Source organism: Euprymna scolopes, chromosome 33 (assembly GCF_053919585.1).
Source record: "Euprymna scolopes isolate OS-2025 chromosome 33, ASM5391958v1, whole genome shotgun sequence".
In the NCBI taxonomy this organism is placed as follows: domain Eukaryota; kingdom Metazoa; phylum Mollusca; class Cephalopoda; order Sepiida; family Sepiolidae; genus Euprymna; species Euprymna scolopes.
In genome coordinates, this window is record NC_136514.1 from 61,329,486 (window position 1) to 61,617,843 (window position 288,358).

The window sequence follows — 288,358 nt, forward strand, 5'->3', positions numbered from 1 at the left end:
CAACAGTCGCAAACCTAAGATTATCCGCAAACTGTTACCAACTGTTGTAAACTATTTCAAAATCGAAGTCTACATATAAAACTGCCTACAAAATAAATCTAAATATCTCGTCATTTTGTTTCCGTTCACTGCCGCACATCGATTAACAATGCCATTTTAGTAATATTTGTGTGTTTTGCTGAACACTTTTTTTATTATGTTTCTATTTTTAGGATGAGAATTGGTTATTCGTATTATTTGGATGTTTCGCACTACTTTTGCATAACATACATAAAAGGCTCGTCGGAAAATTTTCAAATAATTTATATGACATCAAAACAGTATTTAGGGCAATTCGACTTTCCGGAAACAGTTTGTGCGAGTCAAGCTCCACAAGAAAGGAAAACCATGAATAAGAACTGTGTGTAAGTGAAGAGATTGAAAATCGGGGGTAAATGACCATATATGGAGGGAAAAGTGAAACCATTTACCATTATGGGACGAAGTAGAAATTATAGTCAGGTAAGTATGGTGGAGAGTAAGACGACTCAAAAGAACCGATGGGTGATGATCAATTACTAAGTAATCCTAGTATATTATTTAACACGGTATAGGAACCGTTAATTAGAAATAATAGATAATATATACAGCAATAAGTAAATGGTGGTGATGATTATATATATATATATATATATATATATATATATATATATTGTCTTATATAATATTACCTCCTAAAATACATTTTGTAAGACTCGATTAATTAATCTGTGTTCTATCTTTTATATATATATATATATATATATATATATATATATATATATATATATATAATCATCACCACCATATATATATATATATATATATATATATATATATAATCATCACCACCATATATATATATATATATATATATATATATATATATATATATATATATATATATATATATGGTGGTGATGATTATATATATATATATATATATATATATATATATATATATATGGTGGTGATGATTATATATATATATATATATATATATATATATAAAAAAGAATCCTGGGGTGTATAAAACACAGATTAATTAATCGAGTCTTACAAAATGTATTTTAGGAGGTAATATTATATAAGACAATCCCAGCTAAAAAGAAAATAGCTAAATATGCTTGATAGAGAAAATGGAATTTATAGGTTTTTTTTTTGTTTTAAATCTAATTAAGAAAAAACATAATTTTTCAGAACAGAAATTTATTGTTTGAATAAAGAATACAGTTCAATTTTTTCCTCAACCCATGGACATTCGATGTAGGCTCATTTCCTCAGAGGAAAAGTCATTAGCAAATATTAGATCTAATTCGAAACCATATTGCGATTTAGCACATAAAAATATATATTTAACATTAATTACATCGTTTTAGGGGACATAGATAAAGAAAATAGATGAAATAAGAGTAGATAACATGAAAGGATATGAATTTATGATATCCGGGTGTCGTGGTAATCCTTGTATAGAGTGGTATACTGTGGTCAGAGTCCGAGTTTGTTGAATAAATCCACATTGTAGGAATATTCCAATTTATTGTAACGTATTTTTGGCCCTTAATCATAATCCTTTGAGAATTGAAATTCCGGAGAATATTCCTCCTCACTTATAGTCAGTATAGTCCCTTTATGAAGTATCCGTTAGAAGTTATTGTTTTTTTGTAGATTAAAATTTCTGTTCTGAAAAATTATGCTTTTCTGAATGAAATTTCAACAGGAAACTATATATATATATATATATATATATATATATATATATATATATATATATATATATATATATGTGTGTGTGTGTGTGTGTGTGTGTGTGTGTGTGTGTAGTAATAAATATTTACATCTACAAATAAATTAGGCTTAAGGATCCTAAAATTCGTATTAGAATTGTCTGCAAGGACCCGTGGCGCAGTAGTTAAAGGCGATTACATCGAATCAAACGTTGAAAGTGACGCTCAAAATGAGAATCGTGGTCCAAATAATCCAATTTTCTATTGTTTTGCTGATAAACTTTTTTGTCTCTTTAAACTTCAATAACACTTGGAAGGAGAGCGACGTCGATAGTATCACATCTAAGGTTTTTCTCTACTTCACTTATCTTGAGAATTAGAATTTTTACAACTTCCAAATGAATGAATTATGTTACAGTTTTTGCTTTTTGTGTATGTTTGCGTCTGTTTTTTTTTTTTTTTTTTAGATTCGAGGACGACCAATCATTAGGTCTGATTTTGATTCTTGTAGTAATATTTTAGATACACGAGATACACCCCAGCAAATGACAATCCAGCATGAAATAAACAAAACAACATTTATTTTAAAACAACGAACGGATTTATTTCTGTAGTAGAAAGTTAGGCATTGTCCGAGTGAAGAATATGAAAAGTTGAAATTTCTTAGAACTGTCGCAGGTCGGCGATCAGTCATCTTTAGCGAAGATCGTCAATGCTGGAGCGTCCAGTGGACAGGGAGTGGAGAAAGAGAAACGATGTCTTTCTCCGATGCTTCCTGGATTCTTTCTGCTAACAGATCATGATTCCCAAAGAGGCTGAAGAAATTCCTCAGAGGACAAGTCTTTATTTTTTTTTATATCTGCTCCAATATCACTTGAAGCAATTATATACTCAATCAGAAGGAATCTAATTTGAGATTCGAATATAATGTTATTTAGAATACTTAATCAGGGTTTAGGGTTGGGGTAAAGTATTCTGATGTCAGGTTGTCCTGACTAACTTTTGTACAGAGACCGAAGACACCCGAGGATTGTGTCTAGTCGGTATTCAAACTCGAACCGAAACTCTTATTCACACTAAAATAAAAATAGAATGCCAAAACGGCTGTTGACAGGTTCGCTGTACGCGAGCTATTTCTGTTGACTCGCTCACCTAAATATACAAAAAAAAAAAATAAACCCAAAAAAACAACTCGTAATATTAAGATTATTTGCACTACTGTTCTCATCTTGGATGACATTCTCGCAACTTCTAGGCCGATGTAATCTCCGACTTACTTAAGGTGATTCTTTTCGAACTTTGGAATCTTTATGTCGAACTCGGGAATCTATATTAGCAATCTGTTGTGAACATCTTCTGAAAGTTGCTAGTTTGTTTCTTCTCGTTTTTATATTATTCTTAGTTACGTTTTGGCTAGGAGCAAACTGTAGTATATGTTTTCGGTCTGAGAAGAAAATCCTTAAAGACTGAGGCAGACTTAATTTTTGTCTCAATCTATAATGTCATGAAATGCCCCAACAGAAGTCTTAACTAATTCTGAATTCTATGCCAGTAGCCACTGTATTGAGAATTGAACATTCAACTACCAGAAAATTGGAACTGATTATTATTAGTACTGTTATCCGTTGCGCCACAGGATCATGAAGAAGATCAGAGGTTACATCGACCGAAACGTGAGAATAGCATATAAGATGACCATAATTCAAACAATACAAATTATCAATCCTCATCTAAAATATTCCGAAACATAAAATTGACAGACGATGAAACAAATCTCGGATAATTCTTATTGTATATACCATAACGCGCTACACAGTCGTCTTGAAATTAAGTTGTAATTTGCTTATTATTAAAACTTTCAATTGCTCGCAAACACGTTTTAATAATTCCTTAAATTTGACTCAGATTATTTTCATTGTTGTTTTTTGTTTCGGCTAATGAAATCTCTGACTTCTTCACGTACAGTATTTCGAATAGTTACGTAAATATTTCAGTTGTTTTTGTTATCTAGTTTATAAAATAACCCCCTCTCTAATCGAATGTTCTAGGGGGATTTTCGCTTACTTTAAGTACGAGTGGCACTTACTCTTGTCCTCATGAAAGAAAAGTAATTTAAAAGAAACTCGTTTAACAACCTAAAATACATATGAAAAATTGTTGGAATTCGGTTGGGAAACGGGAGTGATTCTATAAAAGTACCAATTTTGCGAATTCAACAAAGTTCGAGTTATGCGAAATGTTTTTATTTTTTTCTTCTTCGTAATCCCTATTAATTTTATAATATTATAATATTATAATATTAATCCTTTAAAATTTATGCGATTTACAAAAAAATAACAAAAAAAACATACAAAATTTAAAAATATACATATAGTCTATTATGCTTAGATATAAAGCTCGTATCATATTGGCGAGACGAGAGGGGTCGAGAGTTATGGACTTCTCACCAAAATACTCTACTAAATGTAGACCGCTCATTGTTTTTGAGTGATCCGAAAGCAAGCAAGTCGATCTCTAAATCGGAGTTGTAGGTAAGAGGATGTTAAGAAGACAGATCACGCTAGAATATGGAAAAAGATTATCTTTTCCAAGATAAAAAAAGGTTTAAGGATAGCCAGTAGCAAATTAAAAGTAAGAAGTGGGTATTTTTTAGGATCTCTAGTAACAAAGCATAAAACGGTAAGAGATCAGTAACTTCACTAGCTAAAATAAATTTAAGGAACGTGTTTCGCAGAAACCAAGATGAATAAATGCGATGGTTGGGCAATTTATCGCGGTAAAGGTAAAATGAATACGGCCTATTTCAACATTTCAACTTTATACAGGACTAGCCTGGGTGCCCGGCGTTGCCCGGGTGTTTGGAGGTGTGTGTTGAGCAACAAAAAGAAAAAAAGTGGTAGTAGGAAGCCAGGCTTGAACCCGTACCGCGATGAAGGAAAAGAACGTGAAAAAAAAAACGTGGCGTCTTTCCTGTTGCGCCCATCGCCAAATCGGGAGTGACGAAGGTTTAAATTAAGGCTAGTCAATGGAAAAGAGGGATGACTTTCGAAAATATCGGCGAAAAAAGCGACCCCTCCCTATAGAAAAGTACCTAGTTGAGGGTGAATGTATTAATGTTTTAGCCAATTTTTCGTTATTTGTCGCGCGAAGGGTCGAACGTCAACACGATATCAATCTCGTGAAAACCTGTTGCCTCTGTCGAAAGTTCTAGGCATACATACAAGCATACACACATACATACACACATACATACATACAAGCATACATACACACATACATACATAAATACATGCATTTAAACAGACAGGTGAGATTTATGTTAAAGAAGAAGACAAGATGGGGCAGAGCCACTTGCTTATTTAAATTCCAAATAAGCAAGTTGCTCCACCCCGCCCTGTACAATAGTGCATCACCTTGGTTGATATAGTGCTTACATGTTTATTTGCGATATCGTTCGCAAAGTTCATGAATTTGTATATAGGCATTGAAAAAAAAGGACGCTTTAAAAATGAATTTTCATTTCTTATTGATTTTTCATGCAAGGATAGGTTTGGATTTTATTAAACAAACACTTTGGTTTCAGAATATTGGTATATTTCTTGGACAAATATTTCGCATTTGTGCTCTAATGCTTGTTTTCTTTAAAAGAACTTGAGTTTCAACAAGTTGCGATCTATTTCTAAAATACAAATGAAAAAGCAAATTTTTATTTTCATTTAAAAGAGACATGGTTTTGTGGTAATGTTTATTTATCTATAGAAATAAATGAGAAAGATTCTTGTTTCGTGTTAAAAATGAAGTTATTAATTAAATATTTATTATTTTTAATTAATTTTTCAAGTATTAAATGTGTTGAACTTTGCGAAGAAGCGATAACGAACCGGCAAATCCAGCTAGTATCTTTCTTAAAAGAGATTGAAAGTTTCGCTCGACGACGCAACTTTTTTTCCTTTTAAGCGAGGATGGATATATATATATAATATATATATATATATGTAATCAGCTGAACGAAACTACTTTATACTTTATGCGGGCAGGCGTACGCGGTTTACCAAGTTACGAGGAAGGAGAAGGGCGGAGGAGCAAGTTTAAGTAGGAAGGAGGAGGCAGTTCGGTTCGTCATATTCTCCTCCGGCTTGTAAGGGCACTCCAGCAAGGCTGCAGTCGACCTGCAAGAAAGAAGGAGTGGGAGAAGAGACTCTTTGCTTATTATTGAAATAAACGCTTAGCGGCGAGATTAGTAGCCGGGCCGACGCTTCAGTTTGTGGGTAGTTGCTTGCAAGCAACAGCAACTCAGCAAAACACTTTTAGAAAAAAAAAAAAAAAAAAAAGACACTAATTACTAAGGCAGAGACGTTTTTCACAACTCCCCTCAAGTGCGTTTTTTTTTTTTCATTCATTTATTTGTTCGTGTATCGCTGACGATTGTTGCGTGTTTTTTTTTTTTTTTGTTCTTTTGGTCCGTTTAAAAAGATCTATCTTTTTAAACGCCGAAAAGAAAAAAAAGGAATAATAAAGGATTTACTTAACATATATAAGGTATTTTCTTTGACAATCGTCTATGTAAACTTGACAGTTTTGCTGAGTGAAAAAAAAAAATAAATAAATAAGACATAAGGCTCTCCCACCGACGCGTTAAAAAGCAAATTTATAAACTTAAAATTCAGGTAAATGATTAGATATAAATGTATACCACCTGAATTTATATGCTAAAACTTTAATAACAAAACAGTAAAACCTACATAACAACTTGAATACAATATACAAACTTTTCGTTATACCTTACTTACATTGACGTTACACTATCGAACTTAACGTGTATCTACGTTCGCTATTATTGACTGAGGAAATTATGATCCTATTTCGACTTTGATAAGATCACCGACGGAAAGATCAAAACAAAGCAAGGACTTATTAAAAACGGGTTGCTTACATTCTGATTAAAAGAAAATGAACTTGGCTTGATTATTAAAACCGCTTGACGCAAGGGATTTTACAATCTGTCGGCGTAACATCTCTATTTACTATGAGAACGAATTAATCGTAAGTAAAGAAACATTTTTTTTTATTTTCTTATCGGCACATGCGAGCACATAGAATAATTTCTGGTTGACTAGTGTATCCCAGGAAAATGCGTTTCAATATATAAATACGATGTATTTATTCGGTAAGAATGCGCATGAAAAAAACAAAACAAAAAAAAAAACAAAAAAAAACAACATTTTTAGTTTCTCGAGAAAATAAAGTTGAAAAAAGTTTATTTTTTTCTACTGATTTGAATAACATTATTAAAGCTATATTTGACAATAAATACAAGAGTAATTACTTTAACATAAAGGGAATAAGAAAGTAATTAACCTTGACCTTAATGAAACGGGGGAGTAACTGAACCAAATCTACAGGGATTCTATGTAGAGAGGTAGCAGCATTATACATAAACTTCTGCATGTCAATGGATTTACAGAAACAGGAAACCGGAAGGGAATTCCAAAGTCTAGCAGTTCGATGGATGAAACTACAAGAGTAGAAGGCTTTCTCGCATTTAGGATCTCTATAGAGTGAAGGGTTGGGATTTTGCTACTTGTAGGGTTATTCAGGGGTATTTTCGTCGAGGGCTGTCATGAAACACTTGTGTGTTTCATGAGAGCTCGGCAATTTCCAGCATGTTCCGTAAATCACAATTTAATGTCGATATGAGTTCTTGTCCTGTGGAAGTATTCACAATGTTCTTCTTAATATATAACGATTATCTGTTTGTAATACAATATAGGGAATTGGTCACAGAATCGGAACTCTTGAGGAATGGGGAAATTGGTAGGTTTTCGATTATAAGTGAAAACAAAGTTTTTATACTTTTACCTATAAAGATGGTAAAAAAGCAAATATCGGCATTAAGCAATGCACCTTTGCGCAAGGAGTGAGCTTCAAAAAGATAACAGCGAATATTAACAAAAGATGATTTAAAAATGTGCTGTTTTGCAATTCTTTAGATGATGATTGAGAATTCGGAGCATCATTCAGACTACTATTCTCATCTTTGCTGTTATTTTCACAACGTTTCAGCCAATGTATAGTCTGACATTCTTCAGGTCCACGTTCTAGAAATTCAAACCTATTAACCTTTTATTGGTATAGGGACAGAGTAGTTAACAAAAGCACTCTCCTCGTGTTAAGAATACTTTAAATAATAATAGTGTTTTTAGAAACACATTTTTTAATTGAAGAGCAAGCCTTTGTAAACTGTTCTTTACTTTCCTCATTTTCACTTAATCTACAATCCGTCAGCCACATAGACACTGATCGTTTCTTTTTTTTAACAATAGTGGCTCTCTTGATAAAAAAAAAAGTCTTAGCTTTCGAAACACAAACAAATGATTATATTCGATGGTGGCCGAAAAACTTTTAGGTGATTTTTCAGAATAGGCAACAGCAAAAAAAAAAAACATGTAAAAAATAAATACACAACAAATACATGTTACCAAATGCAAGCTAAGTTAAACTTCTACATGTATGGATATATTTTTTTGTGTTTTAACATATTTTAAGGTATTTATTACATAGAAATCAAGGTGGGGTAGAGGTTAATATTAGTAGAAATCAACCCAATGAATGCTATCAATCATGCTAAAATGTAATTTTCTACAAGTATTTTGTTTAATTTTTGATTTTTGAGGAATTATCGAAACTTCCCAGATAACTGCCTAATGTTGACAATTTCTTTTTTGTTCTCATCTAAGGCACATTACTACGTGTGTTTCAAACCAAATAGAAGCTTTAAAATGAGTTAAACACAAAACATTGTCTATAGAGCTTGCCTTTGGTCATGTTTATTTGTTATATAGTTGCTTTTTTAACAGTTTATTTTTTTGTTTGTTGTCTATACATCAAGATGCTCTCAAATGTCAGTAAGATGGGAGAATCTTTGTTTTCGGTGATTACGAAAATGAACATGTTGCTATGCTTACAGTTATTGGCTCTTTTGTAGAATGATGGCGTATCCAATAAATAATGTTTATATTGGATCTAGGAAGGCAAATTTGCCATAATGCTTAACTTTCGCGATAATCATTACTATTATCAACATAAAATATTTTAAAAGAAATATAATTAAATAAAACGTCAAAAACAATTTCTTTTGCTAAATAACAATTTATGATTTATTTGCGTTTAACTATAATTAATAGAATGTGATAATATTACAGAAAAATATAAAGTGAAAAAAAGTATAAATTAATCATGGTGATATGTGCAAGTAATAATGATATGCATGAAATAAATTCAAATTGTTTAAATTGCTTAAATTCTACAACCCGACAAAACTTCGCAAAATTCACACAGAAACATTTCATCTTCCAATCCCTCATCTTTTAAAGTTTTTTTCTTTTTTACAACTTTTCTAATTCGGATACCTGGTAGAGTTGTTGTTGTTGTTTTTGTTGTTGTTGTATTATTATTATTATTATTATTATTATTATTATTATTATTATAATAATAATAATAATAATAATAATAATAATAATAATAATAATAGTAGTAGTAGTAGAGTTATAATAATAAACAGTCAAGTGCATTTAATACCAGCTTTCTCTCTTTATTGTTTTATTGTTTTTAGTAGGGACGGGTAATGAAAGCGAAAGTAATGTTTTTAAAACCCCAAATTCATAAACCTCATGGAATAAATCCGTCCCATACACAATTATCGCACTTTATTTACATTTTCAGTTTTTATTAATATTTATTATTTAATATTAATTAATAAACTTTAATCTAAATATTTATTTAAAAACTATTAAAAACATATATCGCCCATTTAAGTTACTTCATGTCCCTCCTTTCATTTTTAAGGCGAATTACCTCTTATCTATACCATCATCGAAACTGAATGACCTCCGACCCTTTAACAAAGAAATTATACTTTGGAAAGCTGAATGGAAACTTTTAAGGCAAATAATACTTAAAGCTTTCAATGTGATTTTTAAAACAACGTTCGCACAATAATATTCATAATTACCGAAAAAGAATTTAATTTGAGAGAGGAGTGCCGTCTCCAACGATAATCTTTATCTCTACTTTTATATAAGAAACACTTTATCTGTGTATGTGAGTTTTTTTCCTTATGAACTACTAAACGGCTGGGTCGATTGTTTTTGTATTTTATGTGTCTGAGAATATTTTTAGATTTTGTATCGGAATGCCTTCGATAAATATCGATAATCGAAAAAAATCGGATTAAAGAAGGAACAATCCAATTTCCACTAAAGTTAACACCCCTATACAACCTAAATGTATAAATGCATTTGATATGTTTAATCGCCGGACAATGAAAAGGGTCCGGCGTATAAAATCAACCTTAGTTTTTGATAAGACAGGGACACGTGCGAAATGAATGCTTCCGCTTAGGCCACAACTGAACCATGATACTTTAATTTGTATTTTAAACTTAAATTCAAGCTATTACATAAATTAATTTTATAAAATCAACAGGAAGTTCTCTGCAATATATTGTGGACTATGTCACTGTAAGCGAAATTTATTCTCAGTGCAACGCGGTGGGCCCCTGCAAGTCCAGGCAATCAATCGATTTGATTGAAAATATACGATTTTACAGATTTTGATATCAATAAAAGTATTGGAAGTGTTGAAAATTCGTTGATTCTCATTCAACCCCTGGCAACATCGCATCTCCCTGCTAGTTCATTATGAAATGAATCTGACATGAATAAATGAATACAATGAGGAATTTACTCACGCTGTGATTATACATTCAATTCACAACTTTTATGCCAATCAACCACTTAAAATGAAACCATCTTAACGTCACAACGGCTCTAATTTACTTTCTACTAGCATCTTCAAATTAATGTAGTTCTCAATTCAAGTATTAACATTACCGTCAAAGTGGAGGTTATGTTTTTAGTCATATTTTCACAAGGAAGTCGCCACTTATCAATGCCTGAATGCCACTCATGGATGAGGGTTTAAGACTGTAAGTTGGTCGGTCAGGCAACAGCGCCATGACCGGTGCGGTGAGATGCAGGTAGAATTTGATTATTTAGGAGGACAGCTCAACAAGAACTTGTTTACATTGGGCTTTAAAACGAACGTGTTGTAGTCAGCTGGAAGTCAGTCTAGCGGTATATAGCTGTACAAGCGATCAGTTCTAGGGAAATAAACTTTTTCATGGAATTTGCATTTCAATTTAAGTACAACTGGAGAGGGAGGTAAATTGTTGACAGTAGTGTAGCTAGATGTGTTTTCGTTGTGAATGTTTTGCAATATGGCACAGGTTTGAAACCGGTTTTGAACCTTGTCAAGATAGAAAATGATGCTCCGAGCAGCTTCTCACCAAATGCGGCAACAGTACTCAATTTTAGGACGTATTTAGCTCTTATACAAGTAAAGGATTGTATCGAGAATTTGTCACTGTTACTATACAGCTAATGTCCGCTTCGTTAAACTTTTAGAGATCACTTTGATTCCTTTTATCGTAGAAACTCAATTTTTTTCGCAGTTTATGTATGGATCGGATCCGCTTTGATAATATAACAGCTATGCACAATTTCAACCAGATCAGATAGTTTTTGAGTTGCTATGGTTTGAATGGTATTAATTCGGGAATATTCAATAAAGCAAAGACAAGATAATATTTTTCCCATCGTTATGTTGTCTTGACGAAGGTATACAATCGCATAACTAACCTGTGTTCTTTTTTTTAAATTAAGCAATAATAATATGGTTCCTAAGAGAAATAATAGATTTCAGTGCATAATGTGTAATTTATTTACTAATTGGTTATATGAATAAGCCATTATTCCTACGAAGCAAAAATAAGCAAAATATTAAAAGGTACCGGAAATAAATATTACATATTAAGATATGCAAATTGAACTTGATAACACCGAGTAACCATGGCGATCACAATCTGTTGCGTTACAAATCATCCCAGGGGTAAGGTGTTTGTCGTGTCTTTGATAGATGAGATAAGTTTGGTACGGACATATATACGTAGACATATATTTATATATATATATATATATATATATATATATATATATATATATATATATATACTAGCAAAAGTACCCGTTATTGACTGGGTTCAGAAACAGCCTACAGAAAATGGACTCTGATTTATGAAAGTATGATAGGTTATGAAAAGGAAGAGGTGTAAAGAGATAGCTTCGAATTTGGGGGTATCAAAACCAAAGCAAAATGTGATGAAAGTAAAAATAAAATAGATAAACCCCATAATTTATTATACCATACCCGTTCACACTGAAACACTTATCACAATATTCTGTTGATCTATATTAAAAAACCTTGCTAAACTTTGTGACATATTTCCGTTCTATGGAGGTCAGGCGCGAACGAACACCCCATAATTTTATTATACGATATTTCTTCAAACTGAAACATAATTATCAAAGTATACTTACGCAGATAGATATGAAAAGTCTTTATTAAAGTTTGTGCCTATTTCCAATTTATGGAGGTTAGGCGCGAACGCAGACCCCACAATTTTATTATACCATCCCTATTTAAGTTAAAACATACTTATCAAAGTATTATTATATACATCATGTATATCAAAAACACTTGTAAACTTTTTTTAATTTTTTAATTTTTTATTTCCATACTTTGTGGATCAGGCGCGAACGCAGACCCCACAATTTTAATGAACCACCGTTCTGCCAGATCAAACATACCCATTCCTGTGTCTCGATACATCTTCTATCATTATATGCAATTAGTTTTTTAAAATAGTCAACCATGTATGAGCCTATTCGTGACCAGACACACACACACATTCAGGTTTATATATATATATATATATATATATATATATATATATATATATATATATATATATATATATGAAAAGTACATTCGACACAAACAAACATAAGCTCAAAGAATAGGCCCATTGTCAAATATCTGTGTAGTATGGAAAAATATTTGCATACCAAAATGGATATTTTGTAAGTCAAGAAAAAGGCGACATGTCCAAACATTAATATATGTGTTTCTATGCCTATATATATATATATATATATATATATATATATATATATATATATATATATATATATATATATATATATATATATATATATATATATATATGAGAGAGAGAGACAAACACATACACACGAGAGACACTATACTTGGCTGTTAAGATATGACGATACGTCACTAATATATAAAAGTATGGTATTCGGAGTTAAAGAATATCTCCTGGATACGACTGTAAATTTGCTCATAAAAATAATAGTGCACATTCTTCTAGTGATGTTATCTCAAGTAACAATAATAAGCTGGATAATCCAGCAGACTAGGTGAATTCGTGTATATATATATATATATATATATATATATACATATATATATATATACATATATATATTGACATAGTTTACACTAGTCGATTGGGAAGAGGAAATGAGAAAACTTTTTGTTCTTCACATTTTTAATAACTCAACGTTTGATATGGGAAGAATAATCATGATTGAACACTCGGATATCTATCCAAATATGTGGAATCCCTAGAAAGGGAACCGTTGATTTTTGAGAACATACCTCCTGTAGTAATATTAAAACAAAAGTTATATATAATACAGTGTACTGAAAGTATCTGAAAACATATAATCATATGCTATTTCTACTATTATTTGGTATTATGTTACTTATATTTCAGATTTGTCAGCATGAAAACAAATTACTTGAAACGATAACACAGATGCATCTTTAAACTATCCGATTATTTTGTCTTATACTTTAAGATTATATATATATATATATATATATATATATATATATATATATATAACAAAAGCCGGTTTTACTGAACTAATACATCTCGCTGAAATTAATTCCTTTACGTTTTTGTAATAAATAAACCTCACATAAAAGTCCATATTCTGCTGAAGTACCTCACAAAATTAACAATAACAATAAAGAGCGGTCTTTATTCTGCAGAAGTATCTTTTACTGATTTTAATATGTACTATATGTTATTGTGTTCGCACCGTGATTAAAACAAAAGAGTACGAACCATGCTATATGTAGATATGATTTTCAAGTATAAGTCAATGTTTAAAAATTGCGTATGAATAATTGTTTTTTGTTTGTTTGTTTGTTTGTTTGTCGTGGAGGGAACAAAAGTATGTCGGTCGAACCCCGTTATGTACTAGATCAAATTAAATGTCCCAATCATAACTGAAAGCGAAAAGTTACCGTTTTCCGCATACGTTTGAAAAAGAGAAGTTATATTTTAGTACTATTACTACTAATACTAATCTCAATAAAAACAATAAAAAATAATAACAATAATAATACTAAAAAATGAGCTAGTAGTAGCGGTAGTTATATAAGTAGTAGTTGTAAAAAACACTAATAATAATGGGCGTAAGATCAATGAGCGCTTTACGAATATCTAGCAGTGATATAGGATCGTGTTTTACCGTGTGTTTTTATGGAGCCGAGACAAAGAGGAAAAAGGTAAATTTATGCTGTTGTACATATGAATGGCGCAAACCGCGAGACGAAACTCGAGAAGTGCGTAAATAATGTGCTTGTATCAGCATGTGTCTGCGTGTAAGATAGCTAAACTAAATGATTTATGTAAGTGATGGTTGTATGATAAAAAAATAAAAATAGAATAACTCATAAAGCCATGTATTCAAAGAATGTTTCTGTGGCTAAACGGAATCGAAACGGACTCAACGAATGTTTTTACGTGTTCGAAAAATAAGAACTGTAATCTCAATGTGTATTGCTGGCTACTGATTGTCGGCTATTCCGTCATTCTTTTAAACTAAGAATGAAAGAGGGCGTTTGTTATTTTAAGTTTTTAGGCAAATGCAATATGTATAAAGTTAATGCATGACAGACGTCTAATTATTCACGTAGAACGTAGCTATGTATGGCTTTGAAATAAAACGTCCAGGTGATTTCTGGTTCCGTGGGAGGATTAAGAGGTGTAATATTAGCTACTGCCTGTCTTGGATTAAGTATTTGAGAGAGTGAGGCGAAGCGGATAATTTATAATATTTATAAAACGGTTACGAGTATGTGTCTTTTGCGCGAAAACACGCTGCAGTATTATCTGGAAATGGTGTGAAAAATTTGTATGGGAGTTGCCTCGTTTCTTTCCTATGTTGTCCGATGTTGAAAGGGAAAAACTGTTTTTATTTTATTATGTACATATATATTTATATATAGGGAAAGAGAGAGAGAGAGAAAGAGAGAGAGATTGTTGTTATGAGGTCATATTTTTACATTTTCGTAAATAAAAACTCACCCAAGGGAGCAGTACACCTTAATACCCATTGAAATATTTTACTCCCTAGTCCTTCTTAAATTACACAATATTTTTGCTGATTCAAATAAATTGGAGCGCATTTCGATCGTTTTAATGAAAAACACCTTTTAAGCTATAATAAGTATTTTAGTTTTCATAAGAGCAAAATGTTTTTGATTTAAAATATTTCAGAATCCATTCTCTTGAATTAGGTTACGTTGAACCCAGTGAAATGCGATCCTCCATATTGAACATGTTTCATTTCTCATATCAACAAGATATAAAAAGTTGTTACAATACACAAAATTATTTCGGACGTCGTAAGACCTCCTCAATAAGGCACATGGAACTGGCTTGATATAATGTCTACAAACGCGAAGCGTCACATTCAAATTTTGTTGGTGATTTTACATTGCTTTCCCTAATACCTCTGAGAAAACATTGAATCCATGTATCCCACTTTATACCTAAGATGGTAGGGTAAACTTGCTACACAAACAATCTAGAGTAAAAGCTTAGAAACAATGCAGGCTTTTCTCGGTTTATCAATTTCAGCCCTTCTAAACGTCTCTGTGTCACAAGATTCAAGCAATACAAGTTAGATATTGTTAGAGATTTAGAACCGTTTGTTTTACTATAGACCCCTTCGCAACGATTCTTACAGAAGTATCCATTGTCTCTCAAGATTGAATCTTCAGTCGTATACATCATAATTTTCATGCAGATTTTACCATTAGCAATGTTTTTATTTTCTAATTGTTAAAACCTTACTCACTCAAGATCTTAAAACTACATGTGCTTTCCTCTTTGATCATTAATATTATCTCTAAGACAGAGGTTATGATTTCGCTCTTATTTGTTTCTGTACATATAGCTTGACTAATCGTTACCAAAACTAGTACACATATCAGCCATTGTGTAACTTGGAACATAATTCATTTGGCGATATTTAGGTCAAAAAGCAAGGTTACTCTCACAACCACACTTTTAGCGATCACTTTTATTCTTTTCACCGTGGAAACGTAATTTTTTTTAAGTTGATGTATGGATTTGATCCTCTCTGATAAAATGGTTACCATACACAATGTCGACTTGGTCAGATAAATAGTTTTTTAAAAGTTGTCATTGTTTAGATGGTATAATCTCTAAGCGATAAAAGCCGGGATGAATCGATGATGACAACGTGTTAATTTTTAGAAGGGGGTGCATAGATGATTAGAGGCAAATTCTGGAGGCAGATGACTGCATGAAACGCTTTTATAATCTTGAGAAGGGACTGGATAATATAAAGTAAGATGAATTTATAACACAACCACACAGTCGGTGATTGTGAAATATAATAAATAATTATGAATGCTGTTCATATTAACCATTTTGTTCTAATGTAGATTCCAAACAAACACTGTTCACGCCTAGAACAGGAAGCTACTAACACAATTATGGGTAAAAGATATTTTTTTTTTTTTTTTTTTACAAAGGCATCACCACATTATCAAGGCCCAGAGGCCACTCAAGGATAAGGGTTAAAGAGTGTACAGTAGAAATTGGTCAATATAGTAATCATTAGTAATGGAAATTTGGTAAATTTAATAACTTATATGGAACGGCTCATCAAGAACTTATTTACTTTAGACTTGAACACAACCATATTGTAGTCAGCCGGAAAGCAGGAAAACGGAAGACAATTCCACAGGCGTGCAGTTGTAAGAAAGAAGCTTTGTTCATGGAATCTACGTTTAGGTTTAGGCACAGATAAAGAGTGGGGGAAATTATTGATAGTGTTTACAGCTAGACGAGTGTTTCTTGTGAAAGTTTGGCGAGGGGGGACCATAGATTGAAGCTCAGTCGAACACTTTCCATGAAAATAACGATACATCAGAGACAAACTCGCAACATCTCTTCTGTGAGATAGAGGTTGCAAGGAGGAGAAAAGGACATCTCCTACGAGGCTACGAAGTCTATTTTGAACTCTATCAAGGCAGGACAAGTCCTTTCTAGCAGCTCCTGCCCAGATGTGGCAACAGTATTCCATCCTTGGACGTACTTGGCTCTTATATAGGTAGAGAATAGCATCAGCAGTGAGATATCTACTGGATCGATAGAAAGATCCCACCATTTTTCCAGCGGCCTTGGCAACAGATTTGATATACGTGTTCCATTTAAGATCAGGAATAATGGTCAAGCCCAGAAGCTTGTCAAAACTTGAGGCCTCCTGAAGACGAGAGCCATTCATTTCAATTGATGACAAATGTGGATGATTTAAAGAGAGAAGCTTGGTTTTAGATGCATTAAAAGTAACCAGCCACTCCTTTCCCCATTGTACTACGTGCTCAAGATCAGAGGAGAGAGAATTGGAGAGAACTTGATCGTTTACTGTCTTAGATGTGGTACCATAAATGGTAGTGTCGTCAGCATAAATGTCTACAAATGATGTAAGGATATGATTTGGAAGATCATTAATGTAGATCAGGAAAAGAGTTGGGCCCAGGATGGATCCCTGAGGGACACCGGCATTAATACTGTGAGCTTCTGATTTTTGCCCCTCAACTACTACTCTTATGAACCTATCAGAAAGAAATGATTTAATAATCGAGAAGACTTTTCCAGCTATACCATAGCTAGCGATCTTATGAAGTAAACCTTTATGCCATACCCTATCAAAGGCTTTAGATATGTCAAGAGCAATTGCCCTAGAAAGATTGCCACCATCGAGAGATTTGCTAATCCTATGCGATATAACTGTAAGGACATCTGCTGTAGATCTAGCAGAACGGAAACCATATTGAGTGTCACTAAGAAGGTTATTTTTGTTGAGATGTTTGATTACTTCTGTATTTAACACAGATTCTAGCAACTTACTCATGACGCACAGGAGACTTATTGGCCTGTACTGAGAGGGGGATGAGCGATCACCTGAATTCTTAAATACAGGGCATACTGATGAGATTTTCCAGGGAGATGGGAAACTATTCTCCTTAAGACAACGTTTAAACAGTTTTGTAAGTATGGGCGCTAATTCAGGTTGAAGTTTTTTGAGTACTATAATTGGAATACCATCAGGGCCAGTTGCTTTACTCGAATCAAGGTTTTTGATTAGCTTGGCAACATCACGTACAGATATACGTATATCACATAGCGTGTTTTCTGATACAGGAGGAAATATTGGGGGTTGGCGGTCTTGGTCGCAAAGGGTAGAATTAGCTGCAAAGTTCTTGACAAAGAGTTTGGCTTTGTCTGATGCTGACGAGATTACCTCAGGTCCATTGATAATAGTTGGGATGGAGCACACGCTTCTGTTCAGGATTCTGTTTGCTATTTGCCAAAACTGGTGGGAACCAAGCCGCTGCTCAGCTACTTTGGACTTAACAGATTGAGCATACAACACTCTTGCGTTCCTTATTACTTTCTTACAATGGTTGCTGGCAGTCCTGAAAACGGCTTTAGTTTCCATACATCTATTACGTTTGAAGCAGTGGAAAAAGTGATTTCTGTGCGCAATGGCAGCAGCACATTCTGGAGAGAACCATGGCTGGCTGTTAGGTTTTTGCTGAAACTTTTTAGAGGGTATGAAATGGTCAATACCTACAATTAACCATTCAGTTAGGTCTAATACTATAGAGGACACATCCTTTTTAAACATGGAATGCAGAGGTAGATCAGATATAAATGTACGGAAGCTATCCCAGTCAGTCTTAGTGTATCGATATACTGTACGATGAAGAGGTACGTCTGGGGACTTATTACATTTCATTTTTATCTTAATTGATACAACAGAGTGGTCGGAAGATCCAAGAGGCGACAGAACAGAAACTGAACATAGTTCAGGGCAAGTTGTGAGAAAAAGGTCTAGTAGGCTCGCATACTGGCCGTCATTATCGGGCACACGGGTAGGTTCCTGAACAATCTGAGTGAGGTCATAGGCAATGGAGAAATCATGACAGAACCTCCCCTCATCATCGGTCTTGTTTGAGTGGGTCAACCATTCGACGTTGTGAACATTGAAGTCTCCACATATGTGAATGTTAGCTGAAGGATAAGTAGAAAGGACTTGGTCAATTTTCTCAGATATGCTTTGAAAGATAGTAACTCCGCTGTTGTGGGGGCGATAGAGAGTAAATATAAATGCAGTAGTGTGAGCTAAAGCAACCCGGAAGCACATATAGGGTAAGTTAGGATCTTCCCTGGAGATGTCCCTCCCACATGGAAAGCTATCTTTAATATAGGCACATATTCCATGCCCATGGCGATCTTGGGGGTCAGATTTAGAAGTTAAGTTAGAGTATCCTGAAATTGCAAACTCATCTAGGGAAATAGCCTGTCCAATGCCAGTTTCACTTAAAAATAAAAGGTCTGGTTTAGTCTCCTGTAATTGGGTTTCAACCTCTGGAAGGTTAGAACGAAGACCCCTGATGTTGGAGAAGGAGACATGGTAGTAGGGGTCTACGTTGGAAGTTGGAGAACCGGGTTTAATCGTGTATTTTTTCTTGAAACTTGTCATGATGAAATTTTGGAATTTGTGGACTAGGTCGACAGATTTACTTAGAGCAGGACAGAGAGGGGAAATTAAGAGAGAAACAGAAACGAAGAATTTTTTTTTTATTTGTAGCTAATGATAAGGTAAAGCCGTAACAATTACCCACTAGTATGGCATCGAGAGGCCCCACCAGAAGCTACTGCATGGTCCAGAATCCATTCACCAAATGGCAATACAGCAGCCCCAGTACTTTGCACCTGCTGATAGGACAGCCTCCTTAGTGGTTAATCCAAGGTTCGGGTCCCTGACTATCAGGCGGATAACGTCAGCCCAGACAAAACGTTTACCTCCAGCACCCTTACTAGTGACATGGCTACAAGGATAGACATAGAAACAGAAAATTTCCGCCATCTCAGCCAACTGTTCGCAAAAATACTGCCAACCTAGAAATTTAAAAAATCTGTCAACGGACGAATATCCCAGTAAGGAATCTGACGTTTTGCATAAGAAAAAGCTTAATTCTAAAAATGGATCTCGGAACTGTTAGTCTTTAAATAAATGAAATGAGTCGCAACTAGAAAAAAAGTGCATGCTAATAATAAAGAATCAATAACGCATTTACATTTATTTTACACTAATTCACAAAGAGACCATTTTTTTTTGTCGCATCCCATTATGTCGTTGCATAATAAATCAAACACTTAATTTGCTACTATGATCATCTTTATAATTCAAAGGTGTGTGTGTCGCGGCATCACAGTTTAAGAGTCAAAATAATCACAGATTAGTAATCAGCGCTTAAGGGGAGGCTAACGATACTGAATGACAACCTAGATGTGCCTAGTCCTAATATAGCTCATTCCACAGAAACGCGTTCACTTAAGACGTAAGCAACCTTCATTTGGTGTCTGCTGTAAGTACCCGATGTCTTTCTAGAAAGAATTCTAACTAGAAAGACATCGGGGGAACGAATACCAAGAAAATCCATCTGATACATTCGAACTGCATAAATTAATGATTCCCAACAATAACAGCAACAAAATCTTAAATCACGTGATTAACAATAAACTAGCAACTTCACAAAGAGATAAAGTAAAGCCTTAGAAATTGATTTCCTAAAATTACGTAGAACCTGTAGTTCGACAGTAAAAAAAGAACTAACTGCAAATAACCCGAATTTTCTCCGACTAATTGTCGAGGGTGTATCTATTTTTTTTTTATTTCATAGGCCTAATTCTTCGAAGAACCGACCCTTCAAGGAAAAAGGATATGTTGCTCTAATGATGTTTGATGAAGTTCATTTTCTAGCAAGTGACATTCGCTAATAAATGCCAAATATGATTATAAAAAAGATGTTGCTCTTATAAAAATGGTAGTTTTTGTGGCGCCTGTAGAGTATAATTCTATAAGTCGAAATAATGTTGACCGTATTTATTTACTTGTGGTTTAAAAGAAGAGAGGAAGCTGTATTTTCTATCGTTTTCGTTTTATCCGTACTCATTAATTTAGGAGGAACCAGCAATTAATTTTCATCACAAAATATACAATAATAAAAAAGATTGTATTTCTTGCTTTCTGACATTCAATCCTTGCCAGTTAAGTTTCAGAGCGGGGCAGGTTCGTCCCTCTGGGGGTTGAGAAGGCAGAACATATCTCGCACTAAAAAAACTGATAATGGGATCATTATGAATACGATCTAAGCGCACGATCTAAGTTTTGGCTACGAAAATGCTATAGAGTGCTCCCCACACCCAAATATCACGCATGAAATTTTTCATTTAGTTTCCAATCCTTTCTGCAATTACGCCAGATTTGGTATGAAGAAACGTCGGTCTGACTTGTACACCAAATTCACTTTTTGTTTTTTTCATGTTCAGCTCTAGCTTTGACGTGCACATTGTTTGATTTTACCTGTGATGACCAACGTTAGTTTAGACATGATCATTTTGACATTACAGTTGAGATTACGCTGCAATACTATGGATCACTTACGCGACCAGGACATTCTTCATGTGCAACTTGTCAAACTCAATAATCTTTTTCTCGAACTCGGAAATCTGTACGGAATTTTGAACGGAACTCTTTATTTAACCCACAGCTTGTTCTCGTTCCGCCAGTCATGACGAGCTAGAAATCTTAAGCAATTCGTAATTGCATTTTTATCATCGCCCGCATTGAGGATTGAACCTCAAGAATTGAATATCCAGAAGCCTGTCACTAAAGACTGAATATTACTTAGCAGTTTATCGCGTACTCTATTATTATCAATAATCTATTATCGCGTATGATTACGAACTACTTAATATTTCTCCCCAGCTATGGCTGGCGGAACGTGAGAAAACTACCCTTGTGGATTAATTAAAAAAAAGGTCCGTTTAAAATTCCATACAGATTAACAAGTCCGACAGAAAGATTTTCAAGTTCGATATAATACACTTTAAGAAGGTCAGAGGTTACATCAGGCGAAATCTTGTGAGAATAGCATCCAAATGTTCATACTTTAATGACTTGGAACGAAATGATTACATGCGGTCATTATGATGACACCGCTATGCGCATGTTACATTTAGATTGGAGTATTAATCATTTCCACCAAGTTGTCTTCCCATCATGCAACTAATAATAAATTGTATATAATCATTATACTTACGGCAAATACGTTGATTGCCGTGTGTTTCTATAAAGGTGGCAGATTTGTTTTGTTTCATTCATGAAAACGAAACAATCACGAGTCGATGCGTAAAGTAATCATTAAAATGAAAACATTTCTATTGCGAAATCCGATTTAAAATATTTTGAGTTTTCTAAGTTACAGTTTAATAACAACAAAACCAAAACAAAAAAATGCAATTCAAACTCGCACAAATACAAAATAAATAAATAATGCAATTAATAAACTAATTAAATTAAACTGAAAATTTGGTGGGTTATGAAATAATAATGCGAAAATGATGTTTCAAACAAAATTATTAGATTAAAACAATCCATGTTATTTGGTTTACGTTTGTTTTACTTAAAGATAAACTACATTGTTTTTATGTATTTCCAAGTGAAATGGTAAAGTTTTCATACAAGTCGTGGCAAACATCGATTTCAAAATTCTAAAATTACCACCTTGAAAAGTGTTACATTTCATTATTCTAATGCATTCCTAATAAGTTTATTAAAGTAATTTGATGTTTATTTTATGTTCTTTTTTTTAAAATTAAGCTTTTACAGTCGAATGTTAAATTTAGAATAGTCATTTTTGTAAAATCGATTGATTCAATTTCAAGAAATGGGATTTATCGTGTTTTACATTCGAAATTTTCAATTCATTTATACAGTTTTGGTTCCCCTAACAAAAGGACGGTCGACCTGTAAATTCATCCTTGTCTGTTCGTCTGTCTGCACTTTTCTCAATAACTACGCCTTGGAATTTTTTGAAATTTTGCGCAAACATTAAACATGATATGAGTAAAAAAGTAACAGAACGGATTTTCCGCGAAAACTCCGGTTGCCCCCCCCACTGGGTTTCGGGTTAAAATGTCTAAAATTGACACTTTTGTGCTTATTAAAAAATTGATGCCTTGGATTTTTATAAAACTTTCTGAAAAGTTGTAACTAACTGATTTCTATATAATTTTGTTTGTCTATACTTAGCGATAACTCTTGGGTGTTACCCATGGGCTCTTTTAGGGCTAATAAAAACACTCTATTTTTTGGACTATTTTACCATATTTGTCCAAAATTTTCTGTGTATGTCTATTTAGCTGTTTTGCATGGTGCTGAACTCAAATTTAAATATGTTAAGACCTTGGAGACTTTGGGAGCTAAATGAAGAGGGGGCAAATGATGGACTTAGTCATTTCTTTTTTTTGTATGGTGCAGAACTCAAATATATATATATATATATATATATATATATATATATATATATGTTAAGGCCTAAAACTGTGCCGGTTGTTGATTTTCACCAGGATTTGAGATCCCCTGGGGACTTTTGCGGTTAAATGAGAGGGGGGGGAATTCTGAACTTAGTCATTTTTTATGCCTCGTTCACAGTGTACTCACGTGGGACTATACATGATTCACTTGTTGTTGTATAAATTCAGGAAATTTTCTAGAAAAATATAATTGGACGTAACTACCATAAAACCATCTGTGAAATTTCCACGCAGTTATTCTTCTAATATATTTATTTTAAAGAGAATTATTATCAACGGTAAATTATGAAGAGAGCCATCTTGGAATTTCCATGGGATGTCACTAGTATATAATAGTTATAACTATTAAATGCACAATTCTTATTCTATCTGATCTGTTTCCTGTTTATCTAATAATAAAATAGATGAAGTTGTTTATACTATCAAAACGAAAATCGTTTTCTTTACGCAGCATCTTTTTATCGGTGACCCTTTTCTAAAGAATGTTTTAATGTAGACCAGACCATTGCGTACGATAACATATGAGAAATTAATAAGCCGTATGTTGATCGTATTACACAGATACTTTCAACCTCCTGGGAAAAACAATGTATTTTTACTGTAGGATCACAAATTATATATCGCCATAGACCTGCTATTCTACCCACTCCGCCTTCTTTAGACAGACTAAAAACGAATGTAGGAGTATGTATTCATATATCTTTCGTTTATATAGACCCAGACTCATGGGAACGTCTACCCTATAAAATCTAATAATAATGTTATCTTGTCTTATTTAAAGTCAGATTCAAATAGCATTTTATCTGACGAATCAAATGTTGCTTCTAACTAGTCAATTGTTATTTGTTATTGCTATATGATAAGGTACTATTTTAAAAATTACTTTGATCAACTCAACTCAAACGACGGTTAATATGAAACATTTTATATAATCATCTAAAAATAACAATCATCAAGGAATAGCTGATGTTCTTGATTAAAGAAGATAATTGCCGTTGCTTACTTTATATGCAAACAAAAAACAAATCTAAAAATGTAAAATGCCTATAATTTTATGAAAATCGTTAGATTTTACTGTTAATAAAATGTTAAGATTTACAGCGAATGGATGTTTTTACTCGTATTCATCCCAAAATTAACATCTTGCCACTGATATGTAAAAATAGCTGCTGTGAATTAGGGACCATTCTTACAGCGACGCTCTAAGTAGAAAATTGAAGTTCGCATTGCTTTTAAATTTCTACATGTTAGTACAGTCAGAAATGTATGAAACCTGGACGAAAATTCCCAAAACGTAACATCCAGAGGGAAAGAACTATTAGAGAGAAAGTTTTCCCACATCTAGGCAGAATGAGTGCCATTTTGCTGTTTGGCTCGTCGTGCATCGCTGTATGTTTGTTTTACTAACTAACCATCGCTAAAAAAAGTCCACTCAAGCATATGCGCTGATGAACTGGCTGTACTTGTGCTTCTTCAACATAAATACTCCCAAGCAACCCGTCAGTCAGCAAAATCCAACCTCTTCACATGGGAGGTTCTCAGATGACAGATAATTTTCTTATATATCAGCTTATTTCCTCAAAATCCTTCTACTTCCTGTTTCTCTGCACCATCACGCAGAAGTTTAAATGTAATATGAACAAAAACTCGCTACAAACCTCATTACACAAGATACATCTAATTCTCAGTAGTTCCTTATGTCTCTGTGGAAATGCGCCTTGTTTCGGGTGAACGAAAATTATAAGAAAATAACGAGATTCTTAGTAGATGATGATCAGCATCATAAGAGGATTGGCAACTAGGAGGTAAATGGTCAAGATTTAGTTAGGCGAACAGCTCGACAAGATGTAAATATTTAAGTAGTAATTGTCATAGTTAGTTGGGATACGACAACGTTGTATTGAATTTCACATATGAGAAGTTTGTTGAAAAAAAAATTGTTCATAAAAGTTCCTTAAGGAATAAGGAGAATTATTTATAGTGGTTGTAGGTAGACAAGTTTTATTTTGTAAAACTTTTGAAGAACGAAGGACAGAGATTGGATCTCAGTCATGATTCTGCAATAGCATTCTATTGCTAGTCTAAATTCCATTGTGATTCATTTCTTTCTCTGCATAAGGTTTGCTTTGTGCTGATCATATTTGTCTATATTTGTTCTATTGTATTTTATTGCTATAAATAAGATGGGCTAGATTTCGTAGGATGCTGAATGGGTCTCCATGTTGGCCATCAAAGAATCTCTACCGATCATGACACTTCGCAGCTTTCTTCTGGTCTTCGCAGCTTTTAAATTTGTATGGTGTCATTTTATTAGGCTTAACCAACCTATGATCCTCTAACAATAATTCCGCTCCATTAAATATATGGAAAGAAAATATTGCATCTTTTTATCCCTGTGTTATGTTTTCAATAAAAAGTGTTAGTAAAGGTTTGTTTCAGTCAATATAAATCGGAACTAAACGTTTTTACAAGAACGTCAGCGCTTATCACGGCCAAGAAGCCACTAGAGGATGAGACTGTAAGATGAGACAAAACTGGATGATCTATAATGGTGGAAATTGGGTATAAATTGATTACTTAAGAAGATGAACCATGAACCAGCTATAACTTTTTGAAAGTCAACCGATAAGTAGTCCATCGGTATTGTATTCCACAGACTGGAAGTTTAAGAAAAGAAACTTTTTCATGTAATTTTCGTTTAGTTTTAGGCACAGATAGAAAAATTGTTGACTCGTTGTAGTTAGGCATGTGTTTGCCGTGAATATATTCATGGGATGAACATAAATTGAAGCTCAGCCGAGCACTTGCCATGAAAATAGTGATAAAGCAAAGATATATTCGCTACATCTATTCCGGGAGAAATATATCGTCTACTAGATTTTGAAGCAGGTTTTGTATTTTATCCAAGCAGGAGATGGTGCTGTTACATCCCCCTCCAGAGATGAAAAAACAGTACGTCATTTTAGGATATATTTGGTTTTTATATAGTTAGGGGATTGTATCGGGAGTGAGATCATTTTTGCGGCGGAAGAATAATTCAATTAGTTTATCATAACTACGTTTATTTAAACGTTTCCTTATTCAAATATATACGTCACGATTTCAAAATATGCAAATCATTTCCAACAACAACTTGAAAAAATTATAATACTATGTAAAAATGATTAAAACATAATGATATTAGATGTACCTGCCATCTTTTGCATATCAAGCATTATTATTTTATAAGCATTATTATTTTTTTAAGCATTATTATTTTACAAGCATTATCATTTTTATAAGCATTATTATTTTTATAAGTATCATTATTTTAAAAGCATTATTATTTTTATAAGCATTATTATTTTATAAGCATTATTATTTTTATAAGCATTATTATTTTTATAAGTATTATTATTTTATAAGCATTATTATTTTATAAGCATTATTATTTTATAAGCATTATTATTTTTATAAGCATTATTATTTTATAAGTATTATTATTTTATAAGCATTATTATTTTATAAGCATTATTATTTTATAAGCATTATTATTTTTATAAGCATTATTATTTTATAAGCATTATTATTTTATAAGCATTATTATTTTTATAAGCATTATTATTTTATAAACATTATTATTTTATAAGCATTATTATTTTTATAAGCATTATTATTTTATAAGCATTATTATTTTTATAAGCATTATTATTTTATAAGCATTATTATTTTTATAAGCAATTTTATTTTATAAGCATTATTATTTTTATAAGCATTATTATTTTTATAAGCATTATTATTTTATAAGCATTATTATTTTTATATCATTATTATTTTATAAGCATTATTATTTTATAAGCATTATCATTTTATAAGCATTATTATTTTATAAGCATTATTATTTTATAAGCATTATTATTTTATAAGCATTATTATTTTTATAAGCATTATTATTTTTATAAGCATTATTATTTTTATAAGCATTATTATTTTATAAGCATTATTATTTTATAAGCATTATCATTTTATAAGCATTATTATTTTATAAGCATTATCATTTTATAAGCATTATCATTTTTATAAGCATTATTATTTTATAAGCATTATTATTTTATAAGCATTATTATTTTTATAAGCATTATTATTTTTATAAGCATTATTATTTTTATAAGCATTATTATTTTATAAGCATTATTATTTTATAAGCAATATTATTATTATAAGCATTATTATTAATATTATTATTATATTATTATTATTATTATATTATTATTATTATAAGCATTATTATTATTATTATTATTATTATTATTATTATTATTATTATTATTATTATACTTTGATTTATTAAAAAAAAACATAAACTGTGACATCGGTTAAGCCATTTACTTAAAAATATTCTTATGAAGAATATAAAAACAAGCCCCAAACTATATATAAATCGACTTATTTTAGCTATTTTCCCTATTTAAACCTCTGGCTTGGTGTAAAACATCAAGGTAAAACAGCCAAATGACATTGTTTCGTGACAAACGATGCATTAATTTTTATTCAAAACCTCTATTTAGACACAAGTATGAATTTTTGGAGAAAAATAAAAATTAGCCCCCGAAGGGGTGTTTTTACCCCTAAAACACCACGGGGCTCAAACCCTTATAAATACCCAGGGTAAAATATTACGTTTCTAGATGTATATATTATATGGTCTTGCTTTTGGGTAATTTTCAGCAAAATCTAAGGCTGATAATTTTTGTTATTAAATGAAAAATGAAATGAATAATTTGATGGATTGCCGCGTTAATTCCAATTTCAGTCACATAAATTCTTTAGAGTGGAATGATTTTGGCATTTCTTCTAAACAAATTACTTCTACTAAAACCATGTTTGTAATAATAATAATAAAAATGATAACGTAGAAAAAAGTAAGTTATGACACGGGCCGAGATACGCAGTTGCCAGACTATGATCATTTCTCAAAACCAAATGTTTAAGAAAACAATTTAATACAAATGATATCGTAAAACTTAAATTTAATTTGTAAATAGCCCTGGTCGTTCAATGCAAAAACACCAAATTGCATTTATTTTATCAAACTAAAATTATAAAAACATTTATTGCATCAAAATATAAGGCACTTATGCATTATACGAGCGAGGCTATTTTGTTTTGTTGGGTTTCATTGAATGACTGATAGGGGGCGCAACTTTTCAATCTAATTCAACAGTGACAATAATTAAAACTATGTTTTCTTATATTTTTACTTTAATTAAAACAATTTTTATTAAAATTATATTTTTCTTTTTCGGCGACTTCTTTCCGTTAAATTGTTTGAAAAAAAATCCAATGATGCTTCAATTCAAAAAATGTTTTAAAATTGTATGAAAAAAAATACAATGTTGCTTTAATTTTTATTAAAATTCTATTTTCTTATGATGAGCTTCTGTTAATTTTTTTGAAAAAAATCCAACGTTCCTCGAGGGTAGAGTAAGACAAAAGGTCGGTTTTTAATGTGGGGAAAAGAACAAAAATAAAAATTGCCTTGCTCTTGAAGGATTTCTCCTCCACTAACTGAGGTCAGAAAAGAGGTTGTGCAGTATCAGAATAAATACTACATTTTGATCTTAGCCAAAAGGCCAAGTAATGTTCCTTTAATATTTTTCAATAAATGTTTTTACAATTATATTTTGATACATTTTTATATAATAAGTGTTGCTTTTCAAGTAGTTTGGTGTTATTTATATTGTTTAGTTATTTTGTGTGGTATTTATATTGTTTAGTTATTTTGTGTGGTATTTATATTGTTTAGTTATTTTGTGTGTTATTTATATTGTTTAGTTATTTTGGTGTTATTTATATTGTTTAGTTATTTTGTGTGTTATTTATATTGTTTAGTTATTTTGGTGTTATTTATATTGTTTAGTTATTTTGGTGTTATTTATATTGTTTAGTTATTTTGGTGTTATTTATATTGTTTAGTTATTTTGTGTGCTATTTGACCAAGAGGAAATTATGTTTTATTAAATTTAGACGAGAAAACAATTCAATTTATGGCAATAAAAATATATAGAGACGCTCATATTTTATTCCAGAAGGCAATCTTTATAACCTGATGACTTTTTTCGTTTAATAAAGCATAAACATATCGGTATATCTTACTTGGCATAGATATACGCATATGTTTATATGTACTTTAATTACTTAGGGCTGTTATTACATATAAATGAATATCAAAGTTCTCATTTAGATAGCTCAATAGTGCATAACTAGAACTTTAAATTTGTTTCTTTTAAAAACAACACATTATAGGGAGATATACACAAGTATTTACTCATTTTCGTTGTACCGTTCCAACAACTTCCCATGGAAATCATTTTGTGTTAGCGTGTCAATAATCCTCGTCACAGCCTATTTCATATCTTCAATTGTCTTATAACCACATCCTTTAAGGTTTTCATGGAGTTAGGAAAATAACTAAAAGTAACAGGGAGCAAAGTCTGGACAATAGGAAGGATTAGGAACCGTCTTGATTCAAATCTTGGTCAAATAGTTTGTGGCATGGATAGAGTTGTGGACTGGTGTATTGTCCTGGTGGAATTACCACTGACCCGATTTAAAAAAATACTTGCTTCTTCCGACAGAATTTCTTTCTGGACTCTCTTAAAACCTCAACATAGTATTCCTTGATGACTGTCTGTCGAATGGGAACCCAGGCCATTTATATCATGCACATGCTGTCAAAAAAGGGAACATTATAAATTTCCAGGTGGATTTGTTCTGTCAGGCCTTCTTGAGTCTGGGAGAGCCAGCATGCTTCCACTGGGAATTCTATTTCTTAGTCTCTGGTCCATAGCAGTAGCTCCAGCTTTCATTGCAAGTAACTAAACCATTAAGAACTACTGGTTTTGAATTGGTCAGTTCGACCATTTTCCTGTCATGACAACGTCTTTCTTTCTGATCTTTTCTGAGCTCCCTTGGGACAAAAATCTTCCACAGCTTCAATCGTGTGTATAGTTCCCACACTGACATCATACTGTGCACTTATAGTCTCTATAAACACACGACGGTCCTTATCCATGAAATTCTTTATTTTCTAATCAATTCTGGTGTTCTGACTTCTTTACTCATCCTACACCTCTCATCATCCCTCACAGACTCCTTGCCTTCTTTGAATCTCTTATGCCACTCAAAAACTGATGTTCGATTCATGCAAGATAGTTCAAAAATAGTCTGAATCATTCTATACGTCCCTGTGGTATTTTTTTTTTTTACAGTTTTTACGGTATTTTTTACAGTATTTATAAAGTTTCCCCACGTCCAGAAGTTATTTTTGAAATTTACTAGCTGTGACAATCAGGCTTTAGTAGGGTGTATTCCAATTCATATTGTACCTGTTCATTTGAACCTGAAATCATTAAAAAATGATCAGTTACCTATTAAGATTCATAGCATACACATACTAACGTTTTTAAGAGTCTACGACAATTCTGTATGCCTGTACAAAAAATGTCTGGAAACTACTGAAAGGCGCCTTGTACTTCTGTATCTCTCTCTATTAACGCGGTACCCTTAATATATATATATTCTTTTAAGGGTTCCATAATATATATATATATATATATATATATATATATATATATATATATATATATTCTTTTAAGGGTTCCATCTAAGGTAGGATCTGGTAGTCTTTCTTCTTTCGTAGTCCTGGACTTTGCCATTGGCCAGCATTTGGTTGATAATCCATGCTGTGCTGAAAAATATAAAATGGAGTAGTTCGAGGTGCTACAAAGAGCAGAATCCAAAAACCATTTAAAGATTTTGGAGTCTGTCTCTATTGCGGTTCGAAAACCTTCTTTATGCCTGCAAAAGGAGACAACGAAAACGTTATTCTTCTTTGGGTAACTTTCACCCGTTTTTTTATTTTTACCCCTTCGTTGTGCCAAGTTTTAGTTTTAGTCGCTTTTAAACGCAGTAATTTCAGATTAAATCTTTCTCTTAATCGTTTTTTCTTATTACTGGCATATTCTAATTCCCCCGTAGCGCTCTTTAATTTCGCCAGTAATATTGTTTTGTATACTATCAATTTTCTCCTGACGAGATGATAGCCGAAAGAGCTCTCGAGAAATTTTCGTACATTTTATTTAAATCATATATATATATATATATATATATATATATATATATATATATATATATATATATATATATATATAGTAAGTTATAAAATATATATGGCGATTAAGCTACACTGAATATTCCGCGTTTAATCCACTCCAGGACAGAAGAGTTGGATGAAACGCGGAATATTCAGTGTAGCTTAATCGCCATATATATTTTATAACTTACTAACTAGCTCTACCTACGTATTGAGCACTTTTGAAGTAAATACTTAAAGTTTACGCATAAATTTATACTTCGTATATTAATTTTATGTGAGTAAATTAAGTAGTTATATATATATATATATATATATATATATATATATATATATATATATATATATATAATTAAACTTAAGGCATGTTAGAAATCTTAAAATAACAACTACTGCATCGAAAGTAAAATCACTGGTTAGACGATATAAAAAGATATCGTCGCGAGTCGGGTGGATCTCATTCCTATTTCAGATAAAAATATCCTCTGAGGCTGGATAGGATATATCAACAGTGTCTTTGCCTGCCATCGTGCGGGTCAGAGCGAATCGTAAATAAGTGTGCCGAACAGAAGGTTAAACTTAATCAACCGAGATGTGTTTGTGACTGTGTCTATCGTCCTTCAATATGTGCTGATTTCGAAAGCTAAAAAGAGAAATGGACGCTAAATGTCATGAACCCGGGGGTGATTGCGTGAATTCTTAACGTGCGCTTATTCAAAGATGGTTGCCGTCGCCATTACCGTCGACATAATTGTATTGTTCACATCGGCTGCGGTTTTAATCGATCAAATTATCTCATGAACAACAAGTAAGTGGATGTAAAGTTATGTCTGCTTGTATTTATAGATAAAGACGAAATTACTTTTTTTATTGCCGACAATAAATGCCAAATTAAGATAAAATTTATATCAATACCAGCCTTACTAGTGTAGTATATAATTTAATAAATAAATAAATTATATATATATATATATATATATATATATATATATATATATATATATATATAGAGAGAGAGAGAGAGAGAGAGACAGACAGACAGACAGACAAACAGAACCAGAGACAGAGCAGAGAGAGGAGGAGAGGAGAGGTGCTAAAACGCTATTACAATGAAATGGAAATATGCCGGAGTCAAAGCACGTGTGTATTTGAAGAATTCTAAAAAGAGACGCTTCGAGCATTTCTTAAAATTTATAATTTTTAATCATTATTTTGATTTATTACAAAAATATTATATTCTATAAGTTCGTTTTTGTTTACTTTTTACCATAGACTGACCGTTTACATTCATTTGAAAATTTGTCCATTAAAAAGTTCGTTTTCAAAATATCATACATTTTTCAAAACGACCTATTGTAATCGTACATTTTCATAGCACAATTTATTGTAATTTTTAAAAAATTCTAATTATTTTATAAAAGCTAAAAATATACTATAATTCAGTAAATGTTTTGATCATATTTTATTTTATGTTATTGTTAATTTAATGTTTGTTTTGCTTTTATGAATACGTGATACAAAAATTTAACAGCTCGTTGAATAGTCTCCTCTTGAAATTCTTTAAAATGGAAGCTAGAAAAAATTCTCTTCCAAATCTAAAATGAACAAGTATCATAATTTCTTTCTTTAATTATATATTTTTAATACTAAATTTTGATGTAGCTTGAAATTCTACACAATTATCCAATGTGTGTAACCATGTTTGATAATATATTTCGAGATAAGAAATATTTACTTATTTCCTTAATATTTATATGCTTCAAATCCTCTAAAACTCGTGTAAGCTTAAACATTGATAAATATATCAATAAATTTATGGTTTGGTCAAGCTTTATCGACAAATCAAATGAATCGGTGTGTATGACTTCTTAAAAACCGTAATTCTATTCATGTCCAATAACACATCTGGGAATGCCATACAAACTGAAAACACGACTTATCAATGCAGTATGAATAAAGCATACACTTTCTATTAATGATCGAATTAGCATCGAACCTATTCGCAATGAATATAGACTCACACTCTTGAATTAAACATAATACTTATTAGACATCACTCTCGGATGTCTTCAGTCTCTTTTTACGAGGGTAAATCATGCCATCCTTACACTAGGAAAGTTTCCATATAAAGTAAGCTATTATGATCTTGAAAATCTTATAATAATTACATCTATATATCTATACAAGTGAACGTGTCTGTGTATCTGTGTGTCTATCCGTGTGTCTGTGTGTGTACATTTACCTACGCAATAACTTCTTTTTTTTTAAACGTTGACCCCTATTATGACCCCTTCACATTTATTGTTTTAGGCTCAAATCAAGTTATTAAGTTAGATCCATGTCCAAAGAAACCTATATCTAAAATTTCAAGTGTTTAGACCCAAAATTGTCGGAGGAGTTTGGTAGAGTTCTCAAAGGTCAAATCGTTGAACTTTGACCCCTTAACAGCGAAATTTCTGGCCGAAAACGGATCACATCGATTTTCCCAAATCTCAGTACCCTGTATATCAAATTTCGAGTCTGTAGACTGAAAATTGACAGCGTTATTGCGTAGGGAAATGTACACAGACACACAGACACGTTCACTTCCGGGTGTTTGGAGGTGTATGCTGAGCAAAAAAAAAAAAAAAAAGGGCAATTTTTTAAACTTTGACCCCTATTATGACCCCTTAACATTTATTGTTTTGGGCTCAAATCAAGTTATTAAGTTAGAACCATGTCCAAAGAAACCTATATCTAAAATTTCAAGCGTCTAGACCCAAAATTGTCGGAGGAGTTTGGTAGAGTTCTCAAAGGTCAAATTGTTGAACTTTGACTCCTTAATAGCCAAATTTCTGGCCGAAAACCGATCACATCGATTTTCCCAAATCTTAGTAGCCTGTATATCAAATTTCGAATCTGTAGATTAAAAATTGACAAAGTTATTGCGTTGGGAAATGTACACAGACACACAGACAAACAGCAGACAGACACACAGACACACAGACACGTTCACTTTTATAGATATACTAGCATTTCATCCCGATGTTGCCCGGGTGTTTGGAGGTGTGTGCTGAGCAATAAAAGAAAAAACAGCCAATTTTTTTTAACTTGGACCCCTATTATGATCCCTTATCCATGTCCAAAGAAACCTATATCTAAAATTTCAAGCGTCTAGACCCAAAATTGTCGGAGGAGTTTGGTAGAGTTCTCAATGGTCAAATTGTTGAAATTTGACTCCTTAATAACCAAACTTCTGGCTGAAAACCGATCGCAAAGATTTTCCCAAATCTCAGTACCCTGTATATTAAATTTCGAGTCTGTAGACTTAAAATTGACAGAGTTTTTGCGTAGGGAAATGTACACAGACGGACAGAGAGACAGACAGACATACACACAGACACACAGACACGTTCAGTTTTATATATATATATATATATAAATATATATATATATATAAAAGTGCAAGTGTCTGTCTGTCTGTGTGTCTGTGTGTACATTTCCCTACGCTATAACTCTGTAAAGTTTCAGTCTACAGACTCAAAATTGTATATACAGAGTATAGAGAGTTGGGAAAAATCTTTGTAATTCATTTTCGGCCAGAAATTTGGCTGATAAGGGGCCAAAGTTCAACGATTTGACCTTTGAGAACTCTACTAAACTCCTCCGCCAATTTTCGTTATAAACAATTGAAATTTTGGATATAGGTTCCTTGGACATGGATCTAACTTAATAACTTCATTTGAGCCCAACACAATAAATGTTAAGGGTTCATAATAGGGGTCAAAGTTTAAAAAAAATTGACCTCTGTAGTCTCTACACAATTACTTAGACAATTTCTGGTCTAAACATTTTAAATTTTACATAAAGGGTATTCGGACATAGTGCAAGCTTTTTAATTGGTTTGGGTCGAAAATTTGAGCTACCAATATATAAATGTATGTATGTATATTTGCATGTCTGCCTGCAACTTTCGACAGAGGCAACGAATTTTCACAAGATCAGTACCGTTTGGAAGCTCAACCCTTCAGATTACAAATATCGAAAAATTAGCTAAAAACATTATCTTCATCGTCAACCGGGCACTTTTCTACAGGGAGGGATCGCTTTTTTTCGCCGATATTTTCGAAAGTTCTCCCCTCTTTTCGATTGTCTAGCCTTAATTTAAACCTACGTCACTTCCGCTTTGGCGGTGGTCGTGACAGCAAAGACGTCACGTTTTTCATGTTCTTTTCCTTCTTCACGGTACGGGTTTGAGACTGCCTTCCTACAACCACTTTTTATTTTTGCTTAACACACACCTCCAAACACCTGGGCAACGCCGGGCACCCATGCTAGTAATTTTATATTTACAACACTGTAAGCACAGTAAATAAATGGCACGTTACAAAAGTCTACATTCGATACTGTCGCTATGGTTGCCACTAATGAATTGCCACGACATTTAACAATGACTATTCATAATATCTGGAAGAGTTCATCTACACCTGAAATAAGGTGGATCAGCACCATACTATAATATAAACACTGATCAACTAGTAAAAATGTGGATGTTGTCTCCCCAAGCCATCCAACCCGTCACCCAAGTTACAAATGAAAGCATTCTCTGTACTCATAGTAGACAGCTTTGAATAAGAAATAATAGTTCGTTGACAATGAGGAACTGATGAAAACAATGAATAACAATAGTACTAAATACTGGCAGGCCGACACCTAGGATAAAAACCGCCTCTCAATCCTTTTATACGCAAGGCGGTGCAAATCGCCCTGCCTCTGAAATTGACACTTTAACCATGACAGAGGTCAACAAGATTCAGCCATCAGATCTTAATAAAAAGAAAATCCTGCCGTCCTAGCTATACCATATGCAGCAACTAACAAAGAAAAACAAGAGGCTAAATGCCGAGTTATGGTCTGTTAGACAGTAGAAAGTGCTATTATTTTGTTGTTTCAGAAGTGGAATAAAACATTAAACAAAACTCTGGCAGATATAATAAAAAAATCCGTCCTTCATGTAAGAAGCTTAAACTAATCCTAATTTATATATGTAAACAAACACACATATGCACGTGCACCTACAAGTGTTAATATGTGTACGCTGCTATCCGTACGTTTGTATACGTTTTCATGCACATAATCACCACGTTGATGCCTCTCTCTATTTCGATGACAAGAACAGAGTTAGACGCAAGGTCGGTTTTAATCGTGGTAAAATCCAACCGACAATAATGGAGTATTTTGGATTGGGACAAAAACAGAAATTGCCACTAAAAGGATACTTGATGGAGTAAGGATAGAAACGACCATGTGTAGAATTAAAGCATATACAACACTTTGCTACTGTCATCTCTCGTATTTCTCCTGATTCATTAGAAACTACCGTTACAATTTGACGTAAAGAAAATTACTCATCAAGAATAAACTGTTTGGTTAGACACAGATTACATTTTGACGTCAGTTGTAATGAATGTCTCTTTCCTTGAAGAAATCATTTTCTTTTGATAATCTACTGCGATTGCACTCTAGATCTAAAATGAAAGACATACATCTAATCTGTTGCTGAAGTTAATATTTTGTGTTTGGATTAAAACGATTGGTATACCATGAGAAATCCACCAACTATTTAATACTATTATAGGAGTAAACACTTTATGCTATATAACCTACAGCATTTTCAAGCTAAAGTACAACTTTAATAAGAAGAGCATCTCTCGACAGGCCTTTTTTTATTGTTATCAGCCATTGGAATCATTGGCGATCGCTTTGCACTCATCCGTGTAGCATCTGTTTTCTGATATGTTTTGTTGTAAAAACACACAAATAGTAAAAAAAACAAAAAAATTTGCTTCTGTTTTAGCAAATATTGGCAATGTTTAATGCTTCAAGTGCAGAATGATTAATTTCTCAGCAGATTTAGAACACCAACAGTGACGAATAAATCTTCGCTTACCATTAGTGCACATCTTAGACAGCTTCTCTCTTTTTCTGTAACGTGTCTCTCGCTTTCTCTTTTTCCTCTCCCCACTCTCCCTCTCTTCGTCTCTCTCTTCCTCTCACACTTTCTCTCTCTCTTCGTCTCTCTTTTCCTCTCACACTTTCTTTCTCTCTTTCTCTCTCTCTCTTATATATATATATATATATATATATATATATATATATATATATATATATATATATATATAATGTATATACTAGAAGATGTATCCGGTTTAGCCCGGTATTAAATGCAACGTTAAATTCTTTTTAAAAATTGAAGTAAAAAACGAAAAGAAACTGAGACATGTGCATACGAGTATTATGTTTTTTCTAAACCGTTCACTTCTTGTAAGTAAAAAAATACTCGAGCTAAAATCGAAACCAAAACCTAAACACAGTGAGTCAAGTACGATAACCGTCAGACCAGCTTGCCATGGTCTTTAAAAAGTGTTTTCAATATTTTTATAATATTTTTAACATAAGAAAACTGTCACATGAACGATTTGAACATGCGCAGTCGTGAAACAGTTGACAAACAAATCCGATGACCCCTAAGTACCAATTTTTCAATGTTGACCGCTTAGCAGCCCTTTTTCCGAATGGAAACCGATTAAAAGAATTTTCCACATGTCTGAATATTTGATTCTATAGATCAAATTCGTTGAGGATAAAGGTTGAGAGTTGTCCACACACACAATCTCACGTGTACATATATATATATATATATATATATATATATATATATATATATATATATATAGCTGTGATATTTTTTAATAAATGTGAACAATTTTTGTACTTATACTAGTGTTTTATGCTTACGCAATCATCTGTTGAGAAAGATAATTACTGATGGTCAGAAGATCTTAACCTAGTCAACAAACCCTTCTCGGACATTTTATTGTGTTTTATGTGTTTTTCTTGTCTTTTTTTTCTTGACACGAAATCTCCATTCCATTTTCAGGACCTGCTTCCACATTGTATTTTTCACAACCCAGGTTCGATATCGCATCGTCGATGCGAACTGGTCAACGGACACTAAAATCAATATATGTTGTATATTGATTTATATTTGAAGAGATGATATATTAAAACGAGTCATGTGTTATCTAGTAGATGTGAGATACTGTTCTTTTAACAGACAGATAATAAACGTATAAATCGTATATATGTTGTTTAGTCAGGCGGGTATGATATTGACGTATAAACCGAGTCATGTTGTATCAGACTTATCACACGGGATATTTTTACAGTTCATATGTAAGAAGAATAATATATGCTTCATACCTTTTTCCTGAAGAGTTCTTTTAACTTCCTGCTGCTCCGTGACGAACATGAAGCGATCAGCACCAACCAATTGAGACATATGTTCTTATTTGTGAAACCATTAAACAACTCTTTATATTTTTATAATATAAATTTATTACAGTTGTCTCAAATGGTTTTCACAGGATCTGCAGTTCGTCTACATGTTCTATTCTTACAGCTCGCTCCCTAGCTGTCTGTTCACCCCTGTCTAGACGTCTGACCGCTCTGATGGTCAATTCTCAACTCTCTGAATCTCTCCAAAACTACCTACATCACGTGTTCTCTTACGTCACCTAATTATGTGTATCAGACCAACCTAACTTCCACAACTAGTTATTTGTTTATTCAAAACCCCAAAATAATGTTTACATCTATTTTCTATTTGCGATTCACACGTTAATTATTTCTTCCACAATTTAATTGTTTATTCTTCTAATCATAATAACTGATCCAGCGACCGTCCGTCGCTCAAATCAATTAATAAGAATACAATAACAATAATAATGTTTTGACCATTGACCCCGCTTGCCACAGTTAACAGATACTACGCTATGATCACAGCCTAAAGGGTCATAACATTACAATAGTACTATATCTGAAATGATATTGAGTCCTCAATGTTTGCTCCATTTCAGAAGTTTTCGTGTTATTGTTATAATATTTTCAAGCATTAATGAATATTAATTTTAACTATAAGATTGCACACTTAAAACAAACGAGAGAGTATTGATAAAGAACATGCGGTATAGTAACGAAAAATGGCGTCGCTTGCTGACGTCATACCAAATACATTTAAAAAAATACAATCTGAATCCAACTCTCAACCACTTTTGCATACAACTACTTACAAATGTATGGAATAAATACACTTTTGTCGAGTGTATCTCCCGTTTGAAGTAAATATTAAAATAACCCTTTTTTTTAAATTAATATTGTTATAGCTGTCTCAATTTAGTGGGTAATATTTTTATCGTTTTGCTGACGAATTTCTCAGTCAATATGATCCATGTATATAATCTATCAACTTCTTCGACTGGATAGTTTTTAATGCTTTACAAACCATTTCAGAACGAGAACGTCAAATAAGTCAGGTAACGATGCACATTAAGCCCATACACTACCCAGTGAATAGAATAGTCAGATATAAATTGTGCACATCCACATTGCGAATGCAAAAGTTTTCTAGGTCAATATAAACCCCTATGCCACCTAGTGAATGGTACAGTTTTAGGTTAGCTTATTAGACTATATTACTCAATGAATAGATCATTATATGGCAAGTTAACTAACGATATTTTTTAATGTTTTCCTATAGATTTCCTGCATATCCAATTTTGTCGACATTGTCAGCGAAATGCTTAAAATGCATTTGCATCAATACTCTAAACTATATTACAATTCAAAATTCGGGACAATGAATAGACATACACATAAATAATGTGATTTTTTAAGGTTCAGAAACATACGGAAAGGAAGGAAGTTAGTCTTCTACCTTAGCATGTTTGTGCAACCAAATAGCTGATTCCAGAATAATCAGTGTGATCATACGATGGATGTCCTCTAAAGTTAATACGTAAAAGTGATGCAAGGCGATGATTCAAAATTAGATTTCCTTAAAAATGCGGAATGAATATCACGTACTAGACTTGGTATCCTGTAACATTAGATATATCGAAAATAAACGATAAACTCTGATCCAAATTCAATTGAAAAACATATCATTTTGAAATATTGTGAACCCATGCCAAATATTTTGTTTTTGAATTTTATTTTTAAAATAAGCATTTTAATTGATTTCTAAACAATATTGATGCCAATTTCTACATTGCCTGTAATAAACCTCATCTGATATATAAATTTAGCTTGTCGAACAAAACAAACAGAAAATGAAAAGAATTTTGGTCTGTATCCATCTGTAGGAAAATTCTAAATGATGGTCTTCAGAAAACAACATTTTTTTATCGAGTATCCTTTGAAATTGTTTGAATCTTACATTTTTGAGGAAATTTTTCTTTTGCTGCTTTTGAAAAGATTACATAAGTTAAACAAAAAACAGTTTTGATTTTGTATATTTTTCTGAGTTCACCGTCACTTAAAACAAAATCTTGAAATTATCAATAATCAAGAAAAGTTGTTTGAAATTAGCAGAATCAATTCTACGAAAAAAGATGTTTTAAAAGGTTTGTACATTTCGAACGTATACGTGTATATGTGGTTAAACAATTAAATGTTAACTTTCCTACACTTGCCGTGATGGATTATTAACCATGCTGCGTTTTCAGATTAACAATTTTCGGGGTTAAATTCGACATACTGCTGTCAAAATTTACAGCTAAAAATTCGCCACACTGCTGTCAAAATTCTCAACTCCAAAGCACGACGCACTGCTGACAAAACTTGTACTCAAAAATCAAAATCTGTCCAGCCTCTAAAAAATCAAGTGTTTTTTTTTATTTCAAGCAACAAGCATCTCATATGTATGTACAGGGTGAAACGATAAAATTGTCACCCTAAAAGAAAACAAAACTATAGCTTTATTTTAAAACGGTTATGGAAAAAAATCAATTCAGGTAGCTTGATTATGTAGTAGAACTGACATTTATTCAATATAGTACCCTTTAGCCTCAATCACCGCCTCGATATGGGTCCGGAACTTGGAGCATGTCTTTTCCACAAGCGCCAACGAATATTCGGCGAATACTAGCTGGCTTTGATGTTGAGGGAATCATGTTAGTAATGTTCTCGACGGATGACCAAACGAAATAATCTAGTGAGTTCAGGTCGAAGGAGAAAGGAGGGTGGGACAGTGAAAGAAAGGTACAAAGTCGTAGATTCGAAAAAGTTGTCAAAAAACAAATATATAACAAATAAATGTTATAAAAGGCAAGATAAGTTACTTTTCCACCTAAGATGCCGACATTTTCTTTTTAAAATATATCGATAAACTTTGTATGCTTTTCGAAGCGATTACATGTTTTAAAGTGAGTAAAACCACTAAAAACTTTTCCAGATAGGTAGAAGAGTAACTTATCTTGCCTTTGATAACATTTATTTGTTATATATTTGTTCTTTGACAACTCTTTCGAATCTATGTGTACAGTAATACAAACCCAAAATTTAATTTAACTTGAAAATACTATTGAAAATACACGTGCGTACACTGCACAAGCAGCCTTATTTTTAACATAATTATTATAGTATAATAATAGTAATAAATAATAATAATAATAATAATAATAATAATAATAATAATAATAATAATAAACTGGTGCAGATAACATCAACTGGCGCCACACCACACCAGCTAGTTGTGACGGTTCAGGGAGGATGGAAAGATCGAGGGGAGAGAGTACTGACCAAATCTCCACTGGCAGTGTGCAGTTCAAATCTGGTACTTTGGAGAGGCATTCTGTCACCCAAACCCCAGGAAACACCAATGGCCGATGCCAACGAAAAATCAGTGACAATGGCTGTTGCGGTAACATGCAATTATCTGCACAAGTGGTCAAGAAGTGGAGAACACTGGAAATCTGGGGAGACTTGTCACTTGGTCTCCAGGGAACACCACAGGTTACTGCCAGTGAGCGATCACTGATGATGGCCTGTGAAACAATACGCTACACATTTTGATGAAAGACATGGGGGAAAAATCGACATAAAAGAACAGAAAACCAAAACTTTAAAGATAATTTCTGTTTTTAAAGTAATAGTTAGTTAAATATATAATCTTGTGGAGAAAATCCAGCTTCCCAATAAAGGGCACCCTGGATAGGAACAAAAATAATCTCAGTCATGAAAGATTCCTCCTCCACCGACTGAGGACAGAAAAGGTAAAGTGTAGCATCAAAACAGATACTACACTGATCTTGTTCCGAAGGCCAAAAAATATTTGTGTAATGGTTCTTTAATTGTTTGTTCCCTAAATTCATAATTCAGTTTTATCAGTATTAAATTGTATATTGCTTTAAAATTACTTAATTTTACATAGATAATATTTATATTTTATATTGAGTAAAGTTCAGTTTAAGTATTAATCGAACTGTGTTCCTTTTCAAAAATGTTTTATTGTTCTTTTTCAAATGGCCCTCATATTGTACTGACAGTCTGACAAACCTTACCTACATTGCCTGCAGACATTTTTCAGTTAACAGGCCTTCTTACTCTCGGTGGCCGTGGGGATAGCGTCGGATACGTTGACGTAAGCTACGATGTCATACTGAACTTTGTTTGCGTTGCTAACATAATGGCGTTTCGAATTTTAATGTCCCACTAAAATGCATTTTTTTCTGTTTTGCATCAGATTCCTTTTAATTGGCGCTATATAATTTCGACAGCTGACATACATAATGGCGGCAGCTGCCGTTGCCTTTTCAATTTTTCAACAATATGTTATAGAAATGTTATGAAATCCAGTGAATATCAGAAAATTCATGGACAGATAAAACTCTGATCTTGCTTGCATGTCATCATGCATACTTTTTAGTTTTATATGCATATTTAGGTAGTGGGAGGAAGAAGGAATATACATAAGTGTTAAAGGATGAGAGAGGTATTGGTAGAAGGAGAAGGTAAACGATGTGACTGATTATAAGATGCGCGAAGGGGAAAACCAGAAAAAAATTGAATAATTTTTATCAATAAAACATACACACACACACACATATATATATATAAATATATAAATATATATAAATATAAATATATATATATATATATATATATATATATATATATATAAATATATATACTTGAAAATGGATGACTTCAAAAAACAAGCTTTATTTATTGATTTTAATGTCATAACACATCTAGACAAGATATAGTTTAAAACTCCCAGTATTTATACTAAAATTTTCTACATGGGGGAAAACGTTGGGTTTTTAAGTGTGTGTGTGTGTGTGTGTGTGTGTGTGTGTGTGTGTGTGTGTGTGTGTGTGATATTTGAGGAGGAAAATCGAGAATTAATAAAATAGTAATTAACCTTTCGTCCCTATTTCAGGCCACATCATCAGGAAAAATGCAGAAGAAAACGATTACAGACCACATGCGAGTGAAAAAGGAAAACATCGCAAAGTCCTTCCCATTCTGGGCAGAATTTATAAATGTGCGTTTGGAAAGGTTGGATTATTCTATGCATATATATATATATATATATATATATATATATATATATATATATATATATATATATATATAGAATAATCCAACCTTTTAACACGCACATTTACAGAATCTGCTCAGAACATGAAAAACTTCAGGATTGTTTCCTTTTTCACTCACATGTGGTCTGTAATCGTTTTCTTTTATATTTTTCCTATGAAATCCTGATGATGTGGCCTGAAATAGGGACGAAACGTTGATTACTATTTTTAATTCTCGGTTTTCCTTCTCAAATAACGCCAACCATCGCTTGTATTTTTATTTATTTTTACTCATATATATTATATATATATTATATATATATTATATATATATTTTATATATATTTTATATATACAATATATATATAATATATAAATTGTATATAGATATATTATATATATATATTATATATAATATATATAATATATATATATTATATATATAATAGATATATATATGATATACATATATGATATATATATACATAAAATATATATACATATATAATATATATACATATAATATATATATACATATATATATTATATATAGTATATAAATAATATATGCATATATAATATACATATAATATATATATAATATATATAATATAATATATATACAATATATGCATATAAAATATATATGTATATATGATATATATACATATATTTTATATATACATATACATATATGATGATTGCAACGTCTTGTCAGACGAGTGCCACTCCCTCAGAAATTTAAAATCCATGAGCCCAAATGTCTGAGGGAGTATCTATACAAATATGATGTTACAGATCTTAGCTTTGTACGACAGCTAAGTGTCTCTCTCGGTTCAAAATGTTGAGATCCAGCAACAAGGAAGAGCAAGATAGCCAGCAACAAATAAAACTGCAGACCAGCTTAATGCGGGTACTGGTCTTCCGCTTTATGTTTTTTTTTTAATCAGATATTTGCTTCTCCTAGAAAGGTTGCCTTCACCACGGCTTACGGGAGCCCTCTCTACCCCAATACACATACACACACACACACACACACACACACAAATATACACGGTGCTAGTTGGCTGTTGACCCAGAAAAAGAGTTCATTCGCCCTTTGGAAGGTCTTGTTTTTAATCCTTCAGGGAGACTAGCCGCCCTCCTCACCAAATAAGTCTGTTGGGGGAACCAGTTAAGTCGCCGGTGACCCGACCATGAGGCAGGTAGTACTGGGTTACATGGTAACAGTAGCATATATACACATATAATATATATATTATATATACGTATATATTATATATATATATTATATACTTATACAGTATATATACATATACAATATATATACACATATACAATATATATACACATATATAATATACACATATACAATATATATATACATATATAATATATATAAACATATATACATATATATAAAATATATAATACATATACATAATATATATATATATATATATATATATATATATATATATATATATATATATATATATATATATATATATATATGCATGCTTTGGATTGTCTTTAAAATATTTATACTAATATTTATTCTGACTTTAGGCTTACACTGGTATACAATCTGTAATTCTACCCCATTTCAGTATTTCATTTATTACATACATATATATAATAGATATGTGTGTTATTTAGAGTAAACAACGCTGGGAATACACTTGAAAAGCTAATCTGCTTAGTTATGAGCATAAAATCTTTCTGCCCAGAGCTCCGTTTTTTATCTAGAGGGGCATTAATTGTTCCAATACTAAAAGTAGGCCTTCTGTTGTCCGCTTTGTGACTAGTATTCTCCAACATGTAGCATCGCACGTGTTTACATTACGCATAGTTCACGGATATTAATACCGACCCTAGCATATGCAATATTCTTACAATCACAGTTCGCATCCTACGAAGGCTTTTGTTCATGTAAAACACAAAACGACGACAATTGATGAGTGCAGGGACGGGTAACTAAAATGGAATATTTTCTGTTTTTAGTTTTCCTTAGAGAAGACCGAGCGGAAATGACTAAAGAGCAGATGCAAACGGAAATAATAAAAAACGAAAGTTATTAAATGAAAGGATATAATTTGTAAGGTTTTAATTATAATCCTTCAACCTGCATAGGCAGTCATTTCCGGTACTAAGCAAAAGCAGCTTCAACAAACCTTATCAAAAACTATAAAGAATAATTTATGGCTGCACTAAGAAATGGATGTAAGGTCAGGTCAAAGCATAACATGTTGCTTTCACCATAATTTGAATTTCCAGACAGAAGTCAGACAACAGGGAACATTGTCATTAAAAAACAATTAATTTTAATTCGAGTCACTGACGACGTTAGACCATAAACACATTGGCATCATTACATCTTTACACCATTCGGATTTTATTATAAAATCTGAATTTCGTACTTGTTATATAACATCATCACCCGCATAAACGAAACATAATCATCTTTTTTTATTAAATTAATTTTGAAAGATATATGATATCTTATTCATCTCTTATACTGAGTTCATGAAAGTGTGTTCTGCAAAATTTCCGTTCTATTAACCTGTATCACACAATATCGTTAGTTTTAAGGATTTCGTTATGTTTTGAAATAACCGTTAAATGTTTTTAATTAAGTTTCTGTATTTGTGAAATGAAGATTAATAATTCGTATTATTTGGGTTATTCGGATTACTGCGTTCATTTTAAGTATTATTTTCGCAACGTTTCGCTCGACGAAACCTCTCACCTTCTTCAAGTGTATCCTATCGAATTCGTGGCATAGTGAATAATGTACTTGGTAATATCCAGTTGTAAGTTAAACTCTTCTGTGGGTGAAAGGTAAAATCCTCAGTTGCGAATTACTAAGGAATTCTATCCAGTAATGGCTGACGGGATGAAAGCATGTTAACCCAGTAGATTAAAGAGTGTCGGTCGAAATTCCGTCTAGATTCCCGAGTTCGACAGAAAGATTCACGAGTTTGATAAGATACAACTGAAGAAGGTTACATCGACCGAAACGTTGTCAAAATTACACCCAAGATGATAAAATTAATCTGAATAATCCAAGTAATATCTTTCTTTTCTTTAATTTGCAATTAAATCATCTGTCATTTTTACCCTTTTTTAACATTTGATTTCATACATATTTTAACTAAAATATAATAAAACCTTAATCTCATACATATATGAAATGTTATTTTCCTATCTAATTGATATACATTTTACAACATACAATCATGAAAGAAATAACGTATATAAGTTGCTACGGCATAAAATAAAAATGAGTTTACCTACTATAATATACGTTGGATCAATGTTCGTACATTAAAGATTTTTGCTTTTCGTTCTTTTTTTTTGCTTTTATTTTATCTTAATAAAAGACACATTTTTATTTTAATTTAGATTTTATTACGTCATGTCTAGACGTTTCTTTCTCTTACGTTCTCTTCTGTTGCTTCTATTGCTACCTCCTCTTCTGTTGCTACTATTGCTATCCCCTCTTCTGTTGCTACTATAGCTACCCCCTCTTCTGTTGCTACTATAGCTACCCCTCTTCTGTTGCTACTATAGCTACCCCCTCTTCTGTTGCTACTATAGCTACCCCTTCTTCTGTTGCTACTATAGCTACCCCTCTTCTGTTGCTACTATAGCTACCCCCCTTCTGTTGCTACTATAGCTACCCCTTCTTCTGTTGCTACTATAGCTACCCCCTCTTCTGTTGCTACTATAGCTACCCCTCTTCTGTTGCTACTATTGCTACCCCCGCTTCTGTTGCTACTATTGCTACCCCCTCTATTCATTTTAATCACATTTTATCTCATTTACTCTTTACACGCCATCTCATACATTGAATTTGTGTAAAACAAACTATAAAAGATTATTATGGTCATATTTGACACTCTATAATAAAAACGATATCTACATCTATGTATGTGTGCACGTATATATATATATATATATATATATATATATATATATATATATATATATGTATATATATGGGAGTTATATAATTGAAACCATTTTTAATTGTAACATTTTTGCGGAATCTGATAAAAAATAGATTTATGGATTAGATCTTATCATCATCCTAATTTTGTATTTGTTTGTACTTGAAGACGTTTTACTTTTCTTTCGTTTCCCAAAGTCTAAAAGCATTATTAAAAACAACATCAGTTAAGTGCAAAGTCAAATATGACTCAATCGTGAAATTTTTTAGCACATTTTAATGAAGTATTTGCTTTTTTAAGTACATTTTTGTTAGATGTACTCAAATTTCGATCTCAAGACGATAGCCGCTGAAAGAAAGGAATCTTAGCAATTCAGACTGTCGACCAATTCTCTCTAATACTAAAACTCTCTTATAATGCGACAAGCAAGGAGACATAGCGCTGCCCGGGATTGAATAATGATCAACGAATATTTCACACTCCTATATTTTTATTGTCATCGAAATCCGTGAAATCGTTTATATTTGTGTGCAATATATATATATATATATATATATATATATATATATATATATATATATATATATATATATATATATATATATATATATATTTGTGTGCGGATGTGTTAAAAATATTTTACTTTAAAACGTAAACATATCAAGATAGCAAAAGATCTACCCAGGTAAGAATAGTAATTCATAAATTAAATTCAAAAGATGAGGAATAAAAATAGAATTTTATTAAATCATCAGGTCAATAAAGAGTCAAATAAGGGGATATGAGAAAAAAACTCTTTAGGCTATGAAGTTTCGAAGCTAAACGCTTTTCATCAGTAGAGAAGACAGCAGCCGGCATATGAGAAAACCGTCTGGAAAACAATTAGATTAGAAATAAGAAAAATATGAGGTAGATTATAGGGAGGAAAATCGATATGATTGAAGGAAATCGATATGAAAAACTAAGCGAAGGGGTGGACAACAGGAATTAAGATGAAGAAATATATAAGAAAATGTGTGAAGAAAAGGACAAAAAAAGAACATTTAAACAGAAATAAAATAGAAAAAAATTAAACAAAATAGTCCAACCAAAGTTCTTGGAAAATAATCCTGGTGGGACGACACTAATCTAGTGTAAATCGATTCGAAAATAAAAATGTTTTCTTTTCTATTTCCCGTTGTTTGCACCTTTCCTATACAAAAACCCATCGTTTTTCATCATTCATCTTCTTTAATAGATCTCATTAATTCACCCCATTTCTTTTCATTTGTAATCTAATTGTTCCAAAGCCGGTTTTATTTTTGTATACTTGTGTAGTGTTTTAATGTTTCTTCTCTTCTGATTTAGCTTCGACATGCCATGGCCTGAAGAGTTTTTGTTTTTTAATTTCCTTTTATTTTCATCCTTATTGACCTGATGATTTAATAAATTTCTATGTAACTTTTATTCCTCATCTTTTTTAATTTAATTGATATATATATATATATGTATATATATATATATATATATATATATATATATATATATATATATATATATATATATTGCGTGAGTTTGCTTTTATACGTCCAAAAATATGGGTCGATTTTTCAGTTGTAAGGTAGATAATTCTTACTAACGCACAGGGAGAGACAATACAAAAACCGAATTTAATTATCGCTAATAATGATAATAATTGGCATAACGTTAAAGCGATAAAAATAGTAAGTAATTTTAACTCGAACTCCGTAGCGTAAATGTATGCGCACCGGATCATGGACTCTATAGTTCTAAGTTCGTGCTTCGATATAGTCATCACGCTGATGAGCCGTAGATACTGCGAACACATGTCCGTGAATAACTTATTTTGTATTCTAGTAATCCAAGTAAATATATGTCTTTGTGTATGTGTACATATAATTAGTATTTAACATGAATTAGAAACCTTCCTTTGTGCAAAAAATGTTTTATCAACTTGAAAAGAACAATAGAAAATATTTTATTTTTTTTTGAAGATGATTTAAAGTCTTATTCAGTCTGATTGCTGCGCCTGTAAACTGATAATTAACACACACACACACGCGCGCACGCGCACACACACACATACACACACACACACATATATATATATATATATATATATATCTATATATATATATATATATATATATATATATATATATATAAATATAAGCCGTCTCACATTTTAACCTGCGTCCCTGCATCATAGAAGCAATACTCATTCACATAAACAAACCGGCCATCAATCAGGCTCAACACGAAGTGCTTAAGTACTTTTACACGATTTTAATGGACTTCTGCAATGAATTCACGAAACACATTTTTAAATTTATCACGCGTATGAAGAGGACTTAATGGGACTATGGCAGATTTCTTTTTAGACTCCAACAAAACGTCCGAACAAATGGGAAAAACATATCCCAAGAAAATAAAATAGGAATTATCCCTGCTGTTCAATGAAACACACACAGACTCACATACACACACATACACACACATACACACACACACACACATATATATAAGAAACAGTTTCGGCCGCACCTGATAATTAAAGAAGATTCTTGTACAATTACATTTTTACTGCTTGCTTTAAATCGCATATAAAAATGTGACTTTAATTTCTATAATGTTCAATATAATGTTTAATATAATGTTCAATATAATGTTCAATATGAAATTAATTCAAACGTAATGTGTTATGTTTCTTATTTCTTAGGTTTGATAATATGCATTATTTGGATTGTTCAAACTATTGTTCCCAGTTGGGAAAACAGCAAATAATATTAGAACAGTAATTCAAACAAGGTATATTATTAATCTTTATTGTAAAATCCAGAAACATCTTAAATAGATATGGTCTCGAATTAATACGGAAATGGAAATCAATTCGACGCTTTTCTGTTTCATAAACAAATCACACATTTTGAACTCGAACGGCTATAATTTGTTGAAAAACAACAAAACAAAAAACAATAACACTTTTTCCCCAGCATTCAATAATAAGTCTTTGGAAGTATATACCTGAAGAAGGTCGGAGAATACATCGATCAAAATATTGTGCGAATAACAGCTAAAATGAATACATTAATCCAGGCAGTCCAAATAATACTTAATATGTTATATATGTCTTGCGTGAACGCAGACCACACGATATGATTGCAAGCCACCAGAATACAAGGCTAAACTCACCATTAGAATGGCTCTTAATATTTAACTTAAGAAAAGTGTGTGTGTTTTATATTATAAAATACAACTTTCTATTCAATTGCATTTACAGACAGAATGATAGCGATAAAAATATAGAAATATGATATATGTATGCATTATAATTGCTTTTAATAACATAAACAGTGTATATGTCTGTGGCAATTTAATCGGATTTAGCCATTAGATGTCTGCATTGTTTCGTCTTCTTTTTTAAATTCATTTACTCGTAAGCATTCCAATTTGTTCACATTTATAAGTCCACACACACACACACACACACACACACACACACACACACACACACACACACACACACACACATATATATATACACGAATATATATATACACGAATATATATATATATATATACGAATATATATATATACGACTATATATATATACATATATATATATATATATATATACGAAAATAAATTCGCTCACGAACTAAAAACTATAAAAGTTATGGCTGTATATATACGTGCACAGTAAGACGTACAGCCACATTAGTACACGCATCTTCTACTTTGTCAAATTGTCGCTTTTTCCTTTCCTCTAATTGTGTGTATTACTGTCAGGATTTTCAATTAATTTCTAAAGCTATTATATTTTTTTTTGCTTTTCCTTTCACTTTTTTTTTCTGTTTGTGAGAGAGGGAGGACTCTTTCGCCGTTTCTGATCCAATTTGATTTTATTTATCTCCCACTCCTTTTTGAGAAAGGGGAACGCGAGAGTTCAAATGAGGTCAGTTTGTTGCCATTCATTTTAATTCAAAAACCAGGGCCATTGTATTTCTAAGATGCAAGATAAGCCTCGTAAAGTATAAGATTGTCTGAAGCAAGTTTTTTTTTTCAGTTTAATTTCACTGGTATAAATAACGCACGTCCTATGAAACTAGCTTTGCCGGTTTCGAAGCACATGATCTCTGTTAGTAGTTGATATTTCTTTGTTTCAGATCTCCCATCTCTCTTTTAAGCCGTTTTATCAACGCTACCTTTAACAAAACTTATACAGACCATATAGGAAACATACGTAGGAGACGTTTAAGTCAGTTAAAAACAGGCGAAAGTTATTTTAAAATGGATGACATGCGTTTTGTTTTGTGACGAGTTAAAGTAATCTTCTTCTATCTATATATCTATAAAAACAGAGATGTGTGTGCCACAGACGATTTCTGATTGGTTAATCCAATAATCACATCTCCTAAAAAAGTATAGTTCTTACGCTCTTAACTTTACCATAAAATATTTTGGTCTTATTTATTGTCCATCTTGGAAGGGTTTAATTTTTTTCTAACTTGCCATTTACAAATTACAAAAATACGAAACTCCACAATCCAACCTCCGACTCAACGTCCGCCATTCACACAACAAGAAAGCAAACGCTGGAGAGATTATTAGTACTACTACTACTACAAACAATACAGCACGAAAACACGCGCACACACGCACACACACTCACGTCCACTACCGTCCTTGGCTACGTCACGTTGTTATGGCAACACGATAAATACACAATAAATTTGTTTTTCTTCATTTCTACACAAATATTACGCAAATATAAATCATATAGAATATCTGTATGAATATAATTATACGTAATAGTTAAATAAAGATGATCATCGTATAAGAGAACCGAAAAAGAAACTAATAGGGAATTTGTATAAAGTTGTATTTTCTTTTTAAATAAATAGAAAAAAGGGGTGTTGATAAGACTATCGATACTTATACAGTTTAGTGACGACATTAAAAAATGGAAATATTGAAAAAAAATTTTATTGTACGTAACTGTTATAGACTGAAGTTCTCCGAAAAAAAATTTCACTTCATTTGATCAAGTAGTTTTGTTCTTACAGCGAAAAACAATTATTTATCACGACGACGTCAATGTGGCCATTTTGGAAATGTACCTAGCAGAATACCTCCATTTTAGGCCAAATTTCGCAATCTAGCCTTTTTTTTCTCGCCATATTGAGATGCGCACAACACATCAGCAATTTTTTTACGTTTTTTTCTTTTTTTTTTTTAAATCTGCAATTTTTTTGCGTTTTTTTTTTTTTAAATAAGAATACTATTGAATATGCAAAGAAATTGAAGAATGCAAAGAATTGAAGAATTTTTATACGAGATTATTTTCGAAACATGCTCAGTTGGACACGCATGGATAACTTCGAAACTTCGTTTATTTACTTCTGTTACAAATTAGAAAAAAAAAAACACCCCAAAAATGGCATCTGTCTTCGCAAAAAAAAAAAAAAAAATCTCATTCTGTTGGGGGGAAAAAGGGCTAGATTGGCCTAAAATGGAGATATTCTGCTATGTACGGCAGTTACCTGCCCTTGGGGAATTCCTGGGCCTGCAATAACATTTCCAAAATGGCCACGTTGACGTAGCCGTGATAAATCATTGTTTTTCGCTGTAAAAAAAAAAAACTACTTGATCAAATGAAGTGAAATTTTTTTTCGGAGAACTTCAGTCTATAACAGTTACGTACAATAAATTTTTTTTTCAATATTTCCATTTTTTAATGTCGTCACTAAACTGTATAAGTACCAGACTATCAATACACACAAAAAAATATAGATTTATTTTTGGGTAAAGTTCCCCCGGGTTTTCCTTTCACTTCAGTAAATAATGGTCTTTTATTATATGTATGGCGTACTATTATCCTTATATATATGATGTTTATGTTTATATATATGTATAAGTGATAGTATCTGTGTGTGTCTGTGCGTCTGTGTGCATTTCCCTGCGCTAAAACTGTCAATTTTAAGCCTACAGATTCGAAATTTGATATACAGGGTACTGAGATTTGGGAAAATCGATGTGATAGGTTTTCGACAGAAATTTGGCGATTAAGTAGTCAATATTCAACAATTAGACCTTTGAGAACTCTACCAAACTCCTCCTACAATTTAAGGTCTGAACACGTGATATTTTATATATAGATCCCTTGGACATGGATCTAACTTATTAACTTTACTTGATCCCTAAACAATAAATGTTAAGAGCTCATAATAGGGGTCAAAGTTTAAAAAAATTGACCGTTTTTTTTTTCCTCAGCATACACTTCAAAACACCTGGGCAACGCCGGGCACCGATTGCTAGTATATCTATAAAAACAGAGATGTGTGTGCCACAGACGATTTCTGATTGGTTAATCCAATAATCACATCTCCTAAAAAACTATGGTTCGTAGGCTTTTAACGATACCATAAAATATTATGGCTTTATTTATTGTCCATCTTGGAAGGGTTTAATTTTTTCCTAACTTGCGATTTACAAATTACAAAGATACGAAACTAACTTACAATCTAACAATCGAACCTCCGACATCACGGCCGTCATTATGAAACTAAACTAAAAAAAAAAAACCCGCGTTCACTCGTGGTCTTTACATTTCGGGTTTGGGTACGTGTGCAGTTTTCCATTGACATTAAAAAATTGAAATATTTTTTAAAAAAATATATTGTACGTACTCGTCATGGGATAAAGTTTTCCTACAGAAAAAATCACGTAATTTCATCAAGTAGTTATTTTTTTATAGCGAAAAAAGAAAAAAATCAACGCTACAAGCGAAATTAAACAGAAAGTTTAAGTAGGGGGATTTCCCCCTTTTTTTTTATAGCGAGGCCAAATTTCGCGAATTTGGCCATTTTTTAAAGCAGTTTGGCCTTCAAAATTTCTGTTTGGCCATTTTCTTCACCGATGAAATAAAAGAAGCAAATAAAAACAACGCAATAAAACTTTTAAAAATACGGCACACTTTTGTTGTTCTTGTTTGTTTTTTTTGGTAATTTTCCTTATTTTTTTATTTTTTCAAGATAATACTATTAAATGGACACTATTATGCCAAATTAGCCCCCCCTCCAAAAAAAAAAATGCACAAAAATTCGAGATTTAAGGTTTTGACGAGATAATTTAGCGAATTGTCCGGACTATTGCGAGATAACCATCCATTAGTTTTTCCTGAAATTTTGCCACAAATTGCATTTCATTACATAGATGTGCATAGTAACAACATTTTTTTGCCGAAAATTCCCGTTGCGTCTCCAGATTTCATCGGTAAAGAAAAAGGCCAAACAGAAATTTTGAAGGCCAAACTGCTTTAAAAAATAATATTTAATATATTCAACGATTTGACCTTTGAGAACTCTACCAAACTCCTCCTACAATTTTGGGTCTAAACAGTAAACACGTGATATTTTAGATATAGATTCCTTGGACATGGATCTAACTTATTAACTTTACTTGATCCCTAAACAATAAATGTTAAAAGGTCATAATAGGGGTCAAAGTTTTAAAAAATTGACCCTTTTTTTTTCTCAGCATTAACCTCAAAACACCTGGGCAACGCCGGGCACCGATTGCTAGTAAACTATAAAATAATAAACGTTTGAATTACCGAATGAAAAAAGTAACTAGACTTTTTAGTCTGTTCAAAATGGACTAGCATTCTAATTACATCTCATTCGTCAAAACTCCCATCGACATAGAATGCGTGCGTGCTGATGCCAAATTAATGGTTAAATGTGGTTAAATTTGTGCTCATGTTTACGTATATATATATATATACATTTTCAGGGTGATATCTCTTTATAAAGTTGGTCACTGAGTTCCAAATATGAGTTTAGCATGACGTATCTCTTCTTTGAAATGAACGTTGCATTTGATTTAAAGTTTTTGAAATAAGTTACCATCTTTTTTTTTAACCTGGCCGAAATGTCATCTAAACAACAACTAGAAGATAAGGATAAAAGTCCAAATAATTAAATAAAAAATATACAATTTACTCATCTCCAAAATAATTCCAAACTATTTCAATAATATAACAATCGGTACGGACCCAACAATTGGAACAACAATTGGATTTATGGGACCAAAAATCCAACCTTGATTGCACTTTGAGGCCCGTGGTGCAGTAGATAGAGATGCAGATTCCAGGTGAGCGTGAAGCTAGAGGTGGGGGTTTCAATTCCATTCCAAGCCAGCCATACGATTAGTTGACCAAACCGTGGTGAGATGACAACAGCTATTGAAGGCAGCAATTGCTGTGGATGTAGTTGGAGGATTCGACATTCCTATCCCGTCGCAGTTAACCTGACGAAGGCCAGAGGAATAATCGGCCGAAACGTCTTGAAACAACAACTAGAAGATGAGGATAATAATTCAATAATAATAGTCCAAATAATTAAATAAAAAAATATACAATTTACTCATCTCCAAAATAATTCCAAACTAATTCAATAATATAGAGTTACCATCTGCATTACTATTTGCTATTGACTAGCAGAAAAATCTGATGCTGCTCAGATTGAATAAAGATTACTACTATGTACCGTTTTACTATATTCATAATACTATATTAGTTTTTACTTTTCCCCTACTAACGTTTCGTCCCCTAATATATAGTCAACCATAGTTAAAATGTTGGAAAGCTCTCTGGATAAGTTTCGTATACATATGGTTGAAATTTCACGTATATATGTGTTTTACGTTTTAAAGGGGTTCTGTTACCACGGATCAGTTAGTAGTGAAGACACGTAGACATTCGACATACAGAAAATAACGTAGAGACTTGAGGTCAGTTTGATTGTCAAGAAAATGTTGTACCCTTGTTATTCATGATTATTGGATCTTGTAGTTTGAGATTCTGTTCTATTCCGTTAAAATCGAGTTTACATAATTTTCAAGACAAGACATTATTGATGAAGGTTTTAGTGTGCTTATGAAGTCCATTCTAGAAAACTAGTGCACTATTTTGTAGAAGTATCCTTCCAAACAATTTTGGTATGATACTTCTACATCACCGCAGCCATCTTTAAAATGTGGTTTGTAAAGAAAAGCCGTTTTATTACTTACACAATTATATCGATACTCTATGGCTGACTGGGATAGCTTCCGTACATTTATATCAGATCTACCTCTGTGTTCCATGTTTAAAAAGGATGTGTCCTCTATAGTATCAGACCTGACGGAATGGTTAATTGTAGGTATAGACCGTTTCATACCCTCGAAAAAAAATCCAGCAAAAAAATAACAGCCAGCCGTGGTTCTCTCCAGAGTGTGCTGCTGCCATTGCGCACAGAAATCCCTTTTCCATTGTTTCCAACGTAATAGATGTACTAAGACTAAAGCCGTTTTAAGGACTATCAGCAACCTCTGTAAAAAGTAATAAAGAACGCAAGAAAGTTATATGCTCAGCCCGTCAAGTCCAAAGTAGCTGAACAGTGGCTTGCTTCCCACCAGTTTTGGCAAATAGCAAACCGGATCCTGAACAGAAGAGTGGGCACTATCCCAACTATCATAAATGGACCTGAAGTAATCTCGTAAGCATCAGACAAAGCCAAACTTTTTGCCAAGAACTTTGCAGCTAATTCTACCCTTTGCGACCAAGGCCGCCAACCTCCAATATTTTCTCCTTTATCAGAAAACACGCTATGTGATATACAAATATCTGTACGTGATATTGCCAAGCTTATCAAGAACCTTGATTCCAGTAAAGCAACCGGTCCTGACGGTATTCCAATTATAATACTCAAAAGACTACAACCAGAACTAGCGCCCATCCTTACAAAACTGTTTAAACGTTGTCTTAAGGAGAATTGCCTCCCAAGCCCTGGAAAATCTTATCAGTATGCCCTGTATTTAAGAATTCAGGTGATCGCTGATCTCCCTCTCAGTACAGGCCAATAAGTCTCCTGTATGTCATGAGTAAGTTGATGGAATCTGTGTTAAATAGAGAAGTAATCAACCATCTTAGCAAAAAATAACCTTCTTAATGACACGCAATATGGTTTCCGTTCTGCTAGATCTACAGCAGATGTGCTTACAGTTATATCTAATAGGATTAGCGAATCTCTCGACGGAGGCTACCTTTCTAGGGCAATTGCTCTTGACATATCAAAGGCCTTTGATAGAGTATGGCATAAAGGTTTACCTCACAAGATCTCCAGCTACGGTATAGCTGGAAATATCTTCTCAATTAATTAATCATTTCCCTCTGATAGGTTCATAAGGGTAGTGGTTGATGGACAGAAATCAGAAGCTCTCAATATTAATGCTGGAGTCCCTCAGGGGTTCATCCTGGGTCCAACTCTCTTCTTGATCTACATTAATGATCTTCCAAATCACATTCTTTCATCATTCGTAGACATTTATGCTGATGACACTACTATCTATGGTAGCACATTTAAGATTGAAAACGACCAAGTTCTCTCTGATTATCTCTCCTCTGATCTTGAGTAAGTGGTACAATGGGGAAAAACGTGGCTTGTTACTTTTATCTTTACGTCATCAACGCCCTGATCCACATCTGGCATCAATTGAAATGAATGGCTCTCGTCTTGGGAAGGCCTCATGTTTTGACAAGCTTCTGAGCTTGACCTTTACTTAAATTGAACACATACATTAAATCTGTTGCCAAGGCCGCTGGAAAAATGGTGGGATCCAGTAAATATCTCACTGCTTATGCAATTCTCTATCTATATAAGAGTCAGGTACGTCCTAGGCTGGAGTACTGTTGCCACATTTTGGCAGGAGCTGCTAGAAAGGACTTATCCTGCCTTGATAGAGTTCAAAATAGACTTCGTAGCCTCGTAGGGGATGTCATTTTCTCTTCCCTGTAACCTCTTTCTCACAGAAGAGATGTTGCGAGTTTGTCTCTGCTTTATTGTTATTTTCATTGCAAGTGCTCGGCTGAACTCCAATCTATGGTCCCCCTTCGCCAAACTTTCATAAGAAACATCCGTCTAGCAGAAAACACTATCACTAATTCCCCACACTCTTTATATATGCCTAAACCTAAACGTAGATTCCATGAGCAAAGCTTTTTTTTCTCAGAACTGCACGCATATGGGATTGTCTTCCGTTTTCCTGCTTTCCAGCTGACTACAATATAGTTGTCTTCAAGTCTAACGTAAACAAGTTTTTGATGAGCCGTTCCATATAAGTTAACAAATTTACCGAATTTCCATTACTAACGATTACTATATTTCTAGTGTACACTCTTTAACCCTTATCCTCGAGTGGCCTCTTCGCCTTGATAAGTGGTGATGCCTATGTAAAAAAAAGAAGATGAAATCCATTCATGCGTCTATATACTTACTAGACAGGGGAGATTTAGACACAACACCGGTTCTTAATGCAGACAAAATCTCCACAAAGAGGGACTCTTTATTTTGAGAAAATGTTTTAATGAATTCAGTTTAGCAGAAATTGTTCTTCACCGACCGGGGAAATTTTTTAATGAATTCAGTTTAGCAGAAATTGTTCTTCACTGACTTCACGGACTAAAAATGAAATTTGACATCAATACAGGCACTACACTGTGCTCTTAGCCAAAAAGCCAAGAAGTCTATGACTTCAAGTCATTAAGTATTTGCATAAAATATATAGTTTTCGCCACCGTATAAACTCGCACAGGGGACTGTCGACCATTCAATGATGCGTTTCACAGTGACGTTTATTCTACTTTTTGCATAGCCTTACATTAACCCATATTTAGAGACTCACGAAAGAAGAAGAAAGACGCATAACTCGTTGGACTATGTTTTGCCAACATTTATTTTTTATTATATGAATCACATGGATCTTCTAAGAAAGACCAGACGTATCTTCACAAGTATCTCACTCTGAAATCTGAGTCACAACGCCATATAAGATTATGGCATTGTTCATATTCCTATTCATTCACTGATCTGACTAGACGTACACATTGTAAGCGCACGTGTTTTAGAACTGCCAATCGACGTTCAAGTGACACGAACCAATCAAGATATTATCATTTCTTAAGTACTAATATCCTTAGACACAAGTATTCAACGTTTTGTAAGTTTTCATTCACAACTTTTTTTTTTTAACGAGGTTTGGCCAATTAAGGGCTTGGGATTTTGTGTACAATATGAAGGAGTTGAGATTGGGGGCAATAGGCTAACACATTTCTCATTTTCTTACAAGGTCAGATACACTAAATTAGAACAGTTTGAATATTTTTACGACATATCAACACTTAAGAGTTGTGTAAAACCCAAACCAGTTGTAAATGATTCGTTGAAAACTATCCAATAAATACAAACTGCTATTTAAACAGAATTGGCGGGAAACTGTTGGTTCACAGAGTTTTCCAGCGGTTCACTAAGGTATTACCAGAACTAAAATTCGTGAAGTAAGTTACTGTTGAAGGTGTGATCAATGGTAACTTTTAACAGCTCACCCAATAAGTTGTGGGCCTTTTCTATAAATGGTTCTACTACTAAAACATCCATATTATTTCACAAAATATTAACTTTAAAAATGTATCAAAATTTGAGCTCATTCGGACTATTAGTTTACAAATTAAATTAAAGTAAATTTACTATTGCAAAATTTGCAAACAGTATAAAATGCGACTTTCGTGCATTGATAAAGCATTGCTTTCTGATATGAAGAAATACTAGTCAAGCAAATCAATGGTTTAAAAGTTATATGTGGTCACTTCTGTCAGAAAAAATAGTTAAGCGGGGTTAGCCTAACTTTAAACGTGATCGTACAGGCACATAATGCTGAACTCACAGGTCACTAAGATTCAACAGTTGTTCCGGAAAACATCAAAAAGTCTACAAATTCTTTATTACAAATCGTAAAGTGGAATTGTATGAAATAACAAATAAATTAAAGATATTAGAAGGTAATGTATTCATTATTTTATATGAATATTTTTCAATGAAAATCTGTTCAAAGTGGGTGTCGCATTTGCTCACAGTCGATCAAAAACAACGTATCGATGATTCAGAACAAGTTTACAACTATTTCAATACAACCAAAACGAGTTTGGGCATAAACATTTGGCAATGAATAAAAGTTTGATTCAGAACCCCGTAATAAAATCGCTAGTCAACTAGGTGAAACCACACACACACACACACACACACACACACACACACACACACACACACACACACACGCACATATATATATATATATATATATATATATATATATATATATATATCAATCACGGCCAAGAAATGGTAGAAAAGCCAAGTTGTTTTTTTAAACGAATAAAAAAAAATAAGAGTCGCAAGTTTATCATGTGAAAATAAGAATAATATAAAACTTGTTTTTACTGTATTTAATAGAATTTAACATTTTTAATTAAAAAAAAAAAACACCATTCATCGCCATTTTTATCTCGATGTATAACAAATTTATATATATTTTTAAAAAGGTTTTTGAACCAATTAATTTTTTTGTCTAAATAAGATTTAGGATACTTTGCTATAAGAATATACAAAAATATTATAATATATGTACCTGAATTTCAAATAATTGCATTTTTTATGCCACTCTATAGATTTTGCGTGCAAAATTAAAAAATCTAAAATTTAATAATAGTTTGGAAAAAACTGCGGTAGCCTTTATATGAATAAATGAAGTCATTTAGTCCTGTGAATTTCCATGCATTTTTAACGTTTGTTTTGAGGAGTAAGTGAAGAATCAACATAAGGGTTTAATTCTTTTTTCATTAGCGATACATATTTGTTGCCTACATAACCCCTGAACTGAAGCAACGATGAGGCTGGCCAGTACCAGATGGGTAACCATTTTGGGAATGTTAGACGCCATATGTAGTGGAGACAACTCCTGCATCTAGTATAACACTTGGTCGTTTTGATCCTGTCTTGCCATCAGGACAACTGGTTCTGGACGAGAGAGTGTGGTAGATACAAATCCCCCCCTGTTTTTAGGCCTTTGTAATGTTCCATAACGGTTGTTATAAAAAAAAGAACGACAATAAAGAAAAATGAGTGGAAAGAAAATTAATTCCTACGCGTTCACTATACTGCGGCGTTGTACACGTTTACATACGCGTTAACATATAAGCACTCGGGGCCCAACACGTTGTAGCAGCAAGGAACAGAAGACAAGGAATAAAGAAGAACTTCAACTCCTGTTTCAGATTTTAAGAAAATACCTTTATTCCTCATTTTCCCGCCATACGTGATTTCTTGTTACGGCTGTAACTTCATCTACGTCTCTAACATAATCGTCTACCCCAGCGTGCATGTCGGTCTGTGCACGCATTCTTTTTATAGTCTTTTTATTTTACCTCATCGTGATGTCAATTCGTGCAAGGCTCGGCATTTGCATATAGCCGTCATACGTGCGTCTGCGCTCCGCTACCATACAACTTCAGCTCTTTACGTTATAAACCGCCATCTGGATAATCTCATGGGACCAAAACATTGATCAATGAAGTGCTACAAATAAACTTTCTTTGGTTGTTTTTTTTTTTACATTCAATAAACTTACACATAAGCTTATATTCATGAAGAGGAATCTTATCGTGTTGAAATAAAATTTCACATTGAAAGTGCGATACTACGGCAAAGACACTTTTTATTGAATCAAAAACCAGTCTGGAAGAGAATCGCAGCTCATATCATTACACTATCACACCATTGCTAACTTCTAGAAACCGCAAGTTTAAGTGCCACTATTTGCTCTGTTCTTCAGATACATTCAGCGTCACGAGATTCGCACGTAAAAATAAATTCAGGAAAAATTGGCGTTGGACAACTGCAGATCTGCATGCAGGACAGGTTGTTGTGTGATTGGGATACATATATTTTGTTTTCGAGGCGTTCAGGAAAAATCGATATTTTAGCATATTTTTTTTTAACACGAATAAGAAAATCCTTTGCACATTATGTATTTTTCGTAATTTTTTAGATGAATGACAATACGTATTATTCGGACTATTATTTTGGACGTTATTTTCACAACGTTTTTCTCTATGTAACCTCTCGTCTCATTCAAGTCCATCTTATTTTACGACCATATGTTGAATGGGGGTTGAATGTTATGATCATCAATATGCGCGATACTAAGCATATCATTATAACTTACTTAAATCTACTTGGATATGAGTGATGAAACAAGGATAAACTACTCTAATGAATTGAATCTCGAGTTTTTTTTTTAAATTTAAACATTCTTATATATAGTTACTTATGAAGTGTACACCAAAAAGTTTTTTAAAAGTGTCTTAAAGTGTTTCCGATAAGAATCGTAGGTACATTTCACCATTGGTTGTTTGCTAATATTTTGGAAAAAAAATGCTTTTGGTTCATGTATAAATGTTTTACTTTCTCTATTTAATTGTGAACTTGATGATTGCAAAGTATAATTCGGCCATGTTATTTCTAATCTAACATAAGACGATGTGAAAGATTGCACAAAGGTATTGCATCATTTTTGCAATATTTTTTTCCTTTGCTCATTTCCGCTTATAAATCTGATTATTTATTGCAAGTCAAAACTTTGAAACAAATAGATGCAGCTATTACACGCGTTTACTCTCCTTTGTATATATGCGAGTGTATAATTATCCCGTAAAATATAACGCCATTTCATGTGGAACAAGTAGACTAAAGGGTAAACAAATGAATGAGTATGCAAACTTGCCACAGTCTTATTCTTAGGTTTCGTTCTTGAGTTCTCTTCTACTCAAGTAATGATGACCGAAGAGAAGAAATGCGATTGATGCTTGCTCAACGGTTATACAACTAAAATCTCCTTAATTCGTAAATACATGTTCAGGAGGTATCCATTGTTTTCTAACTTCGATAAGCATATTAGAAAAATCCAAACTGTTATGTTAACCTTTGAGGTCGATTTTCTATCGTTTGAATTAGGGAAAGTTGAGTTTGCAAAACTAGATAATTTATTTTAGATTTTGCCGAGGGAATTTATTGCTTTCAACTCCTGACTAATATGCGCGTCAATATTATTAAGCAGCGGTGGTGAAACCGCGTCGATATTTGAAGTCCTGAAGAAGGTCGATTTACGCTCCATTTTAAAATACCACGGTTTGGTTGTTGCTGAGGGACTGGGTGCGTATATTTAGTTCTGGCAGCATTCATATACTAACGAGAATTTTTGCATGTCTTTTTTTTTGATATGAATAAGAGAATGTCTTTCTTTTTGATATGAATAAGAGAATGTCTTTCTTTTTGATATGAATAAGAGAATGTCTTTTTTTTTGATATGAATAAGAGAATGTCTTTTTTTTTATATGAATAAGAGAATGCTGCACAGATAAAATGTTCCAAATGCTTTTGACTTTCTGCATTCTATTTTTCATTTCAATTTTTCAACGGAATCATAATGACCGCATAACCTTGAGAAACAATTTTTTAAACACGATTATGTGCAGTCAGACATGGAATGTATAATCAGAAATTTTAAATGTGCTTAAAGTGTTTCTGATAAGAAAGGCGCGTCTTGCCTCTAATTATCATTCATCCGATATTTTACAAAAATATCCTGCTTTACATATTTCGGTGAATGCACGTCTTGCTTGGCATAATTCAGTTAAAATGAAGCATTGTGAAATTTAAGATTCTTAACAACCTTCGAGGCATGTTGCTTCTCATATAACTAGGTTAATATATCTAAACTGTGAACATATGTGTAGGATAAGTTTCACCTAAATAGTCTGCCATTTTGCAATTATTTTCTTCTCTGACATTTAAATTATTAAAACTACATGCGCGAAATAAATTACAACCTTGAAATACACGCGACCAGTTTCTGCGTGTACAATCCCATGTATATATGGGATTTTTTTCCTGTTTTGATTATTTGCAAGACTATTTCATACCAAACGTTCTATTAATATCGGGACGATGAGTTTATATATTTCCTAATCGTATAAAAAATACAATATGCCTGAAAGTATTTAAGTTCAGCTTTGTTAGCGACAGTATTGATTACATAAAATGTTTTTCTATACCCACCTTGCTCTCAGGCACCAAAACATATGGAAGACCCTTTTGATTTATAAGGTATTAGCTGCCCCTATCCAGCATTGCCCGGCACTGTATTTATAACATGTGAAGACAGCAGTGTTCACCGGCATACATGTATAGTCCTAGGTGGTTCTCATTTCGGAAAACCTAAGAAAGTTCAATGGTGTGGCATTAGTCTGTTCTACGATGACAGGATTGATGCGAGACTCCTGCTATTCCTGCCTTAACAGTGGCCTTCAGGTAAAGAAAAAAAATACACAACTCAGAATCTTCATAGATTACAGTTTAGGGTAGGTTAGGGCTAAGGTTTGAGAAAGTGTTTAAAGCGATATACAGTACCTACTTTATGACAAATAGAAATGACAATGGAGCTAATATATGTACCCCAAGATTTATGAGAAAGACCAAGAAATTTAAGAGTAGATGTCTCCTCAAACCATCCATGTTATTTTGAAGGAAGAAAACGATTGGTGATAAACATTATTATTATTATTATTATTATTATTATTATTATTATTATTATTATTATTATATATGAATTATAATTATACACTAATACTAACTATATTCTTGTTTCATTTTAATTCAGTTGAAATTCTCATAAATCAAAAGAGCTTCTTCCTTCAGGTTAATACTTGGTCTCTATATGACATATTAATACATAGATATAAAAATATTCCATTAAAGTTCTTCTTCATCTCTCAACACTGAGTTATTAAAAATGTTGAGAACATAATTGTCCTCTCCCTAATTAACCATTTAAGTTATCGTATGTTTTTCTTGTGTCTTATTTTGAATTATGGGACAAGAATTCATCAAGTCTAGTTGAGTATAACGCTTTGTTCTCTTCCTTGTTGTTTAATCTATTATATGAATCCCACATGTTTGTTTAAAGGTATGTATGTATGTATGTATGTATGTTTGCCCAGAACTTTCGACAGAGGCGACGGATTTTCACCAGATAAGTATCGTTTTGAAGCTGCACCTTGCGGACGATAAATTACGAAAAATTAGCTAAAAACATTAAATCCTTCACCCTTAACTTGGCACTTTTCTACAAGGAGGGGTCGCTATTTCACCGATATTTTCGAAAGTCATCCCGTGTTTTTGATTGATTAGCCTTTATTTAAACCTTCGGCACTTCCAGTTTGACGATGGACGCAATGGCAAAGACGTCACGTTTTTTCCCACGTTCTTTTCCTCCTTCGCGGTACGGGTCTTCCTGCCTACTACCACTTTTTTTTGCTAAACACGCACCTCCAAGCACCCACGCTTGTTCCTAATAAAACTCAGCGTGGTTATTCTATAGCTCGTGTATCTTATTTGGACCGTGAATACTATGTGATTTTGAATATTTAGTCAGGGTTTAGTTAGGAACAAGTATTCTGATGCTAAGTTATCCTGATAAACCCCTGCACAAAGAGACTCAAGACATTCGAGAACAATATCTAGTAGGCATTCAAGTTCTTATGTTCAATAACGAATGACTTCTACTCACCTATATAGTATACCTATATAGTATACCTATATAGTATACCTATATAGTATACTTATATAGTATACCTATATAGTATACCTATATAGTATACTTATATAGTATACCTATATAGTATACCTATATAGTATACCAATATAGTATACCTATATAGTATACCTATATAGTATACCTATATAGTATACCAATATAGTATACCTATATAGTATACCTATATAGTATACCTATATAGTATACCTATATAGTATACTTATATAGTATACCTATATAGTATACCTATATAGTATACCTATATAGTATACCTATATAGTATACCAATATAGTATACCAATATAGTATACCTATATAGTATACCTATATAGTATACGCTCCGGCTTAAAAGTGTTTTACGTGGACGTTAATTCTTATTTCCGCGAAAGAAAAACAAAATTTAATAAATACGCATTAAAGCATAAAGTAAAAGTATCCCACATGTTTCATGTTATCTCTCGTCTTGGAGATTGGTTGGAAAATAGGAGCAAAGTTGATCGAATCATTATTAAGGCAACTAATTCAGGAGAAGATGAACTCCAACCCTCCTTTTAAACAGCGTTGTTCCCATTTATTTGGGATTTTACGCGACCGTTGTACTTGAGCAATGTCGGCTAAAAAGAAGAAATGCGATTTGCGACAGTGCAATCGTTGCTTAACAATACACTTCTAAAAGTGTACGTACTCTTTTGGATGGAGGGTACCCATTATTTAACAAGGCAGAATTAGATGAAGAAATCGCGACATTGATGGATAAAATATATTTATCCCATACTAGGAAATGTGTGACCTAATGGTTCACGTTTCTAGATCGAGTGAGATTATTTGAAGCAGAAAAACAGAGTTTTCAAGGCCAGTTAAATAATAAAAAACTAAAAAAGAATCCCAAATTAACAAGTTCATGTTCCTGCTCATATCACCTTCATCTCCAGACCGTTACATAGTTGTACGATTAGCGATGGTATTTCTTTTGATTTACACTGGACTTTTATAATGTTATGTGTTATACTTAGTTGTATTGCCTTTCCTTTATAAACAGAAAGGGATACAGAAACGGGGGTGATAGATAACATATAAAATGATCGCAAATTGCGCTTGATTAAAATAATTAAAATACTTTTGTGGTTTTAAAAATAAAGTGCTAATTGAAGAATATTTTAAAATGCATTTTGTGTTATATATATATATATATATATATATATATATATATATATATATATATATATATATATATATATATATAAACTGTTTATAAATATACATTCAACAATATTTTTATAGACATACAGGCACTAATGTTTCATGCTTACGCAATTATCAATGCTGGATGTTTCCAAGGCCGCTGGAAAAATGGTGGGATCTTTCTATCGATCCGGTAGATATCTCACTGCTGATGCTATTCTCTATCTATATAAGAGCCAGGTACGTCCAAGGATGGAATGCTGTTGCCACATCTGGGCAGGAGCTGCTAGAAAGGACTTGGCCTGCCTTGATAGAGTTCAAAATAGACTTCGTAGCCTCGTAGGAGATGTCCTTTTCTCTTCCTTGCAACCTCTATCTCATAGAAGAGATGTTGCGAGTTTGTCTCTGATGTATCGTTATTTTCATGGAAAGTGTTCGACTGAGCTTCAATCTATGGTCCCCCCTCGCCAAACTTTCACAAGAAACACTCGTCTAGCTGTAAACACTATCAATAATTACCCCCACTCTTTATCTGTGCCTTAACCTAAACGTAGATTCCATGAACAAAGCTTCTTTCTTAGAACTGCACGCCTGTGGAATTGTCTTCCGTTTTCCTGCTTTCCGGCTGACTACAATATGGTTGTCTTCAAGTCTAACGTAAATAAGTTCTTGATGAGCCGTTCCATATAAGTTATCAAATTTTCCAAATTTTCATTACTAATGATTACTATATTGTCCAATTTCTAATGTACAATCTTTAACCCTTATCCTTGAGTGGCCTCTTGGCCTTGATAATGTGGTGATGCCTATGTATAAAAAAGGTCGTTAGATTAGAACTAAATCAACAAATCTACCTTTCGCAGAACGCATTTACTTCAAGCCATTGACAATTAACACATACATAGAGGGTAACTAGTTACCTATTAATTTTATGCATATATATATATATATATATATATATATATATATATATATATATATATATATATATATATATATATATAAATTTTAAAAAACAATTTCACTTTTTTCCAACCTTAATTTACTACATTTTATGCTAAGTAGTTTGGATGTTAAATTAGTAGTTATTAAGATTTTCCATCTCTTATTTTTTAATGTGACCCAAATAATTTTCTATAAATATTTATTTGATGTAACATATAGGACTTACTAACTTCATTAGCAACTTACTGAAGCAACTTTCGTATAGGATGGGATTCTAATTATTTCTGAGTTGGCACGAATACGAAACGAATGTTTTCGATAAAATGCTTTCCTCTGCTTTCTCTCTCTCTCTCTCTCTCTCTCTCTCTGTCAGGTTCGTTCTTTTCTTTCGTACTGCCCCACCAAGTACTTTCTCTCGTTCTCTAAGGTAAGTGTTTATGTACGTAATTATGTACGCGCTAATTGAAATTCAAGTATTTAACAAAAAAAGATATTTTTATATAAATCATTTCGAATCCACAGAAAAAATATTTCCGTATTATTTGGATTATTTGGTTTACTATTCTCATCTTAATTATTATTTGCCTAACAAACCTCTAACCTTCTTCAAGTGTATTTGGTCGAACTCAGGAATCTGTACAGAGTTTCGCACGCAACCCCTTTATTTAATCCACGAGAATAACATACTCTCATTTAGTCTTCGTAGAAATCCTAAGTAATTCGCAAATGTATTTTAAGTGTCGCCCGACTTTTAAATTTCAGAAAAGTATAACCTATAACTGAATCTACCATATCCACTACGCCATGGATACTTGCGTGTCTTGAAGAAGGTCTGAGGTTACATCGATCGAAATATTCTGAAAATAACACTCAACATGAGAACCATAGTCCAATGAATTCAAATAATACGAATAGTCAGTCGTCATCTCAAAAACGTCAAAAACAAAACTTGAGTTGTGGCCAAAAAATGTTTTAATTATGAGGATTTGATGTCATGTCATTGCGTATTTATTAGGACTGTAAGCCGATTTTATGAGATCGTTTAAGATCGGATGTAATTTGATGATCACTTAAATCGAGACCGATTTTTCAAAACCAAGTTTTCCGCTTGTATTTTTGCTTTATTGAAGCCTTTTTTCATTTTCTTGTGAAGAAATGCCGTTGCAATCAGAACCAGTCAGTCCTTAACTTCATGAGTATTTGTTTACTCAATCGATCGCAATCTATATCGATTTTCACAATCTATGATGTCTTAGATAAGCAATTTCCTTCTCAAATCCTTCGCTGACTCATTGAACTGAAAGATTACATAGTATATTTATAGCTGCGAAATGGACCCTGTTAGATTCAAGTCATGTGATCTTCACCAATCAATCAACTTTATAATTCGCAACGGTGGTTTGATTGAAGTGTTGGTTGCAACATTAAATGACCGAGTCCGTGAAATATACCTTTTCTTATTTTGGTTTCATTTTGAAAATAGAATAGTTTTCTTTTATGATGTTAGATGTTTTATATATACATGTTATGTAAATTCATTCCTTTACACGAAGTCGAATGTCGACGCCGACAAACGTGAAGAATGTTAATATCATAGATTATATTTATCCATGTTAAAAACAGTGCACAAATGAAAATAATTCCCCGAATTAATTATTTTAACAATAATAAAATAATTTTATAAATGATGATTACACCTTTCATTGCATTCTTTTGTAAACCAGTGATAGGCTTACGTTGCAGATCATGAGTGTGTGTGTGTGTTTTTTAATAAAAAAAAACGTACCTTATTAAACAAAGGGTCATGCTGGGAACAATCTATTTGAGAAAAATAATGTCCAGATTTATTTGCCGATCAGCTCCTTTAAATAGACTCCGCGTAACCGTTATCTTATGTAACCAACTCGAGTAGCCAACCTCTTTGAACGCCGGTTACTTACAAATCTAGTAAGGGATAAAGGGATGTGAGAAGATGCGAATGGAGGGATATAAGTTGTAGTTAAACGTTCGAAGAGGCAGTTTTTTAGGGGTTGTCGAACAGTTAAGCTGATGTGATTCTCCAGGCAAGATAAATCTTTAAAATTCATAGATTAAGAATTGTTTAATGGGACTTAAATGTGTCAGTTTGGTTTGACAAAAATTTCATTTTGTAAGTGTACTGTTTAACAAGAAAACAAGTACCACTTGTGATCTTCATAAAATAAACGCATTTTATATCCCCCCTATCTCTCTCTCTCTCTCTCTCTCTCTCTATATATATATATATATATATATATATATATATATATATATATATACACTGCGTGTCAAATTATTAACGAGATAAAATTTTTTAACAGTTTCAGAAACTTACCGGTAGTTTCATACAAAAGCTTCGGAAACGATGGCAATGTTGATCTGCGCGTACTGTGAAACTGTCATACTGTTCCGCACAAATTGCCATTGTAATTGCTGAATCTACGGTATTTGAGGTGTGTCAAATTATTAACAAGGTAGTTTGTTTCGCCAATGAAATGGGTCGTAATGGTGGATTGAGTAGTTATAAAAAGAGTCCGGTTACAGAACAGCTAGCAAAAGTAAAATCCACTCTCGAAATATCGAAAATGATAGTAAGGTACTATCAAACTGTGAAGAACTTTGTGAAGTACTCTACAGACGTACGCAAAAGAGCTGATAAAAGTAAATCTAAAATTGTTTCATGCCGTCCTCTTCTCCAAATTAAACGTGAAGTTGTTAAGAAACCTGGGCAGACAAGTCGAGAAGTCTTTGACCAAGCCGGATTAAAGAATTCTCAAAAAGTACTCGATAAATGACAAAGTCTATTAAGCCATGATAAAGCCTCTATTAAATCAACATCACATACAAAACCGATAGAAATTGGCAGAGGACAATATGAAAACAGATATTTCCAAAATTTTGTTCACGGATGAAGTGTATGTTTGAATATTATTTCAATAAACAAGTTATGAGTATATTGTGTTTTTTTCTCAGCCTCGTTAATAACTGGACACAGTGAAATCAACAGATATTCCTATCTTCTGCCATAGTTTCGCTAATACTGCATTAAATACTTTTATTTTCGGACTGGAGTAGCTGAATAGTATTGTAAGCATTTTTTCAAAGTTTCATGGAGTTTTATTCACTTGTTCCTTAAATATTTACAAAAATGTAAACTCATTAATAATTTGATACGCAAAATAATATATATATATATATATATATATATATATATATATAAAAGTGATCATGTATGTCTGTGTGATGGACAGTCTCTACCAAACTACTCTGTCAATGTTTAGTCTATAGACTTTAAACTTGAATTATAGTAGATTTTAACCTGTGGAACACATTCGATTTACTCTTTAGCCGGTAAAATTAACCGCTGAAGAGTCATAATTAAAATAAATTGGAATATAGCAGGCGTAAGTCTACTTACGTTTCTACGCATGCGCAAATATACATTTATACGTTGAACAACGTTATTTTTTTTATTTTTATATACGTATAGACGTGGCTCACGGGTATCAAATAAGGTTGGAGAGTTATGTTTTGATATTGATTCTAGCTTATGTCACCCAAGTTATATGTGTGTGTGTATATATATATATATATATATGTATATATACATATATATATATGTGTGTGTGCGTATAACTTTTGAAATGCTTACAAAATAAAACCAATAAAGAATTAGCTCTATAACAATATACACACAATCTGAACGAATTTAAATCGTATTTTACGACCGGGCAACACCGGGTAGCCTGATAGTTTGTTTATAAACTGAATTTATTTTGCTTAGAATTATGTAACTATTTACAAACGGATCACATTTGTTCCCCTTTTCACACACGATGCACAAATAACATGCACATTTTAATTTCTAAAGTTAAAGACAAGTTTCATTTAAGAGAATAGTTTTACTGTGAACACATTAATGATGTAATCACCCTCACCAGTAACTTTGAAACAAATATAGTTTTCCGATTTTTTTTTTCGCGATAATCTAAACGTTTGAAATCTACTCCACATCAATCCGTTTTAGTAAACTAAAATAATAAAAAAAAAAAAAACAGAAAAAAGCCGTTACGGGAAAGACCTTTTCTTTTCTCGAAATCCGCTAAAACCGATTTTAACTTGGTTTGAGAATGACCAATACTTAATCTCGGTTTTCAGAATTATCATCTTTGCATAACCTGGTATGCGTAAAAAAAATTAATTTCTCATATACTTTTGCTTCAACATAAGCACACACAGATTACTGGTCACCATTCCCGGATGTATTTCACGGTGACTTTTATTCTTAATTTTTCACAAGTAATGGGGGTCTATGGATCTCAACGTGTAGCCCTGAGCTCTTCACGTACATATCTCTAGACAGGATTTATAAAAATATGTTATGGACGTGTTATGCACACTATGCATGACTAGTTGTGCTATTTTAGGCGTAACTCAATTTTTTCTTTAGTAGCGGGTTTCTTCTACAAAAGTTCATTCTTTATTGTAAGTTAAAATAAAACCATATTCCAGTTAAATACTAACCTATAAAGATATTTTACAAGTTGTAAGTAAACCATGTTTAACCAAAATGGCGTTGTGAATGACTAGAAAAATGTTTGATGTAAGAAATGTTGATGCCGTTCTTGTATTTTTATTGCTACTCCACCCTCCGTCATCGACGTAACTCTCCATTATGAATGTATTATTTTATGATTCATCCGTGTGACTGATTCATCGCTCTAAAGAGCAGGGTAAAGGGGGACAAAATGGCGACCAAGTGGAAAAAACAAAAAATGAAGTTTCATTTGGCAATAACTGTGTTAAATGCCATCTGTTGGCAGCCATCAATCTGTGGTTTATTTATTAATAAAAACAAATACATTTCCCATTTTCCCGCCTTTCTCGGTATGAATTTAAGATTATGAACAACAAAAGATAAGTGACAGATTAAATGTGATCTGAAAGAAATGGCATAATGTGACCCCATCCAATTAAAATGTTCGTTTCCGTTCAACAGAAAAAAAAAAATTCTCCTATTCACTTCTTTCCCCGCGAATATATGTTCATTTTTTAACGGTGAGAAAAAATATATTTACAGTCTAGAAAAATTTCTCCACGTGAAAGGTTTGGAATTATTCAGACTACTGTTAATATATAAAGCGTTATTTGTACAGATTTCGACCGATATAACCTCCGACCTTTTTAGGTACATATTGTAAAAATCGGGAATCTTCCCACAAGGAAATATGTAGTATAACGGATACAATACCACGTAAAATTTAGTACTGAGTGACGTTCTTATGGAGGTTAAAGTTTCAATCCGCAGTACCGGCAATATTCAAAATACAAATATGAATTGCTTACGATTCCCACTCGATTCTGATTGGCAGAACGAAGGCATGCTACTCCCATAGATTTTATAAAAGATTTCTTTCTGAAATTGCCTAGAATTCCAAGTTCGGCAGAAAGATTCTTGAGTTCGATACTTGAAGAAGATTTAAGGTTACGTCGTCTAAAACTCAAGATGAGAACATATTAATCCAACTTATGAATACGAATCTCAAAACTTTAGAAACATAATTGAAAGTTTCTAATATATTTCCGCATTTCATTGGAGAATTCGCAATATTCACTCGACGAGGCTCCAGTAGAAATACGTCAATCGTTTCAAAAGTAATGCCTCCTATTTTTCGTTCGCTTGAATTGTATCGGAAGGAATTGCATTTTTTAAAAATTACATTTTCACCCCAAACAAGGCACATTGCCACTTTGATGTAAGGGCTGCTACAGGGGTACTATGTGGGGAGTTGGGCAACAAGGTATCGGTTCACGTTACACTTGAACTTCTGCGTGTCAGCACAGTTGGGGAAGCAGGAACCCGTTAGGGAATTCCAAAGTCTAGTGGTTCTGGGGAAGAAAGTACTGGAGTAGAAGGCTCTCTTAGATCTAGGGATCTCAACTATGAAGGGGTGAGATTTTGCTGCTTGTCGGGTTTCTCGGGGGTATTTACGTCGAGGGGGTACAAGTGCTTGCAGTTCGTCGGAACATTCACCGTTAAAGTACTTATAGAACAGGCAGAGGGATGCTGCATTTTATCGACGGGGCAGAGGCTGAAGCTTAGATGACAGTTTAGGACCTATCAGTTTGGCGACTCTTTTTTGAACCTTGTCTACGAGTGAGAGACTAGTAGCAGATGGACCAGACCAAATATGACAACACTACTCCATACATGGGCGAATGGTGGCTTTATAGAGATACAGGATACTTTCGGGCGTTTGTAGCTTTCTAGCACGGTAGAGAGAACCTACCTTCTTCGCAGCGGTCCTGGCAATGCTCTCAATGTAATTGTTCCAACTCATGTTTCCTGTAAACGTTAGGCCGAAGAGTTCAAAAGATATACTATCAGATAAAGAGTCTTTGGCCATGTCTATTAGTGGTAGAGAAGGTTTCTTGTAATTATTGAAGGAAACAAGTTTAGTCTTGGCAGCATTGAATGTGACTATCCATTTTGTCCCTATTCCACTACAGATGGGAGGTCATCCTCTAGTGTTTCTGCCATTGTTATGATGACTGAACTTATGCACTTATGACCTGAAAGTTCCATTTCATTGTTGCAGATATTTGCGGTGTAAGACTAAGAAACAAACCTTGTCATGGACGTGCGTCAGAAGAAGAGATGCGTCATTGAATTACTGGAAAAGGAGCATTGAGAATGGTTATAAATATGTAGAAAAATACATTCTGAAACACAAAAGATCGCTCTTTTTAATGGTACCACTTCTGTCTTCGTAGATTTTCAATTTAAAAAATAGGTTTTACTTTCGGAACGGCCTTCGTATTTTGCACGTAGAAAACGTTTTAGGAGAAAAAATCAAATAAAGTCATGTCTGCAATTTTGACATTGAAAGAAAAAGTATGAATCACATAAGTAATATGAGGACAGGTAATAAAAAAACCGCTAGCGCGATGGTGTTACTAAAAATACGTTGCTTACAACCAGCTGTAGAACGGCAAATCAATTTCACGAATCGAAACGAGTTCGAATTATTTTAAAGTAAACGTATTGTTTAAAATCTTCCAATATGAATAAAAACATTTAAATGGTTCAACTGTTTAAAATACATTCTTTGTTTGATTTTATTGTGGTTTCATGAAACGAAGGAAAATAAAAATTAATGTTTCTTTACTTACGTTCTAATACTTTTATGGACCTAATAATTGCCATTAGTGACCACCAATAAAATGGTATCTTTTGAACTTGGAAACAATTAACTATTATTGAAACTTATTTGAACGTTCTAACTATGAACATAAAGTAACTTATAAGGTACTGATTTTGATAAATAATAAGTTTAAGCAGGTTTTTACATTCATCTTTGATTTCATAACATTCATCCAGAAGAATAGTTGTCTAGGACGGGTAAAATGAAATCCCCTAAACAGAACAATTCTGACTACTTTTTATGTCCCCTTATGAAGATTAATATCGAGATATTAAATCTAATGTCTAGAATCCTTATTCTTATTTTGATCAAATTCCTTTACATGATTTCGATTTTAGAACCAAATAATACCTAAGTTTAATGGGACTTGAGAGGAAGTAAAAGTCAAGGATTTTTTTCAATTGGTATCTAATGAATATGCATCAGATTTATTGGAAGTTTGCATTTTTAACCGAGAGATTGTGCCCATCTGCTCACTAAAACTAAAAACTATATGAACTATTTTACATAAATTGACATATCGGCAGATATTTTTTTATTTCTAATACATATTGTTAAAATTTCACAAAAGTCATAGTCATCTAAATTTTTACGAATATCTTCTAACTCCTTTTGCATAAAACTAGTTAAACTAAATATAGCAAACATTAAACGTCTTACAACTAGTAACTATATTAACAAAATTCTTAATAATTAACTAATTAGTTTAGTAATGAAACACCTGCATACACATATATAGGCAGAAGCCCATACTGTACTTTATATGTATAGAAATGTGGTTCAAAGAAACTTGAATTTATCATAATAATAAACGTATGGAAACGCTTTATTTGCTTTATTAAAAATAACATTTTTAGGGCGAGAAATAAAATAAAAATGGAAGCCAAATACATCTGAGTGATATTTTATATATAAAATGTCCTTTCTCAACACTCTGTTGAATGCCATCTGTCGTCAGTATTAATTTGTGTGCTACTTGACAAAATAATGTAATATATTTTAACAAATGATAAGTGACCGATCTTATTTGAGCTCTATATCAAATTTCATAACGAAACCTATTTAATAATAAAAAAAGCGTTCGTCATTTTTTTGCCTTCTTTCTATAAGAGTAATATTAGAGGTTCTTGTACTGAGATTACACATATGTATTATTTGTTTCTGATTTCTAGAAAATGGTGGAAAGCAGATAGACATATACGGAGTGTTCCAGCATGCAAAGTTAACTTGTGAATTTTCAAATAAAAAACCAAATAACATTTAATCTGATCAAATATTTCCTCTAACTAGTTAATTTCCATTTATTATTGATTTACTATGTTATTTGCAATATAATGGACTTCGTAACTTAGTGGGGGGATGCCCTTTTCTCTTCCCTGTGGCCTCTCTCCCACGAGGGAAAGGTTGCGAGCCTGTCTTTGTTTTATCGTTATTTCTATGGCAGGTACTCGTCTGAGCTCCAATCTCTGATTCCCTCCCTCGCCAATCTTTCACCATAAACACCCGTCTAGCTGAAACCACTCTCAATAATTTTCCCCACTCTTTATCTGTGCCTAAATCAAAACATAGATTCCATGAACAAAGCTTCTTTCTTAGAAGTGCACGCCTGTGGAACTCTCTTCCGTTTGTCTTTTTCCCACTTGACTACAACTTGGATGTCTTCAAGTCCAACATAAACAAATTTCTGATGAACCGTCCCCTTAAGTAAGACACTTTGTCAAATCTCCAATACTAAAGATTACTACGATACTATTCCATTGATTACTGTACACGCAATAACCCTTGTCCCCGAGTGGCTTCTGGGCCTTGATAAGTGGTGACCTCCATGTAATAAAAATACGTATTGCGCTGCAATTAATTTCCTAAGTTATATATCCGGATCAGATGACAAGTAATGGCCTCTAGGTCTTGATAAGTGGTGACTCCTATGTAAAATAAAAGTCGAGATTTTTTTTCAACTAAATGATGTAATAAAAATGTTAATGTTAGAATTTTTATTATAACAAACAGTTAGGAATTTTAGTATATTATGTTTTCACTTGGAAATGGAATTTTAGTTAATTATGTTTTCACTTGGAAATGGAATTTTAGAATCAATAGAAATTAGGAATTTTAGCTGACAATAATTATAAGTTTGGAATTCTACGATAAACAAAATTACGCAATAATGACAATGATCCTTTAGTACTACGGGTATTTAATTAGAAAGGAAGATAGTTTTATATACACGCAAAGTTTAGTCAGAGAGATGAAGAGAGATAGTCGAGAGTCAGTCGATCGGACAGACGAATTTAATAGATCATGGATGCCCGTGAAAGCGATCGGGAATAAAGTTGAGCGAAATGTAAACAACTCTAACGTTATATATATATATATATATATATATATATATATATATATATATATATATATATATATATAACGTGTGTGATTTTATTTATCCACACATACAATTATCCTACTTGTGTCCCATCGTTGCCCGTTGAAAACCGATTACAGGTTTTCCCCATGTCTGATACCCTCTATACCAAATTTAAAGTCCGTAGAGAAAAAGTATATAGTTTGAGAAGTGTATATAGTCTCAGAAGAGTCCTAACACACATTCTCAATTTTAGAAATATGTATATAGATAATTTGAATAAAAAAAAATATTCATAAGAATATGACTACTACTACTTCTGATAATAATAATAATAATAATAATAATAATAATAATAATAATAATAATAATAATAAATCAAAATATGAAAATAATGAATGGTAAAAATAAGGCGTGTTATATTAGTAAAAATATGAGCAATAATGACAATACTAAAATAACCCCATCCCATAAGAAAAAATAACGATAACAATAGCCACTCTACTACTACTATTACTACTACTACTACTACTACTACAACAACAACAGCAACAACTGCTACTAACTAATAATAATAATAATAATAATAATAATAATAATAATAATAATAATAATAATAATGATGCCGTGGGCGATAATGGCGCGTAACTGAATATGAGTTACAAACGAGATAATTTTAATTTTTAAATTTTATTTTGTATCGTCTCTTTGTACCATGTAATAAATATTTGTTTTCTTTTTGCAGGTGACCAATATATTTTAATAATGGCACCTTAAAACCAGTCATTGGATGCGATGAATTGGCGAAACAACAACTGCCAGCAAATATGGTGGCATAATCCTGACGTGCAACTTTCGAAGATGCAACCGAAATCTACTGCACTTTACTTTCGAAAAATGATGCCTGCTCAAACCAAAATACAGCCATAAAATTATAATGACGATGTAACAAGTTGTATATAATATTTTACTTGTTAATTCAGCAAATAAGTATATTAAAACAACATTACTTCCTTATATAAGTAATGTTAGTATGATCAAGTTAGTTACTGTTATTTATGGAAATTATATTTGAACTTATTTTATCACCCTAGTTCGTCTCCTTCCGTGTGTGGGACGACGACAGTGCTACATAATAAACAGCTCTATGGCTAAATTCCGGCAAGCAACATGTTTCGTTTTTATTTTATTAATCGGCCACACTCTGTCTTCAATGAAACGCGATCTCCGCATTTTGTCGCGGATGCTTCCAGGCGAATACAGCAACCTGAAACAATATCAAAACGATGCTTTAAGTTCAAACGCTGTGCCAACGGAGCAGCGACATATCCACATCCGGTCTCGGTACACGCCGATACAACTTCCGGCGTTAGATTCGGAAACAGTCAATTTTTTTGTTGAACATTTCATGGACAAATCGGGTCGACCATCACAGCAGAAGATCTACAGTTTTGTGATAGATACGGAACGGGATTCGATTCGGATGGAAGTTTACAAATTGGAGAATGTTGGTGATATTAAAAATTCACGAGAGGCACGGTCAAGATTACACAATATAACCGCAACTGAACTGTATAGGCATCGAGAATGTGATATGTTTTGGCGACGTTTGGGTATGCGTACGTTTGCAGCCGCCACAGGTCACCAATGCGTGGCTTACATGAAAGGAGAGAGGGTAAGTAAATTGTGTGAATTATTTATACTTACTTGAGCATCTTATAAGAAATCAAAAGAATTTTGTAGAATAGCCACGCCACTAATGAAACCGTAAGTTTTGCAAAATAAATGAATGAAAATACGTCATAAAATGGGGTACTGTTACAATTGATTGTCTTCAAATCCAATGTCATTAAATTATTATAATGAATCGCCGCAAATGTAGTCAAACGCAATTTATACCGTTGAAAAATGTTAGTACTCCCATAGTGTTACTCATTTTTTGACTGATAATCATTTCTTTCTCAGTATCCTCGAGTAGCTTTAGGTTTTGATATGCATTCATAATCCTTATCTGCCTGTGGAATTGCTTCGCTGCTGATTAGTAATTGAATTAATTACACAAGAAACCGACAACTGATTTTACTAAGCAGCAACGCCTGTTTTTCTAACAGCAAACCCCAACCCCTTCAACTTAGAGGTCCATAAATGCCAAAAGATTTCCTACTTTGACAGCTTTTTTCCTCACGTCGCTTGTCTTTTAAATTCCTTTCCTGATCACTGTTTTTCTGATCATATCAACATGTAGAAATTCAAATGTAAAGTCAACAAATATCTCTCTGCCCAACTCCCAGCTCAGGAGGACCCTTATAAATCTGCCCACTATCACAGTAACTCCTTACACTTTGGGTCTTGGTAAAAAATGGCAGAAACAAGAAATCGTATAGCAATCAAGTGTCAAAGCAGCGACTTGATGGAAACCGCTAGAAAAAAAAAGAAAAAAAGAGAGTCAAACGAGATGGAACAAAGCAAACGATAAATAGTTCAGCCAATTCTGAAGAACACATACCGCAATAATATGTTATAGAAAATGGTGAGATTAACAACATCGCATTTGTGGAAGAGGGAGTGCAGAGAAGAAGAAACGGTTAGATTAATCAAATTATAAATACGGTTCTGAACCTTATTAAGAATCCTTAGAGATTCACCAATTCAAACATGACAACACTACTACACGCATGATCTGATAATAAATTTATAGATATAGAGAATCGTCTATTGTCATAGCTGGTGTCTTGCAGTAGCTACCGTGTTATTGAGAAGTACCATAACACCCACATACGTGCCGACAGGAGACGTGAAAGGAATTAACTTAGCGGTAAGCAAGATGCGAATGAATAGGGGAATTGTAAAGAATTTTGTACTTGTTGTTATACATGGGAGTGGCAAAATATTGTTTTGTATGGTTTAATTACAATAAATACAAATATATACTATTAGCTCGTTGTAACTTAAAACATGTATTAAAAATAAACATTTAATTAATATTTTTTTGGAAAACATGAAACAAAACCTTTCTCATTCATAGACCTAAATAAACATTAGTAGTTCGATACTTTTGATACAAATTTCTTTTAACTGCAATCATAAAAAAGGAGAAGAAAGGAGAACTCAATTTGCCTTTTCACTCGAGAGTATAAATACATTGCAACTTATTCAAAATCGGTTTCTTTAAAGCAAGAAACATTTGAACATAAATGCTAAATATTTGTTCAAGGAGTCAAACAATATTGCGAAACAGAACTATTTGTTATATAAAAAATGAAACAATCATTGAAGTAAAAGAAATAATAATTAATAACAGTTAATCAATAAAATGTCTTCTTTCAAAACTAATATGCAAATTAGTTAAACTTGAGAGTGATAGCGCATATACATAATTATTATATAAAAAGATGGTGCGTCTATTGTTTCAAGTTAACATAAAATAGTGCGAGAAATTGGCAAAACTTTTGTATTTATTTGTTTAGGAGTAGATCAATTCTTCAAAATACAACCGTGTTTTAAATTAACAGCAGAATGTTCATATGTCTTACTGGTATAAATAAATTCCAAAACGTAATGCAACGGTTTATAAGAATGTTCATGTCATGTTTCACTTGATGTTTTTACGTTACACTCTATGTCACGCCCTAAGCCATTACATGTGTCACGCCCAACGCAATTGCTTAGTTCACTCCCCCACGTCATATCATATGCCACGCATGAGGCGAGTGGTTATGTCACATTATAACCGAGTGTTCATGAATAAAAAAAATAAATGCCACCGTACCTCACACACCTATTCTTGGCTTTACTCTATTCATCATTGTTATTATCTTCCAAAGCATATTCTAAAATCATTTGTTGACATCACTGTCTATGGCTGCATTTTGATAAGCATTGGTAATCAAGATTGTGCCGTGTTTCTCTATTTTTAACATACGTATGTGGTACAATAGGGAAAAGTGGATTGTTTCTTTTAACACGTAAAACCAATCTACTCTCCTTTCACTACTAACGCTCAGATCCTTGTTTTGTTTCGGCTGAAATGAATAGTTTCCTTTTTTAAAAAGGAGCAATATCTTCTTCAACTATTAGCATTAGTTTTAATTACAAGTTAAAATGAAAACTTGCATCCAATCTGTGCTAAAGTTTCTCAAAGAATGTCTTATTTATTCTACTGCTCCAAAAAGTACAAGGGAGGTTTAAAAGTAATGCCTCCTATTTTTCTTCTGCCCGCTCAGTTCATATGAGAATTACATTGTTATAATGACTGGACTTATGTATTTATTACCTAAAAGTTTCATCTTTCTGTTGCAGATTTTGATGGTGTGAGACTCTAAGAAAGCAATCCGTCATGGACGTGCGTCAAAAGCAGAGATGTGTTACTGAATTCCACCATACAGAAAAAAATTACCGATCAACATTAATCGACGCCTATTAAACGTTTACAAAACTGATGCAGTTTATGTTAGCACAGTTCAATGTGTTTGTCGATTGCAGAGTGGCGACTGCGATGCACTTTTACAAGTGATGCATCAAAAGAAACTGGCAAAAGTGCATTGAGAATGACTATATAGAAAACTTCTATGGCACAAAAAGGTCACTCGTTTTAATGGGACCATTCCCGTCTTCGTGGCACTTCAACGTTTTAGGTTAAAAATAGGAGGCTTTACTTTTGGAATGATACTTAGTTGACTCCTGATTCATTCTTATACCTGCTAGTCGTTTGTTTTATTCTGTCGTTATTTCTATGGAAACTGCTTGTCTGAACTCTATTCTCGAGTTCCCTTATGTAAGACGTTCACAGAAATAACTCGTCTTCCTACCACAAATACAAATAAGCCTCCTTTCTTCCCATTTTGTCAAGCATCAAACCGAATTTCATAAAACAGTCACTCCAAGAACTTCCTATCTGAAAAACACCTGATTGTGGGATAGTTTCCCTGTTGACTGCATCATGGTCGTCTTCAAATACAACATCATGAAATGTTTGTAAGAAATCGTCACCATAAGTAATAAAGTGTCGCCCTTTCAATGTATAATTTTCATGACTCTCATAATATTCCTCATCATTTATATGACAGTAGCTTTTAGACTTGATAAACAAAACACCTCAGCAGTTCATGGGATTTTAATGCGTAAAAACATCAAGTAGGTAAACAATCAACAACACTTATGATTTAATACATAAATGAATAATACATCTCAAAAAGACCGGGTGGCATAATAGCTGGAATATAGTAGAAATATAAAAACTACCATTAAGGATAGTAGTTAGATGAAAAAATAGTTTAAATATTTACTTGGCGCAGTTTGAGTAGGTTATATTCATGACAATCGATGATAAGTCGACAGTTTCGAATATTTTTGTGTAGTAAATCTGTCGGATTGAGATATGCTTCTGGGTAGTACTATGAGGTCCAGCCTCCCAGGTTGTTGCCTCTCGTCTTTTGGATAGAATAACTTTATTGCTTACTGCCAAAGGAATTTCGTCGGGTCTGCTCAAGCATTTTTGAAAGGAATGCCCTCTTTTATGGGCGCTGATTTGATTCTCTCCACCTTCTGACCTTGTGCGATGGGAAGTAAGTAAATACTTACAACTATTCCAGTTTGAAAGTTCCATTTTTATTGATCGAGGATATAAATTTGCTTTATTTATTTGCACTAAGCCCCCCCCCCATTGTCACAAAAATCAATTTAAGATAAATTAGGCATAAGGCAATGAAAAGTGTCGAGAAAACAGAAGTCGTTGATCATATCTGGGTTACACTTACAACATTTACTATCCTGCTTTTGGTTAGATTCGCTCACTTCAATGCAGCATGTACCCTAGGAGTCATCCTACTTGAAATAGTCCCACATTTCTTTGATATTGTTTTTTTACATGAATATATTTATGTACAAATTCATTAGCAGTAGGGGGCTGGACACAAAACTATCCCTAACTCTTTTCTAAAGAATAAACCGACGGCTGATCGAGTTCACGAAATCTGAAGAAAGCCTGATCAGTCGTTTCTTCTGCGTTCGTTTTGCCGTATTCGAACGAATTCACGATTCTAGAACTAACTTGTGGCATTGAGGAGTAACGTGTTCTAGACCAATCGCCAGGTAAAAAGAACTCATAATTTGAGCATAACACAGTTCGTATCATATCTAATCAGATCATCGAAACATGTCAAAGTAGGATCCAAAACTGCCACCAGTTCCGTCACTTACATCAAGCCAAAATAAAAGAAAGGAAGAGTGAACGGCTAACTCAAGTTCAAAGTTATAACATTAATAGTAATTCGGAATGTAAGGCCAATTTAAGAATATGTTTTGTTTATTCCTATTATTTGGATTCTTTCGGAATACTGTTCATATCTTACATGTTATTTTTACAACGATGTATTCGATAAAACCTCCGACATTCTCCAAATGTATTTTGTCAAACTGGAGAATCTTTCTTTCTGCAAGAACTTATAGCGTAGTAGATAAACTGCTTAATCAAATTCAGTTGTAAGTTCCATTATTATGGAAGTTGAAGATTTAATCCTTGCTGCAGGTGAAACTCCAAAATGCTATTCAACTTAGGACTTCGAGCAAGTCATAGCTGATGAAATGAGAACATGCTATCCCCGTGAATTCGATAGAGAGCTCCGTTCGAAATTCCGCGCAGATTTCCGACAGGAAAGATTCCCGAGTACGACAGAAAGACTGTCGAGTTCAACAAAGTACATCTTAAGAAGATCGTAGGTAATATCGACCGAAACGTTATGCAAATAACACAAGATTAGAACAATAATTCAAATAATCCAAATAATATAGAAACATGTTTTGTATACATTTCAGTGACGTCAGATATGATGTCATTTCAGTGACGTCAGATATGATGTCATGTCAAACTTGACCTTTTAAATTGCCGATATTATTGGAATACTAATAATGCAACTTATCCATTTTTTTGCGTCGACGTGCATCAAACAAATTATATATGTATATTTCAGTTTGTAAAATATTGGTATGAATCGAGTTCAAACAATGAAAATCTATAATGGAATTCGTAGGGCGAAGTCGTTCTCGCTAATATTTGCAATTATTCCGATGTTGTTCATATCCATAGGAGAAGAGAGTGTTTTTCTCTCGAGCAAAAGAAGGAGTACTTGGCACATACCCAAAAAAGGACGACACATCTTTGACTAAAATGTTTATCACTTATCGAGCCAGAATGTGCTGTGTCGATATATTTCTGGCGAAGATAAGGATGGGGACCGATGCACAGTTGAAATGAAATGACGGCAACATATTTTTCTTTTAAAATATTTTAATTTGACCATGTTCGAATTATTCCGACTACCATTGTCATTCTCTTGGCCACTTTTACACTTTCGCCAATGCAATATTCAACCTTCTTCAGGTGTATCTTTTCAGCTTCAGGGAAACTTTATCAATCTCTGCAAATCATACGGGATTTTTAACTAACCAATTTATTTAATCTACACGAGTGTATCATTCTTGTTACGTAAACCATGACCGAATAGAGGTGTTAAATAATATGTCATTTATTATTGCCCGTAGTACTACTGAACTGTCTCACCAAATTATAGATGACAGATCGAGAGAAATCTACCACACTGAATTAAATACATAGTCGAGTCCGAAACTCCGTATTCGTGCCAGATTTCGACGGAAGGATACCTAAATGTGAAAATATGCACAAGAAGTTCGGAGGTTGTATCGGCTGAAACGTTGTGAGAATAACTACAATGAAATAGTAGTTCGAATAACACAAATTATCAATCCTAATCAACAAAAATTAAAAACATAATTTCATTGTAAATATAAATTTCCCTTAACCATGATCTGTTTTTATTTTCCCCGTGGAAAGTATCGGTTCAAAGGACTTCATATTATTGTTTCCTCACTAATGTTATAAAGTGCAACTGATCCCTCACCTCAAATTCATCTTTACATTATTATCCATGTGTAATAGAGTTGGTAAAATAATCTGCACTTAAGTTAAATAATATTATATCTTGATAATATGCAAACGTACAGAGCGATATCCACATAAGAAATCCGTTACATTTTAATTTATTGTTAACGGTTTTAATATATATATATATATATATATATATATATATATATATATATGAGAGAGAGAGAGAACAGAATGCAGATTCCAGAGACTATATCTGTATTAATTAAAGAAGAGTTTCATTCCAATGATCGTTTCATCAGAAACAGAACACCATGCATAAAAGGTTCAAAAAGAACAAAACTAACACCTTTAAATGTTTCTGTGGGTAAATTATTTTCCAAACTAATTTCGTGTTTATACTTAAAATTCTCTTGAATATTAGCACTTGCTTTGACTATTTATTGGAAAAATGATGTAACTATAGAAACGTATACACACGCGTTTTTATTCGTGATTTGTTCGTAGCTTTTGTGTTGTTTTCTCGTTTGATAAATCATCATTATAGAAATGTAAGGATATCTTTATATGCGTTGTTTGTCTAAATAGATGACAGAATGTTTGCAAAAAATCAAACTCTTTACTGAAACTAAAAAATAGTCGATGGGACATGCAAATTATTTTTTTATACATGCTCTGAACGTGAAAAAAATATCTGTTGACTTGAAACCTGCATTGAAACCAGCGTATATATATATATATATATATATATATATATATATATATATATATATATATATATATATATATATATATATATATATAATTTCCATTGTCTCCCGTAATCATTTTCAAAACGAACATTATTCTGTTGTTGTTTGTTAATAACGCTTGTTTTACACCCAAGTTAATTCATACTTGACTTGTATATCTAAAACGGTTATCAGTTATTTTATTTAAATTCAATTCTTTTTGAAGGACAATCTCCTCAACGAAATCGGACGGAAGGTAAGCGTTTTTTATGGCTCCATCCAAAGCTAAACATTCGTTATTATTGCGTAACCTCGTAGCAGTCGAATTTTCTTATCGTTTTACTTTTTAACTTTTTCCTTAGTTCTTGTTGTTGTTGTTGTTGTCCTGCTCTTGCTCGCCATGTTGTTATTGTTGTTATTGTTTTCTCCAACAACAAATACTTCAGTTGTTAAACAAAACTAATTTTTGCATTGTTTGGATTGTTCCGACTACTGTGCTCATATTAAGTGTTATTTTTACAGCGTTTTCGTCGATGTAACATCCGATCTTCTTCAGGCGTATCTTGTCGACCCCAGGAATTATTCTGTCGAACTCGGGAATTTGCAGGGAGTTTGAATGGAAACTTTTATTTAGTCCATGGTTGTAGCATGCTCTGCCTCCGGCATCCATGATTATGGAAAAGTCCTAAGTGATTTGCAAATGTATTTTGAATGCCGCTTGTACTAAGGACTGAACCTTCATGAGAGTAACGTACAACTGAATTTCAACAAGTACTTTATCCACTACGCCACGGGTTCGAAAGAGTTCTACAGAAAAATATCTGAGTTCGACATATACCCCAAAAGAGAGTCGCGGTCATATCAGTAGTCCGAATAATCCTCATCGCAAAATTTTAGAAGCATAAAAAATTGATTATGCAATTTTTCATATACAAACATAGAACAAAAAGTACTATTTGCACAAAATTCAAAAGAAATGACTATAAAGATATAAAAGGATGTAAATGCCCACTTCTAACCCTAACCTGGCAATACTAGTTTTTACATAAATCAGTGTTTCCCAACTTTCGTTTCCAAATGAATTGAAGTAATTGATTTCCTGACTCAAAATACACTAAACATTGATGCTATTGTTTTTTTCCTTCTACAAAACTCAATCATGTTCTGCATATCCCAAAAGCAAAACAATGTTTCTGTGCAACACAGCAGACCAAACACCATGAATAAATATTTAAAGATATAAAAACTTAGAGCATTACATTCTTACCAAAATGATCGAATTTAACATCATATAATTCGAAAGGGTTGAAATGCCGTAAAAAAGTAGTGAAACAAAAATAAAATGAATTTTCATTCTTTATTAGATTTCCTCATCAAATAAAAATTTCCTTTACCGGTTATAAGTTGGAGGATTAATTTTGCAACCGAAATACAAGCAGTAATATATATATATATATATATATATATATATATATATATATATATATATATATATATATATCACAAAAGTTCAAGTTACTGAACTAAAGCAATTCAAGAGTTAACCTAATTGAAATTGATTCCTAAACGCTCAAAAAAAAACATTTTAGCAAGTCAGCAAGATATAATTAAAATTACAGTTATCAATTCTTTTCGAAATTCCTTATTCTGAAACAATGACTGATTCCGATTCTTTTAAAATCCCTAAATATTTATAAAGTTTGATTTTTCTGATTACCGGAAAAACCTGTGTTATACGTGCTTTCGCAAACGTAAAAAAAAAAATACACTTGTGTGGGCCATCTATAGATTTTAATTTTGCTGGTGTTTTAAAATCAATAAATATTTATAATTTTTTCATTAGTATCAGCAATGAAAAATTAGTACGATCGTTTTTAGCATCGCAAAAATAGGCACAGTTCTTTCCGATACCCATACGCCAAAAAGTTCTGGTATATTCCGTTCCCGATTAAGCGTCCTAACACACACACACACACACACACACACACACACACACACACACACATGTGTGAATATGTGTGTTAGTTAATGTAGAAATGCAGGCTTTCACGAAAAAATCCGACTATCTTAACAAAGAAGTATCTATTCGATCGCAACTTCATATGACTTTTTGACAGACGTCTATATTTTGTAAATTATCTCAGGTTTCTTCGTAATATCCCGATGTCTATTATGCTATAGAACTGTATTTTATTAATTCTAAAAAAAATATTATACTGCTTTTTTCGGACTTTCCACAATCACACAAACACCTGCATCTACACACGCGCTCATATATACAATGTTTTAAATATTTGTTTTCGATATGTATTAAGCTGTTTTTGTTGATTCTATTGTTTGCGCTGATTATGTTTCCTAGCAAAGCGATTATTTAGTCCGTGAGGCTGGATATGAGCAGGAATAAGATGGTTAAGAAACTTATGAAGTTATCTATTCAATTTAAACATTATTTGGACGAATGGCTCGTTAGTCAAGTAGTCCAAGACGAAGCCCATGTTGCCCGTTCAGAGGTACAGGTTTTTTATCCTGTAAAGATCTGATTTTTTTGCTTCTTAAAATATTTAATAATACTCTGAAGACACTAAGAATTGTAGAATATTTATTAATTAGTGTTTAATACCAATTGTAAAAAATCCCCAAATTAGGGGTATCTGTAAATCCTGGAAAGTTTCAACTGATTTGCTTCTTTTACATAAAACTAAATTAAACTTTTAGCAGTAGTCTTCCCAAATTTATAATGATCGGTTAATTAGTACAGGAGTTTGTACATACACATATATTTAAATTATTAGATGAATAGAGAGTATTCTATTCATTGTATAATTTGATTTTTGTTAATGTACTCGAATTACCGATTCAAAATTGTGTGATCGGTATATATGCTGATCACACCACGCTCTATAACAGACACGACAGGAACACTTATCTAAATAAATGGCAGAAACACTAGAGGACGACCTCCCATCTGTAGTGGAATGGGGACAGAAATGGATGGTCAATTCTGCCAAGACTAAACTTGTTTCCTTAAATAATTACGAGAAACCTTCTCTACCACCAATAGCAATGACCAAAGACTCTTTATCTGAAAGTACATCTTTTAAACTCCTCGGTCTAACGTTTACAGGAAATATGAGTTGGAACAATTACATTGAGAACATTGCCAGGACCGCTGCGAAGAAGGTAGGTTTTCTCTACCGTGCTAGAAAGTTACTAACGCCCGAAAGTATCCTGTACCTCTATAAGGCCACCATTCGCCCATGTATGGAGTATTGTAGTCATATTTGGGCTGGTCCATCTGCTACTAGTCTCTTACTCCTAGACAAGGTTCAAAAGAGAGTCGCCAAACTGATAGATCCTAAACTGTCATCTAAGCTTTAGCCTCTGTCCCATCGACGAAATGTTGATTCCTCTACCTGTTCTACAAGTACTTTAACAGTGAATGCTCTGACTAACTGCAAGCACTTGTACCCTCTCGACGTATTCACCCCCGACAAACCCGACAAGCAGCAAAATCTCACACCTTCACAGTAGAGATCCCTCGATGTAAGAGAGCCTTCTACTCCAGTACTTTCTTCCCCAGAGCTGCTAGACTTTGGAATTCCCTTCCGGATTCCTGCTTCCCCACCTGTACTGACATGCAGAAGTTCAAGTGTAACGTGAACCGACATCTTGCTGCCCAACTCCCTACATCGTACCCTTGTAGCGTATGCCCCTGATAATAGCCCCCTACATCTAGTGGCAATGTGCCTTGTTTGGGGTGAAAATGTAAAAAAAAAGAAAGTTGTTTTGATTCAAGATTCTGATAGACACGCAGATTTCGATTAAAAAAAAAATGAGTTCCAGATGTTTTTATAAACTTTTTGCACTTAACTCAGCATTGCTCATAGTGCATTAATTTTTACTGGCATTACTTTTATTCCCTCTGAAAATACGTTATCCGGGTTGTAAATGTTTTCAAATAGTTCCCATCTTTACAATAAATCAATGTAACACTATATTAAATCATGTAGAGTTACGTACCTTTGATTAGAACACAAATATTTTGGACAAAAGCGGGATTTTTATTCAACATATTATTGTTGTTCAAATAAAAGGAAAGTGACTGTATATTGGCGGATAGAGAGCTATGCCCTCTTTTAATATAGCGGTAAATTAAAAATAATTCTGACCGGTCAAACATTTTGGGGGGAAGGAATAAAATCACATTGTAATATTCTCAACAACATACGGCAACGATCCGCAAAATGTCTGACGAATCAGAATCAATTATTGATTTCGTAGGCAAAACGTTGTTGATAAAAAAGAAACGATAAAGAAACTGCTTTTACTTTATATATGAGAAAATATATGAGATTGATTATCATATGAATTAAAACATGTTTGCATGACGGATTAATAATTACACTTTAGTAACGATCAACCAAATTATTTCGTAAAATGTTTTGCGACTCGTTTAAATGGTGAGTCTCGCGAATGAGACTTGCCGCTTCATCATGTCATGCTTACGGTTCGCCAATATGTTGTGGTTGCTATGAGCAACAGCCACAAGAAGACAAGAAGGCACTTGGATTATTCGTATTACTGTTTTAATGTTTTTTTATATAGACCAGCGACGCAATGAATAAAGTGTCCAGTAATGAGAGTTTTAAATAAAATTATGCGGAAGTTAAGTGTTCAATCTTTGGTAGAGGCGATATTAAGAATATAATTTCGAATTACACAAGACAGCAAGGACCTTGAAGGAAAATGTCCGCTGAGTTTAAGTTTTATATAAAAACTGAAACCGAAAAAAAATTCACTTTACATATAAATTATAAAGATAATTGCTCGTAAGAAATAATTACTTCGACCAAAAAGAATTTTCTCGTATTAAACAGCAAGCTCCATCTTTTGAACATTTTAATCTCCAAGCATTAATTGATTAATGGTCCAATGTGCATGGTAAAGTACAAATTTTACTACCTCAAAGATTGGTTAATAACCGATGATTGGCAATCCATTGAATTATTTCGAAATTGTTAGACAGCTTTATTACAAGTTGAAATGTTGTTATTTCTTAAGTTCGTATGGAATCATTGTTATATACATCATTTGTTGGGCGGATTCTATGAACACTTTTCTTTCGAGGCCGCTGTGTCTAAACATTACCTGGAAGATTTCTACTTTATCATAAGTGGCAGAACGAAAACAAATTATGTCGTGTATTTGATAAAGTTTCAGTTAGGAATTCTGTACTGATTCCCAACGAGACGCATTTCGATTTCCGCATTTACATTTACAGAAATTATGTGAGAATCACATCCAAGATGAGTACAATAGTTTGAATGATTCAACTTATACAAATTATCGAAATCATCTAAAAAATATTCTACGCGTAAAAGACATTTAATGCAGACGAAAACTCTTTAAAAATATATTGACCACACTTGTTTTTAAAAGGAGATAAGAACGTGTTGGGAAGCACTGATATTCATAGATTGCATGCTTGTTGAACTGAGAAGAGTACTGGACGAATGCCATCTATTGTCTGCTTTTTGCGACGCTCTTTAAAACCGCCGTTTGCTGCTTAAATCTTCAGTTTTTATTCTTGCTTAGGCTTAACGAGAGAAATCCGTATATTCATCAGGTTGTCAACAAAAACAATAAAGTAAAAACACAAAACAAAAAAAAACAACAAAGAAGGAATAAAAAGAATAAATCATCTTACAATCTTTCTGAGATCAGGCAACGTTATTTACATTCCAGTCCACAATGATTGCAATAAAGAGTTCATATTTATTGCCAGTTTTTTAAATCATGCAGCACATGCTAAGCCTTTTCAAGCTATTCATCATTCAGCTATTATTGCTTTGTTACAGCAGTTTCATGATAAGTGTTCTTCTGAGCTATCGTTTCTCCCATGTAAAACATTCAGAGCAAGTACTCGTCTTTCTACCACCACTTTAAAAAGTTTCCTTTCTTCTTCTGTGTATCAAAAACTAAACAGATTTTACAAGAAATTACCATATGTGAAACACAATACCACGAGCGTACTTCCCCACTGACTATATCATAGCATCATAGTCGTCTTGATATTCAATGTCAGCGAATACTTATTGAGCTGCCCTCTTCAGTAATCAGTTACTGCCAATCCTCTCATTGTATTGCTCTACATTCAATTGACAATATCACCAATTTTTACCATTGAGTGGTCTTAATAAGATTTGATTACAAAAATCCTAATATTTACCAAATAAAAAGTAAACGGTTTGTAGCAATTGTCGGATTATTAGTGGGTTTATGTAAAATTAAAAATAACTGTATTTTATGGGAGGAATTAGATCGAATAACATTTTACCGTTCTTGCCAACGACCCACAAAATGGACCAGTGAACCAGAATCAAATACTGATATTGCAAGAAAGAAAGCTATTGACAACAAAACCCACGAAATAAATATACTAACTGTACTTTATATATAAAATTATAAACACTATAAATAGTGTAAAACATTGAATATTTGGATACAAGACCTTGCCTGATTAATAATCGCCTTCGATCTATCTCCACTTCCTTTACTGTTCATGTATATCGAGGTAGATATGAACCTATCAAACTATAAACTAGGCATGGTCGCTGGTGGAGCACGTGGTCGCTTGAGGTATTTTTCTTCTTTTGCGTTCTTATTTAATTGCATCCACAGTCGAGGACAGTTGGATATAAGATTGGTGATTAACGCACGGAAAACTAAGCTTGCGAAAATGGGTGACTTAGGATTGTAACAAAAATTAAAATTGCTTTAATCTAGAACGATTTCTCCTTGAGTGAAGATAATGTTCAGTGTAGTATTACAACAGATACGGAGCTTTCCTCAGCTAAAAAGAACATTTGAATCGTGTAGTTATACGACAGTTTCAAGTTCTTTTTACACCCTTTGCTTTGTCTGAAACTTTGTGAGATCATTCATGTGTAGTAGACAACAGACAAGGTAGCGCTGCAACGTAGGGTCCTTTCCTTCATATTCAGATGGGTTGGCCATAGAAAGTTATAATCGTTCAATTACTTTTCCCAATCAGTCGACAGTACCCCACTGGACTCACGATGCTTCTGATGCAATACAAACTTGTTTTCATTCGCAATCATGTTTTGTTCCTCACCTCATAATTTTTAATCTTCCCGTAATATTTACATCATTCAACTGACAAGCTGTCCATATTCATACCCTTTATCTTCGAATGGTTGTAGCTTTGATAACTGGTGCCCCGCTTGTAAATACAAAAAAATCATTTTAGAAATTCCAAATACGAAGCAAATCTGAGCAAATCATGTGACATCTCGCTATATTCCAGTACACAACTATCAGCCATGTTTTTTTCTAGTTGACACTTCATCTTCTTTCGCATTTCCTTTAAGAAGTGGAATGAAAATATATGACAGCTTCATTTTCTTTATTAATGTTATTTAATTTGTATTTACTTTCACAGATCGAACGCAGGGAAAAGTAGGTTCATACCTTTCTTATGAGTAAAACTGGAAAGCTCAGTCTTAGTCTGATAAATAAAGGAGTTTCATAATTGTGTACAGAAAAATCGTTACTCTACTGTGAATGATCAAGTACACACACACACACACACACACACACACACACACACACACACACACACACACATATATATATAATACTTGTAGGTATAAGCAAGTGTTTGATACAACAAACCTTACGCTACTGTGAATGATCAAGTACACACACACACACGCACACACACACACATATATATATATATATATATATATAGTACTTGTAGGTATAAGGAAGTGTTTGATACAACAAACCTTACGCTACTGCGAATAATCAAGTACACACACAGGTCTAATTTAAGAGGAAACATCATATTTTATCAAGGAATGAAAATATTTTGATTGCCAAAATAACACAGATCAATTACAGTTGTAAGGCTTAAATTTAGCTATAGATATTATATACGATATGCATGTGATCGATATCATAGGTTTTAAAAAATAAACGACATTTGAGAGAAGTATGAAAGTTTTGGTTCCTTTATCATCAAGTCGAATCATAAAATACAATAAACAAATACCACCAATAGAACTCTTATCGCTCAGACACTCCGCTTACAGCCGTTGCTGCATATATAAAACATGCAAACAGATTCACACATAAACATACATATGTACGCACCAACTTAAATGCGTGAAAACACATACATGTATGCCCACGTGTATTCACACGCACCACATGTATAGCCACTCATACAAACACGCATACACATGCATATACAGAATGTTCGGGATAAATCTGATAGTCATCCACCGACAGACTGGTTTGCAGTATCAGGGCTCTCCAGTGCGGCTAGACAAGCAGGTGATTCAAGTCGAGATTGACACTTGAATGTCGAGCTGAAACTTTATGCTTCTAACCTATCGGCTAACCGGCATCCGTGAACGAAATCTGAATGTAAACTCAATGTAATCATTGTCAATTACTGCAAAGATTGAATTGTTTTTACCCAATAAGCAACGAGTTAACATTTAGAATCAATTATTAATTGCTTATCCACATGTATATATGTATCAGCTTTTTCTGAGAATCATCAGTATTGAGGATGATTGTTCTTGCGATCAAACTAATCGAACACTAAATAACGTTTTAGCGTCTGTAAAGTAGAACCGTGCAGTCAGCTTAATGACCATGGTGGAAGAAATAGAATTAAGTTATATTTATATCTTTACGCATAAGCATACTTTGAAGGCTATTATAAACAATGTTTAAAGATGAGATCGAATAGAACTAAGCATTAAATTCGACAACTTCATTATAATTCTATTAAAATCCCGTTCTAACTTTATTGTGCTTAAAAAATATGATTACTAACTTTAAAATTTATCATCCATCTACACATGTTTCAGTTGCCGGTCACACAATTGGAACATCAGACCTAAGTCAAAATTTTACTTCTAGATATACTCGCACATCACGTGTACACAAATCACTGCATATATATGTACGTACGCGAATACATAATTTCACACACACACATACAACACCAGCACTTCAATACGACCCTATTTATCCATAACACATGTATACGCGCTCTCACATTAAAGTCAATGATCTGGAAATAATCATCTAACAAGCGTAAATTTCCATTACTTCTAATATCTTGGTACGCTTTATTTATCAAAATATGGGAAATTTGATGCTGAGAACATAATATGACTCTTTTGGTCTAGGCAGTTTCTGATAATTGGAAGTTTACCTACAGAGTAAATTTGAATATAAATCGTAAATAGTTGTGATGCAAAAAGGCACACAAACCAAACACGTTTATATTTTCATCATTTATTGCTCTTTTTACTCTTTGCAATATTTTTGCTATGTGAACGCACAAGTTGTGAAACATCACGATTACAAACATCGAATCACCATTTGCACTAGTAGCATTTTAGTCCACATTAGTTAGTTTCAATTGTGCACATAACCATGCAATGATATTTTCATGTTTGTGTATGAATGTGTGTTTATTGTAGTTTTAGGACAACGTCCCTATATTGATGTTGTCATCAGTAATGCGTTGCTGTTTTTTATTGTGTTTGTTGCATCCGTCGTTGTTGTATTGTTTTTTTATATTGAAATATATCTATGTGTCACGCAATTCTATTCAAGCAACTTTTTTTTATTCAAACAAACATTGTAAAACAAAAAAATTAAGACTAATATGACCGTTTTATTTTTTCAATTTTTCTTATGTTTTCTGTATTGTAAAAACAAATAAGGTATGTTCCATATGTATCATGAACGTTTTCAATTCTTCGTCAAATCATCACTAGGTGAAAACGCAAATGAACACAACAGCTGAAAAAAAATGCGAAATATGAACATTTCAAAAGACGGTGCAGAAAATAAGTTAGAAACCAAGAGAAAGTTCTCACACGGTTCCAGGAAGTTAAAATTTCGCAAAGCCAAAATAGCATTATAAAACTGCATTGCTTTACGTCAAGTGTTTTCAAAATATTGTTAGTGGTTTCATACGTAATATTATTGCATGTCAGAATCTCTCTTTCTCTCACTATATATATATATATATATATATATATATATATATATATATATATATATATATATAGATAGATAGATAGATAGATAGATATATTGATTATAAGGATTAATAATTATAAATTATGAATCAGTTTCAACAGGAAAAACAAGAAAAATCAACCCAAGTGTAAGATAGTTTCGGAAACGATATTCATTTTAGTTTACAATTGACAATAAATATTGAGAATAATTGTATTTGAATATCTATCTCCTCATCAGCACCAAGAAGAGGGGAATTTAAAATACAAAAATAAAACTAGCATTTTGTAGTAAGTTGGGTGGATGGTCCTTACTGAGTTTAATTACGAAATTTGTTTGAAGTTGTTAAAAAAACAAATGCATGTTTCCAGCCCAAAACACGGAAGCACACAATTGTTTTTTTTAACAACTTCAAACAAATTTCGTAATTAAACTTACTACAAAATGCTGTCTTTAGGTATACGGACTTGACCCTTGCGTCTTTAACTGAAGATCACTGTTTGAGGATTTCTGTGGGCAAATTAGCTGCATGGCTGAAACAGTGTGCTCAGCCGTATCTCGTGTGAGTACAGTGGCTCGTGTCAGCAAATCACCCGTGGTCAAGGCGTCAATATCTTGTGACTTTTGTAACTCTATTGAGATGTCATTAGGAAACCCTGTTACAAATGCTAGCTTACTTTGCAGTCTTAAGCTTTTTCCCAATGAATCCAACCATTCCTGCAGGTTGCCGTATTTTGTTTGCGTCCACGTGTTCTTCTGTCCACTTATTTAAGCTTCACATACGCAGAGAATGCCCGTCTTCGAAAGCCTCCTTTAACCGGGTTTCAATCGGATCGAAGTTCATTTGATAACCTTCATCCACCTCCAGAAAGAGTTGGAACTTCCAAATATAACAGTAAAAGGCTAACCACATCATCTATTTGCTGTACTTTCGCAACAAGTTGCGTCTTTTGAGCCAGAAAGAATTTATAATCACTGCAGCTTTACTTTTGCCATGTCTAGAAACTAAAAAAAAGTGATAAAAGAAATAAGTAGCAGGCCGGAATAGCTTAAATGAAAGTAAAATATTAATAAAAAAATAAATATTAGGTCGAACTCCTTCCGTTCTCTCTCTATTGCTCTCAGTTTTCAATAACTTTTCTGCTTTCCCATTCGTCTTTTTTTCAGCCATCATTGTGTTTTTATACAAATGAATTCTATATGTATATTATATTTATCTGCCTCTCATTGTCTGTCACTCGACAAGATAGACAGAACTGCCGTCACCTGTGAAAGTTACGTTTTCATTACTTTGGCCACACTCAATAAACGGACAAAGAAGTCAGCTTTATCCATAGAAAATGAAATAATCTAAATACTATAAAATAGAGGAGAAATAGCAGACTTGCCGTTATTAACCACCAGATTATAGACTCTTAAAAAATCACGAGAGTTATTCAGTTTCAGATTAGATAGTCACAAATTCTTTGAGAGTCGCTAGACTTAGTCTTATTATTATTGCTCTTGCAGGCATAGCTGTCTCTTCTGTAGGGTTGTCGAAGAACAGACTAAAAGCAGAGAGGAGAATGGGGTTTAGACTAAAACTTACGACGAGGAATGAAGGTGTCAATTTCAACATGTAGCCAGTCAGTTACCTTTGCGGTATCATTCTAAGATCTACCAACTACAGACTAACATGAAAGCTTCAAAGTTCACTCCAATGAGTCCTACTGTAATTAAATGTGTCTTCATATGGAAGACACATTTAATTGAAGACTTAACAGAAAAATAAATCTTAACATCGACAGCAGCATAATCAGAAGAACCCAATTGAGGAGAAGAGGAAACAACAAAAATTTAGAATCAAACATGAGAAAATGATCAGGCAATGAAAGTGAACGCCATTCATTATTAATAAAAGCTGGGAAAAGTCATGGCGCAGAGAAAAGTTATAATAGATTTTATTGGCGATATCTGTGCAATTAGAATGAGGAAGCCAGAAGAGTTTAAGTGGACAATAGGTAAATAACGATCCACATTCGTTGCTATCAATACAAGACTCTAGATTAGACACACAAAGGATATGACGAGATTTGCTAAAGAGGAAAGGCTGGACATCAGTAAAGTTCGTGTTGAGATCTCTGATGTTAGTATAAAAAATAGAAAGGTGATTGTGATGAGGATTAGTAGAAGACATGATAATGAAGACGTAAAGAAAGGTAAGATCATTTGAAGACAAATCCAAATTACTAGCAGCATTCAATTCCCTGGACTCCAAACAGGCTGGATAAAAATAGTGGGGACAGTTTTACTAGGCTGGCCGATGAAAGTGTATCCCTAAACTGGTTATGTGATTGACCAGAAAGAGGTGTTTATCGTGACACCATCACCCTTCAACAAAAGCATCGATGGCCTTCTCCCCAAGAAGTAAAACACTAACCAGACATTTTAAGATCTTCGGTGTCAAAAGTCACTGAAACTATACAACACAGGAGAAGGATATCAGATCCCTGTAGTATGTACATACTTGCATATATGTTGAACTAGATTGTGTCTCCTTTTTGTTTTCTTTATTTGTTTAGTACGCGTTATAATAAACTCGCATATATACAACAGTAATTATAATTAAAATAACTGATAACAATACCCAACTGCAGCTTCACCAAACACCCTATCGATATTAGTGTATTTTCATTTAATAAATAAATCCGTACTAAAACAAAACTAAAAATCATGTTCTTATACTGTTAAAATTCAAATAAACAGAAGAAAAACAACTTTTCCGTTGAAACCTAATTGCACATAATTGTTTTTTTTTTTAATTTTAATTCGGAAAAAGAAATTAACAATATCAACATTTTTATGCTTTTAAAATTCAAATAAACAAGAAAAACAAATTTTTCTGTTAAATTATTGCTCCTTGTACTTAGAAACGTTTTCTTTTGTCTCTTCTTGTATGTACTTGTAGCATCTTCTAACGAACGCACGGGCGCAACGCAAACAACTGCTTCTACATGGGAGTTCCGACGTTTCTCTTTTCTGAACCACTTATTCGATTGTGAAATTATGTAAATGTTTATAACTTTCGAATAAAAACTGCGTATATTTTTCTATGACTTGTTTCGTCCGATTTAAACAACCAACGTGAGAGTAATTATATATTATGTTATCCAAAGTATCCATGCACAAACAATGAAAGCGAAAAATAGCGTACAACGTAAGTTTAAGGAAATATGGGAGACGGTTTGTTAAATATATTCTAAGAACGTCACTAAAAAGAAAACTCTGGACGTGTGTGTACTTTTTATTATCTAAAAATGTACGTTTTGAAATTTTTTTTTTATTCTCCGTGTAAGCGCTGATAGACGCTGATATTGAAAAATGAATACACGGTGTAATACGAAAACGCTAATAAGAGATTTTACCATATTACATTATGATGCTATCGATCAAATAATTTAGTACTATGGAAATTTGGTCACTGTTGCACTGAAAATATTAATCAAAGAGAAAACAATTCAGTAAATTTAATATGAAAATCAATGAATTTCAAAGGGATTATAAAGATATTTTTTTGAAAACGCGTATTAATAATTATTCTAAATCGCATTTAAAGTTGGCTTTAATTAGTCTGTTTTAAATAGAAATGTAAACCGTTAATGGAAAATTATACTCCACTTATATACATGCAGCGGTAGCGGTGGTAGTATGAAAACATATTTATGTCAAATAAGCTACTCAGAGACTTTTATGCTGCATTACCGCAGCAAATCATCAGATTTTCAGACCTCCCTTAAATGATCGTGCTATGACATTTGCTGTCAGCAGATGTCATTAAAATATATGGCGCACATTAATAACACTTGATGTTTATATTGCAAGTACGATATTAACGAGTTGATGAGTTAGTGAATGCTTCATTAACTACAATGAAGATATTTAAGTATCAGTATAGTATATCTTCATTTTGGCTATAATTATTTCTAGCTCATTCGTATCGAAAAGATTTTATTAAAAAGGCAGGTTCGATTGCTGTAATGAGAGTTGCCTTATTTTTCAGAAAAATATCTAATTACGCTCTGTAAACAATTACGAGGAAAGAATTAGATCCAGATTTAAAGCTGCTGTGGAGGCCCAGAACGATTTCTTCGAATGAATTTATTTCGACAAATGAGATGCACTTAAAATTTTTTCAGAATACATCAATTATTGGCCAAGATATGAGGTTTGCAGTTTCCTTTCCAAAATGTATCAGATTTCTTTTGAATACCTGAATATTTCTGAAGACTATTATAGAAAGTGATTTTATAGTCAGATTAAAATATACTGAAATTTGCATATCACATATAATACTTCATCACGCGAAATTTTTTGAGCTTAAAAAGCATAAACTAAAAACCGGTTGGTAAGGAAATATTAGTTTTATACCTATTCTTAATAGTGATACTAAATCACATTAATGTAGAATAATGAGGCCGTCCTACCATACTTTGAACTCTGCCAGCCAGGGTTTGCCTAGCTATTATTATGGCAACCCAGAGTCTTAACGTGAGAAAACAGGTTACGCTATGGAGATGCGTTCCCTACTCTGATCGAGATCGTCCCATTTGTTGTGTCGGTCCAATGTGGTTCGATTCGGTCAGTACTGTAACGCAAATTCTAATCCCAAAACCGTATGTCCAATCTATAAACAAATAAAAGGTGTTTATTTTTCTCAGATATTACAAACAGCACTCTTTCACATTGGTTGAATGGCAAACATGTAGAATGATATTTTTGTCTGACAAAATCGAAATATATGTTTCATAAATACATCTTTTTAGCTAAGAGCCTTCAGGGTCAATCTTGCCTGGGGAGGCAAATCAGACCAACTGTCTGGCAAAAAAATCATCCACCCGACTGTCTCAAAAGCCCAACCCCAACTGATTGCCTCACCTCTGGAAGGTTAGCTATGACTTCAGCCTCTTCCCCTCTTCTGAAATCTTTTCACCACTAACTGATTCTTCTCTTTGTTGGTCGTCGCTATTCAACCACCCAGAAGTTGGCTTCCCGATTTATCAACTGATGATAACGGCTAAACATCTAGAGCCTCACGATGAAAATTACTGTCCCAAGTAGATCGGTACTAGTGTAATTTCTGATTAAATGAGATACGTATTTTTTTCTGAACAAAGAAAACATCTGCAACGTCTGCCATTCAAACGCATCACTAAAACATGCAACAACGATTATGCTTACAAAGTCTCCCACGTGATAAATCCTCTCTGGGAAAAATATTGCATTTTTGCCGACCGCTTAGGGCGTCCGGACCAACGAATGTCAACGCGTCTGTACTTGACGCGACTGTAGTGTCCGTTCGACGAAGGAAGGCGTTTGTTTTTTCACGTCTTCAAACCTTGTGCCACACATTACTGCAGTGGTAAACAAGTGAATACCAACTACTTTCTTTCTTAGAACTGCACGCCTGTGGAATTGTCTTCCGTTTTCCTGCTTTCCTGCTGACTACAATATGGTTGTCTTCAAGTCTAACGTAAACAAGTTCTTGACGAGCCGTTCCATATATGTTAACAAATTTATCGAATTGATTAATATATTTCTACTGTACACTCTTTAACCCTTATCCTCGAGTGGCCTCTTGGCCTTGATAATGTCGTGATGCGTGTGTAAAAAAACTTAACAAGTAACGCACGAGCGAACTCCATTTCTCAGATATTTATATGATGCCTACATATTAGTCATAAAACAGAACACAGTGAAAGAGCAGATACGAATTGGTAAGAGAAAGTTAAAACAAATGATGACAGATTTTATTTATGTTTAGACGAAAAGTAGTTGTTTTTTATGCAAGCGAACGAATTTCAAATAAAATTGGAATAAAACATATTTTATCTTATAAACGCCAAGGAATGTTGTCGATGAACGAATACCATGAGGTCCGATAACATTTCAACAAAAAAGGCCTTCAATATATTGGAAACAAACAAGCCTGCCATGTGTGACTCACTATCGTTCGCCGACAATAACTCGCGGCCAAATATATTTTTCTAAGTAACAATGTCTGGATTGGAGGTTAAGAAATACACATTTTTCTATTAACTAAACTCATATATGCTATGAAGTTTCAGATAATTTTTGTGGTTACATATTTCTTACTTTATTTCGTTCAATTTTGTTTGTTTTAATTTTCTTTAAAACTGTGTTTATGTTTGGATTATTCGGACTAATGTTCTCATCTTAAATCTTATCCGTACAATGTTTCTGCCGATGTAACCCCCGACCTTCTGTTGAACGACACCCTTTATTTAGTCCAGGAAGATAGCCTCCTCTCATTCCATAGCCATCAACAGGTAGACGTCTTAACTACTTCGCAATTGTATTCTTAGCATCGACTGTACGGAGGATTGAAGAAGAGTAACTTACAACAAAATTTTACCTAATACTTTATATGAAACGGATCGTTGCACACAATTCAAGTGTGCATTTTGGGAGCCTTAAGCCATAATCTTGTGTTTAGATTTACAATCTTCCTACTTATACTCTCGTTAAGATCTCGGAATTTTTGTAAGTTTATGTCCTTACTTCCATATAGCGAATAAAAATTATCATATTTTTATCTATGTAAAACTAGGTGTGTCTTAGTTTAGGAGTATATATATATATATATATATATATATATATATATATATATATATACATATATATATACATATATATATACATATATATGCATATATATATATATACATATATATATACATATATATATACATATATATACATATATATACATATATATATATACATATATATATACATATATATATACATATATATATACATATATATATACACATATATATATACATATATATACATATATATATATATATACAAATATATAAACATATATCCGCATCTAACTTTATATAGATAAAGATTAACAAAGCCATCTAACTTTATATAGATAAAGATGAACAAAGCTTCTCAGATATATGTAAAAAGAAGTATAATTATACTATTAACAGTATAAGAAAGAGTAACTCTATTATATATTATATATATATAGAGAGAGACAGAGAGTGTGTCAATTATTTTTATACTCACAGACACTAGGTTTCATGTATTCGCAATCGTCAATGCAGGGAATGATAATTACTACTATATTATTCGAATTATTCGAACATAGTAACAAAGTCACGGTGCTATGATGTTACTCCTGAGCTATTCAGGGAAATTAAGTATCTATAAATGCTAAATTAGGGAATTGCAGTAAAACAGTCAGAGAGTGTTCTAACGACAGAAAGTCGTGAATTTTGCATGTCGTTAGTTGTCTTCTATGTTATATATATATATATATATATATATATATATATACTTGTGTTGACTTATTTTTATATAAATATAACAACGTTCGTTTTTCTTGTTCATGAAGAAACCATTTTTATTAGTAAGATGAAGCAATAAAGAAATAGCAAATCAGACAACCTCATCACCTGAAATTAATTCAGAAAGGAATCGTCCACTCTAAATGAAAATCAACGGTTGGTGTGCTTCTTAATAATTATAAATACCAATCATGTTTTACATATATAAAAATGTATATAAATGATGGTACAAGCACAGATGAAGCATATTTTTTCGACATATTTGACGGTGTATATATATGTAATATATATATATATATATATATATATATATATATATATATATTCGAACATTTTATAACTTGTACAACTATATGACAAAACAACATTTTAGTCTCAAGTTTTTCATTAGAAAATGTCTTTGTAATCACTAGATTAGTTAGCTTTCCAGAATGCTCGCTTATCTTAATATGTTTGTGCAGAGATCATCAATTGTTTACCATACAAAACCATTTCGCGGAGTTAAAAACAAAACAGTATTTTATCTAATTGCTCTCCAGCAGTGTTGTCCAGATACCACCATCTTTAAAAAAACAAGAACGGAAACAAACCAGATATATCTGTGTTTTATTGTATCAGATTATTTTCAAAATCTATTTTGTTATAAAAATATTCTCTTTACCTGTGTTGTTCGTATTTTCTCAAGAAGAATTTATTTGTTATTTATGAAACTACATTATTTTTATAAGATGATTTCATACTACTGATCACTATAGTTATTTTTATGTATTTATTATCTTAGCATATTTTTATATGTATTCATTGTTATTTAAAAATATTTATAGATTAAAAATATACTGTATATATTTATATATACAAGTATTCATTTATTTATTTATTTACATATTACACATTATTTACTATAATAAATAGAAAGAGAGACATAAAGAATGAATAGACGTGCACGATAAATTGATTTACAACATTATTTATTTATTGGCAGTGTTCCTAGAATTCGGTCAACAATGATCCGGCGCACGATCATTTCAAAGATTAACAATAGTACTGATCATCACATTAACAGTAACACACGCACACACACACACACACAAACACACACACACCTATATAATATTTTTAAAAATAAATATTTAAAATTACGTTATGTTGACAGACACTAGTGTGTCATGCTTACACAAATATCAGTTTAAGAAGTGGTGATTTACTACTGACTGGTGTATTTGAACCAAGTCACAAAGTAACTGATCACTTCATAAGTTAGTATTCTATGTAAAACCTATCGACAATTAACACCAAAATAGTAGGAAATTAGGTTCCTATAAATGCTAAGTCAGCAGGGGCATATTGTAAAACCGCCAGCAAGTATTCAATGACCGGAAGTCGGAATATTGAATTTCCGCTAAATTGATCGCTTTTTCTGAACTCCCTAAAAAGTGTTCAACTTAAATTTCTTAAAAAGAGCTTTATAATATTTTAAAAAGAAATATTAACTAATATTTTTATACCTACAGATTCTAGTGCTCCATGCTTAAGCAATCATCTGTGGAGGAGGTGATAATTACTGGTGGTTGGGATATTCGAACCCTGTCACAAAGCCGCCCTTGACTTCGTAGGTTAACATCCTATCTATAGGCCACCAACAGTTAATACAAGAAATGATGTAAATTAAGTGTCTATACATGCAATATCATCGGGGATTCATAATATACTGTCGAGAGGTATTCAAGGACCGGAAGTCGGAATGTTGTATTCTATCTAAACTTGACCATTTTTTTATCTTTAATCCCCTAAATATGGTTCAACTTTAATTTTTAAAAGGAGTCTTATTACTATAATTAATTACCATATTAGCAATTATTTTATACCTCCTAACATTACCGTTTTAGCTTACACGATCGTCCATGTCGGAAGTGCGAATAGTTTATTTAAGAGCAAAAATTATATTAGAAGAAATATTATTCTGTTATTAAGATAATCGCGGCTGATCGGGAAATTCGAACCAAGTCACACACACACACACACACACACACACACACACACACACACACACACACTAATATATATATATATATATATATATATATATATATATATTGACGTATTGTTAAAAAATATATCTTTTTGCCTGAGCTGAATTGCTATAAAATATCCGCAAAAACATTCTAATCAATAAGCAGTTGTTGTTCTGCATTCTGTCACTTACTTTTTATTTATTTTTTTTAATTGTAAAACCGATATTTAGACAATTGACGTCGATAGACGTTTGTTATTCTTCCAGATAGAAAAAGTTGAAAAATATGTTTACACGGAAATATTTTGAACGTCTTCAGATGATGTTTCCGTTTCAATAAAATGTCCTTCTACATATATATATATATATATATATTTTTAACTCATAATAAGAAATATTAAAAAAGCGAAGATGTATTTCTTGATATGATATAGATTTTAAGTGAAAATATGTTTTTAAACTTTGTGTTTTCTGCGAGGAAATATGTTGTTTGTGCTGAAGCACTTACGCTCTTCAACTACTCGAATCATTTTCATCTTGTAAGTATTTTGCTGCGGAAGAGAAGGAGGAAGTCGGCATTGCTTCAAACATGAAATTTTTGTGTCAATTTTGTTATTTCTTGCTTTATTTAGTTTTTGTTTCTTTCTTTCAGGGTACTTTGAAATTAAGTTTACGTTTGTGCTTTCCCATATGGAATAAACAAACCTTCGCAAACACGCGCGTGCACGAACGCACACACACACACACACACACACACACACACACACACACACACACACACACACACACACACACACACACACGTTTCTCTTTGTTTGCCATTGTGTTTATCCGTTCAACTTTTTATTGGAAAATACTATGCTTATATATCTGAATTTTTTTGTTGGACTTTTGTTATGATAAGATGCACCGAACTACGTATTATGGTATCCGCTCGATGCACAATAAAAGATGAATTGATTTAATAATTATTAGTATTTAATGCAAAAAATGAGTAAAAATTTAACAATGTTCAATCATTACTTTATCATGAAGCACTCATTCTAAGTCTTTCTTTTGCCGGTTTTTATGAATTAAATATTAAACAACTAAGACATTTTGTGTTTTTTTTTATAATCTTCACATTTGTAAACACTTACAGGAACAGGTTCTTGACCATTGTTTCTTTTTTCTGCATAAATATTTACTAGAACGAGCTGTTTTTAAAAGGTTTAGTTGATCCCTAATGCGCTCCTTATCTTATATGCGGTACATAGTCCCCGATTTTTTTTTTCAGATATGCCCATTATATATGGTAGACTGATTGTGGCGAGTTTTAAGGTAGTCCCCTTTGATATTTTTTCCGTATTTCTTGGAACTGAGGTCATGCTCTTTGGATGTTTTCTGATGTCCTGCACTCTGGATGTTTTCTGATGTCCTGCACTCTGGATGTTTTCTGATGTCCTGCACTCTGGATGTTTTCGGATGCCAAGCCCTCTGGATGTTTTCTGATGTCAAGCCCTCCGAATTTTTTTTTCTGATGTCATTCCCTCCCGATGTTTTCTGGTGTCATACCCTCTGGATGTTTTCGGATATCACGCCCTCTGGATGTTTTCGGATGTCATACCCTCTGGATGTTTTCGGATGTCATACCCTCTGGATGTTTTCTGATGGTATGTTCTTTTCCTGTGGTAACCAGTACCGATATAAAGACGGAGAGGGTTCGCTGGCTCCAGCTATACTTGAACATATTTCTGGTAGGGCAAGAATGTGAACATGTCATCCACATACCACATATCGCAACCATATTGATAGCTGTAGAGATGTTGATTTCATGTCATCAACTCAAGTATTCCGTTTATAAATTTACCAATACCGAGGACTATGATGATCCTATAGCTAGACATACTTACTGCCGATATATATATATATATATATATATATATATATATATATATATATATATATATATATATATATATATTACGTCCTATCGCAGAGTATGAATTTTCTACACGGATAATCATTTTCCCTATCGAATTATTCATTGAAATACAAATTTGTTCCCTCAGTGAAGTACCTGAAATCAAGTTATTTCGTACCATCGTCAGAGTCAGTTCAGTATGTACTTTCGTGAACAAACTTACTACATTTAGACTCCACATATGAGTAGAAAGAATGGAATAGTTTACCTCACAAACTACGCCGAATTCTTGACACATGATGAAGTAGGATAATCATATCTACCAAATTTAACTAAATAAATAGCATGCTTTATTATATCTACCAAATTTTATCACAATAAATAGCATGCTTAATCATATCTACCACATTTTAGCTCAATAAATAGTATGCTTCATCATATCTACCAAATTTCAACTCAATAACTAGTATGCTTAATAATATCAACCAGATTTTAGCTCAATAAATTACATGCTTAAAAATATCTACCAATTTTAACTCAATAAATAGTATACTTAATCATATCTACCAATTTTAACTCAATAAATAGTATGCTTAATCATATCTACCAGATTTTAGCTCAATTAATAGTATGCGTAATCATATCTACCAAATTTAACTAAATAAATAGCATGCTTTATTATATCTACCGAATTTTTGCTCAATAAATAGCATGCTTAATGATATCTACCAAATCTTAGCTCAATAAATAGTAATATCTACCAATTTTAACTCAATAAATTGTATGCTTCATCATATCTACCAGATTTTAGCTCAATTAATAGTATGCTTCATTATATCTACCAAATTTAACTAAATAAATAGCATGCTAAAATTTGGTAGATATAAATCTACCAAATTTTAGCTCAATAAATAGTATGCTTAATCATATCTTCCATATCTTCCAAATTTTAGCTCAATAAATAGTATGCTTAAACATATCTACCAAATTTAAGCTCAATAAATAGCATGCTTTATAATATCTACCAAATTTTAGCTCAATAAATAGTAAACTTAATCATATCTTCCAAATTTTAGCTCAATAAATAGTATGCTTAATCATATCTACCAAATTTTAACTCAATAAATAGCATGCGTTATCATATCTTCCAAATTCTAGCGCAATAAATAGTATGTTCAAACGCTGGTGAAAAACAATGGGTAAAAACTTGTCCATAGTTTACAAAACGAAAACAACATTACTTCATGGATTAAATTAAGGATCTTCTTGGAAATGTGCAAAGTTCTGAGTTCGACATATATTCATAAATTCGACAAGACATCACATAAATGGCTGCTAAACGTAAGGGTTCAAATTTAGTTTAAATTTTATGGAACATAGAAAAATGGAATGTCTGAGATTTTAATAATAATTATTAATCATGAATCAATTATTATTTCTTTGGAGTGTTTTTTTTAAAGAATTTTTAGAGGTTGGAATATTGGTCACAGCAATTAAGAAAAAAATTCTCCTTCTAAAGATAAATAAAGCTAAAGTCTTCCATTGTAGACATTTCAATATAAAGATAAGGTTAAAGATTTTGATCTAAATAAGAATAATGATGCTAGAGTAAGGTTTAGCATAATACTACCATTACTATCATGATCTTAAACTCTGTAAGGGGACATACAAATGGTCTAAAACTGTTTTATTTGTGAAATTAACTATATCTATGCTTGGATTGGTGTATATATATATATATATATATATATATATATATATATATAATTAGTTATATTTTTTGAAAAAAATGAATTCCAGCAGAGTACTCTAAATATAAGTACTCAGATTATAATAAGGGAAAATCCAAAATTAAGAGCGTATTATTTATTTTATTTATAGAAAGTAAAGATAAGTCATCAGTACCGTCGGTTTCAAACCTGATAATTAGGAGCCGTTTTAGATACTCATATCAAGCTCTCTTCAGCCGATATTCATCCTTTATAACCGGAAGTGCCCAATTCCGTTTATAAAACATATATATATATATATATTAGACAGTAAGAGGAGATTATAGATAGATATATAAATACCCGTTCACATACACCTTAAACGATAAACCTAGAACCCAGAATTAGATAGAATCAAGCAATTGCATCGACAACGGACAACGCCAGACCCAAAGTGGGTTTCGATGTACTGCATCTCATCAGTGACGTGCTCCGATATAGGCGCGAACCCAGGTCGTCGCACTCATGATTGTTCAGAAATCGTGTCTCGGGAGTCGGCTAATTTCACTTAATGTTTGTAGATGGGATATCTACCGCCTGCATACCAGCAGTAACTATCTTAGTTATATAGGACGCGTTGCTTGTCACCTCGTAGAATGTAGAACTGGATAAAAATATGAGAATAAAAAAAAATCGAGGTATTGCAAATAGATTGCGCCGTGGCCCATATGGTTAGGTCGTCAGTATTACACACTTCATGAGTGCGACGAACTGGGTTCGCGCCTACGTCGGATCACGTCACTGATGAGATGCAGTACATCGAAAACCACATTGGGTCTGGCGTTGTCTGTTGTCGATGCAATTGCTCGATTGTATCTAATTCTGGCTTCTAGCTTTATCGTTTAAGGTATATGTGAACGGGTATTTATATATATATATATATATATATATATATAGCTATATATATATATATAATCTTGTCAGAAATTTTTGCTAACTTATAGTCGTAATTGAACTTACACTAAGTAGTTGGATATAAAAGCGCGAGTTGACCTCGTAACAACAACGCAAAAAATACCGTTGTACGCTCATGAGCGACAAGTTTAAAATATTTATGATTGAAACGTGTATTTACTCAGTGACTCGTTTTCACTAAGATTACTTGTAACATGATCTCACCCAGACTTCACAGGTAGAATAAGAATCCGTATGTTTATCATGGAACATCGAAACACACGTGTTTGATATTATATGTATACAAGTAAAGGAAACTAAATGTACAACACACACACACACACATATATATATATATATTATATATATATATATATATTACACGCTCATACGCACACATGTATATATATATATATATATATATATTACATTTTCACCCCAAACAAGGCACATTGCAACTTTGGTGTAGGGGACTACTATCAGGGGTAACATCTACTGGGGTACTATGTGGGGATTTGGACATCAAGATGTCTATTCACGTTAAACTTGAACTTCTGCACGTCCGTACAGTTGAGGAACAGGGACCTGGAATAGAATTCCAAAGTCTAGCGGTCCTGGGGAAGAAACTACTGGAGTAGAAAGATCTTTTACATCTAGGGATCTCTACAGTGTGGGGGTGAGGGGTGAGATTTAGCTGCCTGTCGGGTTTGTCGAGGGTGTTTACGTCGTGGGGGCACAAGTGCTTACAGTTCGTCAGAGCATTCTCCATTAAAATACTTCTAGAACAGGCAGAGGGATGCAACATTTCGTCGATGGGACAGAGGCTGAAGCTTAGATGCCAGTTAAGGGCCTATCAGATTGGCGACTCTCTTTTGAACCTTGTCTAGGAGCGAGAGACTAGTAGCAGATCCACCAGCCCAAATATGACAACAATACTCCATACATGGGCGAATGGTGGCCTTATAGAGGTATTGGATACTTTCGAGTGTTAGCAATTTTCTAGCACGGTAGAGAGAGCCTGCCTCCTTTGCATCGGCCCTGGCAATGCTTTCAATGTAATTGTTCGAACTCATGTTTCCTGCGAACGTTAGGCCAAGGAGTTTAAAAGATGTACTCTCAGACAAAGTGTCGTTGCCCATTGCTATTGGTGGCAGGGAAGGTTTCTTGTAATTATTTAAGGAAACAAGTTTAGTCTTGGCGGCATTGAATGTCATCATCCATTTTTGTCTCCATTCCACTACAGATTGGAGGTCATCCTCTAGTGTTTCTGCCAATTCTTTAGATATGTGTTCATTTGTTTTCCTGTCGTGCCTGTTATAGAGTGTGGTGTCATCAGCATACATACCCATCTCAGAGGCAATTTTGTCGGGGAGGTCATTTATGAATATTAGGAACAACAGAGGTCCAAGGATAGACCCTTGGGACACTCCCGCATTTATATAATATTGTTTAGATGTACGACCATCGAGGACAACCTGGATTTTTCTCTTATCTAAGAAGGATTTAATTATGTTTAGTATTCTACCAGTGATACCGTATGATTTCATTTTTCTGAGGAGACCCTCATGCCATACCCTGTCAAAAACCTTAGATATATCTAGAGCTACCGCTCTGCCCTCCCCCGCTTTTTCCAATGAGTTGTATATATGTTCAGAGATTACAGTTAGGATGTCTACTGTGGAACATGCTTGTCTAAATCCATATTATGTTAGAAGTAAAAACACAGTTGGCATTTTGTTATGGGTTAGGTACACTTAGCTTGATTTGGACATCTTCAATTCTTGACTTGCCTACCAGCATGTGTAACCATATTTTAGGTGGAAGGTTCTTCCTTCCTAACCCGGTCTTTCTATCTATTTATGAGTGAGAACAATCTACTCTCCATAAATTAGATAAAAACAGTTCAGTTCGAAATTCCATACAAGTTCTGGAATTCAATATAAAAAGTTTTCTAATTTCATAGAAATACACCTGAAGAAGGTCGGAGTTTACAACAAGTGAAATGAATCTAACATCCATGCTGTTAAACACATGGTTGATTAAGATACATTCCTGGAATGAGGTAGAATGGTAGAGAAAATATAACTAATACTATGTCGCAGGTTTAGTCTAAAGCACATGACGTCTTAATTGTCTGATTCTAGTCTGGCTCCCGAGTCAAGAGGAGGGTGCTATGAATATAAACTCCAAGCTTATGTATGTGTCTATCAGTGTCCTTACAGCAAAGTGGGAGATAACCAGACATGTTAAAGTGGTTAGAAGGGATGGATGAGTGTAGGTTAGTTTCACTTAGCACTAGGATATCAGAGAGTTTGCTAGGAGGTTCTAAGTCCACGGATACTTGTGAATGTTGTTTTGTGATGAGTATGTACATCATAAAGATTTTGGGGTTTGTTTTACAATCCACAAAGACAACAAAAATATGGTAAAAATATAACAAAGATGAGTTACTCTTATTTATCTATCTGGAAAAGTTTTTAGTGTTTTAACTAAATGTTTAATCAGTTTGAAAATCATACAGTGTTTAGCGATAGGTGCAAACAAAAAAAATGGCGGCAAGCTAACCTCTAAATATTTGAAGTTCAGAAAATGAGTTAAAAATTTAAAAAAATACACAAAACACTGCTAGAAACCCACCTAATATATGTTACAGTAACATACATTAGGTGGGTTTCGCACCTTGTATAATTTTTCATTTTTAATTCGTTAAATTTTTAGGAAAAGGACTTCAGTTTGCTTGAAATGAACAATGATATGGTGTTGATATTCACATGACTTCTTTATTACTTTCTATTTTAGGATTCAAACGACTTACATATATGTATATGTATTTATTTACGTACATATATATGTGTGTATATGTTTGTCTATATACGTGTATATATGTGTGTGTGGCTGTGTGTGTGTTAACATACATGCGTGTACACTTACACAGGCGGCAAAAAGAAAGTATGCACTCTTAATCTTTTCAAAAACCGCAAATTTAAGCCAAATTTATTGTAACTGTTTAAACAACCTATATTTGATTTGATTAGCCTTTATTCTTCTATAATTTTACCTGTTCATATTTGACTTTTAATTTAAAAAATATTCTAGTGTTCACGTCAATTAAAAAAAATAACTTCCAATTGAGGAGGCAAAAGAAAAAGTCCGACCAATAGAAAATTGTCATTTAAATATAACTTTTGGACATCAATGCAACACAAATACAATAGGAATACAATGAACTAGTAAAAATTTAATAGCATAGCCCTTTTGCAATTCGACAGCCTGCTGTCTTTTGGAAATTCCTTGAATTAGACTGCAGCAATACTCCGAGGAAAGAGGGCATCTCACTTTTCTTTAATATTTGTCCAAAGTTCTTCCAAATTTAAAATTTTATCATCGCATAGCTGTTGCTTGATGTAATTCCATACGTTTTCGATAGGATTGAGGTCTGGAGATTGTGCAGACCAATCCAAACATGGAATATCATGCTCTTCCAGGAGCCTCTTGACATTACCAGCTGTGTGAATGGGATCATTATTCTGCATGAAGATGGGATTATCATCCAAATTCCGACCAAAGTAGGGTAGAAAATACTCAGGCAACAAATTAATGTACCTAGTCGAATTAATTCGACCTTGTAAGCGAACAATAGGCTCTCACCAAAAGTGAACGTTCACCACCTTGCAGCCTTGCAACTGAGGACCTAGGATTAAATTCATCGTCTTTCCTCCGACGAACGTACTGTTTACCATCACTGCCTAGCCTATTGAACTAGCTTCCGTCGCTAAAAAGCACTTTTAACGAATATGAAGAGCCATGATTTTCATTGCATCTGACTAAGTCCAAACGGCGCTTTCTGTTCTTTACAGAAATCATTGGCTTGCAACATGTCCTCGCAAATTAAATTCCTTTAATATGTGCTTGACAGTAGAAAGAGAGCACTTTTTAACAAGATTGCACTGTTGTTGGATTTGGGGTGCAGTTTCAAATCTGTTTCTTAGGCTGCGGATCTTGATAGCATTGTCTTTTCTGTTAGAAGTTACCCTTGTACGACCAGATTTAGGGGCATCACGAACACTACCGGTGTTTTGGTGTTCTTGCACAGTTTTTCGTGCCGTTATCTCATCGCATTTAAATCAGCCGCCGATTTCTCGATTGGATAAACCAGAAAGGTGGAGATAAATGAGCTCCTGACGATCAATCGGGGAAAGTCGTGGCATATGGACTAAATGTTACGTTATATAACCTGGAAAAACAACAATTACGATTAGAGATGCTTTGTTGCCTGTTGGTGGATATTTAAAACTGATTTAGGGGCGATAATTGAAGCTGGTTTTAAGCGAATTTGTTGCTGCGAACTTTATTTTTGCCGCCTCAATTTGAAGTTTTATTTTTTTTTTAATTGACGTGAACACTAGAATATTTTCATTAAAAGTCAAATATGAACAGATAAAGTTATACAGGAATAAAAGGTGAATCAAAGTAGGTATAGGTTGTTTAAACAGTTACATGAAATTTAGCTTAAATTTGCAGTTTTTGAAAAAATTACAAGTGATTTTTTTTCCCCGGCTATATATATATATATATATATATATATATATATATATATATAGTCGGAATTTGGATAATAATCCAATCTTTATGCAGGATAATGCTCCCATTCACAAAGCTGGCAATGTCAAGAGGCTCCTGGAAGAGCATAATGTTCTGTGCTTGGATTGACCTGCACGATCTCCAGATCTCAATCCTGTCAAAAACGTTCATGTTATTATTAAAGTATAAATGTATTTTTATGAGAAAAATGCATAACCCAAACAATCAGTTCCCATCTACATAAAATTCAAATTATAATATAACTAAATAATTCATAGTTTTATTGTTAACCTACCACCAAGCGTTTAGCTAACTAGCTAATAATTTTACTAACCAGTTAATAATAGTAATAGTAGTTAGGGAGAGATTTTCGTTCTATTTTGAAACAGAAGAGATGCCCTTATAAGAATGCTTGGTTGGGAAGTCAATTGTGGAATGAGGATTATGCAATCTCTAAGTTCCTATCTGCTGAACAGATATTAATTGGACCCACTGAACCTAGTTAATATTTGTTCAGGGGAGAAAATCCAGGACGACTGGAAACAAATCAGTGATGAGCAGAAAGTCCTTCTGCATACCGACAGAAAGTGTTATTGTCATTGGCTATGATCAACGTCGCTTAACTTACGTGATCTAAAAAAAAAATGATATGTCAACGTGATTTTTTCATATATTATTTCATCGTGGTTGTGGTGGCGATACTACTACTACTACCACTAGTAGTAGTAGTAGTAGTAGTAGTAGTAGTAGTAAAAATTAATAAGTCAAAAGTCTTCTTACGGTCATTATTTAATATCAACAAGTTTTCAAATTCTTGGTTTATTCTATGATTACTAACCGTTTTAGGTAGGCTAAGAAAAACATTATAAATAAAGTTATACTGAAATAAAATATATTCATATTATAACATCGGGGTCATACTCCTTATAAAAGCAGTTATTACGTATATTTTAGGGTATGTTTTTCCAACTTGTCACCATGTGCAGGAATGTAAAAATTTAAAAAGCTCTATAACAAGATTAAACAACAACGGTGTGTCTTTATTAACTAGTTTCCCCACAAAAGGCAGAGTTAGACACACGGTTGCTTTTTGATGCGGGGAAAATCAAAGTATCAAAAGAGAGCCACTTAAGATTGAGGCAAAAAGAATAATTAAAAAATGCCTCAGATCAGGCTGTCTGAAGTGAGAAACATTGCTGTTATTGCTTTTATTTTGTTCCCTTTACAAAGTTCAATCAGGTTCTTCAAATTCAAAAAGATTTTATCTCTATGAAACAACTAAACCAAACACCATGAATAATCATTTGAAAATATAAAGAACTTGAAGCCTACATTTGTTAAAAAAATGATTTTTAGAATTAAATAACCTAAAAAAGTTGATGTGCCGTAAAACAAAACAACCAAACAACCAATTTTATCCAACTTCATAACGAAACAGTATTAGTTCCACTCGTCCAATAAACTTTATTCTCCGAATAAAATAGTTTGACACAAATTTTATATCCTGTTACAAAGATCCTGCCGAAAAACTTTATGGATTGAAATCTTTTTTTAATCTTCAGAAAAGTTTTGATTTTAGAAAAATTGTAATGACCAGTTAATTAGTTTATAACTGAATCCTTTTCATACAAATATATAAATATATATGCCTATTTTTTCTAAACAGACATGAACTTATTTAAACCTAGCAGAATATCTGCAGACACGAATGTAAATATGTTTACCATTTTCTGGCATTAAAATCTCCAATATGTTTCTTACCAATTCGTTTGTCTCAGCATCCAAGATAACTTGTATTTTTCCTCTTATAAAAACTGTAATTCACCTATTAACACATACTATGCATATAAGTTTCTTTTCCATCGAGAATCAAGAATTGATGTTCGTCCCCACCGGCTAAAAACGGAAGTCTGTATCTTAGCGTGCTGCTTCAATTTGAGATGAACGCTTTTTGCTAACTGTGTTTCATGTCTGGGAATTTTTTAAATCATGACACTCAGCTTCCTTAAAATCATGAAACGACGCGAACTAACTCACAGATGCTAGAATAGTAACTTTTGAATCTAGTTTGTTGAGAGAGATACCACCAAACGGTATTAAATAGTCTAAGAACATGTTTAGCTTCCGATGCCACCAAAGAACGTACACATTTTGTTTTTAAATAAACATTTATATTAAAATTGAACTGGTCATATCTCTATGTTTTCCTATGGAGCATTTTCATCTCGGACGTCATCTATCTCATAGTCATAACTTCAATATATATTCTGGTGCAACAAGATAAGGCTATCTGAAGATACTGACTTCCTAATTTGAAATTCACCAAACATTGACGCTATTGTTTCGTTTTCTTCCCCTTCTAAAAACTCAATCATGTTTTGGAAAGTCAGAAACAAAGACAACAAAACAACTAAACCAAACACCTTAAATGAATATTTGAAAATATAAACAACTTGAAGCATATTTTTCATTTTCAAAATTGCTTGAATCGGTATTGAATAGCTTGAAAAGGGTTGATATGCAAGAAAACACAACGCTATTTCATATATTACTATTTTATAAACTCTGCTTAGACTGAGTAGTCAGAAATATAAATATTGTTTTAGAAACGAGAATTCTATAAAAGAGTTGACACGGAAAATGAATTGATCACTGTCCTCACTCATAACGACTTTTGTCTTAAACTATTCATAGCATTTCTATATCTATATTCGTCATTCTTTCGTAAATCTAAATAATCTAATAGTAATTGATTAATTCTTAAAGAATGTCGTTTTCTATATTAGAATCTTCATTATTAAGGTTATTTTATCATTCCTGGAGAACCATATTCTGGTTTTGTTTCGTCTACTTCTCTTCGTGGCTGGGCGTGGACATGTTGGAAACCGAGTTTTCCAGCTCTAATTTTTTCTTTTATTGTCTCCAGTTCCATAATGTTGTTCTATCCACACGTTCTTTGTAGATCTCTAAAGGTGACTTACTCATATCTGTTTATCCGTCCGTATGATGGTGATTATGTTGTACACCCTAGTTGTCTGCCTTATCCACGTGTGTCTTTTCCATAGTCAGAAGCTGAGTAGAATGCGTCCATTTTGCGTCATAATGCCTTAGGTTTCCTCTTGCTATATTATGGAATGCTTATGTTTCTCCACATATGTCATAACAAGCATAATATATTCCGTTTAATGTGCATAAAAGACTTTTTACAATCCCTACGCATTAGCATACCTATAATAATGTTTTATTTTTATTTACATCAGAATCACCCGCATGAGGTTTTTCCAAGTTTTTACTCTCTCATCGATGGCATCAATGTAGAAATAATGTAATGAAAGACTGAAAACTAGATGCGTATCTTCGGAAAAAAAGAATTAGTTCTGACAACGAGATCAACCAAGGCTGTCACGAAAACGGAACAGCACTATAGCCTTCTGTCAGTTTACACGTTGCAGTATGGAGATGTCGCCTGCAGTTGTCTGTGGCGGCGCACGACTAGTTATCTGGCATGTCGTTTTAGTAAAGCGAGTGGATGGAGGTTGTTGGCGTGCTTGTGTGTGCTGCCGTTAAATAGAAAAAAATTTGGAATTCATTATTTATCTATTTTATAGGAAAGAATACGTTTTATAGCAAGTATAGAACTACATCAACGTAGGATAATCTGATAGCATTTCAATGTTAAAAGTATGCTTTTTATCTACACTAAAAGAACTTTCACGTCATTACGTTAATTTATGATCTTAGAGCATTTATAAATACACGTACTCATTTATCTCAGCAAATAAGCAATCGTTTATCAAGCAGAGATTCGTGTAACATATACTTCACTCCTTTCTTTATTCGATTTTACAGGGAATAGACCCATATTTTCTTTGTGTTAGAAGAGGACAGCGTTTAATAATACTAATTCCGCAAACATGAATCAACCCACAAGAATTTGTATCTACAAGTAAATATGTTTTAATTGAAATATATGGATATAATTTATTTTTTAATCGAATTTCCATAGTTTTAGTGCAATAAAAATTAATTTATAATCCTAGAGACGCCATTAATGGACAATAAAAAATGCAGATTTCAAATTGTTTTCAACAGATGAATTTTAACAACTGTTCTCCAATTGAGAATACAACAGTTCCAACCATAGCTGGAAATTACGATGAAAATGATTAAAAGCAAAAATAAAAAAATAATCGAAATCAGTTTAGTAAACATTCTTTTCCATCGATTTTCTTGTCCCGAATACATATGTATTTCACGTAAAATATACGCCATATATTCTGTATATATATATATATATATATATATATATATATATATATATATATATATATATATATACAGTGCCGACAAAAAGAAAGTTCACACTTGTAATTTTCTCAAAAACTGCAAATTTAAGCTAAATTTTATGTAACTGTTTAAACAATCCATACCTCATTAGATTCGCCTTTTATTCCTCTATAATTTTACCTGTTCATATGTGACTATTGATTGAAATGTTCCAATTTTACGTCAGTTTAAAACATAACTTCCGATTAATGAAGAAAAAAGAACAAATTCGCTTAAAACCAGCTTCAATTATCGCCCCTAAATCAGTTTTAAATATCCACCAGCAAGCAACAAAGCATCTCTAATCGTAATTGTTTTTGTTCCAGGTTATACAAGGTAACATTAAGTCTATATGTCACAACTTTTCTTAGTGATCGTCAGGAGCTCATTTATCTCCACGTTTCTGGTTTATCCAATCGAGAAATCGGCCGCAGATTGAAATGCGATGAGACAACGGTACGAAATACTGTGCAAAAGCACCAAAACACCGACAGTGTTCGTGATGTCCCTAAATCTGGTCGTACTAGGGTTGCTTCTAATACGGACGATACTGCTATCAAGATCTGAAACCTAAGAAACAGATTTGAAACTTCACCCCAAATCCAACAACAGTGCAATCTTGTTAAAAAGTGCTCTCTTTCTACTGTCCAAAACAGATTAAAGGAATTTAATTTGCGAAGATATGTCGCAAGACGCAAGCCAATGATTTCTGTAAAGAACAGAAAGCGCCGTTTGGCCTTAGTCAGATGCAATGAAAATTATGACTCTTCATATTCGTTAAAAGTGCCTTTTAGCGACGAAAGCAAGTTCAATAGACTAGGCAGGTATGGTAAGCAGAACGTCCGTCGGAAGGAAAGACGAAGAATTTTATCCTAGGTCCTCAGTTTCAAGTCTTCAAGATGGCGTAGGTTCAGTATTGGTGTGGGCATTATTATTCCCAATGATCCAGGGCCTATTGTTCATTCGCAAGGTCGAATTAATTCGAACAAGTACATTAATATTTTGACCGAGCATTTTTTACCCTACTTTGGTCGGAATTTTGATGATAATCCAACCTTCATGCAAGATAAAGCTCCCATTCACATAGCTGGCAATGTCAGGAGGCTCCTGGAAGAGCATGATGTTCTGTGTTTGGATTGACCTGCACAATCTCCAGACCTCAATCCTGTCAAAAACGAATGGCATCACATCAAGCAACAGCTACGCGATGATAACATTTTAAATTTGGGAGAACGTTGGACAAATATAAAAGAAAAGTGAGATGCCCATTCCACGGAATATTGCTGCAGTCTAATTCAAGGAATTCCCAAAAGATTGCAGGCTCTTGAATTGCAGAAGGGCTATGCTATTAAATATTAACGAGTTCATTGTGTTCCTGTTGTATTTGTGTAGTATTAATGTCATAAAGTTACATTTAAATAACAATTTTCTATTGTGCGAACTTTCTTTTTGCCGCCTCAACTTGAAGGTATTTTTAAATTGACGTGAACACTAGAATATTTCAATTAAAAGTCAAATACGAACAGGTAAAAGTATAATTAGAGGCCAATCAAATGAGGTATAGTTTGTTTAAACAGTTACATGAAATTATGCTCGAATTTGCAATTTTTGAAAAAATTACAAGTGCGGACTTTCTTTTTGCCGGGTATATATATATATATATATATATATATATATATATATATATATATATATATATATATATATACGCAGCACTTTTAATAAGCTTCGAGACTTTTTTCGTATTGGCACTTTTATTGAGACTGCACACTTGAAAATCTAGTCACCTTCACTTCTTGTGCCGTTCACACAACTTGTGGAAAGCCTCATGGTAGTCATCTTGTGTGATTCTCGTCACATCCTTTTTTATCTCTTGAATTGTCCTATAACGACAACCTCTAAGGTTTTCCCTGGGGTTAGGGAATAACCAAAAGTTACAGGTAGCAAGGTCTGAACTATAGGGAGTGTGGTTGCATTTTTTATATCTATATATTTCAAAATTTTTAGGGTCACTTTTGTACATAGTGCACAGAATTTATTTCCTGGTTTATGTGGTTTGTAAGACTCAATTACTCGCCATTTCAAGTTGAAAGAAATATTGCTATTTTTTAGTTGGCAAATATAGTTGGATAGAGTAGTTTGGTTTGACAGAGTTATTTTTAAAAGAATGTTTGTGCGTTGAAATTCTATGTTTTATTAGGCCAGATGTGGAACCAAAAAATGCAACCACACTATTAAATTCAAGACGGGAACTAATATTCACATGCAGTCATAAACGTTGGTTTAAATTTAATAAATATAAACCATCTTAAATCATTAAAAATTACTTATTAGTAAAAATAGATTACAATTTTTTTTAATAAATTAAGTTAGACTAATTATCCCCCTTGAACACTTTAAATAAAAAAAGTAAAGAAAATATGACTAATTATCCCCCCTTACATTATGTAATTACACAAACAACATTCGAAATATAAACCGTAGCGTCTTTAAATCAAAAGTACGCTAACGGAAATAATTTATTGCACGGGCGTCCCCCTTTTTAAAATTCATCATTCAATAAGGTAAAAAGCTATAGCAAACATCTAAATTAGTATTTTAACAAAAGTTCCTGATTTCAAAAAGCGAAAAATTAAAAGGTAAATTTCTGTACCTATATTTTTATGTATATACCCGTATATCTATGTATGTGTCTATTTTTTTTTCATATATATGCATGTATATATTTGTAATGTTGTACTGGAAGCAAACTTATAATTTAAATTCAAATCTATATTTTACTCTATTTCTTTTCTATCTCTAACCCATATTAATTTTCTTATAAATTTTAAATCCAGACCTTTTATTTCATTTTTTTTTCAGATACATCTGCCTTACTTTTAATGCTAGTTTTATTTATGGTGTTTTTTAAATTTAATAAAAACCCTTCAAAATTTGCTGACGAGGAGACCTTGCTTATTAAAAAACTATATGTAATAATTATTGTCCGTAACTTGATGTCTACCACAATAAAAAAGCATTGTTTTCCGAAACGATCGTACAGTTAATTTATTTTGTTGTTGTTCCTTCTTATGAAATGGATTTTTAATTTAATTATAATTTGATTTTTAAATTTTAAATTATCAATCACATTACTTAATATTGAATTAGCTCTAGGATATTTACCTATCGAGCTTATTATATATCTAAATTACAACGAGCACTTTCTCTTTCCTGTATTTTAATTAAACTAGTAATTTCACTGTTACATTGAAATACACTCAGCTCTTTAGACTATTGTTCTAATCGCCTTTAAATTAATATATATATATATAATATATATATATATAATATATATAATATATATATATATATATATATATATATATATATATATATATATATATATATATATATACAGTAGAACTCCGGGATACCGTGGTCCTAGGATAAGGGTTGTTTTCAAGTTACGATGTGGAAGACGATGGTTTTCCGGTCCCTGGTTCCGGTATTTGCCGCACCTTACAGTATTGTTAATGTTATTTTAGTATATACATGTGTAATATATACTGTACTGTATTTTTACTAATTTTTAAAGCCGTATCCTGGAGTTCTACTCTATACAACCCTAATCATGACCCTTGGGTCAGTATATGTTATAGACAGTTATGAAATAGTGAGTGTACAGAATTAATGTATAAAAATTGAATGCATGCGCGTGCGAAAACAAACATGGCGATCAGCAAAACCAACACGGAATACGTGAGATTATAATAGTTGTAACGTCATTGTTCTTGTATTAATTGAAAAATGCTTTATGTACTAGAAGAGTAATATTTTGAAAAAAATTGAAAAATAAACGAAAAGAAAATAATACAAAATTTAAGTGTTTCTACTTATTTTAAAAATGTTCGGAACTTATAATCCCACCCCCGTGCCACCAAACATGAAAAAATGCCAAGGATTACATGTCTCGTTTACCGCTACGTGTACAAGAAATGGGTTCTAATTTTACGTTTAATTTATATGGAAAAGTGATCCACCACTCTTAAACTACGCTAAGTTAGGTCGTAAAAAAACAAATATGTTTTTAAAATATGTAAATTGATCAAAAAGTTTTCTTTTTTACGTTAGAAAACATATTTATTTATTTAATTTTTGTTGGCAAACGATTCCAACTTGTAATGAAGAATACAAATAAAAAACACGTAAATAAACAATTATGAACATAAAAAACGCACGATTTCTTTTTTAATCAAGTTCTAGCTTTAATCACGTACAACTTGGGTAAATAAAATATTTATTAAAAATGTGTAAATTGATTAAGACGTAGTTTTTTTATATTAGAAAACTATATTTGTTTATTTTTTCATAGTCTGAAAACGATTCTAACTTTTAGCTATGTAAGTTTCAATATAACTCGATAAATTATGAAAACATTATTTGTGTATTTTATTATTTTAGATGAAAAAGAAAACACTTTAGCGGAACTATTTTATATTTCCAGTTATAGGAGTGTAAAAAAATAAAATTTATAAATCTATTTAACAAAATAAAATAAGAAGGACGATCTTATAAATTGTTGACAAAAAAAGCTTTTATGACTTTGTTTTTATTGAAACCGGAAGTCGTAAACCAGAACCGGATGCACGGTTAAACGCCCAAGCAAAATAATTTGAGTTTTATGATATATATATATATATATATATATATATATATACTAGCAGTTCAGCCCGGCTTTGTTCGGGTCCTATATACTGTTCCTAACCTGTCCTACATGTGAATTCACGTTACGTAAGATTCCAAATGTTTAGACCAAAATTTGTCTTAGTAATTTCATAGGGACCGCAGAGGTCATTTTTTTTTTAAAGTTTGACCCCAAATTTGACCTCTTAACATTTATGATTTTGGTCTCAAATTTAAATATAAATGTTTACCCATGTTAAATTTACCTACATCTAAAATTTCAAGTCTTTGGACACAAAATTGGCGGAAGAATTTGGTAGAATTTGTAAAGGTGAACTCTTTCAACTTTGACCTTTTGGCAACCAAATTTTCACCAGAAAATTGATTAAAATGCTTGCCGGATGTCTGAATGCCCGTTATGTATAAATTCCAAATGTTTACACCCAAAAATTGCTGAATAGTTTACTAGACACCGCAAAGGTAAAATCCTTTGAACTTTGACCCCTTGTGCAGCTCAAATTTTCAACCCAAACTGATTAAAAAGCTTGCCCTATCTCTGAATCCTCATTATGTAATGGTTCAAATGTTTAGACCAGAAATTGGTTAAGTAATTTGGTAAAGATCGCAGAGGTCAATTTTTGTAAAATTTGACCCCAATTTTGACCCCTTAACTTTTATTTCTTTGGGCTCAAATCAAATTATAATGTTTGATTCATGTCCACGTAACCTACATCTAAAATTTCAAGTGTTTAGACCCAGAATTGGCGGAGGCGCTTTATAGAGTTTTCCAAGGTAAAAACGTTGACAGCCAGATTTCTCGCCGAAAACCGATTAAAATGATTGTTCCAAGTCTACATACTGCTTATATAAAATCTCGAGTCTTTAGACCGAAAATTGAGAGACTTATTTGGTAGGGAAATGTACACAGAAACACACAGACATTTTCACTTTTATTGATATATAGATAAAGAGAGATATAGATAAATATACATAATGCATATGTATATATAAGGTTTGAAGATTGTGACTGTGATTTTAATATATATTTTTACTGCCTTTTTCTACTTTCATTTATTTTCATCTAATATTTATTATCGTAGCTAGATAGCCTTTTTTTTCATGCTGACATTGTGACAAAAGTTATGATTATTTTATTTGACTGAAGTAGACTGAATCTCCGTAAGTGATTGTCGGCATTTGTTTTATAAACAAACTTTATTGTGTTAATATTTGTTGTTATACGCTGGAAAAGTGATAAAAACGCCGCCATTTTCTAACAACAGATTAAAACTCTTTAAATTATATATAAGAATAAACAGCAATAATCACAAAATAAGAACAAAACAATTTTCGAAACAAAGCTTTAAAAGGAGATGAAAAATAATAAGAAAAGAAACAAGAAATGTGGTAAAGCAATTAATGATAATCCAAGTAAATAGAAAAGAGGGTGAATAAAAAATTCGTTCAAATCCGCCTTCCCTTAAGAAACTTTTAAATGACAGCGTTGCAAAAAATAGACTGCTGACACCCCGCACTGTTTTTAAGGTCTGCATGAATTACACCGTGCAACGAATGACACAATATGACATTTATGAACGGTGTCTAGCTTGGAAGTCGGTTGGCACTGTTGTGGCATTCAAATATACGCAGAGCAGTAAAAACTCGTCTTTTACAAGAAAATTATAAACAATTTGATAAACGTTTGCTATGTGTCATCTAAATGTCAGTGATCCATAATAATTCAAAAAAAGAAACGACACGTGAATCATTCCATCAATCAAACTGAAAACTTTTTTATTTGTTTTATTCCCATTTTTGTTCTCATCTTTGTTATTTGTACAACGTTCTGACTAATGTAACTTCCGACCTCCTTCAGGTATACCTTGTCAAACTCGGGAGTCTTTTTGTTTAACTCGGGAATCTTCACGAATTTTCAAATCGAACCCTTTATTTAATCCACCGATGTATCTTGCTCTCATTTTGATCAGCATGTCTGCGGCAACGTTTTAAGTTATTTGTACTTGCAATCTTAGAATCACTTACACTCGGGATTGAACTTTCAACCTCCCGAAGAGTTGCATTAGAATTGATTTTTAATTAGTACTTTCTCCATTATACAAAAGCTCTTTGCCGAGTTCGACATAATACACATGAAGAAAACCATAGGTTACTCTGGCATAAAAATTATGAAAATAAAAACTGAATAGGAGAACAGTAGTCCGAATAATCAATCCTTAAAGACAACCATATTGTAGTCAGCCGGAAAGCACGAAAACGGAAGACAATTCCACAGGCGTGCAGTTCTAAGAAAGAAGCTCTGTTCATGGAATCTACGTTTAGGTTTAGGCACAGATAAAGAGTGGGGGGGAATTTTTGATAGTTTTTACAGCTAGACGAGTGTTTCTTGTTAAAGTTTGGCGAGGGGGGACCATAGATTGAAGCTCAGTCGAACACTTTCCATGAAAATAACGATACATCAGAGACAAACTCGCAACATCTCTTCTGTGAGATAGAGGTTGCAAGGAAGAGAAAGGGACATCTCCTACGAGGCTACGAAGTCTATTTTGAACTCTATCAAGGAAGGCCAAGTCCTTTCTAGCAGCTCCTGCCCAGATGTGGCAACAGTATTCCATCCTTGGACGTACCTGGCTCTTATATAGATAGAGAATAGCATCAGCAGTGAGATATCTACAGGATCGATAGAAAGATCCCACCATTCTTCCAGCGGCCTTGGCAACAGATTTGATGTACGTGTTCCATTTAAGATCAGGAGTAATGGTCAAGCCAAGAAGCTTGTCAAAACTTGAGGCCTCCTGAAGACGAGAGCCATTCATTTCAATTGATGCCAGATGTGGGTCAGAATGTTGATGATGTAAAGAGAGAAGCTTGGTTTTAGATGCATTAAAAGTAACCAGCCACTCCTTACCCCATTGTACTACGTATTTAGATTCTAATATGAAAAAATATATAAAACCAAACAAACAAACAAAAATAACAAACAGGAAATTATATTTTTAAAATATTCATAATAAATATCAATATAAAAATCAGCTTTAAATTTAATTAAATATATTTGCCAACCGTAAGTTCTTAAAACATAATTTACGAAACTTAAACTTACCTGAAAAATAAATTAATTGTAAATAGAACACGTTTTCATTTTCGTAAATAAATATTTTCCCATTAAAGAAATAGTATTTAAATGTTCGTATTTTATATTTATTATCTGAGTTACAAGCATAAGACAAAAAGAAAAAAGATTATTATTATTATTATTATTATTATTATTATTATTATTATTATTATTATTATTATTATTATTATTATTGGCTCACCTGGAGCTTTCACACGAGTCAGCAAACGGTCTGATTGGAGACCTGTTGTGTTCTCTGGAAGCTGAGTGACAACAAGTCTCCCTAGACGTCCAGCTCTCTCCTCCTCCTTCGATAACATTTGCAAATAAATTTGCATCATCGCAACACTCTCTTACTATTAATTTCTCGCTGGCAGTGGCCATTTGTTTATACTGGAATTTGAGTGGCACTAAGCCTCCCCAAGATCCCAGTTCTCTTCGCACTTGTCCAGCGGAGGTCTGGCCAGTGCTCCTTCCTCGGTATTTCCATCCTCCTTGACCCTTCTCGGCTCTTTCTTATCACTTTTTTGGGGGGAGGAACGGTGGTGAAACAATGGAGAGATGCATGGCGGGGGGTGTAGAACATGTAGATCTGCAGCTTCAGTGTTCTTCATTCCCTGTAATGCTTCTTCGTTATATTGTCTTGTGTTATTCTCCGCATTCAAGGGTTTTCCTTAATATCTCAGCCGTTTTCATTATCGTTAGGTGTTGTATTTTTGCAGCTATTCCTCTGATTCCAATTTCTGCCATTCTTTTTTCCAGTTTTTTTGAGATTGTTCTTAGTGCTCCTACTATTATCGGTACTATTTTGATTTTCTTCATCATCCAAATCCCTTTTAACTCTCTGGCTAGTTCTGTGTATTTGCTTCGTTTCTCTTTTTCTTTCATACTCACCCTGTGGTCAGCTGGGGCAGCAAAGTCTACGATTTGACAGGATTTCTCTTTCTTGTTAATTATTACGACATCTGGTCTTCTTGCTTGGATAGATTTGTCCGTCTGTATGTCCATGTCCCATAGGATTTTGTGGTTCTTGTTTTCGTGTTCTGTTGCGGGTTTATGTTTGTACAATTTACCTGTACGCTCAAAATGCAGCCGTTTACACAATTCCCAGTGTACCACCCTCCCCACTTGGTCATGCCTGTTTTTTTATTCCTTTTGGGCCAGTTTGCTGCATTCACTTACTATATGGTTTATCGTTTCGTCTCTTTGTCCACAGAGTCTGCATTTGCTGTTTACTTGTGTTTTATCGATCCTTGCTTTGATATGATTGTTTCTTATCGAGTTATCTTGTGCAGGCGTTTTCGTTATTCTCATGTTTTGTCATTCTTACGAATCTTCCGTGGAGTTGTTTCTCTTCCCATTTCTCTTTTCTCGTTTTGTCATTTGTCTCTCTGTTTTCTATTTTGTTGGTTTTCTCCGTATCTCTCGCTGGTGTAATTATCCTTTCAGTGTTTTGCATTATGTATTTTTCTAGTTCTTTTTTGTGTCCTTCACACAGTCTTCTATAGAGATCTGTCCTCTCCCGCCGTCTTTCCACGTAGAGTCTGTCAATATCATTCTTTGGGTGTAGTGCATTATGCATGGTCATGAGTTTCCTGGTTTTCTGGTCGAGCTGTCTCAGTTCTTCTTTTGTCCATCCTATAAACGGTCCAGAGTACCTCACTAGTGACACTGCCCATGTATTTATACGTTTTATTAGGTTTCTGCTATATAATTTAGTTTCCAGAAGTTTTCGTGTTCTCCTGAGGTATTCCTTTCCAATTTTCCCTTTCATTTCTGTTGCTCTGATGGTGTCCGCTTCCAGAATTCCCAAGTAGTAATGAGGGCACAAGGGGAACAAGACGACTATAAAGTTGTCTTGTTCCCCTTGTGCCCTCATTTCTGTTTGGTTGGGTAGTTCCATGCCTTCTGTCGTTTCCAGTTTTCCCTTTCTTATAACTAGTAGTGCGCACTTTTCCATTCCAAATTCCATTTGGATATCTTGGCTGAAGATCCTGGTAGTGTTAATTAGTGTCTCTAGCTCCTTATCAGTCCTTGCGAAAAGTTTCAGATCGTCCATGTACATCAGGTGGTTCATTTTTTCCTCTGTATTGGGGAACTTGTATCCGGCTTGGCACTTTCTCAGAATACTATTCAACGCATTCAAGGGCATCATGGCTATGATGAACAGTACTGATGATAATGAGTCTCCTTGGAAGATGCCTCTTTGTATGTTAATTTCTGTTATGTGTTGTCCATCTGCTGTCAGTTCCAGTCCTCATGTTTTCATTGCATTTTCTATTACATTGGTGATCCCGCTTGGTATTTTATACATTTTTAGGCATTCTATTATCCATGCTTGGGGGATCCTGTCGTACGCTTTTTTGTAGTCGATCCATGCCATGGCTAAATTTTTCCTCTTCCTTTTTATTGCCTTTAGGATCTGTTGATCCACATATAGCAGATCATGTGTTCCTCTTTTACCTTTTTGGCATCCTTTCTGTTGTTCGGGGATGAGTCCACGGTTATTCAGTGAGTGGTAGATTTGTTCCCTCCGTATCCTTCTGTAGCAGTGTGGTTCTACCTTTTGTTCCCTCATTTGTGCTGTCAGTATCTTCCACATGGTGCGTAGGCACGTGATTGGCCTATAATTGCTGGGGACGGTTCCTTTCTCCGTGTCCTTCTGTAGCAGTGTGGTTCTACCTTTTGTCATCCAGTCTGGCACGTTTGCTTCCTGTATACAACTTCTCAGGTTTTGGGCTAGCCTTTCGTGTAAGGTTGTGAAGTTTTTGAACCAGTATGCATGTATCCCGTCGTGCCCTGTTGCTATCCAGTTTGCCATTTTTCCTATGGTTTTCTTTAGGGTTTCCTTGCTGATTTCATTCACTGTTCCTTCTTCGATTTGTTGTAAGTCTTCTTTCATGTCTTTCAGCCATTCGGCATTTCTATTGTGATCTCGGCGCTCTTCCCATATGTTACTCCAGTAGAGTTTTGTGTCCGTCGGATTTGGTTGTTCTGTTTTTGTTTTTCCTCCGTTCACATTTTGGTAGAATTGGCGTTCGTTGGTTTCAAATGTTCTGTTTTGTTTGTATTGTTCAGATTTATATCTATATCATCTCAATCTCGCTTCTGTTGCTTTTATTTTTTAGTCTAGTTCTTCATGTTTCTTGTTTAATCTCTCCCTGTCAGTTGCATTTCCAATATTCCTTTTTTTCCACATTGCTTTCTTCCTGTTGATAATTTTGGTTTCTTTTTTATGTTTCTGTATTTGGGTTTCTAGTCTTATTTCCCGTCCAGGTTTTGTTGGTCCGCTTGTTCCCGGTTGTTTTTCTGATTTGAGATTCATACTTACCATTCTAGCGCCTGCGTAAATGAGGTTGTTTAAATCTGTGATTTGTTGGGATGTGTGGGAGGAGCTTGTTAACCTTCTCAGTTTCTGTTTTTAATTTCTTCTGCTCTTGGTTCTTTAACGATGGGAGTTTTGTTTTTTCCTCGTTCATAAACTGTGTTATTTTATTTATTTCATTTGCTTCATTCTCTGTTAGTTCTGTTTTATTGTTCTCGGTTTCAACATTTTTAGTCTTCGGTCTTCGTAAGTCCTGGGCCTTTGGTGTTTTTACTTGTGAGGCTTCACCTCGTGGGGTTTCAACTTGTGGGGGGTTTCTACGAGCAGTTCCATTGGGGTGTGTTTCTTGTTCAGTTTCCTCATTTATTTTTCGCTGTATTTCTGCTAGTTCTAGTTTGGAGAGCCAGCCTTTCTTGAGTATCAGTCTGTCTCTTGGTGGTCACTGAAGAGGTCTCATAATTCTTTCATTCGTTTCCGATAACCTCCATATCTATATTCAGGATGACTTCTATAATAGCATTTCATTGCTAGTCTATTCTATTTTGTTGTCCATTTCTTTCTTCGGTGTTTTCCATTTTGATGATTATCACGGCTGTGCTGTGTTTGTTCGGTATCATTTTGTTCCCTGAAATTAGAGGTTATACTTACCTGTTCAACGTCCATGTTACTTGAGTTTCTGAAATTAAGAAGTTGACCAACATTCGCAGGATGACGACCGGGTCTCCCATGCTGGCTACCGAAGGAGCACCTGCCGATCATGACACACAGATCTTTCTTCTGCGTCACATGGTTTGAATTACTTGTACTTGACATTTTTCATATTTTGGTGTTTGTGGCAACACCGAGCCCAGAATTGTTTAACCTGTGGTTCTGACGCAGGTATAGTGTTTGGCTCCCATGTATACATGAGGTATCCTGCACTATCACACATACATATAAGGCATGAACAGAAGATTAAAAAAAATAAATAAATAAAAAACAAAGAAATAAAAAATAAAAGAAATAATAAAAAAGAAATTTTTTTTCCTTTTTCCCTCTAAAAAAATGTATATATAAAAACTAAATAAAAATTTAACTAAGTATTCTACTTAGTTAAAGTCGGTCGTAATGCTCTGAAAGAAGGCGTCTGATGATAGGTCTACCTTACACAATACTGGTTAGTCGCTAGAAATGTTGGATGGGCAGAAGAGGAGGAAGGTTATTTCCCTGATGCTGTGGTAGTATTTAATTCCCTTGTTCTATGTCGGGGCACTTTCCACGTTGATATGGCGAAAAGCATTGCTTCCGGTTAAAAGTTCGGAGCAACGTTCAGATAAGTTGTTCCTCAGTCGCCCGTCTGCCCACTTTTCGCATTCATGTTAATGGTCCTGCATTAGTGAAATTTAAATGGACAGACAGAATTATACATTTATATCGCACTAGAGACTTCTTCCTGAAATAAATTCGAAGTAATAGTTTTTTTTGTTTTTTTTAAAGGAAAAACTCACATTCTTTCCATTCTTTTACAGAGTTTCGGTGCCTCACACGTGTTAAATTATCTCTATTAGAACTCGTGTAAAAGTTAATGTCTAGTCGTCGGTCAGTTAGTGTGTAGTGATTTGGATGGAAGTCACAGCCCTTTGCTAGTACAAACATACACGCATGTATACATACATATATATATATATATATATATATATACACAGCTTTTCTGCCCATCTTTGCCAACAAGGGAACAAATGAGTTCCTCCTTTTTTTTTTCCTTTCCCTTGCTTAAAGCCAGCCGCCCCGCCTGGAATTATTTTTGTGGCATTCATGTTAGAGGTCCTGCATTAGTGAAATTTAAATGGACAGACAGAATTATACATTTATTATTATTATTATTATTATTATTATTATTATTATTATTATTTAATCGTATTATTAGTTTCTCTAACATTCTTAGTGGTTTTATTTAAATTTTCTACGTTTCATCTTCGTTGCTTGTATTGGAATGTGAATTGATTAACGAATAATTTCTAACATGAATAGAAACCGAAAATATTAATGTTTATATTGTTTCTATTTTTAACAATTGTTCCCATTGTTGGTGTTTTTCAATTACATTTCGGCCGATGTATTCCCCGAAATTCTTCAGATAAAATTGCTTACTCGCAGCTTGAGAATTCATGATGAACATGAGTTCTTATGCCCTCTGTTATGTATCTCCATAATAAATATAATTTTTTCATTTCCATAATTTTTAGTTTTTAAATCATAAATTAAATAAAATGTCTTATTTGTTGTTATATGTATCGGGCAAGAACGCAAACCTCAGGATCTATTTAAAAACAGACAAACTTTAATAAAAAATTGATACCAAAAGTGAATTATTCGTGAATTCGACCTGCTAACGGTTGTTTGATCTTAGTATAGATCCTACTTTTTAATAGAATCTTCAGAAATATGGAGACATCAAGATATAGATTTATGATGTTTATTTTTTATGTTTTTATATATGATTTTTGTTGTTCATTTATTGGTTTTGCTTTAGTATATATATGCGTGTGTGTATGTTGCTCTTGAAATCGCTTTCTACCACTAGTTGTTAAAGCATAGCCCATTGAGTTAATAATAATATTAGAAAGAATTTTCAATAATTTAAATTATATTACGTTTATTTATCAACATTATGTGTCACACAAGTTGGTATGTGTTGATGTCCCTTATTTTTTTTAGAGTATTATGGTTTGCTTTAGTATATATATATTGTGTGTGTGCGTGTGTGTGAATGAATGAATGAAATGGGCTAAGAGATTCCAACGAGAGAAAAATGTATATTTAAATGAGTGGGACACGCTTATTAACGAACTATCAATGCACCCCCACCTCCACAAGTAAGAAGTGAAAATAAATGAATAAAAATAAAAAGCAAAGACCGGCAATTTCAGTGACCCCCAAACTGACCTCAATAAACGAGAAGAGAGAAAAACACACGCAAGTATGAGAAGATTTGGACGCACAAATCTTTCAACTTCTTGAAAAAATATATTATCGGAATGGATAGCGAAAACACTATTTTACATTTTAAATATTTAACATTTTAAATTTTTCAAACTTTCTGAAGAAGACGCCAAAAAGCACGAGACTGCCTGACACGCGTTAAACTATTTAAAAAGTTTATTTCAATGATTTAAAAACTGAAAATATCAAATAATAAAACAAGTATATAGAAATCCCCTCATCCCTCGGCGTGGCTCGGTCGTAAAATAAGTTTAAATATGATATTTTTATTCATGTAGATTCGTATTTTTTCTTATAGAGGTAATTAATTTGTTCGTAATCGATTTACGTGTAAATGTGATATTTTACAATTTGAAATGCGATATTCATGCGGGTGTAATTATTTTGACCGGAAAAGTAATATTTAACTGTGGGTACAAAAAAAAGGGATTAACTATGTCAAAATTCCCCTAAAATTGGAAAAATGTAAACAGAAAAAAGAAACAGGGAACGAAACGAAACGAAATAAAACGTAAATGATTATATGTGTTTGGAAAAAGGAAAAAAATGGAAAGAATACGCTTTTATTTAGTTTTGTTAATGTAAAAATGTTTGGAAATAAATAGTAATTAAACAACGTAAAAGGTAAGAGTGGTGCGTTTCCCCCAATAGGAAGCATTTAAGTTTTTGTAAGCAACTACTAAACCCGAAATCGGTGTGCGTTTGTAACAGTTCCACATGAACGACACGCAGCGGTGTAAATGGGGAGCGGGGAAAGGAGGAATTTAATAGAGAGAAAAGAAGATTTTACAACTTCCATTGATTCTAACTGACTTTGATAAAATATAGGAATGTACAATTATCGAACAAGTATGGAGGTAATAGGCCTATAGCACACCTCAGATAATGTGCTGCAGTTTGTGCATATTACATTTGCATGAAATGTCTTGATTTTTAATCCTATTAAGGTCAAAATCAGAGGAGAAAAATGAGTTCATTTTATATATAGAGAGAGAAGAGAAGAGATAATTCTAAGATTAAAAGAAATTACTCGTGTTTCATCACCTAAAAGTGATATTTAAATAAGTTAGAAATAATTAATATAGGTATTAACATGTGATTCATTAAAAAATAAAAAAAAGCAAATAACTTATGTCTTTACGGGTAATCATCCCTAACACTGGATCTGGACCGATCGAAAAGTATTTGGGTCAAATATGTTTAAGGCAGTTACATCAGTCAGTTCTTATCAGAAAGAAGAAATTACTAGAAAAAGAAAAGAACATGATCGAGAGCCAAAGTTGTAAGCCAGGAAATATCTACATTATATCTATCTTTTTTCCTCTCTCTCTCTCTCTTTCTCTCTGTCTCTGTCTCTCTCTCTCTCTCTCTCTCTCTCTCTCTCTCTATATATATATATATATATATAGCTATTGATATATGTGTTTATGTATGTATAAATATATATTCGATTTTTGTATATATACACATGCACAAAGATTTTACATTAACATTGTGTGTTTTCTTAGATTTTACTGTGATAAAAATAAACAATGAAAGACTAAAGATAAAAGAGTGACGATAATAAGGGACGACAACTCATTTCCCGACTTCCGTTCCATTTGTCGAGTGGCAGACGTCAGCAATTGGTGGATGTTCTATTCTTAGAAGTCAGTTATCCGGTTATGCTAACATCCGTCCGCTGATTCGTTTTAGCAAAATCGGGTGCAAATGTTTTAATGGGAGCAACGCCAGGCACTTTAGTCGCAGATGTCGTTTTTAGAGTGAACTCACATACTTTAAAGTAATGCTAATTTGGCAGAACATTGTTACAGAGTTTATTGAATAAACACCTGTCAATTATTAAACAAACCCTATAATACCAACGATATTCCAAGAAAAGATAGAATAACACAAAAATTGTATTTTGTCTATCTACCATATATAGTCTCGGGAACTACTCGATAAGATTGCAAAGAATTTGACATAAATATGCTTGAGATGTCTGATGTGGGATGTCTGCGGTGTGCTAATACGGAAACAGTCATAGACTGCAAAACATCTGACAAATTTGAACACAAGTTACCTTGTAAAGGCGTCTGTTTAACATAAGCTAAATGCTACTACTACTATTATTACTTCTAATACATGTACTATTGTTAATAGTTCTCTATTAACACTGAACATTTTTTAACCATTAAGATGCCAAATATATAATTACTTCCTCCCCACCGCTGGAAGATGTGACTCAAGGTTGGAAGGCGCAGAGATTCAAGCCAATGCACTTAAAGAAGGAGCCATAGCAAAGATCTTCTGGGTCGCATTCCCAGGTCAGGACGCTTCAAGCAGTTTACTTCACCCGATAGCCGGATGAAAAAGCCGAGAAGGGTGGACCTCCTGGATACTACCAAACCGAAATATCTCTGTACGACAGTTAATAAGCCACGTAAATGGTCCAAAAGCTTTCCAGCTGATTGTCGAGGGCAGATCATCGACTGGTATTTCTACCCAAGACTCGTTGCAACTGCAGCAACTTTATGACAGATGAGACCACCCTTACTCAATACAAATATTAAGCGAGTATAAATGCCGGGTATGTTCTAATGTGTTGATATTTGTTTGCATTGAATACTCTTTCGAAATGCTTTATATATTTTCATGTATGCATGAGACCCGTGGAAATTCCACAATTGTATTTCTCCTCGGTTGTATATTGCTGTCGTGCTTAATTTTATTTTAAAATTCTATTGAACCCAGCGCGAACAAAGAGCATACTCTTCACTGAAACATACTTATCTAAGTAGTCTAAAAACACTTGAAAGTATATGGACTTCCCGCACAAACAAAGGCCACACGGTATTTTTCTATCAGATTCTGGCAGAATTATGATCATGTTGATAATAGCCTTAGCGGAAAGTATACGAAGTTTAGTTAGTTTCACGTTCCACATTGGAACAATACCAAATTTATTTTTCTTAGTTGCTTATTTTCCATGGCATTTTCGGCGATCAGTTGCTCCCGTCTTAAAATAAAAATGGTGGCGACTGATAACGTATGTATGAATCTGAATTTTTTATGATCAGGTTACGTTGTGTGACTTTCCATGTAACCCACTAGTGTCTGCCACGGTGTTGGTTATCACAAACGAATAGGTTTTTCTACAGTTTCCATATGGCTAAGGAATTCATAATTTCTAGCCATGAAACACGTGTTAAATTATAACAATCACATACGTGGTTTTATTATCGCAATCTAAAACACACACACATACACATATCTATATATATACATGTGTGTGTGTATGTGTGTGTGCACGTACTAGCTCACTTTATACAGAGAAGGTTCGTCAAGGATAGAAAGCTACTAATTTAAACATTAAAATAGTAAGCTTGCATATATATCTATACGCGCGCGCACACATACACATATATGTGTATGTGTGTGTTTATTTTTAATTAATATATTTAGAAGAGAACGAATCAATAACGAGCCGGCAGATCCAGCTAGTATATAATAAACCTTTAGTAATATTTGTACTCGGATTTACTGAGATCATTGATTTTATATTTAGCTTTATTAAATTGCACCTGCTTTCTTAAGTCTTTCTTAATCAACAAACTTTTTTTTAGTTTTCTGAAAGCTGAAATTGTTCATTATTCTCTTGAGTTACAACATCTGTATTGATCAATGAAATATGATTTAGACAATAAATTTCGGAATTAAGTTCAAGGATAACTGGTAAGATGTTTCCGAATAAATCCAAATAATAGCGCTATATTTAAATTACATGTCATCATCATCATCATCATCATCATCATCGTCGTCATCATCATTGATTAAAGTCAGTTTCACATGCTGGTATGTATTGAGTCGCTACTTTAAAACTAATCTATCTTTCTCTTAAGTCCATTCTTATCTCTTCATTCTGAGTCATCTTTGAGCTGACGCTGCTACATCAACTGTTATACATATATTCAATAAAGAACTCGCACCAATTCTTTCAAAATTGTCATATCATCAAAGACTGTACATATCACCATGTATTGGCCGGATTTCATTTTCCCTGAGTTTACTAGACCTAAACGTTTTATTTGAGACTCACCTTACATATCCATCATATAGTTCTCATATCATTTCACTCCATGGAACTTATATCTTTATCGGCCAAGTTTGACTTGCATATATAATCACATTCCGTACATATGTCTGATAATCTTTTCTTTGGTCGACAGTAGTAACGCACAGCTTGTTAATAATGACTAAAGTTTATTCTATTTTACTCCATCCACTCCCAACTCCTTTCATTATACCAGCATTTGAGACTCCCTGTCTTCACTCTGTATAGTGAAAATAAATTCGCTATTTAGATAAACTTTAGACACATCTGCGGTTTAATCAACATCCATTGTCTTACACCCCTTGCGTAGAAAATGGTTATTCTGATACCTTTAAATATATCAGTAATTCCATGGGACTTTTTGTGTACTTATTCCTGACATGTACCACAAGACATTGATTTGCTACCGAATCCCTTTTCAAAAACCTACAGTGTATCTTGTTTCTTTCTGGAAGATTCCCAACATTACAATACTTGATCATCATTTGTACATAATTAAAATATTTTTAAACCACAATACATGCATTTGGGTATACCCTTCATTACGTGTGACTTTCCATATGTATGTATAAACAGACAAAATAGGCTAACTAATAAATACAATCATATAATAAGTGTTCGTAATTATTTAATTCTATAACTGATAGCAAATATTTACTTGTTTCTTAGCAAAAGAGACGTTTACCATGATATCGTTTTTATGTAGGGGGGATTTACAAAAACTAGGAATTCTGAATTACAAACTACATCTCAAACCATAAAACAAACACTAAAACTAACGGAATATTTTCCTAAAACGCCATCTAATGCACAAATATTTATTGTGCCATGCAATAATTGCAATCTAATGTAAGTTGGTGAAACTTAATGCGTACTTAAGAAAATGATTACTGAACACAAAATGTATTTAAAAAAAAGCAAGAACTTGAATGCACTATTCTCTTATGTATGAAAATATAACCGTTCTTTTAACGTTAAACAAGCTAATCTCATTAAATTAATTTTAAATAAATCTTACTAAAATCTTTAATCGGCACTCATTATAAAATCTGAAATAATTAAGCAACATTACGGCTTCTACAATTTATCCATTTTAATTAGCAAACAACTACTAACCAGTTAGAGTTTTAGCTTAGATGCATACAAACTATTTTACACCACATTCTCAACAAAATATAGTATATAAACTCAATTATAATATATACAGTAAAAAGGTATTATGTACACCCATGAACGCATCACATATGTTTAATTTTACCGTCTAGAAAATTAACAAAACTATTCTACCATCTAGAAAATTAACAAAACAATTTTCCACAGTTTAGATACGAAACGCATTTTCAAATATTGATTTCCATGTTTGTCATCATATCAAACATTTTCAGTTGATGTTTCAGATAAAAAGTTGATGAAAACAAAAAAATGTTCTTATTTATTTTCCATTGGAATATTTTTTCAAAATCCTCGTCACATATAATGTATATATGCGTCAAGTATATAATTTGTATACGTATGAATATAATATGTATATATATAATATGTATATAATTGATATGTATATGTAATACTATATAAATGTGTATATATTTAATGTATATATATATATATATAATATAGACGTATATTTAATGTATATATGTTAGTGTCCATATATAATGCATATATAATATGTGTATGTATATGTACATAAAATGTTTATATATGTACTGTGTACATATATAATGCATACATAGTGTATATGTACTATACATATAATGTCTATGGATGTATATATATATATATATATATATATATATATATATATGAGCAAATAGTTAATAAAACATGTTAAACACACTTTGAAAAAGAGTTTAAAACATATTTAATCTGAAAAGGAAACATTTAATAAGTGAATAGTCCTTACTTAATCCGCGGAGTTTCGAAGAAATACTTTCCTTCTCATCAGAGGGTAGGAATTAGCAAAATGCAATGTCGGATTTTGCATAATAAAGTATTTGATGAAACTACAAGTAAGTCAAAGATGTTATTTGATAACAAAAATGAAGCAGAGGGAATATGGTGAAGAAAAAGGTTATTTCACGTGAATGGATATCTGGTGAAAGATATTATATATATATATATATATATATATATATATATATATATATATATATATATATATATGAGCAAACAGTTAATAAAATATGTTAAAAAACACTTTGAAATGAGTTAAAAACATATTTAATCTGAAAAGGAAACACTAGATAAATGGATAGTCCTTAATCCGCGGAGTTTCGAAGAAATACTCACCTTCTCATCAGAGGGTAGGAATTAGCAAAATTCAGGATCGGATTTTGCATGCAGAAGTATTTGATGAAACAAAAAGTAAGTCAAAGATCTTACTTGAAAACAAAATAAGTTAAGCAGAGGGAATATTGTAAAGAAAAAGGTGATTACACATGAATGGATAGTCTGGTGGAAGATAAAAAATCCAGTGACGGTAAAATCCAAATGTAAAACTTCAAGAAAGTTAAAAGAATTTCCATTTGTACAAATAAAATCCAAAGATATCCCGTAATTGGAAGAAGATGGTCCATAATAATCCAAAGGCAGAAATCCATGGAATAATTCACAAACATGTGTACAAGGAAAAAAATAATATTAATAAAAGAAAAATAAGATGTGCTTTTAACTCTACTTCCGAGACATAACTATAAATAAAAAAGATCTAGGAAGAAAAAGGAAAGAGAGAGAAAAAAAAATGAAAAAGTTAAATATAAAATAAAAGGAAACAAAAGTCAAAACGACCCAGACAGGAAATATTAAAGGCGCGAAAATATATATAGGGCAAAATAATATAGGTCAACTGAAATGTACAGGTTATCACTTAAAAAAATGTCAGCAAGAGTTATTAAACGACACTAAAATGAAAATAAAAAATAAAAAAGGAAAATAAAAATAAATAAATAAATATATAATAAATAAATAGAAAATAAAAAATAAAGAATAAATAAAAAAATAAAAAAATAAAAAATAAAAAATAAAATATTAAATATAATATATAATATAAAATAAAATAAAATGAGAAAAGAATAAAGATAAAAAATGAAAATTATTTAAGGGGAGAAAATGGCCGGTATCTGCAATTTCAGGAAAACAAATATATATATATATATATATATATATATATATGTACATATGCAACGCGTATATATATATATATATATATTTATATATAATCTATATATAATGTGTATGTAATATATATATATATATATATATATATATATATATATATATATATATATATAATGTACAGTGCGGAACGATGAAATTGTTGCCACAGAAAAGACGCCATTCCATTTCCATTCGATGTATATATGTAATGTATGAAATATACAGATGCTATATATCTATATAATATCCCAATGTAATGCATGCGTAATACATGTGTAATGTGTATATATATGTACATATTTGATATATATAAATATGTATATGTATTGTATATATGTGTGTATATTTAGAGAGAAAAAGAGGGAATATTAGATACATATGCATATCCGTGTTTATAATGTAGAATACGGAAAAAAATTATATTAATGCAGCCACTCATAAATCTTAAAGCAAAACAGGATTTTGAATATAAAGTGACAACGCCTTAATTGCCCGTCGGGATTCACAAATAATGAATTTCATCTGTGCATGCAAATATGTTTTTAACATGTTGAATAGTAGTAAAAAAATATTTATGGATTCCATCCGGCAACCACTTCTTATATTGAACTGCCATCTTGGGAATTCCCTTAAGCTGTCTCATCATTTTTAAATGCTTCTTAGTTTTCAGCAGAAAAGAAATTAATACAATTATGAATATATCCTCGCTGTCGTTCACACACACACACACACACACACATATGTATTTAGTAAATACAGATCAAATAGAATATTTAGTATAAAAAACGCATTTAGTGACTGCTATTTAGGTTGACAGGAACGTTCTTGCGGAATATTTAATTTGATTTCAAATGATGAATTTTCAAATCAGTTTTCGTTATAATACGTTTACTTTATCATTTTCAAGAGCATATTTCGTTTAAATTATAGCCGTTTCAAAACAATTCTGTCCTTTTTTTAGAACGTAAAATATAATGTTCTTATTTCAATTCAAGCTAGGCCGAAAAGTTTCTGAAACAGCTCGTGATATCACCAAGAACCATTATTAAACACAAAGCACAATAGTGGTTTAAGAGATTACGTGGCTGCGAGGAGATTTTTTAAGATGATAAGCTTAGCGGTCGGCTATCGCATGTTTACAACTATCAATAACAACTTTCTGCGAGAGAAATGCTTCAAAAACCTAAGTCGAAGCCAATCCACACACAACTGTTCGAGAACTTCGTAATTAGCCGTAACGTTTACGATGATTCCAACCACTTGAGAGAGCCAAAACCACTTGATAAGTGTAATTATCTTTTCTTTTACGTAACAAGAACGACTAGTTTCTCAACCGGACTGTGACTTGCAATGAAAAGTGTGTTCTTTATGACAACCGGCGACGATCAAGTCAGTGGTTAGGCTCCGATGAAGCCCCATTACACTCCCGAAGCCAGAGTTGCATTAACAGAAAGTCATACAGACTGTTTGGTGGTCTGTGACTGAGCTCATCCATTGCAGTTTTTTAATGTAGGCGAATCCATTACGGCGGCGAAGTACTGTCAACAAATGGATGAAGTGCATCAGAAACTTCAACAACATCCACCGTTAGTCAATAAAAAAGGCCCAATTATCCTCCACGACAATGTCTGACCGCACGTTGCTAAAGCGACCCTGCAGAAGTTAAATGAATTGGGTTATGAAACTCTGCCTCATCCGCCATAATCTCCAGACCTGTCTACTTTTTCAAGCATCTCAACAACTGAGAGAGAAATGCTTCAAACACCTAAGCGTTATCAAAAACACTTCAGTGACTTCATCGCCACTAAAACGCAAGATTTTTTTTTACCTTACTAACGTAAATGCACTTGTTTGGTGTTGGCAAAAGTGTGTTGATTCTGACCGTTCTAATTTTGATTAATAAAGTTTTGTTTGAGCCGCGATATGTTCATTTAAATTTACAAGTTAAAAACCGGAACAACTTTCTTGTCGACCTGATATTTTTCCCATCTATGTTTATATAATTATTTATGTGTTAGTTCTTACACACACACACACACACATACACACACACACACACACACACACATATGCAAATGCGTATATATTTTAATTTTAATAAAAAGAACAAACTGATTGGAGGACGATTTATACAGAAGTTTTCTTACTCCTCTCTAATAGTCGTTAAGTTTTTTAATTTAAAATTTGACTTTTTATATCTTCGTCCATTTTATTTTAATTGGTTTATTCATCAATTAGCGTTTCCTAAGCTGTGGTACACTAAATGATTAAAAAAAATGCTCTAGCTGCAGTTTCACACAATTACCGATCGACAAAAGTGAAACCGACGAATTAAAACTCAAAAGTGTGAAATACGACATTAATAGTGGTTATTTAAACAAAAAAATTTGGAGTAGTTGAGGTTTTTTACTTAATCAGGGTTTACATGACGAAATAATTTTATATCTCATTTTTTTCTATTGATACTTTTTAATTTTATTGAATGTTATTTTAGAGTTTTTATTATTGCATAATTTCTACTGTTTATATTTCATGGTGAAACTAATTTCCACTTCTTCTAATCGATATGAGAGGTTTTTGCTTTTGTTTCCCTATGTATTTAGATACTGTGCTACTATTTCCATATTTTCCTCCTGAATATTATCACGTATATCGATACTTTTGCAACCATAGCTTCTATGTATGCTTACTTTTATTATTAATATTATTATTTACAATTAATGTTTATTACTTTTATTCATAATTAACAAAATGTGTATTGCTATTAACAGCAAGAGTTTTATTATTACTGTTAATAATAATTTGCATGATGATATTATGTTATGTTGTATAATGTTAACCATAAAATGTTATAATGACTGCGTATTTTCCATGCAAAAATCTTAATCTAAAATAGCTTATTACATTGAGGGGAATGTTTATCTATTATCATGACGTTTAGTTCGCTAATCTTTGTCAATACACACACACACACACACAAACACACACACACACACACACACATATATATATAATATATATATATTATATATATATATATATATATATATATATATATAAAGAGAGAGGGAGTGGAAGTAAGAATCATTTTACAGAAGCTTTTATCAAGCTAAAGGGATGTTGTACTTAATCCTCTTGACCTGTGGTCATTGCCAACTCTAACTGTATAGTTGCATGTCCGGCACTTGCGTACAAGTAAATCCTCATTATTTTCATTTCATAGAGAGTCCCTAGTAAAATTGCAAAAGAAGAAAAGTATGAAAAAGTCATTTGCACAGACGCATGCACGCACATATATTCATTGGTGTGTACGCGAATAACTTCTCTTTCTCTCTTTCTCTCTCTCTCTCTCTCTCTCTCTCTCTCTCTCTATATATATATATATATATATATATATATATATATATATATATATACAGTGATGATCATATTTATTGGCACGGTAAAATAAAAGTTAAATTTTGTCTAATAAATTCTAAAAAAGGGATTAAATTAAAGAAAATACCAAAGTATATTATGTATTTTTAACTGGCCTTTCCGATGCAGCAATCGGATTTTAGAAAAAATAAATAACAAAGGAACAACAAACATAATTGCAAAAAAACCCTTGTTCAAAATTATTGGCACGATTTATTTAATAATCAATTGTATAGCCTTGGGCCTTGATTACCTTCCTCAGTCGCTTTTCATAGTTTACAACCAAGTTGTTGCACTCTTCAGTAGTAATTTTAGCCCACTCTTCCTGACAATAATCCTCCAATTGAATAAGGTTCTTAGGCTTCCTTTGCATTACCCTCAATTTTAATGTTCTCCATAAATTTTCAATTGGATTAAGATCTGGGCTTTGTGATGGCCACTCCAAAACATTAATATGATTGTCCTCAAGCCATTTCTTAGTCAGTTTAGCCGAATGCTTTGGGTCATTATCTTGCATGAACCACCAACGACGACCAAGTGAGAGCTCTTTAGCAGAGTCTTTCAGGTTTTCATCCAATATTTTAACATAATCTTCCTTTTTTATGCTACCTGTGACCTTAACAAGTCGCCCTGGTCCAGAGGCAGCAAAGGATCCCCAAAACATCAAACTGCCTCCACCGGGCTTCACTGTGGGTATGGTGTTCTTAGGCAGGAAAGCTTCACCAGATTTTCTGTAAATATAAGACACTTTATTATGGCCAAATAACTCTATTTTCGTTTCGTCAGTCCATAGAACACGTTTCCAGAATGCAACATCTTTATCAATATGACGTTTTGCAAAGGCTAGCCTTGCTTTCAGGTGCATAGGCTTCAATAAGGGAGTCTTTCTCGGACGACATGCTTTTAAACCAGCTCTCTTCAAAATTCTACCAACTGTATGTCGAGATACATTTACTCCAGAGGTGCTCTGTTCATCAACAATCTCCCCAACAGAGATCCTTGGGTTTTGTTTTACTTGTCGAACAATTTTCCGTTCATCTCTTGGGGAAAGAATCCTTTTTCTCCCTCTACCCTCTAACTCATAACGTGGCCTTGCGATTTGAACTTGTTTATTATGGCTCTAACAGTGGATTTGGGAAGGTTTAGCTTCTTTGAAATCTTATCATAGCCCTCCCCATTGGTATGGCATGCTACAACAAGCTTCCTGACGTCTTTGCTGTGTTCCTTAGTTTTAACCATGGCGATTGATAATTATAATTTAGTCACTTATAATAGTTTAAATAAATCGCTATCTAAAAATTATCTGAAAAAAATTGTTCACTGAATTAGCGTTAAACAAGCATAATATGGCTATAAAAAAGTTCAGAAAGCACGTAAACCGGAAATTGATTGATATTATACTGATACTAAAAGAAAAACAAAGCCGTGCCAATAATTTTGAACAAGGGTTTTTTGCAATTATGTTTGTTGTTCCTTTGTTATTTATTTTTTCTAAAATCCGATTGCTGCACCGGAAAGGCCAGTTAAAATAAAAAAAAAAAAAGTTATTTTCTTTAATTTAATCCCTTTTTTTAGAATTTATTAGACAAAATTTAACTTTTATTTTACCGTGCCAATAAATATGATCATCACTGTATATATATATATATATATATATATATATATATATATATATATATATATATATATATATATATATATATAGGATTGATGTGTAGTTTGCTTGACTAGCAAAAATACCCGTCGTTGACTGGGTTCAAAACAGCCTACAGAAAATGGACTCTGATTTATAAAAGTATCATAGGTTATGAAAAGGAAGGGTTGTAAATTTGGGTTGAATTTGGGGGTATCAAAACCAAAGCAAAATATGATGAAGGTAAAAATAAAATAGATAAACCCCATAATTTATTATACCATACCTGTTCACACTGAAACACTTATCACAATATTCTGTGGAGCTATATTAAAAAAACCTTGTTAAACTTTGTTACATATTTCCATTCTATGGAGGTCAGGCGGGAAAGAACACCCCATAATTTTAATCTACCATATTTCTTCAAACTGAAACATAATTATCAAAATATACTTACGCAGATAGATATGAAAAGTCTTTATTAAAGTTTGTGCCTGTTTCCATTCTATGGAGGCCAGGCACAAACACAGACCCCACAATTTTATTATACCATCCCTATTTAAGTTAAAAGTATTCTTATGTACATCTATATCAAACCACTTGTAAACGTTTTTTTTAATTTTTTTATTATCATACTTGTTGGACCAGGCGCGAACGCAAACTCCACAATTTTAATTAACCTATTCCTGTTTCTCGATACATCTTCTATCATTATATGTAATCAGTTTTTTAAAATAGTCAACCATATAGGAGCCTATTCCTGACCAGACACACACACACAGACATTCAGCTTTATATTATATTATATTATATATATATATATATATATATATATATATATATATATATATATATATTTCACAAGCATTCATATATATAATAGATTTAATAATCGCATATATAAGAAAATGACTGCAGAAATTCCCCTCTGGACCAAAGTATTGTAGGTTTGCAAATTCAATATGTGTAGGCCATTAGCCACAACCTTATGAACATTCGAACACAATTCTAACACAATTAATCGTTATAATAAAATGCTATATTGCACCCTAGGAGCAACATCATCACCTTCGCACCATCTTCAGAGGAAGGAGTTCCTATTCTTTTCTTTATATTTAGTGCTCCCATCGCTACCTGTTGACAACAATTTCAATTCTAATTGTTTCTACGATAGTGTGATTGCACCGCCATGAACCGGATTCACCACCTCCAAAGAAGGCAAGGGTGCATTCCTCCGCTGGCAAGGTCATGTTCACAGTCTTCTGGGACCAGGACGGAGTAGTGATGACAGATTTCCTGGCAAAGGGCACCATAATTACAGGAGCCTATTATGCTTCACTTTTGAGGAAATTAAGGGAAGCTATCAAAATCAAGAGGCGGGGCAAGATCAGCAAAGGTACCCTCCTCCTGCAGGACAACGCTCCGGTCCACAACTCGCATGTCGCCAGATCAGAAGCACGGGCGTGTGGTTATGAAATCCTCCCTTATCCTCCCTACTCTTCTGATCTTGCACCCTCTGACTTTCACCTCTTCCCAGCCATGAAGTTGTTTTTGAAAGGAAAGCGTTTCCCAGATGATGCAGCCTTGATTTCTGAAGTCATGTCGTGGTTGGAGGACCAACCTGGAGTGTTCTACAAAAAACGGTCTCCAGAACTGTATCAAAGGATGGGAGAAATACATAACTCTGGGTGGTTCCTATGTAGAAAATGACTAATAACTGTGCCAAGTTTCGTTTCTCCACATCTATGGGACGTAGGTCAGGGGCATTACTTATTGCACGCCCCTCGTACATATGTGTATGTATATATAAGTTAAAATGATAAAGCGTAAAGATACACAGGAACTTTATTATATTGTCACGTCAACAATGGTTACAGAAAGGGAATCAGAGAAAAATCACTTTAGCCAATGACAATTCCAGACGTAATTCTTCTCGTGAAGAAAAAAATCGGCGTTATACAAATATGAAAGGGGAAAAAAAACTTTGAAAACATCAGATTAAAAATGGAAGAAAATGTGAGAATTGGAAACAAAATAATACAGTGAGTGTTATGATGGGAGTCAAATAGGGAAAGGAAAAAAAAAAACATTAAATAAAATATACAAATCAATATATTAGAAAATTAAATAAGATTTTTTATTTTTATAAAAAGTATTCCACAATTTAAAAACTCAAAAACTCATTATTTTTAAATTAAAAATACTTTAAATATTCTAAAAATTTCTAAAAATGGTCTGAAAAGTTAATTATAAAATAAAAATAAAGCCGGATATATATATATATATATATATATATATATATATATATATATATATATATATATATATATATATATATAGGAAGTTGAATATATTTTATGTATATGTATATGATACATATATATACACATGAACTCAAATAAATAAATATATATATATATATATATATATAGAGAGAGAGAGAGAGAGAGAGAGAGAGTCAAATAGGGAAAGGAAAAAAACATTAAATAAAATATACAAATCTAGATATATATATATATATACAAATCTAGATATATATATAGAGAGAGAGAAAGAGAGAGATAGATAGATACACATGAACTTTAATATATATTTCTATATACAGTGCCGGCAAAAAGAAAGTCTACTTCTAGATACCACACATGAACTCAAATATTTATATATATATATATATATATATATATATATATATATATATATATATATATATATATATATATACAGGAGGCAAAAAGAAAATCCGCACTTTTTTTCAAGGACTCCAAATTTGATCTAAATTGAATATAACTGTTTAAACAACCTATAACTCATTTGATTCGACTTTTATTCCTCTATAATTTTACCCGTTCCTATTTGACTTTTAACTGAAATAATATAGTGTTCACGCCAATTTAAAAAAAAATAACTCCAAATTGAGGAGGCAAAAAGAAAGTTCAAAGCAATAAATTCCCTTAAAACCAGATTCATATATCGCCCCTAAATGAGTTAAAATATCTTCCACAGGCAACAAAGCATCTCTAATCATAATTGTTGTTTTTCCAGGTTATACAACGTAACCTTTAGTCCATATGCCACGACCTTGTCTTCGCGATCGTCAGGAGCTTATTAATCTCAACCTTTCTGGTTTATCCAATCGAGAAATCAGCCAAGACATCGGTAATGTTCGGGATGCATATAAACGTAATCGTACTAGAGTTACTTCTAGCAAGGAAGACAATCCTATAAAGATCCGCGGCCTAAGAAACAGATTTGAAGCGGCTCCCCAAATCCAACAACAGTGCAATCTTGTTAAAAATTGCTCTCTTTCTACTGTTCCAAACAGATTAAAGGAATTTAATTTGCGAGGATATGTTGCAAGACGCAAGAAAATTATTTCTGTTAAGAACACAAAGCGCCGTCTGAAAATCATGGCTCTTCATATTCGTCAAAAGTGCTTTTTTGTGACGAAAGCAAGTTCAATAGGCTGAAACTACTGTCAACAATTTTCCCCACTCTTTATCTGTGTCTAAATCCAAACGTAGATTCCATGAGCAAAGCTTCTTTCTTAGAACTGCACGCCAGTGAAACTCTCTGCTGCTTGCCTTGTTTCCCACCTGACTACAACTTGGACGTCTTCAAGTCCAACATAAACAAACTCCTAACAAACCACCCCCTTAAGTAAGACACTCTATCAAAACCCCCAATACTAATGATTACTACAATACTATCTCATTGATTACTGTACACGCAATAACCCTTATCCCTGAGTGGCCTTCAGACCTTGATAACTGGTGACCTCCATGTAAAAAAAAAGAAGGAAAATAGCGTTCGTCTCTAATAGCTAAGTAGTTGATTCATTCGATAGTGACATCTGAGGAAAGACGAAGAATTTAATCCTAGGTCCTCAGTTTCAACGCTGCAATATGGTGGAGGTTCAGTTTTGGTGTGGGGTATTATTAGTACCAATGGTCCAGGGCCTTTAGTTCGCTTGCGAGGTTGAATTTATTCGACTAAGTACATTAATATGTTGTCTGAGCATTTTCTACCCTACTTTGGTCGGAATTTGGATGATAATCCCATCTTCATGCAGAATAATGATCCCATTCACACAGCTGGCAATGTCAAGAGGTTCCTGGAAGAGCATAATATTCCGTGTTTGGATTGACCTGCACAATTTCCAGACCTCAATCCTATCGAAAACCTATGATATTACATCAAGCAACAGCTACGAAATGATAAAATTTCAAATTTGGAAGAACTTTGGACAAGAATTAAAGAAAAGTGGAATGCCCTTTCCCCCGGAGTATTGCTGCAGTCTAATTCAAGGAATTCCCAAGAGATCGCAGGCTGTTGAATTGCAGAAGGGCTATACAACTAAATACCGACTAGTTTGTAGTGTTTCTATATTATTTGTGTTGCATTAATGTCCTAAAGTTCAATTTAAATAACAACCAATTTTCCATTGTGCGGACTTTCTTTTTGCATCCTCAATTTGAAGTTATTTTTTTTTAAATTGACGTGAACACTAGAATATTTCAATTAAAGACAAATATGAACCGGTAAAATTATAGAATAATAAAAGGCGAATAAAATGAGTTATAGGTTGTTTAAACAGTTATATTAAATTTAGCTTAAATTTGCAGTTTTTGAAAAAATTACAAGTGTGGATTTCTTTTTGTCGCCTGTGTATATACATTATATATATATATATATATATATATATATATATATATATATATATATAGGACTTACTTGTAGTTTTATCAAATACTTTTGCAAGCAAAATCCGATCCCGCATTTTGCTAAATCCTACCCTCTGATGAGAAGGAGAGTGTTTCTTCGAAACTCCGCGGATTAAGGACTATCCACTTATTTTGTGCTTCTTTTTTAAAATTAAATATGTTTTTAACTCTTTTTCAAAGTGTTTTTTAACATGTTTTATTGACTACTTGTTCTTATTATAAGCTCTATTTCCTATTTGTTTTTATCGAGCTTTTACATCTGGTTGAGATTACTTTATAAATATTAACTCCTCAATATTTATAATATACTTTAATTTTGCCATCATTGATTATTTTGGTAAACTTAACTGTAATACTTATTTCATTTTATATATATATATATATATATATATATATATATATATATATATATATGTATATATATATATATATATATATATATATATATATATATATATATATATATATAAGTTCATACGTGGTATCTAAAAGAAGAAAATCAGAAATAATGTATAGTTGAAATAAACTAAAATATATCGCAAAGACAACCAAAACAAGCCAGATAGAACTGAACTCAGATGTAATATATGGATCCATATTTCAGCCAAAACTTTATTCTGGGTGTTTTTATGCTTCACACACAATTAATCATCTTTAAAATACTTCTCTAGAAGTATATGCTGAATAATTAACACACACACACACACATATATGTATGCGTGTGTGTGTGTTGCTGGAAATAAAACTTAGTTTGGCACAAGATGTTTTTAAAAATTGTTAATACAAACTCAAACGGATACATGCGCACGCGCTTCTGGTTTCAGTTTAATTTCTGTTTTTTCATGACTATTTTGTTTTTCGCTGTTCCATTCTGTAAACAATCAAACAAAATGTTTATCATCCTTTAAAAAACACAAGTCCACTTTTAATCGCGAAGAAAAAATACTACAAACATTGTTTTATTTTCTTTTGTTGGTTTTATTCTTTGTTCAGCCTCATCGCGCTTTAATTTTACCATTTATTGTCGTATTACCATTGATTACGATGTTCAATGAATCAAAACGCCAATCATTTGGTCGCCGGTGAGCTGTAAATTGCAAGTAGCCACTACACGCGTTTCTAATTATTTTCTTGAAGGTAGATAATAGCAATTTGCTGTCTAACCTCAGGAACATTTACAAAACTGGATGTTGAGCAGAAGACTGGAAATTGAAATCGATCCGTTATCTTGTAGTGTCTAGAAATTGATACTGGTGTTAAAGACCACATTTCTTTTCTGGGAAGAAAATTATTCATTCGTAAAAGACATTTAACTTTTGCTGAACAAACAATTACTCAAGTGTCGATGTAACTAGTTACCAAGCTTCTCTCTAGTGTCTAATAAAAGTTACTTATGTCCAAATATATTTTTATCGGAATTGGGCAAAATTGCTATTTTCATGCACTTTTCATGAATAATTTCTAAAAAAATTATAAACGAAGAATCAGAATATAAATAAATTAAAAAAAAAAAAACTTTACGAATATCTAAGAATCTAGAGATCAAATAGGACCAAGCGTTGAACAGGGCTTGCTCCTTGATCACTGGTTGCTTGAAGCTTGCTAACCTGGACAATATGTGTCTCTTTGCAAGAACTGCTCATGCATATGGAATCGTATATTAGACAGGGAAGTTGGCAGCCGAGTAGAGATCACAAAGTTTATTAGTGATGAACGCCATCTTTTTCATGGATATGAACTAACGGCTCAAAGAGACATGTCAAAGAGAAACTTCTTCAGCCATGTCCGGCCTCTAATAACATCTAAAGAAGAGTTTAAACTGCAGTTGTTGATCAAAAGGTCCTAAGAATGTCATGCATTTACATGAGAATTCCTCTTCTGACTCAGAATCATCCTGGGTCTAATAGAGTAAACCGCATGGGTCGATCTGCTATCGCTATAAATCAATTGCGAATCTTTCGATGCAGTACTTCAGATGAAAAGTATGGATGCCATCTTCATTCTGGAATATTATACAATATGGTTTTTATTAATACGTGGTAGAAATTCCAAAGTCAATTCAGGGTGATGAAATTTACAAATAAAAGGTTATTTAATGATTTATAATATTTTACTAGAAAAATATTCCCTTCCACAAGATGACTGAGTGGATATTAATCGATTAAAGAGAAACATGCTCGACAGTTCGAGGGTGGCCAGTACAACAAAATTAATAATAAGTCTCTCTCTCTCTCTCTCTCTCTCTCTCTCTCTCTCTCTCTCTCTCTCTCTTTATGTTTAGAGCTATTTTATAGGGAAGAGGATATGTTCTCTTAGAGTCAGAAATTTCGCCAACGTTTCTCACCAACAACTGGAATAGTTAATAAAGAACCTTTGTATTAAATGATGTTGCTTTGTTGTTTTTGTTAGACGTATTTTGATGGCTAATCGAGATATTGTGTGATATTTTTCAACAACTGTTGGGTCGGTAAAAAATTAGTAGAAACGTGAAACCGAAAATATATTTAGGTAATGTTCATTCCAAACGTAAACAAATCAACATGGATGATTTTTAAAGAATCGAAGTAACTTCAATTTATTATCACCTTTCTTTTAAATAGGTTTATGCTATTTTGAAAGCTATACTGATCGTAGCCTTCAAAATGACAGAAGAATTCTAGTCGGAGATAATGTCAACTATCTCAAAGCATAAGCTAAATTCCTATGTTTAAAAATATTAAAATTCTTATTTTATCCGCTCCAAATTATTTTTTCCATTTATTTTTTAGTGTGTGAATGGGGGCAAGTGACCTTAAAACAAACGATTATTTATAAAATGTAAAATAACAATCCTACGTCATAACCGAGGGAACGTCGAGTTACCCTCTTTGTATTCTATATTATTTTCTCCTGGCAAGATTAAGGAGTTTTCTGACTTTTCATTTTCTTTCAGCTGTATTGTTTTAGACCAGCACTATCCTTTGTATTTTATATTTAGTTAGAACATTATTATTCTATGTATTTTATATTTAGTTAGAACAGCACTATCCTTTGTATTTTATATTTTGTTAGAACATTATTATCTTATGTATTTTATATTTTGTTAGAACAGCACTATCCTATGTATTTTATATTTTGTTAGAACAGCACTATCCTACAACCTGAAAACCCTCGGTCTACTTTTGTTTTCACAACGAATAGATCAGCCATCTTTTGTGTCTGTTTTGACATCGACTTACGTTTCAAATCTTTGCGGTTCTTTTGATGCGTACGCCATTATTTGCTTCGTCTAATCCAAGCCATCTGCATAATTGCGCAATATTCTTTTTTTGCGTTATTCTATCTGTTATTTACTCAGTACACGCAAATGCGAGCCATTTTCTGACTGTACCTACACAGCGTTGTCCTGGAGTCACTAGCGACTTACTTTTCCGCGAGTTAGACACATCTGGCTTTTTATGTGGAAAACCGAGCTCTTCAATGAAAGAAATTCTTAACTATATAAAAATAAAAATTACCTCAGTCTAGAAGTACTCACATATCATTCACCAAGATACCAATCACAACAACAAGATCCCAACAGATACTACACTTTTCTCCTCCTTCTCGGGCTCAACAATTATCTTTGTTTGATTTTTGTTTACTATAACGTTTTCGTTTTTTTGTTTTCCTATTTTTTAACCAAATTATTATCATTTTTAAACATGATTTTAAAAGTTAAATTTAATTATTACATTATCGTTTTATTATTAAATTAATAATTGAACCAAATTATTATAATAGAGTAACTAATTTTGTTAACGTAATATTGTTTTAATCTCTATTTATGAAATTAATTTTTAAAATTTAGAAAACTATTTAGAAAATAATATCATAAAATATTTAATTTAAATTATTTTTAAATAATAATATTAAACATATTTATAAATAATAATGATGATAATAATAATAATAATAAATATATTTATAAATAATAATAATAATAAATATATTTATAAATAATAATAATAAATATATTATTAAATAATTATAAACTATTTTATAACATGATTTGTTGATCGAAATCTTTGATCGAAACCTTACGAAATAATATGTGACCAAGCTCCTTCTATTAAGAATCTGTGCTAACAACGCAAACACACGCCGAAGTCAGACTTTACAACAATCGTCAATAACACCTGACGTACACTTTTTCTCTCTACAATGATTCGATCCTCAGTGTTAATGCCATACGCATAATCAAGAGAAAAACTAAAAAGAGTCTTCTTCAACAAAAGGTGTTTTACACAATAAAATTTCAGAAAAAATATTTTTAATCATTTAATAAGATATTTTATAACATTATTTGATCTTCTAAAACGTTCAAATTAGCCTTAAATAATGTTTTTACAGATGTTACTAAGTTTCTATTAAAATTGCATGCATGCAGTGGCGTTGCTCGCCAAATTGTAGAGCCATGGTAATCTTGGAAAGCGAAATAATGACGGTAGTTTCCCGTTGCTTTCCGTCTGGATTCGGGGGTGTATCTCCTCCTGTGATATAAACGCGCGCCCTCCCAGATAGCAACCTGGAAATTTCTACGACTCTGCGCGGTACATACAGCGCCTACTCTTCTCAGATGGTCAACCATCTGGTACTGGCCAGGCTTGTTGCTTAACTTCGGTGATCTGGCGAGAACCGGTACCAACGTGACTGTGCCGTATTCAAATATAAAAATTAATTGATGTAAATATTTTACAAAACATTCAATCGTTCAATACCAAAGCATTTGGTAAGAATTTTAAAACCAGAAATGGCTGTCTATTCAAAAGTTAAAATGCTTCTGAATTTCTTCTCAAATTGTGAAAAGGGATATTCTTTTTGTTAACTATTAACAAACATTAAAGTGTCTAACGAAGAAACAGAAATGCATTTCAGTGGATTTAATTTCGTTATAGGCAAATGACTAATTAACACATATCCATATGAAGCAATGTCACACATAAAAATCTGAATCCCTATTGACCTACGAACAGTTGAAATGAATGTCTACATAAAAAATTTATGTAGAATCCCTTGGGGATGGAACAAGGAACCACATTATATATGTCTATTTGGTAGCATTGAAAAAAGACCGAGTGCTCCATTAAAACGAAATATTGTTTACAAACACCTTTACCGAATTGTTAGTAAATTTATCAGAAAATCCCGATGGAAACCTAAATTAAATTGAATCGTAACTTTTTAATTTACAAATATAATTTGAGAATAGTTTTTTTTTGTAAAAAAAAAACAACATTTAAATTAAAAGAAATTGATTAATTAATCAGACGATGCTTTGTTTTTTTTTGTGTTTTTTTTAAAGAAATACTTTCGAAGATGATGAACGAATCCTCACGAAAACCTCTAGAAAGATCATTTTGCGTACACTTTATTTTATTTACTTCTTCAGGAAGTTAGGCATAAGATCACATGGCAAATTGAAAAGTTAGTGAACTAGGATAAGTACACCTCAGCCTAAAATTCCCGAGCAGCCCTGTCGGCATTTCTTTGTGCAGGTACCACAGATGATTAGCGATGAACTAATCCCTTCTCAAAGAGAAGGTAAAGCATAGAAGGGTAAGCCTCCTTAGCCCGACAGCAACAAAATCACTGTCTGATTAAATTGTCTAGAAAATATCTTCGATATGTTTGAGCTATGTTAACATGCTAAGTAAGTACCCGCGTAAACATGCTAAACAAATACCCACGTTAACATGCTAAAAATACCGACGTTAACATGCTAAATAAATACGCACGTAAACAGGTTAAATAAATACCCACGTAAACAGGCTAAATAAATACCCACGCAAACATGCTAAATAAATATCCACGCAAACATGCTAAATAAATATCCATGTAAACATGCTAAATAAATATTCACGTTAACATGCTAAATAAATACCCACGTTTACATGCTAAATAAATACTCATGCCAACATGTTAAATAAATGCCTATGTTAACATATGAAATAAATACCCACGTCACGTAAACATGCTAAATAAATACCCACGTTAACATGCTAAATAAATACCAACGTAAACATGCTAAATAAATATCCACGTTAACATGTTAAATAAATACCCACGCAAACATGTTAAATAAATACCCACGTTAAAATGCTACATAAATACCCACGTTAACTTGCTAAATAAATACCCACTTAAAAATTAAACAGGTTTCTTACAAATCAACATTGTCTAATTTGTATGATATAGATTATTCAAACTATATGATCCCCTTGAGTGTTATTCTTACAACGTTTCGGTTTGTGTAACTTCAGATCTCCTTTATGTGTATCTTGTTCAACTCGGAAATATTTCTGTTGAAGTTTGCAATTTGGAACGGAACGCCTTTATTTTATGAGCGAGGCAGTATGCTCTCGTTCCGTCAGTTATGATGTAATTCGCAATTGTATTCTAAGTAGTTCATGCACCGTGGATTGAACTTTTAATCTCTAAACGTCTAAACTTACACTCGCGAATTACTTAAGACTTCTACCCGGTCATGGCTGGCGGAATGTGAGCATGCATAATCCGTGGATTAAAGAAAACATTCCCTACAGATAACCGGGTGCGACAAAAAGATTTCCGAATTCAACATGATATACCCGAAGGTGGAATATTGCCTAATTTCCATTAGACATTCATTATACATTCTTATAATATTTGCCTTTTTGAAATGAAATATTTCATTGTTTCCCTTTTCCTTTGCAGGTAAAAGTTCTAGTGTCAATTGTGCTGACACCGACATATATTCACACGCAAGAGGGATGGTATCGATTATCTGATCAAAGCACAATCACTGAGATTGGAGTACCCTATAAATTGATCAAAGTTAAGAAGATCAAACAAAGGTAAGAATCGATATCTTATAATCAATTCGTAAGATGTGCGTAAGCTACCCGAACAGTACCGAATGTACTATAAGGGGTGCTGGGGACAATGCTTTACTTAGCATATTTATTAGAGATGGATGCTGATAGGCTTTGTATAAATTTATGCAGGTCTTATATTATCATACTAGCTGTATGACTGTCTGAGATTGATTACCATTTTGGTTTTAATTTTTTAAGCAATAATATTTCAGTTTTTAATACTTTATTATTACATTAATTAGCTCAGTCAAATTTAGAGGAGAACAGCCTTTAATTGTGTAATGCATCTTGGCTATTTGAGTTATTATCTAAACATGCCGCGAGAGTAAAAACTTTAAGCGGAATAATTTGTATTCTAAAATTATGCATGAAGAAAAAAGACCAAGTGGCGCAGTAGACACAAATATCTATATATACGATGCAGCACTATTCAAGTTAAAATGCTCAAATTCAACTGGCATAATTTTACAGCAACAACAAAATAGATTAACTTCCTTAGAATACACTACGCCATGTAAGCCTATAAAAGTATTACATTATATGTATTCCTGAACAAGGCGATCGAGACACAAAACATATTCATGGATGAACGGATTATAGATGCATTTTTTGAGGTTCACTAAAATATTTGTTATTAAGACTTGCTGTACTATTGAGTTCTATTTAAAATGTGTTTAATACGGATGTAAATTCAATTTTAAGTTATGGTATTAATAAAAAGTGAAAAGTTATTCCTCTAGCAGAGATCCTGGTTATAGTTATTTATCTAGCAGTTACTTCTAGCTATCATCAGATGGACTTGAGGTTATCTAAATCTTCCCCATTGATCCGGAATTTCTATGTTAATAAGAGAAATATCATTTCTACTGAATTTTCACATCCAATATCCTTCCACATATAACTTGGATTTTGAATGAGTTATAGCTATCATAGAAAGATAGACAGCTCATTTAAAGTTAAAGTAATCTTCTCTATCACGTGATTGGATATGAAAATTCAGAAGAAATGTATACGTCATTTTAGTTTTAAACCAGTCCATCGATGTTTTAAAAATTGGTCTCGAACTTTTATTTCCTTGACTACTTTTTGGTAAGATATTATAAAAAAATTATAGAAAATTGTAATTCACTATCTTTCTGGTACATTTGCTTTGTCAGGGAACAGTTAACGAGTAAAAGTGAATAAACGCATTTCAAATCTTGAGGAACCACATGAATGTTGCCAATATCCTAAGTGCAAGTGATTTTTGTGGAACGAATTTTATTCCAGTTCGGAACATCCGGTTCGTCAGTTCCTGTAGTTAACTACTTGATCAGCATTACCCGACGATTTATAAAATTGTAGAATTATAAGTCCAATCGTCAAGATTTCACAACTATTTTTTATTTTAATTCTTTTCTTTTTTAACTTTAATAGCCGGTCATTCAGACATTTCTCAAATTAGATCATACGCATGAAATTAAAAAAAATTGAAAACACTTTAGGTTTCATATAATATAAGTCATTTTGAAAACGATCGTCTCGATAATAGTTGTACTGTTAAGCAATGATGATAGAATGTGATTATCTTTACACTTGACTTTAGTATGACGTCATCGTCAAATATTAAACGATGAACTTAAATAAACATGGGAAACATTTGTATTTTAGGCTTTATGTAAATAATTTCGAAGAAGGTTGTCTCGGTAATTGCCAGATAACAAGGTACTGAGGTGCATAAATGTTTATTTATATAAAAGTTAGAAAAAGTAAGTAAACAATTGGGTGTGTTCGCATTCGCTGTAATTGTATACGGAGGGAAGACAAACAAAAGCGCAGTTTTTTCTCTTCTCAAAAAATAGCAAAATAAGATTGGAATGTCGATGAATTCAGATGCAAACGCAGCGCTGCATGCTGCATCGTAAATCTAGCACACAATCTGCTCATGTATTTTGATAGGTATTTATTCTATATTTTATATATTTAAAATTATATCTGAATTTACCTGTAAATATGAAATGATAGATATACACACAAACACAATTCGGTTGACGACATACAATAACTGCAGTTAAATAGATACGATTAGAAACATATTGGCGTATTTTATTTTTATTTTTACTTATATATCTATCTATCTATCTATCCATCTATATATATATATATATATATATATATATATATATATATATATATACTAGCAGAAGTACCCGTCGTTGACTGGGTTCAAAAACAGCCTACAGAAAATGGACTCTGATTTATTAAAGTATGATAGGTTTATGAAAAGGAAGGGTTGTAAAGAGATAGCTTCGAATTTGGGGGTATCAAAACCAAAGCAAAATATGATGAAGGTAAAAATAAAATAGATAAACCCCATAATTTATTATACCATACCTATTCACACTGAAACACTTATCACAATAATACGTGGATCTATATTAAAAACCTTGTTAAACTTTGTGACATATGTCCATTCTATGAAGGTCAGGCGCGAACGAACACCCCATAATTTTAATCTACCATATTTCTTCAAACTGAAACATAATTATCAAAGTATACTTACGCAGATAGATATGAAAAGTCTTTATTAAAGTGTGTGCCTATTTCCATTCTATGGAGGCCAGGCGCGGACACAGACCCCACAATTTTATTATACCATCCCTATTCAAGTTAAAAGTATTCATATGTACATCTATATCAAAAACACTTGTAAACTTTTTTTTTTTAATTTTTAAATTTTTTATTTCCATAATTTTCGGACCAGGCGCGAACGCAAACCCCACAATTTTAAGGAACCACTGTTCTGCATGATCAAATATACGCATTCCTGAGTCTCGATACATCTTCTATCATTATATGTTATCAGTTTTTTTAAAATAGTCAACCATATAGGAGCCTATTCGTGACAAGACACACACACACACATACACACACACACACACAGACATTCAGCTTTATATTATAGATATATACAGGGTGACCAAAAAAAAAAACAGAGGACATTCAATTGTTTTTCTGAACATTTTACAGTCAACGGAGAAAAAAAGGCCAAAGACCCTAGTGTTTTGATGTGATGTTTAGAATATAATAAACTAGTTATGACCAAAGTTTCATTTCATTCGGTCAAAACACTAAGAAACAGGGCCTAATTAAAGTTGGGGCACGTTTTTTTGGGTCACCCTGTATATAATTAAAATGTATATATTCATAGTATTTTTAAACTTTTATACATATGTTTTATATATTTCTTATATATTTTTAATAGCTAATAATTATAGAGATGATACGAGTAAATAAGAATGTAAATATATAGAAATATTACAAATATCAAAGAAGAGGGGTGATAAGTAATATAATGGATGTTTATTACAATACACTATATACAAAGAGTAAATATTCATTTTTGGAGAAAGGGACGGATAGCATAGGTACGAAATACTTTTTACACGACATGAATTGGTTAGACCAATTTATCTGGGAAAAAAAAATTGATCTAGTAACAAAAATATTTTTGTTCATTTGTTTTAAGGGAGATAATGTTTGATCAACACTGCTGGGGAGCTATGATTTAATATACTGTTTTTTTTAAATCCCCGAAACAGTGTTTCCTAGTAAACCACTGATGATGCCTTGATGCAGGAAATTAATTAACTTACTGACAAACTAATTTTCCAACGAAGGACATTTTTTATATAGTTTTAAATATTCTAAAGAAACTTATATATATATGTGTGTGTATATATATACGTGTGTATATATCTGTGCATATGTGTGTGTATATGTGTGTATATATATATATATGTATGTAAGCGAGATAAGACACTGATAGAATTCAGCTGAAAAATTCTGAGAGATATTACTTGAAGTAATACATTCAAGGTGGTCCTAGCCAAAAAGGAAACGCTCAATATTTAAGAATAGAGCAATATATAAGTTTTGTGGTTAAATTTTAAATTCTGAAAGAAAAAAACAACACATAGAGACATATATTCGATTTAAGAATTTATTGTTTGACAAAAGGAATATATAGAAGGGGTTATTTTAATTTTCTTGATCCATGGAGTTTCAACAATGGCTATATCATCAGAGGAAATAAAATGCAGTTAGGAAAATGTTCAGCTGCGAATGGACGCTATTTTGATTTTCAGCACAATAAATAGTTTTTTGAGTGGTTGTGGATATTATATGGAGAAAATTATACGAAAAGAGAAGTTGATACAACCTGTGTAATCCATTATCGGGAGGAGTCCAATGTCGTTCGGGGTTATAAATCCAAGTGGGTAAAAAATAGGCCCATGGGAAAAAGTGATATTCAGAACAGTGAGTTGGACGGCTTGCTTCAGCCGTCCAACGCACCGTTCTGAATATCATCTCCAGGATTATTTTTCTATTTTTGCTATTTTGCTACCTACAATATTCATTTCGAGGTCCATTGCATACTTAACTCAATGCTCAAATTCTATTACTCACTGGAATAATTACAATGGGATGGTATATCCACCCAACTTCGGATACACTTTGTCAACACCGAGAAAGCATTTTGCAACAACAAATAAGGCAGCCCCGTATACTTTACGAAAAATCAATAAAGAGCAATACACTTTCGCTATATGGGAATATCACTTTCTCCCATGGGCCTATTTTTTGCCCACCTGGATTTATAATCCCGAACGACATTGGAATCCTTCCGATAATGGATTACACAGGTTGTATCAACTTCTCTTTTCGTATAATTTTCTACATATAATTATCCACAACCACTCAAAAAACTATTTTCAATACTGAAATTGCTGAAAAGCAAAATAGCGTCCATTCGCAGCTGAACATTTTGCTAACTGCATTTCATTTCCTCTGGAGATATGAGCCATTGTTGAAAATCCATGGATTAAGGAAATTAACATAACCCCTTCTATATATTCCTTTTGTCAAACAATAAATTCTTAAACCGAATATATGTCTCTATATGTTTTTTTCAGAATTTAAAATTTAACCACAAAACTTATATATATATATATATATATATATATGTATATATATATATATATATATTAATACCATAGTATGTGTGTTATTTTATGTGTCACGCTGACATCTTTTACTTCCAAGTGATTGTCGTTTCATTGTTATGGCCTTCAATATCTTGTAATAAATAATTTTACCAAGAATTCTTTGGTTTCGTTTTCGATTATATATATATATATATATATATATATATATATATATATATATATAAGTTATGTATGCTTATATGTGTGCAAAGAATTAAGATCTCAACTACTTAAGCGATCATTGAGAATTAAGAAAAACAGCTGTTATGGCTGAGTGGTAAATTGTGGACTGTATTAAATTAGATTTAAATTTATACAAACCAGTGTGGAAGGATTTCGAGAAAATTGAGGTTCCTTCAATTTTTGTGAAGAATTGAGAATAGGTATTATACATTAATTAATAAATATTTCACAAATTTTAGTTTCTTTCAAATATTGTCAAGGGTTTTAAGAAGCTGAATATGAGCACACAGCCATTTGAAAATCCAAATATATATAGAAAATAAATATACTTTTAAATTCATGCATAGTCACTTGACTCGAATTTAGCAATATTTCTTGAATTTCAGTTTTTTAAGGCCCTTAATTGAAGCTTTAAATTTGAGATATTTTCTAATACAAAAAATATTTGATATTATATGTAGCGACTAATTTTAAATAAAAGACATTTCCTATATACTAGCGGGACCTGTGGAAATTCCACAGGGGACTCATTCATATGCAATATATTGATGTTGGCATTCTGTGGATGTTCAGCGTAAATGGAGACGCTCTGATATTATTGTAGCTCTTTTGTTAAAACTGCAAAAGTATTTATCTAAGTTAGCAGGGACGCCCGGCGTAGTCGGGTTGTAAAATACGTCAGTATATTTCTATTTATTATTACAGAGTCAATTCGATTCTTATATATCATAAAGTTGTGATTTAAAAAATAAAATTATATCCATATGACTAGGGTGCATCAACTTGAATCGAAACCGAAACCAAACTTATGAAGAAAATATAAACAAACAAGCAAACAAACAAATGGAATAAAATAAAAATAAAAATTGCTATAACCGAAACTAAAACTTATGAAGAATTCTTAGTAAAATTATTTATTAAAATTCTTAGTAAAATTATTTATTAAAACATAGATGTTTTGAGTGCCATCAGCTATAATCGAGACCGAAACCAAACCTTATAAAGAATTCTTGGTAAAATTATTAATTACAAGATATTGAAGGTCATAACAATGAAACGACAATCACTCGGAAGAAAAAAGACACACGAAATAACACACACGCTATCGTATTAATATATATATATATATATATATATATATATATATATATATATACAATGTGTGTGCAATTTGAGTCTTTATTTTTGTCTTTTCACTTATGTCGATTTCCCTTTCGAAATTCAGTCGTCTTCTACATTCAACTTGCACAAAACCGTGTAACTTTTCTTGTACCTGCGAAATCATAACTTCACGTTGTAGAGTGCGAAGTAATTAGATTGAAACGTTTAGTTCTCTGAATAGATTTCATCGTTTTGCCGATTTGTGGCGGCATAAAACTAAAACTGATTTAAAAGTAACATGCCAGATATCATGATACAAAGGAAACAATAAAATAATGCCTGGCTTTTTCCAAAAATATCAAATACTCCCACCATTAAGTTCCTCCATACTGTTTCTGGGGGTTCAAGTGTAGGCATCGTCGTCGCATAATGTTAAACTATTTTCTGTTCACATCTTTTCCATTTATATTTGTTACTCTAAGTTGTTCTATTAAATGATTCGGACAGAAAACAGCCAAGTTGTCAATCAATGTCTTCATCAACTTAGGCGCCGTATATACAAAGCGGGTCGTCTGATGTTGGAAGAGGCCAAACCGATAAACCTGCTAAAAATTTGACGACTGACGACAGAACCCGTGGCGTACTGGATAAAGTACTTGGTCAAATTCAGTTTTAAGTTACAGCGATCTGGTAGTTGAAGGTTGAATTCTCAGTTTAAACGACACTCAAAATACAATTGCAAACTAATAAGGATTTCTATCTCGTTATGGCTGATGAAATAGAAGCATGCTGAACCGGTGGAGTAAATAAGGGGTTCTTTAGTGAGACAGAATCATTTGACAACGATACACTTCAAAGAAGGCCGGATGTTACATCGACCGAGGCGTTGTTAAAATAAGACTACAGATGAGAACAGTAGTCCAAATAATACCAATAATCAATCCTCATCTCAAAAATCCAGAACCATAACATAAGCAGAATATATTAAGGCAAATTAATATCAAACAACTTATTGCACGAAACATATTGCAGAGAAAGTTATATTACAAAAAATACAGTTAAGGTATGAAGAACTAGAAGAACAACAATACCTAACATAAATAAACATAAAATAAAGGCGTAAACAAAACTGGAAAACTTTATGAAACGTTTTTTCTTACATTATTTGTTTTGTTTTAGCGAGCACTGCCACGGTGGGGATATATTGCTAGTGATGATTGTTGGTGAGCATCATTCATGATGATGATTTTGTTGGCATTCGTTTCCCCGATATCTTTCTATTAGAAATTATTTCTAGAAGGATATGGAGTGGTTATGAGAGAGACCACATGAATATTGCCAACGTCTGGAAAAAAGTGCTTCTGTGGAACAAACTGCATTCGAACTGGGGACACGCAGTTCGTCAGCCGAGTCGTTAAGCACTGAGCCAATGTCATCTCTATGCTTGTGATGATGATCTGAAGACAAACTCGATGATCTGGTCACACCATTTTTTAAGTCCGGAATATCATGAAATAAACATCGACACCTCCAAAGCATGTGAATCTGATCTTATCTTTGCTATACTGTTAACACATGTCCTGCTTAGTTGGACTCTATTCTTTCATAATTCTACAACAACTGTTTTGCCGAATCTTGCTTTTCTGATACTCGAAAAAATTGCATCTAAGGCATCAGTGTTGAAAATTTTGGTAAAAGAAAAGCCAACAAAATATCCCTTTATCAGCTTCCTCCCACTCTTAGCTCTTTGGATCATTAATCGATCTAGCTACCTCGCCAATGCTAAACTTCATGATATGTATATATATATATATATATATATATATATATATATATATATATATATATATATATATATAGAGAGAGAGAGAGAGAGAGAGAGAGAGAGAGAGAGAGAGGGAGAGAGAGATTAAGGTAAGCCCATTCTATTACGAATATCCTAACAGTCATATCGGAACACATTTACCATACACCGGATAAAGCTGGTGAAAGTTAGATTTTAGGTGGCATAACACGTGTGTCTGTTTACGTAGCACAGAAGATCTAACCCTGTTTCTCGGAAATACGGTAGAAAGCATGAATTACCACTTCTTATCTAAGACTCACTGGTCTTATATGTTGTTATAGCAAGGCTTTCATACACGCATTTGCATGCGGTTAAAATAAATGTAAATAAAACATTGAAAACTAAAAAGATATTGAAATCATGAGTAGTTTTAAACTGATGCGTCTAAACAAAAGTTTTCCTCATGGTGGCGTGAAACGATTTTAGGAAAAAAACAACAACCATGTTACAATGCCTCACATCAGCAAAATATCATCTATTCCTTATGGATTTATAAATTTTAGCATGTGTAGTAATACATTTTTCAAAGTCGACGTGTTTTGAATGATTACTGAATAACATTGAAAGCGGGGATCAACCGATGTAATAGTTTTCAAGCATTGTGGCATTTTATTTTCCAATGGTGCAAATCATTAATATAGGTCGATAGGCACTAAAAGATTACGAAGGAAATTTTCCTGATTTTTCTTTCGCGCCAACTCTGACCAATTTTTCAATAAACAGTATATTATTTCTGTTTTTATCTAATTAAGTGAAAAAATGCAAACTATATTCTTGTTGTTGTTAAAAAATAAAGCGAATAAAGTTTAATTAAATATTAAAATTCAAAGCAAGAAATATCATTTATTGTACACAAATTTCATGAATAAATATTTATTTTTTAAATGACAAACAACCGAAAATATTTTTATTTGATTTTGTTTTTCATGATTTTTAATCCAAATCAAGATATTTTTTAAAATAATAAACCAATGATAACAAATAAATGAGGTTAGCTGCTGTAATTTAATTAATTGATCGATTAGGTACGAAAATTTCGACGATTACACGGTCCTTATTCTGCATAAATACCGAACATCGTAATGTTCTAAGATTCAAAGCTTCGTTGTTTTTTTTTATATTTGAATAAATATTTCATTCATAGTAATTATTATTATTCCAATTTTATCGGAAATATGTTAACACAAAAACTGCCCACGTATTCAGGCACACAATGTCTTTTATAATAGTTTTATTAACACAGAAATGTAATATGCAGCAGTTGTTCAAGTGTTTGAAGTTTTTCTTTTTTACCCTTCTTTTAATAGCATTTGTTTTGATGCTTTGTTATTTTTGTTTTATTTATTTTTGCTTTTGTTTTTTACTCCTTTACAGTTTAACGATCCGCGTGTTTACCCTTTCACCCTGTTTGATTTCCTATAATGTTCTGTAGAACCAAGTTTACATATTTCTAGGTCACTTAGTGCATGATGTAATCCAATAAATACATTATGATTCCATAAAAAAACTGTCCACCGTTAAAGCTCTCTTAATATTCTTCCTTTAATGAAATTTTTTCGTTGGCCTAATAGCTAATAAAATTCTACGGCAATGCATTAGTATCAACTAAAATCTATAACTAGAATATCGCCTTCGAGAAATTTTATTTTGAAGCACAATTTAAATATAATACTTGACTTCTGTATATAAACTTTCATAAAATTTAATTCTAGCCAGGAATTTTATTCTCTGCGTTAAATTAAAGGTTTTGAAACTCCGACGTAAATATTGATGAACCAAATTAAATATGACTTCTACGGTGATTACTTTGTGAGTATAATTACAATTTTTCAGTATAATATGTGAAATAAAGTGTCATAAATATTATAAAGTAGGTACTGGGGGTTTTCACATGTCCATATGTACAACGGAAAGTAGATCTAAATAGCAAGGAGAACAAGTTTTGTTCGGAATTGAGGATTATTACGATGTACCTTTTAATTACACTTAAAGCACCATATTTCTTTTTGTGGACTCTTTCCTTCTATTTCACGCCGTAATATAGTCCGAAGAAGCTGAAATATTGAAAGAAATCTCCCAATTATGATTATAAATATCCAATTTTAATTTCATTAAAACTGAATATTTGAAGTTTTAAAAAGGTTTATCCACAAGATAGTTTTCATATAGAAGATCATGGAGAGATTCGAGACAACTTTGATTGTCTTCTCGATGAATTTTATATTTTATATAATTTACATTTTTTATCAAAACAGGATATACTCGTAGTATTAAGAGAGATTCGGCACACATAGCTCCCTTAGTTTAGAAGAGCACTTATAGATTCGGAGCCACTTTCATTGCCCCACAGAGAAAACTATATATATATATATATATATATATATATATATATATATATATATATATATATATAAACTTTAATTTCATAAAAATAGTACATTTGAATTTTAACGGGATTATATCCTCCTAGCTCTCTTAGAAGTAGACTTAGAAAATTCGGAAACACTTCCACTGTCTTCCCCGCTAAATTTTACATAAAAATACACTTTTAGATTTATGTAGATTTAATTTTTTTTTTTTAAACAAACGAAATCTGTTGAATGGATATACCTCTATATCCACTAAAAGGAGTAGTATAACCCGTTGGAAGAATATACTACACTAGACTGACCCGTGGAAATCTTACGACATGAGAAATATTATTAATCAACAAATATGTTTTGTACAAAAATGATTTTGCACAGAAAAAGAATAACGTACAGCAAATATGAGTTATTAACATTTTCTATGAAAATCGTGTTCATTATATTTTAAACACTGCATGTCGAAATGACTTCGAGCGCCTTGCTCATAACATTACAACAATGATCATATATTATTATAATGATACTTGAAAACGAGGCTACATCAAAGGGAGATCACCCTCACATTCTTGTCCAGTGTTGCCAGAATAGCCTTATTTTAATTTGATATGTTTTAGCTGTTTAGCCTGCCAAAATTATATTTATAAATAAAAATAACTTTTTCAGACTGACCAAAGAAGGAACAAACAGAATATTATATATAATAGCCCGTCCTTACATCTTCACGTGCAAAATGTTTCATGCGACAGGAAAAATTCATAACTTCCCATGTAATGTCAAGGGGAATGTCCCTCCCACAGGAAACCGAATTTATAATGCGTTTTTAATATATCCTAAACGTCTACTAGAATGGAAAGGTGACTCAGAATAACTGAAGATTGGTAAGTCGTTATCAATGTTGACTGAAAATCTGGATGTGCCAAGTTCGTATCCAATTCGTTCCGCAAAATTTTATTTTTAAAACCAAAACTTGACTTTGTGTCTGAAGAGGAGATAAATAACTGATGATTGTGCAATGTGTTTAACGATCAGCGCAACAAAGATTTCCGCCAAAATGTTGACGAAACTTGGGACCTTAAATTGTTTGTATTTTCGCACATTACGGTAGAAAGTACTTTCTGATGTGTCTTTGACTTCAATTCCATGGCATTTACAAATTACTGATCTTTAATGCTCAGCGGCTACCAAATAAGACTGTTGAGAATAGTGGCTTCCTGACCAAACATTGGTGTTTATTTTTTTTCCTTTTTACTATTTTACTGTTTTCTATCTCTTAGGCTCAATGTTATATGTGACGCTGTATAATATTTCACGCATAACAAGAAGAAATAAGATTATTTTATACTTTTCTCAAGGGTATTATGACAGATTTTCATATAACATCCCCGAGATAATAAAACACAGCGAGACAATAGTCCATCGATAATAATTTGGACTATCCATAAACATATATAGCATCTTAATACTATATCAACATGATAGGAGCAGGCGGGAAAATAATGGGATGATTCTGGGTCGCATGTGGGTCTTTGCTCAATACCAACTGGTTGGTCTGATGTTGCATGACGTTAAACTAATAAATCAGAACGCTACAAAACTGGCGTAGCGTAGTGGCTAATGTACTTCTTGAGGTTGAAGTATCAAGCCTCTGTGTGGGCAACACTCAACAAATACAGTTGCAAATTACTTAGAACTTCTATTCAGTCAATATCGAGCGAACCAATGCAAGCTACCCTTGTGGATTAAATAAAATGTTTTGTTCAAAATTGCGTGCAGATTCCCGAGTTCAAAAGAAAGATTCTAATGTTCGACAAGATACGCATGAAAAAGGTCGGAGGTTACATCGACCGAAACGTTGTGACAATAACACTCAAGATGCGAACAATAATCCGACGAATCCAAATAATACGCAAACTGACGACGTTGCATGTTGAATAATTATAATCTATTTTATGTGCCGGAAGTTACTAAATTCCGCGACGCTGACGTACAGAAGTACTGATAATTTATTTTAAGAATAAAGATTGTTTATATAATTAAATAAAAGTGTAGGTGAAAGTCCAATAAATATTCCTTGTCGTTTACCATATGAGCCCTTTCTATTGCAGACTGCTCGCCCCGAGACGCCGACTAAAGTTAAATAGAGGAAGGAGGTCAAGGTATGTATTGACCGAAGCCAATTACCTCCTCCTACTCCTAACCCGTAGCAGCCACGAAACCTTCTTGACGATATTTTAATTCAAGATCGCGCACTCATCCCGACCCTACCTGACCAATTCCTATGACGTACCAAAGACACAAGCTCCCTGGACTCTAGCTTTCTTTCCTTATATATGTATTGATTTATTTACTTTTACAGATGTTGACTCGCCTTATATTCATTTTCTTTTAAATTCTTTCTGGTCTTGTTCCCAAATAGTAAGTCACCTTTTTCAACCAAAATTTAACATTTATTTTTTATTCAAACTAACCCTATAGCATGTATTAATTTTCGGATTACGATGATTACCCATAACTTTAGTCGTGTAAGCTTTACTTTGCCACAGTTTTATACATAGCAGCATGTCTTTTTACGTTTTTACAGTATTTATTGTTTAACCGCTGACATTTATTAACGAAACGTATGAATGTTTTCTGTCTTTTTTATTTTGTTTTATTTCCGTTTTTAGCGATCACCTGTTCAGATACGAGCCTACTATATTGTATTGTGGTCTCGTAAGATAATACATGCGTTTCGAAAGAAAGGGAAGAAGATAACAGTGAAAAAACTGATTGATTTGTATGCATGCACATTTATTCACAGTTAAACTTTTTGTTGTAGACCAGCAGAAAAAAAAGAGATACAAACCGTAACTTGGTGCTTTATATATATAGAACCACAGAAATAATTACTAAAGTGAGAATGCCTTACATTATGAATACAATTTAAAAAAAAAACACGTTGCTGGAGCCGGGTATAGAGGAAAAGCAAAAGGAATGTATTATATATATCAACAATGTATTATATATATCAACAACATTTGATACTGCGCTAGGATTTATGAAAGTCATGACGCGATGTTTAGCTGGTCGAACCACGTCCAATAATTTCGAGAGACTAGCCAGAAAAAAGGGAGTTTTTTTCTGCACTTGGGTGAAACGAGGTGTATTAACACATGAAGGTATTTCCTAACGTAAACCAGGATCATTCAAAGGAAAATAACTTTAATTATGAACAACACACCTAAAGGCGTTTCATTATTATAAATATTTAATTGTAACTTTAACTATCAATATATTTTTTGTTGTAGTTTTGTTCTGTTTGTTTATTTATGTATTCCTGGTAAGGATCTTGAAAAAATATATAATATAACCATATATATTTTGAAATCTTATTGCCCATGGTAATGGATAAGCATATTTCATTTTGATCAAAATGTTGTTTGTGGTGTGTTTGTTCGCACCGAACATTCATAAAAAGAAAATGCAATTTTAATATTGTTTTATTCATAACTTAAAAATGATACAAATGCAAGATAAAAATAAAAGTAAGAAATATGATACAGACTATTTTCTTCTATATGTCATTATATTTAAATTTCTATTCACTCAAACAATGTTAAGAACAGCATTTCATTACAAAAAATTGAACAATATATAACGTATTTTTTTACTTAGATTCACTTCAAATAAGAAAAATTGCCACTGAGATGTAAGGGGCTGCTGTGAATTATGGACCATGTTTACAGGGACATTCTAAGTAGGGAGTTGAGTAGCGATATATTTGTTCTCACAACATTCAACCTTCTCTATATTAGTCCAGTCTGAGAAACAGGGAGGGAATTCCAATGCAGTTCGAGTGAATGAACTATGAGAGTAGATTAGAGTATAAAAGAAACGGCAAAAAATTGTAAATACATCATATTTTTATTTACAAATAAATAATTCAAAGTGTATTATCTACCTTATCCTTTTCTGAAAGTACTGACAGGAAATACGCCTGAATGAACTTACTTCGAGAGTATCCCCTAAGAAAACGATACTTCTCATCGACCAGACTGGTAGCAAAATTCCACCTCTTCACTAAAGAGATCCCTAGATTCCGAATAATGTTCTATTCTAATAGCTTGTTACAATTTCCTACGTTCTACTTGTGCGCAACCGTACACAGATACAGAAAATTAAACATCTTGCTGCCCATTTCCCTAACTGAGATTGTTAATTTCTATGTACAGGGTAGTATTAGAATAGCCCATTATATTTTAGTGTCAATATGTTTTAGTGTCAATATATTTCAGTGTCAATATGTTTTAGTGTCAATATATTTCAGTGTCAATATGTTTTAGTGTCAATATAGTTAAAAAATAAATCGCTTTACTTGTATTCGGTCCAAATAAAAGTCAATTAAATATTGAAGATATTTTAAATTGGATAATTAATAGAGTAAATGTGGTATTATGGTGATTGCTCAAGTAAAAGTGATAGACAAATAGTGAAAGAATTAATAGAACATTGTTTTGTCTTATTAAGAATAGGATGATGTTTGATTATCGTCTGCTTTGTAAAATTTATTGCACGTTTTTGCAAATAAATGTTTATAAAATGCAGTATCTGTTCCGTCCTCGGTGGAAGAGGAGAATAGTTTTATTATTTTTCTGAATTATTTAGATGAGGGTTAATAATTTGCATGGTGTGGATTATGCAGAATGTTATTAAGTTTTATTCACACAACATTTAGGCTGATTGTAACCTCCAGCTTCTTCAGGTGTATCTTGTCTAACGCATGTGTGGTTTAAGACTCACGGTTAACATAGCGAAAACATTCTAACCCCGTGGATTAAATAAAGGGTTTCGTTACGAATTTCGTACAGATTTCCAAATTTTCAGACAGAAAGATCTCTGAATTACATGGACAGAAACGTTGTAGAAAATAACAGTGAAGATGAGAACAGTAATTCGAATAATTTGAATAATATACTTCCCTTGCTAATTTAAATAATTTGCTTCAAATGATATTGAGGGCGATGTTCTTCACATAAAATCCGAGCATATGTTTAACTTTCGTGTATGTGGGGGGGGGAAGTAAATATAGAAACAATTAAACGGTTTAACAGAAAGGGAGATTGGGAATGGGGCTCATGAGAATACGAAATGTATGAGCGAGCGAGAATGCGTTTAAACTGTATTCTATTGTGTCTGGCTTAGTATTTAGATTTATTTCTTGAGTGACTGTTTATCGCGTTTTCGCTGCCAACAACTACTTAGCTGACTGTAATTAATTTTGTTTTATCGACAAAAGTATTCTCACCCTTAATTTAATTAGGTTAATGACCGTATATGGGGAACCTGAAGAAATTCCAAGGTTGCTTTATCATCTATCTTTATAACTTATTGCTAACAATATTTTCTGTATTATTTGGATTACTCGGACTACTAAAACGTGGCCTAATGGATAAAAGTGCTAAGTTTAATTAATGATGAGCTTGTTGAAAGTTAAGTTGTCTGTACCGGTGTACTAAAATATAATCCCGAGTTATGGTAAACGAAACGAGTATTATCTATCTTCATAATTTAAATAAAGTGTTTCGAATTTCGTCGAAATTCCCGAAGCCAACAAGACACATCTGAAGAAGTTCTAAGGTTACATAATCCGAAACGTCGTGACAATAGCATCCAAATAATACAAATTATCAATACGCATCTCAAAACTTCCGGAACATAATTTCTTTTTTTTTTTAAATAAGACAAGTATATAATAGTTATCACATCAAAAACTTGTCTATTATTCTTCCGTAAAAAGAAGTTTCATCGAAAGATCGCAGTTTCTCATGACAAATGCATACAAGAAGATAATAAAAGACATAAGCATCAAATCAGACATTGTCATATAGAACAAAACTGAAAGTGCGTCTCATTATTCCTGCAACTGTCTCGAATGACAAAGTTAAACACGAAACGTAACAAAATATCAGCTCCTCAAGAATGACTTTAAAACAACATGGCCCCTAACAGCATTATATGCGATGCGATAGAAACAACTAGTCTAATAGAAAATAAATTTAAAAAATACCTGCATACAATTCGTATAATTGCAAGTTGTAGCGGAGTACAGGTAGCGGCCTTAAAAGGGAGACAACTCCAATTCATAAAAGTCCACTCTTGATATAATTTTAACTCATAATGTAGTATTAGTCTTAATACAATTAAACAAAAGAACACTTTGGTAACTAATGCCGTATTAATATATAAACGACGTCAGATATACATTTAATAGAGTAATAGTTGGTATCTATCTTCGGCGAATCCAAAGAAAACGACTGAGCTTGAAACATCTATTTTTTTATTTTAAATGTTTTATTTCCTATATGGAGAGATCTTGATCACGGTACGTTGCATAATGCTGATCATTTTGTAATAATTGCATTCGATAGATTAAACAGGTATGGATAAATGAATTTTGTAAGTAAATAAGTTTTAAATGTATGCAATACGAAGAGATTCTATCAGGGTTAAAGAAAACTGTTTCAAAGGAGTAATTTCAGACCATAGATATTAGTTATGGGCAAAAATGGGCGAACAACGATAGAGGACCTAGTTTTGAAAGCCGATTTATCATAATTGCTGTGTAGGTTTCCGACTATTTTTTTTATTGTGTTTAAAAGATTAAGGACTAAACTTAATTTTCTAAAGGAAACAAATATTTGTACACAGGAAAAATAAAGTCATGAAAAATGTTTTCCTGGCGAGCTAACCAATTCAGCTAAATTTTGAAAATAAATAACTTCATTGTATAAATCCTTTAAAAGACGAATATTAGTTTTCTGGGTCTATTTCAAAGATAATTAGTAAAGTTCTAAGATATTGAATTGAATAAAAAAAACACCTTGTTCGTACAAAACATAAATTAATTAGCTCAAAACCGAGTGATTCTGCCGTTCGCAAAACGCAAAAACTAGTTTTTCTAAACACGGAATATACGGAGGCCCAAAATTTCAGCCAGTTTAAAGACTGTTAAAATGACGTCATGTAATTAAAAGGGAGAAAAGGGTGTGATAATTTTTCCTTCAGACGTGCATCCGTACATTCCTATTGTGAACGTTTGTATAAATTTTTCCATTTTTTGATTTAATTATTTTTCTATGTACTTGTTTTTAAATTATTTTTTAAATTATTGTTCAATATTATATAACAAATATGTTACGCCGAAAGTTTCACAATCTTGCGTACAAGAAAATTATTAAAATCTTGCATATAAAAATTATGCGAAATCTGTAATTAAAAAAAAAGTAGAAATATTTTTTGCAATTATAATTTTTTGTGTGTGAAAATATTAAATAAACAATGCTTAATTCAATGGTAATATCGGCAGTTCGAGAGATTTATTTTTCTTTGAGTTATATTGAATTCATTAATACGGACTTTAGGGGCTTTTTTCGTAATGTTCCTGTAAAAATTATTTTATTTTTATTGTTACAAATTACGATGCTTCATTTATATAAAAAAAGCAAAAATAAATTCTTGCGTTTTTTATTTACTACTAAAAACCATAACTTTAGTAAGGGTATTTTTTGTTTAAACAAAATAATATATTTCCACTCAGATTTAAATAAAAATAATTAGTTCATTATATTCTGCGATCATTATTTGATAAATACTGAAAATTTCATTAAAATTGGTTAATTTTCTGATTTTTTGTGATTTTTTAAGTAAAGGGAAGGGTCAAAACGTTTATACATTTTGAGGATCGGCATTCAGATACGCAGCCAAAAATATGAAGTATTTTTCACTTTAGCTTAAATTGTTACGTTTGATTTTTGAATTTGAAAAATATTTTTTCTTAGTTAAGATCTGGTAAAGTTTAAATAAAAAATCACTTCATCTTTAAATTAGAAACCTGATCAAATTCGCATTAGAAAAATCAAATTCAGAATAAATAATAGACTCAAGTATATGTTCAAAGAACGGAATTCAAATGTGATCAAAGTTGAATTTCAATATATGTGAAGTTCTTTTCGTTTTGTCTATAGTTTTACTTTGAACTATAATCCGTTTTGAAATTCATATGGACGGCTCAAATATTCCAATTTCTCGAATTTAAATGCGAAGTAATCACTACAGCATTAGGTACATTGATTAAAGCAAGACAGCATGTTAATCATTTGAGTGTTTACTAATTTGTTAATTATGTTAACTCTCGTTAATTAACCTCAAAGGCCTATAAATTTATAATTTGATACTGCGATTATTTCAATTTGAATTCTTTAATTTCAGATAGATTGTTTTTTTTATAATTTAAGGTTCAGCTGTTTTCATTTGAAATTAATCTATGTTGTTTTGCTGAGAACAAGAGCGTGACTGAGAATCTTATGCTATTTTAGTTCATTGAAATCTTAAAACTTACAGCGTATTTTTTGTCGAAACAATGTAAATATGAAAAGCGGTATATGATATCATGAGGAGGACACTGGAACTTAATGAACAATGTTTACATTTGTGAATGTATCAGTAATACAATACGTCTGACATGTATTGCGCATATATATATATATATATATACATATAAATATATTTATATATATGTATATATATATATATATATATATATATATATATAGTAATTCATAAAATATATATGGCGATTAAGCTACACTGAATATTCTGCGTTTCATCCAACTATAGGATTCGTCAGGCTTATGCGCGAATTCTGTCGTTGCTTCTTGTTTTTATATATGTTGAGGATTTCTAGTTGGCCAATCAGCTTTCTAGTATCCACCGCCAGATCAAACATACCCATTCCTGTGTCTCGATACATCTTCTATCATTATACGTGATCACGTATGTTTGATCTGGCATAATGATGATTCATTAAAATTGTGGGGTCTGCGTACGCGCCTGGTCCACAAATTATGGAAATAAAAAATTTAAAAATTAAAAAAAATAGTTTACAAGTTTATAGTTGGATGAAACGCAGAATATTCAGTGTAGCTTAATCGCCATATATATTTTATAAATTACTAACTAGCTCTACCTACGTATTGAGCACTTTTGAAGTAAATACTTAAAGTTAACGCATGAATCTATACTTTAGTATATTAAATTTATGTGAATAAATGAAGTAGTTATATATATATATATATATATGTATATATATATATACTATTTAAGATACACCAGATATCCTAACTTCTTACGATTTTCCTGAAAATAAACCACATTGTATTAATGAAGCCACAAAACATTTATTTTGTCTATGAATAGTAAACGAAAAAAAAAATTCCCATCGATTAAAAGAGGCATATCTCTCACAGTTTAATTAAATAAACTTAGGAAACTTATGTCTGCTAATAATAATTCAAAATAAATAAGGTTAATATAAATTGAATTAAAAATAAATTGATTAAATGAACTTTAAATAATATTTCGAAATAGAACAAATTTTTAAAATCTATTACAAAAAAAAACAATATCATTAAAAATAATTTTTTTCTATGAAAATTAGTTCACTTCTCGAATGTAGCTTTCCTTGGTATAAATAGAATACAGAGAAATCCCACTGGCATGAAAATGTGTAAACGACTACTTTCTAGTGTGAAAATTAATTTGTGAATTAGCGTGGTTTTGTGTATATTAATCAAATTGTGAATGCACAAATAAACAAGAACATGACTTATATATATATATATATCTTCTATAATAAAAAGCTGAACGTCTGTGTGTGTGTCTGGTCACGAATAGGCTCCTATATGGTTGATTATTATAGAAAACTGATCACGTATAATGACAGAAGATGTATCGAGACACAGGAATGGGTATGTTTGATCTGGCATAATGATGATTCATTAAAATTGTGGGGTCTGCGTACGCGCCTGGTCCACAAATTATGGAAATAAAAAATTTAAAAATTAACAAAAATAGTTTACAAGTGTTTTTGATATAGATGTACATAAGAATACTTTTAACTTCAATAGGGATGGTATAATAAAATTGTGGGGTCTGTGTCCGCGCCTGGCCTCCATAGAATGGAAATAGGCACACATTTTAATAAAGACTTTTCATATCTATCTGCGTTAGTATACTTTGATAATTATGTTTCAGTTTGAAGAAATATGGTAGATTAAAATTATGGGGTGTTCGTTCGCGCCTGACCTACATAGAATGGAAATATGTCACAAAGTTTAACAAGGTTTTTTTTAATATAGATCCACAGAATATTCTGATGAGTGTTTCAGTGTGAATAGGTATGGTATAATAAATTATGGGGTTTATCTATTTCATTTTTACTTTCATCATATTTTGCTTTGGTTTTGATACCCCCAAATTCGAAGCTATCTCTTTACAACCCTTCCTTTTCATAACCTATCATACTTTCATAAATCAGTCCATTTTCTGTAGGCTGTTTTTGAACCCAGTCAACGACGGGTACATTTGCTAATATATATATATATATATATATATATATATATATATATATATATATATATATATAAACGAAATTGGGGCATGTTTTAATTGTAACGAGACCCAAGTTTATTCACAAAATCACGTGAAACAAATTAGAAAATAATATAATAATGCTGCCGAGGAAGTTAATCCAGATTACAAACTAATTGATGCTGTGTTGGACACATTTGAGATACAGATGCTGCAAATGGATTCTGAACATTGACGCTTACAAAATAAAAGAATTATATATAAAAAAAAAGGATTTGATTGTAATGAATCATAAAATGAGAAATGTTGTGGTTCCATTAACAGCAAGGTTAAAGAGACGTTGTGCAATCTATTCTATTTTTCGTGAATCGTATAGAGAAATTTATGAAAAAGTGAGCAGTCTTTCTGTAACATAAATCTATAACATACATCACACTCTTGTAAACATACCACCTTGTGGTCTTCTTGGTAATCAGCGTTTCAAAGTTACAACATACGTTTTTTCCTAGGATTAATGTAAACCACGATTTACCCCAGAGTTTGAAAAGTGTCTTATTTATGCAATGTCGGCTTTCTGTGGATGTCCGTGCTCGTTGGTATATCAGTCTAAGACGACGCCCGCGTTAGGAAGTTCTCCTTTTTAGGGCAGATTCGAATCATATATGAGTCTCGTTCATTAATTCCTGGTTTATCACCAACCCCGCATACTAAAAGAATCCGTTGTTTTATGTTTACTCGCAAAAACTTTTACATAAAAAATGTAGCATTATATATATATATATATATATATATATATATATATATATATATATATATATATATATATAAATGAGTAAAAGTATGTCGGCGATGTTTAGTTGGAATGATAAAATAAATTCCGATGATAAGCAGAAGAGCTTATTTATTTATTCATTTGCTTATTATCTGTCTTTAACGTTATTCGGAAAAAATACACCCAAACGAGAGCTACTAAGTTTTTATTTAAGCACCATGGCCAATAGTTTAATTGTATTACAAGGCATGTCATATCTCGTGCAATTCTAATACCATTTCAAATAAGATGAAAACATGTCTTTCACGATTAATTCTATAAGCTTCATTATTTTTCCTCTGCTGTTATTTTGATACAATAACTTGAAACATATGGTTATCTTTGTCCCTCTTCAAATTGATAAACAATGTGAACAAAAATAAAGTAATTTTGTTTTCTAGAGATCCTTCATAAAAGATAATGGCTCTTGTAATTAAGAGACTGTTGGAATGGCGGCCAATTTTATTTGTACATTGTTGTTTAGTGCATCAAAACAATGACTAGATAGACAAAAATGGGGGATAGAAAATTTTTAAAGGTACCCCCCTTCCAAAAAGAAAATAAAGCATTTCATGCATAGCTTTATTGGTGGTGGAGGAGATGGAGTACAGTAAATTGTTGAAAATGCAAATTAGTGTGGCAAGTTTGAATTATGTCGGGGTTACGGAATCATTTTAATTAATTTCTTTGCATATGTATTAAAAATGTAGAGTAAAGAAGATTCCCACTTTTTGATTATGTAACAAATCTAGGAGAAAGAACATTCTGAAATAATAATACTTTTTTCGGAAATGTTTCCAGTCATTTTGAAATTCTTCTTACCATTGAAAGCAAATAATTCCAGTCGAAAAGAGGAGCGGATAAATGACTGCGAAAAAATTGCCACACTAATATATATATATATATATATATATATATATATATATATATATATATATATACATACTAAAGTACCCGTCGTTGACTGGGTTCAAAAACAGCCTAAAGAAAATGGACTCTGATTTATGATAAGTTATGAAAAGGAAGAGACAGCTTCGAATTTGGGAGTATTAAAACCAAAGCAAAATATGATGAAACTAAAAATAAAATAGATAAACCCCATAATTTATTATACCATACCTGTTCACACTGAAGCACTTATCACATTATTCTGTGGATCTATATTAAAAAACCTTGTTAAACTTTGTGACATATTTTGATTCTATGGAGGTCAGGCGCGAACGAACACCCCATAATTTTAATCTACCATATTTCTTCAAACTGAAACATAATTATCAAAGTATACTTACGCAGATAGATATGAAAAGTCTTTATTAAAGTTTGTGCCTATTTCCATTCTATGCAGGCCAGGCACGAACGCAGACCTCACAATTTTATTATACCATCCCTATTTATTTTCTTCCGCCTCTTCATTTCCCCGCCAAAATTAATTTTTACAGTTGCCACACTGAAATTAATCTGTACACTTTATGTCTCTATAGATGTACGGCGATCCTTATACATGAATGTTTTTATTTGGCCATTCAACTCAGGTGTTCTGACTTCCTTACTCCTCCCACACCTCTCATCATCCTTCACAGACCTCATGCCCTTCTTGAATCTCTTATGCCACTCACAATCTGATGCTCAATTCATACAAGATGATGCAAAAGCAGTCTGAAGAATTCTGTATGTTTTTGTGGCATTTTTTCTAAGTTTAAAACATAATTTTATTGCATATCGTTCTTCTGCATTTTTGGATTGCACCAACGGTGATAATCAAGCTTTACTAGGGTGTATACCAATACCGGCTGTAACTGTTCATTCGAACATTAAATCATAAAAATTGGTCAGTTACCTCGTAAGATGTATAGCAATAACATATTGATTTTTAAGTGTTTATAACAATTTTAAATGCCTGTAAAAAACGTCTGAAACTTATTGAAGGCCCCATCGTACATTTAAGGTTAGAAATGGAAAAGTTCAGGTGGAGAAGTAATGAAAAAAAAATGTATTGAGTCGGACGGGGATTAAGTAATGAGAATACTTAATAAGACGGTGCAGACTATAGCGAAGGAAAATAAGTAATACAAGAGGCGTGCAATAATATTGTCCCTGACCCACTCCCAGTTGTTTGATCTAGCTGAAATTTTGCATGTGCAATGATTTATATCTCTACGGGTTATGTGGCAAATTACAGCTCTGGACTAATTGTGGTTCTGTTTTACAGGTGTTTGAATTGAGTCAGGTGTGAAATGGAGCCTGTTGAATGTCGAGCAGTGATCCGGTTTTTGTATTTGAAAGGACGCACACCACAGGAGACTTTTGATGAAACTTATGGTGATAATTCCCCATCATATGACCTTGTAAAATGCTAGCATCGCGAATTCAAACATGGCCGGAAGTCTGTGGAAACAGCTTCCAGACCTGGTCGCCTCCCCTTCTGCCATTGATGAGGCATCTGTCCGTCAAGTTGAGGTTGCCATTTTGGAAGATCGGCGCATTACTATTCGCCAAATAGCCCAAGATGTCAAGATTAGTACAGGGTCTGTGAAAACAATCATTCGTGACCATTTTCATATGCATAAGGTGTCTGTAAGATGTATTCCCAGGTTGCTCACACCATTCCAGAAGCGAGAACACGTCGAGTGCTCGAGGATGAATTTGGAGATGTGCCAAGAAGATAAGTCAAAGTTTTTCAAAAGACTGATTACACATGATGAAACCTGGGTCCATCACTATGATCCTACGACCAAAGCCCAGTCAATGCAGTGGAAGCACTTGGACCCATCACCTCCAAATGAGGCAAGGGTGCAGCCCTCCGCTGGCAAGGTCATGCTCAGTTTCTGGGGCCAGGACGGAGTAGTGATGACAGATTTCCTGGCAAAGGGTACCACAATTACAGGAGCCTATTATGCTTCACTTTTGAGGAAATTAAGGGAAGCTATTGAAATCAAGAGGCTGGGCAAGATCAGCAAAGGTATCCTCCTCCTGCAGGACAACGCTCCGGTCCACAACTCGCATGTCGCCAGATCAGAAGCACGGGCGTATGGTTATGAAATCCTCCTCCATCCTTCCTACTCTCCTGACCTTGCACCCTCTGACTTTCACCTCTTCCCAGCCATGAAGTCGTTTTTGAAAGGAAAGCATTTCCCAGATGATGCAGCCTTGATTTCTGAAGTCACGTCGTGGTTGGAGGACCAACCTGGGGTGTTCTACAAAAACGGTCTCCAGAGCTGCATCAAACGATGGGAGAAATGCATAACTCTAGGTGGTTCCTATGTAGAGAAAGACTATTAACTGTGCCAAGTTTCGTTTCTCTACTTCTATGGAAAGCGGGTCAGGTGTATTACTTATTGCACGCCCCTCGTATTATGTGTAATCAAACTGATGAGGGTTGAACTGGGAATATAGTTAAATAAAAAATTCCGAAACAAATACAATTTAATAATTTACTTATTGCAGACTATTATCCTCATCTTTATTAGTTGTTGTTTCACGACGTTTCGGCCAACTATTCCTCTGGCCTTCGTCAGGTGGTAACCGCGACGGGATGAGAATAATAGTCCGCAATAAAGAAAAATTAATAAATAATACTCATCTCAATAATGAATTCCAATTAAATAATATATATATATATATATATATATATATATATATATATATATATATATATACTATTCGGTACGAACCCGATCATGGAAGATCAGGTAATAAACATGAATTTATAAGACCAAAAAGTTCAGTCTTGATCGGCCTTCGGGGCTCGTGCCGCAGTGGATAGAGACGTTGAATCTCTACGGTTCCAGGTGAGAATTGTCTGAAGACAGCGGTTTCAATCCTACCCAAAGCCGGCCAGAAGCGTACGTGGTGAGACGACAACAACTATGTATGGCAGTAATTGCTGAGAATGCATTGAAGAGATTCGGAGTTCCTATCCTGTCGCGCTTACCACCTGATGAAGGCCAGAGGAATAGTTGGCCGAAACGTTGTGAAACAACAACTTGAAAAGATGAGAATAATAGTCCGCAATAAATAAAAATTAATAAATAATACTTATCTCAATAATGAATTCCAATAAAATAATATACAAATAAAATTTGTTGAATATTTAGCCGAATAGCTTCAAATGTTTTATTCATTGCCATCATTCATGAACTAATTCCATCTTGAAATGTTCTACGCTATGGCTCTTCGTAATGTGGTCTTGCACATTCTTTTACAATATATTACTCTATTAGAAAAAAATTTCATAATTATTATTTGACTTCTTCGTATTGATGTTCTCACCTTCAGTGTTATTTTTACAACGTTTCGGTCGATGTAACCTCTGATCTTTTTCATGTGTATTTTGTCGAGCTTGCGAACCTACACAGAATTTCAAACGGAACTTTTTATTTAATCCACGCAGGTAGCATGGTCTAGTTCCTTCAGCCATGACTGGATATGGTCTAAATAATTGAATTTTTGAGAGTCAGTCTCACTGAGGATTGAGCGTTCAACCTCCGACAGAGTGTAACTTAAAACTAAATTTTATCAAGTAACTTATCCAGTTGTACGTTAAACGTTTTTGCTTTCTCCAGTTCGATAAAATACACCGTTGGATGTTACATTGACCGAAATGTTATAACAATAACACTTAAGATTAGAACAGTTGTCCGAAGAATTCAAATAATATAATTAATCAATCATCTCCAAAAATCATAAACCTTTAATTCAATTAGTTAACAGATCTAATTTTAAAACTGCTATGACAATAAGCTTTCAGATCAAGAAAACTTTTGATTAAATCATCTCTTATTGATCTCTCTAGTTAATACGATTGTTACAGTCTCCACCTGTAACGTATTTTATTAGTTTTATTATTCCTCGATCTCCAATTTCAAAAATCTCTTTAAGCTAGTTTTTAAATGCAAATGTATATGTACTTAAGAACAAAGATAAAAAGTTGTGAATCATTTTAGGCAAAAGTACGTGACAACAAATAATGTCATTTGATTCTGAAAAAAATTCACGCAAACGACGTATCCGCTTTTTGTTTCACTTCTTTCTTTTTTTTTTTCAAATATAAAAAGATGAAACCGGAAAATGGGACCGGAAGCGCATTCTGGTGCATAATGTACGATGGTTATTACGATGACAATTTTGCGAATAGACAAAACTAAAATGAAATGAAAAAATTATTTCAACAGTTGAAAAGCACGGTTTGAACACGGCATCTCGCATCACCAAAAGCCAGTCTTTTTTTTTATATGTAAACAAAATATATATTTCCAAAGTTAATTCTTCAATAGCATTTTATTTACATTCAAATAGATAAAACCATTTAGATTTATAAGCGTAGACTATCCATATTAAACTGCAATGTCTGATTAGGGGAGTGCTCAGTAAACCCAATTTATTTTTTTACAAATTTTGCTGCAAAATCGTTTTTAATTTTCTTATCGGTTTTTTTTTCTAGCTGAAAATACGTCATCCTTCCGGATGTCAGACATTCACCAGGTACCTTGTATATTCTAACTGAAAGATCGGTTAAAATTTCTGACCATCCCTTCAAGTACAATTGTTTGATTCTCTCTTGAACTTTATTTATTTTTTTTAATTTTCTGTAGAATAGGTTTTTAGTTGAGGATATAAATTTGGTTTGATTTCATTCATGAGTGAAAGTAAGTACGAAGTTTGTTTGAAAATGATCCTTTAGTTTCTCTATTTCGTTATTATTGTCAGCAAGAATAAAAATATCATCGTTGTCCTTAGCAAACTTACTTTTACTTATGAATTAAATACAAACAATGGTATTCCATTTCTTAATGTTTTCATAGACTCCAGCAAAGATGAATTCATCTCTTCCTCGTATGGAAATATTATTGCAACCAAACGCTGTACCTTAAACTTCAAAAGTGAATGTCCATACCGTACAAAATCGCAATTATAAAGAATCTAATTAATCGAGACAAATTGATCTCCTTAAATTTAAATATTCCACAGCAAATTAAAAAAATGTAAATCAAGTTTTAATTAATAACTATTTTCCCAATTTCTTAGTCGATAAACAAATTTAATTAACAGTTAGCAAGTTAGACCAAACTAATAATAACCAAGTTAACAATCCCCACCCCATTAACTTATTCTATCGCAACTATCTACACCATAACTTTAAATCAGATAAAAGGTACTAAGGAATATAATACATCGATATATATCCCCCAGCTAATAATAATAAGATCAAATTTATAATCTACTACAAAAAAATAATAATTGCTAACTTTATAATTAAAAACAAGACTTCCCAGACAACAAAATCAGTTGATAAAACCAATGTGCTCTACAAATTCAAATGTCCCTTGGAAGACTGCATCTCCAACAATAGAAATACCAAAAGCTACATTAGACACACGACCAACACATTGTCCAGGCGATTAACGCTACACCTTTAAGATACAAGCTCGCTTTGACAACACCTAAAACAACATGGCTGCCCACATTCTCAATTTAGAAACATCCTAGTTGAAAACACGAACATCATTCATATGGATCCAATCTTAAAAAGAGTAAAAAATACTGGAAGCATTGCACATAACAGCTAAACAACCAGAAAGTGAAAATGTAATTTTTAAAAACAGTAAAAACATTTTAAAGTGCCTGGGTACGTAACCATTCACAATATATATATATATATATATATATATATATATATATATATATATATATATATATATATATATATATACGTATTCTTGTCTGTTTGTTTGTTTGTTCACAAGTTGATTAATATATACAAAATGTTAATTTATTTCTATATTTTCATTCTTGCTAACCAGATACAATTAAGAGATCATGTCATTTGAATATGACATTAAGAAAAATCGATGTTGTTAAATAGCAGTATCATAATTAATGTTTCTAGCGAGAGAATTGTTTTAAGTGTTCTATTTAAAATTGTTATTTAATAAATTTTAAACAATAATTATATTGATAACATATTTAATTTATTTGGAATTATTATTCCAACATCGAATTAAAAAAAAAAACTTGTTATTTGCCCTTAGAATCTTCTGAACATTTCATTTGTTTGTTGTTATTCTTTAAACAGCTATACAGAAATCGGCAAATTTTTACGATGTGGCCCAGAGTCGTTTAATACTTAAAAATAAATAAAGATCTACTACCCCCTCTGAATTCCACAATTTACACTTTTCTTTCTTTTTTTACGTTAATCTTATCGATTACAAACTTAAATTTTAATTTAAAAACAAGATAAATTTTTACGACGTGACCCATATACGTTGTAATGCAAATTTATAAATTAATTAAATAAAAAATTGTAACTTGCATACAATTTTGTAAATCACACTTTACGACCAGTGTACATTTATTCAAGCCACGTTCTTAATACGTTAAAAACATATTTTTACACACGAGACGCTTCACTATTTTTAAGTAACTTAATTGTAATTTCAACTGAAGCATATAAAACCATCCAGATTTCAAACGAAACAATAATAAAAACTGTTGAAAACAACTGAAGCAAATCAGTTGAAAGCATGAAAAGCAAAAAACAAATAGACGAAATCCGACCGAGAACAACCATACGAAAAATGGAGAAATTACAAAAAAAAAAGACGATTACGGAGAAACAATGTCTGTCTAAATGAAAACATGTAGCCTAAATTCACAATATATATATATATATATATATATATATATATATATATATATATATATGGATTGTCTAATACCTGTGCATGAATTGAGCGTTTCTTAATCCCCTTTATTCTCGTGACAATTGCTGAATGACTCGGGGGTAAAGGCTTAAAAAATGGAGTCAAATGTAGCTTCGGGAAGTGCCTTAGAATCTGTCTCCCGGCACTAACTGTAATCGTACACTGTTGATTTCATAAGCATAAGGCACTAGTATATTATAAATATAATTATTATTTAATTATAAATATATGTATGTATATATATATATATATATATATATATATATATATAGAGAGAGAGAGAGAGAGAGAGAGAGATAAAGAATGTGTGTGCATGTTTGTGTATACATATATACATGTACATTATAAATATGTGTGTACATATATATTATAAATATATGTGTACATATATGCATACACATTATCAATATGTGCGTATATATATATATATATAGATATATGTGTACATATATGCATAAACATTATTAATATATGTATACGTATATATTTTAATATGTGTGTACATATATACATAAACATTATAAATATGTGTGTATATGTATGCATATATACTATATTTACCAGTTAATGTAAAAATATATTTAACGTATCTATTCCTTATGATATCGTCTAATTTGTTTAAAAAGAAAACAAGTATAATGAATTCATTTTTCGGTTCTAGAGCATTTAGGATGTGACTACCCAGTACATATACTGCATATACATGTATCGTTATACGTATGTATATATTTGTATGCATATATATGGGTTTATCTATCTATCTATATATATATACACACTTTACATAGTTTTGTGCATACATATGTATACATATACATGTGTGTGTGTGTGTGTGCAGAGAGAGAAAGGGATAGATGTTACATCAAACTGAAATTAAAAGAAACTTCATTATTCACGTGATATTGATTTCATCCTGAAATTTATTTCCAGGCAAAAACCATAAGGGTGTTCTTTAGTTTATTTTTGTAAGATGCATATACACACGTTTGTCAGTAGGAAATACGACCGAATTCTAAAAAGAATGGCTTTTGCATCTAATGTTCTAGTTGCAGAGAAAGCATATTCAGCTAAAATAACATGTTTATCATTAGAGATGAAAATGTGTTTTTATAAGAATGAGGATCCAACTACTTAATTACTTTTTTTTTCTTTCCATCGCTTGGTGTCCTTATTCCTGTACATCGAGTGAGCAGTTCCTTTCTCCTTGATCTTTCATTTTGTCTTGAGTGTTTTATCAAATGCCCACTGTCCACTTGACAACATTATAAGATGCACCTGCCATTATGTAGTCATTAATGTACTAGTTTAGTAACCCATTCATAAATCAGGTCACACAATATTATTCATTACGCCCATGTGTGGGCATGTGGTGGTACACGTGTGTGGTGGTATGTGTATATATGTAATTTTGATTGCTGTTGTTGTTTGTTATCGTCCATTCCCGAGAAGATAATGAGTTACTATGTTTTTATGATACAAACCAGTTCGACTGTGGCCCTGTTGCTTCATGACTGAAGTATTATTCTATCCAGTCATAAAGATAACTCTTTCGGTTTTTACCTTCTTTCTGATGAAGGAGTTTGTTTCTTACTTATGACCTGCGACAACCTACCATTTTGTTTCATTTACTTCAGTCGATGTTCTCAGTAATCAAGTGAACCCCTTCCTGGGACTTAACACTTTAACTTTATCCTAAATATATAATAATTTGATTGCAGAAATTCCCATTTGAACCAAAGTACACTAGGTTTCTTCAAACAGATGCCACATACAAATGTATTATGTTTCGACTATCAACCACTATATTAACTAACTTTTGAACATCTTACACACATTTATTCACTATTTTAAAATCCTAGATTACATCATAGGAGAACTATCATCATAGTCGCACACACCTACAATGGAAGTAGTTATTATTTTCCCCTCTAAATAAAAAGTACTTTTACTGCTTCTATTCAGCACCGGGAGGTATTATGCATTTGGGTCGGATATGGGGTTTCACCCTACTGTTCTGGCTCGTATACTTATACACAAACCATAATCTTTTCCCGATTCCCAAAATGATAATTTCTCCTTCCTCAGATTACACTCAATCTCATTGGCTGAGAACTACCTATTCGTTCATTCCAGAATGTACATCTTCATAAAAAATGCTTCAGAGATGTCAAAACATGGCTACCCCCTTACACAAGAGGTAATCATTTTAAATAAAATTCTTCGATTTTCAGAAACATCGCCACATGCAGATAGCCATTATTTCCTTTTCCTTTTCTAAAAGCTAGATAAACCTTCTTTTTTCTTACTTTACAATTGACTAACATTCTTTCGATATACACAGATTCAAATATTACAAACAACTGATTACGCAACTCGGCTTTCCTGTTATTTGGAAGCCTTTAACTGTCTAAAACGTTTAATGTCTTCTCCCGTTTAAAACATCTGCATAAATCTCTCCTGTTTACGATTCTTACGTGATTACTACATAAAACACGATTTCTGTGTGCTGCTGAACCCTATAACCGGTGTTTCATTTTAGACTAAGATTAAACACAGTGTTGAGTATAATTAAAATTGGGTTTCCTTTGACAGTAGATATTGTTCTCAAATAGAAATAAGTTGCCAAATGATTACATGTGTTTTATTTTATAATTTAATTATAAAAATATTAACCAATAAAAATTAAGTGTTGGCTTAATTATACAGTAGATACACTTCTGTTTATATTAAGCGATTTATCGGTGTCGACCGATAAAGTCCCTTTAACTGAATACAGCGTCCGTTGCTATAATCAGTAAAAGGGACTTTATCCATTATAAAAGAAAAAGCGCCTTTTGTATTTGTATATATATATTCTGGGCGAAATCATAGTTTATTTGCGTACATTATTGATTCATTATATTAGTTTTGTATTGAGAAGCGTTCAGGTTATAGCCTGTGGTTGAAAGGTGAATCATTCAAGTATTTTAACCTTGTTAAACGACCGAAACAGAAAGTGTTGCTATAATGCCTCTCATGTGGGTTCTGTGCTAATTTCATGATTACGAAATCATTGTAAACTGAAGAAAGTATTGAAAGTTAGTGTCTTACGAATAGACGCTAATTCGTCAAGAAATCTATATAATATGACTTTTAATTCATTAGCTATAGTATTTTTATTGGGAGGGGATAATAATTAATAGAAATCCTATTTTAATATTGTAAATTATTGGCGTTTGATTTGTTTTATGAATTTGTTAATGAAAATTGTTATGGAAATCAGATGAAAAATCAACCATAAATCAATGTTGTTTATTTATTTAAAATACCAAAACTACTGAATCTAATTCCGACAAAATATTTCCTGTATTCTTTTATATTATAATGGATGCCGTATTTATAATTCGATGGATTATAAATAACGGCTTAGAAACCGAGAAATTATATTATATCGAAATATAAGAAAACCCCAAGTTAAGTAAAAGTTGAATAAAAATGAAATTTAGTTAATGTATAGTAATAATTGTCACTAAAAATGCGAACCATTTGTATAATTCGTTCATCGTTGAATAGATTAACAAACGCTGTACCTGAAAAGCGTGGTTCTATGGTTGACAGTAAGCGCAATAATGTCTCGGTTTAGTTTTTGTAACTGTAATTTCTGTATATTGAAATAAAAATCATGCATCTTATACAGTTTAATTTTTTCCACCCAGTTTTAGTGTGGAAGAAGTCTAGTATCCGTTCGACTATGATTTGCATCCTCTTCTTTTAGGTAAAGAGTACAATATATCTCTTTTACTGTGAAATTCAAACATTACCTTCTTTTAACGGCAGTGTAATATATGTACAGTATATGCAGATAGGAATCATCTGTAACGGTTTCATCAATGAAAAAGCAATAAAACCAAATAAAATAATCTTTATAGGAACTTTTTGCGCTCTCTTTCTGTCTGTCTGTCTGTCTGTCTGTCTGTCTCTCTCTCTCTCTCTCTCTCTCCCTCTCTCTCTCCTCTTACGCAGCTTCCGAGGTTAAATTCATTTTTCCCCTCTGGATATATTTTGTATATTTTTTCCAATTTTCTCCTCTTCTAATTAATATTTCTTTCTCTTTTCTATTTAACATTTATATTTCACTGCCTTCCCACATCTTTTAAGAGTCACTTAAAAATTGGAGAGTATTTAATTGCAATGGTGTGGACTTCCGGGCAATTTTAATTTGTCATCGTAAAAAAATAAAAATAAACCGCATCCATTCACACGAAAATACAGCATTATTTCTATGTACATAACAAGATATCCACAGACTTGATATATATATATATATATATATATATATATATATATATATATATATATATATATATATATATATATATATATATATATAAAGGGAACTTTGTCTGTGGGTCTGTGAGTTCGTTCCGAATGAAATCGAAAACGGCTGAGTCGTTTTTGTGAAATTTCACACAAAGGTACTTTATGTCCATAGTACAGTATGTTCTTAGATAGTTTTGTATCGGAATGTCTTCGATAAGTATCGATAATCGAAATAATTCGATAAAAGGAGGAACAGGCGATTTTGACCAAAGTTAAAATATTGCACAGCCTAACACTACAAACCCAACATATAAAATCAACAGTAAGTTCTTTGATATGACAGAGGCGCGTTCGAAATGAATGTTTTACTTCAAATCACAATTTCACAATGATACTTGTCTTTTTCATGTTAAACTTAAATTCACGCCATCATCACTGCACAATCAGTAATTCCAGCTATACCAAATCAATGTAGATTCTCTTATATGACTGAGGCACGTTCGTAATGAAGCATAATACTTCATTTTTTTATTTGAAACTTTGATTCAAGCCATTATATATACAAATAATTTTATAACATCAACAGTAGGTTCTCTACAGTGCAATGTAGACAACAGCATAATGTGAGCTAAGTTACTGCAAAAGCATGAAGCTTATTCCATGATGAGCCCCCAACTACTGCAGGCAATCAATCGAATTTTAACATGTGTCCCGTTAGTCAACCGTTGGTCTAACTGCAGAATTATTTTGCCTAACGAGCAAGACTGTCCGTGCCTAATGGGACAACATATATAAATAGCTAATCGAAATATAAGTAAGCTTAATCAGTAACATTTAAACATTAATTCCTAATGTTCAAGTGAAAAATGCTAGGCTGCAAAGCCAAGGTTGACTTTGTTGACTGGTTCGAGTCATACGATCAGCAATAATTATTACTATCTGAATTGGTGATGGTTTAAGCATTGGACAAAATTATATATATATATATATATATATATATATATATATATATATATATATATATATATATATATATATATATAGGTTCGAATTAAACATACAGTTTAATAATTAAAAAAAAATCAAATTGTTTGTCTCATATCAGTAAGTTTTCGGTCAATTGGATTTTGCTTATGATATTATATAATATAATGTGGTACAAACTAGTTTGAGAATAAGTGAAACATATCAATTTTGAAAGCTTTTGTCTAAAACAACTAATATATCACAATGCAATGTATAGAAAATAGGAATATCTAAAGAAAACATAGAACTATGGACAGAACAGACAGCTAAACGAGACAGATGAGAAGTCTAAATAAAGTTTTAACCTACACAAATGTCTGAGCAGCCCCGCCGTTATTTCCCAGTAGAAGTGCTGAAGTGATTCAAAATAAAATCTTCTGATAACGAAAGTACAACATGGGAGAATGGGGTAATTTAACCCAGACAGCAACAGTGCCGTTGTCAGACTGATTGCCGAAGATGTATCATCGACTATTCACTTATTGTTTCATAAGACTCCATTTCATTTTAATCGTGATTAAACCGTTGTAGTAGATGTGATAGACGCAGACGTCATGATTGACATCACTGATATGAACTATTATCATACTCTCACCCAATGTCATAGCAAATTATGGCCCTTTTTCGGGAATAAATACATTTTATTTTTTTTATAAGTAAATACATTTACTCTGATTTATACTATGAAATATTTAACCCGTATCCGAGTTAGATTGTTCGGAAAAATAAAAGGGAAATTTCTAAAGAAAGTTAAAAATGAATAGTAAAAAACTAAAATATAAACTTTGTGTTTTATTGTCGTACGCGCCCTTGCTTTTTTCATCTCCCTCTCCCTCACATACTTTCTCTCTTTCTCTCTACAACTACGTGTTAAAACATACTATATGAAATATGTAGATATTTGATCATCTAATTAAAGTTCTAATGGGTGTCAATGTGTGTTTTAATGTGTGTTGTGCGTGTGTACACGTAAATGTTTCTTGTACACAGATATTCTGCCAGTGTTTTACTGCACGCTTGTGCGTATATTTCCTGTTTAGAATTCATGAATGAACTGGGTGTGACCGTTTTTCTATAAGTATAGGCGGGGAGTTATGTCTGATGTGACATCTGAAGTATATAAATAAATAAACTAGAATGGTTGGGGGTATCAATGGTGAAAGGTTATGACGTTGTCAACATGAGACGCTGAGCGAAAGTGACACTTCCTCTTAAGGAAATAAACCATGACAGTTCTATTTCTTTACGGCTTGCAACATTTGTTAAAACCATAAAATTTACTTTCATTTATATTCGAGCAAAAACAATGCAATCGACGGCTATTTATAAAGTTTGAACATTCTTTTGTAATGTATCACGTATCTTTGATAGAAATCTATTGTAATTTAAAAAAATAATAGTACACATTTAAATGACATATAAAGTTTGAGAAATGTTTTTATTATTTATCTTATAATATTAAATCAGTATTGCATATATATATATATATATATATATATATATATATATATAGGAAAATGGAATATTAAAATTACAAATAAATCACAACAAGCATTAATTTATTATCAATGTTTTTAAACAATAGTTATGCATACAATAAAACAATACAAATAGATGTGTGTAGGGTATTTTCTTGTCACTATATATATACATATATATATATATATATATATATATATAGAGAGAGAGAGAGAGATAGATATATGGTGGTTTTCCATCGGATCCGAAGATGGCGTTTGTGTTATGCATCTCATCTGTGCACACGGAGGTGGCTCTGCAGCCCCAGTCTAGACGCACATTGGGGGTACTGGAAGTAAGTTGTGATCACCGCTTATGCTGCTCTATGGTGTCTCTCTCTGGCAGCAGTGAGTTTCTGGCTACGAGCCTCTTCAAAGTTGGCAACAGCCTTGTGAGTTGAGCCTCGCCATTTTGGTCTGTCCATAGCATGTCTCTCTAGGTCTCCCGGTTTGATCCTGCCATTTGATTCCCAGGATGGAGCGGAAAGCTCGCATGTGGAAGAGCCCCAGTTTCTTTATATGGCTGCGGTACTGTGTCCACGTCTCACAACCATGGAGCAGGGAGGAAAGGACCACATCATTGTAGACCTTCAGCTTCGTAGATAGGCGGATGTTGTATTCATTGAGCACTCGATTGTGAAGTCTTCCCAGTACCTGACTTGTCTTGCTGATTTTGGTGTCAATTTCTCTGTCCAAGGAGCCATCACAAGATATGGTGCTTCCCAAATATTTGAAGTGATTAACGTTGGCAAGTGGTGTGTCGTCAATGGTGATGGTGGGAGGAGGAGGGTTCGAGTATGGTGCAGATTGGTGGAGCACCTCCCTCTTTCCAAAACTGATTGTCAAGTCGAAGAGCTTGGATGCCCCAGAGAAGCGATCCAGCATCTGCTGCAAGTCTTGTTCTGTATGGGCCACTAGTGCATAGTCATCGGCAAAGAGAACCTCTTGGATGGGAGTTTTCAAGCTTTTTGTCTTTGCTGTGAGTCTCCGTAAGTCGAAGAGGGAGCCATCCAAGCGGTAACGAATGTAGACACACCTTGCAAATCCTGGACAGCATGGGACAGCATACAGGTGAAAAAGATGTTGAAAAGGATAGGAGCTAATACGCAACCCTGCTTCATACCATTGCTGACAGTGAAAGTGTCTGTGATATTACCATTTGAGTCATGCCATCGTGGAAGAGCCTGATCATTAACACAAACTTTGGAGGACATCCGATGCACTCAAGGACTGTCCAAAGTGTCTCTCTGTTGACGGTGTCAAAAGCTTTGGTCAGGTTGATGAATACAGAGTAGAGAGGTTTTTTTCTGTTCAATGCACTTCTATTGAAGCTGTCTTAAAGCAAAGATTATGTCCAAAGTACTCCTGCCAGGCCCGAAGCCGCACTGTGCCTCAGGGAGTGTCTGTTCAGAAACTGTACTGAGTCTGTTAAGAATGACCCGTACAAAGATCTTTCCGGCAATCGAGAGGAGGGAGATGCCCCTGTAGTTCCCACAGTCCGACTTACTTCCTTTGTTCTCATAGAGGGAGACGATTAGGGCGTCGCGAAAATCGTCTGGCATTATTTCTTCTTTCCAGACAGTTAGAAGGACGTCACAGAAGGCATCAAGAGCATTGGGGCTTACTGCCTTGTAGATCTCAGCAGGGACGCCATCCTTTCCCGAGGTTATTCTGGTGGATCGCTTTCTTGATCTCTTCGATGGTAGGGAGGTTTGTGAGTGAATCCTCTATGGGTTGTTGGGGGATATGATTCAGAGCCTCTGAATCAACTGATGAGGGCCTGTTTAGCAAGTGCTGAAATGTTCCTGCCAGCGTCTGCTGAAACCATCCTGGCCCTTGATGAGCGTCTTCCTGTCTGACGACAGTAGTGGAGCACTGCCGGGTGCAGAGGGGTCGAAAACAGATTTCAATGAGATGAAATTTTGTTTGATGTTATAAGTATAGTGCTGGATTTCAGTTGCTTTTTTCTGCCACCACTGATCCTGCATTACTCGGCGATTGGTCTGAACTTTAGCCTGGAGGGCCTTGAACTTCTCATGCTTGGAGATGGATGACGGGTCATTTAGCCATTCTATGTCAGCCTTGTTCTTGATATATATGGCTTCTCTGATCACTTTGTCGTTCTCATTGGACCAGTCTTCATGGGTTCTGGTCTTTGCTCCAAGGACTTCCATCGCAGTCTCATTTACTGCTTTCTTGAAAGAGGTCCATTTCTCTGTGCTGCCTTCAGTGGTCACACGATCTTGGAGTTTCTCATCTAGCACTTGTTGGAATCGTGCCTCATATGATGTGTCGTTAAGCCTGGCAACATTGTAGGAAGGCCTAACAGTTTGTAGTGTCAGTACAGCTCTGACCAATCTGTGGCCAGTCCAGACCTCAGCGCCTCTCATGGCACGGGTATCACGGATGTCCTTGATGTCTCGTTGGTGGACGATGATGAAGTCAATCATGTGCCAGGGTCTTGACCTTGGGGGCATCCAGGTGGTTTTATACTTGTCTGCCATTCTGAACAAAGTGTTGGTGATGCAAAGAATGTGCTCTGCATACTTGCTGAGAAGGAGCAGACCATTGTCATTGATCTTGCCTACTCTGTGTCTGTCCAGAACGCCTTCCCAGCTGCTATAGTCTCTCCCCACCCTTGCATTAAAGTCTCCAAGGATGACTAGTTTGTCGCTTGGTGGGGTTGACCTGATGACTTGGTCAAACTGTTCGTAAAACTTCTCCTTGGCATCATCTGGGTTTGCGAGTGTAGGGGCGTAATCGTTGATGCTTGTGAGATGTCTGATCCTGCTGAGAGGGATGCGCAGTTTCATGAGGCGCTCGTTGATTCCAACTGGTAGCGCAGGCATGTTCTTCAGCAAAGCTGTCCTGATGGCAAACCCGACACCATGAATCCAGTCTTCTGTTTGCGGCTTTCCTTTCCAGAAGAAGGTGTATCCACCTCTCTCTTCTCTCACAGATCCCTCGCCAGCGATCCAGGTCTCGCTAAGTGCCACTATATCTATATGGTAACGCTGGGGTTCCCTTGCGATGAGCGCTATTCTTCTTTCAGGTCTTGAGGAAGTAAGTTTATCCAACAAAGTTCGAATATTCCATGTCCCGATGATAATTTTTTCTGTGTTTTTGTTGTTCGACCGCTATGTGGATGAGTCTGTCAACCGCAGTATGCTACCCAGACACTAGAATGGCAAGCATTTGTTGGGGTACCTTTTCTAACCCTCTCCCTCATGTGCGGATGGGCAGTGCTATCCTAAAGAGGCTACCCAATCGCCCACAGGTGCTGCCGAACTCTCATGTTGCCTTTCAGGGAAAAGAGCGACCACTTGTCCATGGTCCGCCTACGTGTAGGTTTGTGACTACAACTGCCAGTGTTCACCCACACCTGTTGCTTTCGCCACGTGCCCATCGCCGCAGGACTTGAAGAGTGTGCCTTAGACAGATCGGTAATCGGTGATGAGTTGCAAAACAGACCTGTGCGTGAAGGTTTTATAGTGAGAAGGCCAGTGCACTCTCGGCCTGGGAAGTCTTGATCCAGTGGCACGGAGAACCGGTACGACGGGAGACTGACAAACTGCAGTAGATAACCAGGATGTCACATCCTGGTCTAGGTGCTGCAACGACACTTGTTGCCACCGCCTTCACAACCGTTGGTTCTTCATATGAACTCTTCCGCTTGTTCCGCCGGGAGTCAGGCTTTGGATGCAGTAGGCCTGAAACAGCCCGATTCTAGTTCACCGGAGATTTGTGGCCCGACGGCTACTCTCAGCTCGCTTAGCAAGCTCGCCAAAGCCAGTATTCAGGGTGTAGCCGCTGTTGCGTGCGTCAGCTACGGCGAGCCACAAATGATAGCTGAGTGCCAGTGGCAGATGGGCTGTCCTACGAAGAAAACATGGCGAACCCCCTACGAAAGGTACTAACCACTCCCTGAACACCCCATATATATATATATATATATATATATATATATATATATATATATATATATATATATATATATATATGGGGTGTATATATATTATCAAAAGTACCCGTCGTTGACTGGGTTTAAAAACAGCCTACAGAAAATGGACTTTGATTTATGAAAGTATGATAGGTTATGAAAAGGAAGGGCTGTAAAGAGATAGCTTCGAATTTGGGGGTATCAAAACCAAAACAAAATATGATGAAAGTAAAAATAAAATAGATAAACCCCATAATTTATTACACCATACTTGTTCACACTGAAACACTTATCACAATATTCTGTGGATCTATATTAAAAAAAAAACGTGTTAAACTTTGTGACATATTTCCATTCTATGGAGGTCAGGCGCGAACGAACATCCCATAATTTTATTATACCATATTTCTTCAAACTGAAACATAATTATCAAAGTATACTTATGCAGATAGATATGAAAAGTCTTTATTAAAGTTTGTGCCTATTTCCAATTGTATTATACCATCCCTATTTAAGTTAAAACATACTTATCAAAGTATTATTATGTACATCTATATCAAAAACACTTGTAAACGGTTTTTTTTTAATTTTTAAATTTTTTATTTCCATACTTTGTGAACCAGGCCTGCACGCATACCTCACAATTTTAATGAATCATCATTATGCCAGATCAAACATACTAATTCCTGTGTCTCGATACATCTATCATTATATGTGATCAGTTTTCTATAATAGTCAACCATATAGAAGCCTATTCGCGACCAGACACACACAGGCGTTCAGCTTTATATTATAGATATATATACAAACACTATTGTGTATTATTTATATTAAGTCACAGTGATCCATTTCAATGGAAATGTGTGATGTATTACACATACAAATTTAACTTCTATTCGTTTATTTATTTTAACAGAAAACCGAAACTAATACAACTAAAATACTTATTACCTAAAACCTTTTATTGTTTAGATCGCTTTAGTTGATTTGTTGAAGAGCAAATCAGGCCCTTCGGATTTTGTTTATTGCTGTAAAAACAATTTTGATGTTACATACTTCAGTGTCTATCTTTAATTGAACATGAGTTGTTAATTTACCTATTTCTGTGAGAAATATCGAATTTATAACGTCTCTAATGGTATTACTGTGTAACATTCCCTTAATACACTGTTAATTGCATATGATAATATATACTACTAGAAGGACCCGTGTACCGGCGCTTCCGGTGTAAGCTTGTCCCCCCCCCACCTAAAAAACCCAAAAAACAATTAAACTATGGTTTTAAGTGGGAGCCTATTATAATAGCGGGCAATGGCGGTCATTGCCAAAATGAATATACCGTGCCGAAGTAACAATGTTAGTATCTATAAACTCATTCTTAACACGGGGATTTGATTATGCGCTGTTCTTTAACCTAACGTGTTAAGCAAAAGTAGGATAGTATGGCCCATTAGATAGCAATTGTTACCATCAGCTTGCAATGTATAATAAAATATTAGAATGAGCTAAAAATCAATTATAACCCAGTGCAGTTATTCCGGAGGAAACATTGTGTTACGAGGAAAAGAAACAACCAAAAAAATTGCGGCGAACCTGAACAATGATTCCCGTAGCCTTTAAATTTTATACAATTTTTTCAAGGTATTTTAGTAATGTGAAAGCTAATCGTATAATCTGATAAGCGCCGTAGAAATTTATGAAAAATTTAAAATTCAAACCATTATCACCAACAAATATAATTCACATTAACAAAGTATTTTTTGTGGAAAATGCACTACGGGATTCCTTCCTAGTTTACTATTTCCTTGGTCATCTTTAAGTATTTTTTTTTATAAACGTTTCCCATAAATCGTTTAGATAAGTAATCAAATTGCGTTCATTACATACATTTTTTTATCTCTTTTCATATTATGCACTATTTAACTGAAAATCTATTCATCTCATTAACCCCCGTCGTCTAGCGGTTTTCGTCTTGATACGCTCTGGCTCATTAATAACTGACATAAAAAGAAAACAATGATATTGTATTTTACACTCTACGTACAATAACGACTTATGATAGCCTTGAAAATGACAACCGACTAAATACAATCAAACATTGGGTACTTGTCAAGAATTCTCTCTATATTAAAAATATGTATCCGTTACGGAAAGAAAATATGGTATTCCAAAAATTATGTACATTGATCAAATAGTATTTTTAACTAAGCAAATAAAATTTTTGTGGAAGCAAAGAGGAAGTGTCTTACTTTGCCATTTTGAATTCATCACTGCTTATCTGCCGTTAACCACTTCTCCAGAAATAAAGAAAAAATGAATATTGTAATTAGTACGATTTATTATTCCTCGCTAAAATCTGTAAAAATATTTTTTATACAAAAAATAATTATTCCTCGCTAAAATCTGTAAAAATATTTTTTATACAAAAAATAATTATTCCTCGCTAAAATCTGTAAAAATATTTTTTATACAAAAAATAATTATTCCTCGCTAAAATCTGTAAAAATATTTTTTATACAAAAAATAATTATTCCTCGCTAAAATCTGTAAAAATATTTTTTATACAAAAAATAATTATTCCTCGCTAAAATCTGTAAAAATATTTTTTATACAAAAAATAATTATTCCTCGCTAAAATCTGTAAAAATATTTTTTATACAAAAAATAATTATTCCTCGCTAAAATCTGTAAAAATATTTTTTATACAAAAAATAATTATTCCTCGCTAAAATCTGTAAAAATATTTTTTATACAAAAAATAATTATTCCTCGCTAAAATCTGTAAAAATATTTTTTATACAAAAAATAATTATTCCTCGCTAAAATCTGTAAAAATATTTTTTATACAAAAAATAATTATTCCTCGCTAAAATCTGTAAAATATTTTTTATACAAAAAATAATTATTCCTCGCTAAAATCTGTAAAAATATTTTTTATACAAAAAATAATTATTCCTCGCTAAAATCTGTAAAAATATTTTTTATACAAAAAATAATTATTCCTCGCTAAAATCTGTAAAAATATTTTTTATACAAAAAATAATTATTCCTCGCTAAAATCTGTAAAAATATTTTTTATACAAAAAATAATTATTCCTCGCTAAAATCTGTAAAAATATTTTTTATACAAAAAATAATTATTCCTCGCTAAAATCTGTAAAATATTTTTTATACAAAAAATAATTATTCCTCGCTAAAATCTGTAAAAATATTTTTTATACAAAAAATAATTATTCCTCGCTAAAATCTGTAAAAATATTTTTTATACAAAAAATAATTATTCCTCGCTAAAATCTGTAAAAATATTTTTTATACAAAAAATAATTATTCCTCGCTAAAATCTGTAAAAATATTTTTTATACAAAAAATAATTATTCCTCGCTAAAATCTGTAAAAATATTTTTTATACAAAAAATAATTATTCCTCGCTAAAATCTGTAAAAATATTTTTTATACAAAAAATAATTATTCCTCGCTAAAATCTGTAAAAATATTTTTTATACAAAAAATAATTATTCCTCGCTAAAATCTGTAAAAATATTTTTTATACAAAAAATAATTATTCCTCGCTAAAATCTGTAAAAATATTTTTTATACAAAAAATAATTATTCCTCGCTAAAATCTGTAAAAATATTTTTTATACAAAAAATAATTATTCCTCGCTAAAATCTGTAAAAATATTTTTTATACAAAAAATAATTATTCCTCGCTAAAATCTGTAAAAATATTTTTTATACAAAAAATAATTATTCCTCACTAAAATCTGTAAAAATATTTTTTATACAAAAAATAATTATTCCTCGCTAAAATCTGTAAAAATATTTTTTATACAAAAAATAATTATTCCTCGCTAAAATCTGTAAAAATATTTTTTATACAAAAAATAATTACTTGATCAATTTACTTGATTTTTGGAATATCTTTTCGATCCATAACGGTTACGTACATCATAAATATTTTTCTGTATTCATTTTTTTTTAATATAAAAGGAATTCTGGACAAGCGGCAAACACTGTTTTTTCTAATATGTCATTCATTAGACCTAGAAAATAAACGGAAATAAACTCGATGCTTTAAAGCCGAACTCTGAAGCTGAATGCAAATAGTAAAATCTCGTTACGATACAAATAATCCAAGTTTACTCTTTTTTCTGACCGGAAATACTTTGAGCCTATTATCTCGAACTTGACATTTACAATACAATTAAAAATCTTTATCCTGGAGTGGCCTCTTGGCCTTGATAATGTGGTGATGCCTGTGTAAAAAAATAAGAAAAATACTTTTTTTAGGATAGATTTTAAACTCTCCCGACTTAAGGTTACTAATAGTACAACTTAAAAGGTTATGGAAACACAAAAAAAAAGATATATTCCAAAAGTTTTATTTAAAAATTTGCATTTTTATTAAATTAAGCTTTTTACACATTATCAAAATTATAAGACCAGAGACAAAAATTATAAGACCAAGGGTATAAATTGTTAGATTTATGGTAATTTCAATATTGTTAGATCAGTTAGAGATTAGCAATGACTGTGTAAAGATGTTACCATGCCTAAAGCAATAAAACTAACCGAAGTTGAGCTCTCTTTAAGTCTAGGATTCCATAAGTAAGGTTTGTCACAGCGAGCGATGGCAGTTAAGGTAAATCGCAGTAAAACTGTTATTTGCAACTTTCTAAAGAATACTGAGAATTATAGAAAAGCAAAATACCTTGGTAGCCCCTGCCTCCCCCAAAAAAATTTTTCCTGAATGTAGTAGGAGAATAAGACGGATTGTTATGAATAACAGAGGACTTTCTCCTAGTAAAATTAAGGAGGTTACAGATGCTGATTGCAGTCCAATAACAATCAGACGACACTTACAACACAAAGGCATGGTAAACAAAAAGCGTAAATAAATTCCCCGATTGCTTCCACGTCACAATTCGGAGAGCTTAAGATTTGGTGATGAATACCAAACCTCGGACGTTGAGAAGTGGAAGAAAGTCATGTTTTCTAATGAGAAAAAAATTAATTTAGATGGTCCTGATGGCTTCCAGCGATATTGGCATGACAAAAAAAATGCCTCGTCATGTTTACGGCACTTGCATATAATTTAACAAGGCATTTTCATATGTAAAGAATATTGTAAAATACTGCATTTAAAATGTGTAATGTGTCCACAAAAAACGTGAAATTTAAGATTTAAATTTAAAACAGAAAACTAGCATCAGCAAATGTTCCACGACATAAACTTAATAATCAGAAATAATCAGAGAATAAAAGAGAGCAAAGGCAAATATAACCAATGACGCTGCCTCAGAGCCGATATTTCTGATTTTTGTGAACTGAAATAATGCCTAAGTTTCAACCTGATGAGGTTTACTGTTTGAGCTTACTATTGCATCGGGTTCAATTATAAATTAAATAGATCACACAACACAATCGCTGTTGATGGAAGCTTGAAACTGTTTTTTTTTCAACTCATTCAAAGCTCAACTGGATCAAAGGATCACATAAAACATTTCTTTTAACATCTGTTGTTTAGTGTGTATCAACTATGTTTATGTTATCAATAAATGTTTTCCATTTCCTACAATTTTATATGTCCATGTACATAATTGGTATGAATTGATATTTTATATTATCTTTCTCTCTTTCTCTCTTTCTCTTTCTATATATATATATATGTGTGTGTGTGTGTGTGTATATATATATATATGTATGTGCGTATGCATATTTTATCTAATACATAATCTGATATAGCGTTTCAAAATCAGGCCTAAATAGCAATGTATGTGCCAAACATGTACTTGCTTCAGACTATCATTAATTTCATCCATTATGTTATAATCCGAATACAATTTCATTGTAATTTTACTGATATTAACTGGGTTGAGAAAGACGTTTGTTAGAACGATGCAATTCTCCTTTATGACTTAAACAGAAACATCCGCTCATAAAATAATAACATAATTCTTCATTCTTTATATGTGTCCAATGTCAGATGTAAGAGAAATCATCATTTTTTTCATTAAATGTTCTCCTCTATATATCTCCAAGTTACTTTGTAGCATATAACTACGTATCATAAACGCTCTTCCAAAGCATGCTTACTGTAATGGATGAAATCTTAAGGATAAAAATGGCGGTTCACTATTACTGAATAGCGGACCACCGTCGTCAACTTCGCACCAGATAGTCATTAATTTCGTTTTTTTTATACATGGCAAATATCTGTCATAGTCGAAGGCTTAGTTCCCGATTGATATATTTGTTGTTTTAAAGATGCATATGTGTAATTATTTAACTAGTTTGCATATACTAATCATTCCATTTTATCTGAGATTGTTCATATTTAAATTTTTCATAATAAATATACAACAATTTCTACACTAATTCAAAGCAGATTCATTTTTTAGATATCAGCAATTGACGAAACAGTTTCGAGAGTTATAAAACTCGGAGGGTCATAGTTAAAATATTTCATTGTTATTTCGATCTTATTAGTTTTCCTTCTTTTGTTTTACAAAAATTCGGGAAGGCGATATTAAGAAACAAATCATAACATTCAACTTTTTGCTTTGCAAAATATCTTATTCTTCTGCAAAATTCAATATTTAATAAAATGTTATAGTTTTTCGACCATAAAGGGAAGGTAATTGTGTGGAATTACAATAAATTATTTCCATTAAATTTTTCAAACATCACCATATATTATTATGCAATTTTATTCTTGTTTGTACGTGTTTTTGTCACACAATATTTCTATTAATAATCGATTATTCTTTAAATTCAGTAACGCATTTGCATTGCGTTTGGATTAAACACTGTTTAAATCCTGAATATTATACTTTACTTGAGCGCAATTTTAATCATATTCCTATTGTAATCATATTCCTATGTCGAAATTCAGAATCCCAAATTGGATTATATAAAGAGCTCATATAAGAATTCACTTGATATTCTTGAAATCCACATAAAAGTGCAAATATTTAACAAGATGCACGGGTAAACTTTCCGAGGTTACATCAGCCAAAACGTTGTGAGAATAAAACCTACGATTAGTACTGGCGTTAGAATAATATAAATAATAGCCATTATCAATCAACATCAAAATAATTCTGAAATTCACTAACAATACAGTGCTAAAGCAGATGCCGTTAATAATAATAATAATAATAATAATAATGATGATGATGATGATAACAACAACAATCATGATAATAATATTAATATCAGACGATTATCGTTAATTTCTGTAAATGAATATATCATTATGTGCAAACATTAAAAACAGATTGCTACAATAATATTAAAGTATGAATAAATCCCGACCAAAGAAGCCTATATATATATATATATATATATATATATATATATATATATATATATATATATATATATATATGTATATATACATATGTATATGCATATATATATATATATATATATATATATATATATATATATATATATATATAACGATAGATAGATGGGTAGATAGGTAGATGTTATTTATTTGTTTTTGTTTTTGTGATACGTTTTGAATTAATTCAATTATTTTTACCTAAATGCGAGTTGGGAATATTTTTTCCTTTTCACTAATTGGGTATCCCTAAATGGCGTTTTTTTTTTTAAATATAATTATCCACTGACACATGTTTCGTCGGCTACAACTCATCAGAGTGACTGAATCTAGATTCAGACACTCTGATGAGTCGTAGACGACGAAACACGTGTAAGTGGCCAATTAGATTTTAAAAACAAATATGTATTAGTAGGATCTCCTCATTCAAATTAATTTATTTCAAAATATTGTCTCCTGATCAGTTTTGCTTTTATTTTGTCGAAAACTAATAATTAACACTAAATATTCAGACACACATTTACATGGAGGAATCTTCTGCCTTATATATAGTTAGATATAACTATTCTGCTGCAGCAACTTATAAAAGTGTAAAATATTATGTCCATTACTTGACCACTTTATTATATTTTCGTTATTTGACTTTGTATATTTTCAGGTTACGATTTGGTCGATCCCGCCGACCGCAAAAAGATTCGCCGGACCTTACCAATGTGTACATAGGTCCCTGGGAGTTACGAGATCTGGTCAGTCTAGAAGGAGCTCTCACGTCTGGTCACAGTGTGAGGTATACTGTTAACTTGACCAATTGCTTCTTGATGTCAGGAAGTGTAATTGATCGTCTCTCTTTTGGAGATTACGTCAATACCTATGAAGTCTACAAAGATCTCGTCTCACAAGAGATCACAAGATTGGAGTTTTCGCATCGAAAACTCATCCACGGAGATCATGGTAAGTGTTTATGTAAGCGTCATCAGTTTACATATTGGTATATATTGGTAGATTGGTGAAAATGTTCTCGTGATACTTTTCTCAGGTTTGTTATATATATATATATATATATATATATATATATATATATATACATACATATATATATATACATACATATATATATATTTCTGTAGAAATATATTTTCTTATTATATATACACTTATTTAAGAAGTTCAATGTCATTACAGAGCAATATAGAGAATAAATGACAAAAAGTTATATTCCAAAATTCATGATGTTGACCATCTTATAATTTATTCCTTTAATTCAGTTGACTTATACAATTCTTGACAGTATCTGCTCCGTAGCGCAAAATCAATCACTTAATTATTATATCAATCAGTGAATATGTTATCCCGTTAACTGATCAAAAGGAATAGCAACAATCAATCCGTCAAAAGGAATTGAAATGTTATATGACATGGTAAAAATCCGAAAATTGGAAGAGAATCTGCAGATACATTTATTTTTTCCATTACGCCATATTGAATTTTTATCAAACAAAGACATTTATCCCAACTATTTGTATTAACTATTTTAATTAATTCATGACTCATATACCAAAATGTTCTGTTTAATAATTAGCAAATTTATTTATTCTAAGTTGTGTATACATACTTATGAAAATAATATCAACAAATTATAAACTATTATACATGTTTTTATATACGAAACTAAACTAAACTAAAAAATCGATTGATCATTTCGGTCAGTTATCATAACTAATCAATTGATCCGAACTGAAAATCATACATAATTCAAATCTATTAGATATTACGATAAAACTTATCAATCCTTACAATTATAATTTTTAAAATCATACAATCCGAAAACTATACTTACGTTTTGTTAAGTTTAAAAATAATCTGAAACTCCTTTATATCGTAATTGGCAATAATAAAATTTACCTAATAAAGTGAGGCAGATTTACCTCCCTTGGAACATATATATATATATATATATATATATATATATATATATATATATATGAAATAAAATGGTGGAAGGACCTGGATACTAAACGTTTCGCCCGATTTATGCGGGCTTCTTCAACAGGGATGGTCATTATCACCTCCTATTCTTATTTTTAGACACCATCTTTTAAGTTACTACGTTATTTTATCCCAATTCAATTATTTCTAATTTAAAAAAAAAAAATCTTTCGTAATCTCGTGTCATTTTATTTATTTAATCTATCACCGCTATATTTCCAAACACAATTTTTTAAAAAAATCTCTACGATATTTTAACTTTTAGACGTAATCCACCACACTAATTTACTCTAATTATTTTTTTCTCCCATAAAATGTATATATATGTATATATGATATCTAATTTACATAAGGAAAACACGTTGCTCTCCCCCATCATTATATATAGCCCCAATCCTCCGACTCTCTAGTCAATGACCATCCCTGTTGAAGAAGCCCGCATAAATCGAGCGAAACGTTGAGTATCCAGGCCCTTCCACCTCCATTTTATTTCATATCGTCGGATTTAATCCAGCTCAACAATCATATATATATATATATATATAGATATAGATATATATATGTATACATATATATATATATATATATATATACATATATATATATATACTACAATAGAGAATTCTAGCATGAAAAGTAATATGGTTAAGCTTAAACATGGAAAAGTAAAGGACTAGTTGTTAAAACTGGAAAATAAAAGGACAAGATAATCTACTAAAAATATAATAAATTCATAACTTAAAATATTACCGCATAAACAATTGATTATATAATGTTATAAAGTGAATGAAAGAATTCTTAATTCTGCAATTTTTTAAGTTTAAATTTATATTTTTACTAGAATATCTTGTCCTTTTCTTTTCTAGTTTTAACAACTAATCCTTTACTTTTCCATGTTTAAGCTTAACCATATTAGTTTTTATGCTCGCATATTTCTATTGTAATTCAAGATTTTTCAGGCTTCCAGTAAATTCCCTTGTTCTTTGTCTAATTTAATATTATTTTTTGCCCCCATAAACATAAATACACATATGTAATAACAATGTGCGGCACTCGCCTGCTTTCAATAAAATCCCTTTAATTATCCCCCTTTCATTCTTTCAATTCTCTCTGTTTCACTTGTTACTTCTCTTTTCGCAAGAGCAGTTAAGTGGTAGCAACACTAGTCGCTGAAGCGATGTGGTTCTATGGAAACCAGTCATAAAAACGTCGCTCAGCTCCTTACGTTTTTTACGATTTTGAACACCAGAAAATTCATCATGACTTTTATTTTACTGAAAAAAACTTTATATTTTTTTTACAATATAGCCGAGAAGGTTATATATAAACTGTAATAATTGTTTTCAATTTAGTCGAAAAATGAGTAAGCGGTGAAGGTTTAAACCATATATATAAACAATACCGTGTTTTAATGATACACACACACACACACACACACACACACACACACACACACACACACATATATATATATATATATATATAGATTTGTATATATATATATTTATGCATATGTATATTTATGTATAGGTATATTTACGACGGGCGTGAAATAAGTAATGCCTCTGACCCACTTCAGTTGTTTGATCTAGCTGAAATTTTGCATGTGCAATGATTTATATCTCTATGGGTTATGTGACAAATTACAGCTCTGAACTAATTGTGGTTTCTGTTTTACAGGTGTTTGAACTGAGTCAGGTGTGAAATGGAGCCTGTTGAATGTCGAGCAGTGATCCGGTATTTGTATTTTAAAGGACGCACACCACAGGAGATTTTTGATGAAATAAAAGAAACTTATGGTGATAATGCCTTATCATATAACCTTGTAAAACGCTGGCATCGTGAATACAAACATGGCCGGAAGTCTGTGGAAACAGCTCTCAGACCTGGTCGCCCCCTTCCTGCCATTGATGCAGCATCTGTCCGTCAAGTTGAGGTTGCCATTTTGGAAGATCGGCGCATTACTATTTGCCAAATAGCCCAAGATGTCAAGATTAGTACAGGGTGTGTGGAAACTATCATTCGTGACTATTTGCATATGCATAAAGTGTCTGCCAGATGGATTCACAGGTTGCTCACACCAGTCCAGAAGCGAGAACGCGTCGAATGCTCTAGGATGAATTTAGAGATGTGCCAAGAAGATCAGTCAAAGTTTTTCAAAAGACTGATTACACAGAGTGAAACCAGTAAATGCAGTGGAAGCGTTTGGACTCACCACCTGCAAAGAAGGTAAGGATGCAGCCCTCCGCTGGTAAGGTCATGCTCAGTCTTCTGGGATCAGGACGGAGTAGTGATGACAGATTTCCTGGCAAAGGGTACCACAATTACAGGAGCCTATTATGCTTCGCTTTTGAGGAAATTAAGGGGAGCTATCAAAATCAAGAGGCGGGGCAAGATCAGCAAAGGTACCCTCCTCCTGCAGGACAACGCTCTGATCCACAACTCGCATGTTGCCAGATCAGAAGCACGGACGTGTGGTTATGTAATCCTTCCCCATCCTCCCTACTCTTCTGACCTTGCACCTTCTGACTTTCACCTCTTCCCAGCCATGAAGTTGTTTTTGAAAGGAATGCACTTCCCAGATGATGACGCTTTGATTTCTGAAGTCACGTCGTGGTTGGAGGACGACCTGGGGTATTCTACAAAAACGGTCTCCAGAGCTGCATCAAACGATGGGAGAAATGCATAACTGAGTGGTTCCTATGTAGAGAAAGACTAATAACTGTGCCAAGTTTCGTTGCTCTCCTCCTATGGAAAGTTGGTCAGGGGCATTACTTATTGCACGCCCCTCGTATGTATATGTATATTTATGTATATGTATATTAATGTATATGTATATATATTTATGTCTATGCATACTTATGTATATGTATATATGTATATTTATGTATATGTATATATATATATTTATGTATATGCATATATATTTATGTATATATATATATATTTATGTATATATATATATTTATGTATATGTATACATATATTTATGTATATGTATATATATGTATGTATATGTATATATATTTATGCATGTGTATATATAAATATGTAATTATATTCATATATATGTATATATCTATTCATATATATGTATATTTTATATATGCATTCTATATATGTATATGTACATTTTCCTATGTGTATATTTATATATGTGTATATATATATGCATGTATATATATGTATGTGTGTGTGGTTGTGTGTGTGTGTGTGTGTGTGTGTAAGAGACGACGAGTTTCAAAAAAAATTTGTTTCTTCATCTTAACTCTATATTCACTTCCTTAGCTAAATGATACATGATTCTTTTTACTGAATATGAAATGTTAAACATAAATAATTAAATTTGAGAAGGTATGCACCCCTTATTACCCTATTTTATTGTCATAATGGTTTCTTTTAATTCATTTTCTCCGATTTTTAGCATATATATTTATTTCCCTTGGGTTACAAAAGCTCTCATGTTCATAACATTTAAATGTAAGATATCCTGCTCCATTGTTATCGGTTATTTCTATTGAATTTATACTTTCAAACGTGAGAGGGAAGTTATTGCGTGCTATATTCCTTTGAGTGTATGAAAAATGAACATATATTAATACAGATATATAATTTCATACGTGCCTGTGTGTTTTTTCGCCACCAGCCTGTGTGTTTTTTTCGCCACCATATTAAACTATTTAACAGCCGTTGCACTCCATTTATAGTCGCCCTTATCCTGTACACAAAAAAAAACAATTAAAACAATTGCCAGCTAATGAGTATAATTGTGGTAATATTAGCTAATGAAATCCAAATTAAAATAATGATATACTTAAGAATTAAACTGAGAATACCGAGTTTTGACGACAAATTGCGAACGGCCTAAAATTACAGATAATAAACTTACGGATAACAACTTAGCCAATACGAATGAAAATAAATCGATTCTTTACAAATACATAAAAATGATGAACTTAAGCGTCCTATAGACAAAATCACCTTCCGTTATCTACTTCGACAGCATCAACTATTTTTAATTCTGTCAGTGATATTTTCTAAATATGCATGCGTGCACTTTTTTAACCCGCACCTTAATTTGAAAGCTTTCTTTTCACACAAGCATGAAGCACTAGAATCTGAGCTCTATCCCTAACTCTACTCCAAACTTAACTGTAATCTATGTGACAACATACCTTTCATCAATTCATCGACCTCTTACTTCCATTTGAAATCTGTCTTTTCAGACACAAAAAAATACACTGAATTATTTCTGAAAAAAGTCTGTGCTATTCAATTAGTCTTTTGGAAACTACACACATCAATGCCCTTTGATGACAGTGTAGATGTGTGTAGATGTGTATGATAATATGTAATGTGTATGATAATGTAATGTGTATGACAATGTAATGTGTACATCATGTAATTTGCATCGTCCACGATGACATTTATGGATCTGCTAACATGTTCATTGAATGTATTTATAAAACAGACTCGCTGGATCAAAACGACGTTACTCGGGAATATTTTTACTTTCAATTTTGTTTCATTTGTTTTTTTAGCTATGTCGATCTTGCTCTTTACCAGAGTCTTCTTCTTTGAAACTTGGATTTGAAAAGTTCAATGCAATTATAACAGTACAATCTGGACAGTTAATCATTAATTGAGTTCGATTCTTATAAAACTGTTGCTAATTGTTTTGAAGGTAATGTTTTTAATCTCTATAAAATTATTGGATGTAAATAAATGCCAATATAAAATGATTTGATAGATGGAGATTTGCTAATAATTTTAAAACCAGAAATAAAATTCTATTCAACAACTTTGAAGAGTAAAAAAGTAAATAATTTATTTCGACTATTAATGCAATGAAATAGTTGACCTCTTTACGAATACACAACAATTTATTTTGATTGATTTAATTTCGTGATTAAATGAATCTTAAATAGAGTTTTTTTAACACATTTGTTAAAAAAAAACTCTGTTGAATTTTGAATTTTAATAAAATGCTGTTTAGACCACAAGAAAAATATACTCAAAATTACGTAGAGGCAAAAAATACACACAGTCACGCAACAAGTGTTCTACACAATTTTGTCAATATAGATATATGAAAATGGAATTCTTAGAAACCTAACTGGCACCACGTTTCCCACCACGGAAAGATATGGGACAATGTCGGAAGGTTGGGAGACAAAGCCTTAAAGGAGACCTTTTAGATATTGTATGGGCATATCGAACTTAACAATGCTGTGGCAATATTTATGCGTGGCGTTTAAGAATATTGTCAAAAATTAAATTTTTGACGATTATATGGAAAAAGGAAAGTTTTCCATTTATGTTAAAAGTTAAACAAATGTGTACAGAAAGTTGCGTGATAGCAAGAAGACTCCAGTGACACGGATCGGATAAGCTTATAAAATCTATTCTTTTTATGCATTATAAAGGTGGTGTACTGGATAGTTTCTCATTCTCTATGCGGAAAATTACTTGAGAGAAAAACTATGTGCGCATTATGTAATTACAAAATTATAAATGAATTGTTAAACCTGTGATAAACTTTGTGATGACCTGATTAATAATGATTTCTACAATCTCATCGACTATAACAGCTTTCATTTTAATGGTAAACGGCTGCAACAATGACAAAAAATGCAGACGAATAATATGATGAATGTTATGACGAACAAACAATTACTTTTGCTATATGTCATCAACATGGCATATATTTAGCAACAAGATAACTTATAATCTGATAAAAATTTATAATTCTTTAGTCATAGATGGCTTATTAGTAGCGTTACGTTACGACTTAATAATATTGTTACGTAATGTAAAAATAGCGTTAAAAGTAGACTTGCAAGGCATGCCGAACGAAACCAATGAGAAACGCTATTTTGAATGTCATTAATAATCAAGTTACCAATGATAGCGATTTTCAGTGACTCAAATTGCAAACATTTCCAGTAGCTTTTGTGATTAATAAAGAGTATTCTGATTAACTTCAGAATACAATGTACTGCGCCTCTTTTCAGTCCCTATTAAGTTGCCTCTTAACCACAATGTTGGTTTTTAATATGGATAAAACAATTTCCCCAAAAAGGACACTCTGTATTTGGACAATGCTTCAGTCTAGAAGGATCTATACAGAAAAGACGAAGTGCAGTATCAGTTTTCAGTCTTTGTACCATAACTAATATCGTGATTTGCATTGATTTTTCTACTGCAGCTGCTCAGTTGTGAAATCCTTTAAACATACTATGAAAGAATTCTTTCGTTTGAAGTTAACATATTCGATTAAAATAGAACTGACAACATCTAAAGAAATTCAAATTTGACATATTTCCAATGTAATTAAAAATTTAGACACATTTAAATCAAATCCATACATGAGATTCAGTATTCTTTTTTCTTCTGGTAAAATCGGTTGTTTATCGCTTCAAACATTTTCTTACACGTGGGACTATCACATGTGGGACTATTTTCTATCCCCATATATTTACTATAAGACCATGTATAAAATACTGTTGCAATTTTTGGACAAGTAAATCTCTGTATCATTGTAGTTATGTGGTTAAAAAGTATATCCGTAATTTGATTGATTCTAATTTTTTATTTTCTGCACTCATTCTCTCACGGGCATGATGTTGCTAGTCTCAGTCTTTTCTTGTAAATACTGTTATGGCACGTGTTGCGGCCCGTAATTCGGTATTACGTGGAAACAAAATATATTGTAAAAAAAAGGACAAATACATTAAAATAAATAAATACGTCAGTCCGACTGCCAAGTGTGCATAAGGTAGGCGTAACTGGTGTATAACATTGAGAGACATATTCTCCCAGTCTTTATAAGAGAAAGATCTCATTATTATCAGGAATATATTCTTCAGAATTGACTAATTTGTTCCTAGCTTCCTTTGTTTTAGACCGTTCGAATCGTCTGTCTTGTGATCCTCTTTAATTCACTGTTTTGATAACTCCTTCTAATACACCTTCCTTTTACAACAGCTTCTTTCAAAGGACTTCAGGCTTGTCAAATCTCTTCTTGCTGACTGGTTTCTGCCTACTTATTGCGAAGGTCAACAGTTATCTCCCGACTTTGCAATAATTATATTTCGTTCTTATTAGCTCTTTACATCAGTTGGTTTCATGCCCTGTCTAGAGCGATATCCATCAGTTTTTAAAGTTTACTTTCAGAAAATCACACAGACTTTTTGTTCAAACCGGATGAAATATTGTCTTATTTAGTAGACCTTTTAGAATGAACTGAAACATATCAACAAGTTCGTCTTGCATCTAACGAATGCTTTATTTATTCAATGTGTCATATACCGCAAAGCGTTTGAATCCGGGTTTGTATGAACTCAGTGAACTCTTGATGGCAAGAATAGGTTCTACTCAGTACATGTTTTCTACTCTGCATCCCCTTCCTCCCCTCACCCTATCTGTCTTACATCATAAACATATTATTAGAAGAAGATGAAATGAAACAGATGTACCAGTCTTGGCAATAAATCAATGTATTTTTCTCAGACATTAGACAACGTTGCCACCAAAACATATGGTTGACATTCAAAAGGGCATTGTCTCTCTGTTTAAGGAAGTTTTTGGTGATGACCAGAATGGAATTCAATTTTTTTTCTATGTGATGTGAGGGTGTGAGGTCACGAGGAGTTTTAATTCACTTACTTCAACCAATCAGCTTTGATGTTTCGCGTAATGTTATATCCGCGATGTTTATAACGAAAAAAATTCATATGAATAGTAATCTATTTCTTATTGTGTGTCAGCGTTATTCTTGTAAACGTCCCTGAAAGTATGACATACAAAATGCGACATTTGAGTAAATTCCTTATAATTAGTAAGAAGAATGTCCATCTCAAGACAGGTTCAGTACATTTCTCGAAAAGAGCACGATTTTATGTTGTTTTATTTTTCTTTTGTTTTTAGCAAAGATTAAAACTAAGATGTAAATCCATGCGTAGAATATTAATTAAATCTCGTTACATAATTTTCATTCCAAGAAAAATCTAAAATTTTAGGAGTAACGTAAAAATTCTTTAAAGAGAAATTAAATTCAGAGAATCTTGGAGCTAATTTATTGAAAGTTAACTTCATAGACTATGGATCTAATTTATTGAAAGTTAACTTCATAGACTATGGATCTAATTTATTGAAAGTTAACTTCATAGACTATGGATCTAATTTATTGAAAGTTAACTTCATAGACTATGGATCTAATTTATTGTAAACCTGGAATGTTTCAATCTTGAAAATGGATGGTTTTGTCCCTAAACGATCACATAAAATTTAGTTATATAAGCTTATTAGAATGCCATTAGTGCAATATTTAAAAATTCATGCATTAGAAATACACCCTGTATTAAACGTTTCACAAAAATTGGAGGGGTGTAATTTTTAGAAAGGGTTTTTACTCTCTTTATTCAATTTAGTCTAAAACTAATTATTTTTACTCAAAGCAAAACGTCGGATTTAAAAAGTTTGTATAATGAACAAAAAATTAAATTTTTCCATAAAAAAATAGATTCTTAGTATGAGAACCATGGAACAAAAATGTAAACAAATCAAATTGAACTCCGGCAACATTTTTTTTTTTAAACTTCTTCAACAAGATTCGTTCTAAGTTGGTTAGGACATGTTTACACACGTGTTAACCAGCACGTTAAAGTTTACGTCGCAAAGGAAAAAACACAAAGGAATTGGAAAGAAATTCAACTCGTTTAAGTTTCAAGAAAATAACTTTATTCGTCATTCTCCCGATACTTGTGACTTCTCGTTGCGGCTATGCCGCAACTCAAGTCTATAACACGATCGTTACGCTCTCGAACATGATCTCGATCGTGATCCTTGGTCTGTGAACATGTTCTTCTTTTTATATCTTTTAATTTTCTTCCGCAACGCGACATCACTTCACACGCAGCTCAGCTTTTACAAAGTCCGCTTTCTGGTACACATCTACATAAATTTATTATGTCTAGAATATTAGCCACTTTCTTATGTAACTTAGAATGCCATTGTAGACATTTTGTCGTTATAATAAAATCTACATTAATCCTGGGCGTAACATTATCACAATCACAACAACTTTTGACGAGGTAGTTCCTATATTTCCCTCTAAACCTATGGTCCTCTTACCGCTTACACTCATCACCAGGACTATATACACACCTTCAAACCATTTTCCCGGCACTCTTCATAACTGGTTCATAAACTCATATGCATACTATTATCTTTCCCGTTACCGATTACAAAATAATAATATCTGCCTTCAAAATTTCCGGCTTTTCTCATTGGCTGAGAACTGAGAGATCCATTATTCGGGAATAAACAACTTATTCAAAAACCGAACTGCCCAGACCTTTCCAAACACAGCGTCTCTCTCTAAACTTATTCATTTTGTTGAAATATTTAAGGAAAAACGGTTAACCAGGATCTGTTTTGATATTTTGTTCTTTGATTATTATTTTCCCTATGCTAGAGGCTAAATGGTAGAAGCCTTTTCTTTGCGTATTAAACACTAATACTATTACGCAAAGAAAAGGCTTCTACCATTTAGCCATTAGCATAGGGAAAATAATAATCAAAGAACAAAATATCAAAACAGATCCTGGTTAACCGTTTCATGGTTAACCGTTAAATATTTCAACAAAATGAATAAGTTTAGAAAGAGAGAGATAAAAGTGTACATATTTATTTAACGCATTTTTTAAAAGTGTATATATATAGACATTGAACAACCCAACCTTCCCATACGCACACATATGTTTGTCCTTCCCGACATGGGTAGGATTCAAAAACTGTTCTCTTGTTCGTATAATCTATGACTTTTTCTTTTCTTGCATTTTTAATTCAATATCCTGAAGATGTCCTCTGAAATAGGGACGAAACGTTGATTATTTTAATAATTTCATTCGGTTTTTCTATTTTTCTCAAAACATATATATATATATATATATATATATACACGTTTTACTTTTACTCTCTCTCTCTCTCTCTCTCTCTCTGTGTGTGTAGATGAGTCAGGTTACAATAATTTTATGCTAATTTGTGCAGTTGAATGTAACATTTTCTGACATACTTTATTATTAAATTTAATGTGACACTTTTTGCATGGATTTTCCCATCAGAAATCTGTAACATGCGTCATCATATCAAAGCGGCTTCTGTAAAATGAGATTGTGAGATTTCTATTAGCAAGATTTTTTACGTTTTTTTTTTTTTAGTTTTAAGTCCCTCAACAAAGTGTCTTTTATCTGACACTCCTCATAGTTTTTAATTGTTCATTGTATCTTTTATTAAGTTTATTTTGACTTACAGTCTTTTGGCTTAGAAAGCTAAAATTTGCAATGGGACTAGCAATCGAGGGTTTCCGTATAAGAATTTATTCGAATAAAACATTTTGCGTTTAGTTTTAACAAAGCTTATTTCTCTAAACTTTAAATATATTTTTATTATTTAAATATATTGTTATTATTTAAATATATTTTTATTATTTAAATATATTGTTATTATTTAAATATATTGTTATTATTTAAATATATTGTAATTATTTAAATATATTGTTATTATTTTAAACATATTGCTATTATTTAAATATATTGTTATTATTTAAACATATTGTTATTATTTAAATATATTGTTATTATTTAAATATATTGTTATTTAAATATATTTTTATTATTTAAACATATTGTTATTATTTAAATATATTGTTATTATTTAAATATATTTTATTATTTAAATATATTTTTATTATTTAAATATATCACACTTATTTACATATAACTTTTTCATTCGGAATATTAAAGCCCCATTCATATTATTTTGTTACAATATTCTAACCAATCTTGATTCAAAAACGATTATTTTTAACCAACAAAAACGCAATTATCTTCCATGATAATGCGCAGCACTACTGATCAAAAATCTAGTTGGGAAATGTTGCTTCATTTAGCATATTTTCTTGACTTAGTTTCCTCAAGTTATTATTTATTTTCAAGAATTACGTTTTCAAATTTAGATGGTATTAGGTTTACAAGAGCAGATTGAACACAGGTTACTTTCATATTTACCATAAAAACCTAAAACATCTTACAAACAAGGAATTGATAATATTGTTGTTGGATGGAATCGAGTAATAGAGAACACGGTTGTTATTGTTATGAATAAAAGTTTTCGAACAACACAGTTATTTTCTTTTCTATTTTAAAATGAAATTTCAACCCGGCAAAACCTTTTGTACCAACTTGATGTTTTTCATTACTAAGATTTATACATAAGTTTTAAGGCATGAAGGTAATTCGGACACATCAATTAGTTTAGTTAAGCTAATAGTGAGAATAACGTGTATATATATATATACATATATATACATATATATATACATATATATATACCAATATATATATATATATATATATATATATATATATATATATATATATATATATATATATATATATATATATATATACATTTTATTTTTTATTACCGTATCTTTCTGTTAAGTTACATTATTGTTTCAGTTACCCGGCCGTTTTTTTGTCCGCCTGTAAAAGTCTGAGGATGCTACAGACGGCCAGAAAAACGGCCGGGTAGCTGAAACAATAATGTAACTTGACAGAAAGATACGGTAATAAAAAATAAAACGCATATTTGCTCTACAACAGCATTGAGCACTTTCTTCAGGTTTTATTAATTACCATGTCTACTATATATATATATATATATATATATATATATATATATATATATATATATATTTTGTGTACAGAAAGTTGTTAGTTGAGACAGATCATTGGTACCGTCGGTTTCAAGCCCGATAATAAGGCCCGTTTAAGGTATCCTTATCAAGCTCTCTTCAGCCAATATTCGTCTCGAGACGAATATTGGCTGAAGAGAGCTTGATAAGGATACCTTAAACGGGCCTTATTATCGGGCTTGAAACCGACGGTACCAATGATCTGTCTCAACTAACAACTTTCTGTACACAAAATATAAGTACGCTCTTAAAATTTGGATTTTCCTTTTAATTGAGCACTCTGCTGGAATTCTTTTTCCAAAAAAAACTAATCATATATATATATATATATATATTCTCAATATCCTTTTACCCTTTGTTCCTGTTTCTTTTGGATATTTTTCGGCTCTCATTGTTTTCTTTCTCTCTAACACCTCAACAGTGCAAATAATGTGCATTCATATATGTCACATTCTATTCCTATATATGCATTGTCGCTGTTGGTTGAACATTACTAAATTAGGCTTGTTTTAAAGAGATGTAGAGAAACATTCTAGATGTTTTCTTTAAAAGTTCAAATTTCATGAAAACATTCTTACTAGACATTTAGCCCGTTTTTAACGGCAAAAAGTTATAGCCATTGACTTAGAATAAATGCTTTATGCCAAATTGATGGTTGAATATGATTAAACCTGTACTCATTTTAGCATTAAATACTAATTCTTATTAATCTATATTAATTTCTAACTGGTCAGAAGACAGATAGCATAATACTTACTTCGCTGCACATTATGATGGCAACATTCATACAAAACTTCAGTCATAATCGCCCAGTAATTTCCGAAAAAAAACCCTACAGCAAATATGATATTGTGGTGAGAAATCCTTATTAATAATAATTCCTCACTATGAATCGAACGGATACGATAATACTTAATTCGCTGTAACTTATCATAACCAAGTTCCATACAAAACTTTAGATCGCCACAGTAGTTTTTGAGAGAAAGTGGAACGGATAGACAGATAGAGTGACGGATTAAGAGAAATATAATAGTTTTATTGACTAGATTAGTGTTCAAATGAGACAGAAATTTTTAATAGATTATTTGGAGATTTTATAGCATTTAATTGTATTTAATAAATGCCTGTAGCAATTACACTACGTTTAATTGTATTTAATAAATGCCTATAGCAATTACACTACGTTTAATTGTATTTAATAAATGCCTGTAGCTATTACACTACGTTTAATTGTATTTAATAAATGCCTGTAGCTATTACACTACGTTTAATTGTATTTAATAAATGCCTGTAACTATTACACTACGTTTACAGGGGAGATAAATGATATTTTATTATTTTGTGGATAAACACAATTCAACTTTTTTGTCTGATTTAATGAATAAAGGGTTGGAGAAATTATTATTAAACTGATTTAATGTTTAAGAAAAATGGAGAACGGCGATAATTTATTTAAACAACCGTAACTATTTAAATGTTATACATATAAACAGATTTGTTAAATTATTGAAACATTTCTAAATAACAATAGCTTTCGGTTATCGATAATAATGTTTACATTATATAAATCAATACATTGTGGCGTTCTGATTAAACATTAAAAAAATAATACTTTGCAAAGTGTCATTAAATTATATTAAAAGAAAATAACGAAATCGCCGCCCTAACAATTTATTTTCTTGAAAAAAAAAACAGTTTAGCATCACTTTTATGTCTCCGTATGAAATGAAAATTATTGTATAATGGTGCTATAATTCATGTTTTCCAATTTCTGATCAAACTCATTTTATGATGTTGTTTCTAAATTCAAAGCATGTGTGCAGTCAGCACCAACACTATTTAGGGTTTAACCGGCTTCCTCAAAAGAAGGAAGTTTCATGGAAGAATGAAATTCACAAGCGGTCCCCAGTCGCATGTATATTCCCGTTAGGGGAGATGACGATGTTAAGGTTTGCAACTTTTTTGCAGAGAGGTGTCGACGTCCTCCTAAATACAGCACCTGGACTTCCCAAATTGGTCAGCAATTTTAGTAATGGGTAGGCTCCACTTCGGTGATCTGACGGCAACCGGTGTGTCAATGTGATTATGCCGTATATAACGTGTGCTAAAAAGAAATTAAAATTAATGCAAATCTGAAGTATATAATTTTTCAAAACTGAGATTGTTCCTGTATTATGTGTCCTTAAAATTGTTTCAATATTCCAAAGCAACTGAAACTTTGGGAATATCTATTGATCGATATTTAACACGTATTGTAAAACTTTCACAAAAATCGGAGTTTTTTTTTGTGAATGTGTTTCCCACGTTTTTTTCACTTAATTATATTAAAATTAAATTAAGTGAATACAACTAATACTTGAATCATTTACAGCTTGCAACTGTGTTTTACATTCACAATGACGAGTTATTTAGTTTACGACTCAATGCTGTACACACAGACACAAAATCTTTACATAAAAAGAAATAAAGTTTTCAATATAATTATTATATTAATGCTCTTATTGAAATGTATACTCTTTTTCTTTTCAGGTTTCATGTCCATTCTGAAAGAACTGATTGTTCATAGCAATTCGACAGTCATCGTGACGGTCACATATTTACTTCCGGTTAGCAACCATGTTTTTAAACAAGGTCAATGGTATTGTCGACTTTATGATTTGACACAAAAGTAAGTTAGTACAATACTTCTATTTTTCGATGTTTATCTAATATTTGTCGTTTCAAAAGCTGATTATATATTGTTTATGTGCATACTCCATACAGCTTCGCCACATGCTTGATAATAATACTCCGCCACTTATCACTTAGACTATAAATATACCTGGTTCGACATTTATAATTCGTCTAATATTGTTCCTCTCTATTTAGCTACTTCTTTCTATTTTTCTTTTTTGTCTCTTTATGTCTTTCTCTTTCATTTTTTATCTTCTTCTTTCTCTCTCAGCCTTCCCTTTTCAAGCTTTCTCTCTTTTTCTCTCTCTAAGCTACAAAAATAACAATAAATATAAAGTTGTTTATGCACCCTTATATATTCCGGTTGCTGAATGTCATTAATTTCCCAACATTTGCAGCAAAACAATCACAAAAAAAGTGATACGCACGGTTGTGAAAAAAAATGGCGATGACCTTCAAATCGCTAAGTTATTTGATCATGTCATTGGGTGTGACTCTCTAGAGAAAAATGTTCTATTTTGTAAGAAAATACATTTATATTTTCCAATGCAAAACCAAAGTATAACCTGTTGCAGATATATAATAAGTGCTTTTAGATGCCGATGTCTAAAAGCCAGATTATAATCAGACATTTTCACGTAAGCAAAAAAAAAAAAAAAAAAAAAAAGTGGCAAAGGCCATTCGAAGTTCAAAGTTTTAGAATTAGGACAAAGTAATCGGATATGACGTTATGGACATGAAGTCAGAAATGAAACGCGAAGAAAATATGTCGTTTTGGATTGCATTCGGATTTTGTATTTCAAAGCACTGTCTTTGTTCAGACCCTTCCACTCCGAAGAGTGGGCGAGTGGAAAACTCGTGTTAAACTATGGAGATAAAACCGTTATAGTATGCTTGTATTTACTGTAACGGGCGTGATGAGCTGGAGCTTCGTAAAAACAGAACTACCGAATACGGTATTGCAATAAGCAATAATTCAGTAAGCAAAAAGTGAACCCACGAATTATCTATATTTTCGTTGGTTAAAATTAATTTATTGAGAGTCGATCTTCGTAACATTTATGTTGTGATATTCTGCACAAAATCGAACAAATCCGTATGTTTTTTTTTACTAATCTACAAGGCTACTCCGACTAGGTTTAGCGATGGCCTAATAGAGCATGTTTGTATTCATCTTCTCGAATTAGATTCACGCACATTCCGACCACCACAGTTTATTACATTATTACAAGTAGAGTGCACAGTTATCTAATATTATACTAAAGTCAATAACATTTGATTCCCGAAAATTTGAATATAAGTTTTTATCACACAAAATACAAGCTACAATATTCATTGATTTAGAGATTGATATATAGGAGTCATATTTACATTATAACTAAACTTAAATAACTGATTAATATATGGTATTGTGTTCCGCAAGCCAACGGCTCTACGAAAAAAAATCTGCTCATGGAATTTTCGATTTTAGCCCAGATAGAAAGTAAAGGAAACTGCTGATCGTTGTTGTGGGTAGTCGGGTGGTTGCTGTGAAAGAATTATAGGGATGGGGACCATAGAGTGTGTTTCAGTCGAACACCTGCAATGAAAATAAAAGCAGAGAGAGAGAGAGAGAGTGTGTGTGTGTGTGTGTGAGAGAGAGAGAGAGAGAGAGAGAGAGAGAGAGAGAGAGAGAGAGGCTGACAACGTCTTTTCTTTGAGAGAGGTTGCAGAGGAGAAAAGGACATCACTCACCAGATGTCGAAGTCGGCCTTGTACCCTGTCGATGCAGGAGAGGATGCTCTGAGCAGCTCCCTCCCCAAATGTGGCAATAGTACTTCAACCGCTCTACTACAAGCGTGATGTCTCTATCATTTTTATAAATACTCTTATGGCATGTGTACTTCAGAAATATCTTATCCCTTCCTTGTTTCTTTAGTTTAAGTTGTTTGACTTTTTAGATGTGTGGTTTCAATCAATTCGTTGTTTTGATGGCGGATTTGTATTACAGTAGCTTATTTTTAAAAACTGAAACTGGTTGTTGAATTATTTCCATGCTGACTATTTTCCTCCGACCTACAGCATTTCCCTTTTCAAAACTAAAGTTAATAAGCATCTGTCTTTGTGATAATCATCTTTTGTTATTGTTAGTTCCGTAGAGCAAGTAGTGCCATGCCTAGCATCAAGAAATTTTCGATACAAAATCGATCATTGAACTTGATAACAATGAAAATGCAATTTTCGTTTGCATAGCAAAGTGTAACTAGGTTAGTTTTACGATGTCCATCTCATACACTACATTAGTATATCAAAAAGCCAGCGTTGTATATATATATATATATATATATATATATGTGTGTGTGTGTGTAATATACTGAGTTCGTGTAATTCAGTAAATTTTCATATACCAATAGGTTTTAAGCCAACAATGGTTGACTTAAGGAGAAAGCTACAAAATTATCAAATTTCATAATTGAGCGTTAATATATATATATATATATATATATATATATATATATATATATATATATATATATACTGTGTGTGCAAAATCAAGACTTCAAGACAAGGTGTTGATGGCAACGAAAATGTATTTCATTTTATGTTACAATTGTTTCAATGTCCAGTTCGACAATTTAAAGCATTATATCGTTTTAAAATTTTCAAAAACCAGCATTTCTTCAGACTTTATGAATAAACACACTTTAGGCAATGTAGCATTTTTGAATAGAAAGAAAAAAGGCGGGGGGATGCTTTTCCCGTTAGGAATCCCCCCCCCCGCCTTTTTTCTTTCTATTCAAAAAATGCTACATTGCCTAAAGTGTGTTTATTCATAAAGTCTGAAGAAATGCTGGTTTTTGAAAATTTTAAAACGATATAATGCTTTAAATTGTCGAACTGGACATTGAAACAATTGTAACATAAAATGAAATACACTTTTCGTTGCCATCAACACCTTGTCTTGAAGTCTTGATTTTACACACACAGTATGTATATATATATATATATATATATATATATATATATATATTCAAGCAAATATTATTAAATATATATATATATATATATATATATATATATATATATATATATATATATATATATATATATATATATATATATATATATATATATATACTAGACAATATACAGCATAATCACATTGACACACCGGTTCCCGTCAGATCACCGAAGTTAAGCAACGTTGAGCCTGGTCATTACTAAAATGGGTGACCAATTTGGGAAGTCCAGGTGCTGTATGTAGGAGGACGTCGACACCTTACTTCAAAAAGTTGCAAAAACCTAACGTTGTCATCTCCCCTAACGAGAATATACATGCGACTGGGGAACGCTTGTGAATTTCATACTCCCATTGGAACTTCCTCCTTTGGAGGAAGCCGGTTAAACCCTGAATAGGTTGGTGCTGACTGCACACACACCCACTAGACCGTTTGCACGTGAAAAAACAGGCAACATTCATAGTCCATTTGCTAAGAATGAGTTATTTTTCCAAATTGATTGGTTTATATGATTAAATTTGGACTAATTGTTATATTGATTACTAATCCTTATGAATGTCTTTTAATCCCCAACTATACGTCGAACAGAAGGCGGAAAATTAAGTTAGAACAGATATAAACGAAGGTCAATATGGTCATATGTTTTATGTGAGGTGAACTAGAGTAAAATAAGTAAATAATTGTAAGTTTACTAGAGCTTTACATCTAAAGTTCGTTAAAAAAATCCCTGACATGAAATTATTGCGATTCTTTTATTTATCTTTTAGTTTTTTGTAAAAAAAAAATGATTTCGAAAACAGTGACAGACAAACAGGTGAAGATCGTTTATGGTTGCAGAAAAACGTTGCTTACGATTGAATGGGAATCACTACTATGTCTGTTTTCAATATGGTTGTATTACGATATTACTTTTGTTTTATTTTACTACTTTTCCTTTTCCCTCCTAATATGTACGGATGAATTTGAAATTTCTAAAAACTCTGAATTCGCGTCGTATTGTAATGTGCATATTACTGGTGTATATTGAACTAAATTTGAATGTCCATATTTAATTTTTCAGCTGGGGTAAGGGTTCTATCCCCATGTCTCCCTTAGAGGCCTAGTACACAGGGTATCACTGAGAACCACTTCCATCGTCTTGTTATACCGATGAGTTAGATTTTATCCAAATAGGATATGTTTGAAGTTTAAATAACGGTTCGGGCGCTTCGGAGGCACTTAACATTTAGAGCCACTTCAATTTTCTTACCCGATAAATTTCTCATATGAATTTTAGTTTTTATGTAGATTCGCTAATAATTAATGTTTCTGTAAATAAATACACACATAACTTAACAATATTTCGATCTCTTGCAAAGTAGCCATGCTGATAGCGGGTGATGTCCAGAAACCCGTGTCCATGAATAGAACTTTATGCACTATAATATTACACACACAAAAAAACATTTAACATAAAATAAATGCTTAAATATTTAATAAATAAATAAATACCTGTTAAAAAAGGGGTGAAACAAAACCGAAACACACACACACACACACACACACACACACACACACACACACACAAAGGAGAGATAACCTCCTTACCGTTTAGGAAAGCAAAAATTAAATACAAATAAGTAAGTACTTACAACGCTAAAAACAGATTATATATATATATATATATATATATATATATATATATATATATATATATATATAGCGCCATCCACATACAGTACTGTTTCGCTGTATCACAGCTCATAAACGAAACAGTACTGTATGTGGATGACTATATCAAAAGAAAGAACAAAGAAAGAGACACAAACTAACATAAATCCAAAATATATTTTTAAAGGTGTAATTCTATGCAGTGAAGAATTGACAGAAGGGAATCATAAATCCCACAAGAAAAATAAAAGAAATAAAGACAGGTAAATCGAAAAAACATAAAATGGCACACGTGTGTCTGTATGTTTTTTAATAACAGAATGAAATGGTGGAAATTCCACCGAGATGATGCGAAAGCTAGAAACTCCAAGACTAACGGAATCTCCGATACAGTTGAGATGATAACACGATTTACAAAAGAAAAGGTTGCTTAATTAAAGCACTGCCCTATATCAGAAACGAAACTTGCTAAGATAAGCTATATTTTCAGTTGTATGAATTTTTTAAACACATGCATCTGCTGGAAACGATGCCCATAAGTTGAAACCATATCTAATTTTTAATCATACTTATTATGATCAATATTATATTGTTTTATTATGTGTTCTTATTTTATCATTATAATATATATATATATATATATATATATATATAATATTTCTCCTAATAGCCATCCTAACACTAACAACACTCATTATCTCCCTCCAAAATAGTTCTCGTACAATCATTGTCCCACCCTTTGTTGAACACTATGAACAAAATTCAAACTATTGAACTAATACAAATCAGCAAATTAATATTAATATCAGACCTCGAGCTTTTAATTAAGTACATCCATACATCGGCGCTACTTCAACATTAATTACAAAAGAATATCAAACCACATTTCTTCTTTTAACAGCCATAATTCTAATAATGACCAAGGAACCTCTCTAACCACTTTAATTAAAAAAACTTAACTCTAATAATTTCTCAATCAAATGGACTATCATAAAAAGATAAGTCTTATACTCCAGGCTCTAAGTCATGTCGTCTCTGCACAACCGAAGCTATAACTATAATTACTCCCCCTCAAAGTAACAATATGATAAATTCTAAAAACGAACTGATCTCTTTCTGTAAGCATCAGTCCAAATTTAATCATGGTATTTTTTAAATTACATAGTTATTACTTTAACCTTTCAGATAGATATACCATTTTTCTTTAACATTATCGCTTTTTCTACATACTTTTTTAATACTTTATAACTTAATAATCTTTATTTTAATTCTTTATTTCTTCTTTGCCTGGTCCTTTTTTATCTGCAATTTCCGTTTTAGTCTTTAAATATTCCTATCTATCTAATATATCAATCTACCCATTCATATTCATATATGTATATTTACTTATATTTTACTATATGCATTTACTTACATACTGAATGCTTTATCCGGAATTTGCAGATACCGACCATCCTCTCCTCTTAAAAAATGTTTATTTTTTTTATTTTATATTTTATTTTTTATTTATTTATTTATTTATTAATTTATATATATTTATTTTTATTTTTTCCATTTAGTGTATTTTAATATGTCTTGCTGACACTATCTAAAGTAAAAACCTGTACATTTCAGTTAACCTATTTTTGCCCTATATTTTTCGCGCCTTTAAACATCATTTTGTCTGGGTCATTTTGACATTTGCTTTTCTATTTTATATTTAATTCTATCACCATTTAATTGTTTTCTCTTCTTCTTTACTGATTTTTTCTCTTCTTCTTCATTTCTTAATTACATTATGTCTCGGCAGCCGTGTCAAACGCATATCTTCTTTTTCTTTATTATTGGAATTTTTCCCCTTTTTCTTGTACATATTTGTGAATTATTCCATGGATTTCGGCCTTTAGGATTATTTTGGACCATCTTCCAATTACATGATTTCCTTGGATTTTATTTGTTCCAATGGAAATTCAATTAACTTTCTTGGATCTATATTTTTGGATTTTACCGTCATTGGATAATTTACCTTTCACCAGAATATCCATTCACGTGTAATCACCTTTTTCTTCACCATATTCCCTCTGCTTCACTTTTTGTTATCAAGTAAGATCTTTGACTTACTTGCAGTTTCATCAAATATTTTTGTATGCAAAATCCGTTCCCGCATTTTGCTAATTCCTACCCTCTGATGAGAAGGAAAGTATTTCTTTGAAACTCCGCGGATTAAGAACTATCCACTTATCAAGTGTTTCCTTTTCAGATTAAATATGTTTTTAACTCTTTTTCAAAGTGTTTTTAACATGTTTTATTAACTGTTTGCTCTTACATATATATATATATATATATATATATATATATATATGCAACACGCTAAGCAAAAGCCATTTAAATTTATTTCAGAAAAATAATTTTTTAAAAGTGTATCCAATATTTTGCGTTTGTTAATTCATATTTTTCCTTAAATATAAACTTTCTAAACTTTGATTTTGTAATTACTACTCCAAATATAATTTAGAATAGTAATAGGAAAATACTGACCACATTTTAGGTAAAATCTAGAACCCTAATTAAAATTATGAAGAAAAATCTAATGTATCCAATACTTTTGCGTGTTAGTGTATATATACATATATGCATAGGATGAGGAATTAAATACAATTGCAGATGCTTTGTCCAATAATGCGTATCCTTTAGATGTAATTGAAACCACGCAGATTTTTTACGAACAAAACCCAATATGGTGGATAAATGTCCGGTTTATATTCGATTACCGGGGTTGGGGAAAGTAAGTGAAAAATTCACCAAACAAATTAGTTCAACTGTTCGAGGATGTTATTTTGCTTCAAATGTTCGTGTTGTGTATAATACAAAACCATTAATCGCTTCCAATAAAAAAGATGTTATCATTTTAGTCATGCCATTTATTTATTTAAGTGTGGTTGCGGTGCCGACTACGTAGATCGAACGTCTTTACAAGTGGTACGTCGCATACAACAACATGTACCGAGCAAAATCAGAAATGGAATATTCCTACCTATCAACGCTGTAAACAACACATGTGGATCCGCTATAACGGAACACTTTATTAAATACCGGGATTGTGCAACGAACTTCAGCATCGATTCTTTCTCCGTATTGAGTCGAGCTCACTCCGTATATCATCTAAAAGTCTTGGAGGCTGTTCACGTTCGCCTTAGGAAGCCTTCCCTTTGTAAGCAAAAGGACTACTTCTTTGGGTTTGAACGTGACCAACCTCTAAAATTCATCCCAACACGATTGCTCTTGCTCCCGTCTCTTTTTTTTAGATTCTATCATTAAGGAAAACAAATTACTAAAAAATAAATCCCTCGATTCCAATTTTAATGAGTGAGGGCGAAACATGTCAATTGACTCGTTTTGATTTTTTTCTATTTCCCTACTTGTATTTTTTAGTCGCTATCCATTTTCCTTTTCTCCTCGGTCTTTTTTTTTAATATCAAATGAATTCCGAAGGAATACGTCTTCCCTTCACGATTGCCTTAATAAAGTTTTGTATCCCCAAGAAAATCATGAAATATATGTATATATATATGTATATATATATATACATGCATATATACATATATCATGCATATATACATATATCATGCATATATACATACACACACACACACACACACACATATATATATATATATATATATATTTAAATAAGGGAGTAGTCACCAACAATGTGTATTTTTTAACATTATTTTATTATTCCGTGTCTTGGTTTTTCATTGAGAATTATGTTTGGATCATTGTAATAATGTTTTTAAGTCATTGAAATCGTTTACGCGCGTTTTAGACGGTCTGTGATGCGTCCTCGTCAGAAATTATTTTCAAATGTGTTGGAGATGTAAAAATGGCGATTTTCGTAGTTAATTTGAAGTGTTTCCAAGGGGTGGAGGCTTGTAAGTGTTTATTATTCATTGGTATGATGAATTTTTATTGCTCTTTTATTGGGATTGTCCAGGGAGACGTTGACCTGGCTGTAGTCGCTATCTCTTTCTGCTAATGTTTTTTCTTTTCCTTTAGGGTGGGGTAGGGTGTGTGTGTATGTTTATGTGTGTGTGTGTGTGCGCGTGTGTGTGCGTGTGTGTGTTTGCTTTTATTCGTTTGGGAATGTGTATATTGTTTTATAGTATTTTGGGGGTATTTGCTTCCTTAGCCAGGCGGCTGTGGTCCGAGGTCGTTACTAATGTGTATGTGTGGGGAGGGAGGACTGGCTCTTCTGAAATAAGGGTAGGGGTGCTTTCATTCTATTTTGATATTTATTCTTTGGACCCCCGGACTTTAGCACTGTGATTCCTCATGCTATTATATATATATAGGAGAACAATAAGAATGGGAAATGAAGTGACAAAAACTATATATTGGTGGATATAGATTGGTTTATTTATTCAATAAGGGAATACAAACAATTACTTGAGGGATAGAAGGGACTCTTTATGCCAAGGCATTTCGAAGCCTAATGCTTCTCATCAGAAGAGTAGAGAAGATGCTAGGTAACAGTGGGGATGTGGCGTCTAGCGTGGGATTCATTCGATACGAAATAGATCAAATAAAATTATAGATGATGTTGGGGGGAGTTTTATCGAATTCTAAATAAAGGAGGAGCGCATTATATATAGTGTAATGTAGAATGATGTATAGGGTTTTTATCATAGTCTTAAATGTATGCAGCATATGTTTTAGGGTTAAAGTGGGGGTATAGCGTGAATGGGTGGAAATCTTATTTTAGCGGTGTGTAAGGTGTCTATTATCTATTTTTTTAATTTTCGTGATCTTACCACGTTGCCGAATATTGTCGATTTTTCCGATGTTGTTGAAAAAACAACGTTTTATACCAGCTATACGTAATGAGATGCGCTAGAACGCGCGTAAAAATATGGAATGTAATTTCTTTGCAATTTTATTTTAGTTTTGCGCCATTTTTGTTTTTACTTCACTAGTCTTCATGATAAAAAGACTGTTTTGCATTTGTCTATCACTTCTTTAAAACATAAATATAAGCATAATTGTGATTCTTTAAACTACTGCATATTATTCTAACAACGTCTCAACTGATGTAACCTTCGCCATCTTTATCTTATCGAACACATGATATGTTCTGTTAACCTCGGAAATCAGTACAAAATTTTGAACTGAACGTTTTTTGTTATCAACGATCGAAGTTGTATAAGCGGATAGAATGGTAAGTAATTTGTAATTGTTTTATATTACCCACGCTGAGGATTGAACCTTCCACTTTCAGAAGACTATCACTTATGACAGATTCTTGTTTCGTACTCATGACAGCCACAGACTCCTAATTACTTAGAACCAGTGATGCTCGAAGTTACGTATAAATTACATTTCATATCGATTTTTTAGTTAAATAAAATGCATCGGAAAAAGTTGGAAGTTACGTCGTGGAAATAACATCCAAGATAAGAACAGTAGTTCGAATAATCCAAATTACAAATCCTCATCATAAAAATGTCGAAACATTCAACAGACTTTGAAACAAAAGAAATTTTAGAAATATTTAAAAATGTTTTGTTTGTTTTGATATCATTCTAACATGTGATAAAAATACTATTATAGATAAATAGTGTTACTGCTGATACCGCAGTTCGAACTTGGATCTCTAGATTATCAAACGAACCACTACCATTTAATAAGAATAGAAAAGTCGTGCCATTGAGTTGCATGTTTCATTATTACGAATCGAAATAATTAAAGTTATGTGTCGCCTGTTCAAGCTGATTTAATATTTTGTAGGTACGCAATCAAGTAACCAATTGAAGACTACGAATCATTTTTTTTTTTGCACGGAAGTCAACTAAGGGCCACTAGAAGATAGGGGTTAATGGGTGCAAGTTTATCGGTGAGACTACAGCTTAATAATCGGTAGTTGTAAAAAAATTGGTAGAAAATGGCTCAACAAGAACTTGTTTACGTTTGACTTTAAAACGACCATGTTCTAGTCGACTGGAAAACAGTCGCGCAATATAGAGTCCCACAAACAGGAAGTATTACCATTAGGAATTAAACTTTGTTCATAGCATTTACGTTTATATTTAGGCAGTACTAGGATGTAGGGAAACTTGTTGACAGTCGCTGTAACCAGATGAGTATTTGTTGTGAATATTTGGTAGGTGTGAGGCACATACTGAAGCTCAGTAAAGCACCTGCACTGAAAATGAGGATACACTCGCAACGTGCTTTCTGTGAGAGGTTGCAAAGAAAAATGGACATCGCCTATTAGGTTTAGAAGCCAGTTTTGAACCCTGTCAGAGCAGAAAAGAAGGTTCCGAGCAGATCCTGTCTAGGTGTAGCAACAGTACTACAGTGCTCCATTTTAAGACAGAGTTGGCACTTATTCAAGTAGGAGAGCGATAAGATGATCCACACATTTTTCCAGCGACCAGCGTAGATTTTATGCACATTTTTCGTTTCAGATCAAAAGTGAAGATCAGTTCGAGATGCATGTTGAAGCAGGGTGCTTCCTCCAAACAAGGGCCATTCATTTCAGTTGAGGTCAAGTTCTTACTAAAGTGTTGGTGGTGAAAATATTTTAGCTTGATTTCGGATGCGTCTGCCGTTGTTATTGCAAAAGCACGATAAACAATTAGAAAATCTGCTCCAAAAACTCTACAATAAATGTTCAGAATCTGGCTTCAAAATTAACGCAGCAATGGTAATGTTTTATGGACAACAAACACAACTATAAAAAAATACAACTTGCAGTAAATGGTCAAGCCATACAAAAAGTCAAATATTTCACACTTACCTTAGAAGCACTTGAAATGGTAATGGAAAGTGCTGCAAAAAATTACAAACAGATCAATTTATAGAATTCAAACTTTAGGTCCTGACTATGACATTAAAAGACATCAAGTGGTCAGCCCCATTTTGGGGATGTGGGGAATGTGGAGTTTCTCCTTAGTTACCATTGCTTTGGCGAGAAATAGTATTAGTGTACTTTCTGTTAGCAGATCAGGTTTTCTGAAGATACTGGTTTCCGGTAAAAAAATGCACCAAACCTTGACGTTATTTATATTTTTACAAAATTCAGTCATGTTTTGCTAAGTCTCAAATAAAAACAATTGTTTTCTACAAAACAACCAAATAAAACACCGTGAATAGATATTTTAAGATATAATAATTTGAAAAATATAAGATTTTTCCAAACTTACTGGATTCGACATTAAATAGCTCGGAAGGAGTTGAAATATTGTAAAATAAATAAATGAACCAAATACTACGAATAAATATTAAACATATAAAGAGATTGAAGTATAAGCTTTTTCCCTAAAATACTAGATACATAATTAAATAACCCCAAAATAGTTGATATTCCATAAAATAAAAACAATCAACCAACCGACCAATTACAACTGTTCTCTAATACCTATATTAGTATCGGATTGCAAGTAAAAAATATTACAATGTGTTATAATATAGTTTTCATTTTTTTCAGTAAATCCTTAAAAATCAAGGAACTCTTTACTGAGTCTAACATTTGATCTCTATATAAAATACATAGATATACCAGTGATCAATCAATATTCTTCTCTACTTCTCAAACGTTGAGCAATGTTTTAATGTTTGTAAAGTTCATTTGTTTCGTTTGTTTTTAAGTTAATCCATTTCTATTAAAACAATTAAGTACACAAATAATGTAACGTTTTGCTCTTTTCTCTTTTTCTACAGAGAAGGCAGTTTGAAGTTCATAACAGAGCCACACAAGAACGTCATGCCTATCAAGAAATTCTCTTCACTTTTGTCACTTTTACAAAAAGGGAGGCTAGTGCGAATGTCAGTGGATTACAACACTTGTGCAGGTGCACGGACCAAAGCCATTTCCGGTGGCGAGATCACAGGTAATACGCTACAATTTTATTACAATTTAGACAACTTCCTCCCCACCAAAAAGTAACTATAAGGTGGGTGTTTATTTTACGTTAAATTAATAAAGAAAAGTGATTCCCCATTTTTTAACCTATAATTCATTCATATCTTGGAAGCTACACGTTTGCTGAAATGTTAAATGTTATTTTCGTTTTCAGCACCCTCGAAAACCTATACCGTGGCAATTTTAAAGGAATATTTGAGGGTGGAAAGATACCGTACCTTTACTAATCTTTCAATCATAAGCATTTGTTTTCCTAGTTTTGTATATGAATTACAAAATATCTGATATTTCCCCAAAACCTCTGGCATTGATGAAGGCCAGACTAAAGTTTGCTGCTATGGTTTCAAATAACAGCAAGAGGAGACTTGATTTTAAATATTTCTCATGTGTTATATTTCCCCTCTTTGGTTTTCATACTTAAAGTAAATTTCACAGTGTATAAAGATTATTTGATATTGGAGATATTCTTAATTATACCCTATTTCCAAAAGAGGAGAATATAGCATATGAGAAATATTTGGAATCAAGTCTCCCCTTATATAAAATCATTTCAAACAATAGCAGCAAGTTGTAGTCACTCTTATATCAAGGCCAGAGGTTTTGGGCATATATATATATATATATATATATATATATATATATATATATATATATATATAAAATATGAATATATATATAATATGAATATATATATATATGAATAAAAAATAAGAAGCATTACTTTTGAAACGGCCTCTATGTGTGTGTTTGTGTTTGTGTGTGTGTGTACGAGGTGCTTTAAATAAGTTCCCAGACGTTTTTAGTATGAGCACTTTAATTGACACAACACACATGAAACTCTATTACCTTCGGAGTAATTTCCTCCTGCTACAATGCATTTGTTGTACCGTTATAATAACTTCTGGAAGTTGTAAGCTTTTCCTTTACCTTAGTAAGCAAGGTCATCTTTGACAAGGATGGTATTGTGAACTGGTGCATTGTCCTTTTAGAAATGCCACTGACCCGATATGAATAATGCTGGTCTTTTTCGACGGAATCTTTTCCTGAACTTTCTTAAAACGTCAACATAGTATTCCTTTTTACTGTCTGTCCAGTAGGAATCCAGTGCATGTAAATTATGCCCGTGCTGTAAAAAAGGGGGGATCATCATAGGTTTCTTCTGGCCTTCTTGGGTCTGGGAGAGCCAGTATACTTCCACTGAAAACTCTGTCTCTTGGTATTTGAGTCATAACAGTAGATCCAGCTTTCATCACAAGTCACCAAAGCATCAAGAATTCAAGAGTCTGAATTGATCAGCTCGACCATCCCCATGTTGTCATGACAACGTATTTTTCTCTAAGCATCTTTGAAAAAAAAAACTTCGCTCAAATCTTCCACATTTTCAGTTTTTCGCGAATACTTCTGTTCAGTCCAAACGCTGACATGAAAATGTGCATTCATTGTTATCCATTACATTCTTTATATGGCCAATCAACTCTGGTGTTCTTACTTCCTTACTCCTCCTATGCCTCTTATCATTTCTCACAGACTCCCTGTCTTCTTTGAATTTCTTATGATACTCAAAAACTGATGCGCAATTCATGCAAGATCATTCAAATCAGTTTTTGTGGCATTTTTTACAACTTTAAAACAGAATTCATATTGTCCTTCTAAAGTGTTTTGGTTGCATTTTTGACATACACCAGCTGATGTAACTGTTCATTTGAATCTGAAATCATAAAAATTGGTCATTCATCTCATAAGATGTATAGCAATAACACACTGAATTCTAAACTGTCTACGACAATTTTAAATGCCTGTACAGAAAAGTTTGGAAATTTATCAAAGGCACGTAAAATATTAATAAAATTCCCTTGTTGTCGCATTAGAATCTTTTAAGGTTAACGTTTAACACATGCTGTAATTTTATGATACAGTTGAGAATATAATAAGGCGATTTTCTTGAAATGTTGTTATCGTTTGAAAAAGTCCATTACAAATGTTAAATAAATATGGCATATCGTATTAATCTTCTTCAGTTGCATTCTACCAAATTCGACTCTTCTTCCGATCGTTTCTTGAAATAAACATCGCAAGAATTCGGTTAAGAGGACTTAAACAGAATTTTGTGCCTTAGGAGTTTTGATGACATTTTAAAATTTACTCGACATTTGAATTCGCTGAAAAGAATTGCTTTTAATATAGCTAAACCAGATGGCTTCTCTAAGGAATCTTTGCATTACTTCCTTCAGTTGTTGCTTAGGATAAATTTGGTGCGATCCTTAACATTACTTGCGATTAGAAAATACTAGCAGGCCGTCCAACATTGCCCAGTCGTAAAATACGCTTAAATATTATATTTTAATTCATGTAGATTTCCTAGATATAGAGCCACTTCTCTATCGATTGTTATATTGTACCTAATAAATAGTAAAGATTTCAAAAGTAAGAAAAATAACTTGTGTGCTACCAACTAGAACCGAAACCAAAACATATAGTTCTCCAGCTTTAGCGTTATGACCTAAATCCATACGTATACAAAAACTGAAAAAAATAACGTTGTTTAAAGCATAACATTTAAATCATACATGCGTAAAAAAACAGATATAGTCGACTTCAGGTAAGTCGAGATCAATGTTTTTATTTTTTTATTTTGACCCCTTAACAACTATTTTACCGGGCAAAATAAACAAATCGAAAGAATGCAACAGGCCAAAATACCCTATATAGCAAATTTAAACTCTGTAGAGGAGTTTCGCCGAGATTTTTCGCACACACACCGACAATGTAAATTATGTACTTCGTGTTTTTCTTCCTAAGTCTTTCCATCCTTCTTGACCTCTCGCGACCATATTTCTGAGATAGCTTTTGATTTACTTTATTTTAAAATCTAATCCTTTTCAATTTATTTTCCAGATTACGATGTAATGGAATCGGAAAAATTACTGGAAGTTTCCATGAGTCGTCAGCTGACCAGTTACCGTGGTTACCACAAGTTTGTACTGAATTTCGTCACGTTCATCTTTCACGAGAACGGCAACGTCCTAGTGCGCGCTACAACCATGGACTCCCTCACCTACATGCCGTACACGTCAAGCAAAATGCATTGCAATTTTGGAAGTGTCGACGATAAAGGATCAGTGCATTTATTTTACCAATGAGCAAAAGAAACAAATCCTCATAGACGCAACAATTAAACAAATACAAAACAATAATGAAAGAAATACAGCACTTCTAGCGAATACATTAAAACTCATCACTTTAACATTTCACACAAAATAATTGATATTTGCTAATTAATCCAATCCTTCACGTGGATACTTTGACGATCATAGATTCCAATTTCTAGTGCGTTTTAATTTTAAAAAAGAGTGTTATTAGTTAAATCTTAATTTATACTTAAGACATGATGACCTCACGGGTTTGGCTTATGTGTTTTAACTTTATTTTTATTTGACAACAAAAATATTCCACACATTTTGGTTGTATTTATTCTCATGCTACACCTCGTCCGTTCTGTCATTATTAATCACCGAACAAGTGGTTTTTTAGATAAAGGCATTTAAAATTTTGACGCAATCCAGATATTCCGTTTGAGGAGGGCTAGAGTTACCCCTCATTAAAAACCGACCTTTTGTCTTTAGTCTGCCCTCGCAGAGAGACGAGCAAATAGGGAAAACAGATAAATCTTTCACTATTTTGACGCATTGCAAAATTTCACTATAAATCTGCTAAAAGCAAAAAAAAAAACAATAATAAATAAGATACATATAAAAATTTATTCTTATATGCATCAAAATATTTATACATTTTTTGTAGAATAAAATTACGAATACCATATTTCAAAGCAAGTCTTGGGTAAGTTTTGTGTGCAAGTTACAAATTTTGGGTGAATTCTTAATCAAATCATGTTAATTTAATGTAATTGAAGACAACTACAAAATACCCTTGCCAAATTGTCGACTAGCTCTAAATTAAAAAAAAAAACGACGTACTGTTAGAAACAAAGTAGTAATTATGAATAGAAGTTAAACCACTTAAAAAAGGTTATTCTGTATAATAAAAGTGGGTCCCATACGATTCACGATATGAATAAGTGAAATGTGGAAAACCGCCATATAGGTCAATAAAGTGTAATAGGCAGGGTAATGGCGACAGAATCACGTTGACACACCGGTTCCTGTAAAAACATCGAAGTTAAGCAGCTTGGGTTTGGTCAGTACCAGATGGGTGACCATTAAACGCTTTATATAAGAGAAGGTTAACAATTCCCTGCAAAAACTGCAAGAAATCTAACGGTGTTATCCCATTTGATCGAGATATACATGCGACTAGAAACTTGTAGGTATTGCATTACCTAGAAACTTCCTTTTTCGGAGGGAGCTGGTTCAACCTGATTAAGGTGAATGTCTCTGCGTAATGACAGCCGCTACTACTTCTTTCCATGCTTGATACCGGTCAATTTCAGATTTCAGTTTTAAAGCGATTGGCGTTGACTGCTGTTGCTTTTAACACAGAACAGCCTAACTTCGCCCTTTCGCCATTGTTTCGCAATTTAATTCATATTATCTACTTGTAATTAATAGCAAAATTATGTTAAACAAATTAATATTATATTTCCATTTCCAAACAGTTGAATAAAATTCGATTAAAATAATTATTTTCTCATGTAACATGTGTAACATCCAGCGTTGAAAGAAAATCGTGAAGTGAACTAATTTCTAAATAGTTATATTTTAATAAATTAAACTACTTTCTAAATAGTTATATTTTAATAAGTTACACTACTTTCTAAATAGCTATATGTTAATAAATTAAACTAATTTCTAAATAGTTATATGTTAATAAATTAAACTAATTTCTAAATAGTTATATTTTAATAAATTAAACTAATTTCTAAATAGTTATATTTTAATAAATTAAACTAATTTCTAAATAGTTATATTTTAATAAATTACATCATTTTGGAAATTAAAATTAAATTATTTTGTCCTGGATATGACCTAAAAATATATCCGATGGTGAGGCCCTAGCTTGCGGGCTTTGGGGAGTGTGGAGCCACCCCTTAATTGTCATTGCTCCTGGGTCCACTCCGGCCCGGAGTGGACCCAGGAGCAATGACGTGCTAGGGTCCAGAGCATGGGTTGAATAGAAACTGACTTGAAAATAAATTCTATTAAAAAAAAATTCTTCAAAATCACTGAATTCGGCATTAAATGACCTAAAAGGGTTGATATGCCGTATAACAAAAACAACCATAAAAAAATTAGATTATTTAATTTTAACAAAATGTGCGAAAAATAGGTTCAGCCAGCGGTCATATATCCATATAGAAACCATTTATTTCTGCCTCCGTAGTTAAATGAAGTTGCAAACAACATGTCAGAGACGCATGAAGTTATCATGTTATATTTAAAATTAAAACCACTTGTTCACTAACTTTGCTAGATTTTAAAAATTTACGATTATTGAAGGATTCACGCAAAATATTTGTACATTAAAATCCCCATTAAGACATTTTTATCATGACGTTATGATTTTAAATATACATGGTGGAAATTTAAATTCGTTCAAAAGAAATTCGTAAAAAAGAAACTTTATGAAATTAACAAGAAGAACGAACATGACCGGAAAAGTAATTTAATTCTGTAAATGGAAATGGAACGAAGGAGCTCGGAAAATTATGTATATGTGTAGTATAAAAAACTGATTGGTTTTTTTGTCCGACAACGTTCCAATATGGAAATCAATTAAATTAAAAAAGAGACAAACTTTTTTCAATTTGTAGATCTTTATTTTATTTTTTACATAAATATTGATCAACTTATAAATTAAAACCGAGATTGATTAAAAGACGACAACTATATTAACGCATATTGTAAATTGTGGAAAACATATTTGAAAAAAAAAAACTGTAATGTCACAAGAAGCGAATACATAACCAGTGATTTCCCAACATCATAAAAACTTTGCCGACCCAATAATATTTTATTCTTTTTACACAACACAATTTTTCACCAATTCTCTTACTCCTTCCTCCATACCTCATTCTCTGTTCGTAGTAAAAGTGATGCTAAAAGTTATTGAAGAAGCAGAAAAAAAACAACGTTTTTTTTGGTCGATTAACTTTATGGAATTGACATTTTTAATTATGCAAAGAAAGTCTTATATTAGTTATCTGATTGTGCATAGTTGATTACTTATATGAGAACTAGCAGGGTTACAGGAAGCATAAAACATTAAATAGAAAAAAGTTAAAGAGTGTTCCACCCACCACCTCTAGAAGAGACATATTTTTTAGGTGAGGAGTACAAAAACTATTTAGTCGGCATTCAGAACTCTACTGAAAGCGCCAAATAAAATTAAGGATGCCCCCAGAGCACTACTAAAAGTAAGTTTCTCTCACCACATTTTTATATAGCAATGAAACTGGTTAAGAAATAATTTATTATAGCAATGAAATGGTTAAGAAATAATAAATTACATCTGAAGTAAGTGGTTTTCAATTAAAAAAATGTTGGCTCATTTCCTGGGCTGTATTAATAAATGACATTAAAAAATGTGTATTGATACATGATAACACTGAAAAATTGTGTATTAATACATGATAACACTAAAAAATTGTGTATTAATACATAACATTAAAAAATTGTATATTAATACATAACATTAAAAATCCCGTTAAATTCTTAATAATATTCAATGATACAAACGGCTATTTGACCCCCGGAGAGTGGATATTTTATCTAAATTTTAGATATTATTTTAACAAAGTTTTGTTGATTAAAATTCCACCAACATTGTAGGGGTTTGTTATGTATTTTTTTTAAAAATTAGCTGGACATACAGAGACGTACACAACTGGCCTTTATATAAGAAACAAGCAGGGTTGGCCTGAATGTCCCGGGGAAAAAAGAAGATTCTATCCATCTCTTTATCTTTGATCCCTCTCTCTCTCTCTCTCTCTCTCTCTCTCTCTCTCTCCTCTCCATTAACCAACCAATTCCTCTATCGGGGCACAGGCAAGCACATATATACACACACACGTACACACAGAAGACTCATATAAATACCTCAAGGAATGCGTCGGCATGGGAGAATAAACGACTTGATAAAAAATCAGAGTTTAGTATATAATATAACTGGAAAACTGCCTCCCGTGACGAAAGTTTAAAGAATAGATATATTTGTTTTATATTATTCATTCTGTTCAACGCGGATCACGAATGTACCAACTTTCTGTGGCCTTGTTTTGTATTTTTCTATTTTGTTTTGACTTTTAGCTGCATATACGCATACAGACAACAACCTTCTACATAATAGTTTTTAATTGAATTAAGACTTGAACAACATGGAAAAGTAAGAGAGAGAAAAAATACAGACATTTCGCAATGTTACTATATCGGCAAACTATGTAATAAAGTTTAAAATTCATCGGTATTACTGATGCAAATCATGCCCATAAGTATTGATTTGTCAGAATCTTTGATTTAGAAGCTATTTCAGCTGTTTCTCATCATGTCGCATCATGTATCTCGTTCTCCCATTTATCTTATATATTTTTTGCACACGTGACACAATTTATTATGTATTCAATACATATCAATTTTAATTGCAAATTACTTGATTCATCAACGTAATATTTTATCCACATGCCAACGTGTCATTCCAACAAGAGTTTTTCATATATAAATATGTCATTTTAAACATTTCCATCTAGTATGCATTAACTTATCAAAAACTTTCAAAACGATTAAACTTTTGAGACTTATGCAATGTAAGGGCCGTGCTTTTGTCGGAATTTTGTTTTTAAAAAATTATTTTGGCGCCAACGCTACCATTTTTGTTCCAATTAAAATTATATTTCTGCTAGTACAAAACTAATCCAATGGAAAAATTAATTTAAAAATGTAAACAATTTCAATGAAAAATTAATTGAAATATAAAAACGATATTAATGAATAATTGTTGAACAATTTTTGCGAAACTTTTAGAAAATAAAAATAAAAAAAACATTCAATACAAGGTAAATTTCATGAAATAATTTGTTTTAACAACAAACAATTGATAACAAACAATTGATAACAAACAATTTTCTAATGATTTTCTTCTTTTTATGATTTATTTTTTCATCCACCTACGGTAAAGAGTTAGATTTTTTTAATGTAATAATCGCAAACGAATATTTTCTTTATGATTTTTGTGCTAGGTATTTTTTCCGCACTCAGTATTTTGGCACCGCTCGGCGTTTTCCTTAACCCACCCAGACTATCCGACGATAGAAAAGAACCCTATACTGCATATGTATCACATTTGAAATATCAACTCTAAGTAAAATGGAGTTAAGTAGTAAATTCTTAGTTAAAAATAAACAAGAAAAATTATAGCAATTTGAATCGCATGCGTGAAACGTTGAAATAAAAACTTTCCAGGAATTATGTTATCAACATGTTTATACACAATTTTACAGCAATTCAGTATAGTTCAAATTCATTTTTTTTGTTAACATGGAATAATTTTTTAAGAGTATATTATCTGTATTATTTTCGAAGTTGAAATTTTTTAACAAGAAAATTATATAATTTATCCTCTATTATATAAAATGACCCTCAATTTTTTTCTGCGTACGATTCAAATTGCTGTAACTGTTTATAACGTTACCTTTTTCTGCCTTTGTGCAGAATAATGAATTCTGAAACAAATATAATTTAGGTGCAAATGCTATTACTCGTCATATCGAAATTAATATACATTTCACAAATTACAAAAAAATTAAAAATACTCCAGTAAAATATGCGCTAGATCTATTTTTAGGAAAAAATAGCGGTTAATAGTTTGTGATTTTTATTTATTCAATGGCGGAGTTTAAAAAAAAAGCAATGGAAGTTTCTCATAAATTAATTGATTTTAAGAACTCTTCAACTTCAATGCTTTAAACCCTTACATAAAACTCGATAATTCGATAAATTCTATTTTTACATATACTTATATTTAATCGTTTGTCGTAAGTTTTGGAATTTACACATAAAAACATGATAGTGTTTTTTATCTAAAATGCATTTGTTTCAAAATTCACCATTTGGTAAAAATCTCGCATTTTGTAAAGAAAATCTGTACAAAGCGCAAGATTCAAGTAAAAGAATCTCATTTCCTTTACAAAATGCGAGATTTTTCAAGTAAAAATAAATTCCTCGAGAAAAATTCTGAAACTGAATTTGAATGACTGAAATAGGATTTAACACAATGAAATGTATCTTCTTCCATTTTTTACTACATATGTTATAAAACGTTATCAAATAGCATTATGTATTAATTTTAAAAATATATTGAGAAAATACCCATTTTAAACTTATGTTAGAATTATGAATCGTATTTTTAAAATACCTAATAACGTACTTACATACAGGTTTATTTATTCAAATGCGTACTTAATTGTAAACATGGAATAATTATCCTACAGTTCCACTTTCCTTAAAAATGTCTGCTTCTCTCTTCTTATATAAAACTATGGTGCAGATAACACACGGATACTTCCTATATGAGGAGCAGCTAACTCCCCAGTACTTTCTGTATCAGGGACAGATTACTGCTAGGGTACTATTTCATCACAGGAGTAGATAGCTATTTTACATATACAGTAACATGTATGTTTAGAGAAATTAATAAATAAACATTTTAGTAATAATAGAAACATTTTAAAAATTATGTACAAAATAGCAATACATATGATGACTGGTGTTAATTAACGCCATGCTACTGTTAAATAGTTTTCCGAATTTTCGTTCTATGCACCAAATGACAGGTTATTAACATTACTGATAGTGCAAAGTATTCCAACGTGTACTCCCCGTACACAATGTAATCAATATACATATTTTAACATATAATAATTAAATTGGTGTAATTTTTTTTAACAAAAGAGTAAATCTACAAAATAAAAACAAAAAACAAAAAACGAAAGGAAATAACTCTGCTAAAAACAAGGGGGTAAATATGTTAAAAACAAGAGGAATGCATAAATTGATACCGGTAAAAACCACATTATATAAATTTAATATTTAAAAGAAGAGTACTTACGAATGACCCGCTTCTTCGTGGACGTTGCATCGGCATATTCCAGTAGTGTAGATTGCCAGTATATGTGAAACTCGTATCGAAACTTTTATTTTAAATATTAAATACTAACATTCTTAACGCAGATAGGTCACACTAATGAACGGTTAACAAAACATCCATTTTTGACTAATTTTGAAGCAGTGTTTTAAAAAAAACCCTGCTAAAATCAAGGAAGTAAATCTATTAAAAATCGAAGGAAATATGTATGATGGGAACAAAATCACATGGTTATAGACTACAAAATATTAAAATATTTTTTCGCCAAATAAAAATCTAACAACCATATTGTGCTTATGTCTGTAATATTAATGATTAGAAACGATCATCAAAAAGTGTCTACTTGAAAAAAATGCTTCGCTAAGTGGTAGATTTAATACAGAATTCCCATTGGCAACCTTTGAAATCATTAATTTAAATCCTTTTTAAGGAGCTATGAATTCTTAAATACATCGATACCATTGATCTGAAATTTATTATTTATTAATTAAATTTACTATAATGGAGAGTTTGTGTCTGTTCTGTTTCTAACCAAAATTAGGACATATTAAATGAACGTGGTGTTAAGTAGTTCTGCTTACTAATGTCACTTACATATCTAGATAGATAAAAATGATGTTATTAAATACCGTATATTTTGTTTTTAAAATAATCTAAGTTTGCTTACAAATGTACAGACAAAACCCTCCATTATAGCAATGATTGTTACTTTTTCAAAGCTTTTTTTAAACCTGAATTTGGTTAAAATCTCGATGTTGAACTGAGCAATAGTAGTTTTATAATTGTTTGTAACAGTATGGATTATTGTCAATAAAATTTTCCGTTGTTTAAGAGAAATATTTATTATATTCCTATTTATTATCGTATATCCTTTATATATAATAAACAATTTGACTTTAGTAACGGAATATGTGTCGTCATTACTAGTGATGTTATTGTCAGCATTGTATTCTGTATTGCAATAGGGATGAAGACCTTGCACTTTCCATTATTTCATATTAATATTATAATTAGTATTTTGAATCAAAAAGATAATTCTAATCATAATCGACTACAGTATCTAAATTAATGTTCTACCTGCAGCTTCTAGTGATAAAATGTTACACTCACATATAATGCACAAATAAATTGCATGTTTTATAAGAAGTTTCATACAGTGATCGTCAGTCATCACGGACTTGTAGTAGCTTTGTGTACTTCCATCACTTCTTAAAAGGGGTAGTGGGAGCGCTGCATTATTTGATTTAAGGTGTCTTGTGCAAAAATATCCTGGTGGCGCCCATCCCTCTTCAAGCTTCGAGTACATACAGCACCTGGTCTTTCTAAATAGTCACCCATTTTAGTACTGGCCAGACTCAACGTCGCTTTACTTCAATGATCTTACGGGAACGGTATGACAATGTGATTATGCCGGATATTCATCTCTTCATATCCAGTATTAAATAAAGGTATAGATCGTGCTTTTGGTGGTCTGTCGATCTCTGTGAAAAATAAATAATATACTCAATTATTATGAAGCTCTCTCTGAAAAGAAAGCATTGAATAATGATAAAATAGGCGAAATATCATAAACAAAAATGCCATCGAGACAAGATGTATGAAAAACATAAATTGCAGTAAAAATCAGTAAGGACTGATTTCCCGGTAATTCGTCTGGATGAAAAATATCGTTGATCGGAGGAAACCGGTAAATCTAATTGTTGATGATATATTTCTGTTATAATTGTTTCTCTTTCTTGTTCTTTCTGGTATATATATATATATATAACAAGATTTTTTTGTTTTATATTATATACATCGTTGTAGTTTCCAAGATGTAAATCTACCGAAACACCAGTGTTTATCAAAAAGTGCTCAATAACAAGTAGAGCCTAATTCTAGCATATATTCATTTATATAAACATGTGCATGCATGGTTCTGTTGCAATTGTTTTAGAGACGCAGCGTTACCGGGCAGTATCATTACACTTAAACCAGATTTTCTAGCGCTATTACATTATGTTTCCGTTACTATATTATATAATATGTTTCCGTTATTCGAAAAGGAATGGAAAATGAGATAAAGATATTAAAAAAGAAAGAAAGAAAGAAAGAGGCAAAATAAAAATAGAGGGAAAGAAAAAGTTGTGAGAGTCGGAAAAAGGGTAAAAAACTTTGGCAGTATATGCAAAATAAAGCAAACATCTATGACACATGTAACCAATAATGTTTGAATATCTAGTGTTATATAAAAAGAACTTTGTGTGTATGCGTCTGTGAGTTCGTTCCCTATGGACTCAAAAACGGCTGTACCGACTTTTATGAAATTTCATAAAAATGTACTTCATGTATCTGGCAGTGTTCTTAGATAGGTTTTGTATCGGAATATATTCGAAATGTACCGAGAATCGATAATCGAAATAATCCGATGAAAGAAGGAACTGGCGATTTTGATCAAAATAACACGGACTAACATTACAAGTGCATTTCAAAAGTTTGATTATCATACAAGCCGAAAGACCCGATATATAAAATTAACAGTCGGTTCTTTGATATGACAGGGGCGCGTTCGAAATGAGTTTAAAGCACAAGTGAAGTATGATTTTTTTACTTTTGCATTCTAAACTTTAATTAAAGCCATTATATAAAAATACTTTTTATAAAATCAACAGTAGATTCTCTACAGTGCAATATAGTGTATTGTGGGCATGTGAAGCTTTTTTCCAGTGTACTGCGATGTGTCCCCAACTAGTTCATGCAATCAATCGATTGGATTGAAATATGGGCGATTTCATCGATTTCGATGATAATAAACATATGCGAGTGTGAAGCATTTGTTGATCATCATTCAATCCCGGGCAACGTCGGGTCTCCCTCGTAGTAAATAAATAAACGTGCTATAATTACGCCCTGCTTGTCATTGAGTACGTTTTTATAAGGCACCCAATTTACATTTAGGAATCTACAGCTATAAAATCATTAGAACAATAGAGAGAACGATAACTAGATCGAGCTTTTAGATTTGATATTTTAAGTACGAATTCATGACAAAGTTTTGTAATTGAAACGAAATATCCAATCAAAAAAACTGATATTCATATTTTCTTAGTTTTATTTTTTCAGTCCGTTGCTTATGAGCTTGATTATATTAATTAATGACAATATACTCTGATAGATATTTATTTCATTAAAGAGTCCTCCTCCCCCAACATATATATATATATATATATATATATATATATATATATATATATATATATATTGTTCATTTGGAAATAAATATAATCCGTGTTTAAATATGTTTGCATGTATTTAAAATAAACCTAAAAAGCAATCTTGCCAAAGGACTGGGAAAACTATTAAAAACTACACAAAAAATTAAAAAAAACAAACACTTTTTTTGAAAACATTGGAAGACAATTTCGAAAAACACTGTTGGACGATTCTAATATCTTGTAACGACACTGGCCGATTGTCAAATGTTGTTAAATGTTGATTTAATACATTTTTGTTGAATGTCGTATCACTGTTTTGTATTGATAAATAATAAAGTTATTATCAAACTGTGAAACACTTTTATTTTTGAAGAAACAATATCAACACATGTGTTTATCAAGTGTGCACATTTACGATGAAAATGACAGATGGACGTTTGAGTGCATCTTCTTACATAAAAAGTAAGGTCAGTCTCTTTTTTGTTTCTTTGTCGTCCTATAAAGTCAATATTAGATACTATAGTATAAAGTATATAGTATAAAGTCAATATTAGATATACTATAGTATACCAGTTTTTTTCTTTTAGATTGTTGTATCCTTATTAATCTACAACGATCTACATTATTAAGATTAAAATGCCACGTAACTTAAAGTCAGTCTCTGTATCTGTTTCGTGTTGTCATCGATATCTTTCTTCCTATCAAATTAATATTACGTCATAGTTCGTCAGCTTTCCCTGAGGATCCTTTAAGCATGTTAAGAAAATCAACATCTTCATCCGTGTCATCGATAGTTTTCTTCTTACCCAATCAATATTTGATTTTGGTTCATCAGTGGAGGTATGTGTTGTTGCAGCATATTTTTAAGAATAAAATGTAACTCGATTTCCCTTTTCCCAGAAAATATTTTGTCCAACTCCGAATTTAGCCATATGAAAGAATTAATATAGCTTTGTATCCGTTCAAACACTTTTTTACTCCTATTCATTCCAAATTGGGCGTATTGCCACTTCGAACGTAAGGGTTACTATTTGAGATTGTCTAACAGGTGACTGTAGGGAGTAGAACCGCTAGATTTCTGTTCACATTACATTTAAACTTCTGCAGATTAGTAAAGTAGGGGAACTGAAAACACGGAATGAATTCCAAAGTCTAGCAGTCCTATGGAAAGGGATTATTAGAATAGAATGCATTCTATGGAAAGGGATTATTAGAATAGAATGCATTCTATGGAAAGGGATTATTAGAATAGACTGCATTCTATGGAAAGGGATTATTAGAATAGAATGCATTCTATAGAAAGGGATTATTAGAATAGAATGCATTCTATGGAAAGGGATTATTAGAATAGAATGCATTCTATGGAAAGGGATTATTAGAATAGAATGCATTCTATGGAAAGGGATTATTAGAATAGAATGCATTCTATGGAAAGGGATTATTAGAATAGAATGCATTCTATGGAAAGGGATTATTAGAATAGAATGCATTCTATGGAAAAGGATTATTAGAATAGAATGCATTCTGGCATTTAAGGACCTCAATACTGCTTATCGGCTGAGTTGTGAACATGTGCATCGAAGAGACACAAGACTTCACCAGAGTACATTCTATTAAAGTACTTGTAAAACAGACTTCAAGATGCAACGTGGCATCGATAACACAGAGGTTGGAGTTTGTCCGACAATGCGAGATTGGAGACCGTTTTTTAAAACTCTGTGTAAGAATGAAAAACTAGCGGTAGATGCACTAGTTCGAATGAGGCGACAAAAATCTCCACTTTGTAAAGTTATAGGGTGATGTACAACCATGGTGATACCTTTTCTTGACTTGCAAAAAAGTTACATTAATTTTTAAAAAAAATTAATTTTCCATTTCTGAATAGATTCGTTTTGTTTTCTTATATTTTAATTTTTAGCGACCATAATCTCAACATTGTTCGCACTAAGAAAGCGTAGGGAAAATGGACGTGTTGACGCTTTCAAACCAGCAGATTCAACACGTCCATTTCAAATGAAATTACAGAATCAGAAGCTTTTTTATTATTTAATGTGAAACCATTCGAGGGGAAATAAAAAATTACGTCTATATTTACAGTAAAAGTTGCAGCAAAGGAAAAAAATAGAAAAAAATCCAAAATATGAAAATCTATTTAAAAAAAGTTAATTCACAGAAGGCAATACAATGCAGAAGTGTAATGGATTGACCCACACTGAAGCAATTTAGGATGTATAACAGTGGAATAAACTGTGCATATTCGCTTTGGTCCAATATATATTTATTTTTTATATACGTGTAATATTGCATTGTGTTTTTGCTTGCATCAGATTAAAGTTCCGTATTGTATGATATTTTGGGAAAAACTTTCTTCCTCAGATATGCGTTCGACTCTTGTTCGAACAGATCACAACCTTAATGCACGCATAGATTGGTTGAATTGACTATGCCATGCGAACCTCAATCACAATGTGGGCACAAGTTTACTGACAAAGACTGTAATGAACGAGTGTGATTTTGTGGACCTATAATAGGCTTAGGAACGTGTATATATAAATTCACAACAGTACCTCAAACGAAAAGTGTGTGTGGGGTGCACTTTATGATACGATTAAAACACAGTTTTGCAAAATACAGATTTAGAAAGGCATGAGTAGGAATATCGATAGTTCAGAGTTTTGCAAAACTGGGAATGATGACTAGATATATTTTCATAAGCAGCCATAATATAGATGTTTGACTGCATTTTTAGTAAAAAGAGGAAAAGGGTTAGCGAATTTTTGTTTCTTAAACTCAACATTTTCAAAAACAATCGATGCATACCTATGAAAAAGCTGTAATGCAATCTTTTGAAAAGGAATAATAATTACAGGTAATTGGCAAAGGTGTTGTTTGTTTAAACACAGCCAATTAGATTATTCGTAATTAGAAGGCTAATCTATTTAATCTCTTTCAATAAACATTATAGCCCCTTCCATGTCTACGTATCCAGAAATATCTTCCAATTTCAATAACGAGCATGTTGTCTATAATTGGCAAGAGTATTAAAGATGGCGTATTTTGAAGCTTTATAAAACGTTATTAAATTGAAAATGAACATGAATGCATTGAACACGCGAAATAAGATAAATAATAATATGATAAATAAGATATTGCCTGTCAATCTATTTGTTTGCACCATTCTTAGTTTCAGTTCTGTTTTTTCTTTCATCTGCATTTTCTTTGTTAATAGCAACACTCACACGAAGAGGAAAATCGAAGACATATATATTTACGTCCACATAAACAGGTTGCAATAAAATAATAATAGGACTGTGATTAACCAATGGGAAAGCTTACAACGTGATTTAACAAAACAAATCTAGGAGTCGAATGAATGATATAGCACTGTGGGCCTTGTTATGTAGAAAATGAAACAGAAAAAGCGCAATAAATAAAGAAAAAAAACTATGGATTTTAGTTTTACACTGTAGAGAACGAAAGAAAATATTCGGAAAAACACCTTTATTTTAGTTCCAAATTAAGCAGCACATACGAAATTGTCACCATGACATAATATTGAGAACACATACGCACACACGCACGCGCACGCACGCACACACACACACTAACGCACCGGTTAGAAATAGGGTATAAGTTTCAGTGGCTTAATAAATGACATTGGACGTACAAATTACATAATAGGTCAGATCATTAACCTCCTATTTTTTTAATAATGCCCATGTCAGCTTTTTGATCAAGTTATTCATGTTCTTTTTTTTAATAATTATTTCATGAAAACGTATCAGATGTTTTTATTGCATGAAAACGTATCAGATGTTTTTATTGCAGCTCGGTCCTTGCAGAGAATGACAACATAATTTCAACTGATTAAAATAGTAATGGTCATATAATTTTTACACAAGATCACATTTTATACCATACCTTAATCTGTTTATAATTTATAAAAAAAGACGCCTTTATAACTTGAAATTAAATGATTTTGTGTATAAGAAATGCACAATTTAGGCAAAATATAATGGTTACCGCATCAGTCCAGTATTCATTTTGTGTGAATTCCTTATTATTTTAATAAACAGTAACCGCATGTATGTTCTCTTACAAACTATAACATAGTGCAACAAATATCTGTTATGTCGTCCATTTTCTCTCCTTTGGGTGGCTTTCAACTGTTCAGTCAATTAAAAATCTCATTAAACCTCGAATTATTTTGGCATGGGAAAGTTGTGAACCAATAGTATAGAAAAAAAAAATCTTAACTCAAACTATGAAATACTCGCACATTGTCTTGGATCAAATTGGATCAGCATTTCTTGGATCAAATGAGGATCAACGTCATCCAAATCAATGAAATCGACCATTTTTCAATCAAATTGCTATGGTCGGGGACCCACGACGGTGCACCGAGAGAAAGCTTCACATACATCACAGCAGTGATTTAGTCCACAATACATTGTCGTTTACATTTCACTGTAGAGAACTTACAGTTAATTTTATAAAATCATTTTTATATATTAATTATATTATTGTTATTGTTATTATTATTATTATTATTATTATTATTATTATTATTGTTATTATTATTATTGTTATTGTTATTATTATTATCATTATTATTATTATTATCGTTATTATTATTATTGTTATTGTTATTATTATTGTTATTGTTATTATTATTATTATTGTTATTGTTATTATTATTATTATCGTTGTTATTATTATTATTATCATTATTATTATTATCATTATTATTATTATTATTATTATTATTATTATTATAAATAATTACTAGCAGTTCATTCCGGCTTTACATACTGTTCATAACTTTACGTGCATATGTATATATTAAAAAGTGTGCATATGTATGGTAATGCCTTTCTATATAATAGGCTTTCTTAACTACCATAGAGAAAAGTCAGTAAGGACCACAGAGGTCAATTTTTTAAAACTTTGATTCAAATTTTGACCCCTTAACATTGATTGTTTTTGGCTCAAATACAGTTAAGATGTTTGACCCATGTCTAAGTAACCTACATCTAAAATGTCAAGTGATTAGATCCAAAATTGGTGGGAGACTTTGGTAGAATCTGCAAAGGTCAACTATTTCAACCATGACCTCTTGGCAGCAAAACATTCGACCAAAAACTGATTAAAAAGCTTGCTGCATGTCTGAATGTATAACTTCAAATGTTTATATCCTAAATTGGCTTAATAGTTTGCTATAGACCGCAAATGCAAAATCGTTTTACATTTGACCCCTTAGCAGCCTAATTTTCGGCCAAAAACCACTAAAAGCCTGCCCTGTGTCTGAATACACTTTATGAAAAATTTAAGATTTTTAGACCAAAAATTGGCTGAGTAATTTGGTAGAGACACAGAGGTCAATTTTTTCTTAACTTTGACCCCAATTTCAACCACTTAGCGTTTATTGTTTTGGGCTCAATTAAAATTATAAAGTTTGAGGCATGTCGAAAGAATATATATGTAAAATTTTAAGTGTTTATACCCAAAATTTGCGGAGGAGTTTGATAGAGTCCTCAAAGGTCAAATCGTTGAACTTTGACCCCTTAACAGATAAATTTCTCTCCGAAAACCAATTACAACGATTTTTCTAACTCTCAATACCCTTATGTCAAATTTCGAGTCTGTAGACCGAAAATTGACAGAGTTATTGTGTAGTGAAATGTACACAGGCAGCCAGACACGCACACAGACATTTTCACTTTTATAGATATATAGATTATATATTAGTAATAATTAACGTTTAAATGTAAAAGTAAAGTATCATGGTTTAGTTTTGATCTCAACAGAAAAATTCATTTCGAACGCGCCCCTTGCCTTATTAAAGAACCTACTGTTGATTTGATATGTCGGGCCTTTCTGCTTGTGCAGTGGTAAAACTTTTCAAATGCATTTGTGATGATTGGTTGTATACAATGGTCATTTTTTTCAAAATTGGACTGTCCTTTTTTTAATTGGATTTTTTCGATTATCGATTTTTGATAGATACCGATACAAAATCTAAGAAAATTACCAGACACATGAAGCGCATTTCTGTGAAATTTGAAAAAAAAAGCGTTCTCTCCATTTCGGAGTCCATACTGAACGCGCTCTCTCACACACATAGGCACACTGACACACATTGAGAAAAGTTTTTTCTTATATACGTAGAGATTTCATGAAAGATTTCTGTAGTAAACTAGAACTTTATCCTTTCTGTCTGAAATAGTGGAAATAGTAGACTTGTATTTTTTTAATAGTCGACAGCATTAGTCTTAGCAAAGTATTAATTATAAAATTTATAGAATTTGTTTAATGTTCATAAAATTTGCTAATTATCTTTTATAAATCTTTGTTGAATGTTAAAGAAATTTTCTATATCTAAAAGATTTTTTTAAATTGTTAAACACTGCTTAATTTTAATCTGATAAATTATTCAAATAAGTTTTTTTTCCTAACTTGACGCAATTTTCATTCAAATATAATCAACAAACGCCATAAAAAGCTCTTGATTCAGACTATTCAAGAGTTATCTTTCTTGATCCATCATTTTACTGAATCCATACAAGCCAATTTGCGAAATGATTGTTCTACGTAGGGGCGCAATTCAAAACGAGAGTTTTGCTATTCAAAGTCGGGAAACGTGCATCTTGCAATACATCGTTACATAATGTACACTACAGTAAATCTGCCATTTTAGATGAATTTCGTGGTTGCAATTGCTTCTTCTAGCAGTTTAGAACATCTCACTATCCTTGCATAACCTTTTTCATGTTCATAATATTAACATTCGAGAACAACATTACAAAATGGCGACCAAACCACGCGATGAATATAAAAATAGAGTGCCGGATATTCTAAATTATTAAAAGAAGATTAAAGATTAAATTGTTTTAATTAGCTTCTCGGGTTTGCCCTGCTAAATTTTGTCGAAACATCTTAGAAATAACGTTATTCTACATTTGCTACAATCGGTCGATCAGGCTTATATATACTTTGGATCAACCTTACAATACTAGTGCTATATTTCGGCTGTTTGACACATTGATATACGAAAATACAACAATATATCTTTGTTGGCGGTTATGGTGATGGCTGGTTCGTTGTTCGGAGTGAGATGCTTGCACAGGAATTCGACGAATTGATTCCTCTCGAACAACCAACTGCGATAGCCATTTCGGGTTATTTTAATCATTTGTGGCGACCAGAACGGCATTGTCACTGCAGCCACACTGCAAGCTTCGTTTTACTGAATCGACCAGATTTTAGTTCGACTTGATAACACCTGTTTTGCCGAAAATAACTTTTCAAACATTCAACATTTAACTTATCTTTTTTATCATGTTTATTGTTGCTTCTCAAGAAGGCGCCTGGGCATAAGTTTTAATCAAATGATGTTTTTAAACATCCGACAATTGTCTTATATTGTTTCTTGCATATTTTCGAATTGATTTATCGGTACACACAACCTGGGTATTAAACATGCCAGGTTCATAAGTTTTATTCAAATAAGATTTTGGTGCATCCGATAATTATTTTATGTTAATCCTTGCATATTGTTGCCAGGTGTAGTTCTTGTCAAAATGGCAGTTATCATTCGATCTTAGACTGTATCCTATACGCCTATACCTCCGATATGGTAGATGAAGTACTTTCTATAAATCTGAGTGCCAAATACATGTATTTGACGATTTTAATGCCCATCAAAGAGATTTGCTTACTTAGTTATACTCAAACATGTAGAGTCTCTATTGAACAACACCTTTCACAAACAATCAGTTTTCCGACCGTAGCGATCATCACTCCTACTTATTTTCGACAACAATTCTGAGGCTTGTGTAACGGTACTCATAACCTACATGGGAACATTACTTTGTGATAATGGTTAATATAATATTAAAGCTAAACCGAAGCATAGTTACTGAAAACAACGAGTTTCTACCAACGAGATGATTAAGAATGTCTATAAAATTTCATCAGTAGTAATTACTATGGAGTAAATTTTTTCTCTATTTTCATAAATGATCTAAGTATGATTAACAGCACTAGTCCCCTCGCAGAAATTCCATAGTAAGCTCATATTTTCCAATGGTTCTCCCCATCCGTCCTGTGCAGCTGCTATGGCTCATGAACAGCAAGTATTCTATCGATTCAAGTAAGCTAGAAATAGAGAAGTATGTATAAAATCGAGAAACTATCGTAGAGTGTAATAACACTAGCTAAAACGTGCTCTACAATGTCGCCGTCGTAGAAATTAGGAACTCGTGATTTCTATTAAGTCTTTGATATAAAAAAGTCCGTAATAGAATTTTTTTTTTAAGTTGCTTATGATATAGCGCTCTATTCTTTATATGAAGATACATTTTCTTCAGGAAAAGACCCCAGTTGCATGATCGCCTGACTTTTTAGGGATGACCTTGCTTTAAACAAAATGAGATCTCAATATAACGTTTGAAAGCGACGTTACTAAATTACACTGTACATTTTTCGTAGTGCGTCTGAAATTACATACGATGTAAAAATGCAAAATTTTGTTTGTTGCTATCGCAATGTTTTAAAAGTAAAAAAGCAATGTTGTTGGTTGCTATCGCAATGTTTTAAAAGTAAAAATGCAAAATTTTGTTTGCTGCTATCGCAATGTTTTAAAGGTAAAAATGCAAAATTTGTTGTTATTTTTTGTTTTCAAACGAAAAAAAAACAGTAAATGTTGCACTCTACCATAAAAAGTAAATTTCTTTTTTCTTCGTTTTTTTAAATCATTTTTTAAAACACTGATCAATCGGAATTTTCTTCAATAACCATCCATTATAGCACCGTTTGCTGTTTGGACTCAACAAACCATTCTCTCTAAATGGACAGAAGCCACAATTAATGATCTGATAATCAGCGTTGTCCATATTCAAAATATAATTAACAAACCGTGACTTCATCTCATTCTTGATGTAGTAATAAAATGCTTTACTGAATTGTCCATTCTAAACCCTATAACGCACGTTTTACCGAAACATGTTTCTCTGGTAACTTGAAAATTTCTCCTAGAAAGATTTTACAGACTCTGGTGACAGAACTGACCTGCCAAACTTATCGCCCCAATAGTCTTCCCTAGCTCTTCGCTAAAATGCTTCAGTTATTAAGCTTCCACGTCAAAAGTGATAAACTTCTTTCTTACCAATAGTATGGATTTAGGCAATCTCTTTCAACTGAGCATATACTAATGGTTATCTCTGAACGCGTATGCCACGCTGGATAAGGCAGGTAAAGCTATATCATAGATCTGGCATCAAGGTCTACTCATGAGTAATAATTCGTATAGTATTACTGTACACATATATAGTGAGCGTCTATCCTTACTATTAATATAAAAGTCATTTTGTGTGTGTGTGTGTGTGTGTGTGCGTGTGATTCCTTCTTCATATGTTCCGAAACAGATAATTTTTTGCAAATTTCACACAAATTTATATGTCTGGCAGTGTTCTTAGATATGTTTTGTATAAAAATTCATTCGATAAGTATGAAAAATCGGAAAATTCGGTCTTAAAATGTTTTTGTCTATTTTTACAGATTTTTTACAGGGGAATATTTAACGTTACATCGGCCAAGGAAAATACTAAAATCTCAGCGAATCATTTTTTTCTAAAAACAGATTTATTAGCATCTATGAAATATGGATATAGCTCAGTGATAGAGCATTCAACTACAACTTACCCGTGTGCACCTCGCCATTTTATTTGATTTTTCTTATTAATGAGTTCAATTTACGATAAAAGAAGACATACCATTTAAAATCGCCACCAATCTTCGTTTGCATATTTTCAAACTAAACATTAATCAGAAGTGACTTGTTCAGGGCATTCATCGTCAAGCCTAAATACCAATTGACGTGATATTGTAAACAAGCATAAACGGAATTTGATGAACGACATTATCATTATTATTTTTTAAGAAATCTTTTTCATTTTTTGCGAATTAGTCAACTGGGCATACAACCTTGTAATATATAATAACCATAAATTAAAATATCATGTTTAAGCGTATTGTGCAACCGGCGACCAGCTAGTTTAATATAATCAGATCTTTGAAAGATCAAGATTTTTCTAAACTAAATCACATTAATACAGGACAATTATTATTCTTGATTTTTATAAACGACCAAGTGTGTTTGAGATTGATTTATTTTTTAGTGAAAACACCTTCTATGGGCAGTATAAAAGTAAATCGAAAATATATCCAAGCAATGGTTGAATCATAAGAAAATATTAGGTTGGTGCAAAAATAAAGTCCCTTTTACAGGAAAAAAAACGACATTATTTTTGCACCAACATAATAACATATAGCCTAAAATGCAACCTAATAACATATAGTCTATAATGCAACAGAGCTAAAACTGAATAACTGTTTTAATGCTAGAAAGACAAAGCTCTTTTTCCGTTAACGACTATGAGAAACCTTCCCACCCAACGATTGGCATGACTTGCAACATTCGAACTCATCGGTCTAATCGAGCAACATATATTGAAATATATACATAGAAGATACTGCTGAGACTGCTGCAAAGAAAATGGGCTCCTTCTATGTAGCTAGAAAACATATCACACCTGTATCTTATATCTCAAAATAACACCATTCATCCATTGGTACGTCTGGGTTAGTGCACTTTTTGCACTTTGTCCAATGCAAAGTCTTTAATAGTTCTCACACTGTCTACCAAGCTCCAGCCCCCATTCCATCACCATTATGTTGCATCACTGTGCATGTTTATAAGTATTTCAACGGAAATAAATCGTTGTGCTTGTGTTGCTTCAACGTAAACACCTTTGACAAAAATGAAACATCACACCATATAGAAATCTCGAGATGTTGGAAAACATTTTTACTCTTTTTATCGCTTTCCCCTTAAATAGATTGTCGTTAAAATTCCCTCCATTTTCCCCGAAATATACAAAAATTCATATATTTAAATGTGATGCGAAGAAGCTAGCCACGCAACTCCCCACTAGGTATGCCCAAATACATTTGGCGTCAAATTTACATTCCAGTGGCAGTGTGCGGTCAAAAGAAGTCAAAACTATTCATGTACAACCGATGAATTTAGGGGTGTAAAAATAAAGAAGAACACATATTACACTCTAATATTTGGTACGTTTTTATTCTTTTAATAAGATCAAAAGAAACTGTTATACAGAATTAAAGAAATAACATAATAAAAATTCAATCAACTTTCGACTTCAAGAAGCGGAAAATGGTTGATAAAATTTCAAACAACAAAACAAGTTATCACCGAGTCGATCCTTTTGAAGTCTACGTTGAAACTGGCAACTTTTTTCTATAAAGATTGTAAATTAAAAAGAAATCCGAAAATAAAGATTTCAATTATAATCAAATGTTCTTTTTTAACAGTTAATTTGTGTGACCAGTGCTTTCGCAATGGCAATAAAAATGGATGTCATGAAGAAAAACATTTTGATGTGGGGTGGAAAAAAAAAAACAAAAAAACCCAAAGGTTTCTTTTTGAAGCAAATTTTTTCGGAGCAATTTTTTTTAAGCAATTTTTTTCGAAGCATTTTTTTTCGAAACAATTTTTTCAAAGCATTTTATTCGAAGTAGAGTCGAAGCATTGCCATGAATTAAATTAAATAAGTCACTTGCTTTTCTGTTTTTCGGTACAAATACTTTGATTGTCATCCGACTGTATTTTAGTTCTTTTATACGACTAGATCGCGTGATAAATTGCTGCTTTTTCTTTTGGTTTACGATCAAACATAATTATTCTATTGACATCTTTGTTTAACTCATGCTCCTTATCTTAGAACCAGAAGGATAATTAACCATATGTCAGCCATATATTTACTTTTCCATGTATATTAAAATCGTCAAAATATACACTAAAATTAGTCTTAATCCATATAAAGTTTATAAATAGGATTTTTATGATATCAATACGGTATAATCATATGAACTAACTAGTTTTCGTTATATCACCGAAGTTAAGCAACCAGATGGATGAATATTTGAAAATACATTTTTTTCACATAGGCATCACCACTTATCAAGGCCAAGAGGCCACTCAAGGATAAGGGTTAAAGAGTGTACAGTAGATATTGGACAATATAGTAATCATTAATAATGAAAATTTGGTAAATTTGATAACTTATATAGAACGGCTCATCAAGAACTTATTTACGTTAGACTTGAACGCAACCATATTGTAGTTAGCCGGAAAGCAGGAAAACGGAAGACAATTCCACAGGCCTGCAGTTCTAAGAAAGAAGCTTTGTTCATGGAATCTACGTTTAGGTTTAGGCACAGATAAAGAGTGGGGGGAATTATTGATAGTGTGTACAGCTAGACGAGTGTTTCTTGTGAAAGTTTGGCGATTAGATTGAAGCTCAGTTGAACACCTTCCATGAAAATAACGATACATCAGAGACAAACTCGCAACATCTCTTCTGTGAGATAGAGGTTGCAAGGAAGAGAAAAGGACATCTCCTACGAGGCTACGAAGTCTATTTTGAACTCTATCAAGGCAGGACAAGTCCTTTCTAGCAGCTTCTGCCCAGATGTGGCAACAACATTCCATCCTTGGACGTACCTGGCTCTTATATAGATAGAGAATAGCATCAGCAGCGAGATATTTACCGGATCGATAGAAAGATCCCACCATTTTTCCAGCGGCCTTGGCAACAGATTTGATGTACGTGTTCCATTTAAGATCAGGAGTAAAGGTCAAGCCCAGAAGCTTGTCAAAACTTGAAGCCTCCTGAAGACGAGAGCCATTCATTTCAATTGATGCCAGATGTGGATCAGAATGTTGATGATGTAAAGAGAGAAGCTTGGTTTTAGATGCATTAAAAGTAACCAGCCACTCCTTTCCCCATTGTACTACGTGCTCAAGATCAGAGGAGAGAGAATTGGAGAGAACTTGGTCGTTTACTGTCTTAGATGTGCTACCATAAATGGTAGTGTCGTCAGCATAAATGTCTACAAATGATGTGAGGATGTGATTTGGAAGATCATTAATGTAGATCATGAAAAGAGTTGGGCCCAGGATGGACCCCTGAGGGACACCGGCATTAATACTGTGGGCTTCTGATTTTTGCGCCTCAACTACTACTCTTAAGAACCTATCAGAAAGAAATGATTTAATAATTGAGAAGACATTTCCAGCTATACCATAGCTAGAGATCTTATGAAGTAAACCTTTATGCTATACCCTATCAAAGGCCTTAGATATGTCAAGAGCAATTGCTTTAGAAAGGTGGCCTCCGTCGAGAGATTTGCTAATCCTATGAGATATAACTGTAAGCACATCTGCTGTAGATCTAGCAGAACGGAAACCATATTGAGTGTCACTAAGAGGTTATTTTTGTTGAGATGGTTGAATACTTCTATGTACTGTATGTACCGTATGTAGGAGAACTGCGGAAATCTGGTGTCGTTATCTCTCCTGACCCTTAAGCACAGATTCTGAATTTGATATTCCCACGATGCTTTATCTGAAGGAGGAAACCGTAAGGGCCGTGGGGTTTCTGACGCTATTATATATTATAGCTAATATTGAAATCAATAATTTAATTGATGCTTTATAATGTTGTATATTAACCCATTTAACATCTACAAAATAGTCCCAATAATGACTTATGTATTTACATCATTTTATATGGCCTTAGTTGAAACGAAAGGAAATTTCAATATATCATTTCATTGCGACTATACATTTGTTTGTAGTTCGTTTCAGAATATCTGTTTTTAAACGGTATGCGATGCAAATATTTAAAGGACGAACTATTTGGTGTGTGTAAACCAAAAGAAAACAGTAATAGTTGCACGCGCTCCTGTCATAAAAAGTAATTTTTTGTTTTATTTTCTTAATTTCTTCCTTTTGAATCAGTTCGCTACATTTTACTACAACACCTGTGTCCGTTGCAAGCAGACTATTTTCAGATCTAAAATTTGTTTCTAAAAAATCACAAATTTACATACATGGAGGTATTTCCTTAAATTTCAGGAGGAAAGAAACTATCAGAAATAATTATAAAAATCATAATAATAGAGTTCAGTCAGATGCTAAATGAGAGATTTAAATGTAAAAAAAAAAATAAAACAATAAAGAAAGAATTTATCATCGAATTGATCATCTTCAAAACGAATGCAAACATGAAGTCAGAAAAAAAAAAACAGTTGAAACATCATCCATTTTACTCGAAGGAAAAAAACAGTTATAAAAAGTGATGGAATTATTTTTTTAACAAATTTCAATAAATAAAAAAATAGTTTTTCCTAATTTGGATACAAGTATTCAAATTTAATTTTATGAAGAAATTATTTAAAAAATGTATTTATAGGTTAAAATATACGTTCCACATGAATTTACTTTTCATGTTTTTATACACATTAATTCAATGAATCAATATATGAAACGTGTTTGTTATTATCCTCATTGTACAAAAAAATTAATTAAAAACTTGGCTGATTGCTTTCGGTTTTTTCCTGGTTATTTCTATTAAAACAGTTTCTTTTTACTTCCGATTTCCCTTTAGCGAAAGTCTTAAATAGCGAAAGTCTTGAATAGTCCCTTCTAAGTAATATTTACGCAATTCCAATTAAAGTTTTAGCGTTTTCATAAAAGACATAGACAAAATCGTAATCTTATAATGCAAGTCTCCTAACCATGCTGTTCTATCATAATACTATATAATTTAATAATGTAATTTTACGATAACATTGTAATATATTTTTTATTATGTAAAACCATTTGAAAAAAAAATTCAAACTCAAATCTAAAATACACATTTTGATCAAAACATATATATTTAGTATGTTGTTTTAAATATGTTATTTAAAAAACATACTAAAAATATATATTTTGATTAAATTATGTTTAACTAAAAATAAAGCTATTTCAATAAAAGGGTCATTTTAAATTATAAGCTGGATTTTCTTATGTAGAATTTAAAAATAAAACTGGAATTACGTAAGTGTTAGTCAGAAGGGACTCTTCCTGGTTATACACTGGCAAGACTTGACAAGACTTCCACTTTCTGTTTAGCGGAATTCTTATCAAAAACAAAAGGCGGAAGTTGAAAGAAACTACTTTCATACAAATAACATTTTTTCTTTCTAATGTAATATTAATTCTAATAGCTACTATAAGTTCGTGAATAAAATTTAGTAAAAACAATTATATTAAAATGCATTTTTTAATGCGGACAAACACAGGCGTTCTGCGGTATAATCAATCTATTTTTCATTCTAGAAGGGTCAATAGTTCTACAGTCTAGTTTAACTATTTAAGAAGTTGGACATTTTTCAGTGCTTTTGTACAAAAAGAGCAGTGACGAACTACGCATGCGAATTAGGCTCGAGGAGGATGAATCATGTGAATGCTGGAGCTCGAATTAAATCTTGAAAAGTACGTTTGGCCTGATGACGTAGTCTCTCTCAAATGAAACACTACCGAAACATGTATGCATATATGTAGATAATAATAATGTTTGCATGAATAAAATAAGATATATGTAATATTGGAAAATTATTTCTGAAAGTATGTTATGTAATAAGGTGCTTTTTTTAAAGAGAGGTTGTTTAGTTCTCTTCTAAAACAGAGGTTCGTGCGATATTTTACTTTATAGTATTATTTGCTTATTTATAACCCTGCGAACTAAATAATCGCTTGCTTACTCATAATAGTTAACATACTCTGGCTCAGCTCGTGTAAGCGATATTCATTCCAGTCGATGATACGACCTTGTCAATCGGTCTGGCAGAGTCTTAGCCATTTTGAGTAAGGAATGACTTTGTAGCTGTCGGACGGAGGTATGGTTTTATATAGTCCTAGGAGGTCCACCCAAACCTAGGTCGTTGTATCCAGTCTTTTGGATAAAGTAAGGTTATTGTTTACTGCCGACGGGGCTGCTCAGCCCTTATTTAAAAGACCAGGGTGATTATTATTTAGCATCACTGGCTTGACTCTCTCCATTTTCCGGCTTTGTGTAAATTCTTACTGCGATGGAAATAAAGTAAATACTTTATATATATATATATATATATATGCTTTATCTATGTGTATGTGTGTGTAGCTACGCGAATGTTTGTGTAGTTTGATGTTAAAATTATGCAACGAAACTGACTTTTACGTTTTGAGACGAAAAAATATACGTGTGCATTTAATAATAATTTAAAGTTATTTTTGAAAAATAAAGGTTTCGGATGTTTTTATATAATTCGTCACCTGATATATGCTATCATACTTGCAGTTCTCTGCAGTTCGCTACAATGCAGCCTATGTTCTGTGCTGGGAGCTACGTTTAATCTCATTTCATTAGATAATTCAGTTATTTATTTGGTGTAAAAAATCTTTATTGAAAAGAAAACCGAGCTTTATGTCTCAGTTTTCCCATTTTGCACTTTGGAACAATTTCAATGTTAAAACGCCTCTCATGTATATATATATATATATATATATATATATATATATATATATATATATATATATATATATATATATATGAGAATAATGAAAATAGTATTCCGAAGAAATAGAGAAATAAAAAAGGAACAAAAAAGTTGCGTGTTCATTAACGTTTCGTCTTTCTTTCGAGACTTCCTCTAGAAGTCTCGAAATAAAGACGAAACTTTGATGAACACATAACTTTGTTATATATATATATATATATATATATATATATATATATATATATATATATATATATATATATAAACTATTCAATTCTATCAAAGGAATTCCTTAGACTAACAGTTAGCCTGACGAAGTCTTTTAGTAGAAAGACACAAACGTTTGTGTAGCTATATTTTAACACTAATATGTATGGACACATATTTGCAGAATATTATGGTTTGTTCTTAAAATGTAAACTATGTATATAGAACAATTTATTCGGTGGGTTTAACACAAAATTCATGTTTTTAGATTATGGGAAACAATCCAACAATAAAATGCATTTTTTTTAAATCTTATTTATAAAATAATTTATAAAATTAGAGAAAAGATCGACTTTTATAAAAACAAAAATTAGAAAGACGACCATAAATGAATCACGTAGATAAAAATGTGTCAAAATTTTGTAAAGTATTTTTTTATCCACAGTTTAATGTTCGATAGATTTTGTTTTATAGGACTAGCCATGACGTCATTTTAATTGCAAGGGCCTGAATATATATTTACGACAGTCACGGTCAACGTGATCAATATTTCTGTGTATGAATAAGAAGTCTGACTACGATCAAACCATTTATTTATCTAGTTTAAATTCTCGAATAAATAATTAACGATTATGATTAAAGTTGAAAACTTAGAAACTAAATAGCTTAAGCCTTTAATCTTAAAACTACAGATGTAATCTTTCAAATCTCAGATGACGAATTAAAAAAAAGTAAAGCGTTAATCAACTTCAAACGAGAATGTAATCTGAAAGTTGCCAGCTTTAAGAATTGATGAAGACATTTCCTGTTTTTAAAATTATTTTTACTTAAACAGTTTCTTTTTGACTTCCAATTTCTGTTTAGCGGAAACTTGCAAAGTCTTTTCCGTTGTATGCCTAGGAAAAGTCTCTTTTCATTAATACTTACATTAATTCTATTTACTTTTAAAACTCAACATAAAAAATAGTCTTACTTAAAGATTTTTGAAAATTTCTTTTTCAGAATAATTTTAATAAAATCATAATCAAAGTATAATCACAATAGTTTTATATGATAAACATACATTTTTTTTTTATTTTGCATACAAATTTTCTTTACTTTGGAATAAAAAAAAGCAAATTAAAATATAAAAACGTATACAGTTTGATTAAAACAAATATTATTAAGAAAATAATCCGGGAAAGAATCATTTTAAAGTAAAGACTAATTGTTCACGAATAGTTTTAAGACAAATTTAAATTATTACGCATTAGTCAGAGAATACCTGCCTCGGAAAAATTTCCGGTAACAAGCGGAAGTTGAAAGGAAACTGTTAAATAAAAATAACCTATTAAAGATGAGACATTTTATATGATGGTTAATATGAAATGACAATCGTTACAAAAAAATCAAATTTTTTAATTTTCAATTATTTCTATTTAATAATATAAATTCGGAAAAAGATTGAAAAAATGGCGGTAAACCAAATGTGGAAAATCGGTTTGGAATTTGACAAGTTTAACAATATTTGTATTCCTTAAATGAGTTTGAAGCAAATATCAACAAAACTTATCAAATTCATTTTCTATAAACGTCTTCTCACAGTTATTGAATTATTTTTTGCGCAAAAAAATCGCGTTTATACTATTAAATTTTATTGTATATTAAAAATATGTGATAAATTTCATTTGATAACAATTTGCTATTACAGACTTTTGATTTGGATTTCAGTTTAAAGAAACATAAAAAATTGGCATAAAGGTAAAATTATAACACACACATACTCACACGGGAGCATACACACATGAATATATATACATGCATATACGTATGCATGTATATATATATATGCATGTATAGTTACACACATATATATATATATAAATATAAACACATGCATATGTGTATGCATGTATATATATATATGTATGCATGTGTATATATGTAGACATATCTATAAATAGTTATCTATCTATATATGATTTTTGTATATATGTAATACTTATATATGTATATACGAAATATATATACGATATACGCATATAATACATATATATGTGTGTGTGCATGTGTGTGTGACGTCTATATTTAATCGATATATAATATATACAAACATATGTAATATATACATGTAAATTATAATATATATATATATATATAAATATATATATATATATATATGATGAGACTAAAGGAAATAGAATTCCGATAAAATAGATAAATATATATATATATGTATATTTCTCCACATATATATATATATGTATATATATGAAATATATACATATAGGCAATATATACATATATGCAATATAAACATATATGCAATATATACATATATGTGTAATATATAGGTAATACACACACACGTGTGTGTGTGTGTGTGTGTGTGTGTGTGTGTGTGTGTGGTGTACTAACGTAGACAACTATTTCGATTACGATTATTCAATTTTATAGCTGTAGAATTGAGTAAAAGTCATTGAGCTGTGTTTCCATATAAAAATATATCCATCTATCTATCTATATATAGGTTCTTATGTATATATGCGTTTATATTTACTTTTATGTATATATATATATATGTGTGTGTGTGTGTAAGTATATATATATATATATATATATATATATATATATATATATATATGTTTTTATGTTTATATATAAATATATATATGTATATATGATATCATAAATAAATAATCTGATGCCAAAATAAATCTGGTATCATAATATTTATATCTGTATACGGATATTACTAGGCATTGATATCTTCGTGATTACTGGTATATTGAATATACGTACTCTTAAAATGCATTTTTTACTCATATATGTAAAAATATTAGTAAACATGAACTAGCACATTTTTAGTAGAGTTACATAAACATGTTTTAAATATGATATAACAAGTTATTTTTTTTTTCTTTTACTCAATCACCAAATTTTACTTTTTTTTTTCAGTGTTCCAAAGTGTTGCAGCAAAATCCGACACTTTACAAAAAGTAAACGAAATAATAGGTGCCGAATCCGGAATGGACAGGTCGCTGCTGAACGTCTTCACTTTTCTCAGTCGTTTTTGCCCCCCACACAAGGACTAAACGACTCAGACGTGGCTGTTCAACAATGTTCCTCCAGTCACACTTCACCTGAATTAAAAGTCTTAAAACCACAAGCACAACACAATTGATACTCTGAAGACTGCCATTGTGGAGGCGTTCACCGCCCGAGAAAAGGACATGTTCGCCAACTAGTTTCCCGCACGCCTTTAGATAGTCGTTTCTGCCGATTGCGGTTACACTTTAAAAAAATGAAGTATCTAAATCTAACAGCAACTAAATATGGTGTCGGCGTGTCGGATTTTATATCCTATTTTGTTTTCCTTTTGTTGAGTGTCGGATTTTGCTACATCATTTTGTGTGTGCATATGTATATATATATATATATATATATATATATATATATATATATATATATATATACAATAACACAGTTTAGTATGAGGTATATTAATATTCACCTGAGGAAGCACTCTTTTTTCACACAGATAACATTTTTCCAGTACGGAAGGATATCCTTTCCTTCTGTGAGGGAAAACAGAACAAGTATTACATCGTGATTCTGACATTGATTAATTGAAATAGTTTTCCAGCAAAAGATTTGGGATTTTTTTCTAATTGTGTTTCAAAGGTGGAAAAATACATACAATATATATATATATATATTGAGTAAAACGATTTATAATTGTGAATTAAAAATCAGTTTTAAACGGAAAAAAAACAAACAAAATCAACACAATTGTACGATCGTTGCGGAAACGATGTTCATTTTATCGATAAATAAAATGAACATCGCTTCTAAAACGATCATACAATTGAGTTGACTTTGTTTTTTGTTACTTTTTTTTAAAATTAACAATTATAATATAGCTCTCGGATACCTATACCTATTGAGCTTAATATATATCTAAAGTACAATCCATACTGTTTTCTTTTAAAAGTAATAATGCATTAAAATAAACTCTGCTCCTTAGAACCCAGGTCTATTTCTCTCTAAAGAATATATATATATATATATATATATTAATAAATTCGTTCAGTAGATGTGTATTATACAAAGCTCAATAGATGTGCATCTTTTAACCTCATAGTATTTACAGTAACAATAGAAAGTTACATTCCAATAACATATCTTAATTTGATATAAAAAGATTTGTTACCATGTAATATTACGCCTATGATAGTAAACCAAACTTTAAGTTCCTGATTGAACCTGAATATATTATGCATAAATAATGTAAGATTTATCATGTTTGTTTTCTGTTTTCTCATATTTTTGGACTATATATAAAATCCAGGATATGCAACTCTGTATTTTATTTGCCGCCAAAATGATCTCTCAAGTTATTTCTGAAATCTTTCTATTGTTTATATATACTTTTCTACTTATAAATTTGTTGAGTGTTAATTAGTTTTACACACACACGCACACACGCACACACACACATATATATAATATATATGTATAAATATATGTGTGTATGTATATATACAGAGAGAGCGAAGGCGAGAGCATAATATTTATTTTATTAAATATGAGTAATAAAAAATCTCATCGTTCTCTCTATATATTGTTTATATCTGTATATATATAAAACAAATATCATGTTTATTATTATTATTATATATATATATATATATATATATATATATATATATATATATATATGAATCATAATATTTGATTTATTGTAACAATTTAGTGATGTTACATTGTTTTGTGATCCTGTAATTGCACGAAACCAACGGTATCCTGTTTGATATGTTCTGATCTTTTAATATGTTGGATATGTCCTGATCAATTATTAATAATAACAATATTTATATATATATATATATATATATATATATATATATATATATATATATATATATATATATAAAGAATAACATTCAATAAAAAACGGGCCAGAGTGCGCAATAATTGGGGTAAGCATCTTATATACATATCTATATATAATATATTTACGATGAACCGGCGATTATTAAATTACAAAATAAATGAAAACTTTTTTGTTTATTTTGTTCATCGTTTATTAATTTCTCTTCATCAGCATGAAACCTTTAGTATGACAAAATTTGATGCGTAATATATATTATTTAATATATATATATATATATATATTAATATATATATATACATATATATATATATAGTTGATAATGAAATCTATTTTCAACTACATACTATACGTTACTGTTTTAGACATATTATATATATAATCTTGTGTATACTTAAGTAATATATATTTTTATCCTTTACACTTACGTTGTTAAAAGTAGCTAAAAGCTTCTGTTTAATTATACTTATTTTACTTTTTCGATTGTTCCTCTTATTGCGTGAAAATCAAAAAATTCTAACCACAGAATTCAGCTTGTAAATGGCTCTAAAACACTGGCGGCCTACATTCTGCAAATACTTACCCTATTGAAATTGCTCTTCTTTTCCAGCTTTTTCAGCCTAATCTCTCATTTATTCCATCGCCTGTAAATGATTCTATGTAGAATCGTGAACGTTTGTGACATCTATGAATTTGAGGGTTTTGTTGTTGATTTTCACACAGAAAAAGATAAGAAAAATCGAAAATTTAAATATCGGTATAATTAAAAAAATATCTTTGTTAAAAATTTAAAAAGTTTGTTTAAAAATTTCTACTAAGATTCAATAGAATAGAAGACAGTATATATTCTTCTGTTTGAACAATTTGCAAACTTGTTCGAATATGTGTACATACTTATGTTTTATTTGTACGTATATGTGGATGCAGAAATCGTTTTGAGGTTCAAGTAAAGTCTGTGAAAATATTAACACAATCAACAAAACAATTTAAATAACAATCAACAAAACAAATAACAAACAACGGAACAAGGGACGAAATATTAAATCGCATAATGTTTGTTTTTCTACTGTAACGCTTTTTTTACTGTAACGCTTTTTTGTACTGTATTTGTACTTGTAACGCTCGTATTTTGTGAATGTTTTTGTAATTCAAAAATAGATGTTTTATATTAGTTTTTATCATTCTGTTGTCACCTGTAAACATTTACAGGCCATTAATTTTGCTTTCCTTTCATTCAATAATCTTTTATTCGTAATTTTCAGATACCAACCATATTCCATTTTACTTTGCAGAGAGAGGTAGAGGGAGAGAGAGAAAGAAAGAAAGAGAGAACGAGAGAGAGAGAGAGAGTTGGGAATCTGCAAGCATAAATAACATTTGAAAGGTCCAGATAAAAAAGAAAGATAACCCATTTTTATATTAAGACCCAACTACCAACCGCGTTTCATTACTCAGTACCCCAAATCATTTTTGGAAATAAACTGTCTGCTTTCTTGCTATGAATTCAAACAGTTATAAGAATAGAAAATTATTCGGCGGCTATGAGTGAAACAGTGAGACGGTGAGGTTTTGCTGATAATGCATATGTTCATTGTACATGATCCATCGAACACAATTTATTATACAGATGTTGCTATTTTAACAATAGTTAGGGTGGGGGTTCATAACATTTGCAACAGTATTCGTGTATAACTAAACATAATAAGCGTTTTAGGAACGATTCTTTTTTATTCAAAAAATAATTAATTTATAAAATACCACATTTAGTAGGGTAATTTTAAAGTTCAAACCAACTGATTGATCAATATATTTGTCATTGCGAATAATGTTTTGGTACAATTCACTGATTCAATACCACGTCAAATCTGCACGTATATCTTGCAATGATGTGTCATTTTATTATTGTCGTTGGTTGGAATAAAACCTGCGGCATGACAAAGTCTAACATGTAAATTTTATAGTTAATATATTTCATGAAATTAGTCGTAACAAGCAGGAGCCCGAGGAATTTGCAGGGTTTTTTTAATACATCAATTTGTATAATTTACTGATGAAACTCATATTACTTTTAAAATAATAAATGAAAATATATGAACTAGTTTTAGAAGAAATGAGTCTTTCTTTTTCTGTACAAATTATTGCCAGCTAAATATTCTTCAGACCAATAAAACTAATGCTTTTCAAGTGTATTTATTTCAAATTGTACTTTAACAACACCATATTAATCAATTATCAACATATGTACGAATAGAAAATGCCGTAGCTTGAATAGGTTTTTCCTTTTGTTGTGAATTTGTATATTATTATTCTTGTTTTAAATAAAGGAGAATGCGAATGTCTCGACCAAAGATAATTTTATACGTTTATGACTGTCGATAAATTAGATTATTCGTTTTAATATGGCCCAGATGATAAGGAAGGAATGAGGAAAACTGAGGAGACGATCGGTGGGGGGATAAAGACGTACAAACTATTGTATATTTTATTCATATTACATAATCAACCATTTAAATAAATAAATAAATAAATAAATAAATAAATAAACAGGTTTTTTGTGAAACTATATGAACAAACGAAAGTGGTGTATTTTTTGTATAGTTTTTGTTTTAAGCATCTGATACCAACTAGCAGTTCAACTAGTTTACATATTTAGAGAAGTTGCTTCGAAGCAATACTTTATTGCTGAAATGTTTTTTGTTTTTTTGTTTTTGTTTTTATTTATTTTTTTATTTTATTTTATTTATTTTTCTTTTTTTGTTTTTGTTTATTTTTTCATTTTATTTCATTTATTTTAACTTTTTTCGTTTTTGCTGAAATTGAAAACTTGACATTCTTTGGGGAACTTCAGAAATAACTTCATTTACGTTGACTGTTCTTGTCTCCGTTATCCTTCCACATCTCCACGGATGCTACTGAGCTGCTGAGGCAAAGATAATGGTATCATTTTCATCCCGATACAAATAAATCGAGATATAAACGAATACTTTATTAAAATTGTAATTTACGTATTTCTGCTTCCATCATTATCGCCCATTTTTTCAGTTGTTTAAAGCCTTCTAAGTTCAATTTATTTTTTAAATCCGAAACTGTTTTTTATATTTTAGTTAAAAATGTTTGAGTACTTTTGCAGCATAAGAACCGGGCACTCGTTAGACTTGTCTTGGCAGTTTACAGAAAGCACCGAAACGCTGAGTTCTAAAATGTTAACAATCATAAAAAACGTTTGTTTGATATAATTTGCTTATTATAGAAAGAAAAAGTCTAAATATTTATCTTTATTCGAACAAAATGACCTATTTAAAAAATCATAAAAAGTATAAAAAATAAAAAAATATAAAAAATAAAAAAAAAATGTTTGCTATCATGAAACTTATGTTACAGTGTATTTTTTTTTTACTTTTCTTAAGGTTTCGTAAAATATGGACAATAATTTTTCAAAATATTGTTTCCTTTTTTCAATAAATTTTTCATTGAATTAAATTTGTACTGAGAGAAATAATTTACATTTTATTTTTAAAAATTGGCTAGCGTTTCTGCGAAAAAATAAATCATGAAACCTTCGTTCGGCACTTTCCGTTCTTTTTTTTTATCGCCCGGACGATTCCGACGACAACACGGAATGATTTTTTTTTATTGTTATTATTTTATTATTTTACTTTGTGCTTTTTTTCTTTTGTTTTGTTTTAATCCAATCAGCAAATAAAATATTCTATTTTTTCTTAGTACATTGGTCAGAAATGGCGTCTCACATTGGTTTGGATTGTTATTCAATGATTTCTTGTTAAACTTTTATTCATCCCATACAAGGTATATTGCAACTGTAGCGTAAGAGGCAATGTATTTGTTCATGTTTCATCTAAATTTCTTCATTTTTCTTAGTGTTGGTTAGACAGGGAGCGGAGAGGGAATTCCAAACGCAAGCCATTCGAGGAAAGAAGCTATTAGATTAGAAAATCTTCCGGCATCTAAGAACTTATGCAGTGAAGGGGTGGAATTTTGTTGATAATTGGTTTTACAGCATATGTTCATTGTTATAATCTACTAAACACAACTTATTACACACATGGCGTGGGGGTTCATACCATTCGCAACGTTATTCATACATATTCAAAAACAATCGAGCCAGCTGAACTTAAACGCAGTTAGCTGAGTTCATAATCGGTCCCATTACCAACTAAGACACACAACCAATCGTATTACCCCACCACCCTTCCCAAAGTGCCCTATGGCAATCCCTCTTCAAAGAGAGACCTGGCCAATTAACTATTTGCCTGATCGATTTAACATAAAAATTCATCAATGGCTTAAATTTTGGAATGGGCAATGAAAGTGAACAGTAATCTGTTTTTTTAACCAAAAATTGAACAATTCTGATTAAAAATGTGCCATCAAAAGCCATTGCTCATCGCTATTTTAATTCTGTGTTGTATGAAATAGAGTTTATGGGTCACATAGAATACAAGCTGACTTTTCATGACGCTCGTATCGTATTGCCAAGCGGATTTAGAGTAAATGCTAGGATTAAGGGAGGCCAAAAAATTTTAATCGTATTCTCATGTGAATTAATTTCAAAATCAGATTTTAGCCACCATATTGATTATTGAACCTTGTTATTGTTGTGGTGTGCCCATTTTACGGATAATCATGAACTTTTCTACTTACTTTAAAGACCTGGAAAATACGTCTCTAGGAATTAAAACACGGGCGATGCACAAATCATGGACGCTTGGCAGTTGGACTGACGTATGCCCACACTCTTTATTTATTGTATTTGCTTTTCTGTTCAGTATATTTTGTTTTCACTAATTACCGAGTTGTGTTATACTTCTGGACCTTTACGTGACACCACCTTTACCAACAACAACAACAATAATAATAACGTTAATAATTCTAAAATATTTTTTCGAAATCATGTCACAAAAAGCATAGCCTTCCTTAACCCTAAAAATTGTTTGGTATGATATCTAATATGTAAATATTCTATTTGATATACATATATTAAATATATTTACTGAAATTAGAAGGGACTGGCAGGGCCCTGTGAAAACATTGACATTATTTACCTTAATTTTTTCCAAGACCAAGTGCCAATATGATTTTGTTGTTTTTAATTTCTCAGTCTGTCTGTCTTGCGCTTTGTGTTGTCGGCTATTTCTTTTTCGAAACTCTTCAACTTTTCGGAAACCTTAAATTTTGTCTTTTGTTTAAAATATATTATTCATTTTCAGATTTCGTAATTATCATTAGAAAATTCCTCGCGTTACTACACTCCTTTTCCCTAGTCCAGTCCTTTGGATTGGCTCGTTACACTTGCATGACGGTAAATGACTCATTGAACTGTTATATTGTAAAATAATCAACCGTTTTTATTTGGTTGTATCGAAGAATAAAAACGTAGCATATATGAATTGATTTTCTTTTAAAACGATTTAATTCCTGCTGTTTGGAATTCATACTTTAAAGATTCAAACCTAAACACAATACGAAGAGTGGGACACATATACTATAGCTTAATAATATAAACGGCGCTTAAAGTCAATTAACAGACGCTAGCCTGAGTTAGGCGAAGTAGGTTTCGGCAAGTTATTTTTAAAATGTAGGACTTCTTGGTAAAAAAAATGCTTGAGATAATAACAACGAAATACAAAAACAAATATTAAATGATTTAAATTATAAATAATTAAGCTGCGGCCAATCATTTTCCAACATCCAAATTATATAACATTTATTTCATTTCGATTATAGACCTTTGTACATTTCATTGCACTTTCAAATCTTGAAAAGATTTTCCCAGCAGATGATAAATATATTCTTTTATTTAAAAAAAAATAAACTTTTACAGAACACTTGTTATATGCTTACAACTATACCAAACATTAATTCTTATCTAATATATTCCGTTTATTTGAGCCACGATTCTTTGAACTAACTTTTCTAAAAAAATCTCTTCTAATCTTTGTATGTTAAAACTGAGTTCGGCTCGATAACTTTTTTTTTCTGACATGTTTCATAGTTGAAACGAAATATCGAATCAATGTTTTTTTATCCTTCTTGTTCTAAATGTGTTCGTTATTATCTCCGTACACACTTGTCGCTAATTTATTCTTGAAACCCATCTAAAGACATAATTAAATATTGTATTTTTCGTAAATGGTTAGTAAAATTTATAGAGGAATATAATTGGTACTCATTCAATCATTGATCCGTGCTGAAATAATAACGTTATTATTTAAAAAGCCATTCTAAACATTGGGAGGGGACTGTTTTGAACATATTCTGTACTCTAACCTTACAATTGAATAAAAAACATATGAAACTTTGATTAAGCTTGGAAATACGATTTTAAAAAAATAGCGTGGATCAGTAAGTGCACCTTATAATTATATTAATCACATTACTAATCAATCTCTTCAAATAAATGTTAATTCGCGTACAGGGGTTTGTCAGGACAACCTAACACGACGATACTTCGCCTTACAAGTAAGCTCTAATCAAATATTTAATATAACGTAGTAATCGAAGTTCAATAACATTCCTTCGGCATCTTCTGCTGGTAATGTTACCTTTAAGTAACAGCACTTAACTGGATACTCTATAAAATCTGAGTAATACTTGTCCTCAAATCTAGCAAGAAGAAAACGACACTTTTTATTTGTTATATACTATTTTTATATATGCCATTTATTTACATTAATAAAACCGTTTCAGATGTTAACGAGTATTTTCTAATGCGACTTCCGATCGAGAAAAAGCGTTGCACATTTTTAAGATGCGAGCGTGTTAAAGAAAGGTTCAAATCGGAAATTTTCCACATTATTTTAGAATGGACAGTTCAGTTAGAAGTAAATTAATGAATCAAGACTACGTGGCACATGACGTGGCAAAAGGAAAGAAATGTCTCTCTTTTTGACATGTTTAGGTGCAGTTTCTCGAAGCTCATTCTTTATTTGCTCTTGGATACTAAGTGACAAACGGCTCGACTAATGCTGTGAAAGAATAAAACAACAAAGATGAGCAATAAAGTTGTTAGCATTTTAACTTTGTTTATTCCTTATTACAATTATCAGGGAAGTGAGGAAGACTACTGTTGCTGCTATTATCATCAGCAAAAAATGGAAAACGAACAACTCTGTTAACAATACACGTTAGTTATAGTGGTTACTGTCACGATTATGGAGATACGTCGCTATCCACATAGTATCTACTAATATACGTGTCAGAAAGACGAATGTTTTGTTGGTGGAGAGAATAACACCACTCCGTGTGCATCAAAGAAATCCGCAGGTTATGCTGCACAAATGTGGCACTGTCATCTACACCTACGGTTAATGGCAACAATTAAACTTTATTCATTGCAAAATTATTCTGCATATTTTCCTTTTAATTAATGCTTAAATTGCCAGAACGCAAGCTTAATGTTCGATTTTTATTTCATCTTTTTTTCCCATACATTTGGCCGAAAATGCCTACTTTTAAAAAGACGGACAAAACATCTCTCGGTTAAAATAGTATTTATTCAATCTCTTTGCGTTAGAATTTAATCACTAATTTCAGACATTTTTTTAATATCCGTGTTGGAAAAATAACCCATTAAAAAGTTTGATTAAAATAATTTAAAATTTTAGTAAGATTTTTTTTTTTTTTTTTTTTTTTACTGATTACTTTTCGGGGTTTAATGTTTCAAGTTCTCCATATTTTGAAATTTGACATATTACAATGGTATTTTGAGATCTATAGATGTATATTAAGGATAGAGTTTGAATGCCTTACGAAGAAAGTTTTCATCGATCCTGTTTCTATGTTTGTCTATAAGTGCATCTGTTCATAGTTATGTTACCTTAAGTAATAACATTTAGTTGGATAATCTCCAAATTAGATTCATACTTGTCTTGGATTCTGTCGAGAACGGAAAAATACAGAAAATATATATGAAATAAATATTAGGAAGAGGCCTTTTAATCTCTGATAACTCATCGAAATGAAATGCAAAAATGTGAATATGTTAGCAAGTTATTACTGTTTAATTCTTTTTACAAGTATTTGAACACATATTTTAACCGAAAGCAATTTCATTCATAAACATTATATTAGGAGTGACCAGATTACCAGATCAATTGTATGTCTGTCAAGCGACATCGACTACAAAATCACTGCCTTACGGCCATTGTGTGGCAGTCTGAACCCTAGAAAATGAATAGTAATTCTTACTGCTCAATATAAAGAAGTTCATACAAAGCCTATGATTTGACTACTGTAATAATCTTGTCTTAAAAGCCATTTTATATATATCTGCTTATAGGGGAATGTCATCTAAACATCACTATACATACGTTCGATTATCAATTGATACCTGCAGTTCTCTATAGTATCGATTGAAGAACGACTATGTTTGGTATATTTAGTCCTTTAAACGAAACAGCAGGTATTGATGGACGTGCAACTTGATGTTATATATAATTTCATAGAATATCGCATGTACACTATTCACATCTTTGGAATATTTTCTCTGTGTGTTTACACTATGTCACGGCGGATACATCTTCCGGCCTTCTTTGCTAGGAATTAAATACAAATGCTGATAACAATCCCAAACAGTAACACAGAAATAAATAAAATTATAATAAATATTTCATCCAACAGACCACAAAAATGCCCTTGTAGTTCATTTATGTATCACTGTTTCTTTTTATCTATTTATTTAGTTTATTCTAAAAATATATAATTTATCTCTGATTATGTAATTTATCTCAAATATTTTTCGCCATTAGAAAATAAATACCGATACTCTATGGCTGACTGGGATAGCTTCCGTACGTAAATCGAAGATTTAATTTTGTTCTGTTTTTGTCTTTCTTGCCAATAAATGTCTATTACGCAGAAAAAAATGTGTCCCACATCTAGAAATTTCTGAATTATTGGATTGCCAACGAAGTCTTTTGTATTGGAATTTATTGTGTTTAAAAATTTGGGAATTATTTTTTTTTTTCGCGATAGTTAATTTCTGTGTATTCTCAGATCAATAAAATGAAAAGTCAAATTAAAAAAAGTTCATCACTTCCTTTCTTTTCCTTTTATTTATTTTGTTGTTGCTATTTTATATCTACCAACAAAAGTTGAAAATCTTGTTCAATATTGTGTGGAAACCTCAAACAACGAGGGAAAATAGATGATTGAGTAATTAGTTATTTTCTATTAAAGGCGGGGAATTAGTTGCCTACCAATTATTTTGAGTGTCTCAGTTAAATTACTCCTCCTTCTTCTATATAGTAAAGTAATTAAACCTAAAGATTGCACATTTAAACGTATTAACATGACATGTATGAACGCCTACAGCTGATGTAGGATACAACGAATTGTCGAATATAGCAGGATCATATTGAAACTACAGAAGGGATAGTTATCACATTAATTGAGACGTGACACCAGGTCACAAATTCAATGGTCTAGCACAATTTCGCTGAGTTTCCAAGAGGTGTACTCATGAGCGTAATTATATCAAGGAAGAGATGTGGATTATTTGACACGATAGAGGAGCGTTGAACGATTCTCAAACGAGCGTCTACCGTATCAAGGAAATTATATTATGGTTGTGTGCGTGCATGTTTGTGTGTGCGTGTGTTTCGAGTTCTCTGTTCTACTATATGCGTATGAGGGTGAATGTTGTACTTGTCGAACACAGGTTTGTCTCTCATATAATAGTCATGTTGAAAATTGAGTTCTGTCTGACGCGCTTGGCTTCCTCGCGCGCGTCCCGGCGCTGACCTGGTATGATAACGAGGATCACGACGTAAGCTACGATGGTGGAAACGAAATAAAACCAGAACAGAAACCGATCTATGACGCAGGCTATCCTCTGCCATTCGGCGACAACGATTTTGCGAGAGAGCAGAGCCTGGTAGACAGCACACGGCCATTTCTCATCCGTCTGCTTGCACTCAAAGCCTACGTTCTTCTCATTCTGCGTCTTCACCGACAATTGGCGCGGAAAGTGGTTGTTGTTCTCGCACTCGGGAGATTTACGCGAAACCTCCGGTTGCGGCGCGGGCGTTTCTGGGATTATTTCCTCCTCCTTTAGCCACGTGACCTCGGCCTCGTTAGAGACCTCGGCAGTTTCTGTAGTGTCTATGTCGCTCTTCGTGTAGCGACGATGCCGTACCCTGCCGACGTCGTAGAGAGATCGAGGGTGTTTCTCACGCTGGGCTGCGATCGATCCAATCGTCCCATTTTGTTTCTTATCTTTTCCGTGTTTTGTGCACGTGTATAGGCCCTCTTTCTCTTCTGTCTGAAAAAAAAAACAATTAAAAAATTAATTAGTTGTGTTATTTACAAGTGTTATTTACAAAAACAATTGCCGCATATTCCGATTAATAAAATATAGGGCACTTGTGCATTATAGTTTTCGAGAACATTTTTTGTTTTCATTTTGGAGATGCCCCCCCCCCCGCAAAACAGGAAGAGGCGATTCAAGAAGTTCTTAGGAAAGTTTAAGTTTTTTAAAAGTAATTAATTTGCAAAAAATAATAAATAAATAAGTAAAACACCTCATACGCTTTCCAATAATGATTATTCAAAACTATATTTTTTAATTATTATTTTTTATTTAATATCGAAAAAGCAACCATTAATTTTAATGTTATAGGAAAAAGGTCGTTTTTGTAAAGTCATACATTTTTTTCATATATACTTTTATCTAAATAGATAGAAAAATACAAAAAATGCCTATTGTAATTTATTTCGAAATTCTAATTATATTATAATCTCAAAAAATTCACAGATGGTTAATGTTTTATTTTGTGCAATTGTGTCAATTTAGTGTGTTTGATTTGCTTTTTACCAAATAGTTGCGTGAATTGTCTTCTATTCCGAATGAACGTCTCTAAATTTTTTTTTAAAAAGTGTATTCGAAATCTCAAATGCACAAATAAATTCATAGAAGACATTAAAATCAAACACAATGCAATCAAATTCGAATCATACAAATCAAAGCAAAAGAAAAGTAAAACCCAAACTTATGAACAATATTGAATTGCAAATTACTCTTGCAATTGAAGAGAACTTTTTTTTATTCACCCCATCAAAGTAGTTGTTCGCATACAGTAAGAGAAACAGGGAATAGGGAAGGAAAATAAAGGGCTACTAATGAGTAGAAAACCATTCTGGCATCTGGGAACCTGAACAGTGATGAGGTAGGAATTTGCTACTCATCAGATCGGGATTATTTACGTCGAGTACATTCAACAAAAGTACTTGTAAAACAAATACAGGGAAGCAACATTGTTGCGATGGGACAGAGACTGAGCCCTGGTAGACAGTAAGTATGTGACCGATTATATTCAATACTCTTTTTTAAAACCCTGTTTAATAAGGAGTGACTAATGGTTGGTGCTCCAGCCCAAATATGGCAATGATACTCCATACAAAGATAAAAACTGTGGCTTTGTAAAGATATAGTATACTGGTAGGTCTGAGAAGTTTTATCTCCCGATAGAGCAAGCCCACTTTTCTTGCAGCAACCTTGACAGTATCTTCTATATAATAGTTCTAATTAATGTTGCATGTGAATTTTAGGCCGAGGAGTTTAAATGAAAGACTAATAGATAAGATGATCTCTCGTCGATAATGACCGCAAGCGTTTTCTGGGGTTTGAATGACTAGGAATTCAAGTAATATTTGTGCCTTTTTAGTGGAGGTATGGATGATGCTTGTGGTTTTTGCACCATTATAAATACCTAGCGATAATTTTTGTGGTAATAACAGTTGTGTTTTGCAGAAGAGTTCTAATCTTTTCTTGTAGTTGTCTTGATTTCCCGTAATATGAGAATTATTTAAAAATATATTTCGTGAAATGAATTACATTGAGGTCTGGTTTGTATTGATTTGATTAGCATGAAGAAACTTCATTAATGGAATACTATGAAACGCGAAAATATACTAGCACATAAAGACAAAACGCACAGGTAAAATCATATATATATATATATATATATATATATATATATATATATATATATATATATATATATATATATATGATAGAAACAGCCGAATAGCGCAACAGTTAGAACCTGTCGTTTGGGCGGTCGAGTTTCGATCTTGGCTTGAGGTAGTTGCTTATTTGAGCAGAAAAATAACAGCAAAAGCAAACAAAATCAACATGAAAGTGCCTATCAGAACACTTTCTCATGCCATCATATTTCTTCATTTATAAATCATCGTTCAATTCATAGTTCAAATCATCGTTCAAATCATCATTCAAATCATCGTTCAAATCATCGTTCAATTCATCGTTCAAATCATTGTTCAAGTCATCATTCAAATCATCGTTCAAATCATCGTTCAATTATCGTTCAATTCATCGTTCAAATGATCGTTCAATTCATCGTTCAAATCATCATTCAAATCATCGTTAAAATGATCGTTCAATTCATCGTTCAAATCATCGTTCAAATTATCGTTCAATTCCTCGTTCAAATCATCGTTCAATTCATCGTTCAAATCATCGTTCAAATCATCGTTTAAATCATCGTTCAATTCATCGTTTAAATCATCGTTCGTCAGATTTAAGTAAGTACATTGTTGTGGAGGGGAAGGCGTCGATGGAGCGGTGACTCTGGGTGTCATAATTGGAACCGGAATATTTAATCATATTCAAAACATATCCTCTTCTCATACGATTTCTCGGCTATCATCATCTGATTCGTGATCTGGAATACCGTTTGGGCACCAAAGATTATATGGCAACCAGTTTTCGCCAGTTGCTCAGATGTTCTGCCTTTCTGAGCATGTGATTCAGTAACATCCATGTAAACTCTCAGATAATGTCCTTCCACATATTTCTTTGTCTGCTTCCCCTGTATAATTTCTTGGAGTATTTTCTCTTTATTCACAATGACCAGTACATTTCCATATTGTCCGATACTTGTTTGAGTTGTTTCAGGCATGCAATCAAAGAGTTTACCCAAGCATCATCAAATCACGATGTCATATATTACATAGAACACGTCTGATTATACAAACAATATAAAAGCAATCATTGAAGTCATCGACAAACAGCATGCTTGGAAAAGCCTGGGCTAGGTAAACGTAAAAATATCAACTTTGACGAGACCAATAATTCGTAGAAAACCAATTTAAATATACGTTAGTGCAATTCCCTTTTTGAAATCGCTTGCAGCAAACATGAACTTATCGTTAGATTAAGCTTGTTTAATTCCATTTGGCTTTAAGATGTCTCTTTTTATAAAGTTTAGATTCCCTTGTTCATGTGGAAATCTATTCTTGGAAATTCTAAGTCTAAACTTTGTCATTTATTATTCCATTAGGAATTGTTCCGGCATCTTTGCAAAGATTTCTAATTCTTTAACTTTTCACAAACTTTTTGCAATGCGTGATTTGCTTGTGAAATTTCCCACTTGCATCTCTTCTAAATTGATTTTGCTTTTATTAGAATGCTTTCAAAACTGATATCGCAAATCATTGCTTCACTTTTATAGTCCGCATGTTGCGAAATTCAAACATGAAAATTTCAAGAGCTTTTACTGTTTTTACAAGTATTTCTTCTGTAGACGCAACGAATCTTTTAGATCATACTGAAAGGCAAAATAACGACAACATTTTCCTGTTTTCTGTTTGAAATTTTCTTTTAAAGCCTTCTTATATTATTCTTCCTTTATGATTCCTTCCACCTGAATAACATTCTTAATTCTATAGTCACTTAAGCTTCATAAGAGTCTTCTACCGTCGTCATCATGTTTCATTGTGCGTGAGATTATTTCTCCAAATGTAGAGGTGTGTACATGGTCGAAGAAATTCAGTTTACTTTCCTGTGAGAATTTTGGAGTTAAGGAAGTTTCATTATTTACAAGGTGACCTCCAAAATACAAGGTCAATCAGAGACTCTTTAATAAAATTCATAAGCCTTCCTGAAATTAAACCATATTTAGCATAAATAAACTTCAGTCTATGCCTAACGTCTCTATCAAATTACAGTCATCATTGTTTTATCACTATTTCATTATATGCGGGGACATTTGGTGATATTCTTATCAGTATGAAGTGTAATTACACTCACCGTATCTTAATTCTTCTAGATTTATAGTTTCATAGCAAATACAATATTCAAATTATTGACCATTGTGCGCACCATATTCACGTGTAATTATCAGTCAATAGTAATCAAAAAATATTAAAGACATTATCGATGTTTCTGCAAAATGTGTTATAAATTTACTCACACCTGTCTACAAAACTACCATTTACACATGCATTAAGTGTTATTGCCGCATGTGTGCTGATGCATCTACCACTAATCTCTCCTTTTAAGACAAAGTCCAAGAAAAGAGTCTTCAAGCGAATATGCTCCGTACTACCAACCCCACCCCTTGCTACAATTTTGCATTTCTGTGCTTGTTTTAAATGGATTTTAATGGAATAAGTCATGATGAACTTAAAGGACGTGTGCCCCTTCGACATAGATACCCCTGGCTTACCTCACAGAAAGAAAAGCTTTCTTACCTCGAACTGATAGACTTTTGAATTCCCTCTCGATCTCCTGTTTTCCTGACTGTACTGACATGCAAATGTTTAAGCGTAATGTAAACAAACATATAACTCTGTCAATTTTCGATTTACAGATTCGAAATTTGACATATGGGGTATTGAGATTTGGGAAAATCTTTTTAATTGGTTTTCGGCCAGAAATTTGGCTGTTAAGGGGTCAAAGTTCAACGATTTGACATTTGAAAACTCTACTAGATTCCTCCGCCAATTTTTGGTCCAAACACTTGAAATTTTAGATATAGGTTACTTAGACAATGCATCTACCTTTATAATTTGATTTAAGCCCGAAACAATAAATCTAAAGGGGTCATAATAGGAGTCAATTTTTTAAAAAAATTGATCTCTGCAGTCTCTATCAAATTCGTCAGCCAATTTTTGGTCTAAACATTTGAAATTTTACATAAAGTGTATTCAGACATAGGGTAAGCTTTTTAATCGTTTTTTACTGAAAATCTGGCTTCCAAGGGATCAAAGTTCAAAAAATTTAACCTTTGAGGTCTCTAGCAAACTACTAAGCCAATTTTGGATCTAAACATTTACATAAAGGGTATTCAGACCTGCAGCAAGTTTTTTAATTAGTTTTTGTGAGAAATTTTTCCTGGCAAGAGGTTAAAGTTTACAAAATTGCCTTTGCAAACTTATCCAAACTCCTCCGCCAATTTTTGGTCTAAACACTTGAGATTTTAGATGTAAGTTACTTGGAAATGAATCAAACATTTTAATTTAATTCGAGCTCAAAACAATAAATGTTAAGGGGTCAAAATTGGGATCAAAGTTTTAAAAAAATTGACGTCTGAGGTCTCTACCAACTTTTCTCTATGGTAGTAAAGGAAACCTATTAAGGCATTGCAATACATATTCGCACTTTTTAATATATACATAGGCACATAAAGTTATAAACAGTACGTAAGGCCCGAGCAAAGCCGGGCGGAATTGCCAGTATATATATATATATATATATATATATATATATATATATATATATATATATATATATATATATATACAAAAATTTAAAGAAAACCATTTACAAAGAGTGTCATATATTGTTGAAAGTAGTTTCTTATTTAACGATATTTAGTTATTAAAAAATAATTGTCCGAATCGTAGTTTAATCCGCAATCAACAAGATACATGTGATTGTTGTTGTCGGCTAAATAATTAGCAACAAACATAAGTAAACATTTATTGTGCTCGATAAACAAAACTATGAAAAATAAATTCTTGGTATGTTAAGCTATTGCTTTTCATTTCCTAAAATCATGGTTACTAGTTTTGGGGAAATTCAACCAGATTAGTACAAGGGAAGGGACTCATGATTTCTTGTTTTATTAGAAAACATATTCAACCCAAATTTTCAGATAATTTTGGTAGATTATAATAAGAAAATCTTGAAATTTCAATTAAGATAAATGCCTTTAAATGCTATCAGCAAAATATTGAATACAGTGTTAAAACCAACGTCATAGAAATCATAAATAAATAGGACCCCGACTCTGAGTAGGGATATTGAATTGCTTGTAAACATAAGGTTAAAAATCGACAATCGCACCTAAGGTGAGTTAAGCGAGAAAATAGAATTTCTTGTTAGAAGGTAAGTTTGCAATTACGTGTCAAGATATGATGTCATGGACAAGAAGTTTGAAATGAGAAGAGAGAGAAGTGTTTCTCTTTGGTCGGTAAAGTGAGTGAATTTGTTCGTCTTTCAGGGAGTTCCGTTTTTTTTTTTTAGCGGATTATGATGGGATTATATCATTTTATAGTGTTGTAAAAACATAAAACATAAAAAAACAATTCGCCATTGAGCAGGCAATATCGTTAGTATTTATTATTATTATTATAATTATTATTATTATTATTATTATTATTATTTTTATTATTATCATTATTATTATTATTAGTAGTAGTAGTATTATTATTATCATTATTATTATTATTATCATTATTATTATTATTATTATTATTATTATTATTATTATTTTTATTATTATCATTATTATTAGTAGTAGTATTATTATTATCATTATTATTATTATTATCATTATTATTATTATTGTTATTATTATTATTATTGTTGTTATTATTATTATTATTATTATCATTATTATTATTATTATTATCATTATTATTATTAGTAGTATTGTTATTATTATTATTATCATTATTATTATTATTATCATTATTATTATTATCATTATTATAATTATTATTATTATCATTATTATTATTATCATTATTATAATTATTATTATTATCATTATTATTATTATTATTATCATTATTATTAGTATTATTATCATCATTATTATTATTATCATTATTATTATTATCATTATTATTATTATCATTATTATTATTATTATCATCATTATTATTATTAATATTATCATTATTATTATTATTATCATTATTATTATTATCATCATTATTATTATTATCATTATTATTATTATTATTATCATTATTATTATTATTATTATCATTATTATTATTATAATCATTATCATCATTATCATTATCATTATTATTATTATTATTATTATTATTATTATTATTATTATTATAGCTAAAAGCCATAAAGTATGATAGAAAGATTGCTACTTTTATCACAACCTGAAAAAAGCACAAACTTTCTGCTGTTAAAGTGATTAGGCCTGCATCACCACTCAAAGAGGTGTCCCTATAAACTGGGCAACTATTATGTGAAAATAAGATGAAAAGATGTTTCTGTCGACGAAAAGTACGATGAAAATAATTTGGGAATAGAAGAACTCTTCACCCAATGTTACATTTGGGGAAATGAACCAAAATTATGTTCCAAGCTTTAGCGTGTCAGTCTACCGAAAATGGTAAAGCAGTTAGCCAGATCCTTTGAAAACATTTTTCATAGGGTTAAAATGAAACCTTTTGAAAACATTATTTGTACTAGATGAAAATTTTTTTTCTGAGATTTTCGGTGGAATTCACCTTAATCACAGAAAACTTTGTAATGTTTTTTTCTCATTTTGATGAATTGTCTCAAGAAGAGAAAATTTAACGTCAGTTCTTGTTGACGAATTCATCAAATTAAAATATGATTAACGCGTGTAAATATGATTTACGTCTCAACGTAAGTATAATAAAGCAGTAAACTCGATATGTCAAACCTGACAGAAAATTTGTGTTTATCGAAATTACGTAAATTACGTGTAACAAAGCAATAAAATGATATTTCGAACTTGAGCATTATAGACCACGAAAATTATTATTTAAAACAGAACTGTCACAGATTAACGAACTTGTTGAGTGTGGTATACTAAGTAATGGACAAACCCCCTTAATAAGATGGTTGATCGCATCTACGTGTTTGGTGGTAAAAACCTTAATCAAATTGAAATTTATCATGGCGACCGAGATTCTCATAAAGATTTTATGACGTGTTTAAAAACGTCATATATAAAGAAGATGGCAAGATATGTTTACACTTTTTTTAACACCGTATTCAATATTTTACTACGAATAGTATTTACAGGTATTTATCTTAATAGACATTTCAGATGATTTTCTTATTTATATATCCAGCATCGTTACTGTAGGAGCGATTTTATTATCATAATCTACAAAATCTTGAACAAGTACATTGAGAAAACTGCTAAAGCTGCTGCAAAGAAAGTGATCTCGCTCTACTAAACTTGAAAATTGCTCGTGCCTCCCTGTATCCTGTATCTCTACAGAATCCCCATTCGCCAATGCATGGAGTAATATTACTAGTTCTGAGTTGGGACATCTACTACTTCTCCCCCTTGAAGACTTGGTCCGAAAGAGAGTCTCAAATCTAATAGATCTTTCACTAAACCTCTGTTCTATCGCCGCAATGTTGCATCTTTGTGCATGTTTTACAAGGACTTTAATGGAATTTGATTTGATGGTCTCATAGTATTTGTAACCTCTCATCGTACATACAGACAAAAAGAAACATCCCACTTTTTCAATGTTGAGATCCTTATATCCCGAAAAGTGTTCAAGTCGAATAGTTTCTTTCCTCACGCTGCTAGACTTTGAGATTCCGTCCCCATTTCTCGCTTCTCTTTATGTGTTGACATGCAGAAGTTTAAATATAGAGTGAACAGGCTTTTTGCTGCTAAACTCTCCACATAATTCCTTGTAAAACACGATCGCAAATAGTATCTCTTTACGTCGAAGTGGCAATGAGCTTTATTTGAAGTGAATACTATTTTTTAAATATTGCGATTAAAAATAAATGTTTCCTCAGGAACACATGTATGTCTAAATGCATTAAAGTATTCTGTTTCTGTTTTTTTGTCACTAATGTTTAATTATAAAAAGGATAGAGGAGCAATTGACTTACCAATGTGATAACTTTTGCTAAATGTTCAATATCATGTTTCATTTTTAATGGACTTGAGGCAATCTCCAAGATTAGTTTTCGCAACCACTTTGGTGCTCGTCTCGTTTTCATTCCTCGATTGTAAAGGTTGATTACCATCACAGCCATAATAACAGACACTGACGTCATTGTCATGACAAGACACAAATAAATACCTGCAGAAATTGGGACGAAAAACATCGTATAAAAATTATAACAAAGGCAATTCAGAGGAAGAAATTAGGTAACTGTTGAGATCAAGGGCCTGGACACTTCAAAAAATTAAATTAAGTTAGTGTATTCGAAATAACATATATATATATATATATATATATATATATATAT

The 288,358-nt window shown here is 32.1% G+C and overlaps 2 protein-coding genes and 1 pseudogene across 5 annotated transcripts in view; 2 read left to right on the plus strand and 1 right to left on the minus strand.

The window, feature by feature from the left end:
* The first annotated feature begins 5,760 nt into the window (after positions 1 to 5,760).
* On the plus strand, positions 5,761 to 237,461 carry LOC145258255 (uncharacterized). Of its 4 annotated transcripts, XM_080116233.1 has the most exons (9): positions 5,761 to 6,788; positions 78,920 to 79,849; positions 87,032 to 87,061; positions 157,570 to 157,709; positions 170,359 to 170,409; positions 205,963 to 206,255; positions 221,581 to 221,719; positions 234,072 to 234,241; positions 237,169 to 237,461. In XM_080116233.1, the coding sequence occupies exons 2-9, from the start codon at positions 79,322 to 79,324 to the stop codon at positions 237,411 to 237,413; spliced, it is 1,596 nt and encodes a 531-aa protein (XP_079972359.1). In that variant the 5' UTR covers positions 5,761 to 6,788; positions 78,920 to 79,321; the 3' UTR covers positions 237,414 to 237,461. The 4 variants fall into 4 exon arrangements, with proteins under 4 accessions (XP_079972359.1, XP_079972361.1, XP_079972360.1 ...); XM_080116235.1 differs by lacking the exon at positions 170,359 to 170,409; XM_080116234.1 differs by lacking the exon at positions 87,032 to 87,061.
* LOC145258412 (5S ribosomal RNA) lies at positions 224,849 to 224,967 on the plus strand (annotated as a pseudogene).
* A 39,257-nt stretch (positions 237,462 to 276,718) lies between the features above and the next one.
* Positions 276,719 to 288,358, minus strand: part of LOC145258256 (neuronal acetylcholine receptor subunit alpha-10-like) — an 800,162-nt gene continuing 788,522 nt past the window's right edge. Inside the window, exons 9-10 of the mRNA XM_080116238.1 lie at positions 287,996 to 288,189; positions 276,719 to 279,370 (exon numbers count right to left, since the gene is read on the minus strand). Coding sequence (XP_079972364.1) covers positions 278,777 to 279,370; positions 287,996 to 288,189 — 788 coding nt within the window. The 3' untranslated portion in view covers positions 276,719 to 278,776. The remainder of the gene's footprint in view (positions 279,371 to 287,995; positions 288,190 to 288,358) is intronic.

Coding starts and splice junctions, on each gene's coding strand:
- LOC145258255 (XM_080116233.1), top strand. CDS start 79,322: ATGGCTAAATTCCGGCAAGCAACATGTTTCGTTTTTATTTTATTAATC. Junction 157,710..170,358: donor GTTAAGAAGATCAAACAAAG/GTAAGAATCGAT, acceptor TTTCTATTGCAG/ACTGCTCGCCCCGAGACGCC. Junction 170,410..205,962: donor AATAGAGGAAGGAGGTCAAG/GTATGTATTGAC, acceptor GTATATTTTCAG/GTTACGATTTGGTCGATCCC.